Genomic DNA, 288,358 nt, shown 5'->3' with positions numbered 1-288,358 from the left:
CTCCTGGGTGGGGCTATATCCACTCAAACTGCAGCTGTGAATGGGAGCTTCCCTGTTCCGTTTAGCGGGAGGGCGGGGAGCAGGCAGGATCTGCCTTCCCTGGTGCGGCTGCCACGCCCTCCCAGGTGCAGGAGCCGGGTGCCTCTGCAGCCTGCACCCTCCGGTCCTCAGGAATGAGCCCTGTCCCTGCAGGTTCCAGGGTATCTTTTCGTGCTGCCTGGCTCCTTTCGACTCCCAACGTCTGATCTTGGAGCCGGGGTTGAGGCTGAGCCTGGGGGCTATGAATGACAGTGGAAGGTAGATTGATTTTGGGGGAGAAGGGGACGGGTCCCCAGTAAGGCCCCACCTTTGGGTCAGGGAGGGCCTGAAGGCTGGGGGCCAGGCAACCAGTCCTGCTGACCCGAGTGGGGACTCCTGGTGCCTATTCCAGGCCACCCTTGGCCACCCATGGACCAATCACCAGCCAATTCCTCCCTTCCGAAGTCCAGAACAGGGCAGAGGATGGCCAGCAGAGGAAGAGGGCAGATAGATGGATATGGAATGCGATGCAGTAGGCCCAGCTGCTGGCAGAGAGGAGCTACCCTCTCTGCTGAGAGCTTCGGACACCTGCAGAGATATCCAAATGACTTGCCTGAAGGGAGGGGCCCTCCTCTCCAGGGCCTCCTCTCTGCTGAGAGCTAAACACTTGTCAGGAGAGCTTGCCTGCAGAGAGGAGCTACCCACTCCTCTGAGTGTTCTAACACTACATCAAACTCTTCTCGTTTTTCACCCGTCACCTGTCTGCATACCTCATTCTTCCTGGATACGGGACAAGAACTTGGACAAAAGTGCTGTGGCCACAGAGGTTTCCAGCTAGAAAAATCGACACCCCAGAGATCCCATAACAGTTATGTTGCTAAGGGTGGTCTCGAACTCCTCACCTCAAGCATCCTCCCTGCCCTCAAGTAGCTGGGATTACAGGCACGTGCCACCACACTCAGGTCAGAATGATGTCTTATGGCTCACAGTTGCAGGACTGAGATAGTCAAAACCAGTCACAAAGCTGGATGCTACAGAGGGTCAAATTATAAATCTAGTTAAAAATCACAACTCCTCCATATTTCTAATGTGAAAGATAGGAGACTGATCAGAAAAGAGGGGGCCCCCAACAATTGCAACAAGGATATATGGGAAGACTTGATTGGGCTCATAGTACTATGTACTGAGCTTCTCACCCAGGCTGAGCCTATCTTGCCAAAAGCAGTAGCTCCTCTCCTGCTGTCCAGTGAGGCTTGTCCCTGCCTTGCTTGGAGACTTTATATGAACCCACCTTATGGAGCTACTTGCAAGGGGAGGAGCCACTTTCCTTTTTATCTTCAGACTGGAAAAAATAATTAGAGACATTCCAGCATGGGGCAGTGGTGGTGGAGGTGAATCAGGAGAAAACATACACACCACAAGTGTTGTGAGACATTGATTTGAATCACCAAAGATCTGGAAAATTCATGTAGGGATGGATTATAAAAAAAACAAAGCCAAGGAGAGAACAGTAGAGCATTGAAGTACCTGGATTTGAAGATTTGAGGACATTTGCTAGAAATTCTCTATTGAATAGTCTATTCTAAGTTGCTAGGAGTGGTTTCAATTCTGGGTTTGGTTAGCTGAAACATAGACTCCACATTGATTCCCCCTAAATGGAGTTGAGAAGCCGGAAATCCCTTGGATGAAGGAAAGAAATGCAGAGAACGAAACAGGTTTACGTGAAACCCACCTATTCCCTCTGAGAAAACCCAGAAGAATTTACTTTCCCCACATTCATCGGGATGTCTAACACAACATGTCCTGCTGTCTGGAATTATAGTTAAAGTCGATGCCTAGAGTAGCAGATGCTAAGTACACACATTCTAAATTATTTTTGAGACAGAATTTCACTCCATCACCCAGGCTGGAGTGCAGTGGAATGATCTCGACTCACCGCAACCTCAGCCTCCTGTGTTCAAGCAATTCTTGTGCTTCGGCGTCTTAAGTAGCTGGGATCACAGGCACTCACTAACACACAGGGCTAATTTTTCGTACTTTTAGTAGAGACAGGGTTTTACCATGTTGGCCAGGCTGGTCTTAAACTCCTGGCCTTAAGTGATCCACCTGCCTTATCCTCCCAAAGTGTTGGGATTATAGGTGTGAGCCACTGTACCTGGCCACACATTCTGGATTTAGAGTCAACAACCTCTATAAAAGGCATACTGCAGGGTATCACCACCCCCACCCCACCCATCCCCACAATGTTAGCCTGTGGGGAGTATAGTGTACACGAGAAGAAGCCATTCCCTCCCTTCACGCCCTTGTGGGAGAGGAAAGGAAGGAGTACTTCAAGAGGATCCCTTGTAGAGACAGAAGCAGGGAAGATGGCCTTTTCCTGTCCTGGCTGAATGTCTGCTTAGCCAACCTGAGCAAGGGAAAGGAGACCTGGAGAGAGATGATGAGGTGAGGTGTGTGCGTTGCCGGGGGAAGGGGGAGGTGAAGCAGCCTCCTCTCACCACTTGGCAACAATCTGGGCATTTCCCCACAGCGGGGTGGACACAATGGAAGAGTGAGGGAGCTGGAGTGGTCAGTGACACCACACCGGAGGACTGCAGCCCACCGAGGGGTCCTGGCAGTGGGAGCCCAGGGTTGATGACATTAGGTGGAGGCTGAGGGGTAGCGGAGAAATGAAGTGAACCCAAGTCAAATCTCCAGGGTCAGGAAAGTGAGAAGTGCAGGGTCCCCACAGGGTCCACCGAGAGTTCACACACAGAGCAGACGCCCAGCATTTGATGCCTGCCCACAAGGGGCTCCAGGACTGGCCAGAGAAGCTGCAACAGCCAAGCAGAAGAAGACTGCAGCCTCACCCAGTGAACAAGGGAGATGTCTGCTTTTTTTCTGTTTGTGCCTCTTCACCTAATTGTTTTACTTCCCCAAACTCCAGGACTGGCAAAGAGAGACCTGATTTGAGCTACGATGGAGGATCATGGCTCCTCACTTCTTTCCATCCCCGAGTCAGTTCACACACCTGGAGGTTTTAACAATGGGAAGACCTTGGTACTCCGAAGGGAAGGTGCCACAGCAACAGCACAGTAATGCATTGCGAGTCTTGTTCCAGCTCTCCTAAAGGGGTCTGTTGCCATTTAACGGGGTAACTATGTACTGGGGTCTGTTGCCATTTAACTGGGTAACTATGTACTGATCAGGGTAACTGAATGACCCAGATCTTTCAAGGATTATTGACACTGGGTCTGGTACAACACCAATTCTAGGGACCCAGGACCCTTTATCCATGGGTTAGTGTGAGGCTTTTGAGGGCCAGGTGACAAATGGATTTCCACCTGAGTCTGTGTCACGGTAGACCCAGTAGGGCACTTACTTCAGCCCATAGTTATTTTCTTAGTTCCTGACCAACCTATTGGAATAAATAACCTCAGCCGGCAGACTCCCCACCCTGGCTTCTGACCTGTGAAGTAAGGGCTATTTCTGTAGGAAGGACCAAGTAAGAGTCTCTGGAGCCCTTCCACAGCCATGGGGGAAGAGCCGAGATTAATGCAGCAATGGCTTCTGCTTTGAGAGGGACCCAGAGCAAGAAAAGGTTCTGTTGCATGTCCACATTACCATGCAAGCTGCTCTGTCCCGTGCCTTTCATGACCCAGCAGATGCAATGATAATCAATGTCTGTGGCAGATCAGACTTTCATATGGAGCCATTGGAAAGTACCAATGGAAGAATCACGGTGAGGGCCCTGGAGTTTAGGGACAAGGACATCATCTTGTTGCAGTAACTATTCATGTAAGGAACAGCTCTTGACTTTCTACTAGAACTCATAGACTGAACACAGTACACCTGGTGACCAGGCAACCTAGTGGCTCATCCAGAATTTGGTGTGATCTGATCAACAAGCCAAGAAGAGCTTGCCCAGCACAACCACATCATTGGCTGGGAACAGTCAATTTGGAACTGGGTCAAGCAGGTCCTGACGGCACGAGCAAGTCGCATGTGCTTCACTCTCCCAACGCCCCTGCTCCTGTTACACTGCCACCCCACAAACATACCTGTAGCTTCATGGGAGTCCCCTGTGACCCGTTGACTGTGGAGGAACAATTGGAGCCTGATTTACAGGTGGCTCTGCACACTATGCTGGCATCACACAGCAGTGGACTGCTGCGGCATTAGAACTGCCCTTAGGACCAGCCTCAAAGGACAGCAGGGAAGGCACATCCTTCTAGCAGTACGGTGTGACCACTATCCCCAAAAGAAGAGACGGCCGGAGGTAAGCGTCTAACAGGATTCATAAGCGGTAGCTAATGATTTAGCAGATGGCCAGGGACTTGGAGGAATCATGATAGGAGAATTAGGGGCAAGGTGGTTTAGAGAAGGGGTCTGTGGATAAACTCAGACCCCAAATTACAATAACTTCTAGTCTTTCTCCCACCTCCAATACATCCCCCGCTCTGCCCTCCAAGCGATCTTGCTAGCAGCTAATCTAATTATGTCACTCCCGTGACAAGAATTTTAATGGCTCCTTATTGCTTATGGGATAAAATACAAACCCTTTGCAAAACCTGTCTGTTGCCTCTCTAGCCAACCTCGCCTCTTACTATTTCCTTCCCTAATACTTTCTCCTACAGGCTGATTCCCAAAAGCATGCCTTTTTTTTTTTTTTAGGCTTCTGAACCTTTGTCTATGTTTTTTCCTCTGCCCGGATGGACTCTGTCCGTTCATCCTCCAGGTCTCAACTCAAAGGCCACCTCCTCCCAGAAGTTTTCCCAGACTTGCCCGAGCAGATGCAGAATGGTTACTGTAGTAGACTTCAGAGTCAGGCTGCTTGGGTTCAATCCTGGCTTGGTTACTTACTAATTGTGTGACCATGGACATACTACATAACCTTTCAGTGCCTCAATTTTCTCACCTGTAAAGTAGGCAATGTTGGTGTGAGGATTAATTAGTATATAAATATTATTAGCAATAAAATAATAATTAGGTTTTAAAACAACACAACATAAATATTTAAGTAGGGCCAGGCGGGGTGACTCATACCTGTAATCTCGGCACTTTGGGACTCCAAGGCAGGTGGACTCCAAGGAGGTCAGGGGTTCGAGATCAGCCTGGCTAACATGACAAAGCCCTGTTTCTACTAAAAATACAAAAATTAGCTAGGCATGGTGGTGCTTGCCTGTAGTCCCAACTACTCGGGAGGCTGAGGCAGGAGAATTGCTTAAACTGGGGACACAGAGGTTGCAGTGAGCCAATATCGCACCACTGCACTCCAGCCTGGGCAAGACTCCATCTCAAAAATTAAATATGTATATGGCATCTCAAAAATATGTATACGTATACTCGATCTCAAAATAGATATTTTTATTTTTATTTAATATATATAAATATGTATTTTTAAGTAAATAATACGTAAGTAGAAATACAAAAGCAGAAGTGAGCCTGGCTTAGAGTGATTGCTCACTATGTGTCATGGATGCCAGTGAGTGGTCTTTTCCCTACACAGCCTCCAAATCGTATGCACATACCCAGGCAGACAGGGTAAGGGCACTGTTCCCCCTTGACGTCTTTAGTTCCCAGCAAGTGCCCGGAATACAGCAGCTCTCAGTAAGTTCTTACGGCATGAGCAAGCGATGTCTGGAATCAGAATCAGAGCTACAGCCCCAGTTCTATCACTTACCAAAAACCTTGGACAAGTTATACACAATGAAAAGCCTCAGTTTCCTCATTGGCAGAATGACAGTGAAAGCACAAATACTACGTTGAACCGTATGACAGTGCCATTTTTACCGGTCAAAACCAACTCAACATCAGCAATTTCATGTGATTCAATATAATTCTTCCAGCTTAGAGCTGAAGGGAGGCCCAAATGAGGTAACGGATGTGAGAGTGATTTATAAGCTGTAAAGGGCTGTACAATGTCACTATTGATTATTATCAGATATGTGTGGCAAACTAGAGGTGATGTATTCAAGTAGAAGAATCATTTCATTTAGTTCGGTTTGTATAATAAATAGCAATCTGGAGAGACAAATTATACATTTTAAATTTACGTGGCGATGTCATCAAAGCTGAATTTGAACTCAGGACTCTTGCAGCAGAAGGGTCATGGGTTTGAGTGTGTCCCCACACCCTGGGGGGAGCACAGAGATGTCCTGTGGAGACCCATGGATTGCAAAGAGACAGTGGCTTGCTTGTCTGCCTGCCTGCTTGCATTTAGAATTCTATGGCTCTTGGAACCCCTCAGGGATTTTTCCAGCACTCTGTTTCCTCCAAGAGCACACACTATATTTGTTCACACTCACTACACCTCTCCCAGACTCCCAAGGTGACAGCCTCCCTGGAATTCTTGATGCAGCAGGAGCTTCACAGGTGAATGTCAATACGCAGAGGTCCATAGGAGCTCACAAATTCTAGTCTAGACAAACCCCTCCACACCTAGGGATTCTGATGAAAGAGATCTGTTTGCAGACTCGGGCTTTTCCCAGAAAATGCCCTTCTTGCTCTCCTTTGGTTGGCCCAGATGGGTGACTATGTCGGATATGATATGAGGAGAGGGCTGTGTTTGATGGACTTCTGAGATCCTGGCAGCCAAACAGAGTCAATCAACACCAAGCTTGCCTCTATATTCAGAGCTCCCTAGTTACAACGTATGTTTATCTTTTGGCCTCTGAAATTTTCTATATAAAAAAGACTTTCCTATTTAAAACACTTTGGCCAGGCGAGGTAGCTTATGCCTGTAATCCCAGCACTTTGGGAGGCCAAGACAGGCAGATCACTTGAGGTCAGGAGTTCGAGACCACCCTGGTAAACATGGTGAAACCCTATCTCTATTTTAAAAAAGAAAAATACAAAGAAAAAAAAAACTAGCTGGGCATGGTGGCATGTGCTTATAATCCCAGCTACTCTGGAGGCTGAGGCAGGAGAATTGCTTGAATCCAGGAGGTGGAAGTTGCAGTGAGTTGAGATTGTGCCACTGCACTTCAGCCTGGGTAACAGAGTGAGACTCTGTCATGGAAAAAAAAAAAAGACTCTCAATTACTTAAACTTAGTGTGTGTTTAAGTCATAGAATCATGCACTGCCAGAGCTGGAAGAGTCCTCAGACATCACCCCACAATTTACAGCTGAGAAAACTAAGGCCAAACCAGAGTTAAGAGGCTCGACCAGAAACTAGGGTTATGGAATCCCGGACTAGTACCCTCGATGCTGTATAATGTGTTTTAAAACAATGGCTATCATAATATGTACGTATGGCATAGGATAGTTCTGGGTTTACCTAAATCTGCCACTTACCAGCTGTGTGATCTTGGGAGAATCACCTGATCTCTCTGAGCCTCAGTTTTCTCATCTCTAGAAAACCTCTCAGTGTTGTAGAGAATGAAATAACATGTGAAATGTCCACGATACATGGAGCACTCATTAAAAGTAAGTTTCATTTCACTGTGGAACAAAAAGCAAACTTAGTGGAAGGATCGAGAAACAAGTAAGAGCATTTGGGGCAGCCCTGGTTAGGAGAAAGGGGAAGGAGAGTAACACCCCAACATATGTGATGTCACATTATTTTATCCTGTTTTTGTATAAAACTGGCATTTCCCCCAAATTCAATTAAAATCAGGGAACATTTATTGAGCACTTACTATGTACGAGACCAGGTTAAATGTTATAGAAACAGATTATAAGACAGTGTCCTTACATTCTGGATGGCGACCATCTAGCCTGGAAGACAGACAGGTAAACAAATAGCTGTGATGTTCTGCGTATGAGGTGTGCTAACAGAGGAGCGTACAATGGAAAGGTCATTCCAGGCAGAAGGAACAGTTTGAACAAGTGCCTTGGAGGCATGAAAATCAATTTGGAGAATGTATCAGGTAGGCATAGGCTTGGCAGCCAGCAATAGAAAACTCAAAATAGCAATAGCTTAAGCAAGTTAGAGGTTTGTTTCTTTCATACATGAGAGAAGTGCAGAGCTGGGCAGCCCGGGCCTGGGTTCCAATCAGGAACCCAGGCAATGCAAGATAACTGCTCAGAGCAGACTCCGGAGTCAACACTGGCCTGAGGTTCAGTTTTTTTCTCAGGCCATGAGATTTTGACGAAGTTACCTTTCCTCTCTGTTTCCTCATCTGTAAAATGAGGATAATAAAAGTTATCTGTCTTTGAGGATTGATCTGATGATTAAATGATTTAATAAAGGAAATGTGTTTTGAATAGAACCTGGTACAAAATGGTGCCATATATATTTTAGTATTCTGTTTTTCTGCTCCACTATCCTTAGCACATGGCTTTCATTCTCAAGGTCATCTCATGGTCCAGGATGGCTGCAGGAGCTCCAGCTATCACATACCAATTCTAGGCAGGGGAAATAAGAAAGGGAGAGAAGACAAAGGACCCTCCCTTCAGCTGAGTCAGTTTCCTTTAAACAGCTTTTCAAGAGTTTCACATTTCACTTCTGTTTAGACATCACTGCCAGAACTGAAGTGCAGGGCTTCCTGTTGCACGAAGGCTTGGAATCAGGGTCTTGTAGCTAGATTCTCTTAGAAAGAAAGAATGGAGATGGATTTTGATTGGCAATTTGCAGTCACTACCACAGGAAATAATAGGTAAGCTCTAATAGCTGGGCTCCAACATGGGTTCAGGGTGAGGTCGCAGGAGATGAGGCTCAGACAAAATTGTGGAGAGCCTTGACTGTCGTATCAGAGAGGCAAGGGATCTCAATTTCAGTAGGGAACTGAGTTTGGAGCTATTTCCTGGCGAGTCATCAGAATACAGGTAGTATTTGGAGCAACGGGGGAGTTTACGATCCCTTAGGTATCACAGGTGGGAGTGAGAAGAGAGATGCGGGAAGAGGTGCCTTCAGGTTCTAACATCAGAGAGTGCCTGCCTGGGGGCAGGGGCTCCATTTCTGGTTGGCAAAGGGCAAGTATGTGAAAAAGGTGCCGTACTTTGCGAACTGTCTCCCCTAGCTTGCAGTGCTGCTGCTGCTGCTTTTCTTCCCTTGCAACAATTGTGAAATCTTTTAACAGATTTTCATCAGTCTTCATGGTGACATGCAATGTGTGACTTTCAAAAATGAAAGGTGCTACTTTTGGGGAATGTTCTCTCTTGCATTTTCCTTGCCCCCAGTGCAGACAGAAACTTGGGGAACACCAGCATCTAGGGAAATTAAAAAAAGGAGGGGTTAATGTGTGTGGTTAGGACGCGGAGCCCTCAGGTTACGGGTTACTTTTATTGAAAATACCTGTGCTCTGCTCAGGTGTGCTTGCTAAGCATGGGGGTGGCGTGGGCCTGGTGAGCCAGCGTTCATCCCCGCTGTGGTTGATGGCAGAGTGGTCATCCAATTGGAGACCCTCTGGAAACCAGGCCTGCATTCGATGCTCTACCTTTATGCTCAGGGTCTCAGGACCCTCCCTGTTCTTCGAGAAGTAGTAATCACTTGCTGACACCACTGGCGGCTTCTCTGCTGAGCCTTTTGTATGATAAAAGGTTGTGTCAGCTTTTCTCCGGGAGTTGAAATTCTTTGCCTCAGAGCGGTACTCCTGACGCGGCATCCCCTGCTGCCTTCACCCAGGACAGCAGATAGACTGGCCAGGATGATCCAAGCAGGGCATCCAAGCTGCATTTAACTTCAGGGAGGTGGAGCCTATTCATTGTCTATTGCTGTTTATCTATTTACTCCCGAATTGAGCAGCTTAACATAATGAAAATCATACATCATAAAAAAAAAACAACAATAATAAACACAGTGTGTGCGGGTCAGGAATCTAGGAGAGGCTTGGCAGGGCAGTTCTGGCTTGAGGTCTCTCAAGAGATTGCACTCCAGATGTAGGCTGGGCTGCAGTCCTCTGAAGGCTTGATTGGGACTGGAGGAGCCACTTCCAAGTGGCTTACCTATATGATGGGCGTGATGGTGCAGGCTGTTGGCAAGAAGAGCCAGTTCCTCTCCTCGTGGGCCTCTTCTGAGGATGCTCAAGTGTCCTCATGATGTGGCTGCTGGCTTCCCCCAGGGTGAGAGACCCAGGAGAAGCAGATTCGGGCGGAGGCCATCCTTTTCATGATCTAGGCTCCGAAGTCACGTGGCATCACTTCCACCACTTTCTGTTCTTTAGAGAGAAGTCTGGCTCACATTCGATGGGAGGAGAATAGGCTCCACCTTTCAAAGAAAAGTTTGCAGAAAAATTTAAAAATCATAATCTAGGGATTGGACCTTGGGAAGCCCGAGATGAAGCAGGCCAGAGGTAGAACCAGAGGGAGACTTATAAACTTCACCCTCAAGCCTCTAGGACTTGAAAGACAATGGCGGAAAAGTATGTGGGGTTGGGTTATCACTGGAGGATCCTGTGATCTAATCCAGAAATTTCCACATGCCAGGTAGCTCTGATATTGTCTCAGCGAGGCCTCTATTTAGTTAATGCTAATGCCCCAGAGACCCCAAGTTACAAATTGGTATTGCCGTCAAGGTCTATTACTTTCTCACTAGAAGGTGGCTTCCAGTGGTATGGAAAGGGGAGCTGAAGCATGGAGAGGTTAAGCGATTTGACTTCTAGTCCTCTAGTGAGACAGAGGCAGCAGTGGGGAGGGTGCTGAGTCAGGAGGTCTAACCACTGACTTCCATACCCCACCTCTCCAAATCATAGCCTGTCTCTCCTGATGCTCCGAGAAGCCAGCATTTGTGAGAAACTTCCAATATGCCCATAGTGCGTTAAGTGTTTTATATCATTTTATTCTTCTAACAACCCATTAAGGTAGATATGGAATCCCCCATTTTACTGCTGAGGAAACTGAGGCACAGGTATAACAGGTTACACTGTATAAGTAGGCCAAAGTTATTCAGGCAGTAATGTGTAGGGCTGTGATTCTAAGGCAGACCGACTACAAACCTAGTCATCTTAATACATACATGCTCCCACCTTCCAAATGTTCTGGCTCCTGGAATTACATCTGTTCCGCGCCCTCCAGGGCTCCATAGAACCTGGACGTCTCAATTTCCTCCAAAAAGCCAGAGTCCTCCATGATGCAGAAGTCAGAGGTCTGAAGTTCCTGTGCAGGAAGAAGCAATGTCCAGGCCCGCTGCCCCCACTATCTCAGCAGATTCTCATTTTCAGAATCCTGGGAACTGGAGCCAGAAATCTGCCTCCCTCTGTTTACCTGGAGTTCCAGTGTCACCAACTCACTTAATGAATGCTAGGGTGCTGGGCCATGCATAGCACGGTCAGCTGGGTCTCCAGTTCTGGCAGCAGCTGCAGCCAAGATCAAGAACAATGGAGGCTGGGTTAGCTCTTACTCATCCACCTAAATGCCACTGCCCACGCTCTCCACTCCTGCCCCTCCCGCTGACAGTGGCTGCCAGGGTAGCAGGAAGTCCTTCTCCCTAGGCCTGGCGCCCTCCAGTGGTGGGCACAGAGCCCCAGGCTCTAAACCTAGGAAGTTGGCTCCGCCTGCAGCTGGGGCAGCTGGGGCAGTTTCACACCTAAACCAGCCTCTAAACGGGCACACCTGGACAAAACCCAGCAATTTAGAAAAGTTCATATTTCTAGACATCTCGCACTGCCAGCTTTCTCCATGAGAAGGGAGCTAATATGATCAACTTTTCCTGTACACTGGAGACTTCAGGAGCCCCCACCAACCCAAGGCTGACCTGTAGTCTGAAAGATGACCATGAAAAAGAGACAATTTCAAGCCTAAAGAAAGGAACCCACTATGTTGACATTTAGGCATGAGTGTGGGTGGCACTGGGGCAGGAGTCCTATGTGCTGCTCACATCCCACCTTAGAGTCAGCTGACAGTGTGGCCTCTGTCTGACACAGCTCAGGCTCTCCTGCCCTGAGCAGGAGCTGCCTCGGTCCACCCAGTTCTGCAGCCCCTCTGAGAAGTCACGTAGCTGATGCCAGTCCCCACCCCTTCTCCCCCCTCACGTTGCCTGTGTGCCGGGAGCCAGCTGCGCTTAGTCCAGTCTCTGTGCCAGTTGTACTCTTTTGTAATCACATATTTTTAATTAAATACCATATAAATGGATGAAATACAAGTAAAAAGAATTGTTTCTTTAAAAATTTTTTTATTTTAATTTTTGTGGCTACATAGTAGGTGTATACATTTATGGCGTACGTGAGACGTTTTGATACAGGCATGGGATGTGTGATAATCGCATCATGTAAAATGGGGTATCCACCCCCTCAGGCATTTATAGTTTATATCACAGGCAATCCAGTTACACTCTTATAGTTATTTTTAAATGTACAATCAAATTATTATTGACAAGAATTGGGTCTATAAAATTAGTCTGAATGCTTTGGGACTCTACAGGCAATTTACCCAGGCAATTTACCTTTTACAAAAAAAAAGAAAACATTTTCTATCAAGGTGTGGTTGAGTTGTCTGCAAAAGATGAATGGGAGTAGTGAGTGGGGGAGGGGAATTATAAAAATCCCAAGGACTCTGCATTCAGGTTGCTACACAAGCGTTTTCAAGTTGCTTTGTGGAAAAGAAATAAATCTTAGCTGATGTATTATGGGTACAATTTATGAAAGAAAGATGAGGGGATGGAAAGTGCATCTATACTTACAAAAAAGGTCAGAGTCTTACATCAAGAAATTAGCAAATGTCCATTTATAACTTTCAAGGCAATGTTTAAGGTAGGCAATATTTTTTGCATGTAGGTGGCAGCCTGTGCTTATGGAGCCTAACAAGGGAAGAGGCCATAGCAACCCCAAAGGCTAATTAGAAAATCAATGCATCCAGCCCTAATTGACAACGCTAATCATCTCTTTGAACTAAAGTGTCCTAGCTGCATTAGAATCATTAGAGCCTGTCAGCAAAAGATAAGCGTTTAAGATTTCCGCAAGGAAACAGGGTTTTTTACTCAGCAGACCTGGACTTAATCAATACTTCCAATATCGTGACCCGTGACCTTGCTCCAGTGAACAAATGCTTACGCTTGGTAATAGACTTCACACCCTGGACTCCTGACGGCTTTGCCTGCTGTGAGGCTGCCTCCCTCTGCACCTGCATGGCCATCTTGGTGCCTGCACCCGAGCAGTGCAATGTGGTTGGAAGAAAACCCTACCAGGAAACCTGCTTTTACTGTAAATTCATGACATCAGCCCTCGGATTAGCACGCAGTACTGCCTGGCAATTGCCCTAGGTTTGTCTTCTGGGGAAAAGCTTAGCACTGTCGGAGATGACTATTTGATCCCTTTTCTTCTCACTCCAAGCTTCTCCCTCTGCTTCTTCCCTGCTTACTCTCCTGGAACAAGGAGCCATCTAACATGCAGTCCCTCATCTTTCTCAAACGTTGTCCCTTTTGTCCACTCTTTGCTTTCCTTTGCCTTCCTGTTACAATCAAGAGAGTGCCATGAGGGCAGGGACCATGGCTGTGTTATCTTCAACACCTAGCCCAGTGCCTGGCACATAGAGTGCTTTCAAAATTGATGAATGAAGAATACAACATCCTTTAATAATATGGCATGACTTACCAGGTCACTGAGTTGTTTATGATCTTCTGGAGGAGAGGGAGAAAGACCGTATCACATTGACTTCAGTATCCGAGATAATAAATAAAAGCGGACTCACTGCTGTCTTCATCATTTATGGATGCTGTACCCAGCTCACCTTTCCAGGCTCACTCAAGCTTTATTTCATCTGTCGCTGTGTTTGTGTGTGCTTCTCCCACAAGGCTGTGCTCCGTGTCTGGATCCTCAGCATGCAGCAGTACAATGCTTGATACATACTTAGGTGGGGGCTCCATAAAAGAGAGATGAATTGTTGAGTGTCCCCAAACCCTACATATCACTCTGGATTCCTCCTTTCCTGCTCCTCTCGCATCCAATCCACGAGCAGACCCATTCACTTTTTATCTCTATGGGGGATCAGCCACTTTTTCTCATAGGCTTGTGGAACATGTGGTCTCTATTGCAACTACTTAGCCCTACCATTATGGTATGAAAGCAGCCATAGACACGGTATCAATGAATAGGCATAGCTGCGTTCCAATAAAGCTCTATTTACAAAAACATATATGAGTCTGGCACCGTGGCTCACACCTATAGTCCCAGCTACTTGGAAGCTGAGGCAGGTAGATGGCTTTAACGCAGGAGTTTGAGATCAGCCTGAGCAACATGGTGAAATGCTGGCACTACAAAAAACAAAAAACAAAAAAATTAGCTGGGTGTGGTGCTGTGAATGTGTAGTCCAGCTACTCAGGGGGCTGAGGTGGGAGAATTGCTTAAACCCAGGAGGTCGACATAGTGAGCCATGATCATGTCACTGCACTCCAGCCTGGTTGACAGGGAGGGACCTTGTCTCAAATAAACAGGCACATGAACAAGAAACAGGTATGAATGGGATTTGTCCCCATGTGCAGACCCCTGCTCTATAGTACTGCTTATCTCAAAATTGCTGTTAGCAAAAGAAAATAATTCTGAAAAAGGTTGTCATGCTTGGTGTCTTCCATTCTCTTCCAGAAGTAACAGGGGAAGGGTCATTTAGCTTTACATGGTCATGGGTATGTGTTGAAATTTAGAGGGGGAACTTCCCTTCACAGATCAAATAAGCTCTTTCCTCTTTCCGGATGGCTCATGTACTCTGGACACAAAAGTTGGTTCCTAGCATTACCTCTTATTAACTTGGTGACCTTTTCTAAGTTGTATAACCACTAACGCTCTGTCTCATTTTCAAAGTTGGAGTAACATTGCTACTGTCCTCACTGAGTTGTCCCAACAGTTAAATGTGATCATGCATGTACCTAAAATACTTAGTACCCTCTCTGGCATAGAGCAAGCACTCAACAGCAATTGTTGGTTGTTATTATTATCATTGCATATTGATATATATTTCTCTGTATATATAAACACAGCAGAGCTCTGTGATTAAAAGCATGGGCAACTGAGCCGGTCGCTAAGGTTTGAAACCCACCACTTATTGGTTGTGTGAACTTGGGGAAGCTTCTTACTCAGTCTACACCTCTGTGTACCTAACTTGTGAGGTGGTAATGAAGATCTAAGTGAGTTTTTTTTACATAAAGTGCTTTGAAAAATGCCTGGCAAACAGTGAGCACTGTGAAAGTGTTTGCTATCATCACCATCATCATTAACATCAACATCATCATCAGGACCAGGACAGAGTCCCAGAATCCCCTGGCCTGGGTCCAGGCATCATGTTAATTGCTCAACTCAAGGCGTCCCAGCATAAAGAGTAACTGGACCCTTCTCCTTGCTTTGACAGCTTCTAGGCTCCCATGCCCTGCAGAGCAGGATTCAAAAACTTCTTCCATTTTCCTTTCCATCTCCCTCCAAGAAAGCATCCTCTTCCTTATTGCCTGCTTTAAGCCAGTGGGTAGGGTACCTTCTCTCTCCATGCTTCTCTCCTCCCCTCACCCCTTTCCCCTGGGGATATTTGTGTCCCTGGTATTTATTTAGCTCCCATAATCAAACTGCTTGTGCTGCGATGATTGGAGTCATATACACTGAGTAAGAATAGAATTCAGTCATTAGCTTCCTTGGAGACCTTACTCACTACTACTGCTCACAGCCTGGCATGGGGAGTATGGGGGACAAGGGAGTGGGGTTTACCTCTCTCCTGAACTCTTCCAGCGTCTGCTGAAGTAGTTTACCCTCTGTGGCATTAAGTACTCAGAAAACTGCCTCCTTTGCCCTTTATAACAGATACACTCCACACCTATTGGCTATTTTCTTTCCTTCCTTCCTTCCCTCCCTCCCTTCCTTCCCTCCTTCCTTCCTTCTTTCCTTCCCTCCCTCCCTCCCTCCTCCTCCCCCTCCTTCTCCTCCTCCTCCCCCTCCTCCTCCTCCTCCTCCTTCTTCTTCTCTCTCTCTCTCTCTCTCTCTCTCTCTCTCTCTCTCTCTTTCTTTCTGACGGGCTCTCACTCAGTCACCCAGGCTGGAGTGCAGTGGTGACATGTCAGTTCACCACAACCTCCACCTCCCGGGTTCCAGTGATTCTCCCACTTCAGCCTCCTGAGTAGGTGGGATTACAGGCACATGCCACCATGCCTGGCTAATTTTTAAAAAAATATCTTTGGTACAGATGGGGTTTCACCTTGTTGCCCAGGCTGGTCTTGAACTCCTGAGCTCAAGCAATGTCCCCACCTTGGCCTCCCAAAGTGCTGGGATCACAGGCGTGAGACTTTGTGCCTGGCCCCGACTGCCTTAGAGTCTTCATTGTGGAATCTGTGATACTCCCACCATTCATGGGGGCTGAGCATCTTTTAAAGGTCAATGGATGCTCTTTAATTCTTACAGGTTTCTGGTGGAGACAGATCTCCAAGTGATCAATGTGGCCTGATTAAGGTCAGCACAGGAGCAGTAGGTGGACTACTTCAGGCATGGGTTGGAAAAAAAAACAAACCAACCCAGCATAGAACACTGGATACATTATCTTGTTTTCCGTTTTAAAACATTTAGTTAGCAAATGGTGTGGAAAACTCTTCCTCTCAGAAGGTATGAAATACTCCAGTTAGAGAAGAGTTAAAAGAAATAAACCTCCATAGCACAGAATGAATGCTCTGTCATTAACAAAATTTATACATTTCCTTTCTCTGAACAGTTGCTTGTTCATCTCTTCTCCCCACCTCCAGGCAGCCTTGGGCTTTTTCACAGGTCTAATGCAGCTCGTGTGCAGTTTCTGCTTAGATTCCTGCTGTTAATTATCTCCTCAGCACCTCTGCCTCTTTGTTCAGAGCTCCAAGCCTCAGAGGTTGGCCCCATTTCCAACTTGCCCCAAGTAGCTTTGAACTTCTTTCTGAAAGAGGCACGCCTGCCAGTCTCTTCCCTGGGCTCCTTCTCTCTTGCCCACTCAGGTTCCTTCCTTTCAATGAGAGAAATCTTCATTGTATCATCTGACTTCTGAGGAAATCGGGCCTTTCTTCCTTCTGAACAGCCATCAAACAAAACAGAACATGAATTAAGCAACCCTCTTCCCACCTGAAGAAGGAGTTGTGTGCTGTAAGAGCAAGAGCGTAGGCTTCTGGCTAACAGGGTGCACAGAGCAAATAGAAAAGAACTTTACCTCCCCAGCCCCACCCCTCCCAAACACATGAGATTGCTGGATAAAATAGAACTAAAGAGAATTTTGAGACACAGCCAAACTCAAAATTAGGAGAGAGAAGTGCCCAGTGCTTGAGTGAGAGAGACAAAACTCAAAATCAGGGCAGTCAGAGGTTGCTGAAGCCAAAATGGCTCGTGGAATGATCAAATCGACTGGGCTAGAGTTCCCATACCTGACTGGGGAGTGGAGTCTTGGCTGCAGTTCCCATGTGGTGGAGTTGAATGGTCATGAAGGTAAAGATCATGAGAACTGGTGTACCCATGAAACAAGAATAAGAAAAACCCCACAGGCCATCCTGGAAGTTGATGAGCAAAGTTTCATTTTCACTGTGGCCATGGGTATACACAGGGTCTGTATTAGTCCATTCTTTCATAGCTATACAGAAATACCTGAGACTGGGTAAGTTATAAAGAAAAGAGGTTTAATTGGCTCACAGTTCTGCAGCATGGCTGGGGAGGCTTCAGGAAACTTTCAATCATGGCAGAAAGGGAAGGGGAAGCAGGCATGTCTTCATGTGGACAGAGCAGGAGAGATAGAGAAGGGAAAGGTGCTTCACGCTTTTAAACAACCAGATCTCGTGAGAACTCACTCGCTATCACGAGAACAGCAAATCCGCCTCTATGATCCAATCACCTCCCACCAGGCCCTTCCTCCAACACTGGGGATTACAATTTGGCATGAGATTTGGGTGGGGACACAGATCCAAACCATAGCAGGTAATGATAATCATTGTCAATAAACTGGCATCCTGAACCAAGTGATGGGCTTGAATTCTAAGTTTCTACTGTTCACATGGGCAGGGACCTCAGCTGAGAAATCAACATAAGAACCAGCCAGAAGCAGTTGATCCTTTTGGGGCCCTGCAGATGCCTTGTGAGAAGTGGACACTTCCAAAGCCCAGGGCACATGGGAATCCCATAGAAGGTAATCTCCACTGAAGAGCTGCTCTCACCATCAAATATAATCACAAAAGAAAACAAACCATCAAAAGGAATTGTCAGCAGATATGTCAAATCCAAGAATTTATACCCCAATATCTGGACATAAAACCATTGGAAACAAATTTTAATGAGTACATTTAAAATGCTAAACTATTAAGGAAGGAAGAAGCACTAAGATGATATGAATAAGACCATACAACAAAATATGTAATTGTCAAAAAGAACACATAAAAATTCCGGAAGTAAAAATTCAATAGTCAAAACCTAAAAATTCAATGGAAAGATGAATAGCAGCCTTTTCAGGGACAAAGAGAGAATGAATTAAGTTTTTAAAAGACTAGATCTGCGATAATAACCTGAAGTTAGGTTAGGTTAATTAGGTTGGGAAGACATGGTATAGGAGAATGTTGGCCCTGTTGGAAGCCTTTGAACCCATTTTCAAGTCCAGTGAACCCCAGGGTCTCATCCTGTCACTCCTGTTACTTCCTGGTTCACTGGGCATGAACTTCCTCATACATATTGATTTATGCATTCACTCTTTCAATGTATTTGTGCTGAATATCTACTATTTGTCAACCACTCAAAAAGCTCACATGGTTTTCAACAGCACTGGACATAAGAATCACACTGAATATCTTGCTAAAAAAAAAAATGCCAGTTCCCCTAAAGATTGAGATTCAGTGGTAGAGTCCAGGAATACACATTTTTTAAATTAGCATGCCAGGTTATTCTGATATGAACGATTGTTGACTCACACTTTGAGACACACTGGCCTAGTTCTTCCACCGACTGAGTGGCTCACCATTTATTCCCTGTGTCACCAAAGCCTTCAGTCAGCTCAGGCTTTCTGTGCAGACTGCAGAGCCAAGAGAGAGGGTGTGGAGTCTCACGGCCTCGTGCTCAGGATGGTGGGCCTCTTTCCTCTTCCACCTTCCTCCTCGGAGGAAATCACAGCCCTGGGTGTAGGTGTGTTTGCAATAAATGGGCTCTAAGACTTTCTATAGGGCCACCAGCCATATGCTTTTTCTTCAAGCCTGTTTGGCTGCTTTACTAATGGACTCTGATGTTCTTGTCACCCCTGCTCAGATGTAATGTCTCCAGCTGTGAGGCCTTCACTATCCTCAGAGGAGATCAGCAATTCTGCTTGGACTAGAGAGAGAGGATGAAGCTAGACTTCGTAAGTACACGAAAGCCCACTGGACCATGTGTACACACGTGTGACAGATCTAACCTATTTGCAGAGACACTGATGCCAGGCAGGTGAGCCCCAAAGCGGAGCTGAGTCTGTGCGGGTTGTTGGTTTTGTCCAGGAAAGAATTCAAGGGCAAGCTGGCGTTAAAAGGAAATAGCTTTAGAGGTGCTACAACTCCATGACTACTCCTGCAGAGTAGCTCAGGGCAGTTCTGCAGTCCGTTCTTCCTGGGCTTTGTCAGCTACGCGGGAACCCAAATTCTTTCTCTCCTTCTCACATTTTGTTCTTCCTAAATTTCTTGCCCACTCCTCTATGCCTACCTGGTACTTAGCGTTTTATAGACATGGCCCACAACAGGTTAGTTTCTCTTTAGAAAAACAGAATTTTCAATCCATTGGCTGTTCTATCGTAAGGGGCTTTTGAAATCATCTACCAGAACTGACTACCGGGCTCTCCATTTTACAGATGTGAAAATTGATGTGCACAGAAAAAAAGTGACTCCTTGTGTTTATTCAGTTCACAACCAAACATTAGTGTGTCCCTCATCCTCAATATCAATTAGACCCAAGGCAGAAATGTGTAAGATAACATAACAGATGCAAACAGTAGGCAAATATTTGAAGAGAAGAGAAGGAGGCCTCGGAAATCTGCAGATGAATTATCCACTGAATTTCCACTGAATTTCTAAGAGTGACTTGGTTGTCATTAGTCTCCTGTTTCTAAAAAGCACAAAATGTCTTTCTTTTCATATAATCTCATTTATTTCCAGAGTAGTCTTGGCATTCAAGAGGGTCAAAGATAATTCTTCCCTTCTGCGTGCATGGGAAATCAGCTGAGCTCCAGAAAATTAATTTGATCTGCCCGTGGTTGCATTGCCAGGGCTTTGAACCCAGGTCTCTGACGACCAGGTCCTTGCTTTTTGCATCCCTTGTTATTCCACTGTGAAGAGCCCCTTTGACAGCCCCCAAAACAGTTTCCTTCCCTTTGGGGAAAAAGTAGTCTGCAAAAAACACATCCCATTGGCCAGTGTTCTTCTCCCGAGGCGGAGGTATCTCCGACTTTGTTCTCATGGCTGACTTTGTCTCCTGATTTTGTTCCTTTGATCAGAGACCCGGCCAAGAATGTCAGCGTAATGGCAGGAGATTGCCACAGTGAGAGGAGAATGGTACTTGCACCGTGTAGCCTGGGGCTCTGGACCGTGGGGCAGGAACATGTCACTTGTCATTCTACACACAGGAGTCTCAGGGAAATCCCTTGACTTCTGCCCACCCTTTCTGCAGCCCAGCTTTTTCCTTGCAATGTGACCACCACACTGAGTTTTTCCTTCCTCTATTTTTTTTTCTTTCTCAAGATCCATGAAAACAGCCTGTCTTCTTCCCATTTTCTAGGCCTGAGAAAATATCCCAGAACAGAAACCAAATAAATGGAGAGCAGCAATTCCAGGGATTTGTGCTCTAGTCGGCCGCCACCCAGACGTGGGGAAAGTCACTTAGACTCTGTGCGCCTCACTTGTTCTGACCATTCAGTGGGAAAAGCAAAACATGCCTTTGCCAGTTCAAAGGCTGATATGAGGCTGAAATGTAAGCATAAGTAGAAAGAGGCGTGCAAACATGAGCACCATATAAACACGAGCATCCGTGGTTCACAGCTATTGTCATGACAACAATCAATCCTCAGCTCCTAGAAAATTTCTGCCTACCAGAATTCCTTCAGGACTCCTCTTTCAGCAGATAAATGATTTTGAATCAAGCTGATATTGGGAATTTATCTTTTGATAAAGTAACTTCTGTCCTGTGCAGTTCCTCCAGCCCGATCACCTTCCCTGTCTTTATCTACATTACCACCCTGGGACCTGGTCTTCTGGAAATAATCACCTTGAGGGCTTTTAAGATCCTTGTTCATCAAAGAAAGCATCAACCATGCTCACTAGGCTGTGCTTATGGTGGGAAGAAAGCAGAGTCAGACGTTTCACAGAGATATTTAACGAGAGTTTGCAGAATAAAACTTGGTTACTTAGAAAGCTCAATTTACCAGAACAATTCATTTCATGAATGTTCCAGTTAGCTGTGCTGCATTGTTACCTCCAAAGGCTTTCCAATAAATGTTTGTTGAATTGAATGGAACTCCGCAAACCTTGTCTTCTCACTCACTGGGGCTGGAGAAGAATGAAGCATGGAGCCCAGCCAGGACCCTCCAGCCTGTGCTTCTTCCATTGGCGAGGTCTCAGTAGACAGCGCTCTAGAGCCAGCCCCCATGGGGCCCTGAAATAGCCAGTAATCCCAAGGTATAACAGCAGCCCAGTGTCCTATGACAACTAGAACCAGCCACCTAGCCAGATATGGGAGGCACTTAATTGAACCCCATTGGTTCAGTGGCAAGAAGGAGCCCAAATGGCCAGGGGAGAGTGTCAACTTCCAATTTAATGAAAACGTAGCTGTGTATACAAAATGGTTAGGATTTGTGTCCCTGCTCAAATCTCACGTCAAATTATAATCCCAGTGTTAGAGGTGGAGCCTGGTGGGAGGTGATTGAATCGTGGGGTTGGATTTCACCCTTTGGTGCTGTTCTCCTGCCAGAGTTCTCAGGAGACCTGGTAGTTTTAAAAGGGTGTGTCATGTCCCCACTACGCCCATCTCATTCTCTTGCTCCAGCCACGTAAGATGTGCCTGCTTCCCCTTCCCCTTCCACCATGATTGTAAGTTTCCTGAGGCCTCTCTAGAAGCTGCCGTGCTTCCTATAAAGCCTGCAGAACCCTGGGCCAATTAAACCTCTTATCTTTATAAATTATCCAGTTCCAGGTATGTCTTTACAGCAGTGCAACAAAGAACTAATGCAGTGTGTATCCTCGTGGAAACATTCCTCCCTTGGGAACTGGGCCCTCCACACCTGCCGGGAGCAGGAGAATGTGCCCATAAAGGAAAAATGAAATAGCGTATGATTAGGTGTCATCGCGAGAGGCGTCACTCTCACCTCTTCCACTTGGCTTTCAGACCCTTATATTTTGGCCTTGAGGAAAATGGCACTATCTTTTAGTCACAGGTTTAAAGCAGATATGGTATCCTATAGGATGGCAGCTCAGTCTCTCAGAGTGTTGTCACCCAGCTCAGGTCATAAGTGAGCCTCTGCTGCCCATTTTCCCTGTCTATCAGACCAGCTGCCTGCAGATGATGAGTACGTGGCAAAATCTGAATTCTATGGGCATGAACCTATTACTGTTCTATTTTTGTATTAAAATGAGTCCTTTTGTCAGAGGCAACGTTGCATAAGATACCATAATGATGAGATTCTGTAGGTCCCCTGATGATAGTGTTAGCAGAAGAGTTTTGAACAAAGAAGGTAAATCTATATACAGAATGTGTATCTATTCCTGTGAAGACAAAGCCCTGGGTGGAAGGAATTCAATAAAGTGAGGCGATAGGCTGGTTCCCACAGGGATTGTGTGTGAGCACAGCCCAGTGTTTTTCTCTGCTACTGGCAAGCTGGGGACTCAGCAGCGGCGATTGACAGGGAAGCCCTGTGAAGGGAAATGAGTGACATTTCTGCACAATGGCCACTATATACATGGGCCATGGAGCAAGTAGCACAGTGGCTGGGGAAGGAAGTCGACCACAGCCACAAGGACTGTCATCTTGCCTAACTTGTTTTTGGAAGCTTCCTCTGCAGTGAGTGCTCTCAGCTTAATGTCTCTTAAGTCATACATATCTTCACCGCCTTCACCCATTCCAAGAGTTTTATCCACATGCTTTTCCCCAGACCTTTTTGTCGTAGCAATCTTCAACTCTCAGTCATTCCAAGCCCCTGACCAGTCAAGTGAACCTGTTAGCCACTGCCCATGAGACTAGGGTGCTAGTCATAGATTTGTGCTTCAATCCACCTTTCCTTCCAAACAAATAACATATTTTGCCCAAGTTTCCGCCCAATGGGAAGGTTTTTGTTATCACTGTTTTCAGGACCGTCCCTGAGTAGGGTTATAAAGCATCAGCCATTCACTTCTGGCTGGTGCCAGGATACAAATAGACTTATCTATGGAGTGGGCCTACAATTTTTCCTTCTTCTGTTAATTGGTCAGAATTTCCCATGTGGCCATTTGCCTGGGTTGAGGAAGAGATGGTGAAACAGTGGAAGTGGATGCAATGGGAGTCTCAGTCAATGTATCCTGTGCTTCCCAGACCTACTCAGGCCTGGTTTCACATAGACAAACCCTACTTAGTAATGGAATGCTGCTGCACACAGCTGATTTTATGGTTTAGTGCAGGCGTCCCCAAACTACGGCCCGCGGGCCGCATGCAGCCCCCTGAGGCCACTTATCCGGCCCCCCGCCACACTTCAGGAAGGGGCACCTCTTTCATTGGTGGTCAGTGAGAGGAGCACAGTATGTGGCGGCCCTCCAACGGTCTGAGGGACAGTGAACTGGCCCCCTGTGTAAAAAGTTTGGGGACGCCTGGTTTAGTGAATGAGATAACACTGAATTCGTATTGAACGATTCAGGTCACATAATCACTCAGTATCATTTAGCCAAATGTGGATCACTTGGTATTCTTTGATCTAAGTACCTGAATACTTTAGGTACCATTGGATCTGCTGGGTCATAAGACATAAGTGGTAGAGCAAATTGTACATCGTTCTCTATTGCTCTAGGACGAGCCCCAAAATGGCAAGCTCTTGGGTTATTGAGTAAATGGGCCAGAGTAGAAGACCCACATGTTTCTTCCAAAATTCAGAGAGATCCACCAAGCATTGGGCCTTTTTCTTTGTGATGCACATTACAAAGTGGAAAAATTTAACTTTAACTTTAAGGGCTATCCCAAGGTCATCTAGACTACTGAATTCCTAGGAATTTCATTCATGTGTCAGTGTCGGGCTCTTACATGTTGTGGGGTTTTGCTTCCTCCTTCTGTCATGCCTGTATCTCACAAAGGCTTCAGAGGTTCTTACAGCATCCTGGCTCACCCATTGCAATTGATATAATGTTATCAATATACTGGACGAGCATGAGGTACTGTGAAGTATAAAGGCTACTCTGGATTGTATTAGGATAGAAAGCAGAAAAGTTGCATAACCCTGAAGATCATGAGTATATACTGTATAGACTGCTTCTGATTATTCTTTCTAATTAAGATGGGGGAAAAATCATTTTCCAAGTCAGTAGCTACACACCAGGTGCCATTGCTCTAGTAAAGACATGACAACCAGAACAGGAGCTGTAGTCAGCAACAGCGACCTAATCAAGCTCAGACAATCCATAGTAATTATCCACAGCCCATATGACATTTCCCCTAACCAAGTAGGTATTAAACAGGGATATGAATATATTGGAGCCACCATCCATTTTTTCTTTTTGAGACTGAGTCTCGCTCTGTCACTCAGGCTGGAGTGAAGTGGCAGGATCTTGGCTCACCACAACCTCTACCTCCCCAGTTCAAGGAATCCTCGTGCCTCAGCCTCCTGAGTAACTGGGATGACAGGCATGTGCCACCACGCCAGCTAATTTTTGTATTTTTAGTAGAGATGGGGTTCACCATGTTGGCCAGGCTGGTCTCAAACTCCTGACCTCGAGTGACCCACTTGCTTTGGCCTCCCGAAGTGCTGGGATTATAGGCGTGAACCACCGCACCTGACCCATCCCTTCATCTTCTAAGGTTTAGATGGTGACTCTAATCTCCAAATACCCTCAGAAATGTGGCATTGCTTTTGGTTTACCATTTTGGCAGGTGACATCAGCTTCCCAGAGGCTTCCTCTTAGCCTTTCTCGCCTTAATAGCTTTTATTCCATGGCACAGAGAACCAGTGTGGGATTCTCCCAGTTGCTATTTATGTCTATTCCAGTTACACCTTCAGGAACTGGAGAAATAACCACAGACTCAGTATACGGGCTTGCTAGAGTCATTGCAAGACAGCTCAAGCCAAGATTTCATTTATCACCAGGTCTCTGTAAGTCCCCACTCTAGCTGATGGACCATGGTGATTTTTAGGATTTCCAGAGATTAGCATCACTTCAGAGTTAGTATCCAATAACCTCTGCCAGGTCTGCACATTTCCCTTTCTCTTGTGCCCAGTCACCCCCGCAAATGGCCTGTCAGATATCTCTGGGAAGGCTTACAGGAAATTTACAGAGTCCCTTGTGGTCATATTTCAGGATTCTTTCTTAAAGAGATCTAATGTCTCTCTCAGTCAAAGGATTCTAAGCTTGCAAACCACCTTATCTTTGTGAACTAAGTAAAAAGTTTCTGGCTTTATGGCTGCCTGAATCATGTTTCGGCTTTATGGCTGCCTGAATCAGGCTCCTGTCCACCATAACTATAATTTTCCCAATTATATGGATCTATGCTATCTAATATGGTAGCTGCTAGTCACGAGTGGTTATTGAGGACCTGAAATGTGGCTAGCCCCAATTGAGATGAGCTTACATAGAAAATACACATTGGATTTCAAAGACCTAGTACAAATAAATAATATAAAACATCTCATTAATAATGTTTTATATTGGCCAGGCATGGCTTACACTGGTAATCCCAGCACTTTGGGAGGCCAAGGTGGGAGGATCACTTGAGCCCAGGAGTTAGAAACACAGGGATACCCCATCTCAACAAATAATTTAAAATTAGCCAGGGCTGGGTGAAATGGTTCATGCCTGTGATCTCAGCACATTGGGAGGCTGACAAAGGCAAATCACTTGAGGTCAGGAATTCAAGACTACCCTGGCCAACATGGTGGAACCCTGTCTCTACTAAAAATACAAAAATTATCCGGGTGTGGTGGCACATGCCTATAATTCCGGTACTCGGGGTGCTGAGGTGTGGAATCACTTGCACCTAGGAGGCAGAGGTTGCAGTGAGCTGGGACTGTGCCACTGCACTCCAGCCTGGGTGATAGAGTGAGACTCTGTCTAAAAAAAAAAAAAAAAGATTAGCTGGGTGTGGTGGTGCGTACTTGTAGTTCCAGCTACTTGGAAGGTTGAAGTAGGAGGATTGCTTGAACCTGGGAGGTTGAGGTTGCAGTGAGCCATGATCACACCATTGCACTCCAGCCCGGGTGGCAGAGAAAGACCCTGTTTATAAATATTAATAATAATAAATGTTTTATATTGATTACATATTGAAATGATAACTCTTTAGATATGAGTTAAAATACATTCTTAAAATTACTATCACCTCCTTTTAAAACTTTTAAAATGTGTCTACTAGAAATTTTAAATTTACAAATGTAGCTCACATTACATTTCTTTTGTACTATGCTGATAAAGATCAATTTGCTACCACCTATGATCAATGATAAATCCATGTGGGACAAAACAGTCTGATTACCGTCCTATCCTTCTGTCTTATTGGAGTAATTGGGCCCATCTTGTCTCTGATGGTCAATCACCATTTCCAGTTGTCACTGTGAGTTCCTATAACTACAGTTAGTATTAAAGACTTCAATTCAATGACAACATCTCACTGTCATCCTGGTCTATAGAAGCTACGACAGAACTTTTCAAAGACGTTGGTGTTATTACTGATGAATTTTTAAATGCTTTTGTAAGGGAAGTGTCCTTTGTGCCTTAGGAGAGGAATTCTGCAGATTATATAATATTTAATAGATACATTTCAACTTTCCATCTCACTAAACTTCGATTCTTTGATTCTTTCTACAATGCTAGGGAAGTTCTGGCATACTCAGGCTCATTAGATGTAGGGCATTGTTATATCAAATATTTAATTACTTAACCAGGCAAACTGTTAGAGCCATTCCCAGCTGCTTATGCTACTATCACACATCTTGAATCTCAGGTGAATTCACCTATATTGGCAAATTTGATCCAATCCAACTAGATTTCATCCTGCTTGGTCTACTAATCTTGGAGTCTATTCCCAAACATGTTCACCAAGTTTCTGCCAACACAACAAAAAGACATTGTAATTCTTTTGGAGTATAACTATCTCCTTCTGGAGAAGATCCTTCATTTTTTCCTCTAGGCCATGAGATGTAACTCTCATGGGCCTGGAGGCAAGGAGATAAGGTGGGGCTAGGTCTTGAAGACAATAGACAGTCTCTTGCAAGGCAACTTACCCTATGTGAAATCGTAGAAAAATCTATGCAAGGGACTACTTTCTCCAGTAACGGTAGTTCAGGGGCACTAGGAGGCCAGTTATCTCAGTTTCTGTTTGTTTGTTCATTTGTTTATTTGAGACAGAGTCTCACTCTATCACCTAGGCTGGAGTGCAGTGGTGGGATCTTGGCTCACTGCAACCTCCACCTCCTGGGTTCAAGCAATTCTCATGCCTCAGCCTCCCAAGTAGCTGGGATCACAGGCATGTGCCACCATGCCCAGCTAATTTTTGTATTTTTAGTAGAGATAAGGTTTTACCATGTTGGTCAGGCTGGTCTTGAACGCCTGGCCTCAAGTGATCCACCTGACTCGGCCCCCGCAAAGTGCTGGAGTTACAGGCTTGAACCACTGCACCCAGCCAGGAATTTCAGTTTTATTTGTGTTATTCCAAATGTCCTCTTCAATCTGAGAGCCTAATTCTAGCACAGACTAATGTTAGATAAGGTTGTACATTTAAGAAGCATTGCAAATCTTCAACCCACACAATTATATCTTAGACCTAACCCACAGCTTTGTTTTCTCAGAGGCTTCATGAGATAAAGGATTCTTTTTTTTTTTTTTTTTTTTGAGACGGAGTTTCGCTCTTGTTATAAGATTCTTATAAGGCCTCCGCAGAAACTTTCCAGTTCTTCACCCATGTCTTGAGTTGAAGTTGAAGGTTCAAAGCTTCTCTTTCTCTTTATCCCTCCTTCTCTCTCTCTCTCTCGTGAAATCTCCAGCACAGTCAGAACTAGCCAGCCCATCCTGTAATTATTGTAATCACCACTGTTGCCATAACACTGGTGACATAAAACTGTACCTTCCGCTAGCTCTCTATCCTACATCACCATCAGTAATAATGAGTCATTGGCCAGGTGCAGTGGCTCTCGCCTGTAATCCCAACACTTTGGGAGGCTGAGGTGGGCAGATCATGAGGTCAGTAGATCAAGACCAGCTTGACCAACATGGTGAAACCCCGTCTCTACTAAAAGTACAAAAATTAGCTGGGTGTGGTGGTGCACACCTGTAGTCCCAGCTACTCAGGAGGCTGAGGCAGAAGAACCGCTTGAACCTGGGAGGCGGAGGTTGCAGTGAGCCGAGATCCCGCCATTGTACTCTAGCCTGGGTGACAGAGCAAGACTTTATCACAATAAATAAATCAAATAATGTGAGTCATCTTAATGCTACTTCATGCCACACCACATCCCACTTCCCTTCACCATAAGGTCATTTATGCCCTCATTAGGTAAGTGAGAAACCTAGTTCCAGAATCTCATTTTCAAGGTTGTCCCTAGGACCACTGCAGTTACCAACTATTGCATGAGTCAGGGTCACAGCAGGAAACAGTGTCTGCACCAGATGGTTTAAAGATAACTTAATGAAGAGCTATCACAGAGGTATGAGCAAGGTGAAGGGGGCAAATGCAGGGTGTTAAGGAACTAATGGCTTAGCGAGTATGTGAAGCCATCACTACCTCAAGGGCTGACAGTGCAAGCAAATAATGTCACCAAAGGAAGAAGTCAGAGGTAGAGTCACGGAGGAGGGGACACAGGGCAGGAGTTGCAGTCCATAGAGGGTCACAGCCTCTGCCAGAAATGTAATACACATGCAGGGAAGAGATACTCCAACCTCAATGCCAAAGACAGTCGGAAGCAGAAGACAAAGGAGCCTAGGAAGTGCTGACCAGAAATCGGGTGTGTATCCTGGGCCTCAAGCAGGATACAGAAGGGCTGAGAATGCATTTCAGGCAGGAGGGCAAAAGGAGAATAACCAGCTTTCCGGGTATGACGCTATATATGAACCAGCTCCCTTAATCCTTCTAACCTGATCTTAATAAAACATGAACTATTATTATCCCCATTTTACAGATGAGGACATAGGCTCAGAGAATAGCTCAGTCAAGGTTACACAAATAGTCAATGGCGGGGCTGCAGTTTGAACTTGAGTCTTTGTATTATGCTGAATGAGATGAGTTAGGCTCCAGTAGAGGCTTCAATTAGAAGAGAAGTGGAGACAACATTTGGGGCCAAAGCACGGACGGCTTGAAAGCTGGTCTAAGGAGTTCTGTAGCTTTCTCTCCAAGTTGTAGGTAGGTACCACATCTGTTCCTGTAGGGCTATCAGGAAATGTATTTACCTTTGCTGCTGCTTCTTAGTAACCTGGGCCAGAGAGTCGGCCATGAAGAACCTGCCGAGTGCTCCTGAGTGTGGAAGGTGTCGGCTGCTTGCACTCCCCACTACCCGTATCCTTTTACGGAGTAAATATGCTTCATATTACTTTGGGGGAGCCTCCACCATTTCTCTTGGGCCATGAGTTTTGGGTGGAGGTCTTAAGCAAGTCAGCATACTACATTTTCCTTAGTGAAAATGACTGGCCCAAAGATGGCTCCCAGCTCCTCGGGAGGCTGAGGCAGGAGGACTAGTCGAACCCAGAAGTTCAAGACCAGCCTGGGGAAAACACCAAGACTCTGTCTCGGTAATTAATCAATCAATCAATAGATGGGCATATGACCCAAGTCAGGCCAAAAGGAGCCAACAAAAGTCAATTCCTAGAATTATATCAGAGGGAATAATAATCTGAAAAGAATTTGGGGTTTGGCTTTTACTGCCAGATTTCTATAGATGAAGCCAAGACTGAAGCCAACACAGAAGAAAGGCAAACTGAGACATGACTCACATCACGTCCCTGTGATAGGCTTGAGCCCTCATCCACCCATAGCCACAGCCTGGCAGATCCCTAGACTTTTTGTTACATAAGCCATAAATTCACTTTTTTTTTTTTTTTTGCTTAAGACAGTTTTTTTGCCTTTTGTAATCACAAGGCAAATGTGGCAAGGTGAGGAGCTGGCCCCACCTTCTCCAGACAGTGCTTCGATATTTCTCTTTATCCCACAGATTCTAGAAGCCTGAGGAGTGAGCCCCAAGATGGAAGAAATGTATGTGATGGCAGAGGGCGAGAAGCCCCGGAGAAGAGGAATTTATCCCCTGGGATGAGAGACAAGATAAACGCTTGAATCAACACACTCCTCCACAGAGGTATATTTAGTAAACTTTTTTTCTCACAGGGCTTGAAAGATCAAGATTGCTTTTTAAAAAATAATAAAAAGAAGCAGCCACTGTGGTTTCTTTTGACACCAGCCCAATTTCGTGCCTGTCACAATACTTCCAAATAACATGTGTAAGACTTCGCTGGGCTGTCTCCTTTTTCCCTGAAACCCGAAGCAAAAACAACAACAACAGACGTCTGTAGTTACAGCTGCATGATAATGTGTGGTCAGAGGCGTCTCGAGATCTCTAAGGTTCCTGGGTGGTTTATACGACCTTATGTTTTCCTTGCGACTGCAAAATGGCTTTGCACGAATAAAATGTGGGTTAATAGTGTGAACCCACATTGACAGTCTAAATTCCCAAATTCATAATTTAGTGCCCTTTGATAGCCTCCAAAATCTGCCTGGTTCATATTTACACCTATAAAATACAGGGCCATCAAAATCCTCCTCGTGGAAGACAGAGCCACTGACTACTGAACTATCATTTCACTGTGGTCCAGAAAGACTTCCTGCTCCACCCCACTGGCCGCCCTACTCCCCTCCGTGCAAAAATAATCCCAAATTAGCTACATTCTCCTGCATTCTTGGTTTCTTTCTTCTAGGCACAAAAGTATGTCTTCCACAAAAAAAGTGTATCTTGTCTTATGCCAAATTTGCCCTTCTATTTATAGGTTTGATCCCATTTTACATTGAGAACTTGGTCTTCAGTTACTCATTTCCTCTAATTTTTAAAACAAATTGTTTAATCAGCTTTATGGAAGTATAATTTACATACAGTAAAATGCAACCATTTTAACAGAGGGGTGAATTTTAGCAAACGAATACATCTTCTAACACTTAGCACCAGAATCAAAATACGGAACAGTTCCATCACCCCAAAAAGCTGTCTCATGCAATCAATTCCCCTTCAAATCTTCTCGGTAACCACTGCTGGGGTGTCACGGATCTGCCCTCTGTAATTACAGATTAGTTTGTGCTGTAAGAGAATTTCATATAAATGCAATCATACAATGCATAGCTTTTTTATGTTTGATTTCTTTTGCTCAGTATCCTGCTTTTGAAATACATCATATTGTTGTGTATATCCGTAGTTCACCGTTTTTATTGCCAAGCGGTATTCCATTGTATAGATATACTACAATTTATTTATTTTTAAACTCTGCATATTTATAGGGTACACTGTGATATTTTGATACATGTGTATAATATGTAAAGATTGAATCAGGGTAATTTGCGTATCCATCACCTTAAATGTTTATTATTTCTTTGTGTTAGGAGCATTTAAAATCTTCTCTTCTAGCTATTTGAAAATATACAATAAGTTGTGGTTAATTACAGTCATTCCACAGTACTCTAGAGCACTATAACGTTCTCCTCCCGGATAGCTGTAATGGTATAGCTGTTAACCAACCTCTGACTATTCCCCTCACCCCCACTACTTTCCCCCTGCCTCTAGTAACCACTCTACTTCTACGAGAGCAACTGTTTCAGCTTCCACATGTGAGTGAGAACCTTGCTGTTTCTTTTTCTGTGCCTTACTTATTTCACGTGATATAATGTACTACAAGCTATCCATGTTGCTGCGAAATGATAGCATTTCATTATTTTCTATGGCTAAGTAGTATTCCATTAGGTATATATACCGCTTTTTATTTTTTATGTTATTTTATTTTAACAGGGAGGGGAGCATCACACACTGAGGTCTGTGGGGGGCAACTAGGGGAGGGACAGCAGGGGGTGGGGAGTTGGGGAGAGATAACATGGGGAGAAATGCCAGATATAGGTGATGGGGAGGAAGGCAGCAAACCACACTGCCATGTGTGTACCTATGCAACAATCCTGCGTGTTCTTCACATGTACCCCAAAACCTAAAACTCATGTAATCAAAAAATGATTGATGAGGGTTGGGTGTTGTTTGGCAGGCCGAGGCAGGAGGATCACCTGATGTGAGGAATTCAAGATCTTCCTGGGAAACACAGCAAAATCCCAAATCTTAAAAAAAAAAAAAAAATTGGTGAGGCGTGACCTGTGGAGACGCACTTGATGAGGATGACCTTTCCCTGCTTCCACTGTGAGTGAGGCTACTTGCTCCCAGCCCTTCGGCTTCACAAGCACACCGCTCTCTTCCCACACAGTCAAGCAGACTTCAGGCCTCATCTTTCCTGACTTCCCGGCAGCGCTGGTCAGTGTCAGCTGCCTCTCATTCTCTGTCACTGCCTCCTTCTTGCTTACAAACACATGTTGAGTACCTATTGTGCAATAGCTCAAGGACAAAAGACAGTCACCAGATTATGTATCTGATGATGAGAGACACAGATCCTGCTCTCAGGAAGCTTCTGGTCTGGTTGGTGAGCCATCTTTCACCATAGGGTGATATACAAGGGTGCAGAGGAGTAGCACACAAGTCACTTTAAGGACATTTAGGTATTACAGGAGCCCCAAGCACTGGGAACAGCACCTTCAAAGGTATGTGAATGCAAGTGTAAAATAGATCAAGTGTGAGAGAGCGAGGCATCTACAGAAAACAGTTCTGATGGGTGGAGCTTAGGGAACTGGTAGGAAGTGGCACAGGATGTTAAGAATGGCACTGCCTTTGAATTGCAGTTGTGCCTATCTATCCACCAAAATCCAATCTTCTAGAGATGGCTGGACTCTTGGACCATTGCAACGGTCCCATAATTTACTGGACTGTTCCCCAGACTCCTTTGCTGTTAGGTGGGGACATATGGCTATGTTAGCATCAGTGGGGTGGGAGCAAAAGTGTGTGTGCCACTTCTGAGCCAGGGCTTTTTAAGAGCATGAGTGTGCCTCTTTCTTGCTCTATCCATTTTGAGAACTGGATAGAGACAAAAACAAGCCCCGAAGGAGACGGTGGAGCCATAAACTGGGAACAGTTGAGATTCCCGAATGACTTTGTGGAGAAGGGCTTTATTGCAAACTGGAACAACTGGCCAATATTGTTACATGAACAGTGAAACTTCTTATGTGTTAACCGTGGAACGTTTTAGGTCATTTTTGTTGTTGTGGTTATCTACCCTTCCTAACAAGTTCTGATTATGGCGCATTTGTGAAAACTTTACAAAAATAAATACATATATATGTACATATTAAAAAATTGAGTGAAATACACCAAAATGTTAGTAACGATGGTTGTCTGTGGGTGGTGAAATTATGGGTGGATTTCATTTTCTTTGCACTTTTCTACCTTTTCCAAATTTGCTGCAATGAGCCGGATTGTTTACAGTCATGACAAATTTCAGTCTCTAAATTCAGGTAGTTACAGAGTTAAGAACCTCGTTACTGGAGGCATACACATATCTATTCAAGTAGTAGATTTACGAGCAGAAACAGAAAAAGAGGCAAAGGCAAGGAAACAATTCAGTTCCACATGCACTGAGGACTTAGTCCTGTAGAGAGAAAGGGAAGGGACACAGCAGTGCAAAGCTCGCAGTCCCTGCCTCTCCTGCATTCTTCCTCTCTAGCCCCCAGGCCCAAACCTTCCTCCACCCCATGGCCCGCCCTGTTGCTGCTGGTGGGTGGCAGGGAGGAAGGTTTTGTTTTAGCTTCCTTTTGTGTTTTCCTTCACATAGTTTAGCGAGGCTGAAAGTATACATGCAGTTAACAGAGAGAGATGGGGAGACCAGAAGATAGAGAAGGGAGAGTCAAGTGTTGGAAAGGGGGGTGCTGCTGGTGGTTATAGATGCTGCATGCACTTCCTGTCCCTCCCACTTCCTTCCTAAAATGTACTACTCCCTTACTTCTGTGAGAACAGAAATTCTAATGTCCATCTAACCCTCTGGCCACAGGCTGCTTTTTCTCTGTCCTATCGTTGGTTCCTCAAGAATCCATCTGAGGTCTCTTCTCACTCTTCCTTCTGAAGGGCTCTCATCCATGTCGCTGACTTTCCTTGAACGTCTCCCCATGTCTACCCTCCAGCTTAGCTCCGAGCCTGGATGGACAACCGCCGAGGCGGCAACACGGTGGAATTCCACCACTTCCCTCCTTCCTTCCCACGAGCCCAGCTCACCGCCATTTTATCCAACCCCAAAAAAGCCCAGGTGTGATCCTCAATCCTCATCCCTTTCCTCCACTGATCACCAAGTTCGTTCATTATATTTCTTTAAGATCTTTCGAAAGCACCTAGTTCCCTTCATCCGCACTGCCATGGTGTCTATTCAAGGCACAACATCTCTTGTGTGAATTTCTGTAACGGTCTCTCAATTCATTTTCAGACGCTCAAGTCTCTCCATTTTTCACACACCTCCAAGAATGTATGTGCCTATGTTTCTCTAACTTAAAAACTATGAAATATTTATTTTCTTTCTTTCTTTCTTTTTCTTTCTTTCTTTTTCTTCCTTTTTCTCCTTCTTCTTTTCTTTTCTTTTTCTTTTTTAGAGACAAGGCCTTGCTCTGTCACCCAGGCTAGAATGCAGTGGCACAATCATGGTTCACTGCAGCCTCAAACTCCTGGGCTTAAGCAATCCTTAAGCCACTGCCTCCCAAGTAACTGGGACTGCAGGCACATGCCACCACACCCCACTAATTAAAAAAAAAAATGTTTTTTGTGTAGAGGTGGGGTCTTGCTATGTTGCCCAGGCTGGTCTCACATTCCTGGTCTCAGGCAATCTTCCCAACTTTACCTCTCAAAGTGCTGGGGTTACAGACTTGAGCCACCACACTTGGCCTGAAATATTTCTTCTACATGGAAAAGGACATTTGAAAAAACAATACATTAACATCTGTATACATACCATTCAGAATTAACAAATGAGAACATTTTCTGCCTGTTTTCTCATGGATAAATATTTCTAAAACACAGATTTTAAATTTTTAATGTCATTTTCTTGATTAAAAAGTTTCAGTGGGTGTAAATTGCATTCAACAAAACTTCCAAACTCCTTAACCTGTCTTTCAGGACCACCTGTGGCAGTATTTTGGTTAACAAAAGACAGGTTAAAATTTTGGCTAACAAAGATAGGTTAAAATACTCCCTGTGGGCTCTGGAGTGTACCACCTACCAGTTTATGTAACCTGTCAGTGACTTGACTTCTCTAAGCCTGCTTCCTGTCTGCAAAATGGGGATAACATTATGGGGCTGTTTGAGGATTAACTGAGGTGTGTAAATTGCCTAGCAAGGTACTTGGCACATGGTATGAGTGTTAGATTTCTAATTCTTCTATTACAAGGCACAAGAAAAAGGTGGAAAGAGGTGGAAAGAGGGAGCTTTTGAAGGAAGGGGAGAGGGAAAGGAAGATAAAAAGATCAATACAGTTTGAGGAAAGAACTGGACAAGAGAAGATTAGAGGGATGTCTAAATGGAGGTAAAGAAAATGGGAAGAAAAAAATGTCAAAGGAAGAGGTACCTTTCCAGGAGTAAAGAGCTCTTCTCAGGATGAAAGGGGACTGTGAAGTCTGGGAGCAGTTAGTATGGTAATTAGGGATGCCCAGCCAGGGGTGGATGTGGGTGAGCGCTGTGCTGGCTTGGGGCCAATCCCAGGGCGGGACCAGTTCCACTAGGGGGCAGTGTGGAGCCCTTGCTCTTTGGCTGTAAGTAATTCACCTTCTCCCCGAGGGTGCTGGGGAAACGGCCTCCGTTGATGCCAAGTCACTTGGATAGATTCTGCTACTTGTTATTTGAGGGATAGGACAGGCATCGAGCTTTCTGGAGATTAATTTTTGATTTATTGGTGGTAACAATGATTTATTCTGATACACCCCCAGGGCAAAGAAAGGGCTGTAAATATTTTAAACGCTGTTAGTCGGTGACAAGAAACAGCGCTGGCTGGGGAGTAGGGCAGGTGAGAATTTCCAATGCCTTCCCTAAATTACTTAAAGGCAAACTGTGAACGCTTGCTAGCTTGTTTAAGGCAGAGGCTGGGGAGAGGGGATGAGAAACATATTAAATTGTTGTCTTATGAACTCAGACAACATCTTCTGTTTTCTCCGCGGAGTCCATTTGCTTTCCCTACAAACTGGATTGGATTGGATTCCGCAGGCAGTGCAAGGAGGCAGCCTTCAGACTCCTGGAGAGAGGAGGCTGCAAGAGCGTGATCAAGACAGCAGCCACGAGGCCCATGCTCTGCAGCAACACCCGAGGATCCCAGGCCGCAGAGCAGGGCCAGTGGGGGAAAGCCCTGCACAAGAATCCCTCCCTGGCTGTGTGACCTCAAGTGAGGCACCTTGACCCTGAATCTCAGCTCTCCCACCTGTAAAATAGGATAATTCTTACTGGTGTGGCAGGGTGGAGACTAAGTCTGGGAGTATTTGGTTTGATAATTAGAAGAAACAGGCCAGGTGTGGTGGCTCACACCTGTAATCCCAGCACCTTGGGAGGCTGAGGTGGGTGGATCACTTGAGGTCAGGAGTTCAAGACCAGCCTGGCCAACATGGTGAAATCCCGTCTCTACTTAAAATACAAAAGCTAGCTGAACGTGGTGGTGGGCACCTGTAATCCCAGCTACTTGGGAGGTTGAGGCAGGAGAATCGCTTGAATTGGGGAGGCAGAGATTATGGTGAGCCGAGATCATTCCACTGCACTCCAGTCTGGGCAACAGGGTGAGACATGGTCTCAAAAAAAAAAAAAAAAAGAAAAAAAAAAAGAAGAAGATGAAGAGGAAACAGCCCCCTAGAGTTTGCTTTTTCAGCCTCCTCACAGCAGCCCTGATAGGAAGAAGAGGTGACGATTTCCTCTTGCATAATAAGGAAATTTTAGCCCAGCGATTCGCTTGGGGAGTGAGAGGAATGCCAGGAGTGGGTGATGGGCAGCACCAGGTTCTCTGGGAGCTCCTGTGGTCATCTGCCTTTATCCCTCCTCACAGAGCCGGGAGTAGGGGAGTGAGGCGCTTGCCTGAGGCATGCAAAATGTAAGGGGGTGCCGAAAAACTCAGTCATCACGATAAATCATATCTTAATGTGCTATTTTAAACAATCAAAACTAGTGCAAAACAATCCATCATGAATAAAATATCTAATTTTTAAATAAAGACAAGATCAATCCTTATCTCATAATGCAAGCTGTCTCTTCTGCCTAAGCACAGAGGCAGGGATGCCCAGGATGGAGGAAATACTGCAAGAGACTCCATGTTGGGGTTCTGTTCATGTTGGCCTCTCAATTCAGGGGATGACTCCTTTTTTTCTCTGACCTCCAGCTTTCCCACCAAAGGCAGGAGAGTCAAGCAATCTGCCCACAGGCTCTGGAGTAGGATAGGGCAGCACGTTAAGCCCTGCCCCATTACTTACTAGCTAGGGGACCTTTGGATAACAGCTTGGAATAGTGGCTTAACATCCTGTAAACCTCGGTTTTCTTTCTTTCTTTTTTTATTTTATTTTATTTTTTTGAGATGGAGTCTTGCTTTGTTTGCCCAGGCTGGAGTGTGCAATGGAGCAATCTCGGCTCCCTGCAACCTGCACCTCCCAGGTTCAAGTGATTCTCCTGCCTCAGCCTCCTGAGTAGCTGGGATTACAGGCACCTGCCACCATGCCTGGCTAGTTTTTTTGTATGTTTAGCAGACACGGAGTTTCACCATGTTGGCCAGGCTGGTCTCGAACCCCTGACCTCAGGTGATCCGCTAGCGTTGGCCTCTCAAAGTGCTGGGATTATAGGTGTAAGCCTTAAACCTCAGTTTTCTAGTCTGTAAACCTCAATTTTCTAATCTGTACTTGCCTGGCTGGCTTATTGTGAAGATTAAATGAGACAATGTGTACATAGTGCTTAACAGAGGGCCTCCACCATAGTAAGTGCTCAATAAACACTACTTACTGTTTTTAACCTGTAAATTAGGTATCATTGTCCTCAGTCTCAAAGTGAGACAAATTATATGCTAAAGAGACATGACAATACCTAGAAGGAAAGAGAAACAAAAAATCAAGCACAGTGTCTCATTCCACTGCCGGAAGCCACCAGGAAGACAGTACCATCTACACATCCCTCTCTCTCCTAAACGAATTCTGGGCATGGTCTGGGTATCTCAGCCAGACCCCTCCCAAGAGAGGTTCAAGGTTGAACCCAACCTGCTGGACCACCTGCCACAGGGAGTCTCCTCATCCCAGCCACACATTGCCTAGAGCAGGTGCCACAAGCCCAGAGACAAGTTGCCATGGAAAGGCAGATGTCAGGGCAGCTGAGCCCTGAGGGTCTTGGTCATGAAAAGCCCCCCACCAACACTATAACTGGTCCTGCTTCCCTTTTTGAATTGGATGCTAAGGAGCCTAGAGCTAAATTTACAGCCCATCTTTAGCAAGCACATAATGCTTCATTTCGTACATTTGGTGTAAACTTCCATCTACAATCCCTGCCGTCATTTTCCCTCTGTCTCATTTCCCCTCACTTGTTTTAATGTATTTTAACCTGCCTTAAATCCATTTCGGAACAAGGTAGGGAATAGATAAATACATCCTATCTGTATTTAAACAGCTTTCCATTGTATATGTATATATTCTTGTGTATCTCTTTTCTAAAAATTACTGCCTGCTGATGCCTGCAAATGGCTGTGTTTGCGTGTGCTAATTGTGTAACTGACTGGATTTAAAATTGAGAGCTTTGATGAGTACCCAGGAAGCAAGGAAACAGGGTGTTTTCATTTTCAGTATAAAAGGGCGGGTTGGGCCCATGTGTCTGCCTTAGGAATAGTAGGGGGCCGGTTTTGCCTCCCAGGGGGCTTTTGGCAATTGCTGGGGGTATTTTTGGTTATCACAACTTAGCGGGGAGGCATCTGGCATTGCTATTGGCATCTAGTAGGTAGAGGCCAGGGATGCTGCTTAATATCCCACAACGCCCAGGACAGGCCCCACGACCAAGAGGCACCCAGGCTGAAATGTCAGTGGTGATGAGATTGAGAAACCTTGATTTCAAGGTAAACGAGTTCTAGAAGAAGGAGCAGAGGCTTGCAGGTACCAAGGCTGCTCTGGGAAACCTCAGAGCAGCCTTCCTGAACCGAGCCAGGAAGAGGAAACAGCAGAGAGGACCCCAGCTGCTCAGTTACCAGGAGAACCCAGAAACAAGAACAACTCAGGAATGAAACAGATTCCTCAGGTGTCCAGGGGGGTTAGACTTTTATTGTCTGGGCAGGGGGAGGCTTTCATCCGACACCAGATAGCTTTTGTTTTGTTTTGTTTTGTTTTGTTTTTTGTTTTTGTTTTTGTTTTAAGACAGGGTTTCACTCTGTCATCCAGGCTGGAGTGCATTGGTGCAATGTAGACCTACTGCAGCCTCGACCTCTGGGGCCCAAGGGATCCTCCTACCTCAGCCTCCTGAGTAGCTGAGAGCATAAGTGTGCACTGCCATGCTGGCTGATTTATTTGTTGCAGAGATGAGGGTTTTCCTATGTTGCCCAGGCTAGTCTTGAACTCCTGGGCTGAAGCGATTCTCCTGTCTTGGCCTCCCAAAGGGCTGGGATGAAGGTGTGAGCCACTGCACTTGACCTCAGCAGCAGATTTCTTCTTGTTGCCTCTGCACCTTCCTCCACTGGGATCTCTGACCCAAGAAGCTTCTAGCTTTGTTCAGCCCCAGCAGAGGATGAGAAGGCAAAGAAGACTGAGGAAGGGGATTGACTTTCTGGCCCCTCTTAGTGGGGCTGCCTCAGGTCAGCTGAATTCCTCTACTGTAGTCACAGCTTCTCTCAAGGGGTCCCTCTTCATAACAATGTTTCCTTACAGGCTTTGGTGATGACTCAATTGCTGTCTTCTTTCATCCTTCTAAGTTAGGGATGGTCACTGCCCCCCACTTGACTAGTGCTGGCATACTATGCCATGTCTCATGATTTCCCCATACCCTGCTGTATTAGAGTTCTCCAGGGAAACAGAACCAACAGGGGATAGATAGGGAGATGATAGATAGATAGATAGATAGATAGATAGATAGATAGATGATACACTATTAGATAGACTATATAGAGATATATAATTAGGTAGATAGATGATAGATACATAGATGGACAGATAGATTACACAGATATTAGATAGGTAGATAGATGACAGATAAATAGATTACACAGATGATAGATGGATAATTAGATAGATATATGATGCATTATTAGATAGATGATATAGATAGACTTATAATTAGGTAGATAGATGATAGATACATAGATGGACAGATAGATTACACAGATATTAGATAGGAAGATAGATAATAGAAAGATAAATAGATTACTTAGATGATAGATAGATAAATAGATGGATGGATAGATAGATAGATAGATAGATAGATAGATGGTTTGGCTATGTCCCCACCCAAAACTCATCTTGAATTGTAGCTCCCATAATCCCCACACGTCATAGGGAGGACCCTGGGAGGTAATTGAATCATGGGAATGGGTTTTTCCTGTGCTCTTCTTGTTTCAGTTAATAAGTCTCACAAGATCTTGTGGTTTTATAAAGGGCAGTTCCCCAGCGCACGCTCTCTTGCCTACCACCATGTAAAATGTGCTTTTGTTTCTTCTTTGCCTTCCACCATGATTTGAGGCCTCCTCAGCCATGTAGACCTGTGATACCATTAAATCTCTTTTTCTTTATAAGTTACCCAGTGTCAGGTATTTCTTCATAGAAGTATGAAAATGAACTAAGATAGATAGATGGATAGATAGATAGAGACAGATGACAGATGGGTAATGGATAGATGATGATGATAGAAGATGGATGATGATGATTAAGATAGATAGATAGATAGAAGATAGATAGATAGATAGATAGATAGATAGATAGATAGATATCTATTGGTTCATACAATTATGGAGGTTGAGAAGCTCCACTGTCTGCTGTGTACAAGCTGGAGACCCAGGAAAGCCCGATGTACTGTGAAGGCCTGGGAAGTGGAAGGCTTGATAACGTGGATTCCAGTCCAAGTATGAAGACCTGAGAACCAGAAGTGCCGAGGGCAGTAGAAGATCAGTGCCCCAGCTCACGCTGTGAGGCAAAAAGTGACTTCAACCTTCCTCCACGTTAGTATTCCGGTCAGGCCCTCCGTGGATTGGAGGGCCCACCCACACCAGGAAGGACCATCTGCTGCACTCAGTTCACCAATTCAAATGCTAATCTCTCCTGGAAACAACCTCATAGACACACCCAGAAATCATGCTTAACTAGATAGCTGGGCATCCCATGATCCAATCAAACTGTCACATAAAATTAACCATCGCACCTGCCCGTACCTCGTAAATAGTCCCTTTATTAAACTTTCCTCAAAGTCTCCTAACCTGAGTGTGCCATCTGTTTCCTTCAGGGATCTTAGGTTACACACATTCATTCATTCCTTTATCAAATGTTCATTGAACGCCTCCTGTGTGTTTAGATACTATTTTAGGTGCTGCGGCTACACAGATAAACAAAATAAACCTCCCTGCTCACTGTCCCCTCACCTTCCAGTCGGCATGGAGTGGTGCCTGAGTGTGCCTCGCGACTGGTTGAATGGTGTCAGTGTTTCTGCCTAAGCTCCATGCCTGAAGAGTATATGGCCTGAGTGAGGGCTGCTCTTAGGCCAGCTGGGCAGCATTCAGAGGTGACGGGCCCAGGGCAGCAGGGCAGCAGGCCACAGCCCTGACCTGCATGGCTCCGCCGCCAGCCAGCTCCGCACACCTGAGCAAGCCACTTGGCTTCTTTGGTTTTCATTTTCCTTGTTTCCAAGGTGAGTGACAGCAGTAGAACACCGATTTGCAGATTTTTTGTATTTGGAATGAGAATTTCCTGGTCTGAGCTGCTGCCCAAATCCTGAATTGGGGATGGCAGAAGCAGGCATTCTGTGCCAGCTGTATGCATCTTAAACATTCCAGAAGGGCCCTGGTGAGGGTGAGAGAAGGCTGAGATTTACAGGTCCTGCTGTGGACTGTTGGAGCTAGTGGGGTACAGAGGTAGGGCAAGCTCTACTGGGTCTTCAGAGGACCCCTGACTCCCTCACCCCTGCCATGCCAACCACTCCTTTCTCTCAGGGCTCTATCTATTATTCTAGCTCTAGGTTCTGTAGGCCAGGAAGCTGCAGGGGTGAAGGGAAGGCAGTCCCTGGTCCTCTCAGCACACCCAGCGTGGCCTTTCTGGTGCCAGCTGGCAGGCCCATGCAGCTTAGGCAAACATAAGCACAAAGCTTTCTGGATGCTACCAGCCAGCAGGGCCTGCCAGAGGCAAATGGTCTCCCCTGCCTTGAGGCAGTGTTGCATCCAGCCATTACAGACTTGCAGACATCTCTTCTGCTCTGATAGACCTTCAGGGCTGGACCCCAGCAACCTCATTTTAGAATGCCAGTAGAGACTGAAGAATGGAAAGCTGAGCCACCAGCAGTGAGCAGTGATCCATGCTGGGAATGAGTAAGCAAACATTTGGTGAGCCCCATGCCAACCACTCCTTTCACTGTGCCAGACACCTTCATAAAGAGCATTTCACGTAACCCCACAATGCCTTGGTGACATGAGTAATCATAGCCCTTTACTGATAAAGACACCGAGCTTAGAGAGGAAAGTGACTTTCCCAGGGTCACACAGCCAGCAAATGGAAGAGCAAGGATTTGAACCCAGGACATTGAGCTCTAAACCCTGAGAGCTGCCCATTATACCATATGCATCTCACTGTACAGACAATGCCCTGCTCCCCAACCCCAACCCCACCCTGCTGCAGGATCTGGTCCCGACCTGACTCCTTGGTCCCATGGGAAATGGCAAGGTTAAAGTGGGAGCTGCTGCTTTTCAGCATCTCATCTGTCAGGTCTCTAGGCTCTCAAGGGCCTTCGAGCCAGTCACTTCAAGAAATAGGGGGGTCCATTCAGGAGCGCAACACCCCTGAGGGCTTGCCCCTTGGCACATAGCCTTCTGGCTAGGGCCCACCCCATCTAATCCTGGGCAGATAGATGGTCAGGTCCTGTGGGCATCTTCTCATGACATCTTCTAGTGAAGAGAGAGGACAACAGGCGCACTGGCCAGGGTCTGAGCAATCGCCTAACAGCCTTGCTTCAGCCTGAGCTGGAGCTGTAGCAGGGGAATTTTGCTAACCCATCAATCAGGGACAAGCTTGTTTTCTCCTTTTGAGTCTGCAAGTGGCCAAAGGTGAGAAAACATTGCCAATGTTTGCGGTATGTGGGGCTGATTGGACAGGCAGTTGCCTTATAAAGAAAAGAGAATTGATCTTGGAGCCAAGAACTTGAATTTGAGTCCCAGTTCACTGCTTATGGCTCTGGAACTACAGATAAGTCAGGTCACCATTCTGAGCCTCATTATTTCCCTGTGGGAGTTGAGGAAATGGGTGGTATTAACCCCTGGGCATTGTGGAGGGCAGAATGAGATGGCATCTGAGAGCACCTGCTTGGTGCTGGGTACCTAGTGCTTGAGTCCTAGGCCATCATGTTTAGCTAACTATAATTCACGGTGACATTTACATCCCACTGAGTCACAGAGTCGCAGAATCTGGGCATTGGGGTGGGCTCAAGGACTTGTATCTTTCTCCTTCCCACCCTATTAAAAACTCCTGTTACAGTATCCCTGAAGGTAGCCACCTTGTCTCTGCTTGATTAAGTCTAGAGGTTGAAGTTGACTATATCTTGGAGACAGCATGCAGGGTTAGAAAGTTCTTCCTTTCACTGACTTGAAAGTTTCCTCCTCTGTGTCCATCAGCAGGCCTTCCCCTGCATACTCACATACACTCTGACACACGTCAGTAGGAGCATAAATATTTATGACATGTAGCTAATGCAGTCAACTTATAGGATTTCCAGAGCTTCAGATGGGAGCTTTTTGCACCAGAAGCCTTTTATCTGGGGAGGGGTTCTGGATGGGGGAGTGGCAGATGCAGGCTCAGAGATGCTCCTTTTGGCCTCTCTGAGAGTTCTGGAAGCCTGCCCTTCACTGCGGCAGCCTGAGTGTCTGAATTTGCAAGGAATGTTGGCTGGCAGCTGCCACTGTGGGCTCTGGGCACTGAGAATCAGCCAGCCTTCAGAAGCTTTCACTCAAGAAGCCCCCCTCAGGCTCTGCAGGGCCAGGCCTCAGGAGGATGGATCCCCAGTCAGAGAGTCTAAAGTGCTTCTCACCCTGGTCTCCCAGGGGCAGAACCCTTTGAGTAGGTAAAGCAGAGGCACTTACACTCACTCCCACTGGCTTCTAGATTTCCTGCACAGCTGAGTGCAGGGAGGAAGCCCTAGATGACTGCCTCTAACCCTCAAAAGGGCCCTGGTAAAGTCACCCCAGCACATCCCCAGCACATCGCCCCCACACCAGGAGCTGCATATATTACAAGACTTCTAACAGGGTAGCTCAGGGCTCATACACACATGGGATCAGTTCCTCCCATGGCTTGCTGGTCGGTGCCCTCCATGTGGCTGTATGCCAAGCATCCTAACAGATGGTCTATCATCCTCTAGACTTGGGGGTGGGGCTGGAGGTGAGGAGTGGTGGGCAAAGGAGTGAGAGAGAGGGATTCCCTGGAGAGCAGCCAAGCTTGGGCATGAGGGTGCACCTGCCCAGTGGGCTCTTTTCTGGGGAGCATCAGCAGGGCAGAGCTTGGGCTAGCCTGGCTATTGAAGGCTGTGCCCAGCCTGAACTGGAGAGGAGAGTGCTCCTTGAAAGGAAGGAGAATGACTTCCAGCTGGACTCTTGATGAGGCAGGGTTTGGTCACCCCAGAGCCCCACTTCCAATCCTTTCCAAACTTGCTTGCTAAACTGCCACCTCTCCCTCAGGGTCTTAGTTCTGCACGTCTATTTTACCAGGATCTAACCTCATTCCTTTTGCATCTTTGACAAACTAGTCTCCTTTCCCGCCCTGGACAGCTCCTCCTCTGAGAAACGGAGAGAGTAGTGTCTGGCTGACAAAGACCAGCTGTGTGAGCTGGACTGGGAGCCCCAGGCTCTCATTCACCATTAAACCCGAGCCAGAGAATCCAGAAGGTTCCTCATCCCCCCACCCACAAAACCAGGGCAATTCCCCCACCCTCTGTTCTCCTAGCACCCTGGCCAGCTCCCAGTCGATCACTGCTAACAACATTGTAGTAATTTTGTTCATGTGACTGTTTTCTCCAAAAGACTGGAAGCTCCTTGAGAGCAGAATCTGCACACTGTTTGTCTATCTTCGAACTCAGATAGTATTCAACACTTAACTATTCATAGATATGTGGTAAAAGCTCCCCGAACTTGTGAAGTTCACAAAGGAAAATGTAAGCCTCAGTATACACGTACCACGGTTAAAGTAGGGGTGGGATTAAAGTGCGGCAAGAGAGAAGAGACCTGCCTACATGTTTACATGTAGAGTGGGAGCTCAGGGAGACATTTTCCAGTGGCTGGTAGGGTGAAGCTGAGGAACTGGGGCTGCAATGGTGGAAGAAAGTGTGGGTTCTGAGCTCCTGGGCACAAGGCCAGCTACAGGCTGCCCCCTCTGCCTGTGTTATTTCCACAGCAGCAGAGGACCACATCTTGCAGCAAAGAAAACAACTAGACCTTCAGACACCCAGGACCAAGTGCTGGTATCAGCTGGGTGACTAATAAAGGCAGCAGTGATGTTTTTCTGTCACCTGGGAACTCAAAATGTCTCCCTGAGCTCCCACTCTACTCTCAGCACTGAGCCAGCACCAAGACAAACAAAACCCAGGACCCTACCTTCTAGGAGCTCCCCATGTAGCTGGGGTGAGACTCCCAGCACTCTGATGGGAAATTTGCCAGGGTATAATTACAGACTGCATTGTGTGGTGTGCCTGTGAGTATTCTGGGAGGTCACAGGAGAAAGGAATGACTCATTACCAAAGTAATGGCATTCTTGGTGATAGAAAGAAATATAACACAATTCTAATGGTAGATGTAGGAAGCATTCAAGGCACAGAGCAGCAAAAAAAGAAAAGAAAGGAAGAAAGAAAAAGGAAAAAAAGGCAGGAAGCAGGAAGAAAGAAAAGGAAAAAAACAAAAAGAAAGGGAAGGAAGGAAGGAAGGAAAAATTCCACAAGCTACATGTTGACAGCAGGGAGAGATCACCTCTATGGGCTTGAGAGAAGGAGTCAGAAGCTTGAATAAGCCTTGAAGAAAAGGAAGTATTTAATTAGGGAGGTAAGTGCAGAAGCAGCAGGGCAGACCCAAAGATAAATGGTTCAGTGAAGGAAGAGATGGGAATGTGGGTGCTCGGTCTGTGCCTTGAGACATGCTTTCCTGTCAATGAATTTTCTGAAGAGTTTGAAGTTAATGCATGCACATGGTAAAGATTTAAAACAATATAAAAATAGTATTGATTGAAAATCTAAGCTCCCTCCCTGCCTGACTCTTGGCCCACAGTTGCCTTCTCACGTCCAACTGGTCTCACAGGTTACCATTCCAGATGTTTCCAGGAATATAAAAGCTTATATTTTAACGCGAATGGTCACATGCTACACACAGTGTTGTATATCTTGTTGTTGTTGTTGTTGTTGTTGTTGTTTCTAAGAGATGGGGTCTTGCTGTATTGCTCAGACTGCAGTGCAGTGGCTATTCACAAGTGCAATTATAGGACACTGTGGCCTCAAACACTTGGCCCCAAGCAATCCTCCCATCTTAGCCTCCCAAGTAGCTTGGACTACAGGTTTGTGCCACAACACTCAGCGTGTTCATCTTTTCCTTATTGATTGGTAGGAGCTTTTGTTTATCAAAGTAACCTTTTGCTCAGGATGTTGCAAGTGCTTTCTCACTCTGTCATTCATGCTTTTGCTTTTTTACGGTGGTTTTTGTTACCATAGTAGAAATGCGTGATCTGAGCTTATCAGTTTTTTCTTTCATGACTTCAGGGTTTGAGCCATATTTGGATTGTGCACACTTCAAGACTATAAAAATATGCTCCCAGTTTTTCATTTGGTACTTAGATAGGTTCAATTTTATTTTAAAATATTTGATTAGCAATCTAGTACTAGTTTTTCTTTTTGGCTTTTGTTTTTTAAATTTTTTATTCATTCCTTAATTTATTTTTAATTATTATGGATACATAGTAGTTGTACATATTTAGAACTAGTTTTGATTTTAGGAATGACTCTGCTTTTTAAAGTTACAATGTATCTTGGATTTCATCCTTGCCATTTTATAAAAGTTGTCTCATTCTCTTCACTGTGTTAATAGTTACTCTATTGCATGGACTTATTATAATTTATTAAGGGTGGTTTCTCACGCGTGTAATCTCAGCATTTAGGGAGGATCACTTGAGGTCAGCCTAGGCAACATTAAGACCTACATCTCTACAAAAAAAAAAAAAGAATAAATTACCCAGGAGTGGTGGCACATGCGTGTAGTCCCAGCTACTCAGGAGTCTGAGGCAGGAGGGTCATTTGAGACCAGGAGTTTTTCAGTGATCTATGATCCTGCCACTGTGCTTTAACCTGAGTGACAGAGACCCCCACCGGTTAAAAAAAAAAAAAAAGGGTGGGGGATAAGACGAAGCATCACACTATCTGGCTACACTACAAATGTAAAGTGCACCACAAAGCAATGGCAATTAAAACAGCATGGTACTTACTGGGGGAAAAACAGACACATGAAACAACGGAACAGAATAGAGAGCCCAATAATAAATCTATGCATTTACAGCCAACTGATTTTCAATAAAGACACCAAGAACACACAGTGGGCAAAGGCCAGTCTCTCCAGTGAAGGGTGCTGGGAAAACTGGATGTTCATACACAGAAGAATGAAACCAGACTCTCTATCTCTCACCATATCCAAAATCAAATACAGATGGATTAAAAATCAATGTAAGACCCGAAACTATGAAACTACTAGAGGAAAATAGGGGAACCCCTTCATGACATTGGCCTGGGCAAGAATTTTTGGAATAAGATCAAAAAAGCACAGGCACAAAAGCAAAAATAGGCAAATGGGATTCCACTAAACTAACAAGCTTCTGCACAGCGGAGGAAACAATCAGCAGAATGAAGTGACCGCCTACAGAATGGGAGAGAACGTTCACACGCTTCGCATCTGACAAGGGGTTAACATCCAGGACACATATGGAACTCGGGGAATCACAAGTCTTCAACGATGGCTTTGAACAAACGGCTTCTGATTTTTTTGGAAAATTTAACCACTAGGTCTGGTGAGCCCGTACGAGCCAGCTCCAGCACAGCACTGGGAGGGTCCCCGTTTTGGAAGCTGGACTCTGTCTTCCTCCTGATGCCCACGGAGAGACCCAGCGAGGCTGCTTTGGTTCTGGAGGCTCCTTGCCCCCAAGGCCTTGGACTCCTTGACCCGCGTTCCTCCCCCTGAAGCCGGACCCCACTCTCCCAACACCAGTGTTCTGCTGCCCCCTAGTGGCAACTTCTGCCCTCTGCGGCTGCCCGGGAGCTAGATCCACCGCAGAACCCACCAGCTCCGCGCCAGATCAGAGAGACCCCTGAGCAGGTAAAACAGCCTCACCCTTCCACTCCAGACTTTTGGAACCCAAGGAGGGCAGGGTCAGAGTACCCAGGACCTCACACCCCGCTGCCCCTTGCCCATCCCAGAATCGTGGGTTCCCACTGCCCTCTGCAGAGCCGCCGCGTGGTGATGAGCGCCACCTAGTGCCTCTGTGGGGCACCTGCGCATGCACTGCCAGTCCCCTGCTGGGCACCCCTGAGAATTTCGACTCAAGAACTGTAGTTTGTTACGTGTTGTTTTTGCTTTGGGGCTCAGTGGGAAACTCACCAGTCATCTGCATGAGAGCCTGGGGCTTCCCGTCACTTTAAAGCGTGTGAGAAGAGGAGGGAGAGAACAGACCGCCGCAGCACAGCGCCAGACCTTTCTCACTGGTGGGGCCTTCTAACCACGAAGAGTGAAGAGTCCGATTAACAACTAAAAGCTCCAGCTGGGAGGACCCTGAGCTCCCCTGAGCCCGTGGCCTCCAAATGCTACTTACCAAGCCCATCAGAAAGCGGTGCATTTTACAGCACAACAGCCCAGGACACCCTGCGCTGAAAAGGCTCAGGAAGCAGATACTTACCTTTACTATGCGTAGTGCATTTTGACACTTCCATTACTTTTGATTCTGTTCTAAAACAACAACAAACAAACAAACAAACAAACTTGCCACAACTTAATAACTACGATTCGCAGTTCATTAATGGGTCACCACCTACAGTTGGCAAAACAATAGCCTGGCCCTCAATTCACTGAGAAGAAACAGAGGACAGAGAAAGAACAAATTTGCCCAATAGCAAATCAGGGGCAGATTCAGACCTAGGATCCAGAATCCAGGTCTCTGATGCCCAGTCTCAGCACTTCAAGCCCTCCTCTGGGCTCTGTACCAAGTTCTTTTGCACTGAAGCACAGAGCTCCGTCTTTCTCTGTGGCCCAGATCTATATAGGGCAGACTGTCAGGATCTGACTGCAGGCCCCTCTGTGTCCTGCAAGTAAGGTTGTGTCAATTGCTGTTTCTCTTAAAACAAACGTCTCCAGTTCCAGCACAAGGCGGCAGCAAAGAGAAGCAAACTGCCTTGACAGCTGGGAGGAAAAAGGAGAAAGTAGGCTCTGGACAGTCCCGGTAACCTAATAGGTAAATGAGTAGTGTTCACATTTGCTTGAGATCAAAAGCCAAAAGGCAGTGTTTTGCCAAAGACCTTTAGAACTTAATTTTAATGGTTAAGGAGGGCCACGTGTAGTGGCTCACACCTGTAATCCCAGCACTTTGGGAGGCTGAGGCAGGAGAATTCCTTGAATGCAGGAGTTTGAGACCAGCCTGACAACATAGCAAGATCTTGTCTCTATAAACAAAACAAACAAACAAAAAAAAACATTAGCTGGGTGTGGTGGTGCACATCTGTGGTCCCAGCTACTTAGGAGGCTGAGGCAAAGTATCCCTTGAGACCAGGAGGTCGAGGCTACAGTGAACTGTAATTATATCACTGCACCCCAGCCTGGGTGACAGAGCAAGACCCCGTCTCAAAATAAAAAAGGGCAAAGGGCGTTGGGGATCCTCTAGACTAAACAGTACCTGATGCCCTATTTGTTGAATGAGTGTTAATTGATAAAAATATAAATCCATGTAATCTTCCCAGAAGATATATGCATTATATTTTAAATTTTTTTAATGTTCAAACCCACTCATCCAGAAATTCCACTGAAAGGAATGAATATATAAAGAGCTAATTTTATACATATTATACATACAAAGTTGGTCACCACATTTTGTATTTTTTGACAGAAAGAGCTAAATAACATCAACATGGAATTTGTTTTTTTGTTTTGTTTTGTTTTGTTTGAGATGGAGTCTTGCTCTGTTGCCCAGGCTGGAGTTCGGTGGCGTAATCTTGGCCCACTGCAACCTCTGCCTCTCGGGTTCAACCAATTCTCCTGCCTCAGCCTCCCCAGTAGCTGGGATTACAGGTGAGCGCCACCACACCCAGCTAATTTTTTTGTATTTTAGTAGAGGCAAGGTTTCACCATGCTGTCCAGGCTGGTCTCAAACTCCTGACCTCATAATTCACCTACCTCAGCCTCCCAAAGTGCTGTGATTACAGGCATGAGCCACCATGCCTGGCCAGAATTACTTTTAAATATTGTGTATGCCAAAACCAAAAATGTAATACTATGCAGCCAGCAGGTATGATGATGTCGAAAGTGAAAAGCAGTTTACAAAATGCCACGTGTAGTATGCTCTCACTCGTGTGAAGTGCCCAGGGATTTTCTAGATAGTGGGGTGAAGGTGGGTGCCTCTCTAAAGAATGGAGTCATTGTTCAGAATCACCCATGGAGGCTTTTTAAACCACAGTCCTCCCCAGCCACTCACCCCAGGAAACTGTGATAGATCCGTCTGGAAGATACAGTTACATTTGAGAATTGTTTCAGGAAGGGAAAAGGCTGGAGAACGGCTGGAGGTGTGCACATATCCATTTGTGTGTATACGCATGTAGGATGCTAGGGGGATGCTCACCAGAATGACAGCATCATTCTTTTCTGAGTGGTGAGATTTTCAAGTGTTTTTCAATAATATTAATGATAATTGTAATACTTCTAATAATCATGATAAAACATAGTTTGTTTAATTATCCACCTGTTGAAGGACATCTGGGCTGTTTTGAATTTTCACCTATTACAAATAAAGCTGCCACGAACATTTGTGTACAGGTTTTGGTGTGAACATAAGTTTTAATTTCTCAGACATAAATGCCCAAGAGTGCAATTAAGGCTTGTTTTACTGCCTAGCATATGGCCTATCCCAGATGTTTCATGTGCACTTAAGGAGGTATATTCTGTTTCTGGATAGAGTGTTTCATCGATGGCTGTTAGGTCCAGTTGGTTTATAGTGTTGTTAAAGTTTTCTATTTCTTTGTTGATCTTCTGTCCCACGATTCTATTTTTGGAAGTGGGACATCGAAGTTCCGAACTATTACTGTTGAATTGTCTATTTCATTTCTGTCAGGTTTTGCTGCTTGTATTTTGGTGCTCTGACATTAGGTACATATATATTTATAATCGTTATATCTTTCTGATGAATTGAACCTTTTGTCATTGTAAAATGCCCCTCTTTGTCTCCAGTCACATTTTTAATTTCGAAGTCTGTTCGGTTTGATATCAGTCAGTATAGCTACTCCAGCTTTCTTGTGGTTGCTGTTTGCATCATAAATATTTTTCCACTTTTCTACTTTCTATCTGCATCTTTAAATCAAAAGCATGTCAGATAATCTCTGTCTCTAGGAACAGGCAAAGATTTCATGATGAAGATGCCAAAAGCAATTGCAACAAAAGCAAAAATTGACAAATGGGATCTAATTAAACTAAAGCGCTTCAGCACAGCAAAAGAAACCATCAGCAGATTAAACAGACAACCTCCAGAATGGGAGAAAATTTTTGCAAACTATGCATCAGACAAAGATCTAATATGAAGCATCTATAAGAAACTGAAATTTGACCTTTGTCTAATATCCAGCATCTATATATAAGTTTGAAAGTAAGATGTCAGATGTGTGCTATAAGGATAGATGCTCTCATCTGTGTAAAGTGTCCAAGGATTCTATAGGTCTTGCACATGTACCCCTGAACTTAAAATAAAAGTTTACAAAAAAGCATATCTACTGTAGACAGCACATATAGTTAGATGATGTGGGTTTTTTTTCCCAGTCAGATAATGTCTCTCTTTTGATTGAATTGTTGAATCTATTCACGTTTATTGATATGGCTGGATTTACATCTGCCATTTTACTTTTTGTTTTCTATGTCTCATGTCTTTTTTGTTGCCCCATTACAAAGTGGGCAAAACATGAACAGATATTTTTCAAAAGACATACATGCAACCAACAAGCATATGAAAAAAAACCTCAATATCCCTGATCATTAGAGAAATGTAATGCAAAACTACAATGAGACACCATCTCACACCAGTCAGAATGGCTATAATAAAATGTCAAAAAAATAACAGGTGCCGGCAAGGTTGCAGAGAAAATGGGATGCTTATACCGAGCTTTTCCAACCTGCCACCCCCAGGCCACATATGGCCCAGGACAGCTTTGAATACAGGCCAACAAAAATTTGTAAACTTTCTCAAAACATGAGATTTTCTTGTGGTTCTTTTTTAGCTCATCAGCTATTGTTAGTGTTAGTGTTCTTTATGTGTGGGCCAAGACAATTCTCTTTCTTCTAATGTGGCCCAGGGAAGCCAAAAGATTGGATGCCCCTGGCTTATACACTGTTGGTGGGAGTGTAAATTAGTTCAGACATTGTGGAAAACAGCGTGGGAATTCCTCAAAGACCTAAGAACAGAACTACCATTCAACCCAGCAATCCCATTACTAGATATTTACCCAAAGAAATATAAATCATTCTGCCATAAATACATATGCATGTAAATGTTCATTGCAGCACTATTCACAATAGCAAAGACATGGAAACAGCATAAATGCCCATCAATGGTAGATAGGATAAAGAAAATGTGGCACATATACAGCATGGAATACCATGCAGCCGTAAAAAGAATGAGCTTATATCCTCTGCAGGAACATGGATGGAGCTGGAGGCCATTATCCTTAGCAAACTAACATAGGAACAGAAAATCAAATACCGTATGTTCTCACTTATAAGTGAGAGCTAAATGATGGGAATACAGAGAGGAGAAAAACACACACTGGGGCCTATCCGAGGGTGGAGGGTGCAAGGAGGGAGAGGATCAGGAAAAATAACTAATGGGTACTAGGCTTAATACCTGGGTGATGAAATAATCTGCACAACAAACCCCCATGATACAAATCTACCTATGTAACAAACCTGCACTCATACTCCTGAACTTAAATAAAAGTTAAAAATAAGCATGTCTTCTGTAAACAGCGTATATAGTCAGATCATATTTATTTTCCCAGTTGGATAACCTGTCTTTTAACTGAATTGTTGAATCTATTCGTATTTATTGACATAGCTGGATTCACATCTGCCATTTTATATTTTGTTTTCTATGTCTTCCGTCTTTTTTTCTTCCTCATTGACTGCTTTCTTTGCATTAAGTGCATCTTTCTGATGTAGCATCATCTTTTTTTATGAGCCACAAGCCAAGAAAATATTTTTATTTATTAATAATTTTTTTCACTATGTTTTTGAGCTGTTGTTTTAGTGGTTACTCTAGGATTTGTCATATACATCTTAACTCCTCAGAATTAGCTTTAGTTTTACTAGCTTAATTCTAGTGATATATAGAAATGTTACTCCTATATAGTTCTATTCTCTCTCCTCCCTTTTCTGTGGTATTATTATTATATCAGAAGCCTTTTATTTGTTTTTTTTTTTTTTTTTTTTTTTTTTTGAGAGGCAGGGTCTCATTCCATTGCCCAGGCTGGAGTGCAGGGGCATGATCATAGATCATGGCAGCCTTGAATTCCTGAGCTCAAGCAATCCTCCTGCCTCAGCCTCCTGAGTTGCTGGAACTACAGGTCCCAGCTACTTGGCCACCACACTTAGACAATTTTTAAATTATCTGTAGAATTAGGGGTCTTACTATGTTGCCCAGGCTGGTCTCAAACTCCTGGGTTCAAGTGATCCGCCGCCTTGGCTTCCCAAAGTGCTGGGATTACAGGTGTGAGCCACAGCACCTGGCTGAGGAGCTTTTTAAACATACAAATTTCTGGACTCTGCCCTAGACCTACAGAATCAGAATCCACATTTTTAAAACTCCCCAGGTGATTTTGATGATTGGCAAGTTTGGGGATCTCTTTTCTAGAGGGTGAGAAAACTGAGGCTGAGATGCAGCACCAGTCAGACTCCCAGGAGAAGGCGGGCTGTGCCCAGAGCCCAGGCATTCTAGCTCCCAACCTGTGCTTTTCCCCACACGCCCTGCTGCTTCTCCATGGGACTGCCCTATGACCTCTGTCAGTTTCCTGCTTTTGGCACCTGCCAGCTTTTCAGAGAGGTAAAACGAATTAGGAATTCAGAGGGGAATCAAATGTGCCTCTTATTATTGATTATTATAGATTGTTGTGCCTTCATGGAGACTTTTTATTTATTTATTTATTGAGATGGAGTTTCGCTCTTGTTGCCCAGGCTGAAGTGCAATGGCACAATCTCGGCTCACCACAACCTTTGCTTCGGTTCATAAGATTCTCCTGCCTCAGCCTCCCGAGTAGCTGGGATTACAGGCATGCACCAACACACCCAGCTAATTTTTTATACTTTTTAGTAGAGATGGGGGTTTATCCATGTTGGTCAGGCTGGTCTCTAACTCTGACCTCATGTGATCTGCCCGCCTCAGCCTCCCAAAGTGCTGGGATTATAGGCATGAGCCCCCGCGCCTGGCCCATGGAGATTTGAGGGGAAATTGGAGACATTGTACAACCTTGTCCCTGATGATCAACAAGAACTTGGATGAGTCATTCCAAGAAGGGCTTACTCCCCTTTGTTACCTATGAAGAACTAATATAATAAACTAAAGAATAATCCACCCACTCATTCATCATTTATTAAGTGTCTAGTAGATGCCAAGAGTTTGGGCAGGCATTAGAAATAAAAAGATGAATGAGATGCAACTCGTGTTCTCAAGCTGCATAGAAAGAACAATGAATTAAAGAATGCATGGAAAATATTTAACCTACTCGAAAAGTTTTGTAAACAGATTTTTTATAATAACTTATATGGTATCAACATCTGATTAAACCTGAAAATATTTGGTGGGAAAACCTGAGCTGAACTGACACACACATAATTCAGGAAATGAATTATAGCTTTATTCATCTCACTTAGTGTGAATATTCATACATTTTACGGCATACATATTAATGTGTTTGATTTACAAAGTTATGCCTCAGACCTCACTGGAGTTGTGACATTATGTATAGTATCTGAACCAAATTATCTTTCTAAAATCTGAAACATTATGAATTCTAAAATACGCCTGGCTTAAGGATTTCAGAAGGAATTTTGTATCTGTGTATATATATGTGTGTGTATATATATATTTTTATGTGTGTGTGTGTATATATATGTGTGTGTGTGTGTGTGTGTGTGTGTATACACAGTTTTGCTCTTGTTGCCCAGGCTGGAGTGCAAGGGCATAATATCAGCTCACCACAACCTCCACCTTCTGGGTTTAAGCAATTCTCCAGCCTCAGCCTCTCGAGTAGCTGGGATTACAGGCTCCTGCCACCATGCCCAACTAATTTTTGCATTTTTAGTAGAGAGGGGGCTTTACTGTGTTGGCCAGGCTGCTCTTGAACTCCTGACATCATGATCTCCCTGCCTCGGCCTCCCAAAGTGCTGGGATTACAGGCATGAGCCACTGTGCCCGGCCCTATCTGTATTTTTTTAAAGTTCCTTTTGATTCAGGAGGAATTCCAGAGCATTGAAGTTCATGGCCATAGTATAAGCCAGAACTTCCAGAAAGAGCCTCAAACTGACCACTGGGGCACAAATGCAAGAGCTGCAGCATTTCTATGTGGGTCAGTCAGGCTACGGCCCTTTATCTTCTATTGCTACAGAGCACTGGACTAAACTTGGCTGGTGAATCTTCTACAGCATCGTGCAATAACTTTAGAGGTGGTCTCACCAAAGAAGCAATCGGGCTTGTACTGACCCCACAAAGGCAGGGTGGACCCCTCTGCAGGTGCGGGCAGTGACTCTGAGCCTCTGTCCGGCCGTCAGTGCCCAAGTGGGGTTGGGGTCTGACAGGAGGGAACAATTTCCCCAGCAGCTATGTGCAGCTCGGCAGTGGGGAACTCAAGCATGAAGACATGGAGAGTCCAGGCTGCGAGGCAGGCAGCAAGGTGCAAGTCTAGACAGGGGGCTCAGGACAGGGCTTCGGTGCCAGAGGAGGGGACAGGCAAGGGCAAGCAAGGACTCAGTCTGAGAAGCCGCCAAAGCAAGAGCTCAGTCAGTGGAGGCAGTACAGGCACCAGTTACCTGCCTGAGATTAAAAGGGCCTAGGCTTTGGGAATGAGGCTGGGCCTTCTCAGTAGCAAGGCTGCCTGGATCTGAGTTGCACTCTAGAGAGCTAAGTCTCTCCCTACCAAGGCCTCTCCCTACCAGTACCTGAGACTGACCATGGCCCAGATTCTAGGAAGTTTCCCTCTGTGGGCAGGGCCTGGCACCAGAGACCAAAGGTCCACAGAGAAGAGATATTAGGAATCCCTCCAGTTCTAGATACCATAGTGACTTGGGTTGGTCCAATAGATAATACGCAATAGATAATGTGCAATAGATAACGACCTTGCCCACAGAAAGGTTTGACCCTTGCCTAGATGCTGAGAGGTAACCCCTAAGCCCGTGGAATATCCTGCCTGGTAAAAGTGCCTTTGTTTATCTGCACACATAAGGGTGGGCCAGGAGAGATCAGGTGTGACCAGTTCCGTGTCTAGTCTATGGCCATGCCAGGTAGTTTAAATGTTAGCAATGCAGTATATGGAGTTGGGGCAGGAAGAAGGTGTTAAATCACACAGTATCAGTTTGGTTTCTAGACCGGCTGGAGACTAAGGTGAGCCATGTGCGTGATCAGCTGCACCTACATGATTGACTCCCAGTAAAAATCCTGGGCACCAAGGCTTGAGTAAAGTCCCTGGCTGCCCCATATCACTGCTGAGAGAAGCAAGCACTGTCCACATGTCTTTTCTGGGAAAGGACAACTGGAAGCTCACACCTGGTCTCTCCTGGCCCAGCCTTATGTGTGTAATGGTTTTTCTGAGTTCTCCAAGTCCTGCTGGTAAATCACCAAACCTGCAGGCGGCCTTGGGGATCTCCCAAACTGCAGTCCCATTTTCCTCCCTAAAACAGACCCCAGATGGACCCTGAATGCCAGACCTTTTTGTGTCATTCTTACTCCTCCAGCTGTTCCACCATCTCAAGTGCCTCAGTGACCAGCTGAATCCCTCTGCAGATCAGCATGCCACAGTGACCAGCCTCTTCCTCCCTATGGCTGGGGCCAGCGGGAGACAGTGCAACTATGTGAGTGTTCCATCTGCACCTGGCCACAGAGTTCCGTGTCTATTTCTGGCTTCCAGGCCACTTTCCAACAAGAAGTCCAATTATGGAACTAAAAATGTGATTTGGACATTGTATATTAGCAATGATTTTATGAGTTTCGATATAAATAACTCACCCTTAACCCCCACCAGTGGAGGAGCTGCCTGATCACAGTGAAATCTCCAGCAAGTCCTTTCTCATCTGCAGGCTTCAGCTTCCTCCCTATAAACTAATAACCTGCCCTGCAGACTCTATTGCTCATGAAGACTAATTATAACCTAGGGTCTGTAAGTGCTTTGTGTTATGCAAACTTCAGGAAAGGACATTTTCAGAGACAGCATAGAGGGTTCCACACTGACTGGCGTTGGGTAAAAGTCAAAATTTTTGTCTATGTTTCCTATGCCTCTACTTTCCTTAGAAAAATATTTTATTACCAGCAAACTAAAATAACAAACTTCAAGAAAATTTAAAAAATAGAATGTAGAGCAGGAGAGTACATTCACTCCTGCTTTTGTGAGTTGCCCATCCCTATTTCTTTATAAGCATATTTTTGATTGCCTGTAAAATACAAAAATGCCCTCTTTACTTCACATTTTCATATAAACCCCTTCTTCTTTTCACCAAGGGAAGTCAACCTTGATCGTGATTTCACTTTCACTGTGATCCTTTCCCTGATCCCCATAATTCTGGGGGCTTTCCTGCCCCTGGTCTCCTCCCTTGGTTGTCCCAGCTGATCCCTGCGTGGCGCAGACACAGGATTCTCGTTAGTGAAGCATTTTTCCAGAGCAACCGCAGCCCAGGTGGTGAGATGGGCGTCATTACCCTGTGGACTCCCGCAGGTGCCACAGCCTGATCCCTCTCAACTTCTTTAATGAGCTGGAAGACAAGAAAATTAACCTCATGAATATGCAGGTACCATTTCCTGAGATTGGGGTCCGCCCTCATCTCTTCTTTCTAAGACATCCTCAATCCCTCTTCCTTTTTTCCCGTTGCTCCCCACCCAGAAGAATCAATAGAGACCAGAAGGATGAAAAAGACTTTTCACCACCAACTCCTAGGAAAAGAAGCAATTCACAAAAAGCTAAAAATCTGAAGTTTTAGCTCAGTCATACAGACTTTGCTTTCTACTCTAAAATGCGTCTACATTTACTTTAAGACATATGCAGTTGATCCTTGAGCAATGTAGGTGTTAGGGACTCTGACCCCTACACAGTCAAAAATTTGTGTACCTTTTGACTCTCTAAAAACTCAATTACTAATAACCTACTGTTGACCGAAAGCCTTAGCAATAATGTAATAAGCAATTGACACACATTGTATGTGTTAATGTTATATGTACATTATATATTTTATATATTATAGGTATTATGTACTGTATTCTTACAATAAAGTAAGCTAGAGAAAGGAAAATGCTAAGAAAATCTGGCCAGGTGCAGTGGCTCATCCCTGTAATTCCAGCATTTTGGGAAGCTGAGAAGGGCGGGTCATTTGATGTCAGGAGTTCAAGACCAGCTTGGCCAAAATGGTGAAACCCCATCTCTACTAACAATACAAAATTAACCAGGCATGGTGGCACACGCCTGTAGTCCCAGCTACTCTGGAGGCTGAGGCAGGAGAATCGCTTGAATCCAGGAGGCAGAGATTGCAGTGAGCTGAGATCGCATCACTGCACTCCAGCTTGGTGACAGAGCAAGACTCCATCTCAAAAAAATAAAAAATTTTTTTAAAAAGTAAAGAAAATCTGGCCAGAGATGGTGGCTCGTGCCTGTAATCCCAGCACTTTAGGAAGTTGAGGAGGACGGATCACCTGAGGTCAGGAGTTCAAGACCAGCCCAGCCAACACAGTGAAACCCCGTCTCTACTAAAAATACAAAAATTAGCCAGGCATGGTGGTGGGCACCTGTAATCCCAGCAACTCGAGAGGCTGAGGCAGGAGAATCGCTTGTACCCAGAGGTGGAGGTTGCAGTGAGCTGAGATCACACCACTGCCCTGCAGCCTGGGTGACAGCGCAAGACTTCATCCTCGCTCCCCGCCAAAAAAAATGTTAAAGAAGAGAAAATGTACTTATTTATTACTCATTAAGCAGAAGTGGGTCATCCTAAAGTCCTTTATTCTCTTGTTGAGGATGAGGTTGAGGAGGAGGATGAGGAGGGTTTGGCCTTGCTGTCTGAGGGGTGGCAGAAGTGAGAGAAAATTCACATACAAGTGGACTCACGCAGTTGAAACTCATGCTATTCAAGGGTGAGCTGAACAGGCACATCTCATTTTATTGTGCTTCATTTTATTGCACTTCCCAGATGCTGGGAAGATGCTCTCTAGGACTTTCATAGCTGCAGAGGAAAAGTCAATGCCTGGCTTCAAAGTTTCAAAGGCAGACTCTGTTGTTATGAGCTACGGCAGCTGGTGACTTGAAACCCAACAATCATGTATCATTTTGAAAATTCTAGGACCCTTAATAATAATGCTAAATCTACTCTGCCTGTGTGTTCTATCAGTGAAACAGCAAAGCCTGGATGACAGCGCATCTGTTACAGCATGTTTACTGAATATATACGTGTGTGTGTGTGTGTGTGTGTGTGTGTATGTATGTGTTTGTGCGTAGAGAGAGAGAGAGAGAGAGAAAGAGAGAGAGAGAGTCTCACCCAGGCTGAAGTGCAGTGGCATGATCTCAGTTCACTTCAGCTTTGACCTTCTGGGCTCAACTGATCTTCCTACCTAAGCCTCCTGAGTAGCTAGAATTACAGGCACACACCACAACACCTGGCATTTTTTGTTTGTTTGTTTGTTTTTGTAGAGATGAGATCTTGCTATATTGCCCAGGCTGGAGAGTTTACTGAATAGTTTAAGCCTATTGGGAGGCCAACAGCTGATAAAAAAAATTCTTTCAAAATATTATTGCTTATTGACAATAAACCTGGTCACCCAAGAGTTCTGATGGAGATGTGCAAGGAGATGAATGTTGTTTTCATCCTGCTAGCTCAATATCCATTCTATAACTCATGGATCCAGGAGTAATGTTGACTTTTGAGTCTTTTTTTTTTTTTTTTTTTTTTTTTTTTTTTTTTTTTTTTTGTTTGAGACCGAGTTTCACCCTTGTTACCCAGGCTGGAGTGCAATGGCGTGATCTCTGCTCACCGCAACCTCTGGCTCCCGAGTTCAAGCAATTCTCCTGCCTCAGCCTCCTGAGTAGCTGGGACTACAGGCGTGCGCCACCATGCCCGGCTAATTTTTGTATTTTTAGTAGAGACGGGGTTTCACCATGTTGTCCAGGATGGTCTCGATCTCTTGACCTGGCAATCCACCTGCCTCGGCCTCCCAAAGTCCTGAGATTACAAGAGCGTGAGCCACCGCGCCCAGCCGACTTTTGAGTCTTACTATTTAAGAAATACATTTTCTAAGGCTATAGCTGCCAAAAATAATGATTCTTCTAATGGATCTGGGTAAAGTAAATTGAAAACATTCTGGAAAGGATTCACCATTCTAGATGCCATTAAGAACACTCATGATTCATAGGAAGAGGCAAGAAGTTGGTTCCAATCCTAACGGATGACTTTGAGAGGTTGAAGACTTCAGTGGAGGGAGTAATTAATTGCAGATGTGGTCGAAATTGTAAAAGAACCAGGGTTAGAAATGGAGCCTGAAGATAGGACCAAATTGCTGCAATCTCATGATCAAACTTAAACAAATGAGGGGTTGCTTCTCATGAATGAGCAAGGAAAATGTTTTGCTTCATTTTGTTTTGTTTTGTTTTGAGACAGAGTCTCAGCTGTTGCCCAGGCTGGAGTGCAGTGGCATGATCTCAGCTCACTGCAACCTCTGCCTCCCAGGTTCAAGCAATTCTTGTGCCTTGGCCTCCCGAGTAGCAGGGGCCACAGGCGCCTGCCACCACACCTGGCTAATTTTTGTATTTTTAGTAGAGACAGGGTTTCACCATGTTGGCCAGGCTGGTCTCAACCTCCTGACCTCAAGTGATCTGCCCACCTCCACCTCCCAAGGTGCTGGGATTCCAGGTGTGAGCCATCACATCTGGCAAAAGTGGTTTCTTGAGATGAAATCCAATCTTGGTGAAGATGCTGTGAACATTGTTGAAATGACAATAAAGGATTTAGAATATTATATTAACTTTGTTGATAAAGCAGCAGCAGGTTTTGAGACGACCAACTCCAATTTTGAAAGAATCTCTACTGTGGGTAAAATGCTGTCAAACAGCATTGCATGCTACTTTAGTAAAGTGATGAGGCAAACTTCATTGTTATTTTAAGAAATTGCCACGGCCATGCCAACTTTCAGCGGTCACCACCCTGAGGAGTGAGCAGCCATCAATCATGAGGCAAGACCATACACCAGCAAAAGGATCACGACTCACTGAAGCCTCAGATGACTATTAGTCTCTCTTAACAACAAAGTATTCTTAAATTAAGGTCTGTACATTGTTTTTTTAAAATGTGCTATTGTACACTTGATAGACTATAGTAGAGTGTAAATGTAACTTTTGGGGTGGGGGATAGAGTGTCATTCTGTTGCCCGGGCGCAGTGCCATGGTTTGATCTCGGCTCACTGCAACCTCCGCCTCCCAGGTTTAAGCAATGCTCTGTCTCAGCCTCCTGAGTTACTGGGATTACACGCGCCTGCCACCACGTCCAGCTAATTTTTGTATTTTTAGTAGAGACGGGGTTTCACCATCTTGGCCAGGCTGGTCTTGAACTCCTGACCTTGTGATCTGCCCACGCTGGCCTCCCAAAGTGCAGGATTACAGGCATAAGCCACAATGCCTGTCCTAAACGTAACTTTTATAAGCAGTGGGAAACCAATAAATTTGTGTAACTTGCTTTGTTGAAATATTCCCTTTATTGTGGTGGTCTGGAGCCAAACCTGCAATATGTCAGAGGTATGCCTGGTAGTTTTTGGTTAAAAGCACAGACTCTGAGGCCAGGCGCAGTGGCTCACACCTGGAATCCCAGCACTTTGGGAGAACAAGGCAGATGGCTCACTTGAGATCAGGAGTTCAAGACAAGCCTGGCCAACATGGTGAAACTCAGTCTCTACTAAAAGTACAAAAATTAGATGGGCGTGGTGGCACACGCATGTAATTCCAGCTACTCAGGAGACTGAGGCAGGAGAAATGCTCGAACTCGGGAGGCAAAGGTTGTAGTGAACCAAGTTCATGCCACTGCATTCCAGCCTGGGCAACAGAGCAAGACTCCATCTCAGAACAAAACAAAACAAATGACAACAGCAACCAAAAAAAACCCAAAAACAAAAAACAGCACAGACTTGGAACCATACCACATTAGTTCAAACCCAGCTCTTCAGTTTGCCAGCTTGGAGAACTTGGGTAACATATTTAACCTGCGTCTTTAGCCAAGGCTTTCTCGTGAAATTGTAGTAGTGATTCAATGTGTTTTATCTGTTATCAGGTTCTTAGAGAGAGGCATACAGTAATCACTACTTGCCTTAGCTATTCTTATTTCAGTATAAAAATATATAAAATTACCTGCTAGCTAGATTACGAAAGTTTCCCCATTCTATCCAAGTTCTCATTAAATCTGAGCAAAAACTAGGATCCATGAAGATATTTCTTGTTCTAGAATCCTTGGTATAGCACTGATACCCCATGCTGAAATGCATGGAAGTAGAGAAAAGTTGGCCCCAGAGCAATCCCAGCCAAAGTCCCTGTAGCAGGGTGTTTGATACCAGCTGGACCAATGCTAAAAGCCTTTTGTCTGGCACCAAAGCCCAGGTCAACCTTGCATGCCCACAGGTTTCCATCTCTGACTGCTCCTGAACAAAGGCCTGTTTGTCAGCCTTGGTACTGTCTTTGCTCATGTTGAGTTCAGTTTGGCAAATATTTACTGAGGAAGGGAATGTGGAAGGCAGGACAAAAGAAGTTGCCAAGCCAGGATGTGTCCTGGGTAAAGCCACATCAGACCTTGGCCTGACTCACAGATGCTTTGAGTGTAACTCCTCCACAGAATAGTCCTCCCTGAGGCAAAGAGAAGGGCTTTGTGCCCCTTGTAAGTCATCATTGGCCACTGCAACTTCCATCCATCTCAGAAAAAGGCGGGTCCTGCAGTGGAATCAGAGGTTCAGGGAGGAACACAGGTGGGACCCCTTTCCTGTTCGTTGCACCACTCACAGCAGCCGGGGAATGGGAGCGTCAGCTCTGAAGTGGATATGGCTGGGTCACTAGCAGTGTCTACGACATCTGGTTTCCACTTTTTAAAAACATGCATCATGCATCATGAGGTTGCTATGGGAGCGGTGACACAGAAATTCAAAGCTGGAAGTGGCAATAACAACAGGGACACAGACATGTGACTGAGTGGCTCCAGGGCAATAATGTGCCGGAACCAGCTTATGCCAGCTCACAGGAGCCGATGATTAAATTTTCAGGAACTTTGCAAGCCAGCTGTGAGAGATAGCCATCAGGAAACATTAAGTTACATAAACTTACAATCAAATAATTACATTGAAAGAAGTAGAAATAACTCAAAGCTCATCATTTTCTAAGGATTTTACTGTGTTTTACTATCATCTATGATCTTGAGGTTATTTATGTTCACAGTAGCTGTATGATGGAAATGTGATCTAATGGTCTCTCCTTCATCGCATTGAGTGACATCATGTTGGCATCTTGAAATTGACCATGGTAGAAGAATTTACACCACAGAAATCAGAAAATGCTACACCTTAGGGTAGCATTTTTCTTTCCAGTGAACCAGTTGTTAAATATTTACCAGGGCGTCACTGATTCAGATGGATTCATTCTCCCCGTAATATGCACCAACACACACAATAGCTGAATGCTTATCCGTGGGGAGGTTCTTCCTGGGCAAGGACAGGTGAGCAGTTTTCGTTTGCTCTTGGAGTTTTTTAAAGATGAGTCTTAGTAAGAGAGGGGGTTTCTTTTTTTCTTACTCCAACATCTTTGCAGGTAGGATTCACCTCGTCAGAGCACTTGGTTTGTATGAAACAGAGGGAATTTATGGTCCATGAAAATGTCTCAGGTACCTTTAATATTTTCCTTGAATAATAACTATTGATTTATTTGTTTAAAATGTTCTCTTGTGTCTGAAAGGATGTGGTACCACTTATTTCAGTCCCAGCTTCAGTGAGGGGGTGAATGATGAGGACTCATCACAAGTCAGAAAGTGCCTAAGGAGGCATAAGGAAAACACCATTTACTCCAGCTCCTAACACCTAAGAACAGAAGGAGTGAGTCTATTTGGAGGCCTGAGAAGAAACAAGGTTTAATTATGAAGGCTATGTTATTTATAAAGCTTAACAGAGAGATTCTTTGTTGCTAATGAAGTCTTAGAGGACCCTTAAAAGGAAACCTGCACAATTACATGTGAAACTGTGACAAATCTTGTATTTAGAAGCAGACACCATCCCATCTGCCACTGTCAGATCCACTTTCCCAGGTCTACCCAGAGGAGGTGGGAGGCAGGAAGGCCACCCATCTTGGGGCCTGGCCTCTCCCCGTGAGCTCAGGTGCGCAGCTTGCAGACCTGAAATATAAAAGCTTATTTTAAACAGACAACTCCTCTTGCCCACTTCCCAGGGGTTCTGTGCTAATAAATTGGCATTAATAAGATAAACTAATTGGGGGTGTCCAGGCCCACAGGCTGGGTTCTCAGCTGCGACCTCCTGGCTCCATGCCCTACTCTGGCTGATCTTGACAGCCAGCAGAAATTGTGTTGGGGGTGGAGGCAGGGGCAGGACAGGAGTCTGGGGCCTGGGGTCTAGAGTCTGGAGCACAGTACCCCTGACTTGCTACAAAGTCAAGGTGAAGTCTCCTTTTCTTTTCCCCAGCTGGGTGGTTCTGACCCAGTGCAGAAGGAGACATCCTTAACCATTTGGACTTACAGTTCATTGGCAGAATGAAATAATGCAATAATAGCCTGTAGGAGGTGAAAGAGACCCTCAAGGTACAGGGGCCACATTTTCCTGATAGAAAACTGACGTACTTCTGGTAGGTGACAGCTTAAAGAAAGAAAACTGAGATACTTGGTGTGACAAAGCATTTTCATACATTTGCTATGTGCAAGAGGCAATGTCAGAAAGACAATTAAGAGGCTGAAACATTGCAATGAATAGGACATCTCCATGGTTTATTGAGAACAACAGAAAGGCCATCATAAATCTTATCAGTGGTTGCTGTGATGGAGACCTTCTATGTTTGCTACGTGAAGACAAATATTTTCTTTGGCTATATTTCAATAGCCGGCATGGTTATTTCTGTCTAAAATGTTTATTTCTCCAGGAAATCATTTTAGCCAAGTAACGTCCACTTGAAATATAAGAAGGGAAACAGACACTAGTCTTCAGGCTGTGAGGACAGCCAAACTCCTTCATATTTCCCTTCTTAGGTCTGTTCCTTCTCTATGTATTTGATGATACCTAACCATAGTCTGTTACTTCATTCTGCTTGTATTTACTCACCAAGAGGCCATTCTTTACAATGTGTTTTCAGATGTCCTCACGCCTGTCTTAGACTACAAGTGTCTGCGTAATTCTTTGATTACAGCAAGCACCGCACACAGGGAGGTCCTTCATTCATACAGGGCCCCCCGAACAGTTGTGCAGCTCACGCACTGTGTGAGTCCAGGTGGTGCCCATCTTAATGTAGTCCAGTGCTGTTCAACAGAACTTTCTGCCATGTTCTTCAATCTGTGTCATTCAGTGGCCGCTAAGCACGTGTGGCTCTTGTACACTCATAATGTGGTTAGTGTGACTGAAGAGCTGAATTTTTAATTTTAGTTAATTTAAATTTAAATTTAAATAGTCATTTGCAACCTCTCCCTGTGGCTACTGTCATTGGATAGCAGTGTCTATATTCATAGCAACTCTGCTTTTATTCATACATTCACTCATCCATAGGTTCAGCTATGAGCAGTGTTTGGTGCTGGGCCCTGTAGATACACCCAGAGGAAGACGGTCCCCGTTCTAGGAAAATCCCAGTGCCCTACGTGCTATGAGGGAAGCCCTTACGGTGTGCACTGCTGCACAGATGAGAGGCTGCGTCTGGCTGAGAGTTTTTTGTTTTGTTTTGTTTTCACACGAGAGATGTTTAACCTGGGTCTTCAGAAAGGAGTACATCACAAAGGTAAAGTGAGTAGGAGCTTTTAAAAACAAAAAGGAAGGGCGATTGTTTCCATATATTTTGCTTTGGGATTTGTTCTTTTTTAGGGACCAGAATGTCTCACTATGTTGCCCAGGCTGGCGTGCAGTAGCTATTCACGGTAATGGTCATTGCACAATGAAGCCTCCAATCCCTGGGCTCAAGCAATCCCCTCACCTCACCCTCTCAAGTAGCTGGGACTGTAGGCACGCACCACCGCACCAGGCTTTTATTATGTTTTAACCATTTGATTAAATGAAATGAATGCATTTGGGGTTAGCAGGCCACAATCACTCTCAAGACTATTAATGCAAATATGTTTGCAAGACAACTGCAAAAGGAAACGCTCTTTTGATAAAGGTTTTCTAAATTCCAGGTTTCCCAGCTGGGGAGGAACCATATTTCCCTATCTAGGGACAGGATTATGAAGCGACCCATCTAGAAGATGAGTCCTCAAAGTTCTCCAGAAAACCGAGGTTTCATATGTTTAGAGAGAGTTTGCAGATGGGTTTTACTTGCTGCTTGGCTCACTAGAGGTGAGAGAAAAATAGCTTCGTTGACTACTAGTGTTAATAAACAGGTCTAGGCCTGCTATGGTTTGGATCTGTGTTGCCACCCAAATCTCATGTCAAATTGTAATCCTCAGTGTTGGTGGCGGGGCCTGGTGGGAGGTGATTGGATCATGAGGGTAGTTTCTCATGGTTTCACATTAGCATCCACTCGGTGCTGTCATCACGATAGTGAGATCTGGTTGTTTAAAAGTATGTGGCACTGGCTCACATAAAGGTGTGGCAGCTCACACTTGTAATCCCAGCATTTTGGGAGACTGATGTAGGAGGATCACCAGAGGTAGGGAGTTCAAGACCAGTTTGACCAACATGGAGAAACCCATCTCTACTAAAAATACAAAATTAGCCGGGTGTGGTGGCGCATGCTTGTAATCCCAGCTATTTGGGAGGCTGAGGCAGGAGAATCACTTGAACCTCTCAGGAGGCGGAGGTTGTGGTTAGCCAAGATGGTGCCATTGCACTCCAGCCTGAGCAACAAGAGTGAAACTCCATCTCAAAAAACAAAAAAACAAACAAAAGTACATGGCCCCTCCCCTTCACCTCTCTTCCTCCCGCTCTACACATGTGAAGATGCCTGCCCCTGCTTTGCCTTCTGCCGTGAGTAAAAGCTCCCTGTGACCTTCCCAGAAGCTGATGTTACTGTGCTTCCTGTACCGCCTGCAGAACCATGAGCCAATTAAACCTCTTTTCTCTGTAAATTCCCCAGTCTCAGGTATTTCTTTACAGCAATGAGAGGACAGACTAAGCCCTTTCATCAGGATAGACAAAGACTCCAAAAATCCTACTTTTTCTAATATATTTACGCAGGTGAGCTTTAAAGGTAGTCTTTAAAGGCGGAAATGTTCTCTGTATAAAAGCAGGTGGTGGGGCAGTTCCATGCTTTGCCTCACTCTTAGAGAAGGGACAGGTCTGATACCCAGGCCTAGAGTCACGGCTGGTTAATGGCTGTTCCAAAGCCTCTCTCTCCTCCCCTCTAACTTCCCCATTCACTGCCAATCTCAACCAGGAATGGAATCTTGCCTACATAGTGGAAGACCAATTCTATGTACCTTGGGGAGGTCTCCCCATCTGGAAGATAAAAGCTCAAACACAGACAGGCACATTTCCAAATGGCCTCATAAGCTCAGCTCTGTGGCTGGCCCTCAGCTGTGGTGGGCAAGAGGCAACTCCCATGGAGATTTTTAGTTGTTAATTAATTAATTGATTTATTTTATTTTATTTTATTTTTTTGAGACGGAGTTTCGCTCTTGTTACCCAGGCTGGAGTGCAATGGCGCGATCTCGGCTCACCGCAACCTCCGCCTCCTGGGTTCAGGCAATTCTCCTGCCTCAGCTTCCTGAGTAGCTGGGATTATAGGCACGTGCCACCATGCCCAGCTAATTTTTTGTATTTTTAGTAGAGACGGGGTTTCACCATGTTGACCAGGTTGGTCTCGATCTCTCGACCTTGTGATCCACCCGCCTCGGCCTCCCAAAGTGCTGGGATTACAGGCTTGAGCCACCGCGCCCGGCTATTTTTTAATTTCACAGTGGGAAGTCAGAAAGCAGAGGGAAAGATGCTCCCAGCTTGGAGCTGGACTGAGAGCTTCCTTTCCTTTGGGGACTCCCCAGCATGCAGGAAAGAAAATTCTAGGCACCTAAGAATGTGCCAGGTGTGGGGGGTGATGAGGGGCCTGCAGGCAGCATGGGGTTTCCACACCTGCCACTGCTTTGATCACCAAAACGTGTGCGTTGGCTAAATGGGAAAAGGACCAGAGCCCCGCTCCTGGCTCCCTCCCTCCTTCCCTTAATACTGCGTAAAAACTGAGATGCAACCTTCCCTCTTGGCCTAGGAAGAGAGTGGAAGTGCTGAGGGAGAAATGAGAGAAGAGATCAAAGAGTCTAGTGGCTTCTTGGGAACCTGTGGGGAAATTTTGAGCTTCCTGGTGGTTTTTCCCACTGGCTTTCACTGCACCTCTCCTTCCAGCCCTCCTGCATGGTGGGGCCTACATTCCTGGAACTTTCTAAAATTTGCGCCTCTACATTCCTTCTGAACATGCTACTCGGCTTGCTTCTCTGCATCCTCGTCCACCTGCCTTGCTAGAGCTCAGCAGGACTATCACTCTGCTCTTGTTCTTCCCTGTGACGGTGACACAGGATTGTTCCCCTGACTCCCTTTGCGGGCAGGAACTGGAGTGGCTTATTTCACTCAGCCTGACAATGGCTACTCCTTGTGGAAGGGAACATGTGAGTGAGTGAGTGCAGGAACCAGAGCAAAAGAATGCTAAAGCTGGCCAGTCACTCCTCTCTGGTGGGAGCAAGCTCTGTGTGGGCCCTGCAGCCACATCCAAGCGTGTTACAACCAATGCTCTTTCAGCTCTGCTGTCCAGAGGTGGCCAAGTGCCAGCTAGCTCAGTCCACCCTCCAGGGTCAGGGTGGCAGCCCCTGCCCTCTTGGCGCCCAGGTTCTTGTCCAGCTTCTACGAAGAACCAGGTCGCATGAACTATTTGAAAGGTGATAAATGCGGAAGACTTTATTGAGCAGTGGGTGGCTCTCAGTGGAAAGGGAGGCTGGAAAGGGGATGGGAAGGTGATCTTTCTCTGAAGCCTGGCTATCTCCAGCTGGGCCCCTCTCTGAAGCCACACCATCTGAGGCTGGCCATGTCTATCCATAGTCTCTGATGCTCAGCTGCTTCTCTGCTCACCACTCAGCCGCTTGTGTTGCTCTGCCAGCTGAAACCTTTTATGGGCACAGGATAGGGGCGGGGCAGGCCAAAAAGGCAACATTTGGGTGGAAAAATGAGGTCAGCTCTATCCACTTAGGGCCGCAGTTCCAGGCTTAACGGTGGGGTTGAGCTGGGAGCCCAGCCTTTCTGTGTCAGCGGCAGTTTCCGTCCTTTCGCACTTCTCACACAATGGGTCGGTGTAAGGGAGTGTTGTTCAGTGGGAGAGGGCACACCCTGGAGGCGCTAAGATCTTTGTCCAGCTCCCAATTCCACCACTACCATCTACGTAGTTAGGAAGCAGTAGCCGAGACCTTCCTTACCTTTGATCGACTGCAAGTTCAAGCATTCTCAAGACCCCTCTTAGGTCAGTAATTTACTAGAAGGGCTCGTAGAACTCACTAAAGGCTTATAGGCTCATAAGGATGGTTTACTACAGATGAGAATTAGCCAACAGAAGAGACAGGTCAAGCAGAGTCTGGAGAGTTTCATGTGCAGAGATCACTGTTTGTTCTCTCTCGATGAAGCTGGGGACAGCACTAAAGTCTCCCAGGAACAACGTGTGACACTACATGCAAAATATTGCTAATCAGGAAATTTATTCCAATCCTTAGTGTCCAGAGATTTTATTGGGCCTCAGTCATGTAGTCATGGCTGGCCATCCAAGTGGCTGACCTTAGTTTCTTGTCCCTTTGGGAGGTTGAGCTGATACATGCCCAAAGACCCCACTATCCATCATGGTTAGCATCGACTACCTGGTGTGGCCCAAGACCCCCAGGTAGATAAAGGCACTCTTATCAGGCGAGATAATCCAAGGACTTAGAGATGACCTCCCAGGAGCCAAGGGCAAAAGTCAGATCTCTCTAGGGGCAAAGCTAACCCTGTACCACACCCCATCTGTGTGATGCTGTACCCTTATTAACCTCACTGGGCATCTATTTTCTCATCAGTAGATTGGGGACAAGGATCCCCATCTCAGTGGGATTTCTGAGGGTTAAGTGACATAATATATATGAAAGGCCGAGAATGTGAAAGTCTTCAACAAACATTACTTCCCTCCTAGTATGCTTAAGGGCCTTCACACTCATCTTCGAAACTAGCCCAGGGCATCATTCCCTCTCTCCTCTTCTTCCCACCCTGTCTCCCAATTTGGTTTCCCTTTTCCCCCAGAAAAGGATAATACCTTTCTTCCCTATGTGTCATCATTAACTTGCTTTTTAAAAAACAAATGTGTGTGTGTGCGTTACCATTTTTAAAACTGTGCTATTGCAAGGATTATTATAATGGGTTTAATCATTGCCCTCGTGATAAGCTGCGCTGCATGTCCTTGTTCATATGCATCTTTGTGGCTTGGGCCAGTGATTCTGAAGGCTGGATTCTTAGAGGTGGCATTGATGGGTCAAGGGCATATTTAAAGTCTCGATGGTACTGTAGTATTGCTCTCTCAAAAAGGCCATGCCAAGTTTAACCTCCACCAATAAGCATGAATCTGCCTGTTTCCCCGCACTTCCTGGGGACCAGTGTGGAAGAGGATGGCTTCAAGTGCCTGAGACACATGCCAGGGGCTTTCTCTTGGTCTGAGCCTAGGAGCAGGCAGTGCTAATGGAATTTCACTGGGAAGAATGAGACACTAAGGAATGTGAAAATCCTGTGACTTGCCATTCACCAGGACAGAGGACACAGTGAGTGGGATTTCTGGTCTGGGTTCGGCGGAGGAACTGTTTTGAAAGTCCATGCCTGCTGAGGGTTTCAGCCAGAACTAGAAGTGCAAACCCAGGAAATAAAAAGAAGCAGGAAGGCCAGATAAATGTCAGGAAATAAGAAAAAAAAAAAAAAAAAGCAACCACTTTCTGTCCTCGGTCCTGAGCGAGTCTCTTCCTGACACAGTAGCAGAACAGCCTGCAAAGTGCCTAGGGCTCCTCTTAGCCCCCAGATTCCATCACCAGCAGGGGGTGCTCCTCCCTCGATCACGACTTGCCTGCAGCTCTGGGACACCCAGGCCAAGGAAACACCTTCACCTTCAGGGCCTCTGGAGGTCTCCAGGCTCCCCTCAGGCCCAGACTTAATTTTTCTTTATACTAAGGCCATGAAAGTTGAGTCCCAATTCCGTTTCAACCACCAAGCTACTGTGTGATCTTCCATCTCTCTAGGCCTTGGTTTATTTGCTGTTTAAAAATCATGAGGAAAGGGAAGGGAAGGCTGGACAACAATTAGCATTTGGAAAGAACATTTTGGTTCAGTGCCTTATCTCATCGAAGCTCACTCTATCCCCATTTTACAGATGGGAAAAAGAAGACGGGAAAAGGTTAAGTGAACTACCCAAGTTCACCCTGCTGGTAAGCCAGGACTTTCTTGACAAATCCTGTAATCCTTCAACTTGACCACATTAGGAAATTCTAGTATTGGTGAAAACTAAAAATTTTAGGGCCCATCTTAAAATTGCAAAGTAGTTTTAACTAGGCACTGTCAGGTGCAGCCGGGCTTTGAATTATCATTTGGGCAGATACCTTGGTTTTCTCATCTAGCATAAAAGGCAGTGGTGCCAGGGTAGGAGCTATGAGCACAGAGAAAGGAACCCAGCTAGCCCTTGAATGGGGATGCAGAGGGGTGCTGCAGGGGACTGCAGTTTTGGATGAGGAGCTGAACTAGAAGCTTCCAAATGCTCTTCCAAGACTAAGATTCTGATTCCCTAACTGGGGATCTTTTCACTGTTTCAGGTGATAACTCTGAGCCATGTCAGAGCTAGAAGAGACCTTGGGCGATCACCTAATCAACTTTTCATGGTTCAGTTGTGGAAACTGAGGTCCACAGAGAAATGTCTTGCTATCATGTGAGATAGTTCCCCAGCCAAGACTGAGGTCTGAGTCCCCTTAGGGGAGAGGAAATCTCTCATTTTTAAAAGAAAGCCCCCCACTGTCAATAGTAGTTACAACCTCTCTCACTTCCCGGATTCAGGGTCCAACGACTTGCCAATCAACAAACGTTACTGGAGAGTTTGCCACAAACAAGTCTCTGCGGGAGGCCCTCAGTACACAAGCTGTCCTACTACCTCCTGCTCCCTAAAGTCACGGTGTTCGGTGGAGGGGCAGACACGCTGGGGCTTCAGCCTGCTTCCTCCTGTGTGCTTTGCACGTAGTAGCTGCTCAGCGAACGGAAACGGAGGACCTAGTTGTTACACTCTCAAGGAGAAACCGCAAAGAGGCGTCAGGTGAAAAGAGAAGGGACGATTTTTTTTTTTTCCCCCGGCCTCGGCTCTGCCCACGGCTCCCCAGCGCGCCGGGCGGGGCGGCGTCCGCAGCATCCCTCCCTCCGCCGCTGCCCGGGTCCCGGCTCTGCGGCCGCTCGGCGCGCGGAGGGAGGGGCGCGGGGGCGCGCACGCAGGGTGTCGGGGGCGCGCCGGCCGCCCGGGCACGCGCACGGGCTGGTCTCTGCCCTAATGCGGCGGCTGGCGGCGAGAGGCGCTGCAGGGGACGCGGGGGAAGCGGCGGCGCCGGCGGCGGACGGCTCGGACAGCGCCCAGGCCCGGAGCCCGAGCCCTTGGAGGTAGGCGAGCGCGAACACCGGGGAGATGGGGGTGGAGGGTCACCGAAACCCACCTAGCGACACCTCTTGTTCCCGCCCTCCTCTCTCTGTCTCCATCCCCTGACCTGTCCCCTTCCCCCTCCGTCCACCTGCCCATCCCTTCCCCTCGCCACACTGTCACCTGCCCCGAATCCGTCCGATTCCGTCCGTACACCCACCCCATCCCCGTCCAGCTCCCAGCCCCCTGCCCAGCCCAGCACCCTTTCTATCTCGTTGGCCGCGTCCCCTCCCCCTTCCGACATCCTCAGCCCTTTCCCTTTCCTCTCTGTCCCCGCCTCATCCGTGAGCCCTGACTGCCCTTGTACTTGCGTTACCTCGACACCCCACTTTGGATGACCCCATGCCTCCTGTTTTTTCCTACCGTACACCTCAGCCCCTTCCTGCCCTCCGCTATTCTCTTCCCTCTCATGCCCCTACCAGTTCGTGGCCTGTCTCTCCATTCGCTCCCTCGCAGTTTCTATTCTCCCCCAGCTCCCCCGTGCTCGCCCTGTCCCAGCCTCTTCCCAGCTGCCTCTTGGTGTCCTCCAGCATCACAGCCCCTCTCAGGAACCCCGCCTTCTCCTCCTTGGCTGTTAGCTGGCCTGTCACCCGTCACCTTCCCCGCTGCCCTTCCTGGTGCTGTGTGGAGCCACACAGCCTGTACCCAGCCCTCCCTGGCCCCTGGACCCTCCTTCCCTGCGTGGGGATCTCGGTTGTGGAATATAACCCCTTTCTGCATGTTTAATCCTATTTGTGGCTTGGGGAAGAAGAATGCTGGAGGTTAGTAGGCCTCTCTCTTAGGTTCCTCTCCAGCCATGCAGCCACCCCGCTTCCCTAGCTGTTCAGGTTTGTTTCCTAGATGGAGCGGGGTGGGGGTGCTGGCATCGGGAAACTAGGATGGGGAAGGGGTAGCGTCTAGGGGATTGACTGAGCAGGCTTCTCCTGGGGCTTGGCCTGAGCCCTGATGTAAAGGCCTGGATGAGGAGCTCTGCTGGCGGGGCTGGAGAATTTTTGATTTTAGAGAAGATTCTCCTTCAGCCTTCAAGTCAGCACTTTGACATCTGGAGCTGTCATGAGCATGGTCCATCGACTAGGCCGAGAGTGGGCAGAGTGCTGAATCACCTAGAATCTGGTCCCCATGGCAGCCCCCAGCCTGTCCTCAGCCAGGTTCTGCTCCTGACTCCATCCTTGGCATTTTGGCATGGTGCGTGTGTGTGTGTGTGTGTGTGTGTGTGTGTGCACGCGCCTGCGTGTGTTTGTGTGTGTGTGTGTGTGTGTGTTTTGAGCAGAGATGCCTCCTCCTTCAGTGAGGGGGAGAGGACGACAATACTCCTTTTCTGCCTGCCTGTGTCCCTGGCGTGAGGACCTAGTGTGTCTCATCTACCCTTGGAAATGTGCTGATCCTTGCTGGGCCTCAATCAAATCTCCAGCAAGGCAAGGACAGGCCACAGGGCTTTGAGACCTGGTTGGACAGGAGTTTAATTGTTTGTGTGGCGCCAACGACAAGCTGAGAGCCCACAGAACTTAAAGCAATAGGAGAAGCCCAGGGAAAATGTGTGTGCAAGAGAGGAAGCCTCTGGGGATAGGGACCATACCAGCTGTGGGGTGGGAGCGAGAGGAAGGCAAGCAGAGATCTATCCGTCTTCTGGTATGGGAAGGATTGGCTGTGATGGAATTGTATTGCAGGAAGAGTTGAAGGAGATAAGGGGCCTGCTACGCAGCTAGTACGTTTCACCTTTTGTCTTGATTGAGCTGGCACTTCGGTGGCACTTTGTCTCTGGATTCAACTGAAGGTGTGTTTTGTATGTGTGTGTTGTGTGTGTGTGTGTGTATTGTGTGTGTGTGTGTGTTGTGTGATGTGTGTGGAGAGAGAGAGACAGAGAGAGAGAGAGAGAGAGAGAGAGAGAGAGAGACAGAGAGAGAGAGAGAGAGAGAATGATGCCAATAAGGAAAGAGACTCACTCCCACTTACCCCAGAAATTGTGGTTGCCACTGTGAAACGGAATGGCAGCCTGATTCCTGTCTTGGGGCCTCAGACAAAACCCAGAGGTTTAAATTGAGGCATTAAGGGCAAATTGCAGACAGTCCCTGTCCCTTCTGTGCAAGGCTCTCTCACTTTAGGAATCCATGTGGCTGGACTCCTTCAGCTCCTGTGCGGTAAACTCTGAATGGGGCTTAGGCAGTGCCCGGCAAGGGGTGTGCAGTTGGGGGGAAATGGCTGCCCCTTGCTTTGTTACCCTTCTCCATCCCCTCTCCAGCATGAGTGGGGGTGGGGCTGGAAGCTTCCCCTGGCATCAGTGCCTCAGAGCTGCCAGCTTTTCCTGGTACAGGGAGGAAGCATCACTTGCAGTCGTTGTTGAGAGCTGATTGGATTAAGGTTCTGATGTTGAAATGCTTGATTGGCGCTTCAGGTTAAGTGGGGGATTCTGATAACAATGTACATATTTCCCAGTTTTGTGCAGTGCTTCTCACTCCTCACCCCCTTGTTTGGCATCACAAAGACTACGGAGAAATAAACCAAGGCACACGGAGGGAGGAGCCAGCTCCCCAGAGAGCTAAAGCAAGACCTTCCAATTGTGCCTAGCCAGCCCCCTGTGGGCTGAATTGGCTGTGCTTACAAGGGCTGGTTCTTTCAGGCACACATTGAGGAGGTGGCTAAGAGCTGGGAGTGGGGTTCTGGCTTTGCGTTTCTGAAGGGGATGGGCCAGAGGAGGGTCTGACTTCTGCAGTGAGTGAGGGACCGGACGCCAAGGCTCTGATCACTCTGTTGCAACTTGTTTCCTACCTCTGGCTCCACTCTTCTCCCTCAGGCTTTTTTGGAGGCCAGAGGCACCCTGAGACCTTCAAGACCATGCAGGATTTGGGGCGTGAGAATCATCCCTTTGTCTTCAGAAAAAGAAATTCTTAGGAAATCAGAGAGGGAGAAGCAGGGAAATTCAGTTTTCAGTCTGATTGGCTGGGGTGATGTTTGGGGTGGGGAGGAGAGAAGTGAGACGAATGTAGGGCCAGTTCCATATTCACTCTCATTTAACAAAGATCCAGTAAGCCCTATAGCGTTCTGCTCTGCTAGGTGCCGAGATGATAGCGATGAAAAGCAGGCCAGGGTTCAATCTCTGCAAGCTCCCGGGTAATGAAGGAGGAAGACAGGTGATCAGACAAATAACATAGATAAGCTTCAGTGAGAGCATCCAGATAGGGGTGTTCCGCAGCTGGATCTTTAATTCGGGTGGTATCGGCACCCTGTCCTTCACAGCTGTGAAGAGGGCTTGGTTGTTTCTACCCAGAATGGTAGTTCAGGGATGACCCTGAAGTTGACTGCTGGGAATAGGGTACGGGCGAGGTGAGGTTCAAGGTGCTGTCACATCCCTAGCTTGAAGGGCTAGAGGGGGGATGTTCTGTGTGCAGCTGAACCCAGCTAGATGTGGCTACAACCTGGTAGGGGAATACCCATAGGGAGCTTTGCGATGAGGTCGAGGCTGCTTGCCTCTCCCAGTCCCATCTTCTAAGGTCTTTAGGGGTAAAGTGTGGCTGGATATGCTTAGAATGTCAGTGAGTCAGAGGCAAGAAGAGCCTCTCGGAGCTACCCATGTGTAGGAAAGATGCATAGGAATGTGCTCAGAAGCGAGGCAGGGAAAAATACTGTGAGCCCTGCTGTGTGTGAAAGAGTTTGGGGTTATGGGGAGGTCAGAGTCAGGTGGGAGTCATTGCTGGTGAGCAAAAGAGGTCCTTAGAAGCTATGCACTTGACCACAAGTTTCCACAAATATTCATAGCTGAACTGGGAAAATGCCTAAGGAGAGAAACTCCCAGTTTCATCTTTCTGAGTAGCCGCTCTTTTCCCCACACGCCCAGTTTTGTTCATTTCATTCATGTGTCCTGAGCCTTTGAATCTGGAGACACAGAAATGAAACCAAATTAAAACTCGGCACAAGAACTGCTGTAACTGAGGTTACATGATTTCCTGGCATTGTAGGGAGCATGGCTGAGGGGTCATAGCGGGCAGTAGGACCTGGAGTGACTGCACCAAACTGTCTGGATAGACCCCTTCCTTGGCTTGAGCAAGTTGATACCCTGGGAGTTAATGACTGTGCGGGGTGCTTGAGTAGGCACTTCCACAGCTTTGCTGACCCAAGGCATTGGTTAGATTGTGCCAGCTTGAGAACTCTCAGGCCACCCTTTTTCATTAGGTCTTGAGGCAAGCCAGAAAAGATAAAAAAGATAAAAGTGGCATAATAACAATAGTCATTATTATCGAGTTCTTTCTATGTGCTAGGCACCCTACTCTGTGCTTTCTATGTATCCTTTTGTTTAATCCTCAAAGGGTTAACCCTAAAAATGAGATATTGTTAGGATCCTGGTTTTACAGAAATGACAGATTCAGAGAGACAGTTACTTGCTGAAGATTACAGAACAGGTGAGTTGCAGAGCTAGAATCTAAACCTTTATCTATTTGACTTCAAAGCCTATGCTCCTCTTTCCTATGTTGTACTGAGCCCCACCTCCCACCCCACCCCCCAACCCCCGGTGGAAAAATAAAAAACTAGGATGTTTTATCCATATGCACAAGGCTTTCTAGGAAAATCTGTCAGAAGGACTCAGTTAGAAGGCATTTCTGAGTGCCTCACTTTCTTCTGAAAGATAAAGAAATGTTGTTCCTGCTTTCAAATAGAAGAAATAAGACTGAGACATGTAAAACACCTTGAAAACAAGATAATACAGGGTCTACTTAAATCTTCATTGGTGCCTCAGACCCTGGACAGTAAAATTTCAAAGAAAAGCACGATCTGTTAGTTGGATCAGGTTGTTAGAGTCAGGGAGGTGACATGGCACAGTAGAAACTGTTCAGCCTTTGCGACCAGACAGATCTACGTTCAGACCCTGCTTCTTCCACCTGCTAGCTGCATAGCGGCAGCTCATCTGCAAAATGGGGATATTAATACAAACCCTGCAGGGCTATTACAGAGATTAAATGTGAAAGAATAGTGAAAAGCCCAGTGTAATACCTTGCTGGTAGTAAATATTCATCAGATGCTAACTGCTATACACAGAGGCAGTGGGAATGGGACTGAGCCTTGAGGAATTGGCAGAATTTGGATATGGAAGAGAAGCAGAGGGTATTCTAGATTCAGGAACCATCAGGTGTATAAGCAAAAACCTGGGTTCAGATTCTCTGGGAAAGAGATGACCTGCCTCATCCTGCCTGTTCTCCCTTGCCCTCACCCCACCTTCTCCCTGATCCATGCAAGAAAGTCTTGCAGAAAGTGGATGTCATCGTGAAAGGCATGAGGGGCTTTCAACTTCTGGCCCCACTGTTAATCTAAGTGGATTTCTTTATCTGTAAAATTAGAAGATTGCTGCAAGTTCCTGTCCCAAAGCCCACGTTTCTGGGATTTATGTCATTGATTAACTTCTTGTCCTGGCTTTCCTCTCCCGCATGCACTACCATGAAAAAGTTGGAGTGCCTGGGGCATGGTGGGGTCATCCCCTCATGCCCCTATCATCCCCTCCCGGCTCCTGCTGCTCTCTTCCTCCAGGAAGCAGCTGTCTTAGCATCTGCCTTCTCTTCCTTCACCTGCTCCTCCTCACTCCTCCCCTCCCAGGCTGGCCCAGCCCCTCCTGAAAGGCCTCCTTGGCAGCCCCCTTTATTATGATGCTAATCATGTTGTTAATTTTTTTGAGACCCAGAAAGAAAGCCCCAATCTGTTCTAATGAATTTAATTAGAGAGGGGCTTGGAGAGCTTCAGAACCTCTTACCAGGATCACAATAAACAGAGTTAACGAGATAAACAGCCTGGGATCAGCCGCTCAGGGGTTGGAAGGAAGGATTTCCCAGTCAGCTCTAGAATAAGGAAGTCATTGGCACCGAGAGTTGGAGGAAGGCTGCGTGGACTGTGGTCCTCCAAGTGGGCTCCCTTTTGACCTATTTCTGCCTGCCCCACCCAGTCCTACGTACTTAACTTCAGACCAAGTTCTGACTTTAGGTGGCAGATGAACCTCCTAAGAAGGCCTAATTATTCTCATCATCATCACCATGCACCTGGTATTTGGGTCAGGAGGACCACATCATCTTCTGGAGCAATGTGGAGGCTTATGAGACCCTGTCTCCTGCCCTATAGGTAGGTGGTAAGAGATATATGTTCAAATATAAGCAATATTTGCTAATTGCAGAAAGTCAGTACTAGAAAGCTGACAGAAGATCAGATTGGGCTTGGGTGATCTGGAAAAGCCTCTTGCAAGAGGAACTACTTGAGGTGGGTCTTTTTTGTTTGTTTGTTTTTAGATGGAGTCTTGCTTTGTCACCCAGGCAGGAGTGCAGTGGCACAATCTTGGCTCACTGCAATCTCTGCCTCCCAGTTCAAGCAATTCTCCTGCCTCAGCATCCCAAGTAGCTAGGACTACAGGCATGCACCACCACACCCTGCTAATTTTTGTATTATTAGTAGAGCTGGGGTTTCACCATGTTGGCCATGCTGGTCTTGAACTCCTGACCTCAAGTGATCCACCCTACTTGGCCTCCCAAAGCGCTGGGATTACAGGCCTGAGCCACTGTGCCCAGCTGGTGGATCTTGAGATATCAAGACTTGAAGACTTTCTCTAAGGCTACTGGAGAAAAAGCAGGTGCAAAGGCAGTACTATGCAGAGGATCTTTGATTCCTGAAGATGAATGGCACATCTTAGGTGGTGGGTGCATGTAATTCAGTAGTGAGGGATGTGGCTGGAGCCGTATATGGAGACAAAATCATAGAGAACCCTGAGTGCTAGAGTCTTTACTCTTCTACTCTGGTTGCACTTCCGTCTCCCTGCTTTGCTTCTCTGAGCACATAGGATGCCTAGCTCTGGGAAAGGCTTCCTTGGATAGGAGAATTCTGGTCTTCATGCTGAGCCAGCCTTCCTGGATCCAGTTTAGGCTAATTGGAGTGGATTTACCAGATGCTAAGTTTTGTTCTCAGATCTTGTGATTTTCTGGGATGAGAGTGAATGGCTGGCAGAGCGATTCCAAGAACTTTTCCCAGTGATGAGAATTCCCTTTTTCTTTACTGATGCTGGCCAATTTGCTTTGGCAGTAGCATTTTAAATAACTGTTTGGTGAAAGCTTCAATTTCAGGGTCAGTGAATTTCATCACTCTTCTCTTTATATTACTAAAAATTCTCTGAGCTGTGTATTTGGATATGTGTGTGCAGGTGTGTCTCTGTGTGTGTGGTGCCTATGTTAGTAAAATTATTCCAACTAGATCTGGTTCTATTTTTATCTTTATTTGCAATGTAAAAGTCATTAAATATTTCTAGGCCTTTGTTCTTGTTCAAAGGTGGAAGAGTTTTTCCTATATCTTACTGTGTGTTGACCATAAGCCAAATTCTTTGAGAATAACAGAATGTTAATTATGAGGAGGTATTATAGCTGTCTGTCATTTTGACAGGAGGTCTAATGTTGAGGTAAAATTTTAAGCCCGTCTCCCTGCCGCCTGATTCTTGGAACATCTTGACTTGTGAGACCAGCCAGAGTTTTATTTATGGGTACCACCAGTGTTTACACTTCTTGTTACTTTTCCTAGTCTTTCTGGGCTTGTGTGTAATTAGTAAATGAAGTTAGTACAAAGCTGTCAGGTATTGGCTGACCTATATGAGAGAAATTTATATGCAAGACATTGTTGTCACTGCCATTGTTATAATACCCATTGTGTGGTATTTTTCCACATGTTGGAGGTGAATGCCTTTATGGAGGAAAGTACCTCTGAGGCCATAGTTGATTTTCCTATGCTGACGTAGGTAAGGACAGAAACTAGATCTCTTTCCGATTATCATCACACACTGAGTGGAATTGAAGCCTTTGTCATTCACATAGGGAGCTAAACCAGGATTCTCTTGCTGACATCAGCCCTGGGATGTGCCCTGGTTTTGTTTTTATAAGATGTTCATTGCCTCTGCAGTTATTATTTGAAGACCCTGCTATGTGCATTGTACTCTTCTACGTGGAAACTTGCTCTGAGAGAATCCTCAACTCACAGGATGTTAGAAATGTTTTAGTTCAAGAAAGTTGTTTTACTAACCAAGAAATGAAGACTCAGAAGTGTGGCATGACTGACTTGTGGCTACATGACTGGTTGCTGGCAAAAGCTAGTCCTGGCAAAACCCACATATGAACTTGGTAATGATACAAGATGATTGATAGGTAATTAAGTTTCTAAAGCATGATCTAAACTAGAAGTGCTTTGTGGTGTCAGAGAACAGAGGAAATCGTGTAGATTAAAGTCTTTGGGGAAGGATCTGAAGAGAGGCTGGCTTGGGCCTCTAGAGACAGGTAGGACCTGAATAGGCAAAGATAAGGAAATGGCATTTCTTGTGGGGAAAGGAGTGCCCACTCAAAGGGTTAGAAGAGGGAAACATCTAGTGTGGTCAGGCATGGTGAGGTGGCCAGGCTGGAGCAGTGGAAGCGGCAGTCCGGGACCAGACTGTAGCAGACCTTGGCTTGCTCACTGAGGAGTGAATTTTTTGGAGTTGATGAGGATTATTTGAAGCTTGATAGCTGAACACACTCTTGCTCTGAAGACAGCAAGATTATGGTGTTAGAATAAGTGGATGGGAAATCTCTTCCAGGCACCTGATGGTTTCTGAGGGAATAGTTCCTTCTAAAGGGGTGTTTGGGGAAGAGGGAGTGCTGAAACACGCTGGGAAGGAGCTTGTCGCTGTCCAGAGTGCTGACCTGACCTGAGTGATTCTTGTCCTCAGTGATGCAGGGTTGGAAAGTAAAGCCGGGGAATGCTTAGAACCAGCTAAGGGGATCTGGAGAATGATTCTGGCTAGGACTAGGAAGTATGTGGGCTTTTTGTCAGTAAACTAGTTACAGTATATGACTTCATAGTCTGTGATGAAAGCGAAAGTATGGAGAGACTGTGTGTCCGAGTATACATGCTAAGATGAACCAATTTGTAGCCCTGTAAGTTTTGTCTTAGAATTTTTGTGTTTACATGAGAATCCCAGCACATTGCTGCTTTCATTATGAAAATGCACACCCTGTATTCAACATTCCACAGAACACCTAAAGCCTCTCCAACAAACCAGGGGAGAACAGCCGAACTTGCCGGAATACCCTACTCGTTACTTCAAATGAAACATCTAAATGCTTTATTTTACTGCTTTCCAACAGAACTTTCTTTAATGATGGAAATGTTCTGTATCTGCACAATCTAATATAGTACCCACTAATTTCATGAGCACTTGAATACGACTGAAGAATTGAATTTTAAATTAAATTAAATTTAAATAGCTACATGTGGCTAGTGGCTACTGTATTAGACTGCACAGCTCTATAGAGTCAGAATCTTTGGCCTTTGCCACTTACCTCTTCTTACTACCTAAGCCTCTTTGACTTAGAGTAAAGTGGACTTTTGAGTGAGAGTAAGTTTGACAAATTGCTAGAGAAAGACTCATGCTGAATTCAAACTGAAGTCTGTGTCTGGCTGTGAGTTTTGCCCTTTCTTGTTTTCAAAATAAGAAAAACCATACATGATGCCCTGCAAGTTTTCCATTCAAAGGCAGAGAGAAGGCTCCTTGGATTCTGGCTCTGGTCTCGGGGACCTGATCCAAGACTTTTTTGGAGCCTGAAATGGGCAAGCTACGCAGTGTTTATGGCTCTGGAAACCTGGCTGTGGAGTGAGGTGGGGTACGAATAATGTGCTGTTGTGTCAGATGTTTGCAGGCATCTCAGCAGAGAAAGGTTCCCAGTCCTGATCCATCTCCCATTCCAACTCCATGTATCTTTACAGTCATCCTGTTTATCTAGTACAGTGGACGTGGGTGTAGTATATAGGATGGGGGTATGGGTGACTTTTTTTTCCATTTTGTTTTTGTTTTTCTGAGCCCTTTTTGCCCCAAGGAAGAGTGAGTGTTAGAAGTGCCAAAGGGTGATAAATGCTTACAAATGCCAAACAAGAGATAAGTAATAATAATATGTCAAAAGACTATAGCAGAAAATCTCCATGGTATTGGCACATGCCAGCCTCCATAGGCCTGCCTAACCTTACCATAAACATGCTTGATTTCCTGTGCCTCTGGTCTTAGGCTTGCTCTGTGTAAGTCTGATTTCCTAAACCAGAGTGCATGCTTTTTGAAGGCATTTTTTATTGTCTTCTTGTTTTCTCCCATAGAATCTCAATGTGCTGGTAGTAATCCTTGATATATGCCTGTTTGTGAGTCACTCTTTGTTAGCATGGAGTGCTTTGTTTGACCCCTAGAAAATGTGTGGACATGAATACAAATAATATTTATTGAGCCCCTGCTGGGCATAAGTCTCTGTGCTCAGTACTGCAGGCAGTGACAAAGGAGGAGCTGAAGATGGTCGCTCCCAGTCTAATGGGAGAGCAAAGGCAGGCACATGTGAAGAAATCACACACACACACACACACACACACACACACACACACACACACACACACTGATAGGGAGAAACAAAGACAAAAGCGGTTGCAGGGATCCAGAGCTGCGGGTGGGGTACAGGGTGCTGGAGGGACCAGATTACATGCGTCTCCCTGTCTGGCCTCTCAAGGATTCCCTCCTTCATGAGGGAATGGCTTAGCTGGTACCAGCCACCTCCATGCCTGCAGTGACAGAGCTGCCTTTGTGGTTGGTCAGGCAGCTTGCTCTCTCACTGGGCTGTATGGAGGCAGGGCTGTCCTGAGCTCACCTCTCCTCTTCTGTGGTGAAGAGCATTTAGAAGGGGGTAGGGGCAGTGAGGAAGAGGGCTGTGGAAGGGGAATAAACTCTTTTTCTTTTTGTCACTTAATTGGTGACAGAGGTCTTGCTCTCAGACTTCCTTTTAGTCACAGAAGGGGTTTGTTGGGTTTCCATCAGCTCTGGCCATGGAGCCCCATGATGCAGGCCCAGGTGCAGCTCTGGAGGAGCAAGAGAAGCTGAGCTTGGTGATGTGGTTTCCCATGATCACCCAGACCCCTGGATCTACTGTCTCGGGGTGTGCCCTGCCTGGTGGGGAGTGGGTGGGCTGCATATCCCAGCTGTGGCTAGGGAGGGACTTTTCTGGCTGATTCACCAGGAGGAGTCTGCCCCTCACCACCCTCTACATAGTGCTTCTCAGTCCTCCACATGCACACATATCACCTAGGAACTTGTTAAAATGTAGATTCAGAATCAGCAGGTCTAGATTGGGCTTGAGATTCTGCATTCCCAACAAACTCCTAGGTCATGCGAGTACTGCCAGTCTTTAAACTGCACTTTGATGGACAAGGCCCTACGCAGGGGTTCTCAACCCTGCCAACATGGTAACATCACTTGGGGAGATTTTACAATATGCTGATACCTGAGACCCGGCCTGTACCAAATAAATTGCAATCTCTGAGGGCTGGGTCTAGGCACTAGGATATGGTAAAGGTCCTCCGGGTAATTCTACTGTATAGCCCTATCTGAGAACCACTGGACAGTTTTTCTCCTCCCTCTGCTGTACTTTTCACCTGGCTATAACTTCCTTACATCAAGAGACTTATAACAAGTGGCTTGAGGTCAGAGAATGTCTTACAGCACATTACTAAAACCTGTACCATGGTAGTAGTAGTTAGCTGATAGTTAGATCAGTTGATTACAACATGATGCTAAGGGCTCTGTCACTTGGTGCCACAATTACCACCTGCAATGGTGGCCCTGGCCACCACTCCTGTAGATGCACCATCACCCATGAAGGGTCAAAGAATGCGGCTAGGCTTAGAGCAAGCTAGTTCTACTCTTGGAATAGCGACTCTAAGTGGGTGTCCAGTGCCTGGAACTAAGTCAGCATTCAGTAAATATATACCAAATGGATGATTATTTTGGTAGGGGGGAAGGGGCAGCAGAAAGGAGACTGAATTAGGGATCAGAAGAGCGGGGCTAAAGTGACTATCATAAACGGTTCAACCCTCCTTAGCTTTCATTTTCTCAGTTGTAAAATGTGATGATTTCTAATACCCACGTAATAGGGTGATTTGAGTAATCGTAGAGAAGGGGTCCAGTAAATGTTAGTGTTGTACAGGTAAGTGGTTATATAAGAAATTCATTTTCAAAGTGGTAGGGCTAAGCTGTAATGTTAACCCCCTGACTCATGTCCTAACAGACTCTCTGGGGTCTCACTGTGTGTGCCTCCATCTAGAGAACAGCAAGAGAACTATGAGACATGCAATTGACTGGCACCTACTCTGTATCAGTTACTGTGCTAGATGCTTGACTTTGTCATCTTATTGACTCATTGCAACCCTGATTGGATGTAATTATTCCTATTACACTGAGAAAATGGAAGCTCAGATGGGGAACCACCTTGCCCCACATAGCACATGCGTGTGTCTGATTCCAAAGTCTCCTAATCCCAGCTCATCAGGAAACTCTGGGTTCCAGTATAGGTTGAAGATCCCTTTGTTTGAGAAGCCTCCTTCTTTGGATGTTGCTTGTATTCATTAGTGAGATAAGAGTCTGAGTATCACAGAGACTCCAGTCTTCCGTTAGGGAATTTTAGGATCTGACAGCACGGAAGCTTTGTGAGTCTTGGCGAACACCATACCATAAAGCCACTGTTCAGTGCTCTTGAAGCCCTGAGGCTGAGGCTGTGACATATGCCCCATAGAAGAATCGCCACCTGCCACCACTGTCCCCTCTCCGCTTAACAGGGCCATTGAATCCAGCATTGGACTGTTTTGCTTACAGGGTTACTTTTGATTGTGGCACTAAAAGAAAATGGGAAGATACAAGGGGGACAACCTTATGAGTCTCCCCTAACTATCTTACTTCCAGGTGTGATGTCAACAGAATGTGTATCACCCAGTGCCAGTTCTCCCATCCCGAGGGGTCGGTGACTCCTCCCCTCCAGTAGGCTTAGCACTGAGAGGAGGCCTCATGTCTGCTCTCCTCCTGTCCACCCCTTTGGCTTCTAAAGTGGTGCTATTGCAAAGGCACGTCCTGGCCGAAGTCACCCTAGCTAAGCTCTTCAGTAAAGGAAAACAGGGAGGGCTGATTTGCATGGTCTGACCAGTTAGCAGGTGGAGTTCCAGTCCAGGTGCCTATTTATCTGTACCTGGAGTAGATCTTTATCTCAAGACCTTAGAGGGTATTTGCTGAGGCTAACCAAACCCACACTGAAAAGAGAACAAGATATAGCTCACCAGACTGGGAACTGAAGTCTGACTACCTAGGAGCTGCAGACATGCAGTGTGCTTCCAATATCCATTTCTAACGCTCTTCACTGAGGTCTGACTAACCATATCTGCTCCACATTTGTTCTTCTGTAATCTTCTAATTTGGCCAGTTATTCTCTTATGTATTTCATGATATTCTGTGCTGGGATATTGTTTTCTTGTATCAAGGCCAGTTTCACACCACCCAGAACTTTCTTAAGCTTTGTTTATGAATTGTTCAAAGTTTACTTAAAGTACAGAGGGTTTAACCATTGTATTGCTTCGATGTGTTCTCTGCTAAGTCCCTGCTTTTACACTGTGGCTTTCTTCTCCTCCTTTCTCTTTGAGTGTCCCTAGAGTTTTCTCTTTCTGAAAACTCTTTTTTTTCCTCCATTTTTGAGTGTACATGGTCAGTATGTTGCCCCTCTGGTTGGAATAGAAACAATTAGGCCTAGGCCAAAAACAAATCCCCTGTAACCCAGAAGCCTGACCCATTCTGTGTAACACCATTAAATGCTTCATCTGACCACAGAGGTCTGGGGTTTTAATGCTTAATCTTTTTATTCCCACTGACCTATGGTTATTCCAGCACAACCTGTCTTTGTATTTTAGGAGTCAGCATGAAGCCTAGTGGGCTTCTTGGACATGCATGGATTCATGAACTACTGGGGCTTGGGTGGGTTTGGCTGGTGGGCCCCCAGGATCCTGCCTCCTTTCCTCCTCCATCTAACTGCCCTCAGCAGTGGGGCCATCAGTGCATTGCCTTGCTCAGACACCTGGTATGGGAGTTGTCTGCCATCGGTGTGAGGGAAGCTGAGGTTTAAAGGACAGTGTGAATGTTGTATGCCTCGCCCTTTTGGAAGGATCTGGAAGGCTGATATGGGAGTGGGTCAGGGCTGGGTCAGGTACTGGCTCCATTCTGAGTCAGACTAGGAAAATCCTCTCTGAACACATCCCATGGTTCCTCTGTGTTCCTGAAACCTTGACAAATAAAGAGGGAGCTTTTAGATGGCACCATAAAAAGTTGCAGCTGGGGCTTCTGAGAGCAAGAATGCTTTGTTTCTCAGCGGGTTGGTGATGTCATCCAGGGCCTACCCAGATGCTGGTGTGTTGGGGACAGACCAATATAGGCCAAGGACTACTCAGTGGTGGCTGAAGATACTGTGCTTGCTGGGACTGTTTTCTTTTTTAATTGAACATGTTATTGAGTTGGTTAATCCACACACATCCATTTGTAAGAAATAATACAGAGATCCTATGTGTCTTTACACAGTTTCTCCCAGTGGTAACATCTTGCAAAACCATAGTATGCTCTCACAATCCAATATTGATGTTGATGTAATTCACCGATCCTTTTCTGACTCCTCTAGTTTTACTTATACTCATTTCTCTGTGTGTCTTTCAGACTGTTTTTGCTCCACATCATTTGTTTGCCTTCTCCTCTTTCTTCCCTCCCTAGGTTTGTTTATTTTTTTCTTTTCTTTTCTTTTCTCTTTTTTTTGAGACAGTTTCACTCTTGAGGCCAAAGTAGGAGTGCAATGGCACAATCTCTACTCACCTCACTGCAACCTCCACCTCCAGGGTTCAAGCGATTCTCCTACCTCAGCATCCCGCTGGGATTACAAGCATGTGCCACCACACCCAGATAATTTTGTATTTCTAATAGAGACGAGGGTTCTCCACGTTGGTCAGACTGGTCTCGAACTCCGGATCTCATGTGATCCACCCACCTCGGCCTCCCAAAGTGCTAGGATTACAGACATGAGCTACCACACCCAGCCCCAGATTTGTTTCTCTAAGCCCACATTGTGCAATGCCAGAGTGCATGCATCTGGTCTCAGAAACAGAAGATGGAGCAGGAGCAAGGGCCCACAACTACACTGCCTGTGTTCCCATTTGGCTCTCTGTTCACCAGTTGCGTGATCTTTGGCAAATGACTTATATCTTCTCTAATTTTCATCTGTAAAGTGGAGAGTTAAGTAGGGCTTGCCCTTCATGGGTTATTAGGATTAAAATAAGTAATGCCCATGAACCCCTGTGCCTAATGCCTGGCAAATTAGAAGTGCGCTGTGAAAGGTAGCTGTTGTATTCTTGCCCCACTTCCCTTGCTGAGGGTGGCTTCATGCTCTGCCTTATTCAAGTACACCTGATGGCTTTGATGAGCAACCATAAAATATTTTTGAGTCTCAAATCGATGCTCAACTGTATACTAGATATATTGAGTATTACAGCAGAGACAAAGAGGCAGTTTTTGCCTCAAAAACCTGGTACTCCAGTTGAGAAAGCATGTCAGGCATCCATACATGGTAAAAATAACCACGCAGGTAATAACAACTGCAGGCCAGGGGTGGTGGCTCACACCTGCAATCCCAGCACCTTGGGAGGCTGAGGCGGGCGGATCACTTAGGGTCGGTGTAAGAATTAAAGAATGGGCCGGGCGCGGTGGCTCAAGCCTGTAATCCCAGCACTTTGGGAGGCCGAGGCGGATGGATCACGAGGTCAAGAGATCGAGACCATCCTGGTCAACATGGTGAAACCCCATCTCTACTAAAAATACAAAAAAATTAGCTGGGCATGGTGGTGCGTGCCTGTAATCCCAGCTACTCAGGAGGCTGAGGCAGGAGAATTGCCTGAACCCAGGAGGCGGAGGTTGCAGTGAGCCGAGATCGCGCCATTGCACTCCAGCCTGGGTAACAAGAGCGAAACTCCGTCTCAAAAACAAACAAACAAACAAAAAAAAAGAATTAACAAGGAGAGGACATGAAGGGCAGCTTTTCAGTCAACAGGGACAGGTTTATTTTAAATAAACCTGAGAGGGGCGGCTGGCTGAGTTAGGTCAGAGCCACACTCTCTTACAGATTAAGAGTTTTTAAGGATCAGGGTGGAAGAGTTTATCAGAGGTTTGGACTGCTCCTGTATTTCATTGTTGCGCTTATCTGGGAGGGAGAGCTTTGTATGTTTCCATAGGTCTTCCTACAGCTACAGGCGTATCCCCCAGTCTGCTTTTAGCTTTCCTATCTTAGCGCACCTGAAGGGAAAGGAATGTGCTTATTAAGGCCCACTGTGTTACTGGGGACCATTGTGTGAGGGTGAAGTTTGGCAGTTACCCAGGACTTCCCTCTGTGCCTGAGCTCTCTTATCTGTGTTTTACTGTCTGCTCTTTCTGGCTGCTTGTGGTTAGAAGAGAAGTGATTTCCTTGAAATGCCTGAGGCTAGAAAGGGAGCTGGAAAAGAAAGTGGCGGTGTTTGTCCAACAGGATGGTGCTCCTGCTCTGTCAGTCAGGAGTTAAAAACCAGCCTGGCCAACATGGTAAAACTCTGTCTCAACTAAAATTTTAAAAAATTAGCCAGGTGTGATGGTGGGCACCTGTAATCCCAACTACTCAGAGGCTGAGACAGGAGAATCACTTGAACCCAAGAGGCAGAGGTTGCAGTGAGCTGAGATGGCGTCACTGCACCCCTGCCTGGGCGACAGAGTGAGACTCCATCTCAAAAATAATAAATAAATAAATAAATAAATAAACAAATAAATAAATAAATAAGACAACTGCAAACAGCTGATTCAAACCATAGGAGCTCCTGGAGTTTACAGAAGGGAGAGGACATTTTAATCTATAGTATTTAGAAAGACTTAAAGCAGAAGATTTGGAGTGGCACCTTGAAAGATGGAGCTCTGGCCAGGCATGGTGGTTCACACCTGTAATCCCAACACTGTGGGAGGCCCAGGCAGGAGGATCCCTTGCGGCCAGGAATTTGAGACCAACATGGGCAACATAGCAAAACGCCATTTCTACAAAAATTTTTTAAAACTTAGCTGGGTATGGTGGTACACCTGTAGTCCTAGTTACTTGGGAGGCTGAGGTGGGAGGGTCGCTTCAGCCTGGGAGTTTCAGGTCACAGTGAGCTATGGTTACACCACTGCACACCAGCCTGTGTGATAGGCAGAGACCTCTGACTCTTGCTCCCAATAAGCTTGTGCAGTTGTGTCTCCACAGGGGAAGGGGCTGAAATTCAGAAGAAATGGACAGTCCAGTTAACTTTAAGCCCTAATTGCCTTCATGCTGGCCACACCTACAAGGACAAAGGATGGAGGGAGGAAGGGATGACTTCTGGTTTAAAAATGAGGCCCTGCCAGGCATGGTGGCTCATGCCTGTAATTACAGCACTTTGGGAGGCCAAGATAGTCAGATCATGAGGTCAGGAGATAAAGACCATCCAAGCCAACATGGTGAAACCCCATCTGTACTAAAAATACAAAAAAATTAACCGGGCATGGTGGTGGGCACCTGTAGTACCAGCTACTTGGGAGGCTGAGGCAGGAGAATCGCTTGAACCCAGGAGGCAGAGGTTGCAGTGAGCTGAGATCGCACCATTGCACTCCAGCCTAGGCAACAAAGCGAGACTCCATCTCAAAAATAAAGTAAAATGAAAATGAGGCCCACGTCCAGGCGCCATGGCTCATACCTTTAATCCTAGCATTTTGGGAGGCTGAGGTGGGAGGATTGCTTGAGCCCAGGAGTTTGAGACCAACCTGAGCAAGATGAGATGGTGAGACCCTGTCTCTACCAAAAGAAAAAAAAAAAAAGAAAAAAAAGAAAAAAAAAAAAGCAAGGCCCAGGGAGGGTAAGGAGACTGATATAAGAAGGTTAGTCAACAAAACAGGTAGAAGTGAGGTGTTATGTTTCAGAGTAGGGAATTAGAATCCATTTCTCTTAATAAGCCATTTTCCTTTGATCTAATTGTATCCTCACACCCTTGTTCCACCAGGTTAATATACTAAGCTAATACAAGATTTCCTCCGTAGAGATGGGGAAACCAACACACAGTTTGGTGGCCATTTGAGGGTGCGGCATGAATTAGGATGGAGCCATGCCATGGTATCCATCTCCTGACTTTGGCCTGTGGCTTTCTAGCCTAGTTCTCCCCTGGGCCTCTATGACTCAGGCCTTAGCTGGTGTCTAGCCTGAGGCAAGCTCCGGATTCCTAGGTGGGCGGTGAAGAGTAATCCACCCAATGGAAGACGTCTTCCAAATCAAGCAGCCCTGGCACAGAGCATCATGTGACCATCACTGCACCCTCCCAGCTGTGGCAGGGTTCCAAGCCCTGGTCTTAACAGCCACAGGACCTGGTGGCCAAGCCTGGGAAGAGCCCAATGTCCTCTTGCATCACCGCTGGCTGTGTGGCTGCTGGCTAGCTTGCTTGTTCATTATTTGTTTTGTGGAGGCTGCTCTGAGTCCTATATTCAGCCACAGCTGGACAGCTGGAACTTGCCCAACTTTTGCCCCAGTCTATCCTAGAATCTCAGTGGTGCTAACGTAAGATTGCTGCCTCTGTGTGTGTGTGTGTGTGTGTGTGTGTGTGTGCGCACGCACGCGCACATGCGTGTGTGTGCATGTGGTGTAGGAGAAGAGGGAGAAAAGAAGCCTCCTGAAAAGGCAGGCAATTTCTGTCTCCACTGGGGACCTGGTTTTGGGTTGAGAGAACTCGGATGTGTATAAATTGACCCTGGTTGTTTGCTTTAACCACCAGTGGGAGGACACGTGGACAGTCTAAGTGTGAGTGGCCTGTGACTGCCCATCCTGGCTATTGTTATAGCAGCAGCAATAGTAGTAATCATAATAGTTAAAATAATGGCAGCTACCAGATATTGAAAACTTGCTATGTGCTAGACCATATCTTAAGTGCTTTAAATATACACTATCCCACTCCACATTCTACTTAACATTTTTTCAGCTGCCCTGTTTTCCAGGCAAGGAAGTGAAGCATAGGCGACCTTCCTGGCTGGTAGCCCAGGGTTCTCTAGCCCTGATCTATTTGTAGGATACCTTTGCTTCCCCCTGCCCCTCTACCTGCCTACCTAGGCTGCCTGTGTTAGACAGTGAGGAAGGAGGGCCAGGTGTACTTCCTTCCTTACCTTGGGGCTGCCGACTTGCTCTGGCTTCAGAGATTCCTCCTGTGGCCTGTTTTACTGGGGCCCATTGTATGAGGGTGAAGTTTGGCAGTTGCCCAGGACTTCCCTCTGTGCCTGAGCTCTCTTATCTGTGTTTTACTGTCCGCTCTTTCCTGCTGCTCATAGTTAGCTACCAGCCTCTTTTCCTTTATATCTGCTCACGCATCAGCTATGCATTTGGGAAGTCCGAGGGTTGGAGAGGACTTGGCTGTCTCCTGCCACTCCCCCTCCTCTACCTTTTTCTCCACAAAATTCCACAAACCCAGCCGGTGAGAAGTGGCTCCTCCTTGGCCCTGTGTTAGATGCACTGCCATCTCTGTTTGCAGGCAGGCCACTTTATATTTTACTTCTTTTCCCATGAGCAGTGGGCACGGGTGGTGATGGAAGTATTGTTCGGGTCCTCTGTTTGTCCCATTCTGAAGTGAAAGCTCACAGGATCCCTCCAAGCAGAGGAGTTCAAGGACATTAGTCACAGTTAATGATGTTGATAAGAAGATGAATACAAAGAGAGAGTGGAGGGCAGTGTGGGGTGGCAGTAGGGGACTCACCTCTGGCTCTGCTTTTGTCTTCCCATTACCCCTTTGTACTGGAAACAGTGATAATTCACCCACTTCCCAGCAGAAAACACTGTGACTTAGAGGGGCCCCAGGAGGGAAGCCTGGAGAATTCCTCCTCTCCTTCTCAACCATTCTATGTCCAGGAGCTGACACACTGCCTCTCGGCAGGTACTCAGTGGGTCAGGCCCAGTGGGTTGGATGCAGTCCCCTTTGTCATAACTTTTGCAATTTTGTATCTTTTGAAGCAGGATCTTGCTCTGTCACCCAGGCTGAAGTGCAGTGGCGCAATCATGGCTCACTGTGGCCTCAACCTGCCAGGTTAAGTGATCCTCTCACCTCAGCCTCCTGAGTAGCTGGAACCACAGGCCTGTGCTACCATGTTTAGCTAATTATTATTATTGTTCTTAGAGATGGGATCTCCTATATTGCTCAGGCTAATCTCAAACTCCTTGGTTCAAGTGAACCTCCTGCCTTGGCCTCCCAAAGTGTTATTGATTACAGGCATGAGCCACCACACCCAGTGCAAATTTTATTAAAGTGAGACATACATTAAAGTTTACAGATTTATACTTTTTCCTTTTAAATGTTATTTATCTGATTATAAAGGCAAAAGTCATAAAATTTGAAAAGTAACAATCAAAAAGCCCCAGTTCCTTGGAAATAACAACCATTAATATTTGATGTGTAGTTTTTCAGTTGATCTTCTAATTGGGGAGTTGTTGCTAGAATCTGGCTGTTGGTAACACAGCAGATAAGGTCAGGGGTCGTGGAGGGCCCGTTGCCCTCTTCACAGGATGTTCCCTGGCTACAACCCAGCTTCTGATCTTCACCTGCAGCTTAGAAACAAAGCGTTCTTTATCACTCCTGCCCAACTGCTAATAAGTTAAATAATCAGTGATAATACCACAGAGGCCATTATTTATTGAACAGCCTGCTTTGTTCAAAATACAAAAGTCAAGTTTGACATGTGCAATGAGATTCTTAGGGCTTGGAGGCAAGCATGTCCCTGGGGAGACCAGTTGGCCTGAGTGAATGCTGTGTGCTCACTCACATCTATTACTAGATTGGTGTCTACCTTCAGTCTGCTTTTTAGGCCTCCCTTTGGGGCTTGTGATCAAAGCTAGAAGGTGGGAGCCCCAATTGGGAAAATGTGGCCCCATTCTTGAACTTACCAGCCTCAACCCTGTGTGTCTGAGCCTCCCTACCAAAACTGGCTTCTGCTGAGGCCTTGAGTTATTTTATGTGACGTGCTCACAAGTGTGTTGGGCACATTTCAAGTTCCTGCGTTCACTAATACCATTAGCATCCAAGGTCACCATCATCTCCTTAGCCAGGCTGCGATAGAAACTGTCAGAATGGCAAGAGATGTTAAAAACAGGCTCTTCTGTGGTTCTCCTGCTTTTGCCTGCATCTGAGTCACTGGGGGGCCCTTGTTAGAACAGGGATTGCTGTGCCCCGCCCACACAGTGTCTGAGGCAGCAGGTTTGGGGTGGGGGCCAAGAATGTGCATTTCTGACAGGTTCACAGGTTCTGCTGATGCTACTGGTCCAGGGACCACACTTGGAGCCTCTAATCTAATTCTTCATTTTGTAAGTGGTGGCCTCAGGGAAATAACTCAGTAGGGAGCGTAATACTATTTGGTTTCAGAGCTAGGACCAAACCCAAGTTTGCAGCCCAGTGCTGTAACCACGTGATGTTCTGGTCATCCATCCTCCTGGAAGTGCCTGCAGTTGGGTGGTAAGGGACTGCCTTCCTAAGACTGAAATTGTCTCAACTCTGGAAAGGGAGCAAGAACAAGCACAGCAGGCCTCTGAGGGCCAGGAGTCCCAATCCTAACCCTGCTGCAGTCTCTCTTTTACGATGTTTGGTCATTCATCCATGTATTTACCCAATAAACTTTTAATGTTTAAGTAACTTCTATGGGAACAGAGCTGTGTCTGGCACCATGAGGGGTACCTAAACAGGGCACAGCCTGAGTTCTGTGGCAGGTGTTTCATATCTCTTCCTGTCCAATCCCTTGGTGCTGCTGTTTCCTCCAGTGGGCTCTGGAACCTTCTTTGACACAGTGAGAAGAGAGGACTTGGAGTCAGGAGACTGGATACTAGTGCTTGCTCTGCTCTGACTTAATAGGTGACCCCAGGTGACGTCTTTAGGCCTCAGTTTCTTCATTAGAAAATTCAGTGAGGAAATGAGTGAAATGATGGTGAACAGAACTCCTTTCCCAGCCTGTGATTTTACAACTCTGGGGGCTTTCAAATGGCTTGTAATGGCAGCTGTCTTAGTTTCAGTTTTTAATCATTGATGTAGTACCTTGTCCCATGTTTTCTTCCTTAATATGAAACAGACTGGGCTCTCCTGTCTGTTTCATATTAAGGAAGAGTGGTTCCTCTCGGTGTGTAAGGTGTGAGAAGCTAGAGTAGACAAGATGCCTCTTATGCCTCCACCTCTCAAGTGTCTTGTTATCTCTAAACACTGCCAACTGCAATAGTGGTTGAGACAGCTTGGCGCTGTGTCCCCACCCAAATCTCATCATGTTAGAGGAGGGGCCTGGTGGAAGGTGACTGAATCATGGGGACAGACTTCCCCCTTGCTATTCTTGTGATAGTAAGTTCTCACGAGATCTGATGGTTTAAAAGTGTGAGGCACTTCCCCATTCCCCGCCTCTCTCCTGCTCCTCCATGGTAAGACGTGTTTGCTTCATGTTCACTTTCCACCATGATTGTAAGTTTTCTGAGGGCTCCCAACTGTGTTTCTGTACAGCTTGTGGAACTGTGAGTCAGTTAAACCTCTTTCTTCATAAATCACCTAGTCTCAGATAGTTTTTTTATAGCAGTGTGAGAATGCCCTACTACAGTAGCTTTGTCCTCATATGTTTAATTTGCTTTTCTTCTAAGTTCATTGTTTCATTTTACCCATGATGAACCAGGAAACATATGGAACTTCATAGAGTTAATGAGGAGCTCAATAATAATAATAATTCTACAAATTTATCTGAAGATGATGGCTACCAGATTGTATTCATTTCACCAGAATTTTTACATGACACATCAAGATGTTTTAGTACTAAAAAAAAAGTGATAATTATACTAAAGTGGATTTTCATTTACTGAGAATAAACACTATCTACAACAAAGAAGTGTGTGTAAATCAGTCTGAAAGCTTCTCTTTTTTAGAAGCAAAATTTAAAACTGACAAAGCACCAAGTGTGTGAATTTCCAACTTCAGCATGTGAGAGCAGCTTTTGACTATTTTTAAACCTTAACATTTGATGAAATTATTGTAATGTAATTTGACCCCCAGGCCTGTTATGATGTGACATCTGCAAATGTGTTAAGAAATCATGCTCTTTTTTTTTTTTCCTTTTTCTTTTTTCTTTTTTTTTTTTTTTTTGAGACAGAGTTTCGCTCTTGTTACCCAGGCTGGAGTGCAATGGCGCGATCTCGGCTCACCGCAACATCCGCCTCCTGGGTTCAGGCAATTCTCCTGCCTCAGCCTCCTGAGTAGCTGGGATTACAGGCACTCGCCACCATGCCCAGCTAATTTTTTGTATTTTTAGTAGAGACGGGGTTTCACCTTGTTGACCAGGATGGTCTCGATCTCTCGACCTCGTGATCCACCCGCCTCGGCCTCCCAAAGTGCTGGGATTACAGGCTTGAGCCACCGCGCCCGGCTCCTTTTTCTTTTTAAGCCAGAGTCTTACTTGGTCACCCAGGCTGGAGTGCAGTGGTGTGATCTTGACTCACCACAACCTCCACCTCCCAGGTTCAAGTGATTCTCATGCCTCAGCCTCCCGAGTAGCTGGGACTACAGGCGCATGCCACCATGCCAGCTAATTTTTGTGTTTTTAGTAGAGACGGGGTTTCACCATGTTGGCTAGGCTGTTCTCAAACTCCTGACCTCCAGTGATCTGCCCACCTTGGCCTCCCTAAGTGCTGGAATTACAGGCATGAGCCATTGCACCAGGACAAATCATGCTTTCTTATCCAGTTAATCTGAAATAAATTGAATAGTATGTGTCATTGCTAAATGGGGAAAAAGTTAAAATTTGCCTTTATGCATATAATAATCAATATTAAATATTGTGTTAAAACTATATAAAAATTTTCATAGTAAGCTGATCTAAAATTACGCATTTTAAAACTTAAAATAACCAAATTAACCAAATATTTTAATATCCCCTTGGGGTGATCACAAGGTAATAAAGATGAAAGGATTAGAGAGAACACTCCAGGATTCTCTCTTTGATGCTCTGGAATTCTAAGACGGTATAGGGTCTAAAAACCATGAAGAACAGGAGGGTATAATAGTTTGCTGGAGTGAGGTATATAATATGCCCCCCATTCCCTAGGATTGTTGTTGGAAATAGGATTAGACACAGTCTTTGAGAGTCCAGATGTCAGAACTAAAACCAGAGAGCAGTTTTCTGTCCAGTTGATCCCAGAACTTTCTGTGAGAATCATTGGATCTTAGAATTGGAAGGGGCATTAGAGATCATCTAATCTCTTTAGAGCTGCCTCCAAATAGAAAGTGGAGTAAGGCTGGGCGTGGGAGCTCATGCCTGTAATCCCAGCACTTTAGGAGGCCAAGATGGGTGGATCACCTGAGGTTAGGAGTTCGAGACCAGCCTGGCCAACATGGCGAAACCCCATCTCTACTAAAAATACAAAAAACTAGCTGGGTGCGGTGGCACGTGCCTGTAGTCCCAGCTACTTGGGAAGCCGAGGCAGGAGAATCGCTGGAATCTGGTAGACAGAGGTTGCAGTGAGCCGAAATTGTACCACTGCACTCCAGCCTGGGTGACAGAGAGAGACTCTATCTGAAAAAAAAGAAAGAGAGAGAGAGAGAGAGAGGGAGGGAGGGAGGGAGGGAGGAAGGAAGGAGGAAGGAAGGAAGGAAGGAAGGAAGGAAGGAAGGAAGGAAGGAAGGAAGGAAGGAAGGAAGGAAGGAAGTGGAGTGAGTGAGAAGCCTTGTGAGAAGTAAGTGCTGCATCTTAGGAAGTGTTTAAGCAGAGGCTGGTTGACCCATGCCTAGGAGAATGGCCTCTGTTCTGGCCTTGGTGACTGGAGCCTGCTTGAGGCTCAGAAACAAGCATGGCCACATGGGCAGTACTTCCTCCCCTCCTCTCCCACCAGCTAAGAGTTGTCTTTGGCAAAGTTCAGTCCATGGATGGGTGAGCTCAGGGCCTGGTCCTGAGACTCCTGGGGGTGCTGCGGTGGTACCATGGAGCTCTCATCAGCCTCCTGGGCTTGCCTTGTCTGGGTGAGCCTGCGTGTGTGTCTTCAGTGACATTGTAATTTTAGGTCCATGTTTTGGGGGTGAAGGCAGTGACCTTTGAAAGAGGGACTGACAGACTGGTCTGGAGGCAAGTCCCTTGGACTTGAATTCAAGATATACCTGGGGCCTCGTGTAGCCCACAGCATCTACTGCCATGTCAATAGACACTGTGTTCCCATGCCACCTCCTCCCAGTCTGGCTTGATACTTTTATGACCCCACTAACAGATGGGAAGCAATGCCGTGGAAAGCCCAAACCCCAGATAATCTACAACCCACATTTGGTTTAGGAATGATCTACCGGATGTCATTTTTAAAACATAGATTATCCTTCCTAATTTTTATTTGGTTGAGGCTGAAAAAAATGTTTTAATATACTTGGAGTCCATATTAGAAGTAGCTAGCCTAGAATGTGTTCAGGCTCAGAAATAAGCTGTCCTAGACCCGAACATTTGCTGCAGATAATTGAAGATTGCTTTTAGTTCCCCATAATCACATTAGCTCATATTTTTGTATGTTAATCCTCTTCAACTTTGGTTATTTCCTCTGTGCGTGTGTGTGTCCCCCATGCCCCCCATTTAGACTTGACTGGCTTTCTGGAGCCCCAGCCTAGAGCCTTCTTTCTGCATCTCTTTTTACTTAGGGCTTAGCCACTGGCTCCTATGGTACTTTGAGGTGTAGCTACATGGAAGCCAACTGAAGCATTGGGTTTATAACCTGGAGCCAGTGCTTTGTGTTCTGTTCCTATCTGGGGAGACCTTTGTTGGGTATATGTGCATATGTCCTAAACACAGCTGTTCACACAGCTGCTATCTCTTGGTATTGTGCCAAACCCATGCCAGCCCCCTATATTGCACTGAGTTGAGAGAAGTCTCTGATGCTCTTGGCTTGTCCCACTTGGAGAGAGAGAAGGGAGTCCCCATGGTGAGGATGTGAATGAGTTTCTCAGCTGGGTTTCTCAAAACACCCCCTTTCTGCCTGCTATTCCTACCTATCAGGGCCAGCTAGGCACACCCCTGGGTCTCTCCTGGCAAGGAGGAACCCATCTGTAGAGGAGAGAGGGGCAGGAAAGAGACAGGCCACAGAGGGTTCATTGTAGGGGTTTCTGCTTAGCTTCTTTGCTGTTCTTCCTTGGGAAGGGCTCCAAGAAAGCCTCCTGCCTGTCTCACAAACCTAGCTGTAGCCATTAGCATAATCTCGTAGCTAGATTGTTCACTGATGCCACTAGACTGCTCATTCCCCACCCCCACCCACCAGCCTTTTTGCCTGACCTATTCATAGACTCTCAGCAAGAGCCGAAACCCTTGGCATGTTATCAATGCCTCTTGTTTGCTCCATTCCTTGGGTAGCGGGCTCATTGAGGGGATGCACGAGTCGGGGGCTGCATGAGAGTAGCCTTACTTACTTCCATCTCTGTCACATCAGGCCCCTTCATTTTTGGTTGATGTGTAAACCAGTAGGCGAGTGCCTGTCTTGCCTGTGAGGGAGCTGGCACCTGGGAACTAGGCCTGAGACAATAGACCCTGCTTGGGTTGCCCTCCTCCACCCTTCTGACCTGGGAAATCCTCTAAGCTGACCTAATTACCTGCAGTAGAGAAAGCATACGGATTCCCAGCATATGCTGCAGTTTGAGGAGGGAGGAGACCTTGGGACAGGTGGGTGTGTGTGTGACTCTAGGGTTAACCCTTTGGCTGCTGCCTCCTTAGGAAAGCATCTCCTTTCACTTTGGCAACCTTGTGGGAGTGAACCACTCTGGAGTTCTTTCAAGCTGGTTAGCCCTCTCCGGGGCATTCATTTCTGGGACACAAAGCACCAATTTAGTGCCAACTTAGCACTGACTTGGGGGACCTTCTGCTCCTCTCACTTGGCACCAGTCATCAGAAGATGGTTCTATTTAGCCAGAAGCCCCAGTCTTTGCTTCTTCAGGGTTCCCTGTTCAGTCCCCTGGTGAGTCCTTGGTAAGAAGCGGTTTTCCACTGAGCACTCTCGTGGCCTCACTCTGGGCTAATAGCTGCTACTCCAGACCCAATACACTCAGAGAAGCTGAAATACTTGGGAATGGTTTGCAAGGTACCTTCACCCAGCTGATCACACAGTGATTGGGTGTGTACTTTGCTAATAGTTTCTTACTTTGTCACAGTGCTCTTTTACTTGCATTGGAGAGCCTCCTTTGAGCTTCCTGACAGCACTGCAAGGTATGCTGGGAACCCTCACAAGGACCCCTGAGACTCAGGTTGCATCAGTGAGCAAGGGGTAGAGCCAGGAGCTATCTGCTGTCAGGCCACCTGACTCCAGCAACAGTGCTCTTCACGCTGTCAGAGGTGCCGCATTAGTGCAAATAGAGCAAATGTGTGAGACTTAGCCCCTTACCTCAAGGGAATCATCTTAATTTGGAAGCAAGGTTTACCAATGCAGAAAAAGACTCAAGAATGCTATTCCAGGCTCCAACACAACTAACTGTATAACTGGGAACCAAGAGACAGAATGGGATTGGGAAGGAAGTCCACTGTTAACTGGAGTCCTTGGGGAAGGCTTTGTGGAAAAGGCAGGCTTTAAGCTAGACCTTAAAAGATGAATCATATTTTGATATACGGTGAAGAAAGGAAAATAGACTTTAGGAATTAGGACCTAGGAAAGACTGTGGTGGGAATGGGGTGGTGAGGTATGGGGAGGAGGAATAGTAAGGAGGCCTTTGAGCGCAGGGTAAGGTGTACTATTGAGCAAGGTGGGCACCAAGTGAGGGCTGAATTCCAGGGTCAAGTCAAGCCAGTTGGACCCAAAGGACTGGAGGAGAAGAGGCCAGAGCTGCCTCACATGATAAGGATTCTTAGAACAGGGACATAAATCTAAAGCATTTCCTTTGACCTCACCCTCCAACCCTTGCTGCTGGGGTCCCACCTGCCCTCCATGCTCCTAGAAGCAGGAATGTTAGACCCAGAACCCCTGCCTGCTGACATAGCTAGAGATCCAGAAGATATTTTGAGACCCATTGAGTGTGATTTCTAAAGTGGAAACTGTATAACTGGGATTGGGCAGGAAAAGCTTTCAGGGAGGAGAAGCACCGGGAAAATATTTATGAAAGACCATCCTCTTGGACCTTTTATATATGTTTCATTAACCCGTACAATGACCCCATGAAGCAACTATTATCATTATCCCCAATTCACACAAGAGGAAGCTGAGGCTCAGACAGATAGAGGAATTTGCCCTTGGTGACACAGCCAGTCCATGGCTAGGGCCTTTTGTCTCATAAATGCTGTGCCCTCCAGCTTGTAATAAGAATAAACTGGTATGGCCTTTGCCCTCGAGAGCTTGCAGTGCAATTGGAAGAACAAGCTCAAAAGGCTAAGAAGACCCTTAAGAGTACTGGGCAACAGAGGGGGGAAAAGTGAATATACAGACAAATGGGAGAGCCATTGTGAGCTGTTGCAGACAAAGCTTCCCAAATGAAGCTACGCTTCAGGACATCAGTGAGGGTGGTGGACAGGGAGAAGGCCAGTTCTGATGGAGATGGTCATAGAGTGCCAAGGACAGATGCAGAAATGGTGTGTGTGTGTGTGTGTGTGCACGCGTGTGTGTGGTTGCATGAAGAAATATCTGCCAAACATTCGTAAAAAAGAAACTAGAATGATCCCTCATGTACCTAGTGTCTAACTTTTAAAAGTAATTTATTGAAGTAAAATTTGCATGACATAAAATTAACAATTTTCAAGTGAAAGATTCAGTGACATTTAGTAGATAGTAGATTGATAATATTGTGCGTCTATCTCCTGTCTCTAGTTTCTTTTCTTTCTTTCTTTCTTTCTTTCTTTTTTTTTTTTTTAGACGGAGTATTGCTCTCTGTTGCCCAGGCTGGAGTGCAGTGGTGCCATCTCGGCTCACTGCAACCTCCGCCTCCTGGGTTCAAGCGATTCTCCTGTCTCAGCCTCCCAAGTAGCTGGGATTACAAGTGCCTGCTATTAACGCCCAGCTAATTTTTGTATTTTTAGTAGAGACAAGGTTTCATCATATTGGTCAGGCTTGTCTTGAACTCCTGACCTGAGGTGATCCACCCACCTCGGTCTCCCGAAGTGCTAGGATTACAGGCATGAGCCACAGTGCCTGGCCTCCCTCTCTCTAGTTTCAAAACTTTTTCATCATCCCAGAAGATCAACCCATACCCATTGAAAAGCCATTCCCCATTCTCCCTCTCCCTGTCCCCTGGCTATCACCAATCTGCTTTTTGTCTGTATAGATTTGCCTCTTCTGGGTATTTCATATTAAAGAAATCATACAACATGTAGCCTTTTATAGCTGGCTTCTTTCACTTAGTTTTTTTTGTTTGTTTGTTTTTCTTTCTTTTTTTTAAATTGCATTTTAGGTTTTGGGGTACGTTGGAAGAACATGCAAGATTGTTGCATAGGTACACACATGGCAGTGTGTACCTTCCTCCCCATCACCTATATCTGGCATTTCTCCCCATGCTGTCTTTCCCCAACTCCCCACCCACCGCTGTCCCTCCCCTATTTCCCCCCGACAGACCCAAGTATGTGATGCTTCCCTCCCTGTGTCCGTGTGTTCTCATTGTTCAACACCCACCTATGAGTGAGAACATGCAGTGTTTGATTTTCTGTTCTTGTGTCAGTTTGCTGAGAATGATGGTTTCAAGATTCATCCATGTCCCTACAAAGGACACGAACTCATTGTTTTTGATGGCTGCATAATATTCCTTAGTGTATATGTGCCACATTTTCCCTGTCCAGTCTATCATCGATGGGCATTTGGGTTGTTTCCAGATCTTTGCTATTGTAAACAGTGCTGCAATGAACATTCATGTGCATGTGTCCTTATAGTAGAAAGATTTATAATCCTTTGGATATATACCCAGTAACGGGATTGCTGGGTCAAATGGAATTTCTAGTTCTAGGTCCTTGAGGAATTGCCACACTGTCTTTCGCAATGGTCCAACTAATTTACACTCTCACCAACCGTGTAAAAGGGTTCCTATTTCTCCACATCCTCTACAGCATCTGTTGTCTCCAGATTTTTTAATGATCACCATTCTAACTGGCATGAGATGGTATCTCAACGTAGTTTTGATTTGCATTTCTCTAATGACCAGTGATGCTGAGCATTTTTTCATATGTTTGTTGGCCTCATGTATGTTTTATTTTGTAAAGTGTCTGTTTGTATCCTTGGCCCACTTTTGAATGGGCTTGTTTTTTTTTTGTTTGTTTTTGTTTTTGTTTTTGTTTTTCTTGTAAATCTGTTTTAGTTCTTTGTAGATTCTGGTTATCAGCCCTTTGTCAGATGCGTAGACTGCAAATATTTTTTCCCATTCTGTTGGTTGCCGATTCACTCTAATGACTGTTTCTTTTGCTGTGCAGAAGCTGTGGAGTTTGATTAGGTCCCATTTGTCTATTCTGGCTTTTGTTGCCAATGCTTTTGGTGTTTTGGTCATGAAGTCCTTGTCTATGCCTATGTCCTGAATGGTTTTGCCTAGATTTTCTTCTAGGGTTTTTATGGTGTTAGGTCTTATGTTTACGTCTTTAATCCATCTGGAGTTAATTTTAGTGTAAGGTGTCAGGAAGGGGTCCAGTTTCTGCTTTTCTGCACATGGCTAGCCAGTTTTCCCAATGCCATTTATTAAACAGGGAATTCTTTCCCCATTGCTTGTTTTTGTCAGGTTTGTCAAAGATCAGATGGTTGTAGATACGTTGTGTTGCCTCCGAGGCCTCTCTTCTGTTCCATTGGTCTATATCTCTGTTTTGGTACCAGTACCATGCTGTTTTGATTACTGTAGCCTTGTAGTCTGGTAGTGTGATGCCTCCAGCTTTGTTCTTTTTGCTTAGAATTGACTTGGCTATGCGGGCTCTCTTTTGGTTCCATATGAAGTTTAAGGTGGTTTTTTCCAGTTCTGTGAAGAAGGTCACTGGTAGCTTGATGGGGATAGTGTTGAATCTGTAAATTACTTTGGACATTATGGCCATTTTCACGATATTGATTCTTCCTAACCATGAACATGGAATGTTTCTCCATCTGTTTGTGTCCTCTCTTATTTCGTTGAGCAATGGTTTGTAGTTCTCCTTGAAGAGGTTCTTTACGTTCCTTGTTAGTTGTATTCCTAGGTATTTTATCCATTGCTTCCAGGTTTACTAGTTTATATTCATCTCTTGGTAGCAATTGTGAATGGCAATTCGTTCTTGATTTGGCTCTCTTTAAGTCTGTTATTGGTGTATAGGAATGCTTGTGATTTTTGCACATTGATTTTGTATCCTGCGACTTTGCTGAAGTTGCTTATCAGTTTCAGGAGATTTTGGGCTGAGACAATGGGGTCTTCTAGTTATACAATCATGTCATTTGCAAATAGAGACAATTTGACTTCCTCCTTTCCTATTTGAATACCCTTTATTTCTTTTTCTTGCCTGATTGCTCTGGCTAGAACTTCCAATACTATATTGAATAGGAGTGGTGAGAGAGGGCATCCTTGTTTAGTGCCAGATTTCAAAGGGAATGCTTCCAGTTTTTGCCTGTTCAGTATGATATTGGCTGTTAGTTTGTTGTAAATAGCTTTTATTATTTTGAGATATGTTCCATCAATACCTAGTTTATTGAGGGTTTTTAGCATAAAGGGCTGTTGAATTTTGTCAAAGGCCTTCTCTGCATCAATTGAGATATTCATGTGGTTTTTTTGTCTTTGGTTCTGTTTACATGGTGAATTATGTTTATAGACTTGTGTGTGTTGAACCAGCCTTGCATCCCCGGGATGAATCCTACTTGATCATGGTGGATAAACTTTTTGATGTGCTGTTGTAATCGGTTGGCCAGTATTTTGTTGAATATTTTTGCATCTATGTTCATCATGGATATTGGCCTGAAGTTTTCTTTTCTTGCTGAGTCTCTGCCAGGTTTTGGTATCAGGATGATATTGGTCTCATAAAATGATTTGGGAAGGAATCCCTCTTTTTGGATTGTTTGGAATAATTTCAAAAGGAATGGTACCAGCTCCTCTTTGTATGTCTGGTAGAATTTGGCTGTGAACCCATACAGACCTGGGCTTTTTTTTGGGTGGTAGCCTCTTAATTGCTGCCTCAACTTCAGACCTTTTTATTGGTCTATTCAGGGTTTCAACTTCTTCCTGGTTTAGGCTTGAGAGGATGCAAGTGTCCAGGAACTTATCCATTTCTTCCAGGTTTACTAGTTTATGTGCATAGAGTTGTTTGTAATAATCTCTGATGATGGTTTGTATTTCTGTGGAATCTGTGGTAATATCCCCTTTATTGTTTTTTATTGCATCTGTTTGATTATTCTGTCTTTTCTTTATTATTAATCTGGCTAGTGGTCTGTCTATTTTGTTGATCTTTTCGAAAAACCAGCTCCTAGATTTATTGATTTTTTAAGGGTTTTTTTATGTCTCTATCTTCTTCAGTTCTGCTCTGATCTTAGTTATTTCTTGTCTTCTGCTAGGTTTTGAGTTTTTTTTTTTTTATCTTGCTCCTCTAGCTCTTTCAATTTTGATGATAGGGTGTCGATTTTAGATCTCTCTTTGCTTCTCATATGGGCATTTATTGCTATGTATTTTCCTCTAGAGACTGCTTTAAATGTGTCCCATGATAGGGTGTCGATTTTAGATCTCTCCTTGCTTCTCATGTGGGCATTTATTGCTATGTATTTTCCTCTAGAGACTGCTTTAAATGTGTCCCAGAGATTCTGGTATATTGTCTTTGTTCTTGTTGGTTCCAAAGAACATCTTTATTTCTGCCTTCATTTCATTGTTTATCCAGTCAACATTCAAGAGCCAGTTGTTCAGTTTCCATGAAGCTGTGCGGTTCTGAGTTAGTTTCTGAATTCTGAGTTCTAACTTGATTGCATTGTGGTCTGAGAGACTGTTTGTTATGATTTCTGTTCTTTTGCATTTGCTGAGGAGTGATTTACTTCCAATTATGTGGTCAGTTTTAGAGTAGGTGCGATGTGGTGCTGAGAAGAATGTGTATTCTGTGGATTTGGGGTGGAGAGTTCTGTAATTGTCTATTAGGCTTGCTTGGTCCAGGTCTGAGTTCAGGTCCTGGATATCCTTGTTAATTTTCTGTCTCATTGATCTGTCTAATACTGACAGTGGGATGTTAAAGTCTCCCACTATTATTGTGTGGGAGTCTAAGTCTCTTTGTAAGTCATTAAGAACTTGCCTTGTGTATCTGGGTGTTCCTGTATTGGTGCATATATATTTAGGATCATTAGCTCTTCTTGCTGCATTGATCCTTTTACCATTATGTAGTGCCCTTCTTTGTCTCTTTTGATCTTTGTTGGTTTAAAGTCTATTTTATCAGAGACGAGAATTACAACTCCTGCTTCTTTTTGCTCTCCATTTGCTTGGTAAATCTTTGTCCATCCCTTTATTTTGAGCTTTTGTGTATCCTTGCATGTGAGATGGGTTTCCTGGATACAGCACACCAATGGGTTTTAGCTTTTTATCCAATTTGCCAGTCTGTGTCTTTTGATTGGGGCATTTAGCCCATTTACATTTGGGGTTAATAGTGTTATGTATGAATTTGATCCGCCATTTTGATGCTAGCTGGCTGTTTTGCCCATTAGTTGATGGAGTTTCTTCATTGTGTTGATGCTCTTTACCATTTGGTATGTTTTTGGAGTGGCTGGTACTGGTTGTTCCTTTCTATGTTTAGTGCCTCTTTCAGGAGCTCTTGTAAAGCAGGCCTGGTGGTGATGAAATCTCTGAGTACTCACTTGTTCACAAAAGATTTTATTTTTCCTTCACTTATGAAGCTTAGTTTGGCTGGATATGAAATTCTGGGTTGAAAGTTCTTTTCTTTAAGGTTGTTGATTATTGGCCCCCACTCTCTTCTGGCTTGTAGGGTTTCTACTGAGAGATCCGCTGTGAGTCTGATGGGCTTCCCTTTGTGGGTAACTCGACCTTTCTCTCTGGCTGCCCTTAGCATTTTCTCCTTCATTTCAACTCTGGTGGATCTGATGATCATGTGCCTTGGGGTTGCTCTTCTTGAGGAATATCTTTGTGGTGTTCTCTATATTTCCTGGACTTGGATACTGGCCTGCCTTGCTAGGTTGGGGAAGTTTTCCTGGGTAGTATCCTGAAGAGTATTTTCCAGCTTGGATTCATTCTCTCTGTCACATTCAGGTACACCTATCAAACGTAGATTAGGTCTTTTCACATAGTTCCATATTTCTTGGAGACTTTGTTCATTCCTTTTTACCCTTTTTTCTCTAATCTTGCCTTCTCATTTTATTTTATTGAGTTGGTCTTCAACCTCTGATATCCTTTCTTCTGCTTGGTCAATTCAGCTGTTGAAACTTGTGTATGTTTTGCGAAGTTCTTGTGTTGTGTTTTTCAGCTCCATCAATTCACTTATATTCCTCTCTATGTTGTTTATTCTCATTAGCATTTTGTCAAATCTTTTTTTCAACATTCTTAATTTCTTTGCATTGGGTTAGAACATGTTCTTTTAGCTCACAGAAGTTTCTTATTACCCACCTTCTGAAGGCTGATTTTGTCAATTCATCACACTCATTCTCCATCCAGACTTGTTCTCTTGCTAGTGAGGAGTTGTGACCCTTGCAGGAGAGGCGTTCTGGTTTTGGATGTTTTCATCCTTTTTGCACTGGTTTCTTCCCATCTTTGTGGATTTATCCACCTATCATCTTTGTAGTTGTTGACTTTCAGATTGGGTCTCTGAGTGGAGGTGCCATTTGTTGATGGTGAAGTTATTTCTTTCTGTGTCTTAGTTTTCCTTCCAACAATCTGGCCTCTCTGCTGTAGGACTGCTGAGGTCCACTCCAGGCCCTGCTTGCCTGGGGGATCACCTGCAGTGGCTGCAGAACAGTAAGGGTTGCTGCCAGTTTCTTCTGCTGTCTTTGTCCCAGAAGGATATCCACCAGATGTCAGTCTGAGTTCTCCTTTATGAGGTGACTCTTTGGATATATGGGGACCAGAGAGCTGCTTGAGGAGACAGTCTGTCCTTTATAGGAGCTCAAGTCCTGAGCTGTGAGCTCCATTGTTCATTTAGAACTGCTGGGCCAGTACATTTAAGTCTGCTGCAGCAGAACTCATAAACCACCCCCCCTTTTTTTTCCCAGGTGCTCTGTCCCGAGGAGTTAGGGCTTTATTTATGAGTTTCTGTTGGGCTGCTGGCTTTTTTCAGGGCTGCCCTGCCCAGCGAGGAGGCGGCCTAGTCACTGTCTGCCTGCAGAGGCTTTGCTGAGCTGCTGTGGCTCCGCCCACCTGCCGGGTGAACTTCCCTGCAGTACTGTTTATACAGGTGTAGTTAGAACTATTGCCTCTGTAATGGTGGACTCTCTCTGTAATAGCGGGCTGCCTCGGCAATGGCGGACTACCTCCCCATTGTGGTAGTGCGTTGGTAATGGTGGACGCCCCTCCCCCACAGAGCTGGACCGTCCCAGGTTTAGCTATGCTTGCTGTGAAACTCTCAATCCAGAGTGTTTCTGATTGCTGTTTTTTTGTGGGGGTGGGACCAGCTGAGCCTCATCACCTGGCTCGATGCCCCAGAGCCCCTTTTCTTTTTTTCTTTTTTTAGTTGAGTAGTCGATTCTTTCTCACAGGTGTTCCAGTTGCCTGTTGAAAAGGCACCGGGATCTGTGTGATTTCTGTGCGGCAACCCACTGCACAGGCTGAAACAGTCGCACTGAGATTAATGGCGCTTTTTCGCTTGGGAATCTCCTGGCCTGGCTCCCTGTTTCAGTTCCCTTTTTAATCAGATGAATGGGTGACTCTGTCTCCCAGGAGCTCCAGTTGCCAGCTAAAACGGCACCCGGACCCATGTATTTTGTATGGAGAACTGCCGCGCCAGGGCACCAGCAAAAGAGCTGTGCCAGCCAAAACAGCCTTGGGGGCCAAACCAGCTGCACTGGTGACGCATGGGCTCCTCCGCCTGGGAATTTCCTGGCCTGTGGGCAATAAAAATCCATCTGGAAATGCGGCATCCACTCACACTCCATGCTTTTGCTGGGAGCTGCAATCCTGAGCTGCTCCTAATCAGCCATCCTGGATCCCTCTTACTTAGTTTTCATTAGCATTTTCAGGGTTCATCCACATTGTTGCATACATCAGTACTACATCCCTTTTTATGGCTGAATAATATTCCATTGTATGTATAAACCACAACTTGTTTCTCCATTCACCTGAAAGTAGATTTTTGGGCTGTTTCCACCTTTCTGCTATTACACATAGTGCTACTACAAACATGTAAGTACATGTGCTTGTTTGAGTACCTGCTTTCAATTCTTTTGGGTGTGTATATACCTAGGAATGGGATTGCACGGTCATGTGGTAATTATATGATTAGCTTGTAGGGGATATGCCAAGCTGTTTTCCAGAGGCTGCACCATTTTCTGTTCCCATCAGCAGTGCGTGAGGGCTCCAGTTTCCCCTCCTCCTCCCTGCTAGTGCTTGTCTTTTCACTTGAAAATCACTCCTCATGGTTTTACACACTGAACTCAGCATGCCAGGTGCCACCTCTTCCTCAAAGTGGGCCCAAAAGCCCATCCAGCTTGGGCCGGGAGGCTTGGCTGCTTCTCGGTTCTGCTTCCCATACTTGCTGTGCCATCCATCAGTCCTGTGCTCTCTTAAGTTGGGAGACTGGACTCCTAGAAGTTGGACTATCCTGCTGTGATGGTCATTGGAGCAGAAGAACCCAAAATATATGCAGTTTCCTGCATGGCATGCCCCTGCCTGCCTAGCAGCAGGTCAACTGGCCGTTTTCTTGGGGGGGCTGTGCTGCCTGCCCCTCAAGTACCCTCTGTCTCCCCTGTCACAGCCCTCAGAAACCCATGTGTGACAACATGGGATCTCAAAGTCCACTGACCCTGCTGCTGGGATATTTTCAGTCCTGCTTGGGTGCCCCAAAGTGTCAGCTGGCTAGAAGGGGTGTGCACTGCTTCTAGGGTGGTGTTTTTGTTTGCTAGGGCTGCCAAAACAAAGTATCACAACCCTGGTGCCTTCAACAGCAGAAACTTATTTCCTCACAATTCTGGAGGCTGGAAGCCTGAGATCAAGGTGCTTACATGGTTGGTTTCCTTTGCAGGCTTCTCTCCTTGGCTGCAGATGGCCACTTCTCCTCCCTGTGTCTTCATGTGGTTCCCGCTCTGTGAGTGCCTGTGTCCTAATCTTTTTTTTTTTTTTTTTTTTTTTTTGAGATGAAGTTTCACTCTTGTCACCCAGGTTAGAGTGCAGTGGTGCAATCTTGGCTCACTGCAGCCTCTGTCTCCCAAGTTCAAGCGATTCTCCTGTCTCAGCCTCCCGAGTAGCTGGGATGACAAGTGCCTGCTATTACGCTCAGCTAATTTTTGTATTTTTAGTAGAGATGGGGTTTCACCATGTTGGCCAGGCTGGTTTTGAACTCCTGATCTCAGGTGATCTGCCTGTCTTGACCTCCCAAAGTGCTGGGATTACAGGCATGAGCCGCTGCACCTAGCCTAATCTCTTTCTCGTGAAAATGCCAGTCATCTTGAATTAGGGCCCACCCATATGAGCTCCTTTTACCTTAATTACCTCTTTAAAGGTCCTGTTTCCAAATACTGCAGTCACATTCTGCGGTAGTGAGGGTTGGGATTCAGTATATGAGTTTGGGGAGGACACAGTCCCACCCATACTGGGATAGAACAGCAAATATTCATAATGATGAGGGAGGGGGAAGGGCATCTGGGAGAGGCCTTGTGCTTCCTCTGGGCTCCCGTTTGGTCTGAGTGACTCTTGCAGGCGTATACAGAACAGGTGGAGGGGAAGAGAGTCATGATGGCAAGGAAGAGGGCACTGGGGTCTTCGGGGAGGCGGAGAAGCAGTGTCCGAGATCAATAATTTATTCCTGGATACTAGGCAGGAGGGCGTTGTCATGGCAACAGGCGGCTCCAGCAGGGACTCCTCTGGAGTCCCCTCTTCCTCGCTCCCTCTGCTCTCCCTCCCACCTCCCCTGCTTTCTCTTGCTGCTTCCCTTCCCCCTCATTTTTCTTGACTGTCTCGGGAGGCTTTTTGTGGAGTGAGCCTGCCTGTGCCTGCTCAGTGCAGGAGCTCTGGGGCTCCCCACAGCCGTAGCAGCTCCTTCCCTGCCAGAGCTGTCACCCTGACTCTTCTTTCTAGAGAGACCCCAGTGAGGGGCCATCTTACTGTCTTTCCCACCACCAGGACTCTTGCTTTAGTGGAAACCTCCTGGGGCACTCCTTTTTCTCACAGCCGGTTTTACCAACCGTCTCTCGCTCTTCACCAACCAATTGAATGACTTCTAATCACACTTTGCTCACTGTGCCAGGTGCCTCTGTCCTTAGAGAGATTTCCGAAGCCGGGCAGCTGGGCAGGGCCTTCTCCCGCCTTAGCCCCTAGATGGGACCATCCTTGGGACTGCTCATCATTGGCTGCAGCAGTTGGTACATCCTCCTTTCCTCCCGGCCTCAGTGGATGGGAAGATGCCAGGAGCACACAGCCAACCAGAAAGTCTGTGCACCTCACTAGACTGTAAGCTCCATGGCAAGGATTCTGTCCTTAGTACCCATAGTGGGTGCCCAGTAAATATCTGTGCTATGTTGTGGAAAACAAGAGAGAGATCTGAAGGATGTCTGAGACAACAAATGCGTCTTGGGTCTCTAAACCAATATTTCCCTGAGGCTGGGCCTTGGGTCCCACAGCTGCACTGAAGGAACCCATCGAATATTTAAAGTTGTTTTTTATGCACATTAAAATTCACTGCTCCCCTGATTTACTGGCTGTCACAACTAGTAAGGGATCTGGTCTATAATAACCATTTAAGACTTAATGTTATTAGTCTTATAATTGCTGCTAAGGGTCTTGTCTCTTCTCTGAGTTTGTAAATCCTCATGCACAAAGATTAGGAAAACATACCCCTAAGCTGGAGGCCGCCAAGGGGTCTGGGCAGTTGGGGATCAAACTCAGCTGCCTTCCCCATGTGTTGGTTTCCTAATAAAGCCTTGACCTGGGGGTGCAGATTTAGCTGTGGAGCATCTGTGAGCATCCTTGGGGAGTTAGGGAAGGAAGGGAGGGGTTACCCAGCAGAAGAGTGTGGTGTGGGCTGCCCTCATGACAAGCAGCTGCCGGTGGAGAAAAGAGCCTTATCTCCAGGGAAGAGAGCTCCTTCCCAGCCTACAGGCTCACACCCTGATGGCCCAGAAGAGATAGCAGTGATGTTGTAATCAGATGGCCATGATACCGCAGGCAGGGATTAGAGTTGCCAAGAAAACTAACTGTATTAGAAATGTCTTCCTCTGGCTTATCTCAGGAACTGTTCCGCTTCTCCCTACAGGGGATCATTTTCCAACATTTCCTCTGCGTAGTCCTCATCTAAAAGCATTTATGAAAGACCTAACACATTTTGGTGTGGTGAAAGGTCATGGGACATGGGTTGATTGTCCCTGGACTGTAGGCCAGTGTCCCCTGTGCCACCCTCACTTCTCTGCCACCTGTGAGGGTCTCAACACTGCTGCCTGTGAGAGCTGCCAACCAGAACCAGCAGCTGCTGCCCTCCCATACCAGAGCTCTCCTGCCAGAATTTAGCACAGAAATTCTGCCCACTTCTTTTTTCTTTGGGGAAAAGGGTAAAATACACTTAACATAAAATTGGTTAAAATTTACCATTTTAACCATTTTAAAGTATGCAATCCAGTGGCATTTATTACGTTCACAATGCTGTGTAACCACTACCACTGTCTAATTCCATAAGACTTTCATTACGCCAGAAGGAAACCCTCTACCAGTGAAGTGGTCACTCCCCATTCTTTCTTCCCCTCAGCCCCTGGCAGCCACTAATTGGTTCTGTCTCTATAGACTCGCCTATTCTGGATACTACATATCAGTGGAATCATACAATATATGGCCTTTTGTGGACTTAGTATTATGTCTTCAAGGTTTATCCACATTGTCGCGTGAATCAGTACTTCATTCCTTTTTGTGGCTGAATAATACTCAATTATCTGTATGTGGCATATTTTTGTTTCTCCATTCACCCACTGATGGACCATTTGGGTTTTTTCTTCTACCTCCGAACTGTTGTGAATAGTGTTGCTATGAACATTTTTGTGTACAAGTTTTTGTTTGAACACCTGCGTTCCTTTTTTGTTTTTTCTTTTTGTTTTGTTTGTTTTTTTGAGACAAGGTCTCGTTTTGTCACCCAGTATGGAGTGCAGTGGCGTGATCATCTGTCTCTACAGCTTCGACCTCCTGGGCCCAAGCGATCCTCCCACCCTCCTGAGTTACTGGGACTACAGACATGCACCACCATACCCAGCTAATTTTTGTACTTTTTGTAGGAGGTTTCTCCATGTTGCCCAGATTGGTCTCCAACTCCTGAGCTCAACTGATCTGCCCTCCTTGGCCTCCCAAAGTGCTGGGATTATAGGCATGAGCCACTGCGCCTGACCTGAACACTTGCTTTCAATTCTTTTGGGTATATACATAGTGGAATTGTTGGGTCATATGGTAATTCGACATTTAACTTATTGAGGAACTGCCAGACTTGTCTCACTTCTAAACACATGCCAGTCTCTGTCTTCTTTTGAAAGAGTGGGCAGCTCCCTGTACCCACTCCAGACTCATGAACTTTGGCAGCCACTTCTGGTTAGTTTCTGGTTCCTAGCCCCTGGTCAAGACACAGTGATGTGGGTGAACACAGTGTGGGGATCTAGAAGTAACAATGGGGTGATTTCTAATTATTTGTAGTTGTGTTACCAGATCTTATTTACTCATACATGTTCTGTTCTTTGAAACCGTACCATGTTGGAAGCTGCATATTTGTTCCTGTAATGAAGCCAGTGCTCAAAACCTTGTTTCATCGTATGTAGGAATAGCCTTCAGAATTTTTGCCTTGATACCATTCTTTGCTTTTCGCACTAAACAGTATTCCCAACTGCATCACCCACCATCTTTCGCATTCTTGGCCCTGTCTTTCAACTTAAGGAAAAAAATTACCATCTACCCTCATAGGATAAAGATTTGCTACCATGGGGTCCCATCAAAAGAATATACTGCAGGCTTTGAAAACAGTTCCAAAAGAAAAGCTTCTGAAATGTTCTAAGTACTGGCGGGTGCGTTGTTGGAATATGTATATAGCTTCCCAAGGGGACTTCTTTGAAGGAGACAGCACTAATTTAAATGTATAAATTCTGGTGTGTTCATTTAAAAGATCAGCTGGAAGGCTTTATAGACATATAATAAAAAGTCGATGTGAATGGTTATTGAATTATGTACACCTCTAGGAAATCAAAGAAAGAGTTTCATTTTAGGAATTTCAGAGAGATTGAGTTTAAAATACAACCTGGGAGTTTGGTGGTATGGTTAACACAAAATAGTATTACCCAACTGCTAGAGAGGAGAAGGGTCAGTGGGGAGATCAAAGGCTTAGATGACCTTCTGAAGATCTTATCTTCATAAGGGTAAGGAGGGCATTTAGGTAGTCTGGCTAGGAAGGGGACATACAGTACATTGCCATTTTTATTATTCTCTATCTTTGGAGGGCAGTGTAAGGAAAAGGGAGACTGGTGAGAAGTACAGGTGAACTGGAACCTTGGGAGTTAAACGTTTTTAAAATTTTTAAATAGCACATCTTGTTGTAGCCTAGACTACCCAAGGCTTCCCTGTAAACTTTAAATATTTTAGCCAGCTTTGGAAGCCTGAAAGAGAAGCTTTGGACAAAGTGCTTAGGACAATGTGCTGGGTATGTTCGACCTACTAGGTGTGGGGTTTTTCCTCCTCATTCAAAAAAACTCAAGTCAGCAGAGAATGGGGTAGAAATAAAGTCATCTGGATAGTGGACTGGAAGAAAGTGATGGGTCAGAGTTTAGTCTGGTTTTTTCGAGATTTCAGAGGTACACTGGAGGCTGGTGACACTGTCCCCATTTGACAACCAGGCCTGGGGAGTGGATGACAAGGTCAGCGGAATTTCAGAGCCAAGAATAGATCCCCAGCTCCATGCCATCACCACAGTAACTCACTCCAGGGTTTGAAGAATATCGCCCTCTGGGGAGAGAGCGCTTCTGAAAATTGTTTCATGTCTTTGTCTCATTTATCCTAGCAATCATTTATTTGAGGTCAGATATTGATGGATTTGACAGCAAAGTAGAGAAGAATGCTGCAGTGATTTTTTAAAAAAAATTTTATTGTGATGAAACACAGTTGTCTGTGTAATATAAAACTTGCTGTTTCAACCATTTGTAAATGTACAACTTAGTAACATTTAGTATATTCACAATGTTGTGTAACCATCACTACTTTTCTGTTTCCAGAACGTTTTAATCACCCCAGACAGAAACTCTGTAACCAGCTGGGTGCAGTGGCTCATGCCTGTAATCCTAGCACTTTGGAAGGCTGGGGGGTGGGGGTGGATCACCTGAGGTCAGGAGTTCGAGACCAGCCTGGCCTATGTGGTGAAACCCTGTCTCTACTAAAAAATACAAAAATTAGCCAGGTGTGGTGGCAGGTCCTGTAATCCCAGCTACTTGGGAGGCTGAGCCAGGAGAATCACTTGAATCCAGAGGATGGAGGTTATGGTGAGCCAAGATCATGCCACTTCACTCCAGCCTGAGCGAAAGAGTGAGACTCCGTCTCAAAAAAAAGAGATAAACTGTAACCATTAAGCATTAACTCCCTGTTATGTACTCTTCCCAGCCCTTGGTAACCTTGAATCTACTCTCTGTCTCTATGAATTTACCCATTATATTATGTATATTTCACATAAGTGGAGTCATACAATATTTGTTCTTTTGTGTTTGGTTTATAACATTTTCAGGGTTCCTCTGTATCATAGCACGTAGTAGAACTTCATTCCTTTTCATTGCCTAATACTATTCCATGGTATGAATACACACCATTTTGTTTATCTAGTCATCTATTGAGAACACTTGCATTGTTATGAAGTTTTACTTCTAGTTTTCTTCTAAGGGTTTTATGGATTTAGCATTTATATTTGGGTGATTGACCCCTTCTGACTTGGTTTTGATACATATAGTACTGCCTCCTTATCCACAAGGTATACATTTCAAGATCCCCAGTAGATGCCTGAAACCATGGGTAGTAATGAACCCCATATAGACTATGCTTTTTTCTTTCTTTTTTTTTTTTTTTTGAGACGGAGTTTCGCTCTTGTTACCCAGGCTGGAATGCAATGGCGCGATCTCGGCTCACCGCAACCTCCGCCTCCTGGGTTCAAGCAATTCTCCTGCCTCAGCCTCCTGAGTAGCTGGGATTACAGGCACACGCCACCATGCCCAGCTAATTTTTTGTATTTTTAGTAGAGACGGGGTTTCACCATGTTGACCAGGATGGTCTCGATCTCTTGACCTCGTGATCCACCCACCTCAGCCTCCCAAAGTGCTGGGATTACAGGCTTGAGCCACCGGGCCCGGCCGACTATGCTTTTTTCTTATGCATACATAGCTATGATAAAGTTTAATTTATAAATTAGGCACAATAAGAGATTGACAGCAACAACTAATAATAAAATAGAAAAGTTATAATAATATACTGTAAAAAAAGTCATGTAAGTAGTCTCTCTCTCTCAAAATATCTTAATGTACTCTCTTCACCTATTTTCTGACTACAATTGACCTTGGGTGACTGAGACCTCAGAAATCAAAACTCTGAATAAGACAGGGGGGATTACTGTAGTGTGACATTTGTGGTTTGGGGTACAACTTCATTCTTTTCATGTGGAAATCCAGTTGTCCCAGCACCATTTGTTGAAGAAACTGTTCTTTCCCCATTGAGTGGATTTGGCACTCTCGTCAAAAATCAGTTGGCCAGGAAATACGGGTTTATTTCTGGACTCTCAATTCTATCCCATTGGTACAAAGTTTTTCCTCATGCCACTACCACATTGATTTGATTACCATAGCTTTGTAGTATGTTTTGAAGTCAGGAAATGTGAGTTTATGGTTGTTTTTGTTTTTGTTTTTGTTTTTTGTTTTTTGTTTTTGGAGACGGAGTTTCACTCTTGTTACCCAGGCTGGAGTGCAATGGCGCGATCTCAGCTCACCGCAACCTCCGCCTCCTGGGCTCAGGCAATTCTCCTGCCTCAGCCTCCTAAGTAGCTGAGATTACAGGCACGCACCACCACGCCCAGCTAGTTTTTTGTATTTTTAGTAGAGACAGGGTTTCACCATGTTGACCAGGACGGTCTCGATCTCTTGACCTCCTGATCCACCCGCCTCGGCCTCCCAAAGTGCTGGGATTACAGGCTTGAGCCACCGTGCCCGGCCGAGTCTATGGTTTTATTTTTCTTTTTAAAGATTGTTTTGCCTAGTTGAGGCCTCTTGCAATTACATATGAATTTGAATGTAATCATTCTTGAACGTAGTGTTGGTTTCTATTGAGTGAATACACAGAGGTAGAATTGCTGGGCCACAGGATAGAAGTATGTTTCACCTTAGTACACACCATCAGTTTGTTCCAAAGTGATGGTGCCAGTTTACCCTCCTGCCAGCAGTCTATGGGAGTTCCATTTGTACCACACCCTTATCAATATTTGATATGCCAATCCTTTTGTAAAATTTTAACCTTTCTGGTATATTCCCCTAAAATTAAGAGTCAAACCCTGCTGCCTCCTTCAAGGGGCAGCCAAAGTGCAGGCATCCACAACTTTGCTCCAGTGGACTTTCTCCTAGCCCTGGGTCTTGGAGAGTGCTTCTTGCTCCCTTCTCCATCAGTGGCAGTCAGGGTCTAGCTCAGCTCTGGAGGCTGGAGTTCTGGCTGATGGAAGAGGCAGAATAAGCTGTATCCTCACACTGCCAAACCCCAGCCCATCTGAGAGGACTTTGGGATTTGGAGTATGTGCGTGGTGGGGACAGAGGATGATCACGGGCTGCTAAAGGAAAAATGGTACCTGGACGCCGTCTTGGCTGCAGGAGTCGGATATGATTCCATTGTGAATGGGGCCTTTGGAGCTGTGCCAAGCCCTTGAGAGGTCAGTCTTAGGTAACCATGCTTCCAAGAATTAAAAACCTGGCAGACCTGTCTCATTTGACCTTGAAAAGGCTCTTTCAGATACCAATCCTGAGTTCAGAAAGGGTAAAAGGCTTTTTTCAGCCCTACAGCATCATGGGGCTAGAAATTCTCAGACCTGTGCCTTATACTTGCTCAGCTCTAAAGGCCCTGAGGCAGTGAGCACTCTTTCCACTTTCTAGCTTGCTGCATAGCTGAACTCAAGTTCAGTAAACATTCACTGCAAGCCTGTGTGTGCAAGACATCAGACTAGGCATCTTGGAAGCTGCAAAGGACATTATATGAACTCCCTTACTATAAGTTTGTCATCATCTGGTAGAGGAGGAAATATTTGCATACATCATTACAATGAATCTTTGCTTAGTGAGGGAGATACATAATGTCCTTTGGAAGCCAGGATGGGAGAGATCATGTCCCACCCTGAGAGGTTTGGTGCACCACATCCATGGTAGGTGCATGGACATGAAGGGTTGGATCAGCTTCCTGGAGGAGATGATTGGCACTGGGTCTTAGAGGATGAATAGGATTTGTTAGCCAGAGATGGAGTAAGGGAATTCTAGGCAAAGACACAAAAAAGCAGGCTGTAGATGTTACTATCCTGGGCACTTGGAGGAAAACAGGTGCAGTCAGATTACTGAATGCTGACAAGGGGGACCCCTAGATGTCAGCCTGGAGGAACTAGATTTTAATTTGCAGAAACAGGGAGTCCCTGTAGGATTTGCACATGGAAGATTTATTTAGTGTTGCTCCTAATTGGAAAGCATTCTGGTAACAAGAGGGAGACCATGGGACTGCTCCACCCACGCAGAAACAGAAATACAATACGTGTATCAAGATAGGCATATGTGCCCACAAACACACATACAGGAACTAGGACAAACAAACACACTGAGACCTAGAGACCCACATGTCAAAACACGTAGCCGTACTATCAGAACTCACCAGATACACACACACACGCGCGCACACACACACATACACACACACACACACACACAAATCTGTAAACCCAAGAAGACACATTCAACACCATATACATGTGAGATACCTATACACACATGAAGGCAGACAAGCCCTGGCGGGTACCGACAGCCCACGGCTGCCCAGTGGCACCTCACACCCTCCTCCCAGGCTCCCTTCTGAGTGACTTGCTTCTTGGCTGCTGCTTCCAGCCCTGGGTCATCCTGGGATCCCATTCTGGATGGGATGGTTGCGTCCTACCTCGCACTCACTGCTGAGATTTCTAAGCTCCTCTGACAGGGTCACCCAGCTTCAGCTTAAATGGTTGAGACAAAATACTTTGTGGTGGCAAGTTCCCTGTTGTAATAGCGTTAACTTTCCATGCTGGGAAGTGAGGATTATGCACCCAAGGATGAGACTGGACCCTTCACTGCAGCAGTTACAGTCTGTTAACAAATCCAGCTGGAGGGCCTCTGGCCTGCTCAGTCTACTCTCTCCCTGAGTCCCTGTGGGCTGCACGTGGCCACAGGGTCAGCAGTTCCCCTGAGTCATTGCATTGCTGATCTCTTCCGGTGTGGGAGAGCAGGTGGGCTGGATGTGGCGCACCAGACCTCTTTGGAGGGAGCTGTGGCTGGCAGGGGAGTGAGCCTTGTGAGGGAGTGGGAGTCGGGTGCCCTGCCTAGGATGCTTAGGATGCGCCGGCACTCTCCCCCAGGCAGGCCAGCTGTTGCTAGAGCCATTCTGCATTGGCGCGGTTTGTCCTCTGTGAATGTGACCCACATTCAGGCCGGCCCAGCAGCTGTCTTCCCCCGCCACATTCCCCCTTTCTGGCTGCCAACCCCTCCTGGCTTCCTGTTCCCTACCAGCATCAAGCTCCCTGGGTTGAGAAAGGGGCTGCTGTCCACAGGTGGCTTTGGGAGATGGGCTGGTGTGGCCACCTCTGTGAGGAGAAAAGCCACAGGAACTGCAAGGCGGTGGCTTCCAACACTGTGCTGAGCTCGGAGCAGGCAGAGAACAGGAGGAGGAGCAGGAGGGCAGCTACCCTCTGGGTCTGCCCACCCCTCCGACCCCCAGGCCATCCAGCAGGGGGTCATCTGGCTGCCGTCTGATTTTCTCAGCATCTTGTTCCCTTTTGTTCCTCTTCAACATGGGATCAATTTGATCTTTCCATTAACCCTTCTGTACCTTGCTGATATGGAAAAGGGCTACCTCTTCCCGGGCGGACTTTGCCCCTGACCTGGGCTGCCCACTCTGTTCTGGCTCTGAGTCTTAGGGCCAATGCCTTCCATCCTGGCTGTGCCTTTCCCCTGTATCCTTCCCATTCCCATACAAACTCCATTAGCCCTGCATTCATTGTTGGCAAGAGAAATGGCTCAACAGGAGCCTCTGTGGAGAGGCCAGCTGGGGGCTAGATATGGGGCTGGAGGGAGCCAGAGCGGGGGTGCAGGTTGTTGACTTGAAGCTCAGGATGAGCCAATAGTGGGATGTGGTGGTTGAAGAGGCATTGCAATATGAGCCTGTCCCAAAGGCTGCCCCGTGCCCTGGGTGGGGAAGCTACGCCCTGCTCCGGGTGTCATGCCACAGCAAGCACTTTTTCTTGTTAACAAAAGTGATTTATGTTTCCTTTGCAGAACATTCAGGAAAGATAAATAAGCACAAAGGGGAAGAAAAGCAAATTATCCCTAATTTCGCTACCCGACGATAGTCATTCTTCTCCTGAATTTGTAATCTGTTTTTTCACTCAATCTTCCATTTGATTAAAATATTTTCCTATATTATTTTGTCATTTTGATAATTATATCATATTTCACTGCTTATGAGAGTTTTAAGAGTACAAGCCAGTTTTTTTTTTTTTTTTTTTTTTTAGCATTTACCATGCATATTAGGCTTTTGTGGAATCTTTGTAACTCAAGACGATACTGTGATCCCAGTTATACAAATAAGGAAACCGAGGCTCAGTTGCCCGAGGCTCACCCACACTAAGTAACTTGCCCAAGACAGCACACTCAATAAATGGCAGAGCCAAATTTTGAACCAAGGTCGCCCGCTCTAGAACGCGTATGATCTCCACACTGTGCTGACTATCAAACCACAGCATGCCATCTTTTGTTTATAATGATAAACAAAAGATGTTTCCACGAAACGATAAACAAAAGTTTCCACTAGTGATGGTTGTTTAGGTTGTTTCTGACTTCTTTTTCTCATTATAAACAATATTCTGCTGAGTATTTGTGTGACTTAAGTATTTCAATTATCTTTGATTATTTAAGATCCATTCCCAGAAATGGAATTTATGGAACGAAGGGTATAAACATTTTTAAGATGTTTCCATGTTTTTCCAAACTCCCTTCTGGGAAGGCTGCTGTCAGGGTATGCTCCGCCCAGAGGGTAGGACTGCTGAGCCGTACACTCTAGAGAATCCCTGACCCACTGAAGTTTGCCCATCTCAGAGGAAGCAGGACAATGTGGTGAGTGGAAGAGGGGAGGTTGAAGGGACTGGAGGTATTTAGCCTGCAGAAGACAGAGACAAGGGCCACACACATGGCTGTAGTCAAACGTGTAATGGGCTGTAAAGTGGAAGAGAGAGGTTTGTCCTGGGGCCTTCAAGCAGAAGTGGACCAGGGGACCAAAGTCGTGGACAGCCATTGTTCTGTGCGGGAGGCATTGTCCTGTGCGGGGCCAGCGCACAGCCCTGGATGGAACAGGGTGGGTGTTACATAGAGGTTACACAACCACCTGCCACCCCTGGCTTGGGTTCCTGAAGGACATGTGTATGGGGAGGGCCAGGACCACCCCCGCCACACTGTGCTATCCTACAAAACATGACGTCTCTGAATCTTAACAGGGGGCTCTGCTCCCCACCCCACTCCCGCCTTGGGGAGCCTGGCCCGGCCTGGTACGTCTCTCTGTCTGTCCCCTCAAGAGCACAGCCTGGCCTGTGTCATGGGCCACACAACTCTTCCATTATGCATGAGGGGGACCCAGCGGTGAGCAAGTGAGCAAGCCGGGCGAGGGAGGGGCGAGTGGTTATTAATAAACAAGTGTATTGTGTTGCGTTCCATTCACGGCACTCTCACAGGACATGGTGGGCCCGAGATAATAAAGCTCTGTTTATGCCACGGAGAGCTGGGGAGGTGTCTGGTGCAGGGTGACAAGGAGCAGGGAAGTCAGGAATTATTTTGATTCCACCCAGAGCAGGGCTGCTGTGTTTTCTCTGAGGCCAGCATTCAGGGATAGAAGATCTTGCTGGGATTTTGCTCAGGCCTAAGTCTGCCAGCTGGGATGGCCTGGGGCCTAAGAAATGCCTAGCTTCCCTCCCCACCTGTCCCCATGGAGGGAGACTGAGCAGACGCTGAATGAACCGGACCATGGCTCCTTCAGGAGAGAGGTAGGATGGCCCACTCTGCCCTCTCTCTCGGCCTCGCATCCTCACCCCGTTCCTCCTGCTTTGGCCTTCAAAGACTCTGAAGCGGTGTGTGCTAGGACTGTTCATACTTTCCCAACAAAGCTAAGACTGTGTTTGTGCACAAGGGCTGCAAGAATCTTCCTAGCCCAGGGAGTGCATTGGTTGCATGTTAGGATCTGAAATACGAAGTAGGCAGGCTTGAAGGGGAAGGAGGAGGTGATACTGGTCTTCTATCCTAAATGAGCCAAAATTTTAGGAGGAAGAGAGGCCAAGGACAAGGCTCCACAGCCCTACATGGTGGGCAGAGGAGCTCTGATCTGAGGAATGAGGGTGTCTGGAAAAGTGAGATGCCAGAGAGCGTTTTGGAAGAGGCAGAATCAGCGTTGTGAATCTAATTGTGGAGCCTGTGTTAACTCTCTGGAGCGTCCCTCTCCAGCATTAGTTTTCTCCTATTCCCTCCTTCGGCCATTTCCTCTGGGCTCCACCATCTCAAACCAGCTGTCTCTCTCCAGCCAGGCCTGTCTGGCTAAGTCTTGGTGTCTCTGGATCTCAGGATCTCAGGCCAGGAATGCAGAAGCTGCTGCTTGGGAAGAAGTAAGAATAGTCCCTTTTGCTCTCAGCTGGCTTCTGGGGATGGAGAGCAGTTTCTGGGTCAGGGGAACCTTGGTTTCCTGTCACTTCATGCTAAACCAAAACAAGAGTGAAGACAGAGCCCCCACAGGCTTATATCACCTGGCCTGGCTGACAATGTTCACTTTGACCTTTGGAAGTGGCTTGGTCTAGAGCTACCCTGAGTTAGGAAACTTTTTCATCTCAAGATAGCTCTGTCCAAAGAATGTGTACTGATTTATTGTTCGTTGGGAGGGAAAAAGCAGGCTGGTGGAAGGGACAGTGTGTCCTGGCCTCCTTGCGGGTACAGGGCTCCCTGAAGCAGAGGTTTGGATCCAGTGACTTTAACGTTTTGTTTGGGTTGAAGATTCAGTGACCGTACTTAACCCAGGAAGGGTTGAGGCTGTATTAGGGCCAAAACAAACTGATGGTCCCAGGTTATTGGAGTATTGCATGCCTGGCTTAGACCAGTTCAACCTTCCCAGAGGCAGCCAGACCTCACCCTAGGGCAGAGTGTCAGGAACATCGCAGAGTGCTTCCTCAACCCTATGCACAAAGCAAACAGTACCGTTTTCCCTGAGCATAACACATCCTGGGGCCTGAGTGCCGCAGGATGATGAGGAGACTCTACAGAGAATTGCGGCTCCTTCCTGGACTCTCCTTGGCTCCTGCAGGCACTGTGGACACTTGCTTCCCATTTCTCTCCCACGGTCTGAAGGAGCAGTGACTATTTTTAGAAGCCTCTGCATGCTCCTGGGAGCACTGTTTCTGTGATTTATTGCTGGGCTGGATGCACAGGAGCTGGTGAGACAGGTGGGGCTGGGGAGTGCGGGCTTGTGTGTGGTCAACTCAACTGTAGTCAGCCGGCTGGGCACCTGGCCTGGAGGAACGGCCCAGTGTCCTCCACCAAGCTTTTTGGGGCTCCTACTGGCTATGTTGTAACATTGTCATTTGCTGTGGGAGGCTTCTGGAAGATGAGGGCGTTCGTCAAAGAGTTGGACAGGCTGAGTCATCCTTGGACACCCGCCTCTCTGAGGCTGATGTTCTCAGGGTGCACCAGGAGGAATTGGCGAGATGGCCTCCCCCGTGATGGCAACACCATCAACAACCGTAATCATAATGGCTCCTGTTCACTGAGAGCCTTCCCCACGGTAGGCAGTGCTCTGAGCACTGGATGTCTGTCTTCATATAAGCCTCCCAACAACCTGTGCTTCCTTCATTTTACAATCAAGGATCCTGGCCAGGTGCAGTGGCTCACACCTGTAATCCTAGCACTTTGGGAGGCCGAGGCAGGCAGATCACAGGATCAGGAGATTGAGATCATCCTGGGCAACATGACGAAACTCCATCTCTTCTAAAAATACAAAAAATAGCCAGATATGGTGACAGATGCCTGTAATCCCAGCTACTCAGGAGGCTGAGGCAAGAGAATTGCTTGAACCTGGGTGATGAAGTTTGCAGTGAGCCAAGATTGCACCACTACACTCCAGCCTGGCAGCAGAGTGAGACTCCATCTAAAAATAAATTTTAAAATAAAATAAAATAAAGGATCCTGAAATCCAGAAAAGTTAAGCATGTTGCCCGGTGTCACACTGTCGATGACTGAGCCAGGCCCAAGAACCTGCTCTCTCAGAGCCCCTATGCTTGGAACCTCTTGGAACCTGCTGCCATGTCGCCTCTCAGTAGAAGGTAATAAAGTGGATTATTTTGGTGTCCTTAGGAAGGACTGAGATCAGATGCAAGGAAACACTTCCTGACAGTGAGGGGAGCTGTGTGAAATGTTCTTCCAGATCTTTGAGAGGCATCTTGCATTTCAGAAGGGAGCTGTCCTGCAGGCCGAACTCTGGATTAAGGACCACTCAAGTTATTTTCTCTTGGGATTTTGGCAGCTCTGTTTTCTGGACCCTGGACCAGCAGTGGTCTGCCATCAAAGATGCTGAACCAGGTGTAAGAACAGGGACCAAGTACCTGGCTGGGATTTGGAGTCCTGGGATAAGGCCAGGAAGCCCAGAGAATTCCCCAGGCTTAGAGAAGAAGCCCCAGAGAGAGAAACCACTCCCATGGTTTAGTGGACCTTTCATTTCTGCCTTTCAGCCAGATGTGCCTGTTCACCCAGAAAGAAGACTTTGGCTTCTGCTGGGGCCTCTGTTTCTGGTCCTGCCACCACAGAGCACACAAGGAGCTAGACAGATCCCGGGGAATGCTTCATTCTTTACCTAGGACACAAGCCTCCATGGATCATGTGTGCTAGGTACAGCTGCTGGGGGCCCTTCAAGCTGAGGCAATGAAGAAGCCAGAGAAAAGAGCCCTCAGTGGGATTGGTGAGCCATCTGGATGGGGATGGGGGACTCTTGCTTGGCAACCAGCTGGGCTGCAGTAGCTTTTTCTTACCCTCTGTCACCCTGATCTGTAGCATGATGGCAGCAGTCTCAGAAGGGGGATGGGGTGGGGGACTCTCTTCTCCCTCCAGGAGCTGCAGTGAGGAGTAGGGCAGCTAACACCCTGCAAGTAGCTAACACCCTGCAAGGTGGGCAGATAGGTGGGGGTGGAGCCAGACTGCTGGGGTCCAGTCCCACTTCAACCCCCAGCTGAGTGACCCCTGGTTTCATCATCTATTGAGTGTGAGATTAATAGCACCTGCCTCTTGGATTTTGAGAAGATAAATGAACTAATCTATGAAATCATTAGCACAGGAGTAGGAAGGAGGAGGTTGTCTCTGTCCAGTCCCATGCAGTCTTCGTTCCCCTTCGTTCCTACCCAGCCCAAACCTTCCTCCGCTGGGGGACAGGCCCACATGTTGGAGGTGTCCTCACTGTGCCTCCTGCTGCTTGGCTTGGTTCAGGTTAAGTAACCCATGGTCTCCGCTGGCTTCCTGCTGCCATTCCCTTTCGTCACTGGAGCCTGTGCAAGGCCACATGCTCAAGTTCCAGTTCTCCTGCCTCTTGGGCTGCCTCTGGCACCATTTTGGGTCTCTGGAGCTGAGCATCATCTTCTGGTGTATGCCAGTTTTCTGACTTCCTGGATCTTCCTCACAGCTCAGCAGAATTCGGCTGCTTGGGGGCCTGGAAATGTGGCTTTACTCCACCCCCTCTGCCCTGTGACAGGCTCTCCAGGGCCCTGCCTGTCCCCCGTTCCCATTCCTGCGCTTCCAACCCACCATCCTGGATGTACTTCCCTCCACCCTCAGGCTCTGGGTCCTGATGGCATCTGCCCCAGATCCTTCCTGCCTCTGTCAGTGCCCTTCTCCCCTTCCCACCTCTGCCTGGGGCCTGGTCTGAATGTCATCTTGGTTTATACTTCTCAGGGATTCAAGCACACTTTACATGCCTAAAGCAAACTCCTCTTGACATTTAAAGGAGGGCCCCGTGATAGAGTCAGCTCCACATTTATAATCACCTTGGAAAAGGAAAGATAACTTTCCACTTTGCTGTAGACTGAATAAGCTCAAAATGAGAGGGGTGGGTGGTGGGGGCAGGTGGCATCACTGCTCCGTTGTTTGATACGTCTTCATTTAGTCCCTCAGTAAGCTGATGAGGCAAATATCACAATGCTCACTTTATAGATGGGGAAACAGGTTAAGTGACTTGCCTAAGGTTACACAGCAATTAGGTAGAAAAGTCAGGATTTCAGTGTGGGTCTGATTCATTTTTTTAAAATCATTCAGCCTCTAGAAGAAGGTAGGTTGGATAAGGTGTCCATATTGATAGAGACACATCTGAATTTTGATTACCCTTAAACTGGATTTCTGACTATGAACAAATTCAAATCTCCCGTTCACATTGCTTCTTCCTCACTCCGCATCCCTTGGCTATGGGCTCTTCTCTCACAAAGAGGCCTGGGAGGCACTGAAGGAAGAGGGAGACCCCAGCTTTCCACTGTTCTCTGTCAATCTCCAGGTTAGACCAGAAGCCTGGGGACACTATTGAGACTGTCTGTCTTTCAGAAGTCACATGTGCCTGAGAGGTGACTGTATTTTGCTAGAGGAAGGGGAAAGAAGAACAGAGTGGGGAATCTGGAGGTGCCTGAGTCATACAGGATTAGAAAGCTAAGGTGCTTCTTTTCCCTAAAAGCAGGCTGTGAGGGAACATTCTACAAAAAGGTCACAGATTGTCGGGAGGGCTGGAGACATGCAGTCCAACAAGCTTGCTCAGATCTCCAGGCCCCGGTTCTCTTCTGAGTGCTCCCCCCACCACGCCCCTCAGGTCCCCTGCTGTGGGTTCTTTGTAGGAGAAGATGTAAGTGACATGGTAATGGCCCTAAGCACACACCAGAAGCCAGTAGTAGATACCAGCCACCCTGTTCCTCCCCATTCCTACACATCTCCAACCAAGACGGGATGTTATTAACTCGTTTCTGAGGGGACATTTGGAACTATAACTTCTATCAGCCCGAGGAGAGGTCTGACAGGGTCTTTGTTTGCCTGACTCTGAAGTTCCGGGGCTGGTGGGAAAAAATGGAGGGAGGAGGGGTATGCAACCTTCTTAGAGTCAGCCTAGAATTGCCCAGTAATACAGTCATTTGGGATGTATTGTCTTTCTTCCTGAGCCTTTAAGATCTGCCTCCTAAATTACAAATAAGGCATGGACTCTCTTGCTTCACTTCTTAGGAATTTTTTTGTTTGTTCATTTTGTTTTTTTCTCGACTTTGAAAATCAACTGTATCAAGGTATAATTTACACTCAATAAAATGTACTCATTTTAGAGTACAGATGAGTTTTGACAAATGTATATGCCCCATGTAATCACCACTCCAGTCAAGATGGGGTATATTTCTACTGCCCTCTAAAAATCTCCTCATCCAGTTTACAGTCCACCCCCGACCCACAGCCCCTGGATATTTTAAGGATGCTTTCAGCTGTAGGGAAAAAATGATATAAACTAAAGCCAAAATGTTGCCATTATGGTACATCTTTCTTTTCCTTCTTTTGTCATTATTTTCTTATTCCGTCATGGTGAAATATGCACAACATGCAATTTACTATTTTTACTATTTTTAAGTGTACAGTTTGGTAGCATTAAGTACATTCACTTATATAACCATCGTCACTACATACATCTTCAGAACTCATTCATTCTCCCCACTAGAACTGACCATTAAACACCACCTTCTCATTCTCCCCTCCTTCCAGCCCCTGGCAAACACCATTCTGTTTTCTCTCTCTGTGAACTTAAGCACACCAGGAACCTCAATAAGTGGAATCATACGGTATTTGTGTTTTTGTATCTGGCTTATTTCATTTAACGTAATGTTGTCAAGGCTCATTATATTGTCACAAGTATCAGAATTTCATTCTTTTTCAAGGCTGAATAATGTTTCATTGTATGTGTTATCAACCGAAGAACCATGATTCTCATAAATATGGAGAGGAGAGCTTTATTCCTTATAAAGAGTTGTCACCTGCAGGCTAGGAAGCATAGCCTCTGGTAGAAACCAAAAGCAGGCACTTTGATGGAGGGCAGATTAGAAAAGGAATTTATGCCAAATGAGTTGGATATATATATATATATATATAATCACTTACCTATTTATATGTAAATAATATTAAATAATTAATATATATAAATATATTACATTTATTTAATACCTTATAGAAGGAGCTGTGAATATTCACAAAGCAGAGGGTGCACACATATGTAGTAAGCAAAGATGCATGTTACTTACACCTCATGTTCACTTTGAGATGGAGACGTAATATTTAAATGCATTAAAATTAGGCTCTATACACCCAAAGGTGAGGGGGAAGGCATAGAGGCATCCCATACACAGCGTCTGTAAAACGGCCAGAACCAGCACATGGTCGGTGGTCTCCTATTGGGAAGCAATGCTGGTGACTTGTAACAAAACTGCACAATGGAACCAGCAGGCAGTTGGTTGAAATCAATGGTGGAGCAAGTCTTTGGAAAGGGCTAGTTTCTATGTAATCTTTAGGAAGAAAACTCTAATAGTGGTTATTGAGGTGGGAGGTTTAATGAGGCATGACTGATCTCCCATCCTGTCATGGCCTGGAACTCAATTTTTAAGATTTCTGTGGGGGTCCCCTTGGCCAAGAGGGGTTCCATGCAATCGACTGGGGGGCTTAGGATTTTGTTTTTATTTATAATACGTACTACGTTTTGTGTATCCATTCATCCATTGATGGACATTCGGGTTGTTTCCACCTTTTGGCTATTGTGAGCAATGCTGTCATAAACATTGGTGTACAGCTACCTACTCCGGTCATTATGGCATTTGAGTGCTCAGCAGCTCCTCCCAGCAACTTCTCCTGGTTCAACCTGTCCTCTCACTGGGACCCTGGGTGGCATGTATTTCTGCTCCTCGCCTTCTGCCCTGTCTCGTTAGTGCCTATGGTAAATGATGTTTCCAATACTGCAGTCCTTGATGGGTACTTGCAGGACCAGGCTTCCCAGGCAATAGAGTTTGGAGTTCCTTTCTCCAGAAGCTTTCTTTTCAGTGTGTCTAGGTTTCTCCTGGCCACCAGTTGACTTCTGGTGTTTGATTCCATTAAGCTTCTTAGTGCAAGAATACAACAGAAGGAAAGAAAATAAACTAAATGTTATCAAACATCTACTATGTACTGCTTCAAGGTGTCAGCACAGCACTAAAAGCTTCATGTTCTTTTATATGGCAGCCCCATGAGATAGGGTCGAAATTTGTTTCAAGGGCAAAGAAACTGAGAGTCTCAGAGAGGTTAAGTCACTTGCCCAAACTCACGAAAGCCAGCAGCACTCTTTCTCTACACCAACTGAATATTAGGAAATGCAGTTTTTGTCATGAAAAAAAAGTAAGGGCAAAACCTGCAATTACTTTTGCACCAACTTAATAACTCTCTCGTCTTATAAATGTAAATTGCTAGAGAAACTTCCTGGATGTTTTCTTTTACAATGGAAATCAGGCCTGGAGTTACCCTGATGATTTAGAAAGAAAACCCCTTGGGCTTCTTTGCCCTAGTTCTGGTAAAATGTGGAATTATAATCAAAGTTTTGTTTTGTTTTTCAAAATATACAAAAGTAAAGAGCATAGTATAATGAATCCCCATGTACCCATCACTCAGCCTCAGCCATGATCAACACTTGGCTGATCTTGTTTCATCTAGCAGATTCTTCTCTTTGATCTGCGGGATCCTCCCAATTCACATGGCAGCAGTTGGTGTGCTTTGGAAAAGGGTAGGAGAGTCGGCAGGTCTGGGCACCGTGAAGCTAAATCCTTCCCAGCTGGAAGAGTGTTAATTGCCACCAGTTGGAATCCCCTGTGATGGTTCATTATTCATCTGCTTGCTGAATACCATCCAGAAGGCAGAGGGACAGATCTTTGGAGAGGCCTGGCCAGAAATGGTGGGGTGGGATGCAGAGACGCTTCCCTTTTGAAGAACACTTTCTTCCTACAGTTTGATTTTTATTGGAGATTCTTCTGGAAAGAAAAGAAGGTTATATGAGGATAACCTCCCCTTAGGGGAATAGCACTGAGCCAAGCTAATCTGAGAGCAGAAGTACGGACCAACCAGTGCAAAACAAGTCTGTGGCCTCTTCAGCTAGATTTAATGAACATTTTTATTTTGTAAATGAAATGTGAAATATCTTCAGTGTGCCAGACACTAGATGCTGAGAATGCAACTATGACGAGTTGGTCAATCTACTCTCAAAAAGTTTGTGGGACAAAAAAATAATAGTGAATGACTAACATTTGTTGTGTCCCAAAGTACTTTACAGACATTTGTACATTGTCTCTTATTACTACTTGTCTCCCCTGCGAAACACTTGTCCATAGGATAGGGTACAGTGATCTCTGTTTTACAGACAAGGAAACCAGGGCTCAGGAGGGCTCACTGAACCCATACAGCTAGCAGGGGTGGAGCCCATGGACTTTGCTGTTGCTGTCTGTGCAGAATGAATGTAGGATGGGGAGGACCAAGGGTTCGGAGGGAGGATCAAGGGGTGGGAGAGAGGAGAGATGACGGGAACCATCTCAGGCTGCAGAAATGTGGTTATGTAAATATCTCACCAGACATGCTTTCTCATAGGATTTGGGGGCAGCCAAATGGTACATTTTTCTCTTGACATTAGAGGACTGTGGGATTTATTTTTATTTCGAAAACAGGGCAGTTCTTTTGTAAATGGGAAGGAGTAAAGGCTGGAACTTGAGAAGTGTTCTATCCTGAGACTGCAGAAAGGGCTGGACAGAAAAGAATTCAGTTGGATTTGTTTGTTCTACTTTTATTTAAAGAAGGTTTAGCATCTTTCAAGGGAAAAGAGCTGTGGGAATAGGAAGGGGAGTGTTAGGTATGATCTGGTTTGACCTCTGATCTGGTTTGACCTTGCTTGGTGATCAGATGGTTTGGGGTTCTCATACTGTGGGCTCTCGGCTGTGGGCACAGCTGGTGGTGCCAGCCCTTTCGTTCTGGGGTGAAGCGGCTTAGCAGGCTCATTTTCTGCACGGAGGCGTATTTTGTAAGTGTGAACACATTTTCCAGAGTCAGAACATAGACTCAGCTAGTTATCTCAGTAGCAGGGCGAGTACACAATTTATTTTAAAAGAAAACCTGTGAACCTCTTTTCTTCTCATCCCAGGCAGCCCCTTATCCCTGTCCATCTTTAAGCCATCACCTATAGGGTTTAGGTTAGACTTAGCTCTACCAGAGTGAGCTCAGAGAGAGGTGAACCACTGAAGTGAGGCCCAGGTTGGCTGAAATCTTTTAGGGATGGAGAGAAAAAGAAGCGTTTACTATTGGCATTTTAATTTAAATTTTTTGCCCCATTTTAGTGTTTAATTTCTTTTTAACACTGAAAGCTTGAGTTTTTCACTGTAAGATGGGAGGAGGTTTCATCTGGTTCAGAGGTAGGGAAATGAAACCTCACAAGTTCCTTCCAGCTGTGGGATTTGGGGTTTTTATTTTTTCCTAGTTGACCCCACCCTGAGTTCCCAGGTGTTTTAAAAGCAAAATTTTATGCAGAAACTGCTTCAGAGAGAACCCAGAAGGAAGTCCTGTCTTTAAATGGATGCATCACGTCCACATGCACCTTGCTGACTGAGACAGGAGACAGATGAAAGTGTATGAGGACATGTCTTTTAGGAATTTCAGGCCTCCCAAGCTAGCCAGAGAAATGCCTGTCTCTTCTCGGAATAAGCGAACAGAGTGTAGCAGCCCTCCTGCCCTCCCTCCTGGGACTGCAACACACAAATGTCGGTTGCTATGGATACGGGCAACTGAGGCTCCCCTAGGGCAGTGTCAGAGGTGGAGGCTGTTTGTGGCAGTGATACAGGGTGGTGTTGCTATGTTCCCCACGATGGTGCCTCAGCATGGCAGGCAGGGACCAGCTTTGCCTGAGCCTCCACTTTGACTTGGGGTCCCCAGGCTGACCAGCAGGTGCATCTGTTGAACCACCCCTGGGGGTGTGTGCATCTGAAGCAGGTGACAGCTGCACAGAGCCACTGGGCATTAAGTGACGAGTAGGGCACAATTCACGTTGGGGAGGCCTGTCTATTGGTGACAGATGCACAGCTCCCTCCTCTTTTTTCTGATTGTATTAATAGTTATGGGAAAAACCGCAATGATGTTTGTAACAACCAAATACAGCCTGCCAGGCTAATGCTAGTAGTTCCTCTGCTCCCTGGAGCTTATTTCCAGGTTGGAGTCACTACCCAGTTGAGCTTTATTATGAGTGGGGCCTTGTCCTGAAGGCAGAAGGCAGCAGCAGAAGGCAGGGAAGAGCTTCTGGTATGAGAGGGGAGACACAAGCCCTGCCCTCAATGAGCTTCCAGTCTGATGGGGAAACCATGGGTTCCTGAATAACATAGGATAGTAGACGAAAGACAGAAAAGGGAAAACCCATCAGTTCCTTGTTTCTGACAAAGATTCTTTGCTTGACCAAACTTTAGCCAGGCTCCTGAACCTTTTGCTAGGCCCAGCTTGGCACTTTCTTATAAAATCCAGTTTTAACCAGAACCCTGCTAAGTCAGTTTAACAAGAACCCCCCCACCCTGGATGGCTGCTCACCCTTGATATCTGACCAGGTTTCTCATCCTCCATCACTCCCCAGGTGATCTCTGATCACCCTGGCCTGTCTGCAGCAGGAATCCTGTTTGGTCTATTAGCCGAAATCCCTCTTGCTCCTGATGTTTCCTCTTAGTAATTTTCCATCCACTGACCCCCACCCTGCTTCTTGGCTAGAAATTCCCACTCACCCATTGGGCTAAACTGTTCAGAGTTTAGCCCAATCTTTCTCCCCCACTACAAGACCCTGTTGCAGTGCTCCCTGCACCTATCTGGATGGTCCTGAATGAAGTCTGCCTTACCATACTTTAACAAGTGGCACTGGATAATTTTTTTTCTTTAACATCTCAACCCACCCCCACCCCTGGCCATGCCTCCCTTCTTGCTTCCCATAAAATCAGACTGGTCTACATGACATACAAGGCACTGCATGGCCTGACCCTCCCTACCCTGCCCCGCAGTTCCGCCTGCTCTACCAGCCTGTCTTTTCCTCAGTGTTCCAGCCAGCTCTAGCATTGGGGCCTTTCCTTTTTCTTCCCTCTGCTTTGAGCTGTTCCCACCATCACCTCCCAGTTCACTCCATTATTTTATTTAAGTCTCTCCTTGATAGGACTGCTTGACCACCCTATGTAAGATCTGGCCCTCCTTCCTCCCTATACTCCTTTCTCTTGTTTCCACCCCATGTATGTCTTCACAGCACTTCCCCACTACCTGCACTTATGTCTCTGTTTATTGCTTCATGGCCCATCTCCCCCACTGGCAGGTAGGCTCTGTGAGTGCTGGGACAAAGTCTTGTTTACCCCTGACTCCCATTGCCAAGAGCATTGCCCGGCACCTCTGCGGCCCTCAATAAATATTTGATGATTAAGTGAAAACTGGAGCTCAGTGTTTCTCATGGAATTCTGGGAGAATGTTTACCATGTGCTTTTCTATGATTTTACCAGTTAAAAGACAAAACTTGTCTTTTGCAATTCTAATTTGAAATGGAAAGATATTTTTCATTAAAGTAGATTTTGGTTTCTTAAGATAGTGTCTCTCACGCTGGGGCATATAGACCTCTGGGGGTTCTCGGGTATGCTCATGAGAATCTGGGAGATATTCCTTCCTTTGGAATATGCCTACATATGAGTCCAGTTTGGGAAAACCCATTTATAGCTTCTGGAGGCCATGGATAAGGGCTGAAGGTAAAGGCTAAGGGCCAGAGGCAGGGTGTGTTAGAGTTGTCTCCAGATGACTTTCTAGAAAGCAGATCTTAAACAGTAGTTACAAGGAAGGGATGGGCCTCAATACAGGATAGAATGGCACTGGGTGACTTGCACTGAGGGCCCAGCTTGTGTGAATGCAGAGAAGCCATATGGGGAAAGCACTATGGGCCATAAGGGGCTTGGCTGAAACACAGCTGCCTGGCTGAAAAGGAGTTTCAACTCGGATAGAACAAGGTGCAGAGTTAAGTTAAGGGCACTTCAGACCCCGAAAGTCTAAATTTGAGTGACAGCTGTGCAGGCTGGGTCTGCACTGGAGCAGTGACCCATAAATTCTGCTTTCTAGCCCCTTCCCCATCACTTACATCCCATTGAAGTCATGTCAGTGTGAAGGCCCCTCCAGGGATCACTGACCCCGCTCTGTGGCCTGTGCAGCTGGAGTGTGGAGTGTATGTGCACAGGAGTCAGCTGGCAGGTGGAAGATGACCCAGCCCTCTGGAGGATGGTCCCCAGCTCACCAGCTTGCAGTCTTTTGTTTAACTGGGAACCTAGCAGGCCAGAGGTCAGCATTTTTCTTGAAGACTGTCAGAGCATGCCTGTAGCTGAGGAGGAGCAGGGTCAGATTCCCAGGGAGTAGGCCAGGATAAGGTCCCATCACCACTCAGCTCTACACCATCTGCAGTCTGGCTGGTGCCAGCAGCATGGAATTGGTAGGGGAGCTTCCATCATCTGGCCATAGAGCCACAGGCTTGAGCCACTGGAAGGGCCTTTACAAGCCACACTGTGACCTCCCTGTTGCAGGGATGTGGTGCCTGAGACCCAGAGAGTTATTGGGAAGATCTGGGACCTGAACCCAGATGTCCTGACACCTAGCTTGGTGCTCCCTCTGCCGTGTCCTGATCAGGACCAGGAACCCAGCTGGGTAACCCAGTGGGTAAGCCAGCCTAACAGTTTTTTCCCTCCCCTGCATCTCACACAGAAATATTAAGGTGACATTGGGAGGTTGAAATAAATGCATCCCACTCTGCTGGAGTGAACGTGATTCTCCTTGGACATGTAGCTATGATGTGGCTCCCTCACCCTGTCAGGGCCTTGGGTGCTTTCTGGGGTGAGGGGCGTGTGTGAAAGGACTGTGATTCAGGGACTTTCAGGCCTAAGGGTAATGTCTGTATGTAGGGCAGCTTGTACAGAAAGGCTGCCTGCTGGGCCTGGGGAGAAGGAGGTCTGTGTCACTCAAGGCACTACCTTTTCTCTGTCTTCCAGCTTCTTTTTCTACCTTTCCCTGGTTCTTCAGTGGTCAGCCATCTCACTCGTGGTCCCTGAAGTCACCCCTTGGGTATTGAGAGCCTCTTCTTCCCTGGCCTAGGAGTTTTGGAAGGCAGGCGAGGGAATGGAGCTGAGGTAGAGAGAGGCAGGCTGAGGGCATGTTCTAACTTCTTATTTTGGAAGGGAGTGATGTCCTGATGTTGGGAGCTCTGCTTTTGGAGTCCAGGACACCTAGATATGTACCTGAGCCCCTCCCCTGACCTTGAATAGGCTACTTACTTAACCCTCGTGAGCCTCAACTTAAAAAGTGAAGTGAATAGCTTCTCGCACATAGTGCTGTTCTGAGGATTAGCTGAGGTCATGCATGTCAGCAGAGTACTTGTTTGAGTGCGCAGCACACAGTAGGCATATGTGATCATGCGATCACATCACCATCACCATCACCACATGATGGCTGGATGCCTGCACCACACCCACCAGCATGCTGGGTGCTATGGGAAATAAAGAGAATGCTACACTTCAGCCACTGAGCATGTAGTCTTACTAGAGAGAGAATCACACAGAAAAGACAGGATGCACCATATACCTAAAGCTAAGATTGAGAGATTTAGATTACGGGATGGATATTGGGGAGGGATCCATGAAGAAGTAACCGGGCACAATGGCTCACACCTATAATCCCAGCACTTTGAGAGGCTGAGGCAGGAGGATCACTTGAGGCCAAGGGTTTGAGACCAGCCTGGGCAACATAATGAGACCTCGTCTATTTTTAAAAATATATAAAATAAACTAAACTGAAAAAGATGTTTTTAAAGACCTTTTGAGAAGCCAAGGGTGGGAACAACTTGATAAATATTCAAAATAATATTTCACTTTTAGTATCTCCTCCCACCCACCCCTCACCCCTAAAGTGAACATTTTAGAATAACGCAGTGTGGAACAAGGAGGAAATTGTTCCAGCCATGGGCCAGGCAGAAGTCCTGAGTAGCCAGGAGCCTGGGGAATAGAACCCTTCACCTTCACCCTCCCCTTTGTCCTGCGGGGGTAAGCATGATACACTGGGCACCTCCTTGCCAAGGACCAGAAAGTCCTTGTGGCTAAATGGAAAAAGAATTTTCCACCCTCTTTGCCCTCACTGGACTCTGTGGGATGCTAGAAATATTTTGCAACCCACCCTGAGAGAAAGAATTGACCAGGGCTGGTGCCAGAATATTCAGTACATTCAAAAGAGTCTTTTGTTTTATGAAGAAAATGACTGGGCTGGGAGCCTCGTCTTCTGATTTGACATCACAGCCTGGTGGGCAGGGCCTTTCACTGGTCCTGTCCCCACTCCCTGGTTCAAAGTTCCCTAGCCAGGATTTTTTTTTTTTTTTTTTTTTTTTTGACAGAATTTTGCTCACTCACTCAGGCTGGAGTGCAATGGTGCAATCTTGGCTCACTGCAACCTCCACCTCCCAGGTTCAAGTGATTCTCCTGCCTCAGCCTCCCAAGTAGCTGGGACTACAGGTGCTCGCCACCACGCCCAGCTAATTTTTATATTTTTTGTAGAGATGGGGTTTCACCGTATTGGCCAGGCTGGTCTCGATCTCCTGACCTTGTGATTCGCCCACCTCAACCTCCCAAAGTGCTGTGATTACAGACGTGAGCCACCGTGCCCAGCCAGTCAGGAGTCTTTAGGAAAGCTAAGTTCTGGTTCCATCTGTGAGTTCTATAACCTTAGACACATTCATCAGCCCCTTTGGCCTTCACTGCTCATCTATGAAATGGTGAGACTATTCCACTCCTGTTGAAGGGTGAGTTCTTGTTCCCCAAGAATGAACTCTTGTTCCATTTCCAGCTGTCAGGTCTGAGTTTCCATGAAGTGAGTGTGGCCCCTTTCCAGATGGGCACTCTGCAGTGTCAAATGTGTCATTCTGTCATTATCTGAAACATGTCTGAGCTGTGCTTTGGAAATCGCTTTTGAGGCTGCAGCACGTTCTTTGAATATTCCCAAGGATGGGCAGGCTTCTTCCTTTTAGAGGGAATTTGATTTCTGCAAGCCGCCTAATCAGGACAATAAGTCTAGGATCAAGCTAAATGAAGATACTTTTAGTTCCAAACAAATGAAGCTGATTTCGTTCAGCTTCTAAACTGACTCAGCAGTCGGTTCCAAATAAAGTTGCAAAACTGCTTTAAGCAAGAACTGCATCATTAAAACAGCAGGTGGTAGGCTATTATAACTTTTAAGGACAGCACTCGTTTGGACTTTTAAAAATTATGATTTTTTTAAAAAATTAATTTGCTACTTTATATTTACATCTCATCTTTTTAAAAAAGTAATTATCCTCTTTATTCCTATTCATTTGCTAATGTGTTTTTATGTGTTTGGCTGTTCGTGCTTTTAATTTCCTTAAAAATGTGACTCAGATCACTATTAGCTATAAAAACATAAAATGTCCTATCTCAGTGGTTCTCAAACCTATCTCAGCTTGTTGAAACCTAGATTGCTAGACCCACACACAGAGTTTCTGATTGAGGAAGTCTGGGAGGGGCCCAATAATTTACGTTATTTGTATGTTTCCAGATTCTGCTGCAGGACCATATGTTGAGAACCTCTGGCCCAGCCGAGGTGATTTGGTCATCTAGTTCAACCCCTTGTACAAATCAGTAAACTGAGGCTCAGGGAGAAGCAACTCCCTTGCCTAGTGTTATACAACTACTTAGTGACAAAGTTGGAACTGGAACCCAGGGATGCCACATGCCCATTCTAGTGCTTCTAAAATGATCATTTCCTGGTTGAAGACTTGTTAACATGACTGTAGGTTCTTACCATTTTGCAGGACCCTATGGAATTCAAATACTCCAGTCTGTTATTATCCCCTTTAGTGCACCTGTGTCATGATTTTTATTTCATCACAGGAAGAGCCTGTGTTTGATTTGCCTCTTTAAAAAAAATTATGATAAAATATACATAATGTCAAATATACCATTTTAACCGTTTTTAAGTGTACGGCTCTGTGGTATTAAGTACATGTATGTTGCTGTGTACATCTTCATTGCCACCGTCTATCTCCAGAGCTTTCTCATCTTCCCAAAACTGAAACTCTACTCATTAAACAATAACTCCCTATTCCCTCCTCCCCCCAGCCCCTAGGAACCGTCATTCTACTTTCTGTCTCTATGAATTTGACTACTCTAGGTATATCATATGAGTAAAATCATACAGTATTCACCCTTTTGTAAGTGATTTATTTCACTTAGCATAATGTCCTCAAGGTTCATCCAGGTTGTAGCATGAGTCAGAATTTCCTTCTTCCTAAGACCGAATAAAGACCTTTGCATAGATGTATCACCTTTTGTTTCTCCACTGTCAATGGACATTTGAGTTGTTTCCACCTTTCAGCTTTTGCGCATCATGTTGCTATGAACATGGGTATACAAACAACTCTTCAAGTCCTGCTTCCAATTCTTTGGCATATGTATACCTGAATGTGATGTGGAATTGATGGATTATATGGTAATTCTGTGTTTAATTTTTTTCGAGGACCCTGATTTGGTTTTTTTTTTCTTTTTCTTTCTTTCTTTCTTTTTTTTTTTTTTTTTGAGACAGGGTCTCACTCTGTTGGTGTCACCCAGGCTGGGGTGAGATCATGGCTCATAGTAACCTCGAACTCCCAGGCTCAAACAGTCCTCCCAGCTCAGCCTCCCAAGTAGCTGGGGCCACAGGTTTACCCCACCATGCTTGGCTAATTTTTTCCTTTTTTTTTTGTAGAGGCAGAGTTTTGCCACGTTGGCCAGGCTGGTCTTGAACTCCTGGGCTCAAACAGTAGGGCCTCCTTGCTCTCTGAAAGTGCTGGTATTACAGGCATGAGCCATCACACCTGACCCCGGACTGGCTGTTAATTCTGGGAGTTTGAGGCTGGAAATACAGATCTGTTATTAACAAATTAGTGGATAAACAGACCCTAAACAGTCCCTGGCTCGTACCCATCTGGTGCCACTGTTGGAAGGTGAATCAACTGCCCTGAGGCCTTGTGATAAAAGAGACCCTGTTATTCACAGTTCATGGCCAGAGGCCGTAAATGGTCTCCAGGGTTTTCTCCCTTCTCCCCCTTGGCTCCCTTCTGATTTCCCGGTCACCAGTTTCCATTCATATTTGTCTCCCTCTTTGCCTTTGGGCAGTTATCTGCTTATGTCTCTGTCTACCAAATCTAGCCAGCCCAAAGCTCTCCCACTGTAGTGCAGAATGAAGTCTGGAACCAATAGGTCAACCTCATTACACTTGCCAAAAGACAAAATTACAACAAATTTAGTTTAAAAATTGAATTGACTTTTATTTGTGATCTTAGAATTGGGCAATACCTCATGCTTTAAAATAAAATGAGTGCTCCCATGAGCTGAGCAGAGGAGGTTGGCTTTATAGGCAGAAAAGGCTGAAGAAAATAGTCACAAAGAACAAAAAACAGATTTGTCATTTTAAACTAACTATCCTTGCAGGGTTAAAATAGTGGTGACTTCCTTATTATGCTGACTCGGGTTGGCTGGAAACTTCTGGTTTTTTGAAAACTGGCCCATTTCAAAGTTCAGTTTGATTCCATGGCACTTAGCCCAGGTGACCTCACAGAAACTTTGTTTAAAACACAACACCTTAAATTCTCTAGATGAAATGGGATTGTAATCCAAGGAGACAGTATGCCAGGTGGGAAGGCCTCACATACAGCAGAGATTTAAAAATGCTTACAGAATTAAATGAATGAGCATGACAAGACAGTGAGAATGCTGTCAGGCAGAGTTCTAGGACTGGGCATCTTGTAGGAGATAGCCGATTACATGGGTTGGTTTTCACTACAACCCAGCAGTCCGGGGATACACCACCTCCAGGGAATCCTGTGCTGCCCTAGAGTTAGAGAAGGCAGTTGGGGAAGCCTGGTGCTTTCTGCTTCTGAATGATCACCAGCTTGAGAGTTGGAGCATGAGTCCTCCTTGGGGTTTCCCCTGGTTGGGATGTGGGTCCCGTGGGATGTCAGGCAGTGACTCCAGGAGTCAGCAGTGTTTCAGAGGCTCAAGGGGAAGAAGGTCCAGGCTTTGGTTTTGTTAATTTGAGGTTCCTGCCTAAATCTGCAAAACCCCAAATTTCTCTTACCTGATTCCAGAGAATATTGTGAAACTCCAAAACAAAACTATTATGTTTTATATTTAAGGAAACTTAAAATGACACAATATTCTTTTCCTAGGTGATGTACAAAATCCTTCTGTCAATGAAGTTAAACTAATAGCAGCCAAGTATAGAGCCCCCATAAGGCTTTTTTCCACATCACTTTCCCCTTTCCCAGCATCAGTTAACTGAGTGGGTAGGTTACTTTAAAGAAAATGTTCTGAAGCAGTATGATGCCTATTACTGATGACATCAGAAATTACCCTTTTGGTGATAGTCCAAGTGCTCCGTCATTCAGGTTAACAGGAAAAATGAAGCAGGTGTGGTAGGTAATCCATAAAGTCCATTTTGGCTCAAAAGAGCATCATGCCAGGTTTTTTTGTTTGTTTTTTTTTTTGTTTTTTTTTTTTTTGAGACGGAGTTTCACTCTTGTTACCCAGGCTGGAGTGCAATGGCACGATCTCGGCTCACTGCAACCTCCGCCTCCTGGGTTCAGGCAATTCTCCTGCCTCAGCCTCCTGAGTAGCTGGGATTACAGGCACGCACCACCATGCCCAGCTAATTTTTTGTATTTTTAGTAGAGACAGGGTTTCACCATGTTGACCAGGATGGTCTCGATCTCTTGACCTCGTGATCCACCCGCCTTGGCCTCCCAAAGTGCTGGGATTACAGGCTTGAGCCACCGCGCCCGGCCCAGGTTATTTTTTGACAGCAGAAGCTGCCACCTTTCTGAAGAGTCTTACAGTGTTCACTTTTTTTTTTCTTGTTTTTGAGATGGAGTCTTGCTCTGTTGCCCAGGCTGGAGTGCAATGGTGCAATCTTGGCTCACTACAACCTCTGTCTCCTAGGTTCAAGCAATTCTCCTGCCTCAGCCTCCTGAGTAGCTGGCACCACAGGTGCACACCACCACACCCAGCTAATTTTTGTATGTTTAGTAGAGACAGAGTTTAACCGTGTCAGCCAGGATGGTCTCTATCTCCTGACCCGGTGATCCACCCTCCTTGGCCTTCCAAAGTGCTGCGATTCCAGGTGTGAGCCACTGAGCCCTGCACAGTAATCACTTTTACCCACACGTTGGTAAATATCTTCTGAGCCCTGAGGACTTTGTGTTTCCCTTCCTCCGGGCTATGTTCCCTGAAGGAGGTAGTCTAGACATCAGCCCCCAGCAAGCAATATCCTTGTTCCCTTTCCTCAGTTAGAATGGAGGCTCCTCAGAGATCCCAGCTCCCAGAAACAGTTCAGGAAGGCCAATGTACGGGGTGGTAATTGGTGAGATTTATCTGGCGGCTGGGAGCTGTCATCAGGTTTTCAGAGTACAAATTTGTATTAATAGAATCCATTAACATCTGTGCTTGCGGCAAATTGTAACCAGACTCCGCCTTATCGCAGCACCATGCTACTGCTTCAGAGGGTAATTCCCCTCCGGCAGCTGACTTCTCTTTCCTGCTGTTCTGTGTGTAAAAGTGAGAGGATGTTTATTTCCTCGGGACTGTAACAAAGTCATCAAATGAGACCAAAAAGTCTTTGTGGGCCTCCCCTATCTCTGAGAGCTGTCCTGCTGCCATTTGCTTAGGGTGAGGCTGAGCACACAGGCAAATTGGTTGACTTGCCTGTGAAAGATGTAGGAGAAGAGTTGTTCCTGATTTAAAATCCGCTGAGATGGAGGCTGTGCTTTGACTCCAGGAAAGCACCCATCCATTCCTCCATCCATCGATTCATTCAGGTCGTGTTGGCTGCACATGGGCTCATGCTGAAGCAGCCCAGAGTGTAGAGCTGTGAGACCTGCTGTGTGCCTGCCCAGAGCCCCCGTGTGATTGAGGGATCCAAACTGCGCTATGTGGAAACCTAGGAAGAAAGGCAGGGCAGGCCTAGGGGCGACCAACCCCATCCTTCTGTAGGAAAATAAAGTGGACATGGAAAACTTAAGCTTTTTCTCTTGAACTTGGTATGACGAAAAAACGGACGGGGAGAAGGGAAACATTTTCAGTAGCTTAAGTAAAGGTCCTTGAGAAAAAGGATGTCTGGTGTCCTTGGAAAGCAGTGAGGTACTCTTTTTTTTTCTTTTGTGATAGATCTCACCCTGTTGCCCAGGCTACAGTATAGTGGCATGATTTCTGCTCACTGCAACTTCTGCCTTCCAGGTTCTAGCTATTCTCCTGCCTCAGCCTCCCAAGTAGCTGGGATTACAAGCACCTACCACCACACTCAGCTAATTTTTGTACTTTTAGTAGAGACGGGGTTTTGCCATGTTGGCCAGGCTCGTTTCAAACTCCTGACCTCCTCTGGTGATCCACCCTCCTCACCTCCCAAAGTGCTGGGATTACAGGCATGAGCCACTGCGCCTGGCCAGGGAGGCACTTTTCTAAGAAGAGGGTGGTAGAGGGAGTGACAGTGGCATGCATCCCCTTATCCTCACCCCATGGTCTCACCCTGATAGTGGGCCAGGCCTTCTCACAAGGATAGTAGGGTGGGCCAAGAAGGTACTACTTCAATTGAGGGCCAGAAATTTGGGTCTCCAATGAAGCAGCTAGACATAAGGTGCCTAAAGTCATACTTGAGGGTAGAATGTAAAGGTCTCTTCCCTGATAGGGTCCTAGGTCACTTGGCATCTTGGACTGGAGTCCCTAGAAAACAGAACCTCAGGCAAGGCTTATATATCACAACTTTATTAGGGAGTGCCATCCCAGAGAACAGAAGTAAAGGAAAAGGCAAGAAGGGTGAGGAGAGGACACGCCAGTGTGAGGATGCACCCACCTCCTGGTCTCAAAGCCAGCCAGTGGCTCAGGCTATCGGAAGTGTAGAGATGGACTGTTCCTCAGGACACTGCATCAGGAGAAGGGCCACGCTTTCCCACTGGTCAAAGGTTCATCCCGCTGAACATTAATTCCCCCACATTTCTGGGTTGCACACACCCAGGCTCTCTGAATAGGTCCTGCTTTATCTCACCCCTCAGTGTCAATAAGAGGCCGTAGGGCTAGAAGCAAGAGGTGCAGGAAGCTGGCATATGTATTGGCACTGTGGGGTGGTGCCTGTGTGAAGTGGGTGGCTTTCACAGAGATGATCAGCACAGCGGTGTTTGGAGCCCTGTAGACATGTGCCCAAGAGCATCTGAAGTGGCACTGGATCACACACCCTCATACCACTGTGGACAAGCATCAGGATAGGTTTTTTTTTTTTTTTTTTTTTTTTTTTTTTTTTTTTTTTCAGTACTGCCAGAGTGTGCAGCACAGCGTGGGGCTGGAATAGGTTGGTCCCGGACACATTATTGTTTTCCTGTGGGAGACTCCTTGTAGGCCTGATGAAATGCCTGGCAAGTCCAGGAGAAGGACACAGAGATGAAGAGGCAAGGTGCCCAGGCAGGCAACAAGAATGGCTGCCACTTACCTGCTGTGGCCAAAACTTCCCACCAAACTAACCGAGTCTACAAGGAAACCTAGTACCATAATATTCTCCAGCCCCAGCCTCCAGGGAGCCCTGTACCTAGCCTAGGGAGGAAGATACTACAGGCTCCACTGTGATTACTGACCATCAAGAAAGTGCCTTGTTTGCTGTAGGCATGCTTTTTTTTTTTTTTAAGTAAATGAGTAAGCCCCATAGCAAGCAATTTTAAGCATAGGAAGGTGGCCCTGAGTTGGTAAAAAAGAAATGTTAAGTGAAAGTGAGTTCTCTGATACCGACTACACATTTGAGGACTGTTTTTGTTAGGTTAGCTTAACCCTTCTTTATCCACCTTGAATAGTTAACACCTTCCTTTCCTGAACTCTTAAGGACTTTCAGTTCCTTAGCAAATTTAGCAACACTGTCTGCTGTTGTATCCGCTGTCTATTTTGCATAACAAGCCACCCCAAAACTTAGTGGCTTAAAACAACCATTTTATGTATTTTCACAATTCTACGAGTCAACAAGTTAAGCAGGGCTCAGTTGGGAGATTCTTCTGATGGCCATGTCAGGTGTCACTCATGTAGCAACAGTCATCTGGTGGCCCAAATACAGCTGGATGATCTCAGATGGCCTCACGTGGCTGACATGCACTGCTGTCAGCTGGTTGGTCTAGAGCTGTGCTGTGCAAAACGGTAGCCACTAGCCCATGTGACTATTGAGCATTTGAAATATGGCTGACCTGAATTGAGATGAGCTGTAAGTATAAACTAAACTCTTTATGTTTAATGTAAACTATCTGATTAATAGTTTTTATGTATTGATTAGAAGCTCATAATATTTTGAATATTGGATTAAATAAAGTACATTATTAAAATTGAATTGATTTCACCTGTTTCTTTTTAATTCTTTACTATGACTATTAGATAATTTAAAATCCCATTTGTAGCTTATGCTATCATATTTCTATTGGACAATTACTGGGGTGGGCTAAAGTACACCCACCTAGCAGTTGACTCAAATGTTCTAAGGTTCTAAGGAAGTATGCATCATCCATGGCTACAGCAAAACAAAACTGTATCAAGTGTCAAAGATGAATATTGTTAGGGAGCAAAAAAAAAAAAAAAAACCAGTGATTAAGTTTCGTAGTAATCCCTTGAGACTGGAACTAAAGAATCTGTAGGAAGCACGTATGAAAGGGACAGAGTAAATAGATACTTTGGAGCCAAAATAGATGGCAGTTGGGTGTGGGAGGCTTGGAGAGGGAGAAGAAGCTGCTTTTCAAGTCTGGCTGGTGAACATGCTGGGTGGTGTTGTTCACTGATAATGTGACTATAAGGAGGAAGAGAAGGTCTGGTAGAGATGTTCATGGGCTTGGTTTTAAATATGTTGTTTTTAAGGTCCCAATGGAGATCCAAGTGGAGATAGTTATTGAACAGCTGAAAATACAGATTTAATGGTGGGAGAGACACTTGGACATGAGAAATCAATATGGGAGTCATTACTGAGCAGGAGGTCATTGCAACCATTGGTGAAGATAAGATTCCCCAGGGAGACTGTGGAGACTAAGAGCATCTCTGAGAATGACACCTGGGAAATACCCACCTTTGAAGTACAGGGAAAGGAAACAGAACCTCTGCAGAAGACCAAGAATGATCTAGCAACAGGGCCTAGTACTCGATCTATAATTGCTAAAGAAAGAGGGGAAGCGAGATTCCATAGTGAGCCATGTGTTGTTCATCTTTTTAGTCCCCAAAGGACATTATACAAAGAAGACACACAATTAATGTTTGTTGAACTAGAATAAGTTGCATCGTATGGAACTACACTGTATTGAACTAAGTTGAGCTTTGCTGCCTCCTGGCAGCTCTGGCAGTTTTAGGCTTTCCACCACTCTGTCAAGCTTCTCCCCCTTTCCCTCTCTTATTCACTAAATCCATTATACAGTAAAGCTTTGTTGCCCAATTAAACATCTTAGGAACTTAGTAAAAGCTGGTATGAATTATCTCAGCAGTTCCCATTCGCCTGCCTTTAGATGACTAACAATGCCCAGATAGCAGAGCCTTAAGGAAACGAACATGAATGGCCTCTCACAGCAAGCAGTCTGGATGTAGGTGGTTTCAGGTTTGGGGCAGGACTTAGGTTATAAAGGACCCAGGCTTTTTTTGTCTGGCTACTTTGGAATCTTCAGCTTATCAACTCTTCGTCCCTAGATTTATCACCTCATAGTTATAAGGTGGCTGCCATATTCCAAGCATCATGTCCCAAAATAGTCAACTTCTTGGCAGGAATAACATATCAGGTCTCTGCTGTATCTTTGACACAGATTAAAAAAACTCTTTTTTAATCTGTTTTCCCAGCTGACTTCCTTATACCTCATTGGCCAACTTGGCCATATGCCCATCCTTAAACCAACTACTGGCAAAGGGAAATGTTATTATTGTGCTTGGCTTAGCCAAATCATATCTTATCCCTTGGAGCTGGGGAAGAAGGCAGGAATGGCTATTAAGCAGGAAACTAATTTTGTCTTCCATACTCATTTTTGGGGTGCGGGGTTCCTTGTAATTTAGGTTCCAAAACATTCAATTCAACATTTTTATTGAGTGCTTACTATGTATCAAGAACAGTTATTTTACCATTGAGGCAAATATTAATGACGAAGAGCTTAGATATGAACATACTGAGTAGATCGTTCTGCCTACCACCTCTTGCTGACCCTCTCTTATTCCTTGGAATTCTTTCTACTTGCGATGCTAAACCAATCCTCCGCACTCCTGGCCTGTCCTTCAGCTCCTTCCTTTAAAATATTTTACCATCTATTCCCCTTTCAGTTTTAGTTACTCTCTCTCAGTCTTCCTTTCCATCAGTCAGCCTCAGCATCACCTTCAAGCTTGTTTGCTTACTCGTTTTCTTCTTGTGCTATCCACCGTCTTCCACGTTGTGCCTTGCATTATGCCGTTCTCAAGAGTCACCTGCTCACCTCTGCTGACTAGTCCCAATTTGGACGCTGTCCGTGGCTCCAAAAGTTCTAGTGATTCCTCACTAGAATCACTGTTACATGAAGTCTTTAGCTTGGCAGAAGGTTATCTACCTAATTACTGACACTGTTGCCTCTAAAAGAGACTCGAGTGAGAAAGGAGCATTGAGGGGTTTGTTTACTTAATCTTTATTCTTTGAGTCTTTTTACTGCTGGAATGTCTTCTGTGTTGCTTGCATAGTTTAAAAAAACTGAAAACCTCTAGCCTAGCATTCCAAAAGTTCTGTGTTTTTCCCAGTTCCTCTCCCACTACTCTTCTGCACAAACTTTCCTCTCCAAACTGGTATCCTTCCTGCCCATTAGAACACCCTTGGGTTATTGTTGCTCACAACCCAATATCCAATGACCCTTGCCTGTCCCTCCTGACTTACCTATTTCTGCTGCTACTCAAGTTTTCAAGACCCAGACTGTCTACACATTACCCAACAGCCCCATCCCACTTCCTGCCAGCCCCTTCCCACCACCCACCACCAGCTTCTTTTAATTTCTTCCTTCTCTGAACGCCTGCTACAGTTTTGCTGTTGTACAGTAGGGATCTGGCTCTGAGCATGTCTGCCCCTTTATGTCATTCAACCCTGTTCGTTTGCTGCTGCATAATAGAGGAGATGCACCCATTCTCACAGCTTTTACTCACTGGCCCCTGATTTTTGCTAATGACAGTGAATGTGGCTGGACTGACCAACACAGGGGGGCAGTCAAGATTTCAGCTTACAAAAATGGGCTTTAAGATGTGGTCTGCAGAAATGCATTGCCTATAAACTGGAACACCTGAACTATTCATTTCACTTTTAGATATTTACTTCCTGGTAATATCACTGATGTTGTAGCCTTGAGGCATTATTGAAATACCACATTGTTACTTTTCAGTGCTGTATTTCCAAACCAGTACTCACAAACACCCTCATTTTTTAAATACTTAAGACCCTATATTTGAATTTGAGCACCTATGTTCCCAACCCCTTTATGTAAGTGACTCCTCTAACATCATAATCACTTTCTTGGAGATATAACATCTTCAGTCTTGAGTACCTTCTTCGGGTTTCGACTTTCCTCCCTAATCTGCAAGAGGTTGAGAATAGGAAAGGTTCTGAATGAGAAGGGAATTGGTTCTGCAAAGGGGGTCAGTACCCAACCTATTGGGTTCCTTGAGATTATTTTGTCTAGAAGCTTCTGAGCTGTGAACAGCTCTGTCCACTCTCTGGCCTGGAAGGGATGGCATGGAGAAGGCCAAAAGGAACAGTCTGGAGGAGAGGAAGTGGAGTGGGGTAATCAGAAAAGCTGAATGCAGAGAACTGAGGTACATTGCCTGAAGCTGCCGCAAAATCAGTGGGAGGGGGAACATTGCAGCCTCCGCCTGTGGCTGCTGCTTGTTGGGTTTAGTAATTGTATTCTGAGTAGCATTTAGACTGGCATTTAGACGAGTCTAGAATATGAATTCTTGCAGGGGAGGCAGCCAGCACAATCCTGCTTTGTTCCAGTTCTTTGAAGACTAAGGAAATAATTTTTAAGACAATAACCCTCCTTCCTGGGCTGTCACTTGTCTGTTTGCTCCGGGGACTGCTCAGTAACTCCTTGGTCTCTGTTATTTGTGTTTAAACTCTGTGTTTCTAACCACAGGAACTGGTAGAAGGAAGAAGGTTTGGGTTCATATGAAAGGCTGGTGATGCATTAATTGTGCCATTCCATGTATGTTGTATACTCAGGAAGGGCCACAAGCCAGGGTCTCTCATTCATTTCTTCCTTTAGTCATCCATTCGTCAAAGACTTTCCAGGCCTTGGTTTTGTGTCCAGGCCATTGTAGGAACTATCTGTGGCAGAAAAGAAGTAAAATACATGGTTTTTGACTCAATAAACTATAATTGGCATATAATAAACTTATTATTATTAATGGCAGCTGATACCATTTATGGAATTCCTTTTCCTCTGATTAGAGACTAAGCTAGAGACATTATAGATATTAGTCAGTTTAATCATCAGACAGTTCTTGAATGCTTTTCATCTAGGCACTGTGCTAGGGGCTGGGATAGGGCAAGAAGCCCCCGGGGGCTTGAGTCTGGCAGGAATTGCGTGAGTGATTGTGGATATGCAAAGGGGCCTTGCCATTCTCAAAAGTGCTCCTTCTAGCAGCGTCAGATTATCCAGAGCTTGTTAGAAATACCGAATATAGGGCCCCCCACTCAGACATGCTGATTCAGAACCTGTGCATTTTAACAAGGTCACCAGGTGATTCATTCATGTGTACATTGAGGTTTGGGAAGCACTGGTGAGTAGCCTGGGATGTAGCTTGGTCTAGACTAGGAGAGCAAGGAAGGCCTTTCTGAGGCAGTGACTTTTAAGCTGAGATGTGACAAATGAGTAGGGAACATCTAGACAAGACAATGACAAATGGAGGGTGGGGTGAGTTCCAGGCAACAGGAGCAGCCTGTGGGCAGGCCGGGACAGTGAGGGCCAGTGTGATAGTGATAGCATAGCAGAGAAGGGACCTTCTGGAGGAAGGCATTGTAAACCAGGCTAGAGTTTAAACCCCGTGATACCAAGAAGGGATTGGAGAGAAATCTTGTCCCCAGTTTATAGACAAAGATGGGCTGAAAAGTTTGCCCAAGGTTACATAGCTAGTACTCACTGGTAAACTAATAAGAGCTGGAATTTATATCCAGTGCTCTAATCCTAAAACTTATTTTCTTTTTCCTCTCTTTTATTTCTTAGATAGGGTCTCACTCTGTCACCCAGGCTGGCATGCAGTGGCACAGTCATGGCTCACTACAGCCTCAACTTCCTGGGTTCACCTCAGCTTCCCAAGTAGCTAGGACTATAGGTGTGTGCCACCATGCCCAGCTATTATTATTATTATTATTATTATTATTATTATTATTGATACAGAGTCTCACTCTGTCACCCAGGCTGAAGTGCAGTGGTGTGATCTCAGCTCACTGCAACCTTCGCCTCCTGGGTTCAAGTGATTCTCCTGCCTCTGCCTCCCAAATAGCTGGGATTATAGGCATGTGACACCACACCCAGCTAATTTTTATCTTTTTTTAGTAGAGGCAGGGTTTCACCATGTTGGCCAGGCTGGTCTCAAACCCCTGACCTCAAGTGATCCACCCTCCCCAGCCTCCCAAAGTGCTGAGATTACAGGTGTGAGACACCACACCCAGCCACCTGGCTAATTTTTAAAAATTGTTTATAAAGATGGCATCTCACCATGTTGCCCAGACTGGTCTTGAACTCCTGGGCTCAAGCAATCTTCCCACCTCAGTCTCCCAGAGTGCTGGGATTACAAATGTGAGCTACTGTGCCCAGCCTAAAGCCCATTTTCTGAATCACTTCATTAAGGTCATTAAGAAGACAAAGTACATAGATGATATAATTCTGAATGCAGTTTTGTGTTATTTAGGATTTGAAGAACCTTATAATAATCTGGCTTAAATTTAAAAGATGATTAAATTTAGAATAAAATAATAAAACCCCTGAGAACCCGGGAGGAAATGTTAAGTTCCATTTGAGCACACTTTTTCCCTCAAGTTTCTAGAAGATATAGTATAAAAGAAAACCCTCTATATAGATCGTTCTTGTTATCTGAAAGAATGAAGTAGATTTCTCTCTTAAGAAGAACCTTTTTATTTTTCCTATCATTAAAGTGTAAGAGAAAGCATGAAGCAATGGATTATGAAGGCAGAGCACTCTATGGCTGATCTAGGGTCATGTCGTTCTATAGGGCTTCTGGGCTGGGCAAGCCCTGTGTGCTTTCTTTCTGTCTATTCCCAGTGGGCCAGAAGGCAGGCAGGGAGACACGGAAGAGCAGAGACCCAGTGCAGCCTTGTGTCATCCACATCTCAGTCCAGACATGTGAGGGTTGAGCGTTGGCACCAGCTCAGGCACACAGATCTCCTTACAAGGTTCCATGTGATTCATTGATTTCTAAGAGGACTAATTGGCCAACCCAGCCATTTTGGAGGAGCAGGGAAAGCAGACCCCAGTCCTTTGTGTTGGAGGAGGTTAAATGAGGAGATAGGAGCCCTCAAGTTCTAAAACTATTCTAAAGCTATTGGAGAATATGACCTTTAACCTTGGGGAGCTTTGGGCAGAGACACAGCCCCTGCCCTCAGACAGTCCCGAAGTGTGATGGGGGAGGCACAGCTCCTGCAAAGTGCAGACTGGAGAGGAGAAACAGGCCTGCCCCAGGGAGCTCCCAGGCTGATAGCAGGAACAGAGATAGAGAGTAAACACATGCAGAAGTATCAAAGGTACCGACGTTATTTTAAAAAAGTCATAGCACTGCTGGTTCCATGCAGCCATCAGAGGACTTTGGAACGTGACAGTTTGCTTCTTCTTGCCTTTTCCTGAACTGCCATAAAAGCTAGAGGTGCTCATTGCATCTGCAAAATTAGAAGCCAGTGGAGACGGCAATGTCCTCTTCATTAAGCTGTTTTTCTCTGCCCAGGGTTTATTTGAGGTTTCTGCTTATAGCCCTGACAAAAGAGGAGAAGCTTCTGAGACTGAGGCCGGCAGCTGGGCAACACTCAGGCATCTCTCTCTTGGATTGGGCCAACTCCCCTGCACAGCCAAGGCCAGTGGTACCAGTAGGCGAGACGTTTGCCGGCTCCTGCCTCTGGAGAACAGCTGTGCTTTCCAGCAGACGTTCCAGAGCCCTGTCTAGCATGTAGTATATTTGTCTGGCCTTGGCAGAAATGGAATCCTTCTGTCTCCCTGCCCTTCCTACTCAACACCTCCCCTGTCAGCCGTGACTGCTGATGTCAGGGCAAGAAAGAAAGAGAACTTGAGGTTTACTGAAAGGGATGATGGATTCACTAGGAAACACTTGCTTTTGTCCCATAAATGACTTACATATCACCTTGAGCAAGTTCTCCATTTTCCCGTCAGTATTAAATCAAGGAAGTGTGGCAGAGAAGAAAGGTCACGTGATCTGAAATCCTGAGACCCAGGTTCAACCCCTGGTTCTATGACTGCTACCCACAGGACCTTGAAGAAGGGGATCCTCTTTGTCCTCAGATACAGGATTTTTAAAAATCATTTGAGCTACAGTTTTCTTATCTGTAAAGTGGGAGTGATGTCAATACCTACCGTACTAGGTGGTTAGGATGATCCATTACAGTGAATATATTGAAATGCCTTGAAAATTTTAAAGCATCTAATAACCAGTGTTATTGTTGAGGAGGAGATGGCTACCCTTCCTTTTCCTCCCCTCATGGTGTGGTGTTGATAATATTGAAAAAAGGATCAGACACGAAAATGGAAAGTTTATGAAAATGTAAGATTAAGACTAGCCAAAATAAATACTCTGAGAGCCTGAGCAGTGGGAACAGTTAATTTACGGTCAATACTGTGCTTGGGCTGAGGGGGATAAATGGAAAACCAGATCTCAGGTTCAAAGAACTCAGAGCCTACTGAGAGAAATACGAACTAAGAATGGGAACAGTAATACGTAATATTAACTGCTGCCTTTCAAATTCCAAGTGCTGGGAGCTTCAAAGGAGTCAGGAATGGCCAAATGGAGCAAACACTTTTTATTCTAGCTGCATGTATAAATGTATTCATTTACTCAACAAGTATTTTTGGACCACCTTCTATAGGCTGAACACTCTTCTAAGTGTAGAGAATATAGCAGTAAACAAAACAGATAAAATCCCTGTCTCTCAAGGAACTTACTTTTACGGGGAAAGACAGATAACAGGGAAAATAAGTAAAATATGTAGTACATTAGGTGGTGCCAAGTGCTGGGGAGGTACAAGCTAAGCAGACAACAGAGACAGGGAGTGCTGGGGGAGGTGGTTTGCAATTTCAGCTCAGGCAGCCAGGAAATTCCTCACTGAGGGGGGACACTGGGACAAAGACCTGAAGAAGAAACCGAGGATAGCAGGCAAGCATGCTGGCTTAGACCAGGAGAGTGGCAGTAGCGGAAGTGAGGGGACAACAGAAAAACAGATTCCTTTTTTTTTATTTTTTCAAAGTGGAAACAGGGTCTTGCTTTGCTGTCCAGGCTGGTCTTGAACCTCTGGGCTCAAGTGGTTTCCTCCCGCCTCGGCCTCCCCAAGTGTCAGTCACTGCATCTGGCCCAGATTCCTTTTAAAGGTGAAAGTAATATGATTTGCTGATGGGTCAAGTGTAAGGTGAGAGAGAAAGAGAAAACGCAAAGAACACTCTTGGGGTCTGTCACGAACTAAAATGGGCAAGGCTGTGTGTGGTGGGCCAGGGAAGTATGGGCGGGAGCTGTGTTCTAGTTATCAGCTCTGAGATGCCTGTTAGAAATACAACTGGACATGTCAAGTAGGCAGCTGGATATGTGGGTCTGAAGCTCGGGGAGAGGTCTGGGCTGGAGATTTAGAACTGGGAGTTCCCAGCATAGAGATGGCATTTCATACTGTGAATCCAGATGAGATCACCAAAGCAGAAGAGAAGAGATCCTGGGAGGAGCCTGGGGCACTCCAACCTTAAAAGCTGGGGAGAAGCAGAGGAACAGCAATGAGAAAGGAGGAAACCCGGGAGGTGGCAGTGTTCCAGATGCTAGGTCAAGGATGTATTTCAAGCAGAATGGAGTGCTCACTTGTGTTAAATCAAGGATGATGAGAGCTAAGTTTATTTATTTACCGCTGGACTCAGCACGTTGAGGTCATGGGTGACCTTGATCAAATTGAGTTATGGTGGGGGAAATCTTGATTGGAATGGATTTAAAAGAGGTTTGGAGAAGAGAAATTGTTGAGTCATAAATGTGGGCAACTGTCCTGAGCTGTTTCCTTGTGAAGGAATGAGAAATAGGGCAGCAGCCCGAGGGGAAAGTGGGGGCCGTGGAGGCTCCTCAGGTTGGGGTAAATCACAGCATGTTTGTAAGCTGCTACCAAAGAGCCAGCGAACAAGGAAAAGTTGAGGAGGCAGGAGGCAGAGAAGGACTGCTGGAGCATCGTCCCAGAGCATTCTCCCAGGAGCAGACAGCTCACCTGCGGTAATGGAGAGAAGGTGGCACAGACGGGCAGAGGCAGGCAGGCAGGCGGAGGCGGGCGGCACCTGTGGAGGTTCTGTTTTGGTGGCTTCTGTTTTTTTAATCAAAGAATAAACAAGGCACTCGCCCAAGGGTAAATGAAAGGAGAATCCAGTTTCCCTTAAAAAAAAAAAAAAAACAAGTGTGTAACCCCAGCACTCAGGAGGCTAAGGCAGGAGAACTGCCTGAGCCCAGGAGTTCAAGACCAGCCTGGGCAACATAATGAGACCCTGTCTCTACAGAAAGTTTTAAAAATTAGTTGGGCATGGTGATGCACACCTTTAGTCACAGCTGTTCAGGAGGCTGAGGTGAGGTGGGAGGATTGGTTAAGCTGAGGAGGTCAAGACTGCAGTGAGCTGTGATTGCACCACTGTACTCCAGCCTGGGCAACAGAGCCAGACCCTGTCTCAAAAAAAAAAAAAAAAAAAAAAAAAGAGAGAGAGAGCGAGTATCAAGAAAGAAAAGATGCAGGACTTAATAAACTAAAAAAGTCCTAATACACATATCAACTAATATGTGGGCCTTATTTGGATTCCAATTCAAATATTAAAAATAAAAAGATATTTATGAGACAATTGGAAATTTGTACCATCAATGGATATTTTATCCTATTAAAATTACCAATTTTGGAGGTGTGATAATGTTATCAAGGTTACATTTTTGTAACAGGGTCATTTTCTTTTAGACATAGATGCTGAAATATCAATTGATGAAATTAGTCAATGACATGGATTTACTTCAAAATAATCCAGTGGAGGGGTGGAGAGAAGGGAAGGTGGGGTATAGATGAAGTGTAATTGCCTTTGGGTCAATAATTGTTGAAGTTGGCCGATGTGCAAGAGTCATTATGCCTTTTCTACTTCCATAATACAAATTAAAACAAAGGAAAAAGGAAGAGAGAAGGAGATGCCGGGGGCTTAAATGGAAAAGGGAAGGTTGGAATTGCCATCTGGGACTGCCAGTGAGGGGGAGGGGCATATGACTGTCAGATGCCACTAAGGGCCCATTTAAGATTCAAGAGCCTCAATTTAAAGTGAGGCCAGACGGCAGGGAGGTATGTTTGTATGTATTTCCCAGCCATGTCCAGCAGCACATGTAGCCACAGAATAGGTGGAGGGTTAGATTTGACCAGAGTTCTGAGATTAGACAATAAAATATAAGCATTAGGAATACCATTCTCCCATGATATTGATGACGTCTCTGAGGATCAGAATTATGTCTTTGCTTCAGCGACTTTGGGCTGATTTGACTAGCTGATTCTCAAGTCCCCTGTCCCCAGCACAAGTTTTGACCAAATTCAATACTCTGTCCTCAGCACTTAAAAATGATTTATTTGGTTGCTTGAGCAAGACAAAAGGAGGGGGATGGGTAGAAGTGGCTCTAAATGCCTTGTCTCCCATTTTTCTACCCTTCTTTCCAAAGTGGAGGGTGGTCATCTTGGTTTGAGTGACTCCTCCCAGTTGGTCTGTGGCTGGGCCAGGTGTGACAGTCACGCCTCCCTTGAACAATGACTTGCCTGCCTTGCGCCCCCATTTTCACTTGTTAGCTTGGTCTGTGGAGGAAATCATTGAGGTCCAGTAGGGAAACAAAGCACTATCTGCAGAGGCCAGGTGTCTCCCATTTCCCTGATTATGGCTGGACCTTCATAGGGTGTCCCCCTCAGCCTCTCCTGTCCATCAGCTTGTGATCTTTCCCAAGACTGCTCCATCTGAAGCAGGAGCTTGGCTCTCATTGGCTCCCTTCTTCCCAGGTCCTACTTGCAAGACTGGGGGTCCAGTTGCCATGACCTACCTGCTCTAGCTTCCTTGGAGACAGATGTTTGATAGATCAGAACATGTCTCTGGCCAGGTCATGTTGACCAGTACAAATATGTCTCTGACTCATGATATATTTTAAAACAAAGACGTACTGAATATGTAAACTAAGCATAGCCAGTATGGTTTTTAGACCAATTTTTCTTTTGAGAATTATAGTCGTTTTCTTAGAGAATCACAAGGGGGACTTTTTAAAGAAATCCCGTATAGTTTACTCATCTTTGTATCTTCCACAGGGTTGTTTACCAAGTATTTGTTGAAATTTTGCTGTAGTGCCACCAACTAGGTTTCAGCATGGCATAAAAGGAGTGTACACTTGGAAACACAAACCTGGGTTTGATTTTTGGCTTTGCCACTCACTAGCTAAGAAACCTTGGACAAGTTAGGCTTCAGATTTCTTCTTCTAGTTTTTCGTGTGTGTGTGTGTGTGTGTGTGTGTGTGTGTGTGTGTGTGTTCTGAGACAAGGTCTCCCTCTGTTGTCCAAGCTGGAGTGCAGTGGTGCAGTTGTGGCTCACTGCAACCTCCACCTCCCAGCCTCAGATGATCCTCCTGCCTCAGCCTCCCGAGTAGCTGAGATTACAGGCACATGCCACCACATCTGGCTAATTTTTGTATTTTTAGTAGAGATGGAGTTTTGCCATGTCGCACAGCCTGGTCTTGAGCTCCCAGGCTCCACCTGTCTCAGTCTCTTAAAGTGATGGGAATACAGACATGAGCCACTATACCCAGCCTAGGCTTCAAATTTCTAATGTATAAAGTCAGGATAATAGTTTTTCCCTTGTTGGAATGTTGGAAGGATTAAAAGCGATGGTTACACTAGAAATGAATATCAGTTCTTAACTTTCCCTCACTGCTGCTGCCTTTTTTAACAAGCATGGCTCTGAAGGGATTAGAATGTAGATATCTCTGTGACCTTAAAGAAATCATTCATCTCTGTGCTTCATTCACAATTCTTACCTATCTCTGCACCACTTTTCACATGACATTGAACGATGGAATCCAATTAGAGATTTCTGAGATCCCTTTCAATTTAGATAATCTGGGTTTCCTTTGACTTATTGGAAGAGATTTTCTTTTATTTTTAGGCCTCGATTATGCACAGAATCATAATCATTGGTTCATGACTCACTCTCATCATTGGACCATGCAGATCCTGCTCTTTTTCTTTCTCTTTTATTTCTGCTCCTTCCCTCCCTTTCTTCCCATTCATCCATCCACCCATTTGTTTGCTTATTTGTTCATAATAATAAGTATCTATAAACCTACCACCCCTAACAAAAGCTAAGACCTTGATTATTAGCAAATGTCTAATCTTATGATTCCCTCACCATCACCAGTACCACCAATCTATCCTCTCTGCCTCCTCTGCTACCAGAAGAATTATCTTTTGATATTATTTTTAATTAATTATTATGATGATTTTTGAGATGAGGTCCTGTTATGTTGCCCAGGCTAGAGTGCAATGGTGCAGTCATAGTGCATCACAGCCTGGGACTCCTGGGCTCAAGCCATCCTCCTGCCTCAGCCTCCCGAGTAGCAGGAACTGCAGGTATGCCCTAGCACACCTGGCTTATTTTTAATTTTTTGAGGAACTGACATGCTGTTTTCATTAGAGCCTGTTCCATTTTACATTCCCACCAACAGTGCACGAGGCTGCAACTTCACATCCTCTCCAGTACTTGCTATTTTATGGGTTTATTTTTTAATAGTAGCCATTCTAATAGATATGAGAAGGTATCTTTCTGTGGTTTTGATTTGCATTCCCCTAAAGATTAGTGTCGGTGACTTTGAGCATCTTTTTATATGTATATTGGCTATTTGTATATCTCCTTTGGAGAAGTATCCATTCAAGTCCTTTACCCATTTTAAAAATCAGGTTTTTTTGTTGTTGAGTTGTAGTAATTATTATCTTGAACCCTGTTTTCTTTTTTTTCTTGGCTTATGTTACCTTGCCGCATAGGATTCTAATTTACATTTTGACTTCTGTGTAATATTTCACTGTTTGACTCTACCACAGTTTCATTATCCTTTTCTCTGTTGAACTTTTGGGTTTTTCATAGGTTTCTGCTGTATTTAATAGGATTGCTAGGGACAGTTTTGTACATGTGCAAGAGTATCTCATGGGTATATATCTAGGAGTATAGATTTACTAAATCAGTTTGTGAATGTTCAACATTAGAGGTAATACGAAACTTTTCCCAAAGTGGTTGTGATATATAAGAAATGTAAGCAACAGATAAGAAATCCTTTTTCAACACTTGTTATCATTAGACGTAGTAATTTTTTCCAATTGAATGAGTGTAAATTGGTTTCTGATTATGGTCTTAATTGCATTTCCCAGATCACCAATGTGTTTATTAGCCAAATATATTCCTCTTTGGCTCCTGCCTAGATGTCTGTTGGATCCTCTTATTAACCTATGAATGTTCTTTATAAAATATTTTAAAATATTTTGATAGAAATCCATTGTCAGGTGTATGTATCACCATTGTCTTCTAGGTTTTAACTTAACTTTTCATATATCTGAAGGCTTTTTTCTTCCAAATGAGATTTACTGACTTATAAGTTACACAGAATAAAATTCACCCTTGCCAAGTGTGCAGCCCTATGAATTTGCCAGACACAGAGTTATGTAACCACCACCATAAGCAAGATACAGAACATTTCCATCATCTCAGTAAGTTCTCATGTACCCTTTTGGGGGTTAATTCTCTCCCCTTAATCACAACCCTGTGTAACCACTCATCTTTATTCTGTCCCTAGGGTTTGCATTTTCTAGAATGTCATATAAATGAGATGCTAGAATATGTCACTTTTTGACACTGGCTTCTTTTACTTCATGCATTTGAGATGCCTCTAACTTGCTTCATGTATCAGTAGAACATTGCTTTACATTGCTATATACTGTTCCATTGTATTGCATACCATGGTTTATTTACTCATCTGTTGACACACATATGGCTTATTTCCAGCTTTTGGCAATTATAAATAAACTGCTATAAATATTACCGTATATGTTTTTGTGTGGACACATATGCATATTTTCTTTTTTGTTTTGTTTTTTTTTTTTTTACATGTCATGGTGGTTTGCTGCCTCCATCCCCCCGTCACCTACATTAGGTATTTCTCCTAATGTTATGCCTCCCCAATCTCCCTACCCCCTACCATCCCTCCCCTAGACCCCCACCCCCAACACACCCCAGTGTGTGCTGTTCCCCTCCCTGCGTCCATGTGTTCTCATCGTTCAGCACCCACTTTTGAGTGAGAACATGTGGTGTTTGGTTTTCTGTTCTCGTGTCAGTTTGCTAATACTCGTTTCCAGATTTATCCATGTCCCTGCAAAGGACATGAACTCATCCTTTTTTATGGCTGCATAGCATTCTGTGGCATATATGTGCCACATTTTCTTTATCCAGTCTATTGTTGATGGGTATTTGGGTTGGTTCCAAGTCTTTGCTATTGTAAACAGTGCTGCAATGAACATATGTGTGCATGTGTCTTTATAATAGAACAATTTATAATCCTTTGGGTATATACCCAGTAATGGGATTGCTGGGTCAAATAGAATTTCTATTTCTAGGTCCTTGAGGAATAGCCACACTGTCTTCCACGACGGTTGAACTAATTTACACTCCCACCAACTGTGGAAAAGCATTCCTATTTCTCCACATCCTCTCCAGCATCTATTGTCTCCAGATTTTTTAATGATCGCCATTCTAACTGGCATGAGATGATATCTCAATGTAGTTTTGATTTGCATTTCTCTAATGACCAGTGATGATGAGCATTTTTTCATATGTTTGTTGGCCACGTAAATGTCTTCTTTTGAAAAGTATGTTCATATCCTTTGCCCACGTTTTGATGGGGTTGTTTGTTTTTTTCTTGTATATTTGTTTTAGTTCTTTGTAGATTCTGGATATTAGCCCTTTGTCAGATGAGTAGCTTCCAAAAATTTTTTCCTAGTCTGTTAGTTGCCAATTCACTCTAATGATTGTTTCTTTTGCTGTGCAGAAGCTCTTAAGTTTAATTAGGTCCTACTTATCTATTTTGGCTTTTGTTGCCATTGCTTTTGGTATTTTAGTCATGAAGTCCTTGCCTATGCCTATGTCCTGAATAGTATTGTCTAGGTTTTCTTCTGGGTTTTTACGGTGTTAGGTAAATCTTATATTTAAATCTTTAATCCATCTGGAGTTAATTTTTGTATAAGGTGTAAGGAAGGGGACCAGTTTTACCTTTCTGCACATGGCTAGCCAGTTTTCCCAACACCATTTATTAAAAAGGGAATCCTTTCCCCATTGCTAGTTTTTGTCAGGTTTGTCAAAGATCAGATGGTTGTGGGTGTGTGGCGTTGCTTCCAAGGCCTCTGTTCTGTTCCATTGTTCTATATCTCTGTTTTGGTACCAATACCATGCTGTTTTGATTACTGTAGCCTTGTAGTATAGTTTGAAATCAGGTAGCATGATGCCTCCAGCTTTGTTCTTTTTGCTTAGGATTGTCTTGGCCATGCAGGCTTGAACTGGAAAAAACTACCTTAAACTTCATATATGCATATTTTCATTTCTCTGGAGTATATACCAAAAGTAGGAATCCCAGGTCATATGACACTGTATGTGCAACTTTCTAAGAAACTGCCAAACTGCTTTCCAAAGATTCTCACCAGCAATGAGAATGCGAGTTCCAGTGGCTGTGCATCCTCAGTAGGACTTGGGATTATGAGGGCTTTGTTTGTTTGTTGCTTAGCCATTCCAACAAGTGTGTAATGGTATCTCATTGTGATTTTAATTCACATTTCTGTGTTGCACATCATTTTGTGTTTGTCGGCCATACATATATCTTCAATAAAGTATCTGTTTAGTAAAATGATCTTTTGCTTCTTTTGTATTAGGTTGATTCTTACTATTCCATTGAGAATTTTAAAATATGTTATGGAACAAACCCTTTATCAGATTATCAAATATTCTTCAAATATTTTCCTTCAGTCTGGGGCTTGTGTTTGCATTCTTCAGCAGCGTCTCTCAAACAGCTGTGTTAGACTCCCCTAGTCTAGACTAGCCCTCCCTGCCCCCTCACTGTGTGGCAGGCATGCTCGATCCTGGGTTTCCATGTGTCACTAACAATCACTCTGGCACCTTGCAAAAATATTGGCTCTCCAAATTGTTTACTGTTCTGTTCGGACTGATCTAATTGATGAGAGTGCTTACATTTGTTTTGAACTTTCCAGAGAGAATTGTTCAACTTCCTTGCATTTCAAAAAATTTGTCCTCTTGCTAATGGCTTCAGAAAGCAGGTCCAGTTATACTGAAATAAGTAACCTTGTTTTAGGTGAATGTGAGATTCACTTAGCAAAAGAAGTTATCAAGAAAGGTTAACACATCTCCTTTCTTGTAAATGTCATTATTGGGCCCTCATGATGCTCTTAGCATTTGGGCAATTTATTCTGAGGAGAAATAGCTTTTAAATACCCTTGGGAAAGTTTTTTAGTTTTTAGAATCTATACTACATGCTAACACATAATGAGAATGTGTGTGTGTGTGTGTGTGTGTGTGTGTGTGTGTGTGTGTGTTTTCGGTTTTTGGGGTTTTTTGAGACAAGATCTCGCTCTGTCACTAGAGCCTGAGTGCAGTGAAACAATCATGGCTCACTGCAGCCTCGACCGCCTGGGCTCAAGCGGTTCTCCTGCCTCAGCCTCCGAAGCCTCTGGGACTGTAGGCACACACCCCATGCCTGGCTAATTTTTGTATTTTTTGTAGAGACAGATTTTTGCCATGTTTCCCAGGCTGGTCTCAAACTCCTAGGCTCAAGCAATCTGCTCACTTTGGTTTCCCAAAGTGCTGGAATTACAGATGTGAACCACCATGCCCAACCTGAGAATATCTTTTTATAATATTTTCATCCAGTTTGTATTACTTTATATGGTGATAGATTTTTCCCCTAATTTGTTTTTGCTTTCACTAACATTAAATTGATTCTGTCAAGAGAAAAATATAAGGTATAAAAATTGGAAAGGAAGATATGTTATAATTATCTACAGATTATATAATTATTTACATAAATACAAAAAGAATCAACTGAAAACTATTTTTTTTTTTTTTTTGAGACAGAGTTTCGCTCTTGTTACCCAGGCTGGAGTGCAATGGCGCGATCTCGGCTCACCGCAACCTCCGCCTCCTGGGTTCAGGCAATTCTCCTGTCTCAGCCTCCTGAGTAGCTGGGATTACAGGCACGTGCCACCACACCCAGCTAATTTTTTGTATTTTTAGTAGAGACAGGGTTTCACCATGTTGACCAGGATGGTCTCGATCTCTTGACCTTGTGATCCACCCGCCTTGGCCTCCCCAAGTGCTGGGATTACAGGCTTGAGCCACCGCGCCCGGCCTGAAAACTATTTTTAATTAAACTTTTTATTTTGAGACTATTATAGATTCACATGCAGTTGTAGCAGGTAACACTATACTGGGCTCAGATTCCCCCAATGGTAACACTATACTTTGCCCAGACTCACCCAATGGCAAAACTGTAGGACAATATCACAACCAGGAAATTGACATTATACTGTCAAGATCACCAGAAGGATGATGATCTTTTATGTTGTCCGTTTATGACCACAGCACCTCATGTTGCCCTTTTATGACACACCCATTTCCTACCACCACCTCCCCCTTCCTTAACCCCCGGCAACCATTAATCTGTTATCTATAATGTTATCATTTCTGCTCCATAAATGGAATCACACAGTATGTGACTTTTTGAGATTGGCCTTTTTCATTCAGCATAATTCTCTGGGGATTCACCTAAGTTAACTTCATATGTCAATAGTATCAATAGTCTCAATAGTCCATTCCTTCTTATTGCCAAGTAGTATTCCATGGTGTGGGCCTACCACAGTTTGTTTAAGCATTCACTCATTGAGGGACACCTGGATTGTTTCTAGTTTTTGGCTATGACGAATAAAGCTGTTATAAATATTTATGTACAGGTTCTTGTGTGAACATAGTCTTCATTTTTCTGGGATGAATGCCAACATGTATATTTGCTGGGTCGTATGATAGTTACATGTTTAATTATTTAAGAAACTGCCAAACCGTATACTAGACTGGCTGTACCATTTTACATTCCTACCAGCAACATATGGGTGATCTCATTTCTCCACATCTGCACCAGCCTTTGGCGTTGACACTATTTGTTTTTTCATTCAGTCATCCTAATAGGTGTGCAGTAATGTCTCACTATGTTTTTTTTCTCATTGTGGTTTTAATTTGCATTCCCCTAAGGGCTGATGGTGTTGAACTCCTTTTCATGTGCTTATTCGCTGTCTGTATATCTACTCTGATGAAATGTATGTTCGTGTCTTGTGCCCATGTTCTAGTTGGATTATTTGTGACTTTACTGCTGAATCTGGAGAGTTCCTCCCATATTCTAGAACTAGTTCTTTGTCATCTGTGTGGTTTCTCCCACTCGTCATCTTCTTTCACAGATAAAAGCTTAATTTTGGTGAAGTTCAGTTTATCCATAATTTTTTCCTTTTATGAACTATATTTTGGTTTCAAATCCAAGAATTGTTTGCCTAGTTCCAGGTTGCAACAGTTTTCTTCTATTTTTATTGTACAGGTTTTTAGTTTGACATTTATGTTTAAGTCAGCCATCCAGTTTGAGTTTGTCTGTATAAAGACTTAGGTTAAATTTCTTTTTTCTTTCTTTTTTTGCCTAAGGATATCCAATTATTTCAGCATCCTTTGTTGAAAAGACTATTTATTTGTTCACCATTTGTTGAAAAGATTGCTTTTGCATCTTTATTAAAACTCAGTTGAGTGAGTATATGTCTGGGTCTGTTTTGGGGTTTTTTCACCAATACCATGTAGATTTGGCTACCATAGCTATATAATGTCTTTGAATTGGGTAAACTGATGCTCCTATGTTTTTGTTCTTTGTCAAATTTGTTTTAGCTATTCTTGTTCCTTTTTATTTCCATATAAATTTTAAAAGAATCTTGTCCAGCTATTAAAAATTTTGTTGGGATTTTGACAAGGATTGCATTAAACCAGTATATCAATTTGGAGATAGTTTGCATCTGTACTCTGTGGAGTCTTCCAGTTTATGAACAGAGTAGGCCTCTTCATTTACGTGGATATTTGATTTCTTTAATCAGTTTTGTGTCATTTTAGCATACATGTCTTATACATGTTTTGTTCATTCTATGGCTAAGTATTTTTGTAGATTGTGATTATCGTATTTTGAATTTTTGTTTTCTTATGTTTATTATGTGTATATATAGTTGATTAATTTTTATGTTTGTTTTGTATCCTGCAACTTTGATGTATTCATTTATTAAGTTTATTTATTTATTTTTTAATTTAAGAAGCAAGAGCTTGCTCTGTTGCCCAGGCAGGAACGAACTGGCACCTTCTTTGACAACTTCTTAGCTCACTGCGGCCTTGAACTCCTGGGCTCAAGGGATCCTTCCACCAGTTCTAGCTACCTTAAAATCTTTTAACATTTTTTTTTTTTTTGTAGAGAGAAGGACTTACTATGTTGTCCAGGCTGGTTTTGAACACCTGACCTCAAACTATCCTCCCACCTCCAGCCTCACAAAGTGCTGGGATTACAGGTGTGAGCCACTTTGCGTGGCCTCATGTATTAGTTCCAAGAGATTTTTTAAAATCAGTTCTTGAGATGTTCTATGTAGACCATCATATTATCTGCAAATAAGAACAGTTTTATTTCTTCCTTTCTGGCCTATATGCATTTTATTTCCTTTTTTTTTTTTTTTTTTTTTTTTTTTTGCTTTACTCTATTGGCTAGAACTTTCAGCACTGTGTTAAATAAGTGTGGTGAAAGCAGATATCTTTGCCTTGTTGTTAATTTTAGAAAGAAAGCATTTGGTCTTTCCCCATCAAGTATAACATTATCTGTGTATTTTCTGTAATTTTTTTTTATCACACTGAAGAAATTTCTCTCAATTCCTCTTTTTCTGAGTTTCAAAAAAAATCATGAATGAGTGTTTCATTTTGTCAGATGCTTTCTCTGCATTGATTGACATGATCATATGATTTTTCTTAATTAGCCTGTTCATATGGTAGATTATACTGATGGATTTTAGAATGTGGAACCAGCCTTGCATCCCTGGAATGAACCCCATTTGGCTATGGTGTATAATTCTTTGTATTTATTGTTGAATTCTGTTTGCTTATGTTTTGTTAAGGATTTTTTTTAAATGAATGTTAACATTTTAACATTTTACTAAAGAAATGGAGGTGTTGAAATGTGGCCCAGGCTGGTCTTGAACTCCTGGCCTAAAGCAATCCTTGTGCCTTATCACCTCACCTGGTCTATCAAGGATCTTTATGTCTGTATTTGTGAGAGATTTATTGATTTATAATTTTCCTTTTCTTTTGTTTCATCTTCTTTTTAAAATTTTGGACTACCTATGTCTGGTTTTGGTATAAGAATAATACTACCTTCATAAAATTAATTAGGAAGTGTTTCTTCTCTTCTGTAAAAGAGATTTTATAAAGTTTGTGTTAATTCTTCTTTAATAGTTTGGAGGAATTGTCTAAAGAAACCATCTGGCCTGAAAGTTTCCTTTTTTGAAAATTTTTAAATTATTAATTCAGTTTTCTTAATGATAAAGGAATTCAGATTATCTATCACATATTGGGAAGTACAGTAGTTTTTGTTTTTTGAGAACTTGGTTCATTTTACCTTTTTTGTTTGCTTGCTTGCTTATTTGTTTTTTGAGATGGCGTTTCGCTCTTGTCACCCAGGCTGGAGAGCAATGGTGGGATCTCGGCTCACTGCAACCTCTGTCTCCGGGTTCAAGTGATTCTCCTGCCTCAGCCTCCCAAGTAGCTGGGATTACAGGCATGCACCACCACACCCGGCTAATTTTTGTATTTTTAGTAGAGACGGGGTTTCTCCATGTTGGTCAGGCTGTTCTTGAACTTTTGACCTCAGGTGATCCGCCTGCCTCAGCCGCCCAAAGTGCTGGGATTACAGGCATGAGCCACTGCACAGGGCCCATTTCACCTAAGTGTTAACGTTATGTGTGTAGAGTTTTCCTGGTAGTTTCTCAGAGCCCTTTTGTCTGCAGGGTCTGTAGTGGCATCTGTCTTTCATTCTTGAGATTGATAATTGTGTCATTCCTATTTTTTTTATTTTTCAGTTTTGCTAAAGGATTGTCAATTGAACTGGTCTTTTCAAAGAAGCAGTTTGTTGTTTCATTGATTTTTCTCTATTGTGTTTGTTCTCTATTTTATTGATTTCTGCTCTTTATTATGTCCTTCCTTCTGCTTGCTTTTAGATTTTAGGGTGGGAAGTTGACTCTTGTTTTACTAGTTTTTAGAGGTGGGACCTTAGAGGACTGATTTGAGGTGTTTCCTGTTTTCTAATGTGTGGATTTAGTGCTATAAACTTCCCTCTGAGCAGTGCTTTAACTGTGCCCCTCAGATTTTGATATGTTGTATTTTCATCTTCATTCAGTTCAGTGTACTTTTTCATTTCAATTGAAACTTTCTCTTTGAATTATGGATTATTTAGAAATCACATTCAAGCCAGGCACAGTGGCTCATGCCTATAATCCCAGCTACTCAGGAGGCTGAGACAGGAGGATTACCTGAGGCCAAAAGTTCAAGACCAGCCTGGACAACATGGCAAGACCCCCATATCTAAAACTATAAATAAGAATAAATTAGTTGATGTGGTAGCATGCACCTGTAGTCCCAGCTGCTCAGGAGGCCAAGGCAGGAGAATTTTCTGAGCCCTGGAGTTCAATGCAGCAGTGAGCTATGTTCATGCCACTGCACTCCCACCTGGGTGACAGAGCAAGGCTCCATCTCTAAAAATTTAAATTTAAATAAAAAAAAAATTGTGGTCTAGGCTCAATGGCTCATGCATATAATCCCAACACTTTAAGAGTCTGAGGCAGGGGAGATCACTGAGCCCAGGAGTTTGAGACCAGCCTCGGCAACATAATCTAAAGACCTTGCCTCTACAAAACAATAATTCAAAAATTAGCTGAGCATTGTAGCACATGCCTATAATCCCACCTACTTGGGAAGCTGAGATGGAAGGGTCACTTGAGCCCAGGAGGTTGAGGCTGCAATAAGCTGTGATCATGCCACTGCATTCCAGCCTGAATGACAGAGCAAGACCCTATCTCAAAAAAAATTTTTTTTAATTTAAAAATAGAAAAATAACTTTCAATGTGGTAGGATTCAAATTAGTATGCAACAATTATTTAAAATAGCTTAATGAATGATCAAATGCATAGTAATAAATATAACAAAAAGTTCATAATTTGTACAATAAAATTTTTAAATGAAATTGAAGAATTCCAAAGAAAATTTGAATAAATTAAAATTCATTTCACATTCTTAGAGTCAACATCATGTCATTTCTAAGTTAATTTGTAATTTTAATATGATTCCAATAAAAATATTACTTGATTTTCTTTAGGAATGAAAAAATCTGATTCTAGAGGAATCTATGAAAAATTTGACAAGCAAGAGTAAACAGAAAAAAGTTTTTAAGGAATATAAATTTGATTATAAAACTATAGTAATTAAAGTGGTATGATACCAGCACATGAAGGGATAAACAGATGAGTAGAAGATAAAGTCCAGAAATAGATCCAAACACAGAGGAGAATTTAGTACAGTGTATGATTGAAGATGACATTTCAAACCATAGCATAAAAGGTACATTTTTTAATAAATGAGTTGGGATCATCACCATCTTATAGTATATAGCTAGATCCCTTCTTCACATGATTTCAAAGTGAGTTTCAGATGGATTAAGATTGAAGCACAAAGAAATTACCAGGCTGGGCAACATGGTGACACCCTGTCACTACAAAAAATTTAAAAATTAGCCAGGTATGCAGCTGTGGGCCCAGTGCTTGTGGTTCCAGCTACTTGGGAAGCTGAGGTGGGAGGATCACTTGAGCCTGGGAGGTCAAGGCTGCAGTGAGTCATGATCATGCCACTGCACTCCAGCCTGGGTGAAAGAGCGAGACCCTGTCTAAAAAAAAAATAAAAAAAGAAAGAAGAAGAAGAAGAAGAAAGAAATTAAACCATAGAAATATTAAAAACATAGAAACATAAAAATAATCTTGAAAAAAGAAGGCCTAAATATGACACAAAACATAGTGAAATAGAAAAAATCCAATCAACTATGAAAAAAATTTCATGCATGGCAAAACCACCACAAATAAAGTCAGGATAAAAATAATGATGTGGACAATTTGCAGCCCCTCTTATAGACAAGAAGTCTCGTAATAAGAGTTCCTTCAAAATGATGAGAATCAACCAACTGCTCAGAAGAGAAATGGGCAACTAATAGAATATTGAAATTGATATGGTTTGGCAGTATCTCCACCCAAATCTCATCTTGAATTGTAGTTCCCATAATCCCCACATGTGGTGGGAGGGACCTGGTGGGAGGTAATTGAATCATGGGGGCAGTTTCCCCTATGCTGTTCTCAAGATGGTAAGTTCTCACTAGATCCGATGGCTTTATAAGGGGCTTCCCCCTTCACTCGGCTCTCATTCTTGTCTCCTCTGCCACCATGTGAGGAAGGACATGTTTGCTTCTCTTTCTACCATGATTGTAAGTTTCTGAGGCCTCCCCAGCCATGTTGGACTGTGAGTTAATTAAACCTCTTTCCTTTATAAATTACCCAGTCTTGAGCAGTTCTTTATGGCAGTGTGAGAATGGACTAATACAAGAAAATGAAAATACCCAGTCTTACTTATAGTAAGAGAACCACAAAAGAGATGCCAATTTCTATGTGTCAGATTGTCAGAGATTGAAAAGATTAGTAACACAACATATTGGAGAAGGAATGAGAAACAGGAACTCTCATACATTGCTGGTGGTAGTATAAATTGTCATTACATTCACAGAGAGCAACTTGGTCACATTATCTTTGACCTGGAAATTCTGCATCCAAGAATTTATTTGAAAAATAGTCTTGCAAATATAAGAATCACATTTACCCAAAGATATATATTGTAGCAATTTTTAATATGAAATGATTACAAGCAACCTAAATGTCTATCAGTAGAGGATTAAGTAAATAATTATATGTTTATACAATGAAATACCACAGAGTTTTTAACATAACAAGGCAGTTTTATATGAACTAATATAGAAATATATCTAAGATAGTTGTTAATGGCAAAAAGCAAAGGAAAGGAAAATATGTATAGTATGCTAGAATTTTAAAAAACACATGCATGTGTGTGTGTGCCTGCAGAGACTATCTCTGGAAGGGTACATAAGAAACTAGTAACTGGTTGTCCAGGAACAGGGGATGAGTGGAGTTTGGGAAACTGTGGGACAGAGTTGGAAGGAAGATGTTCTAGACTCACCTCAAAAGTATACTGTCTATACTTTTGTATCATCTGGTTTCATACCATGTGAAGGGATTAGCTATTCAAAAAGTAAGTAAAATAACTTTTTAAATGTTTAAGTAAGAATCCTGAGAGACAGAGACAGAATGATCTTTGTGCCCTGAACACAGACTAAATATTCCGGGGGTGGAGGCACATGAACCACGAGTCAGGAGAATTTTGATTGTGTGCTTCTTTAGAAATGTGTCCTTATGGAATTATGGAATTCCAAGATGAAAAAGTGTAAGAGATCTCCAGACCAACTTACATTTCATGGCAGAGGGAAGGACAGTCTGAGAATAAACATTTGCTGAGGAAAGATCTGTAAAGAACCCCCGGACAGACATTAAGATATGAATGCTGAAAGAGAGAAGTGATAGAGCTCGTTAGCAACCCCAGACACTCCCTGTCATCAGTCCCATATGCTGGATCCTGCTTTTGTTGCTGGTGAGTGTCTTCCATACCTACTCTCCTCGATTCCAGCTCAGACCTCCTTCAGAGGAACCCAGCAGATGTCTGCAGCATGGCTGCTTGATCTGACCTTCTAGGATCTAGTGACAGCACCCAAGTGCCTGGAAAACTGACCATGGTCTCCGCCTTGCTGTGACCTAGAGCTGCTCTGCTTGCAGCCTGCAGGATATCATGTGCTTCTTGGTCCCTATTCCTCCCTGGAGTATCAGGTATCTTTCCTGAAACATTCCTATGCCTGAGTCAGAGGGAGAGCCTATTTCCTGGATTCTAAGTTTCGCTTTTCACGAAGCCTAAAGTCCTATGACTGATGATCAAATCACTGGGGATAATTACAACTTCATTCATCTTTAAGGATTATCTGTCTGTCTGTCTGTCTATATGTCTGTCCATCTATCCTCAAATTGCTGCCTTCGTTTGATCTCCACAGCAATCCTATAAGTAGATCGGATCTCTAATTTTCAAATGGCAGTAAAATATTTGTATGAAGATTCGGTTTTCCAAGTACTTGCCTCTATGTTATTTCATTGCAGTCCCCTGACAACTCTCATATAGGAAAGAAAGGTTTTATTAACCCAGATATACCAATGAGGGTATTGGAGAGGCAACTGTGGAATAGTGGGCCTTTGAGATAAGAACATGTGGGTTTGACTCACATGGATTTTTTTTGTTTGTTTTTTGGTTTCCGGTATTTTGTAGAGACAAGGTTTCGCCATGTTGCCCAGACTGGTCTCAAACTCCTGGGCTCAAGCAGTCCACCTGTCTCAGCCTCCCAAGGTGCTGAGATTACAGGCATGAGTCACCATGCCCAGCATCACATGAATTCTTTACACGTATTTCCTCAGGTGTAAGTGGGGTTAATAATGCCTATATCAGGCTGGGCACAGTGACGCATGCCTCTAATCCCAACACTTTGGAAGCCAAGGTGGAAAGATTGCTTGAGTTCAGGAGTTCAAGTCCAACCTGGGCAACATAGTGAGACCTCATCTCTACAAAAAATAAACAAAATTAGCCAAGTGTGGTGACACACACTTGTGGGCCCAGCTACTTCGGAGGCTGAAGTGGGAGGATCATTTGAGTCCCAGAGGTCAAGGCTGCAGTGAGCTGTGATCCTGCCGCTGCACTCCAGCCTGGGTGTTGGAACGAGACCTTGTCTCTAAAGTAATATTTATATCATGTCATACTGGATTTCTGTTAGGATTAAATGTCTATGGTTTAGAAGAGTTTCAAGAATTAATATTCCAATGATTTCCTATTTCTTGACCTGTTCTATCACTTAAAATACTTTTTACTTTGAAAATGCTTTATGGAAGAGGAGAGAATAATATAATGAAACTTATGTCTCCATCATCCTTGTCAATAATTATCAATATAAGGCCAATCTTGTTTCAGCTATGTCCCCACCCACTCCCCCTTTTCTTTTGTTAAACAGTTTTCTAAATAGTGAGGTATTTTCCTGACATCCTTCAAATGTGACTAATGGCTCATTTAGGATTATTTTTAAATATTATTGGGAATTCATAGACTTAAACACATTTGTTATATTTCTCCCTATTGCTGTTATTATCCATACTGATACTCAGCTTGACCACAGAAACTTTATTCCGCTTGGTTTCGGAGTCCTTTTGACATGACTCTCGTAGTCTTTAACACTTGGTTTGCTTTTTTGGCATGACAGGATATTCTAGGCTTATCTTGTATGTTTGCCACATCAAATTTGGAGTCAGTCATTTCTCTGAGGAGGCCCAACTCCTTCTCAGGGAATGGTATTTAGAATTCATAATCTGATTGGTAGAGGTGCTCATTCCTACTAGGATGGTCATTGTTTCGAGGCCTTACAGTGAACAGAGCTAGGAAACGTGCATGCACACATGTGTGTGAGTAACCTAAAACATGAAGGGCATACTGATACCCCCAGTTCACAATCAAGACTACAGAATTTTTACCCAATCTCATCAATCTTACATTTTTATCTCCTTTCAGCCAGCAAATCTTGTTTCCAATCAACCATATTACTCATTTGATTTATTCCACAATGGATATATAATAATATTATAGTACCATCAATAATATGATTATTTAATACGATTATTTAAAACAGTTTAGAATTTCCTGTGGGGCACAGGGCAGTTCTTTTTATCTTTAGGGTATATCTATCTAAGGCAAGCTTGTCCAACCCACAGGCCACATGCAGTCCGGGATGACTTTGAATGTGACCCAACACAAATTTATAAACTTTCTGAAAACATTATGAGACTTTTTTGCAATTGTTTAAACTCCTTTTAGTGTTAGCGTATTCTGTGTGTGGCCCCAAGACAATTATTCTTCCAATGTGGCCCAGGGAAGCCAAAAGATTGGACACCCTGATAAGGATACACAGTCAAATTACTATTGTTTTAATCCTATGTGTAGTATGCCAACCAACTGAACTCAAAGGTTCATTTCTTTCATTTTATTTTCATCTTTATGTAATTCTTTGAAACTTTTTTTTTTTTTTTTTTTTTTTTGAGATAGGGTCTTGCTCTGTCACCCAGGCTGAAGTACAGTGGCACAATCCCAGCTCACTGCAACCTCCACCTCCCAGGTTCAGGAGATTCTCATACCTTAGCCTCCTGAGCAGATGGGATTACAGGTACCCTCCATAACATCCAGCTAATTTTTGTAAAGTTTAGTAGAGACAGGGTTTCACCATGTTGGTCAGGCTGGTCTCAAACTCCTGATGTCAAGTGATCCACCAACCTCGGCCTCCCAAAGTGCTGGGATTACAGGTATGAGCCACCATGCCCAGCCTCTTTGAAACTTTTTCTTTTTTTTTTTTTTTTTGAGACGGAGTTTCACTCTTGTTACCCAGGCTGGAGTGCCATGGCGTGATCTCAGCTCACTGCAACCTCCAGTTCCTGGGGTTCAAGCAATTCTCCTGCCTCAGCCTCCCGAGTAGTTGGGACTACAGCCGCATGCCACCATGCCCAGCTAACTTTTGTATTTTTAGTAGAGACAGGGTTTCACCATGTTGACCAGGATGGTCTTGATCTCTTGACCTCGTGATCCACCCGCCTCAGCCTCCCAAAGTGCTGATATTACAGGTGTGAGCCACGGCCCCCGGCCCCTGTAGGTCTTTTAAAATATATTTTATGCTTTATCATTTTATTGTCTTTTTAAAATATGTAAGCAAATGCATCTATATTTTTCCATTCCTCCTCTGTTTCCTAAATAAGTGGTAGCATATTAAACATTCTTTTCTGTCATGTGTTTTTCACTTAACAAGAACCTTGGGTATTGTAGGCATATAGGGTATATTTTGAATAGATTCCTGGAATTGGGATTGTTGGGCCAAAGGGTAAATGCATACTTATTTAGACAGCTATTGTCACATTCCCCTCTACAAGGGTGAACTATACCATTTTCTGCAGATACCTTTTTTTGGAGGAGAGGAGATGGAGTCTCACTCTGTTGCCCAGGCTGGAGTGCAGTGGCACGATCTCAACTCACTGCAACCTCTGCCTCCCAGTTTCAAGCCATTCTCCTGCCTCAGTCTTCTGAATTGCTGGGACTACAGGTGGGCACCACCACAACCAGCTAATTTTTGTATTTTTAGTAGAGACAGAGTTTCTCCATGTTGGCCATGCTGGTCTCGAACTCCTGACCTTAATTGATCTGCCCTCCTCGTCTTCCCAAAGTGCTGGGATTACAGGCATGAGCCAACATGCCCAGCCTCCTGCAGACACATTTTAATATTGTAACAAATGACAAAATGGAATACGTTATCTCTGCCAAGAAAGGTTATATGTTGTTCAAAAGAACTGGACTTGAACCCTGCTAACTAATGGTCTGACCCACTCTGTCATGTCTTCTCCCCATGTTACAGATTCAGAAATTGAGTCACATGTAGGGAAGTGTCCTACTCTAAATGACATAATCAGGATTTAAAATTTGCATCTCCTGACCCTGAAATTGGATCCCCTTTCAATGTGTTATGGATTTATTTACAGTAAACTTGCTTTGCTTATCAGTAGACAGAGAAGAAAAACATAGTCGTTCTCCAAGGAAACTAAAAAATTAAGGAGATGATTATGGGTAAGTTCTCCCCTGGTGTAAGAGAGATTCGTCGAGGAATCAGCAATTAGACTATGGTGTCAGGGCACTAAAATTATTACAGATAAGAGAGACAATCACCCTTGCAGTATCTGTCCTGTTTTCTCTTTTTTGTTTTGTTTTGTTTTGCAGAGTGCTTTGACCTTCTTTGAACAAAGATGCTGTTACGCTATGCAAAACTTTACAAATGGATGTAGACAGAGATGTAATTTCCCCAGTGAATGAGCAAGCTGCAAACCACAAAGCCTTTTTTTTTTTTTTTTTTTTTTTTTGCTTTCTTAGAGTAACCCTGGGGTTTTCCTTTGTGCTTGCTTGAGACAGGTTGATTGACTTATGTGCAATTTGGGACACTGGAGTTTTCCTTCCTTCTGCAGCCTGGAACAGAGCCTCCTCTGGTGTTGAAAGGAGGAGGCTGAATGCAGCAAAGAAGGTAAGCAGGACTTGGGCCTGGGCATGTGTCACTGGAGGGGTGAGGGTGGGGGGACATTCCTGCCTCCTGCGCCTTCTCTTTGAGAAGGGAAGCCTGTTTGCCTGGCTGCAGGAATCTTCTGAGAGGCATCTCCTTTCTTCTCCCCAGAGACAGAAGCCCTGAGTTGCCGCAAAACTGCATCCCAAGGTTCTCCCTGCAAGGAGGCTGCTGAGGGTAGCATTTGAGCCTTCTTCCCTGGCAGGGACAGTCAGCCAACATTAACGCAGGCATTGTCCCAGTGTCCACCTAATTGAAAAATCGGGTGACAGCTTTGTGACACACATCCTACTTAGTCTGGAGTCTCCACAACCTGGGAGCTCCTAACTGACAGCCCTGGCATACAAGGGATAGTCTGAGAATCCCTGCCCTGGGACGGGGCACGGGGACCCGAAGATAGGCAGTTAGTTGTCCAAGCTCAGTAAGCAGCTGAGATCCGCAGCACTGAGCCATGCCCTGTGCCCAGGGTCTGCCTTGTTCCATTCCAGGTTAGATTTTGCTGCCACTCCCAGCAACTCCTGTTTTACTCTCAGGCCCCGGTGGCAGGCGAGGACAAGTGACAACTGAGGGCTGCACTTTTGACAGAGCAGTAAGGGCAATAGTGACAGACTGACCGAGGCTGCTGGGCTGGGAGGGTCTGACCTGGAGGCCTGAGCAGGGCCAGGTCGCCTTGTTCTTTTTGGGCATCTCTGCCTCATCGAAGTGTGTCTTTCTCACTCCACGGCCCTCTCTTGGTGTCTTTTGTCCTCCCAGAAAGCACTGGGGCTGGGGGAGGGGGGGTGTGGGGCATGCAGAGGGTTGAAAAGTGGAAGCTGAGAGTGCTGATGACGTGGATTTGGGATCCAGTCACATCTGCTGGAATTCCAGGTCCACTGGCTTTGTGACCTTGAGAGCGCTGAACCTCTCTAGGCCTCAGTTTTCTAGTTTATACAACGGGGATAATAACCAACACCTTGTGGTAAAGGTTAAAGGGTAAATATATAAACAGATAAAGAGCCCTGCATGGTGCCTGGCACATAGCAGGCGTTTAATAACTGAGGGTTATTATGATCTCTCCTATCAGTAGCAGTTCAGATAGACTTGTTTTATCAAGGCAGTTTCTTGTGTGGGCCCTTTCAGGGCTACCATGTATCTCAGAACAGTGTCAGGTTTCAGAAACCTCCTGGGAAATCCATCTGACCTTAGGGTATTTTCACCCTATTGTTGTTACTAACGTTGAACTTGAACTTGAACATACTGACAATAGTGTGTGCTTTGTTGGGGGCGGCAGGGGGCTGGGGGCATGCCATTCTTGTACTGCATGTGGAGGAGTGTGATTGCAAAAGCGATGTACCAGTATATTTAAATGGGTCCGAAGTATATATGAAACTGGACGGGGACAGAATCGGGGAGTTAGGGCAGCTCTGCGTCACCAGGTCCCCACTCTTGACACTTTCCCATGCACTCTCCCCACTCTCTATCCCTGTCCCTCTTGCACATTCACTCTGGGTAGCCTGACCAGATCCCCACCTAAGGAACCCCAGGGGCTGCCTTCTCTAATGACGGCAGCCTCACTGGCCGACGACAGATATGACTGCCATGGAGTCGTGCCCTGCCACCTCCTGCCTGACCAGGATAAATTCATTCTGGCTTATACTTCTGGACGCTGCAAATTAACCAGCAAAATCGACTATCAGTTCTGAGCTGAATCCTTTTAATCGTGTATCCGTTTACATTAATTGTATCATTTGACTGTCAACACAATTCAGTGATATGAGCAAGGCTGCTGTCATCATCCCCATTTGACTGATGAATAAACTAAGGCTCTCTGAGAAGTTATTTCCCCCAAGACGTCACAAAACTAATTAGTGAAAGAGCCCCGGCTACACTTGGATGCCCTGAATCGTAAACTGTTTTTCTTGCTATGACATCATTGGAGGGTGCCTCCTTCAGTCTGAAGCACCCACAAATCATGAAGGGGCAGCGCCTATCAAAGGACTTTCAGACACACAGAGGAACCTTAAAAAGGAAATCAGAAAGCCTGCAGAGACTGCTTGCCAGCAGGACATATGGTTGTTTAGGGCACAGTAAGTTCTGAAACAAGGGAAGCTGACCCAGGTTTCTTTAGATGATGATAATAGTCATCATTATAGCCGGGCACAGTGGCTCAAGCCTGTAATCCCAGCACTTTGGGAGGCCGAGGCGGGTGGACCAGGAGGTCAAGAGATCGAGACCATCCTGGTCAACATGGTGAAACCCCGTCTCTTCTAAAAATACAAAAAATTAGCTGGGCATGGTGGCACGTGCCTGTAATCCCAGCTACTCAGGAGGCTGAGGCAGAATTGCCTGAACCCAGGAGGCGGAGGTTGCAGTGAGCCGAGATCGCGCCATTGCACTCCAGCCTGGGTAACAAGAGCGAAACTCTGTCTCAAAAAAAAAAAAATAGTCATCATTATAATGATCAGCACCTCAGCAATCCCTGGGCACCAGGCACTGTGCCCTGCGCTCTGTCCTCCCACAGCAGCCCCACGAGGTAGGGCCCATTGTTACCCGGCTTTGACTGATGACAGAGAATAAAAGTACACAGAGGTTAAGGAACTTCCCCCATCTAAGAAAGAGCCTCTATTCGAATCCTGTAGTCCAACTCTGGCACCTGTGTGGCAACCATTTGGGTTTGGGGCTTCCCTGTGTATTTAGGGTGGCTCATTCCAAGATTCACTGGAAATACCGCCTAGTTGTTTCGGAGCAAGTGTCCCCTGGGGCTCCAGGTGTGAGCTCTGAAACCGCCTGAGGAGGAAGCCCTCCGTTTCTCTGCCTCTTCTCCCTTTGTTGGAAGCCACTGCCATCTGGAGCTGCCCCAGGCATGGCGGCTCCTGCGCCGCCCCTCCCTCCTCCTCCCACCCCAGCATGCAGCACCCTCCCCACTCAGGCTTCATCTCTTCCCTTCCCTCCTGACACCCCTAGTACTTCTGCTCCTTGTCAGCTCCCATCACAGGAAGCAGACACTGGCCTTCTGATGCAAAGCAGAGAAGCCACTCAGCTTCCCCAGGCCTTCAATTTCCCAAACGGATCTATTTGGTTAATTGCACTCACACTCCTGAGTCCCTCTGCCTGTCAGAGAGAAGCTGGGCCTCCTCTCTCCGGAAACATTGGCACAGGCCCCCTCGGACAGCATGGGCCCAGGACACACAGCTGTGGATCGCTGAGGGTGGGGCCGTGGAGCTTCACTAGGAACTGTCTTCCCCACCTGCTGCCCCCAAACCAATTCCAGGCGCCTGAGGCAGCCCCGCTGCCTAGCCCCGTTTTCCCCAGGTGCCGAGAACTATAGGGTAGTTGTGAGGGACAGGGGTGTCAACGGTGAAAGCTACTGCCCCTAATAGCTCATGTCATTTACCTCCTTTCTGCTGCAGGGATGCAATCATTTTCTAGACCCCTCTCAACCTTTCCTGCTGCCTCGCTAAGCCCACCTTTCCACCAGAGGCTGGGCTGTGAGGTTTGAAACAGCATGACATCGTGAGTTTCTAATAAGAGGACAATATACTCTAGCAAAGGGAGGCCCTTCCAGGGCATAAGACACCAAGGTTTCCCGCACACCACTGGAGCTGAGAGTCTTTGGTGTAAACACTTGTAGACGCCAGCGCTTTGCAACCAGACCTCTAGACAAATGGTGCATCTTATAACCCAGGAAAATCCTCGTTCTGTCTGCTGCCTCCCTCTTCTTGCTCCCACCTCCCTTCCCCCACACCTCCTGTATTTTCACATCTCCTCCAGCCTGTAGAAGCCTGCCAGGATAGCAGTTGGATCCAGACTGATGTCTGTATGGGATGTAAATGCAGAAGGCTTCAGGGAGGGCGGGAAGGAACAGGTGCTGCTCCCTCCTGCTGTCTTCGTTCTTTCCTCCCTATGCTCCTGCCTATCACATCAGACAAGAATTTTAAAAATGCAGCCGGGGATGTGCTATCCTTGGAATATCAGCAGCTAAACCAATATTGGCGGCCGAATGGATGTCACTTCAGAAGACCCAGCTCCTTCTCTGGGGCTGACTCCAGCTGTTTGGTTTGACATCAGAGGTCATGGGACATGGGTGGAAGAAGCAGGTATGGAGTGCTTTGTTTCCAGAAACCATGGCAAAGGCAGGAGAGAGGGAAACTCAGAGGGGATTTGGCTGGCCTAGGATTTTATAGGAGCCTCCCTTTCTCTCTAGTCTACAGTAAACAATGCCTGTGCAGATAACCATCTGCTGGCTCTAAGAGTAAACAGTCATTCCTTAGCTATAGAGCCAGGGCATGGTGTATGCACAGGTGTCATCTACGCTGTAGATCAGCAAAGTAGGCTTGAAGGTCTGTCGTCTCCAAAGCCTTATCACAGAGCAGTATACCAGCTGTAACTTGGCGGGGGAGGAGAAAGGACCAATCATTTATTTTGTTTGTTTTGGTTTGGTTTTTGAGAGGCGTTTCGCTCTGTCATTGCAACCTTCACCTCCCAGGTTCAAGTGATTCTCCTGCCCGAACCTCCCGTGTGCTGAGACTATAGGTGCCCACTACCATGCCTGGCTAATTTTTATATTTTTTGTAGGGAAGGGGTTTCATTGTGTTGACCAGGCTGGTCTTGAACTCCTGACCTCATGATCCACCTGCCTCGGCCTCCCAAAGTGCTGGGATTACAGGTGAAGAAAGGACCAATAGTTTTTGAATGCCAACTATGTGCGAGGCCTTGGATTAGATGCCATACGTGTACACTAGCTCATTAATTCATTTAGGAATTGTCACAGCAACCTTGTAATAAATACGTGCATTTATCCCACTTTTAAAGACAAGAAAACAGACTCAGAGAGAGAGAATAAACCGTGGAAGACCACTTAGCAGATAAATGGCTAGGTGGGATAGAAACTCAGGTGTGTGCAGCTGCAAGTCGCATGTGCCAGCTGGATTAAACACGCTTCCTTGTGAGACAAATGTCTGCGTCTTTGTCTGATACGTTTCCCCTGGTCTGCATGGCTTTCTAGCTAGTTTGTCATTCACCACTATTGATTAACCCCAGCCCTATTCCGCTTTGAGCTAATACTCGCTTCTGTGAAGGGCCAAAGAAACAGCAAAAGGCTCTTCCTTTCCCCCCAAGAAGCTCATAATCTGGTTAAGGGATTGAAAGTCGTCTCTTTTCCCCAACCCAAGTTTCTTCGGCTATAGTCTCGCCCTTTTTTTTTTCCCTGCTCGAGCTCAGCCTTATAGTTAGAATCTTATAGATTTTAGCAATCACCTGTTATGGTTTTCAAATGGCTTTAGGGCTATGGTCTGTTGAAACTAGGCTTGTAATCCCCCAAATCGAGGATAGAATAAGCAGTTTGATTTGAGTGATGTCATGAGCAGATGTGTCCAGGTGCTGGGTCCTCAGATGGACAATGGTCTGAGACTTCAAATAGACACCTCATGCAGGGAGCCTGGCAGGGCCCAGGAGAAAGAAGCTGGGGTTTAAAATAAGGATGAGTTGTGGGGTTGCACAGATATCTTTTGGGAAAGCTGCTCCGAGAGGGAGGGAGAGGTTTCTGGCCATTCTAGAGCCACCTTCCTTTTGTACAGCATTTTATAATTTACTGTGGTGATAGAGACCAAAAAGTTTGTGACTTGCTCGAGGTGATATACAAGAGCTTAGCCCTAGGTTTTTTTTTTTTTGTTTTTTTTTTTTTTTTTAATTAACCAATCTTCAATGAGTACAAATCCCCAAACCTAATTATTCCTAAAACTTTTTACTTCAATCAACAAATTTTTACAATTTTTCTAATAAATCTTATAGATTTTAGCAATCACTTGTTTGGTTTCATTAGTAAACTTAGTTCATTTAATTCCTTTAAGCATTTGAAACTGCATGTATAGATTTATCTATTTTCCTTCTCAAAGTATCACAGTTTTTTCTAACAAAGCCTTCCACGTCCTTATGTAATTCTTTTTTCACACACACACATACACACACACACACACACACACACACACACATATATATATATATATATATTTTTTTTTTTTTTTTTGGTGGGGGGAGAGAGGGTCTCATTCTGTTGCTCAGGCTACAGTGCAGTGGCACAATCTCAGTCCCCTGCAGCCTCAACTTCCTGGGCTCAAGTGAGCCTCCCACCTCAGCCTCTCAAGTAGCTAGGACCACAGGCACATGCCACCATGCCTGGCTAATTTTTATAGTTTTTGTAGAGATGGGGTTTTTCTGTGTTGCCCAGGCTGGTCTTGAACTCCTGGACTCTAACAATCCACCCACCTCTGCCTCCTAAAGTGCTGGGATTACAGGCGCAAGCCACAGTGCCCTGCCTTATTAAAATTTTTAAATGACAGCTTTATTGAGATACAATTCACATTATACAATTTACTATGTAATTTGAATTCAGGCTGGGTGCGGTGGCTCACGCCTATAATCCCAGCACATTGGGAGGCCAAGGCAGGTGGATCACTTGAGGTCAGCAGTTCGAGACCAGTCTGGTCAACATGGTGAAACCCTGACTCCACTAAAAATGCAAAAATTAGCTGGGCTTGGCACTGGATGCCTGTAATCGCAGCTTCTTGGGAGGCTGAGGCAGGAGAATTGCTTGAACCCGGGAGACAGAGGTTGCAGTGACCTGAGACTGAGCCACTGCACTCCAGCCCGGATGATGGAGGGAGACTCTGTCTCAAAAATAAATAAATAATACAATTCAGTGATTTTTGTGCCCCTAGACTTGGTCGACCATCATCACAATGGATTTTAGGGCATTTTTGTGAGCACTCCCAGCCCTTACAAGAATCTATGCCATTAGTCACTCCTCTTCCCCACCTCCACCTCCAGCCCTAGGCAACCACCACTCTATTTTCTACAGATTCGCCTATTCTGGACATTTCATGTAAATGGAATCATACAATAATGTGGTCTTTGTGTCTGGCTTCTTAGCAAGATGTTTTGAAGATTCACCACATCAGTACTTCATTTCTTTTTGCGGCTGAGTGATATTCCTCTGTGTGGATATACTGTGTATTGTTTGTTCAATCACTGGGTCATAGGGTAGCTCTGTGTTTAACCTTCTGAAGAGCCCTAGACCTTCTAACACGAATTCCAAGGCCCCCTTTCTGGACTTCTACCTTCAACTCCTTACTTTCTCCCACCCTTGGGGACCTGTCATACAAGATTATCACTCCCCACCCCACCATCCCCCTCCCTCTGACCACTCCTCTGTAAAGACAGAGCCCCTGGAGCCTGACGCCTTGATACGCCATGCCTTCTCCACCCATTTGTGGGGAGAGGTGGTTTGGGGTTGGCTTCACAAGCCTATCCCTCCAGCTGTGAAGAAGGATGTGTGTCTAATTGCTGTGAAAACTTCCTCCCCAGGGGAGCAGATGAGGCAAGTGAGAAGCTGGGTTCTTGAATTGTAGAGAGGTGGAGGCTCTTCTCTGTGGTGGTGGGGTCAGAATTCCTCCCCAGAAGAGAGAGTTTGCTTCTTGCTTTTCAGCAGGTGGAGACTGGCAATACCCCCTAGCATTAACACCTTAACTTCTGTTTTCTTTACATCCTGTTTTACCTGCTAATTTTTATATGACAGGAGACTGGTCAGAGCTGTCAGTGACTAGCAGGGCCAGGAAGTAGGGCCTGCATACATCCACTCACAGATAATCCACAAATCTCATTTAAGCCAGTCCTCCACAGGGTATTGGGTCCGCTAATCGGGAGGGTATACTGACTACGTTTGAGCATCTTTTCCACTTCATGCATGTGTCCTAGTCCTGCCCCCAGAGCATGAATAGGCAAGCAGTAATGAGGAAAAAGTCCACAGCCCCAAAGACCCATAGAGTCTTTGGCTGGATTATAGCATCAGTGATGTCCTCCCCAGTGTAGCCCGTGACTGCCAGTCTGTGTGGTGTGTGTCAATGGCAAAGCTGGGCTGTAGACCAGGGACGCCTGTCCACCTTGGGCTTGCTGTGCCAGGCTGCAATGTGCCAAGCTCCAGTTAGTTGGCCTTGGGTCGAAGAGATAGCGTGAAGCAGCAGCCACACTTTCTCCACATATAGGGACATAAATATAAGGACGTGCTTGCAGCGTTGTGGTAATTGGGGGAAAAGTAAAGAAAACCCATTTAAAGGTCCATAGCAAGTGGATGGTTAAAAGATTTATGGCAGTCCCACACGATGTCATTACAACAAGAACACAAACGTCTCTGTGTCCAAGCTGTATGGCTTGATAACCCACTGGTTACGGTGTGGCAGTGAGATGCAGGCACCTCCCACCCTAGCAGTGGCTGCACTTTGTCGGTGGGTTCAGGCTTCTCGTGGGGCTCTGGTCCTGCTGGTGGCTTATGAATAACATGGTGCCTCACAAAGCACTTTGGCCCCTAGAGAGCCTGGTGTGAACACGAGGTATTCACTGGATCTTCACAGTGGTCACCTGGAGGGAAACGTCCCTTCCCCCTTTCTTCTTTCCCAACCCCTTCCTCTTCCCCAGCTTAGTAATAGCCAAGAGGTTTAGGTTTCAACCTATAGATTAGTTCCGAGTGTTGAGCAGGAAACAGCTGTTTTTCAGCCAAATCCCTAATCCTAAAACCAGGTGTCCCCCTCCACCCCCGTCCCAGGAGGGAATCAGGATCACCTGATACCATTTTTTCCCATCCCCCTGGCCTCTGTGAACTCAGCCGAGGCAGGGAGAGGAGGCGGGCTGGGCCTGCTGAGTGCTATCAATGGTTAAACACACAGCCCCTCACTCCCACAGATCTCTACCCCTGACAATGAAAGGGAGCCAGGCGTGAAACACAGCCACTGAGCAGATGGAGACCACCCCCCTCCAACCCTGAGGAGGGAGGAGGGGAAAGCGGGGAGTCAAATCCCATATACAAGGTTTCCCAGGCTAAGTGAAAATTCTAGAAGACCGACTGGTCAACCCCACACCAGCCAGGAAGCTGGGTTTCTCTCCCTGAGTGTGGGGGAGGCCACGGTCCTGAAGCAGGCTGGTGAGTGCTTTCCTCTGCTAACATGTCCTGCCCTGGAGAGTTTGGTAGTTAACAGCCTCTTCCATACGAGAAGACCGACTTTCTTAGAAGATGCTGAGACATGGGGTCATTTCGTCTCATATGGTGAGATGTGATTTTGTGGCAGGTGCTCCCTGGGGAATGGGAGCCGGGGAGTCCCTCCCTGCCGCTTCCCCTCCTAACCTTATTTTCTTCCAGAGATCCCTCTTTCTCCACTTGCTTGGTGTTCTGTCTCCCTGGGACGGGTTAGGCATCAATAGGGGACAGTTAGAGTTTCCTAGGAGACTCATAGCCCTGGCCTTCAGATGCCTGTGAGCTGGAAGAGAGGAGCATGGCTGGGTCACCATCTGTTGCAGCGTTCCTTCATTGGCATGGCAGAGATGGAAGGGAGGTGGCCATGGGGATCAGAGGGCAGGAGGGGAGGCGGGGGACGGCAGCCCTCAATCATGCCCAGTCGATCCCTGTGCTGAAGGCAAATTTCAGAACCCAGTGCAGCTGAGCCAGAGCCTCAGGATGAAAGAGAAAGGAAGAGGCTGACAATGGAAGTGCTGGCAATTCTGAGGCTGCTGCCTGGGGTATCTGAATCCCTCGATTCTGAGAGTCTGTGGAATAGAGCAAATAGGGTGACATTGAGTGTGGCCCTGACAGGTCAGACAGAAAGCTCTGAAAGTTGGAGGAGGGGGGATTAGAGAAAGAAAGATGAGCATGTCTGCTGAGCAGAAGCAGGCTCTGCTATCGGGACAGGATGCTGGTTAGATGCCATTGTTAGCTTATTGTTGCTGTTGTTATTACTTAGGCTTATACTGTACAACAGATCTATCCCATGTTATAGCAACCAAGGATTTATTATACTGATTCAGTGATGAGCTGTTAAAACATCTCCCGGTAATAGGAAGTATCTGATAGGATGGCTGTCCATTCATCCCATGAGTATTTATTGTACTGTCTCAGGGGAGACAAGACGTGGACTCTGAGCTTAACCTCAAAGTCTGATGCAGGAGATGGATTTGGGAATAAACGAATCCCGTGGGGCAGGAGGAAATGACCACTGGAACAGAGCATGGGGCATGCTATGAAGCACAAGAGAAATTGCCACCTACTTTCAGTGGGAAGGCGGAGACCCTGTTGTGAAGGGATGGCCTACTTAGGGCCTTGGCGAAAAGGGAATTTGCACTGTGGAGATGGGAGAGAATAACATTTCTGGCATCAATGAAGTGGGAGCAGAGATGGCAAGAGGTGCAGAAAGCACATGGCCTGTACAGGGTGGTCCAAGGCCTGGAGGCCGGTGTGGCGATATAGGAGGGCAGATGCTGGAGGAGAAGCCACACAGGGGTCAGGAGCTGGGTCGTACAGAGGCTCGAGAGCTGTTCTGAGAAGGCAGATTTTATCCCTCAGATTCCTGGATAACTTTTTCTGCCAAAGACAAATGTAATAGAGGCTAGGCCCAGGCAGGACACACACTGACTCTTTATTCCTTAAGAAGAGAAAAGAAAAAACAGAATATGAGTAAGAATGTAGTTATCACAGCGTTAATAACCTGAGCTGCTCTGCAAACATGATTACTTTGTATTAGGAACAAATTTCTTGACAAATACATATGATACATTAGTTCCAACTAAAAGAACCTGCTGCCTGTCCACATGGAACCCTGCATCCTGATGAGGGATAAATCTGAGCTCTTTTCAGATCTCTCATGTACCCACATACATACTCCTTAGTTTTGTATGCCTCTGTATCCTCCTATTTGCATTCTTCTCTCTCTGTCCTGAACAAGTTGTTTCCAGGCAGCTATAGTAATAAGCCCTGCTGCATTTTTTTTTTTAATCCAGTGAAGAATGGCTGAGTTTTGCATTGGCTCTGTTGGGCTTTTATTATCTCTTTGTTCCCCTACAACTTCCTGTGGCAGTGATGTGCCAATGCATTTCTATGTTGGTCCTTGTAGTACTATTCTAGTCATTTGATTAGAGCGCTAACTGTTGGCTCCAGGCCTTGGTAGCAGTAATCTATTGGTGTATCCCTAGGCAGTAATTCAGGAGCACAGCCTTGGGATACCTGAAGAACTGTCTTATTCATGGCTCTTAGCCATTTCACGCTGAATATATTCTCTTCCTTGCTTGTGATTCCCGGCACCCCATGACTACCAGACTCGCTCTCCCTTCTGTATTCTGATGTCAATTAGTAGAGTCATCCTAGTTCAATTTCCCAACTTAGAAACGTGGATGCCATCCTTCTTCTTGCATCTACTACTAGTCAGTCATCGAATTCTATTCTAACACAAAACTCGTCCTCAACAGGCTTTGGAGACCATGAAACCATGCTTCTATCATGATCTCCCCTTTTCTCTCTCACTCTGCCCAGGGCCACCTGTGGAATCTGGAAGAAGGCAAGTGAAGTGAAGCGGAAGAGGAGGCACGGGCAAAGCAACCCACCCTGGGCTTCATTCCCAGAATAAGGAGATACTGTAAGGCAGAGTGTGGCCTGCAGCTAAGCCCCAGACCAGCCCCTGACAGGCAGAATGTAGGCCTCCTTTGGGTTAGGTTTACCCTATACTAAGAGAAAATGTAAAGGTCTTGCTTTTAGTGGAGTAAATTGAGCTCGTCAGGAAGGAATGCAATAAGAAAAAAGTAAGAACAGCTTTAGGGTCCTGTGCAATATTTCATTTAGTTCGTGTAGCAACCGTCCGAAAAAGTCAGTAATGCAGTAACATGTATTTCCATTCTTGGGATTTTTTAAAGGCTTGGAAAACAAGATATTTATCAAAGACAAGTGACAGGATTGAAACCTTTACTTGGATCTTCTAGTCCGTAAATATTCCTTGCCAGGGACTATGCTGACCACTGGCACACAAGAATGAACAGGGCATGGTGTCAGCCTCAAGAATTTCATGCAGATTGTCAGTTTTTGCAAAAGGCATTAAAAAAAAAAAAAAAGAATTTCTCAGAGGGGAAAAAGATTAAGCCAGAAGTTAGCAAACTACAGCCTATGGGCCAAGTCCAGACCAATACCTGCCTGTTTCCATCAATACAGTTGCACTGGAACAGAGACAGGCCTGTTCACTCCCTGTCTGCGGTTGCTTTCACACCGTGAAGGTAGAGTTCAGTAGTCGTGACAGACACTGCATGCCTCACAAAGCGAAAAACAGTCGCTATCTGAACATTTACAGATGTTTCCCACCCTTAGTTTAAACACAGTTTTACGGCAGTGTGCCCCACGCCCCGGCGCGGCAGGTTGTGGTAGAGCGGCACAGTGGGAACACAGGATTCTTCCCTTGGCCAAAGGTGTCTGAGCAGAGTCTTGACGACTGAGCAGGAATTGATTACATGCAAGGAGGAAAGGCCCTTCCGGGCACAGGGGATCACATGTGTAAGGCATGGAGGCAGATGGTGTGGTGCAGCATGCAGTTAAAAAGCATCTGGGGTTGGGTTGTTGGGGGTGGGGGAGGCAGTTGGAGAGACCTGCAGGAGCCTGATCTCCAAAAACCTTGAGTGCCGCACTCGGAAGTACGGGTCTGATCTAACAGATCAACAGGATGATATGGAAGGTTTTCAGAGGTGCACTGACACGATCAGATGAGGGGTTAGAAAAGTCACCGTAATAGCAACATGGACAGTGGATTGGATGGAGGAGACCGACCGGAGGTTATTGCCATAGTGTACGAGACATGTATGTGAAAGGTGAGATGAGGAGAGTGTGCAGGAGACCGGGAGTCAGCACCACTGGGAAGCAGACAGTCTGAGGGCCTTGGTGCCTGGGTGTGGGCTGTGAAAGGGGTGGGTTTTAAGGGCGATTCCCAGGTGTCTGGCTTGGATGACTTGAATGGGTTCCACCAACAAAGATGGAGAATGGAGATGGGGACATATGACCCTAATGGAGACACTGAATTTTAGGCAGAAGAAGAGAATCCAACCTTGTGATCAGTGCCGCCATGGAGGGTATAAATGCCAGACCCAAGAGGGGGTCTCAAAGTGATGTCTCAGAGGCCAGGGAAGAAAGAATGTTAGGATGGATGGATTCGCTAACAATTTCCAGTGCCTCCAGAAAGTTTGGGAAAATAAAGACTGAGAACACTAGATTCAGTCAGTGGGAGGTCAAGGGAGGGGAGTTAGAGGAGTATGAGGAGTGAATGGGAAAGGAAGACACCAAAAAAAAAAAAAAAAAAAAAAAAAAGGCTTTCAGAAGAGAAGAGATGGAGAAAAAAATTCAACTATACATATATATATAGGGAGGCTGTGGGACACAGAGAAGGATCTTTTTGTTATAAGAGAGGCTGAGCATGGTGGTTCACGCCTGTAATCCCAGCACTTTGGGAGTCCAAGGTGGGTGGATCACCTGAAGCCACGAGTTTGAGGCCAGTCTCGCCAATACGGTGAAAACTTGTCTCTACTAAAAATACAAAAATTAGTCACGCATGGTGGCAGGTGCCTGTAATCCCAGCTACTCAGGAAGCTGAGGCAGGAGAATCACTTGAACCTGGGAGGCAGAGGTTGCAGTGAGCCAAGATCACGCTATTGCACTCCAACCTGGACAGCAGAGTAAGACTCCATCTCAAAAAAAAAAAGAGATGAGAGAAACTTGAAGATGTTTCTCTGCTGATGCAGACAGGCAGTTGAGAAGAGTTTGGAAGTTCTGGAGAGAGTGGAATTTCATGGTCAAGGGCAGATCCATGCGGAAGCTGGGGCTGGGGCTGGGTCCAGGTAGAGGTGGGCGGGAGGAAGGATGCTTTTTTATTACAATAAGTAGTGGCGAAGGAAGCAGGCACCAACCAGCATTCTAGGGGCATTTCTGATTCTGACAGCACAGCCAGTTGCAAGTTATAGAAAATTCAACTCTAACTGGCTTACAAATTAAAGAGAATTGCTAATGTGTATGTAATTAAAAACCCACAGTAAGGCTTGTTTCAGGAAATGCTCAATCAGTAACTCAAACAAGGACACAAAGGATTCAGTCTTCCTATGTCTTCTCTCTGCCTTCTGGGTTATCCTCAGATTCCTCATGGAGACCCCCATTCCCACCCCCAACAGCTCCAGCTTCTCCTCTTACCGAAGATGACCACAGGGTCTTTTTCAGAAGAGAGGGGAAACTCCTCTTTCCTAGAGGTCTCAGCAGAAGTCTTCATGACTCACACTGCCGCTTGCTGGAATAGATGCCCATTCTTAAACCAGTTGTGGCGGTAGGGGATGGAAATTGGCTTAAACTAATCAGGGTCCAGCCCTGGAATTGGGGTAGGATTGCTCTGAGAAAGGGGTAGAGATGAATTCTCCAAAGAAAAACATGGGCACTGTGGATGAAAGGAGGATTGTGTGGGTGCTGGCTAGCCAGCCAGTAAATGTGCACTAGAGTTCTCTGTGTGCTGGACATTGTGCAGGTTGAACGAGACACTGTCTGAGCCTCAAGGAACTCATGGTGCAGGTGGGGAAACAGACAATTGACACTGAAATCTGGCATTCATGATAGTGAGTGTATTCTGGGATCCTCTTAGAGCACATAGGACGAGGACCTAATCCAGCCTTGGTGGGAAGGGTTGGTGCTGGGAAACAGGGAGGCTTCCCAGAGGAGGTAGCACCTGACCTGAGCCTGGAAAGTGGCAAAGAATTAGGCAGACCAAGGAGACCAGCAAAGGCAGACTAGGAAAGAAGAGTGATTGACATAAAGACAGAGTGGAAGTAAACAAAGGCCGCCCACATGAGAACAAGCAGAAGCTATTTATTCAGAGCTTGCTACAGCAAGGGAGTCAGCCACCATCATCTGCATTTGCCAGAGACTCAAAGGCAGGCAGGGGAGTGGGAAGGCTTTGCCATGAGTGAAAGGAAGGCTCCAGAGGTGACTGGGAAACGAGATGGGCTAACTAGAAGTAGGCATCTTACATGATTGGTTTAGGAACATATTTGGCTTTCCTGGTCAGTTCTGAGTTGAAAGTGACAGCAAGAAATAGGGGAGCCGACAGCACCGAGCAAGCTTGACTGTTCTGGGCTGGGTGCTGCAGAGCTTGTGGGTCAGGACTGCACCGTCATCTAGGGTCTGATCTGTTCAGTCTCCATGGGATGGGTGAGGGTGAGAGCACAGGGACTATTCCTGAAACTAGAAATGGTTCAATATAAGTAGGGGTGATCCAAAATGGGATAGGGGAAGATGAGACTGGGCACCGAGCCCTCAGTGCAAATGCAAAGGCTAGTGTGGAAAGCCTGGGGGTTTTCCAAGACCAGCCCTGCAGCCTTAGCCTGGCGTGTCTCTCTTCACACTTGTTCCTTGCCACTGTCCCCATGCATCACGGCCACTGGGCACAGGGTGTTTGAATGTGGAACGTTAGACTGCTGCACGGGGTTTCCTATCCATTCCTCCCACACTGTCTTTACGTCAGTCACTCTCCTTTGCTGTTGTTCTTTCACTCAACAGCCTTTTCTTCAAATAAAGCCTTATGCAAAACCCCACTGTAAAAACAGTGACTGTTGGCGGCTCTGGGGAGAGTGGGGTGGAGGGTCCTGAATCCCACGTGCTCTCCTCTCGCCCAGTCCTCCTTGAAGAAGGACTCTGAGTCACTTTCGGAGAACCCACCAGCTCCTCTGGACCCAATGTGAACACCCAGCACTAACAGATCCTTTTTTTTTTTTTTTTTTTTTTTTTTTTTTGAGAGACAGATTCTCACTCTGTTACCCAGGCTGGAGTACAGTGGCATAATCTTGGCTCACTGAAACCTCCACCTCCCAGGTTCAAGCAATTCTCCTGCTTCAGTCTCCCAAGTAGCTGGGATTACAGGCATGTGCCCCCACACCCAGCTAATTTTTGTATTTTTAGTAGAGATGGGATTTCATTATGTTGGTCAGGCTGGTCTCAAACTCCTAACCTCAAGTTATCTACCCACTTCAACCTCCCAAAGTGCCAGGATTATAGATGTGAGCCACCGTGCCCAGCATTAACAGGTTCTTAAGAAATCTTTAGCTCTGTCCTCATCCCTCTGAGTATTTTATGCTTTACTCCAGAGATGGCCATGAGGCTGGCCGTACAGGTAGGGGTCTTGTTGAAAGAATGTGGGGAGTCTGGGTGTGCAGGGTGAGGGCTGGCCTCACTCAGAGGCTGTGGCCTTTGCGCTTCTACCCTGGCCCATCGACATTCCGCCCTACACGTGTCAACCAGAGTGGTCCTTACAAGCAAATCTCACCACGTCACTCTGGCTTCAAAGCTTGCATCGCTTCCTGTCGTGCTTAGAATGTGCTTTAAGCCCCTTCATTTGGCCTTCAGAGCTTTCCGTGAGCATGCCCTTGACTTTCTCTCTCTGACCATGACTTGTTCCATTCTTCTCCTTGTGCCCTCCAAGCTCCAGCCACTCTTGCTTCTCTCAGTTTCTTGCATGGGCCAATGTGATTCTTGCCACAGGACCTTTGCACAAGCAGCTCTTCCTGCCTGGATGCTTTTCTGACCTGTCTTTGAAAGGTTAGCACCTTCGTACCATTCAGGTCTTGCTCAGATGTCAACTTCTCACGGAGAGGCCTTCCTTGACCACTCACTTCACTTTATCACATCTCATCAATCGCTACTGTGGTTTCTTTCTTAAAAAAAAAAAAAAAAAAAAAAAAAAAAAAAGACTTTTAGAGCAGTTTTAGGTTCACAACAACATTGAGCAGAAGGTACAGAGAGTTCCCATGCACCCCATCTCCCTACATGCGTAGCCCCCTCCATTGTCAACATTTTCACCATACTGACGTGCGTTACAGTCGATGAACCTACAGTGACACATCATCATCACCCGCGGTCCACAGTTTATGTTAGGGTTCACTCTTGGAGTTCCGTGGGTTGGGATAAATATGTAATGGCAGGTATCCACCATGATGGCATCATACAGAGAAGTTTCACTGCCCTAAACACCCTCCTCTGTGCTCTGTCTATTCATCCCCCAACCCGCACCCCTGGAAATGATCTCTATAGTTTTGCCTTTTCCAGAACATCTATATGACTGTAACCACACAGTGTGCAGATGGGCTTCCTTCACTTAGTAGTGTGCATCTCCTCCATGTCTTCCCACGGCTTGGTAGCTAACTTCTTTTGGGTACTAATATTCCGCTGGATGGACTTCCATTTCTCCATCCACTGATGGGAGGAAGTCCTGGTTGTTTCTGAGCTCTGGAAATCACCAGCAAAACTGCTAAACACGCGTGTGCAGGTGGGTTGTGTTTTCTTGGTTGCACTTACTGCCACTTGATTTTTTGTTCGACATTTATTTACTGTCTTCCCCGCTGGGATGTGAGCTCCATGAGAGTAGAGGGGCTTTGTCTCTCGCCCACGCATGTGTTCTCTACAATAATGCCTGCCGCCCAGCCGGCTATGTGAATGAATGCCTGCCGACTGCAACCCAAAGTCTGAGATGGCTTCCGCTCCAGGAGACGAAGAGCTGCCAGCTGAGCCGTGTCTCGGCGCTGCCAGTCTTCTTTCCCTGTCACCTCAGACATGTTATGACCACCAGGACAGCCTGCCCAGAATGCGGCTGTGGGAATGTGAGGAGCTCCCGATGGCGACAGCTTGTGGAAGCCACGGGCATCTCGTCCATCTGCCAAGGACAGCTTGTGGAATCAAAGGGGCCCCCAATATGGCAAAAGAAACCAGAGCCCAGAAGAAAAGGGAAACCAGAAAAGCGGGCTGACTGTGGATGCATCATTGTTACAGCTACTTACTACTCACATTGGTAATGCTGTGGAGTGGACAGAATGCTTCCCCATGCCTGTGAGCTCAAACCCACTCCAGGGCAGCAGCTGACATTTTTTGAGTGTTTACTCTGTGCCCCATGCTTTGCCGAGTGCTTTACGTGGGAACTGTGTGATAAATCCTCACAGCAGCCTTCTAGGATCAACACTATTGTTATCCCCATTTTTCAGATGATAAATGCAAAGCTTCCAAGCTTCAGTGCTTGCCCAAGTCCCGCCGCCCGGCATTTTTCAGTGGGAAGTGGCCTGAAACCCAGGCGATCTAACCATGCAGCCAGTGCTTTCAAAGTAGACAAGACCCCAACCGTGCCCAGAGGTCTTCTACCAGGCGGATCCTTAGCAAACTCACCTGTGTGCCATCTCAAACATGTTGAATCTGAACTTCTCCCAAGCCTTGCAAATTTAAAGGCCTTGTGTTCGGGCAGGTCGCCCACATGTGTGGACCATCCCTGTCTAAGATAACAGGTTCTAAGGGCATTAAAAAACAATCTACGGCCTGATTTGGCCCCTGCCAAAAGTTTGAGGCCCTGGGAATCTGCATGTTTGAAGAGTGCCCAGGTGATTCTGAAAAGCATCCAGCCTTCCTCCTACGTGGGAATGTTGTCAGTAACATGCCTTACCAGTGCCACTTGGAGTTTTTATGAAACAGTACTTACCACGGCAGAACATTTCACCTTTAGGTAGCTCTAGTCTCTTTTCTTCCTGTGTGGGGGTGTGTGTGTGTTTGTGTTGGCGGGGAGGGAGAGGGGACTGGGGGGCCTCAGATATACAAGAGCTGAGTTAATCGCCTTCTCCAGTACTTAGTCTACGATCCTTCCATACAGGAGTTCTTTCTTTGTTATATTTTTGTTCTTTTCTGCACTCTTTCCCTGCCCCCTGCAATGAGCTCTCCTCTCATGTATTTTATATCCTTACAACCTGCCTCTTATTTTATTATACATAAAAGGATCCTTCAAACATACCATATTTAGAGTATGTTTAATTTGCACGAATGGTATCGTGGCACAGCTGTGGTTATGAGACAATTCTTCCTGTGTCTCAGGGAGGCAGCTGTCTCTCTGAAACGTCCTCATACTTGGTCCTAGCTTTGTCCCTGTGGAACTAAACAGAAAAAGTCGACACTCTCTCCCAGCATGTGAATCTAATCACGGTGGCCCGTCTTCTTCAGGCTCAACCTACCCCCTTTCCCTCCTAGGATATGGAAATTTCGTGGTCCTCCCCGGGATGATCTCACTAGAACCAACCACCCCCAAATCTGGAGGTTGCACTTCTCTGCACCTCAGCAGTCACCTCTGGTGTGGTTGGAAGGGCGGAAGAGGAACCTGAGAGGCAGCGTGACTGAGCCACGCAGCCAGACTGTGCAATGGCTAAGGTCTGGATTGGATTGCAGACTGGATTGCTGCAGGCTAGCAAGCCTGTCCCTTTTGCCTTTCTTCCTGGTCATCCAGACAGGGGAACTGTAAGCCTTGCTGATGTGGGGGTACCTTCAGGCAAGGCATCTCTGCCCTCACTCTGTATTGGGTTCTTTGAGCTCAGTACTAGAACTTTCATGCCCAGAAAGATGGTGGGTTCACCCCTTCCTTTGACTTGGATGGAAATTTCCTCAGAATGGATGGGAAGGGTTGCAAGTCATGTGCCTGTCTTCCATGCTGAGTGAGCCCAGCCTGGGGAGCTGAGGGCCACTATATGCTCACATCAAATAACCTGCCCTCTTCATCCTCTGCCCCAACTTTATGAGCACATAATGGAGACCAATATTACACTTTTTAAAAATCGAGATGAAACATAAACTTTTAAAGTGCACAACTCAAGGTCAGGTGCCGTGGCTCACACCTCTACTCCCAGAACTTTGGGAGGCCAAGGCGAGTGGATCACCTGAGGTAAGGAGTTCAAGACCAGCCTGGGCAACATGGTGAAACTCCATTTCTACTAAAAATATAAAAATTAGCCTTGATGGTGGCACATGCCTGTAATCCCAGCTACTCGGGAGGCCGAGGCACAAGAATCACTTGAACCCAGGAGGCAGAGGCTGCGGTGAGCCGGGATCATGCCACTGCACTCCAGCCTGGGCAACAAAGTGAGACTCTGTCTCAAAAATAAATATAAACAGTGCACAATTCAGTAGCATTTGGTCCATTCACAATGTGTGCAACCACAACTCTATCTAGTTCTAAACATTTGCATCTCAGAAAGAAACCTCATGCCCATTAACCAGTTACCCTCCTTCTCCCTTCCCCTCTGCCTCTGGTCACCAGAGGCAATCCGCATTTTGTCTCTCTGTATGTATCTATTCTATAGATAAGACCCAGACATGTCTTATCTGTGGGATCATTCCATGTGGTCCTTTGTGCATGGTTCTTTCACCAAGCGTGTTTTCAGGATTCGTCCACATTGGAGCATGTCAGTATTTAATTCCTTCCTATGGCTGAGTCATATTCTACGGCATGTACATTCTGGAATTTATCGGTTCATCCCTTAGAGGACATCTGGGCTGTGTCCACCCTCTGGCTGCTGTGCGTGATGCTGCTGTGAACACTCGTGTACATGTACGTGTTCGATGCCTGTTTTTAATCCTTTTGCGCATATACCTTAAGAGTAGAATTGCAGAGTCATATGGTAATTTTATGTCTAACTTTTTGAGAAACTGCCAAACTATACGTTTCTTCTTTAAATAGCAGCCTTACTCTGGTACTTTTCCTGTACATCAAAAGACAGAGAAAATGGGTGGAAAATCCCTGGACTTAAGAGTCAAGACACCAGGTTCTTTTTCTAGCTTTGCCACTAACCAGCTAGGTAAACTCCAACCAGTCACTTCCTTTCCCTGGGCTTTTGTTCCTTCATCTGAAAAGAAACGAGGTTGTATGAAACTGATGTTATTTAAATTCTCTTTCTCTTGTAGGATTTTTTTTTTTTTTTTTGGAAAAAACTGGGTTCCAGAGAGGAAACAGGGAGATAATTGCTGCACAGCTAAATGTGATTATCTTGAGATTCTTTTTCTACTCTGTTATTAAATAGTGAATTTTAAATGTCCAGTACAATTGGGCTTTTTTTTTTTCTTGCCAATGTGTAGCTGTTTAATGAATAGCTTCTGGCTTCCTAGTTCTACCAAGATTCCCAAAATAAAATACGCTTCCCTTTCCCATCACTTCCTACTGCTTGACAGCGCCTAAACCAAGCATGGTGGTCATGGAGCCCGGACAGGAGCCATCCCCACTGTTCCTGCTGCACCTTCCCCTAGTGCAGCTTCCCTCAGCACGAAGGGTTCAGCTGCCTAATCTGAGTCTGGTCCTTGAAGATGTATAAGCCAAGGAGAGATATTAGTGGATTCTGTCTGTGATAGTGTAAGGACCATCTTGGAGAGTTGGGAAGATGAACCAAAGACCTCCTGTGATGCCTTCTAGTCAGAGGGTTCCTCCTTGGGAAATTTTCTGCTCACTTAACGCTCTTCCAGTTTATTGGTTTCCTCTCCAGAAAGCAGCGTCTGTGTAGGGATGGATTTTTTTTCTTTCACTAATTAGTGGCCTTCTCAGTATGCCACCCAGGTCCATAGCATGTGCTCTCCTGCGCCGCCTGGTGGTTTTCTGGGGAAACGTGAGGTTTTAAAAAACATGATGGTCCACAAGGCTTCTTATTTCATCCATTGAATCATTCGTTCATTTTTTCATCCATCCATATATCTATCCATCTCACAGTTTCGAGGATCTGCTATGTTTTAGGTACTATGATCGATTCTAAGAATAGAACAGTAAACAAGACAGGGTACCTTCCCTTATAAGGAAGCTTTCATTTCCATACGGGAGACAGACAAGTGGCTTTTGGAATGAACACAAAGTGAAATGTGCCATAATGGGGGAAGTGAAGTGTGTGCAGGAGCACAGATGAAGGACACATATGTCATGCCTGGCAAATACTAACGAGAGAGGGCAGACACAGAGTGTTCTAGACAGTTTAATGGTGCAAAAGTCAGTAAGGAAGACCAAGCATGATGGACCAAGGGAGCTGGTAGATGAGCAGTCTTGGATGAAACATGGGATGCAAGGGAGGGAGGCGCAGTGATCCAGCAGAGGGGGTGCATTATGCAGGGCCTCTGAGCCATGTCAAGGATGCTGCTTTAACTCCCAAGCAGCAGTGAGCTATTGAGAGTTACACTCGGGGAGTAGCATATTTTTGTTTGCACTTTGGAATTAACAGCTTTGGTTGTAAGTGGAGAGTAAGTCAGAGGGGCATATCACACTGTATCCCATAAATGTGTACAATTATTATGTGTCAATCAAAAATAAGAAAAAAACCATAGTGGGGGAAAATGGAAGTGGAGAGATCCCTTAGGAAGCTGTTGCAGTAACACTGGCATGAAATATTGGTGATCAAAACCAAGGTGGTGGTGGTGGAAAGGGAGGCAAGCGGATGGAGTCCAGAAATATACACAAAGTTGAGGGTTGGTGCTTGGCCCTGCTTCTAGGAAGGAAACTGCAAAAATGTGAATAAGAATCCTTTCGTTTGCCCCACATCCTGGCACAGGGGAAGTCCCTTCCCCTACTACAATAATCAGTGACCTACTTTTTGCTCCAGGTCTCCAGAAGGATGCCCTTGTCTCCCAGGATCTCTCACCCTCCCAGAAAGCAATCGCTGAAGTCCAGTTATATCTTCTGCACCCGCAGTCAGGGTGGATGGGAGATGGTACGTGTGCACAGTTGAGAGTGGGCTTCAATTTGCTGCCAGATAAAATAGACGCAGAAGAATGATGTGTCCATCTGATAAGCAGCTATGAATCTGGAAAACTGGAGGAAATCTGGAGAAGCCACCTCCCGTCTTCCTCTTTGACTTGGCACCACAGTAGAATAGCAATCTTGACCAATTTGTTAAAAGCGTGTATTTCAGAACCTCAGACAATCTTAAAGCACTATATTTGAGTCTCAGCTGTAGGCCGTTCTTGCTCTTCTCTTTCTAGAGGAGGAGAAGAAGGTTTGTCTCTAAGGATCCATTCTAGGTTCCTTGAACAGCCATTGTTAACACCATCCCTGTAAACCCTGGAATGATTTCTTGTGCTTGATGATCAGCACTGAACCCTCCTAAATGTTTACTCTATGAACCACCCGAAGCCCACTTCTTCCTGGTCATTGTCTTACCACTACCATTATCTATAAAAGGACAATATCAGGGACCACTGTACCTTAGCTGCACAAAATATTTGCAGAATCATTCATTGTAAAAAAAAAAAAAGTCCTTTGTGCAACCAAGTCTTCACCTGTCAAACCCATGATCCCCAGTCCTGTCAATGTCACCCTGCCCCCCTCCACCCTGGGCTCAAAGGACATCAGTGTGATCTCATCTCTGCGCTCCTACCCCAAATATGCTCAGCCCCAGGCCCACTCAGCACATGTGGTTCGGAGAGGCTGTGGGATTGGTGCCCCAGTTGCTGAGCCTGCAGGCAGTAGGCCACTGTTTGTTTTCATGATTGTTCTTTGCAGAGATGCTCTTCCTTCTCTAACAGTGGTTTTCAGCTGGGAGCTTTGCCCTCCAGGATACAGTTGGCAGTGTCTGGAGACATTTCTGATTGATAGTGGGAGAGGCGGGTGGGCTGTACTGGCTTTTAGTGGGTAGGGGTCAGGGATGCTGCTGAACATCTTACAATACCCAGGACAGTTCCCCACGCCAAGGATTGTCCAGTCCCACATATTGATAGTGTTATGGTTAAGAAACCCTGCTTTATCTAGAACCTTCGTCTGTGACTAAGGGGCCCTTGAGTCCTCCAAGGCCCTGTAGGATTGCCAGAGCAAACTACCGGATCATGAAAATCTCATTTGCTCTCGCATTTCTTTCCACAGCTGAGCTCTGTCCGGGAGGTCCAGTTAAAGCGGCTCGAGGTGACGAGACCCCGAGGGCTGGGGAACAGGGAGAGGGGCCGGGTGCCAAGGATGGCCAGGCAGCCAGCGCCGCCCTGGGTCCACACAGCCTTCCTCCTCTGCCTCCTCAGTCTTGGCGGAGCCATCGAAATTCCTATGGATCGTGAGTCCTGCCCCATCCTCTTCTCTTTTTCTCCTGATTTTGGGCAGAGGGGTGGGAGGGAAGGGAAGGTCAGAGGGAAGTTTAGAGCATTCAAAGAAGGTTGAGGAGAGGGGAAGCAGTGGATTCTGAGATTCAAAGCTGGGTTTCTCTCCAAAGAATTGGCACAGGCTCGGGTTTGGAAATGTGAGACTGTGTGTTGCAGAGCCAGTTTCTCAGGGCTGTGGCTGAGCTCATGCTTGGAGCATCTGGAGCCAGCTGAGTGGGACCAGAGGTGGCAGACTTTGGGATTCTGAGTGCCCCTTGGGGTTCTTCCCTCCGCTCACCTCTCCGGGTCTTCTGTGGTCTTGATTTGCCCATAAAAGCAGTTTCCAGGGTCAAGTGTGGTCGACCCGTTCTACTTGCATTTCTAATGTCGGATATATTCAAATCCACACCCTTTAGGCCTTCTTGGCTGGAGTAATCAGGAGGACACAGGCCTGGGAGAGGCTGGGAGCAGAATTATCTTTGCAAAAAGCACAGCTAAATGAGACATGAAAATAGAGCCTCGTTATCATGCCGCACGGGAGAACAGGCATGAATTCCTTTGCCTTGTTTTCAACTTTCCCACAGTCAAGATACAAAGTAAAATCGCTGCCATTCTGTTTCTCATGGAGGAGGCATTGTTTGATCATCAGAATTATAAAGTAAAGGGCTTAAAACGCAAATCTAACAACCATGTCTCCACCAACCATATCTGATGCTGTGTTCATCAATGGCCCATGTATTGGCAGAGAAACTCCTCTGCCCTGCCAGTAGGTGTGTGCCACTTTTACCACAGCGCTGACACTTCTGGCAGAACATCTTCACATCCCCAGGCTAAGATGTGAGCGTGCCACCTCTGACCCCTATTCCTTGCGTCAAGGACCAGAGGGGACCCACATGACACCAACATTGGCTTGGGCTCTCTCCAGTTAATAGATGTCCAGGGAGGGGGCGGGAGAGTAATACAAATGCCAAGAAGTCCACCCTGAGCTCTCCAAAGCCAGACCCCTTGTCCTGAAGTTAGCATAGTTTGGAGAAGAGGTGAAGGTATCTCAGCCTTCCTGGTACCCTATTTTCACCAATAATAGCTGCCCCAGAGGAAGGGACGCTTCAGATGATAGAACACCAGTAGTAACTATAAGACCCAGAGGTTAGATGGGCAGAGCCCCTGTTGCCCTCCCAATGTCCCCAGGTGTGTGGATTGCATGTAAGTGTGCGTGTGTATGCATGCCCACACACGTGTGCGTGGGCACAGGGAGGGAGGAGAGGAGAGTCATGAAAGGGCCTGTTCCCGTGGTGACTGTCTGCGCGGCTGGCTCGAGGAGAGTTTCTCATTAACAGTCCCAGGCAGACAGTCTAATAAGGAGCCTGGCAAGGCCAAGTCCCTGGAGGGAGGGGGTGCAGAGGAAACTGGGTTATCAGGGAAGTGGTGAAGGCTCATGTCTCTTCTGCCGCTTCTCCTTACTCACCTGCTGCTTTGATCCCTGCGGCCAGTGGGTGAGGGGTCCCTGTAAGGTGAGCCTATAAATAGATGGCTTTGGTGTCTATCTCAAGAATCTGGAATTCTAAAGCTCTACAGGAAACGGAGACACAGCACACTCCAAGCAGTCAGGCTCTGCAAAGTCCTATCCGTAGGGTAGAGCTGAGAGTGCCCTGACCTCTCTGCCATCTCCTCATTCCAGCGTCTCTGGGATGACCTCCACCCCACGTGTTCACGGAAACTCAAGCCTTTGCTAGCTTAGAGTTGCACAGCAAATGGATGGTGGAGTCTGAAAAGAACCTAAGGCTAGGCTCTTGACCTCCAGATCTGGGGCCTGATACGTGCTACCCCTCCCTGCCTCCTTTGAGTCCTTCTCCTCGGAACCCACTGGAATCGTTGGTGTCACGTGCCAGGGAGAGAGCTAAGTGCTGCACGCACCTCACCGCACATGGTTCTGGCAACTCACCCTCAACGCGGGTGTTATCCTTCGCCTGCGGGTTAGAAGACTGGAAAGGAAGAGCCGCGGTCGGACCGCAGCGCCGCTCTGATGAAGAGGGAAGTCCTTTTGCAGTGCCATTCCAGTTGCCCGGCTGTGTCAGGGTGGGAGACCCAGGCTACCTGGAACATGTCCCACCCATATGGCACCTCCCAGGTTGCTGCAGGTATGATGGCCCTGACAATGTGTCCAAAAAGAGTCCGCAGAAACTGAACGCACTTTCCCAGGTGGCTGCTGAAGGTGACGGGATGAGGGAGCAGGTACTCTGTGGCCAAGGCCGTCTCCCAGGCCTCCTGACAGCCATTGTGGCTAAGCACGTACTGCTGGGCTGGAAGGCGGTGGTCACGCACTGCGAGGGCATCGATGTTTCGGGCAGTTTCTATAGAAACAAGTTAAAGTGTCTGGCCTTCCTCCACAAGTGGATGAACATCACCCCTTGCTGAGGACCCCACCATTCCTGGGCCTCCAGCCACCTTGTTTGGCAGACCCTACGGGGCATGCTGCCCCACGAGACCAACTGAGGCCAGGCCGCCCTGGACTGCCTCGTGGTGTCTGACGGAATCCCACTGCCCCGACCGAAAAAGCGGATGGTGGTCCCTGCTGCCCTCGAGGCTGAGCATCTGATGCCCGTGAGAACGTTCACCTGCCTGGGGCGCCTGTCTCATGAGATTGGCTGGAAGTACCGGGCAGTGACAGCCACCGTGGAGGAAAAGAGGAGGGAGAAGACCAAAATGCACCACCAGAAGAAACAGCAGCTCACGAGGCCACGGCAACGGACCGAAAAGAACATGGAGAAGAAAATCACAAGTCCACAGACGTCCTCCAGACCCGTGGGTTTCTCGTCTGAGCCCAGTAAAGACTGTTTACTCCTCAAAAACAAACAAACAGAACAAAAACGCTGAATGCAAGACCGCAGGCAAGCCCTTCAGAGAGGCCCCGGCTGCCCTGGGAAGAGGCCGTCCTCAGCGGGCCTCCCCACCTCGCTGGCCCAGCACAGCAGCCCTCCCACGTGTGCTGAGCTGAGCCCACCCTCCGTCCAGCCCTGGGCTGAGGGAAAATCGGGCGTTCTTAATGTTCTCACCCTGCCAGGTGTTCCTTCTACTCACTTGCCCCTTCGGGGGACATGATCTGTGTCTCCAGGGCAGGGGCACTGCTTCCATTCTGGAGAGGCTGGGTGCCGCAGGCCTCCTGGAGCAGAGCCCGGGGCCGCTGCACAATCCCTCATTGAAGGCCCAGCCTCCAGCTCTCACTGCTGTGCCAGCGGAGTCACGCACCCCTCCCACCGATCCCCTCCCTCCCTATCCAGCCTCAAGAACAGTCTGACCTTTGAAAAAAGCCAAGGGTCGCCTCATCAACCGGAGTGAATTTGCCAAAAAGTGAGTTGGCTGGCCCTTCTGGCCCTGGCCCTGCATCAGGGGACGGCATTTTCCTTAGGAGTGACAGAAACAATTCTTCTCCACCTTCATCATAAATCATGCTGCAGGCACATGCACACTCTCACATACATGCACATTCACACAGACTCTCACACGCTCACACCTGCTCAGTCATGTACACTCACCCACTCACACCCTCATATACCCACACGTGCTCACACTCATGTACTCACACACTCACATACTCACATGTGCTCACACTCGTACTCACACACACCCTCACATACCCACACGTGCTCACACTCGTACACACATACCCCACACGTGCTCACACTTATATACTCACACCCTCACCCACACGTGCTGACACTCGTACTCACACCCTCACATACCCACATATGCTCACACATATACTCACACACCCACACGTGCTTACACTCGTACTCATACACACATTCACGTACCCACGCATGCTCACACTCATGTACTCATATGTTCACACCCACACGTGCTCACACGTACTCACACCCTCACATACCCACACGTGCTCACACTCATGTACTCACACACACATTCACATACCCACACGTGCTCACACTCATGTACTCTCACACACGTGCTCACACTCGTACCCACACATACACCCACACGTGCTCACACTCATGTACTCACACCCTCACATACCCACATGTGCTCACACTCATGTACTCACACACACACGTGCTCACACTCATGTACTCACACACATACACCCACACGTGCTCACACACACACGCACACTCCCACTTGTGCACTCACTCCCACTCACACACACCCTAATCACACGCACTCACATGCTCCATCTCCTGAGGGATGGGTGCCAGAGGTCGTCCACATCAGAGCCAGGGAAAGAAAAGAGGCGCATGAGCAAGGAAACCTCGCGGAGCGGGCAGGCCTCTGCCTCACTCCCCGCAGAGCTGGGCTGGAAGACCTGTGGAATTCCCTTTCCACCACTCCATAGAAGGTGAATGGTGTGACACTGGCTAGGCGCTTGGTCACCCTCATCCCTAGACAGGTGGTCCCCACTGTCTTCTCCCTGTGGCAGCTTGTCTCCTGGGTGGGTTCTGTCCCTGTAAGAAATTCCTTAGTAGCACAGTGGTGGCTGTAGATGCCATCCCTTTAGTCAAGTGGATTCTCCAGAGGCCCCTGGCCTGATGGTATGGGGACTGGGGACAGCATCCAGCCAGCTCTTGCTGCCCTGAGAGTCTCCACCACCCATGGTCTCCCCTCTCACTCACCCTTCTCCGGAATGTCAAGGGGAGCAGAGTCCGGAGGCCCCAGCTGGCTCACTCACCTCTCTGGCCAAGGATTGATTTGTTTAAAAAAAAAAAAAAAAAAAAGAGCTCTGGACCGAGCATTGGGAGAGCTGGTTCACATTCTAGCTCTGCAGCAAGCTTCCTGTGTGATCTTAGCCAAGAGACCCCTTCGTTGGATCCGGAGATTCCCCGACAATGTCCAGGGCTCTTTCCATTGAGTCAACCTTTGATTCTGTAAAAGAGAGGCTTGAAGTCCATGCGGGCAAAGGAGGTCCCTTGTCAGCCTTGCTACCCAGGGTGACCCCCCCAAAAATGTACCGAATGAAGAAGCCAAGGGCCTGGGCTAAGGGTCCAGGGGAGTGGGTCCCAGTGACAATTCTGCCTCTTCTAAGAGTGGTCGCTTCCCCTGCCCAAGTCAACTGCTGGAGTTACTTTCTAGAGTTACCTTTCTTGGGTCCCCGGCAAGAATATCATATATGTCTAAAGATGCTGCAGAGGTGAGCTCCGGGTAACACGTGTTTGGAAGCCATAGATTTTGCTCCCCTCCTGGTCTTTTCATTCCTTTGTCTCCTTCCCAGGCAGCCCTGGGCACACGGTGAAGCAAATGTCTCTTCAGACCCCCCCACCCCGACCCGGGGCCATGCGAAATAATTATTTTGGATCTTTTTGTGAGTCTCAGTCTCAAGACCTTCCTTCATGCACATACGGTGGGCCCTTGTCCTGCCACACTCTGCCCCTCTGGGGCCTCTCTTCTCCCTCCTGCCGTCGCTCTTCCTGCACCTCTTGTTCTGAGCACAACTCTGTCTTCTCCAGGCTGCCCTCTCTAAGCCCCAGAATCGTCGCCACACCTCACTCAAGCCAAGTAGGAAAGCTTCAAGGTCACCATGGCTCTGCCTGGACGCTGGCAGCCTGAGACTCGCCCCAGGGAGCCCTCACTCTGAAAAAGTCAGCCTGCAACGACAGGACAATACTCTGCACCTGCATGAAATGAGAATGCCATGTCGCTTTCTGGTATAATCATCAGGAAAAGGCATTTTAAAGTCACAGCAACACACCTTCTCTTTTCTGCAAATTTTAACCAAGACCTTCTCCCCACAAAAAGCACACCATCTAAAACCTTCCCATCCAAAGTGTGGTTCGTACACCACCAGCATGGCATTGCCCGAGCACTCATCAGAGGTAGAGTCCCAGGCCCCACTCCAGCCCGACTGAATCAGAACCTGTATTTTAACCAGCCCCCAGGTGATGCATATGGGTGTTAAAACTTAAGAAGCCCAGACTTTAAATACCTCCGCCTACCTGTACAGAGGAGCACACCTCTATGAGCACATGCAGTTTACGTAGGAGCTGGGAAGACCTGTGCCCCTGCCTCCCACCTTCCTCGTGAAAAGCACAGAAAGGAACCACAGGCTCTGCTTCATCCCTGGAGCCTCCCATTCGGAAGTGGGATTTCTGCAGGGTGATGTACCATGAATAGAAGCAATGCCCATGAATGGGACATTTGTCTCTAGAGTCTTCCATGGGATGGGGAAGGAGGAGATGCCAGGAGAGAAGGTGTCGTGGGAGAAGTGAGGGCCTGGAGCTGTGCCCTGCAGCAGTGGGTCAGACCCGCTCCCTTCCTGGCACCTGTCTTGCCCTCAGCCTCTCCCATTCACGGTTGGCTGAGGAGCCCACTTCCCTCAGTGGCATCAGATGGAGGGGAATGCCTTCAGGGCCTCTTTCAAGCAGAACTGTTACTTCCGACCATGTGGACTTCCCTGGTGACACTGTCCTTTGGTCAGAGCCAGGCTTTTTGCCCGACTCTGCGGTTTTGGTCTCCCGGGGGAGGCATCACCTTCTCCATAAAGCACTCACTGGGTCCATTCCCCAACCCTGCTGGGCTCTTGCACTGACCTCTGCAGCCAGGAGGAGAGAGCCCTGTGCCCAGTGCCCTCCCCAGGCATACCCCCGCCCGCTCCCTGTGTTCTGGGGTGTGAGGATGCCTGGGCGGTTGTGTGTATAACAATGTTCTTCTTTTCTCCCTCCAATGCTAACCTGTTGGAACTAACAGCAAGCATTCAGAATGAGCGTAAGTGCCCTGCGTGCCTCTCTGTGCCTGTGCTTCTGAGAAGTGGGAGGGAGGAATGAGGCGTGAGGTGATACCTGCTCACATGCCTGGTGATTAGTGGCCTGCTGGGACTTCTGCTGGGGCCTCTTCCCGCCAGAGCTCTGTAGTGAGGTCTCTTACCGAGTGGGAAGGAAGGAATCTTCCCTGCAGCATTCTATTGCTGGGAAAGACAGAGGGGCACATGGTAAGAGCTTGACTCTGAGCTTGGTAAGAAGGTCATTGGATCAAAGCTCAGGTACACCACAGCTGTTTCCCCATCCTCCAGTGGCTGGCACAGGACCCTAGGAAAAAACACTGGCACTTGGGACCTAGAGGGAGAGAATCTGGGAAGTTCTTGGGGACTGAAGCCTCTCTCTGTCCTACACTCACCACAGTTTGGCCATTTGTTGAGCCTCCGGGGCTCTGAACCACCATGACCTCTAAGTTCTGAAAATCTAGCTGCTTTTTCTTCCTTTATCCATTCAACAAACATTTATCAAGAACTATTGTCCACTGTGTGTCGTGCTAAGCATTATAATGTAAAGATGGCCTTCAGTTTCACCCCAGGATGCTATGGGAGCTTTTTTGTTTTTGAGATGGAGTCTTGCTCTGTTGCCCAGGCTGGAGTGCAGTGGCACAATCTCAGCTCACTGCAGCCTCTGCCTCCTGAGTTCAAGTGATTCTCCTGCATCAGCCTCCTGGTAGCTGGGGTTATAGGTTGCTTACCACCATGCCCAGACAAATTTTTTTGTACATTTAGTAGAGATGGGGTTTCACCATGTTGGCCAGGCTGGTCTTGAACTCTGACCTCAGATGATCCACCCGCCTTGGCCTCCCAAAGTGCTGGGATTACAGGGTGTGAGCCACTGCACCTAGCCTATGGGATCTTTTTAAAGGGGTTCTTCTTATGCTTAATCTTTAATATCTACCTTCTTTCCTGAGGCATGGCACCATTTAAGGAGCTGGGTCTCTAGAATGGGGCCCTGTTCACCACCCCCCTGCACCCCACCCACTTGCCTGCTTGCATGTGCGGCTCCTGAAGCACTTCATCTCAGCTATTCCCCAGGCTGGAACCCAGGGAGATCCCTGCAGCGCTGACCATGCTCCCTGTGCACTGTTGCAGTGACCCAGCCACCGACCATCACCAAGCAGTCAGTGAAGGATCACATCGTGGACCCCCGTGATAACATCCTGATTGAGTGTGAAGCAAAGGGGAACCCTGCCCCCAGGTAAGTGGAGGGAAAAAGAGTGCGTTGAAGCCACCTGCTTGCTTCTGGGCATGATGATAACTAAGGCAAATGAGGCAGCTGGAAAATTAGACTTGTTCATTCCCAAACATTTCCATTAGGCACCTACTAGGTGGAAGGCACAATTGAGGACTAGGAAATCTTGCTGATAAGGAAACTGGAGACCAGAAAAGAAGTGGCTTAAGTTCACATTAAAAGCCAGGACCCCATATTGCGTTTTCCGACTTTCTGTGGAACATTCTTTCCCCCACCACGTGTTCCCATGATCTGCCCTGTTTTTAGCTTGTAGGAAGTTTCTCTTCCAAGCTAACTTGAGTCTTTCACTCTGAGCTTCTCGGTATCTGTTTATGTGCTCATTCGCACCAAATAAGACATCAACAGACATGAGTTAAAAGCCTGTTGAGCATCCAGGCTCTGTGTTAGGTTCTGTTACTCACGTTGTCTTGTTCGACTGCCTAACGGTGCTCTGGGGAAGGATCGATGTCCTTATGAAAAGGAGGAGAAACAGAAGTACAGAGGTTTTAAGCACCTTTTCCAAGGTTACCCAGCTTGAAAGGGGCAGAACCCAAGGCCAGATTCTAATCCCCCAAGGCCAGATTCATTTCTACCTAATGATGAGCATTGGAGACATGGCAGACACTATATTATCCACCCCCATCCCCATCCTCAAAGTACCACCCACAGACTGAGCCTGCAGGAGCCTCATGCAAGATTCAGAGCCAGACGTTTCCGGACCCCAACTAGGATGTGTCTGTCAGCAGGAGAAATGAGGCCGAGAGGAGGCTGCCAGGTGTGCAGTAGCTTTATTCTGGCCCCTTGGGTTCACACAAGACAGTCTCAAACCCAGAGCTTGAGCCTGGGAACCAGCAAGGACTCCCTCGCTGGCCGAGGGAGTCACCCTGAAGGGTCATTCAGGGTACTGATAACCTCACTTGCTTCTGAGGTTTGGTCTTTCCCCCATGGTTCCTTTGCAGGGACAATGACCCTGTGGCACTGGGCAGCCCCTACTGTTCCACTACTCCTGCTTTCCCTGCTTCTTTTACTTTTCATTTTATTTATTTATTTTTTTGAGGTTGAGTTTCACTTTTGTCACCCAGGCTGGAGCGCAATGGTGCCATCTCGGCTCACTGCAACCTCCTGGGTTCAAGCGATTCTCCTGCCTCAGCCTCCTGAGTAGCTGGGATTACAGGCACCCACCACCATGCCCAGCTGATTTTTGTATTTTTAGTAGAGACGAGGTTTCACCATGTTGGCCAGGCTGGTCTTGAACTCCTGACCTCAGGTGATCCGCCTGCCTCAGCCTCCCAAAATGCTACGATTACAGATGTGAGCCACCATGCCTGGCCCCCTCCCTGCTTCTTTTACGAGTTAGATCATGGGCATCTGAGGATATATGGCTCTGGCTACAGCTCCAAGGAGAGCAGAGGGGATCATTCTAGTGCTCCTCACCAGGGGCTCAGTTCTACTAGGCTGCCATTTCTTTAAAAGCTACCACTCTTGGGCCACAGGGCATGGCCACTGCTTTATAATCTATACTCACTGAGCAGGGCACAAATAACCTAAGCCATTTCACTTTGGCTTTGGAATGGATTATAAAATTAAGGTGGTAGGAGGAGCAGAGATAGCTCCCTGATGTGTTTAGTTTGGGTGGAATGTGAATTTAAGTTTGCATTCCTAGTAGATGGTTGAAAATGTCCTGGGATAGAAGAAGCAGTGGATTCTAGATTCTAAAAATGAAAATCTCTCCTCAATCATGTGTTTAGCATAACCCCCACCCCCGGCCTCCAGTGGCTACTTGAGTATCTATCCCTTAGAGCCATGATTCCCAGCCTTAGGTGGGTAGGAATACTAACACCAGGCCCCTGGTCTGGAGAGTGGGACGTGGGACTCTGCATTTTATAGAGCTCTCCTGCTCAGCCAGGCTGGGACCTATTGGTATAGGGATGCCATGATGGGGCTGAGATGGCTCTTCTGTTCGGCCAGGCTGGGACCTGTTGGTATCAGGGTGCCAGGATGGGGCTGAGAGAGGGAATTTTGGCACTGAGCCAGGGACTAGGGCTCTGAGATCTGCCTGGACCCCAGAGCCCACCCCATTCGTCTTGATTGCCCCTGCTCCCCACTGTCCACAGCTTCCACTGGACGCGAAACAGCAGATTCTTCAATATCGCCAAGGACCCCCGGGTGTCCATGAGGAGGAGATCTGGGACGCTCGTGATTGACTTCCGCAGTGGCGGGCGGCCGGAGGAATATGAGGGGGAATACCAGTGCTTCGCCCGCAACAAATTTGGCACGGCCCTGTCCAACAGGATCCGCCTGCAGGTGTCTAGTGAGTAGCGTGGGGCAGGGCTGAAATGCCCTGCTCCTGGGCGAATGAGGAGTGGGGCGTGTGGAAGGCCATTGCAGAAGGGCTGTCCTTGCCCTTGGGCTGCAGATGCCTTGGTGTTCTCTGTGTCTCTCCCCCAACTCGGAACGATTCCCTGGAAAGGAAGCTTTGGACTTCCTTTTGAAGTTGCTGTCTGCAATAATTTCACTGACCACTGTGGGGACAGCAGAGGGAAAAGAGGGGAGCCTTTGAAGGTGCCTCCCTTCTCCTGCCTCTCAAGGACAGCCCTTCGCGTAGGCTCACCTGCCCTGTCCCTCCCTTGCTCCCACCTTGTCCAAGTACCCCTTCTGTGTCTCCTCCTTGCACGCTTGCCTCTGAGCCTGCTCCTTGGCCGGGGCCCAGCCATCACCCTCACTTAGTCCTCTTTGTTCACTTCTCTCCAGAATCTCCTCTGTGGCCCAAGGAAAACCTCGACCCTGTCGTGGTCCAAGAGGGCGCTCCTTTGACACTCCAGTGCAACCCCCCGCCGGGACTTCCCTCCCCAGTCATCTTCTGGATGAGCAGCTGTGAGTCTTGGGGGCCTGGTGCTGTGTTCATAGTTTAACCTTAGGGAGTGGGGTGGGTGTGTTAAATGGGGAGGAGCTTGCCCAAGCTAAAAGACCTTGATTTGTGAGAAGCAGAAGCAATGTGGCAACCAGGATGAGAACACACAAGCCCTGCAGAGAGAGGCTGCTTGGGCTTATTTTCTAGCCTGGCTGCTGTGTGATCTTGAACAAGTTGCTTAGCATCTCTGGAGCTCAGTTTTCTCTTCTGGAAAAAAAAAAAAACAGAGCTAACCATAGTACTTACCTAATAGGATTATTGTAAGAATAAGTGAGTCAATATGTCCAAAGTGCTTAGAACAGGGCCAGACACACAGTAAGCACGTGGTAACATGGTAATGAAAATGCAGAGCAAGACAGAAGGGATTAAGGAGAAGAGGAGAAATTGTTTTTCCAATTGGCTAATTGAAGGCAGTTGATACCAAACCACCTCTTTCAATTCTTGGCCTGTCTGGATTTACTCTGATTCTCTCTTCTGGTAGGAGGAAGGGTGAATGGGGAACTGAAACCTTTCATAAAGGAGTGATTGGGAGATAGGGTATCTGGAGCAGGGACAGAGCGACATCATTCAGAGATTGTTCTGGCTCAGTTTTGGACTGAGGCTCGTTTAAACCTCTCTGGACCTCAGTTTCTTCCCATGCTTTCAATTTAAATAAAAGGAGAAGCATTAACAACGGTAAAGAGAAGACTTCTGTCTCTCTCTGTGTCTTCCTGGCTTCCTGTCCTCCCTCCCTTCCTGCCTACCTGTCTGCCTCCTCTCCCCCTCCTTCCATCTCTCTGTTCCCATCTATCCATCCATCTGCCAACCTATATCTCCACCTACCTACCAGCCTGTCATCCATTCTTCTATCCATCCCTGAATTGTTACCAGCCTACTTTGAAAAGAGGCTGCCCTATTGATGAGGCAGCATCGTCAGTTGTTTTGCAGGATGGGCGTGGCTTTGTGCTCAATCACTGTCTCTCTCTTCCCCCATCACAGTGCACGTTTATGGGGAAGGCTGCCTGGCCACACAGGCTGCTAGCCTCATTTGTTAATTCACAGTTCAGCCTCCCCTCCCTCATCTCCCCCACATCACATCCACCACCAAGTTGTGTTTACTCTACCTCCAAAGTAGATCTCAGACCCTCTTCTTCTTTCCATCCTCATTGACATGTCTCCACCCAGGCCACCATCTGTTTTTCCCTGGGTTACAAGAATTATCCATAACATGTCTCTGTAGTCTTTCTAAAAATGTGATAGTTGATAGTTTCATTCATCTGCTTAAAGCCCTTCCTTGGCTCTTCCATCACCTCAAAATAATGGTCCAGATCCCTTTCCCTGGCACCCAGTCCCCTTATAGATTTGGCCCTCTGCCTCTCCAGCCCTCCTCCCACCTCATCCCCTACACCCCCAGCACTTTAGGAGGCCGAGGCAGGAGGATCATGAGGTCAAGATATCAAGACCATCCAGGCCAACATGGTGAAAACGCCATCTCTACTAAAAATACATAATTTAGCTGGGTATGGTGGCATGCGCCTGTAGTCCCAGCTACTCGGGAGGCTAAGGCAGGAGAATCACTCGAACCTGGGAGGCAGAGGTTGCAGTAAGCCAAGATCACACCACAGCACTGCAGCCTGGGCGACAGAGCAAGACTTCATTGAAAGAAAAAAAAAGAAAAAAAAGTTGTGGGGACAGGAAGGAGATAGCTGTGAGTAGTCAGCTTGAGGCATATTCTAACAAGCCTGGAAACCTGATGTTTTAGATTTATATCAGATATAGCACTTGAAAACAAAATATAGTCAGCATTTTCAGCCACTCCAATGATATCATTAATCAAAATTTTCAAATGTTAACATCTCTAAAATTGAAAGGCCTCTTAAAACTGATGGCATACATCATTGATTGGTATATATCTCGCAGTTATAATCAGTAGTGCTTTCGTCTTAGAAATAAAAAAGGTGTACATTATAATTGATGATTACATTTTTATCAAATGCAGCAAGGCCAAGTTCAGTTTCGTTTAATTCAGCAAACTGTTGAGTGCCTTCTATATGCTGAGTCCTAAGATGGGCGCTGGGGCATAAGATGAACAGATCATGGTCCCTGCCCTCAGAGTGCTCTCGCTGCTAGCTTGAGAATTTGAACCTTGCGGAGCACCTGAAGGCTTGTGTTCCTTCTGCTGCCCCTGCGGCCAGTCAGATCTTCTGTGATGTGAACAGGAGAGATTAAAGTGTGGTCATAGAACATAGGCATGGTGGGCAGGCAGGTCTGCATCTAAAATCCTACTCTCCTCTCTGCCTTTGCAATGCTGGGCACATTACATCCTCTGCTTTCTGATCTGTGAAATGGGAATAAGCCATACATCAGAGTTAAGAGGATTAGACCGAATAATGTCAAGCTCCTGGTCGCCACCCGACCCCCTGCAAGTGTTCTATCACCCGGACTGCAGTGGTGATGATTACTGTTACTACTGCTAACCTGCTGCTGTTCCTCTGCTTCCTTGTAGCCATGGAGCCCATTGCCCAAGACAAACGTGTCTCTCAGGGCCATAATGGAGACCTCTACTTCTCCAACGTGATGCTGCAGGACATGCAGACCGACTACAGTTGCAACGCCCGCTTCCACTTCACCCACACCATCCAGCAGAAGAACCCCTTCACCCTCAAGGTCCTCACCAGTAAGTGCAGCCCCTGCCCAGGGCTGGGGGCCAGGGAAAGAAGCCCACTGACCCCACCCAGCCCTGGGTACCTGAGTCTAGGGGAGGCTTGTCCTTGAGGCTGACCTAGAAATCCTTCCAGCTCATGGTGCCTGAGCCAATCCAGCTGTTCTTTAAATGGTATCTCTTGATTGTGAAACCTTGAGTCACACTTAGTCCTACACTAAGTCAATGCTTCTCAAACTCTGGTGGGAATCAGGATCACCGTTAAACTTGGCATCATTCCAGCCTATCACACCTCAACCACCCTGCGCCTTTTTGTTCTTTATGAGCCCTCCAGGTCATTCCTATGCACCCAGAGTTTGAGAACCACTGCTTCCAGTGGTCATCTAGAGCCCCTCTCAGGTCACAGCTTGATTGTTTCTTTTATTTCTTCTCGTTGCTTGGTTATCTTTATTTCTGCAAGAAACCCATAGCAGAAAATATGAAAATTAGTAGAGATACAAAAATAAAATTTATTTGATTCTGAAATACGTAGATGCAGAACCATATGGAATCGCTATGTTTGTAAGTTGCAGGCTTATGTTTTCGTTTTGTTTGTTTTCGTTTCTATTCCCTGATTCTTTTTGGCTGATTCAAAAGCAAATCAGCATTTCCTGACCCACTATAGCGTTGGTGGTTCTTCCTGGAGGCAAGAGAGAAGCTTAGTGAGAGGTGTTCTTCTTGGCAAGGACAAGGCAGCCTAGAGGTTTGGCTGCAAAGTCTCAGCCCACCCAGGACATTGGAAGTTGTCTATGTTGATGTACACCACGGATTTGTAACATGTCTTCTATAAAAGAGCCCCCTGCCAAAACAGATCTTCATCTGGTTCAGGCTGTGAGCGTTGTTTTCGATGCTCTGGACAGTGAGGATTTTTGGGGCGACCAGCAGAGAGCACCATGTGAATGCTCTCTGGCAGTTTGCAAAGGTCAGGGAAAATAGGCTGACCCTGGCTTCCTGGAGTCCTTGCAGGGGTGGTAGACGATGGCTCCCGGGTGGGTGTGGTTCGGGAGAGGTTCAGGCGAGATCACTTCTCATTCAGGACAGGTAGCGGGTATGACCGTTGGTGTTCGATTCTTCCTCCCCTGTCCCTGCTGATGACAGAGGCAGGTGGTCCTAAGACCCGACAGCCCCACACTCCATTTCCACCACGGCACAGAGGTGGGTGCAAAAGGAAGCAGCTCCCTTTTTTGCTCCCCTTCTCATGTTTTTGTTTTGTTTTGTTTTCTTTGATCTCTTCATTTTCTTCCTTTTCCTTTTTGACTTCTTTATTTCTCCTCTTTCTTTTTCTTTCTTTTCCCTCTCTCTGTTCTCTTAGAGCTTCATTCTACCCTCCTCTAATTACCTCCTCCTGCCTCAGCGGTGGTCCCCATGCACTGATCTGAGTTGATGCTGGGCTGCCGAAGGTGGTGGCCAGCAAAATTGCCTGACACCTGCAGCAAGCCCCTCACGTTCCTGGCAGGGCGACCTGGCTTCACTCTGCTTGTTCCCCTGTCCCTGGCTTTCTCACTCCTGACCCAGGCCCAGGGAGATCCCTTGGAGGAGAAAGTTGGTTTGTCTGCAGTGCCTCTTTGGTGCACATCAGGGTGACTGCCTGCCAGCTGGCTGGGCTCTGGAGGACAGTGTGGTCTGCCCAGGACCTCGGAGTGGCCTCAGCAGCCAGGAGAGGACTAACACCATTGGCAGGAGGAAGAGCAGGGATGTCAAGAACAATATAAGATGCTCACTGAGTGGAACCTAGACAGCAATCAGTGTCCCCACCGGGGCCCCTCGCTCCTTGCCGGGACGACACGGGAAATCACCCTGCTTCTTTTGGAACCGAGTCAGTTGACCTTCTGCCATCCTGGACAGAGCCCATCACTGTTGCGTAGAGTAGAGCAGAGCCAAGAAATTGAGATGGTGAAGAGTCTTCCTCTGTAGAATTAACTAACTTCCTCTGCAGTTAGAGATTTCAACAACACGTAGAAGTTGGACTTGCCAGAAATACCCTTTTCTCTACCAGAGGAGGCAAGGGATGTTTGTTAATGCTTCATTTCTGGGTCCTCTGTTCCACTGAAAACTCTTTGCTCCGAATGGCAAGAAACCCCCTAGGTGATTGGAAAAGAGCCTCTTCAGCTTCCTGGAGTTCTCCCAGGGCAGCTCTGGCTGGGAGCAAGTTCTGGGCATCTGAGCCAGCCCAGAATTGGGCATAGTTGCTTAAAATAGCACAGTGGGGCTCTCTCTCTGCTTTCCTGTCTGGAGAGGACACAGGCTTTCTCTAGTACCTTCCAAACCAGGTCTGGGGTGGGAGGCAAAGCAGTCAAGCAGGGCCAGCTTCAAAGGCCCTATTCTCACCAGGCGCTCCTGTCACAGTTTGCCCATTTGGGAAGAAATAAATCTCATCACGTCCCATTTTTATTATTTGCATTGAAGGAAGTTGACAATGGTATATAATGCAAAATACTGGGTAATCTGAAATCATTTTTAAAACCTGGGGAGTCATCGAAGATAAGCAGTGGTCTTGGGCTCCGGAGCTGGGCCCGTCCCACTTTGCCCATGCTGTAACAGGCGCCGACGCCTCCTGATGCAATGAGAGGCAACTGTGGGAAGAAAGGAGGGTCCTCCCGGAGGCAGACACCAGAGCACCACCCCTCCTTCCCTCTAATGTCTACATGACATTCTTGGAGTACTCAAAGAAGTCTCCCTGAATTTCTCGTGTGGCTCCAGAATTCACAAACTGCGAGATCAGTTCTGAGCCTGGGCTACTTCTCTAGAGAGAGTTGCATTTCACCTGGTGGCATGGGAGCATGAAGGAAGGGCCCTGTCATCTGTGCATGCCACCATCCTTTCCCGGGAGAGGAGCAAAGTTGCCTCCCAAGCCCAGCTGCATCCCCCAGCTGCCCCTGGGCCACCCCATCTCTTCATTCCATCATGGATTAATTTCCTGCCTTTAGCTCCAGATGGACCCAAGCAGACTTCCCAAACGGGCTGGGTCTTTACAACAGACCCCCTCTTAAGAGAGAGTTTAGAATAATGAAAATCTTTCTACCAGGTGCTAAGCAGATTTGGGATGCAAGGCCATGCCAGTCCCAGAAAAGAACTCTCATACCTCTTGCAACTAGTTGTAATGGGGTTGGATCTGCCGTCAAATATGCAAATGTTCTGGCAGAGCCCCTGTCCTCCCTCAGGCGGTTGGACTGTGTTGTAGGCTCCTCAGGGCCGTCTGCTTGGCTTTCAGTCAGCTGCACCCCACCCCCTATTCGTACTGTTACAATTCAAACCCAGTCACTGGAAGGGAACAGAGGTAGAGAGGGAGAAGCCACTTTAGGATGCTGTCGTGATTATGTGTCTTATTCCGAAATGTCTTTCTCACTAAGGAGTAAACGCCCAAGGGTTTGAATTACCTAACACTGGAACTGAAACCACTGATCTTGCTCCATAAGGAATGTCTTCAATCCTGCATAGTCTAGAGAGCTCTGAACCTCCAGAATGTTCAGCAGGACTTTCCTAGTCCAAAGTGTAGAACTCAGCTTGCACTTTCTCCTGCCCCAAGCTCCCTTTCTCAATTCTAAAGCCTGAACCTCAGCCATGCTCTCCCCACCTCACTGAACCACTCCCAGCATCTTCATAAGGAGGGCTTTCTGCCAACAGGGACATCTCCAAGATCATAGCGGTGCCCACCTGGTCAGACTCCAGTGACACGTGTTGCTGATTGTGGCCAGGGCCCCTTGGCCCCACCCTTTAGGTCAATGACCTCCTCCCATTTACCGCCAACCACCTGCAGCTTAGCTTCTGCCCAGGCAGGACTTTGCTCTTTCCCAGAGCTCACTAAAACTCCTTTCTCCTTAGCTGCTCCAAGAGCTGGCCTGACCCAGAGTCCTGGGAACTGAGGACTCTGATAAGAAGGAGTTGTTCAAAAGACGGCTATAGGACACCACTAATCCATCTCTCATTTGTTTGAAATATAGCAGGACCAAATAATTAAAGTTCAAGCCTAATTTTTTTAATTTAAAAAAAAAAAAAACCTTTATTTTATTATTGCCTTCTTTTGCAGGATTTAACCTTTTTCTTCCCCTTTCGTGGGCTGCTTCTGTTGCTTGTTCTTCACTGCGCACGCTGCCTTTCCAAATATGCCGTGTCTTTCCTTTGCAAAAGAGCCACTGCTGCCCTCCTCGGTTGTTTTTGTGGCTTTGCATTTGTTTTTGATCTCCTCGTTTATGCCTCTGTGACTTCTCCGTGGCCTCCTGTTTGCTCACCCTCTTTTGTTTATTACAGACCACCCTTATAATGACTCGTCCTTAAGAAACCACCCTGACATGTACAGTGGTGAGTGGCAGCGGTAACCTTGGGAGTAACCTTGCCTGTGCTAACCCCAGTTTGCCTAACTTGACTGATACCACGTCATTAACTCCTGCTGGGTGGCAGCTGGCCCAGCCAGGGTGCCAAAGTGACACCTCCAGAAGGCTGCCTGTCAGGAGGAAGGTGGCCAGTGTGGGGATTCGAGGTGGCTCACCTGGTGGTATGGTCTCCTCTAACGGGCACGCCTGAAGTTGCTGAATTCTCAATAAGTTGTCCAAACCAGGCTAGGACTTCAAAAGAACCTCCTGAAGAGCAGAAATTTTTACTAAAAAGTAGCAGCTTAGGAATCAAGGATGGATGGATGGAGAATATCTTAGAATAGATGAGTTCCATAGGGAAGAGGAGACGGGAAGTCTGGTTCCTATTGGTAGCTGAAAGAACACAGAAAGACTGTTAGTGTGTTCAGTTAACTCTTAAGTGTCTGGATAGGAATTGCCTGCTTCGTAGTCTCACCTTAGTTACCGGGAGTACCATTTCACAGCGAAGTCCCATGTCTCTTTAAAATTCATCTGGGCAATGGAAGTAAGAGTCCAGCTCTGAGTTCTCTTTCAAGATGAGTATAAATGAGGTGAAACCATCCATTGCACCCTCTCACCTGGGCCTCTCCCCTCCTCTGGTAGAGTATGCAAATGCAATGCCTACCAGTCCACACCTGCAAGGCGTGGAACAATTACACTAAGGCATGGCTCTAACTCATCACACAGCTGGTTGCTCAGTCTGATTAATAGGGTAATTGGCTATTTCCACACCTGAGTTACCCCTCACCATAGCTCGAGAATGCCTTATTTTCCCTAAGCAGCCAGAGGCACCATCATTTGCTGGTTCTGGTGAGGCAGCTGGCCCCCATCATTAGTTATGCCTCAGAAGCTGAGGCTGCAGGTCCCCAAGGGACCTCATTGCGGGCTAAAACAGATAGCAAGTGTCTGCACTGTGATGAGCTAATATAAAGGATGATGAGTGACTAGAGCAGGGGATGGGATGAGGAAGCGGGAGCCAGGGAGAGAGGCAAAGGCTCTAACTTGGCACCAAGCAGCTAGAACCACACTGAGATCCTGCCAAAGAGATTTACTACCCAAGGATGCAGGGGACCTTGGTTGGATTCTGAGCATTTTTTGTTTTCAAGATAATGAGGCCAACCACTATTGTGCCAAGAGCCCCGGAGCCCTGGTATGAAATGGGTCTTGTTCTAAATTGGATTCCAGGTAATCTGTTATAGGAAGTATTCTGTAAGCTGGAGTGTCTCAGAGCCAGAAGGTCCCTTAGAGACCATCTGGTCTAAGTTCCTCACTTCATGTAAAATAAGCCATGCAGAGGGACATACACATAGAGTTGTTTCATCAGTGGAATAAATTTAAGTGATTCCTGCCACTTAAACCAGTTTGTGACCATTGATCAAACAATTACTGCAAGAGAATGAGCGGGAATAATGAGATCCATCCAGGACTATGAAACAAGCAAAGCTCGTGTGAGTTCACGTGGAGACTGATCCCTTGTCCTCAGTCCAGGGGAGGACAGAGCTGACCTAAGTATGAAGGTGCTGGAAAGGATATAAAGTGAAAGGGAGACACATTTTGAACAGAAGACAGCTAGGCTGATGCTTCTAGCAAGAAATCAAAGAGATAAAAAAAAGAAGGAGGATGACTTCTTTCTGGAGTGCAGGCATCTGGACAGAGAGACTTGATGAAAAGTACCCAGTGCATCTCTCTGTTTGGCTCTGAAATATGGCATGTCTCTTTTGCAGCAGGGGAGCCACCCCCTACTTCTATTTTGTTTTAGTGATTTCTAGAGTGGATTGGTATCCTGTGAACATTGCCGGGTGCCCCCTGACCTGCTGAGTGACAGGAGAATCTGGTCTGAGAGTATAACTTGCCACTTAGGATTCACCCAGGTGAGGAGACCAGGTAGTTAAGAGTATGTGCTCTGAGTTAGACTGCCGCGAATTAAATCCAGGGTCCAGGACATACCATTGAGTGAAGCTGGGCAAGCCATTTAGTGTCTTAGAACTTCAATGTCCTCATCTGCCAAATGGGCGTATTACCTGCCTCAGAGGATTGTTGTGAAAATTAAATAGGATAATGTGCTTATGGCTCCTAGTATGTGTTAGGCACATTATCGATACTTAACAAATATTACCCGTTACTGGTTTTAAAGGGAATGGTTTAGTGTTGACTGTAGTCTGGATCATTCTTCTATGCTTCCAAAATTAAGAAAGACACAGAGAACTTGAAGAGGAGCCAAGGGGAGAAAAGCAGGTGCAATTATAGGAAGAAAGTACTATAGAAGGAGAAATTGTAGGGCAGACCAGAGAAACAAAAGCTGTTCAGTTCCTCAGCTGTGCTGAGAACTGCGTAAGAAAAAAAGCTCCAACTACTGCCTGTGGGATTTGGGTTAGACTTACGGAAGAAATTTCCTGGCATTGAAAGTTATCAAATGTTACTAGGCAAAGAGTTTTTCCTATATTCTGGGGTTGTTTGGTCAGCCATTCCTAGAGCCGGAGAGGTGGACGAGCTGCCAAGAATCCGGCCCCATAAATCTCTGGTTCTCAATTCCGAGAATCGAAAGCAGCAAAGCGGTCTGGATGTAGGATCCAGCTGCTCCTAAAAGCTATTTTTGGCAGAGGTCCTCAGATACGCCTGATTCATTGAACCCTCTTGTCCTGCTAACACATAGCACTTGACAGAGGAGGGCAACTAAGGTTGTCAGCAGTCGTGGTGTTTCCTCCAAAGAGATGATCAAGAGGCATTTTTCACTGGACCTTTAAGGCCAACATGGTGGAGGCACTGTCATCTCCTGTTGTCTGCTAGCTGACCGTATTCCCCCAGAAACCCATGAACTCACTCTGAGCCACAGCTTATGAGAGCAGGAGAGGACTGGCTGTCCTTGGGCAAGAAGTCAGATGGGCCTGCAAGGGAAGCTCTTCCTGAACCCACACAGATATGAGCTTTAGCATATGGACTCTGAGTTTGATCAAGCAAGAGGTCACACTCCACTCTGACGATCAGGGTGAATAACCAGTATATCTTCAGGTGGACAGGCTCTCCAGGGACCCCTGCGTCCATGATGAAAAAGGGTGTCCCATCGTAAGATGAGACAGTCCTCTGCCACCATTTAGAGTTTCATCTAATAATCACCATTGTCTTAGAATCTTCCTGTCTCCACCTCTCCAGGGAAGAAAATTAGACACCCTCTTTGAAAACAGTGGCTCTCAAAGCCAGCAGCTATGTTATCCTTCCTAAATGTTCATGTGAGTTCCTCCTACTGCAATTGACTGCATTTCTTCATCACCTTTCCTTTAGGGCCAGCCGTCTCAGTCCTTAATGATATTGTGTCCTCCAAGTCTTCCTCAAGTTTTCCATGCCTTTAAGTATCCAACCGAGGTGCCTTTAGAGCTGCTGAATTCCCTCCTCAGCTTCTTTTTCTCCAGCTTGGGCCTGGGTTTTTCTAATAGCCACGGGGGAGAGATGGGATCTTAGCTGAGACAGTGAAATAGTAAAACATAGTGGAAGAGTTTCACCAGAGCAGCTCACCAAGACAAAAATATCTTTCTCCTTTACCTCTTTTGCCCTCGGGTTCTCTTTGGTTTGAATAAGAAAGATATTCCTGAAGCTGACTGTCAGAAGCGGGAACAAGTGGGATGCCCACCGGTAGACAGAGAGGCAATGTAGAGTGGGTGGAACGCACACATTTTTGGTGCTAAATGGCCCAGAATCCAAAACGTAAGTAGCTTGTAACCTTGGGCAAGTCTGTTTACTTTATTGAGCCTCAGTTGCCTCTGCTGATAGTTGGGGTGCAACCCTACAGGTTTGCTGTGAGGGTTAGGCGTAAATGGTGTGGGTGAAGCTGCCGGCACAGTGCGCGTCCTCTAACAAACGCTCACTGAATGGTGGCCCTGGTTATGACCTCTGACTTTTAGGATGCCCTTCCCCTTTTTTGAACTTTGGCTCATTTCCAGTAGCTTCTCCTTTAGGATAATTCTATTGTTGCTAACCCACATCCCACAAATGCAATATTGCTATAACCTTTTTATAGTCACAGCTACAGCGTGTCAAGCACCCACAGCGAGACTCTGTGCTAAATTTTCCTCCTTCCCATCTTTATTGCTTTGCTGGGTTGTGTGTGCTTGTGGTGTCACATGTTATGTTGTGAATTAAACGTCCATAGGGTCACAGATTGCTTTCTGCAGATTCTGTCCTGGTGGGGAAGGAGTGTGATGACTGAGATGGGACCCCTTTCACATAATCCCAGGGTTCCCGGCTCTCGACGGAGTCACCAACCTGACAACAGAGCCTTCTGCCCTAGAGTCTCCTTTCCTCATCGTGCCCCTGACCTCATGTTGTCATGGTTGTTTGGTGATTCCGTGACAGTGGGTGGGAGGAAGCTGTTGGTGCCGGGCTTCCTTGGTGCAGAGAATTAGATGCTGCAAGAGCTGTAGATACAGATGATAACCCATTAACCATATAATGGATTAACCCCTTCAGTAGTCATGTTGTAATGTGTGACGGTGGGACAGGTGAGGCTTCCACAGAAAGAGAAATAATCTGGGTAAATCACTGCCTTCTTTTTTGTTCTCTTCTTCGCCTTCAATCCATTCATCCCATAAACCTTCGTTGAGCACTTACTGTATGCGTGTGTTGTACCATCAGCCTAGTTTCCCTCTGCATGTTTCATACTTTGTTCTCCTGACAAAAAGATAAGATTGAAGCAAACTCTATGAATTGCACTCCACTGGTGCAGCCAGGCCCCAGAAAACCCAGCAAGCTCCTTTAGGATGCACAGGAGAGTGCGGGAATAAAGGCCCCCCGCACTCTCCTCACTCTGCCAGCACCTGTTAAGCTGTGGATAAGTGCCTTCATCCTCACCCCAGGCGTCTCTGAGGCCTCCCAACTCCTGGCGGCTCTGCCTCCCCTCCATCACTCCCTTGTTCAGCTGAGTCTAAGACCCCATTAAACCCATGGGTGGGCTCAGCTTCTATTTTTGTTTTTAGCTATTCTTGTGTACGGTCATACGCCTTGGCCAGGAGGTACTCGTCCAGTTTCCCTTTTGCCTTGGGGTTTCTGGACAGAAAATTCGTGTTCTTTTCCCTTTCATCTTACCCATTGCCCTAGAGCTACACGAAGAGCTGTGGGGGAAGAGGTAAGGCTTGGGGAAGGTTGGGTACACACTGTTGTGCGTGGGCTCATGCTGGCATGACCCTTCTACAGAGAAACAGCCATCCTGAAAATGCCAATCTCTGCCAGCCACATGGCCTTCAAGACCTGCATGAATCTCATTGATTTCAGACCCATGACTGCTCCAGCCTAGTTGAATTGTAGATCACCTCCTCCAACTCGGCGGCCACTTGTCTCTCATCCCCTCCCCCAGCAGCTCAAATGTAATTACTACTCCCCTTCCCAGCCATCTTCCCCAGTCATTAGTGAGGAGGCAGAATGGTCATGGCCCCAGTGTGATTTCCTGTCATCTCTGCTCATTAATTCTCTCCATGTCTTTGCTAAGCCATTAATAACTCTCCCTGCATTTCTGATTGTTTGTGCGGGCTTTGTGACTCCGTCCCAGAGCCTTGTTTTCAGGGTCCCAAAGAGCAGGTTGTCTGTCCTGTGGCCCCAGTACATGCCTTCTCTGCTTCCAGATCCCTGCCTGGGGAGAAGGACCGCTGCTGAGATGGCCTGCCCTGGGGCCCACACAGTGGCCTCTGGGATCCCAACACAAGCTGCTCGGGAGTAGATCTCTCACTATTCAGACAGCCGCTCCCCACTGCAGGGAAGGGGAGATTCCCTGAACCCAGGGGAAGCTGGGCTCCTCTGGGCAGATCCTTTCAGTACCTAGAGCTTCTCTCACTCATGCTGGTGGGGCTGAGGAGCCCTGAGCTTCCTAACACACCTCACTTAATGACGCGCATGTCCTTGGGGTGGTTTCAGCTGGAAGGATCTGGCAGGGGCCCTGATGCCATTTCTTTCTAGCCTGACAGCGTTGGCCTAGCGGGGTCCGCCCTCTGGAAGGAGGCTCATGGGAGCTTGTTCTCTCCTGTTTCAGCCCGAGGAGTTGCAGAAAGAACACCCAGCTTCATGTATCCTCAGGGCACCGCGAGCAGCCAGATGGTGCTTCGTGGCATGGACCTCCTGCTGGAATGCATCGCCTCCGGGGTGTACGTACAGTTTGCAGCCCCCCTTCTAGCCACCCTCGAGGACAGGCATCCCCAGACTATGGCCCGCAGGCCCCATGCAGCCCCCTGAGGCCATTTATCCGGCCCCCCGCCGCACTTCAGGAAGGGGCACCTCTTTCATTGGTGGTCAGTGAGAGGAGCACAGTATGTGGCGGCCCTCCAACGGTCTGAGGGACAGTGAACTGGCCCCCTGTGTAAAAAGTTTGGGGACGCCTGCTCTAGGAGGATGGGGATGGGAGTTTGTTCATGCTCTTGTTAATGCCACATTTAGGGGCATACCAGTAGTACAGCAAAAAGAGACGCAAACAGCTCCTAGCGAGCAGGGTGTTGCAAACCGTAGTCATCTCCATCCCATTCTGGCCATCTCTGTTTCAGATAATGAGGAAAGAGGGTGGTTAGGCATCCCGTATATGTGTTAGGATCTCGCGAGACCTTAGCTAAGCCTTCAGGCTCTCTGTACAGGAAAGACCAACTCTTACAGGACATGCATCCTCTTGGGCCCAAGTACATTTTAGGCTGCCTGAGTGTCCCCCGCACTATAGAAGAGGAGAAGGGCCACATTCAGTGATTTTTTTGTTTTGTTTTCTGCTTGGTACCTCTCCTAGCCCGACACCAGACATCGCGTGGTACAAGAAAGGTGGGGACCTCCCATCGGACAAGGCCAAGTTTGAGAACTTTAATAAGGCCCTACGTATCACTAATGTCTCCGAGGAAGACTCCGGGGAGTATTTCTGCCTAGCCTCCAACAAGATGGGCAGCATCCGGCACACGATCTCGGTGAGAGTAAAGGGTACGTTGTGTGTATTTCTCATTATGATTATTTTGCCAACCCTGAACACCATGCCCACCCTTCTCTCTGAGGGTGCTTGGGGGCAGAGTGAGTGGGGGAGACTCCCAGTGCACTGGTCAGTGGCAATGGTGATCTGCCACGGATGTTGTCACTCAGTGGACGTGAGAGGATGTGTGCATGCCAGTGCATGGGGCAGGGAGTGTGAAGGGAAGGAGATCCACCCTCACCATCACCCAACTCTCTTTGGTGCCAGCACTCCCTCAGCAGGTGAATTTCCTCCCACAGCCCATTTGGACCATTCCCAGAGCCTGTTTTTTTCTTTCATTTTGCATTCCCGTTCGTGATGTGTCGCGTGAGCCTATGCTGTCTGTGTACTTGTTCATGATGCTGTGCTGCTTTTTAAAACTGGAGAGTCCTCATGGCCAAAAATATTTTTTGAAATCACTTCCTTCCCCCCAAAGCAAAGAGGGCCCACCTGAGTGACTGCAGGCACCAGAGCACACACCATCATGGGTCCCAGCCATGTGTGGCAGGCTGCTCTGGTCACTGTTTCGCCTTGGGCCACACGGATGGTTGAGATGATGAGATCTGAGACCAGAGGACAGGAACTTTCTTAGCATGGAGTCAGTGGATCTGTGACCTTGGTTTCAGCATCATACGCAAACTAGGGAGTTCGTAGACTTTGAGGGGTGAGAGTGGGTATCAAGATCATTGAGAATCTGATCTGATCTGATCACTTCTCAGAAAAATCCACATTTACATATATTAATAAAATTGTCCAAACAATTGAACAAGGTGGCCAGCTAAGAACTGCTCTAACCAAAGTTCAATGCCCAAATGAATGAATATAAGACTTACCCTAAATGGTCTGAGCTTGCAGAACAGAGACCCAGAGGGACCAACCTAGTGCCCCCTTTACCACCTTCCCTGGCAGTAGAGCCATCAGATGCACACTGCAAACACTGGTGACCTCTAAAAGTATTTGCCACCCAGGCCTCCTGTGAAGATTCTGATTTAGTAGGTCTGAGACAGGCCCTACCATCCCTTTTTTTAATAAAAGCTCTTCAGGGGATTCTAATGAGCAGCCCCAGTTTAGAACTATTGTTCTGTGAACTCAGAATAGACAAATCAGCATCTGTGCAGCCAAGCCAGCCAGATACAGGCTGGACCAAGTTATCCCTATGAGGACAAGCCCTGGGGCAGGTGGTGAGTGCCTGGTGCTGGGACTCAGGGGCTCCTGCATACTAGAGGGAGACTGCTTGGCTTCTTCTGCCTGTCCCATGCCATCTAACTCCCCTGCCTGTGCCCGTCCTTGTCTCCAGCTGCTCCCTACTGGCTGGACGAACCCAAGAACCTTATCCTGGCTCCTGGTGAGGATGGGAGACTGGTGTGTCGAGCCAATGGAAACCCCAAACCCACTGTCCAGTGGATGGTGAATGGGGAACCTTTGCAATGTAAGTAACAAGCTGCTGTCCCATCTCTCATCTCTCTCCTGTCAAAGGCTTCATATCCTTGTCACTGTAGCCAGCGCTGGTCACACTACATGATCAGGAAAAGAGAAGCCCACTGGTGGCTGTTTCTCAGCTACCCATCTCTTTGGACTTCTCAAGAGGCAGGAAATCTACCCTATCTTTGTGCCTGAGAACAGGAGGTCTGGAGCTCTGTGGTCATATTCCCATGCTTAAGGGATTTCTGCTCCCTTGGGGATTTTTAAATCTCTACTTTCTTCCCCTGAACAACTTCAGAGCCCAGTTGATGGCCTGGGGACTGTGGCTGTATCTCTGGGGGTTTGGGCTCTGAATGACAGCTGGGGCTTGGAAGGTAGAGTAGAGCTCAGTAACCCTTGTTGGTTACTCAAGTTCTGCTCTCTGCTGAGGGCAAAAGAAGAGGCAGGGATGTGCAATAATGTGAAATATTATGGTCAGATATGAGGAAGAACTTCCCCAGAAGAGCAGGTACACAGGTGCAGTTTATGCTTAGACTTGGGGGACATTGAGTCCTGCCCAGGTGGACGGAGTGAATGACGCCAAGGCCCCTTATAGCCAGTGGGCTTGGTCAAGTTTTCACGTCATAGACTCTCTGGTTGCATTTACTTTTCTTTTCGTTTTTTCTTGAGACAGAGTCGTGCACTGTTGCCCAGGCTGGAGTGCAGTGGCACAGTCTCGGCTCACTGCAGCCTCCGCCTCCTGGGTTCAAGCGATTCTCCTGCCTCAGCCTCCCGAGTAGCTGGTACTACAGGTGCCCACCACCAAGCCCTGCTAATTTTTTGTATTTTTAGTAGAGACAGCTTTTCACTATGTTGGCCAGGCTAGACTCGAACTCCTGACCTCATGATCTGCCCGCCTCAGCCTCCCAAAGTGCTGGGATTACAGGCATGAGCCACTGTGCCTGGCCTGCATTTACTCTTCAAAATGTCCTGTCCTTCCTTTCTCTAAGTGGTCAGGGCAACGCGTAAGCAATGGTATCAACCAAATGGGGAAAAAAATAGATGGCGAGAACTCAGAATCTTAACTCAAGAGCAGCAGCTGGTAGAAGCAGGGGAAGAGGAGGGGACACAGGGAGAGGAGAGAGTAAGAATTTACCTTTTTGACATTTATTGTGTGCCACATTCTGTGCTACTCTCTAAAACATTTAAGGCAAGGAAATAAGGTTCTCATCGGCGCAGTGAGTTGCCCAAAATCACATGGCTAGGAAATGGTGAAGCTATGGGTTGCCGTGAGTCTGCAATACAACTGCACCAGCTAGTACTGAACCTAGTTATCCCCAGTAAATGTTGCTCCCCCAGCTACAAGCAGAGATATGGACACTGCCTGCCCCCTGCAGTTCTCTCAGTCTTAATAGGACTTTGAGGGTAAGGCAGGCAATTGCACTAAACTTTACAGTACCATTCGGTAAATGCAGCCCAGGACTTGCAGCTGAGCCTCACCCCTGGAAAGGTCACCTGTCACTCTCCTCAGGGGACTTGTAAGCGAGTGACTGGGAAGAAACTTAACTGCACAAGAATTTGCCAGGCAAGGAGCTGTACAAGTTGCTGGCATTGCCTTCTCTGGTCCCTTTTTGCTGAGTGGGGACCTGGGCGTGGATGATAAGGATGCTAATCTTGTCTTCCTTTACCGTCTGCTGACTCCCTGGTTCTGGGCTCAGACTGGCTATCTATGAAGTGGCGCCTGCGGGGCAATCCTGCAGCCTCCACTGAGGTCTGAGTGATCTTGAATGAGTTCACGGACTCTGTAAGCTAAGTCATCGGCTTCCTAATCTAGAAATCTTAGGAAGGAAAGTCACTTTCTAGTGGTTAAAAGATGAGAAAAGTGGCAGTTCTTTATATTTTTAGGAAATTTTTGTTTTTACAGCTCATTGTTGTTCCCTTATCTGAGCCTTCCTTCGAGCAGGGGAGAGGTGGAAATGATTTTTCCCCATCTTACAGATGAAGGAAATGGGGCCCAGGAAGGTTTGTTGATTTACCCCAGATCCCAGAATGAATGAAGTGTGGGCAGAACCAAGACCCTCCAGCCCTCTCCAGCCTCTGCTATCGGCACCCCAAGCCAGCAGTACTAGAACTGTGGGCAAGAATATCCTCTCACAATTTAGGACACATTTTGGGGGAAGAGCTGTGAGCTTTGGCAAATACAAGGACTCGTTTCGTTTTCGAGAAACATTGGCTTATGGGTTTAACGTTGTGAATGTTTGGAGCATGGTCTTTTCAGACGATGGGAAAGTGGGAGGTTCTGTCTATTGTATATTGCTTTATTCTTTTCAAAACACATTAAATATATGCACATTCAATTAAAATTATAATAACAGTATGTGTTAGACCTTCTGTTCCTCACTTTGTACATGCATAAAATCTCAGGTTATCTTCAAAAAAACTCCATGTGATGATACATTACCCTCATTCTGCAGGCAAGGAGAGTGACGCTCACAGAGATTGAACGAGGCTGGTAATAAGTGATGTGGTTAGAACTCAAACTCCTTTCTGTTTCCAAAGCTAATGCTCTGAACCACACCTGCCTCGTGGGTTCATAGGTCAAACAGGAATTCATATTCCCACACTCTAGACTAGACTAGAAATAAACCCCAGCAGGTTCAGAGAAGGGCTCAAGGTCACACACAGCCCAGCAGTGGCAGAGCCAGAAGCCCTATCGTCTAGCCCCATGTGGTGCTCCCCACAGCACCCAGTTGTACCTGGGAGCCCTGGCCAGAGCCCCACGTGCCCTTCACCCTGCCCTTCCCATCTCTCATGAGGAGCATCTCTTTCTTGTGTGTAGCGGCACCACCCAACCCAAACCGTGAGGTGGCTGGAGACACTATCATTTTCCGGGACACCCAGATCAGCAGCAGGGCCGTGTACCAGTGCAACACCTCCAACGAGCATGGCTACCTGCTTGCCAACGCCTTCGTCAGCGTGCTGGGTGAGTGCGCCCTTCGCAGCCTGGCTCCCCCTCTTCCCCGCCACCACACCGTTGCCCTGTGACTTGGTTATACCATGGGGCACACTTTCTTCTCCCGGGATTGGCCAAGCTGGGTAAGGTAAGAGGATGGTGGACAGGGGAAACACGGAGAAGAGGAAGACATTTGTGGGAGGGATCGAGGACTTAAAATTCACAAAGCTGGATGAGCAGACAGTGAATTCCATCAGAACAGTCAATCTTACTCTTCTTCCTCCTCTGATGAGAGAGGGCGGGTCTGTCCCATCTCCTTGGTGTGTCTGTGCTGACTTCCCCTGGGTTCACAGCTGGATCTCATCGTGGGAAATGGTTCTGAGTATATTTGCTGTACCCCCTGGGCAGGGAGAGGGAGGTGGGAAGGGGTAAGCTAGGAAATGCCTTAGGGCTGTGGTGGGGCAGCTACAGAACCTGCTGGATAATGTGGGGAGACCCTTTGCAAAAGCTGATTTGGATGTAGGGTAGGTTGAGGGCAGAGGGAGGAGTAAGTTTCTGCTTCCCCACCTAATCCTTAGGGGCTTTCTGGAGGAGGGAAGGTTGATAGGGGAAGGTGTCTCAGTGCTTGGGAAGCTGCTACAAGCAGAGGCATGCAGCAGTGAGACCAAGGGGGAAGACTCAGCACGCGAGATTGGCTCTCTGGGAATTTCAGATGTGCCGCCTCGGATGCTGTCACCCCGGAACCAGCTCATTCGAGTGATTCTTTACAACCGGACACGGCTGGACTGCCCTTTCTTCGGATCTCCCATCCCCACACTGCGTTGGTAAGTTTCAGGAGACCAGGACTTCCGTAGCAGGGGTCACCTGTCTCATCTGCTCCTTCCCATCTGGCCCATAGTAGGTGTTCAGCAAGACCTGGGAGGTGTTTTTTTGAGACGGAGTCTTGCTCTGTTGCCCAAGCTGGAGTGCAGTGGCGCAATCTCAGCTCACTGCAACCTCTGCCTTCCAGGTTCAAGCGATTCTTCCGCCTCGGCCTCCCAAGTAGCTGGGACTACAGGTGCATGCCACCACACCCAGCTCATTTTTGTATTTTTCATAGAGATGGGGTTTTATCATATTGGCCAGGCTGGTCTCGAACTGTCCTCGTGATCCGCCCAGCTCAGCCTCCCAAAGTGTTGGGATTACAGGCGTGAGCCACTGCGCCCTGCAAGACCTGGGTCAAAGCTGGGCACAGTGGGAGGAAGATCGAGACCTGGGAGGAAGCTGGCAGATCATCTAGGTCAGCCCCTCGTTGTACAGAATGGAAAACCGAGACCTAGAGAGGGATGGAGGCTTGCCAGGGCCACTTGGTGGTTAGAGGCAGACCCTCTGAGGCTCAGGGCTTCAGACTCCTACCATGGGGCTCCTTCCACAGCCCCCACGGTCTCTCTTAATTGGCTGCTGCCCCTGCCCTTGGGCCGGTCCTGTCTCAGGATGCTGTGTTCTGCTGCTCTGTTGTGAGGTTTAAGAATGGGCAAGGAAGCAACCTGGATGGTGGCAACTACCATGTATATGAGAACGGCAGTCTGGAGATTAAGATGATCCGCAAAGAGGACCAGGGCATCTACACCTGTGTCGCCACCAACATCCTGGGCAAAGCTGAAAACCAAGTCCGCCTGGAGGTCAAAGGTAAAGGAGAGGGTTTGCTGGTGGAAGTTTGGAGAGAGGCAAGGATGTCATGCTCGCAGTTATCCACGTGGATATTCAGGTGGAAAATGCACCACACCTATGTTTAACCTGGAGTGGGCTCTTCTGTGTGCACCTATGGAGTCCATCTAGGATCAGCACGGTCCAAAGAGAATTAGGAAGGGAGACTTTCTGCCCACACCAACTCCCTTCTACCGCCCCAGAAATTGCATCATATATTCCTGAGCCAGATGGAGAGGATGTGGGGCATTACCTGCTTTTGTGATTGCCCACCCAGAACTCTGCTGCATTCACACCACTGCACACTGTTCATGCCATGCTCCCGGGTGGGCCCAAGGCCTGGAGGGCAGACATGCACCATTGTGTGGCCGCATGGGGGTGCTGGGCAGAGGAGAGGCCAGCGGCGAGCACTCTGGGCTTCTCCACAGACCCCACCAGGATCTACCGGATGCCTGAGGACCAGGTGGCCAAAAGGGGCACCACGGTGCATCTGGAGTGTCGAGTGAAGCACGACCCCTCCCTGAAACTCACCGTCTCCTGGCTGAAGGATGATGAGCCGCTCTATATTGGAAACAGGTTTCTCTTCCTCTCTTCCCTCTTCCTAGTGCTAGTTTGAGGTGCGTTTTCTTTTCCCTTGCTGTTGGTGACACTTGAAGAACACAGGGACAGGGAACCCATATCTTGCATGTCACCAAGGAGCTATGGCAGAGGAGATGAGGGCCTCGGCGACTCCCCCACTTCAGGGGACAACCCCACACCCTGCACAACCTCCCTCTCTCCCATCAGCTCCCTGCTTCTCTCTCCCGCACCTCTTCTCTCTCCCTCTTCTCAGTCTGTACTTCTCCCCTCCCTGTCTCCCCTCACTCTTTTCCCTTTCCTTTCGCCCGGTCTTCTCTTCCTCCGCGGCATCCCAGGCTCCGGGCTTTCAGCTCTGTTTGCAGTACCCCTGATCTTCAGCAGAGGGCAGGGTTGATCTGAGCTGGCTCTCAGCCCTTGCTGAACCTGGAATGCTTTTACTACGACCACCCCTTCCCCTGTCCTCAGATCCTGATTTCACTGGTGTAGGGTAGGACTTAGGCCACTGACAGTGCTTACAAGTCCCCCCGTGCGTTCTAACGTGCATCGGCGTTGAGAACCACTGTTCCGAGCCTCCCTCCCCAAGTCTCACTTTGCTTTACCTTCTTCCATCTTGGGGGAGCAAAGCTGTGCAGGGCCCTGCAGCTGGACATGGTGCCCCCTGCTTCTAGCCATCATTTGACGTTTTGCAGAGGGCATCCCCCTCTGCCAACCTCTGGCACTTGGTGCTGACAGCTCCACAGCCCCATCGTGCTCTGCGGCCTCCCCTCTCTGTAGGAGACAGTTTCGAGGAGCCTGGGGTCAGGATGGCTTGAGCCTGAGTGCAGAGGAGACAAGTCTGGGCTGAAGACAGACAAGGCTGCAAGTATGAGAGGAGAAGGAATACCAGTCTGCCTCTGGGGGCCGGGGCTACCAGTGCCCCACCCTGGGAGGGGTGCGCTGCACGGTAAAGACACAGAGGCAGGCACATGTACAGAATTCGAAGGTGGCAAACGGGCTTCAGGGGCACTTGAGTGCCACCCGCTCTCTGTCTCCCTCCATCAAGTATGATGCATGCTCCCGGTGACGGTGAAGACCTCGCCTCTGTCAAAGCATTGAGAGGGAGCTTCATATTCCCCAGAAGGAGCTTCCCTTGCCCTCCTGACTTGAGAGCCCCGTCCAGGCAGAAAGCAACGGGCAGCACTGAGCACTGCCCCCCCCACCCCCACACACCCCTCCCAACCCCTCCTCCATACCTTTACAGGATGAAGAAGGAAGATGACTCCCTGACCATCTTTGGTGTGGCAGAGCGGGACCAGGGCAGTTACACGTGTGTCGCCAGCACTGAGCTAGACCAAGACCTGGCCAAGGCCTACCTCACCGTGCTAGGTAACTGCCGCTGTTCACCCTGGCGCTGACCAGCCCCACCCCCTCCCCAGCAGCCAGAGAAGGAGTGGCCCGGGACAGTTCTGAGGGCAATGCCTGCAGCCAAGTGGGCAGGTCAGGCGTGGTGATCTCTTCTTGCCTTCTGATGCCAGGGTCAGGGAGCTGCCAGTTTCAGAACAAGCTGTGCTGGACAGGTTACCTCCTGAGTGGAGTCATTAACTTCACGTCTCGGCTGAAAGGGGCCTGAGTGATATAGAGAAAGTGGAGAGGAGTTTCTTGTTGTGATTGTTTTACCTTTCTTACAGCTAACTCAACCACTAAGTCAATTAAAACAATCCATCCTTAAAGCAAGACTGAGTTTGTGTTTGTGCTTCCAATGACCTCCGCCAACCTTCCTTTCCCCCAGCCCTGTTCCTGGGTTTTGTGGCATTTCATCACGTGCTATGCACTGGGCAAGATGATGCTGCCGCTTCCTGTCCTGCTCCCAGGCTGGAATGTAAATACTAAGCTAACCCAAACCAAGAGGAAAGAGGCCTCTCCCTTCCAGGGAAGCAGGTCCTCTGTCACCTCTGCCTCCCCGTGGGTGCCCTTCTGCCGCTAGCATTGGTGCAGTGGAGAGGCACAGTTGCTGGGAGGGTGGGCCCAGGCACAATAGTCACATTGGGATGGGAAGAAAACAGAGGTGCTGTCCCCAGCTGTGGAGGAAACACAGATGGCTTCTATAAGGGTAGGGGGTTCCCCATGGAAGGACAGGTAAAGCCTGCCTAGGATGCCTCAGCCCAGGGGCAGCTGTTTAAGCCTCGACTGCCTGCCCCCATTCCTTCTAGAACACCTTTAACCTTGGATAACCTGCTAACTTGGATAACCCGTCTTACCTTTGCAGCTGATCAGGCCACTCCAACTAACCGTTTGGCTGCCCTGCCCAAAGGTAATTCCCACTAATCACAGTCCCCCGCCAGTACCCTCTCTCAGCACCCAGGGTGTGGAGCCTGGAGAAGGAAGCCACTTTGGGAAAGAGTGACAGTGTGTAGATTTGTGGGCAGCACTTCCGGCTACATGTGACCTCCTTTCAGTTGCCCACGTCCACCTCCCCAAGCCCAGGGCAAGGCCCTACGCTGGGCTTCCTGCTCCCTACACAGGGTGAGCTCGGACGTTCTCGGCTGCTGTTTCACCCCATCCCTTACCCCCAGCCACACTCACCGCTTCCTCGGGGTGGCTATCCTCCCAGCAGTCTTGCAGATCCTGTTTGCAGGGAATGTGAAAGCCCGCTCCTTCATACACCTGTAAACTTGTTGTTCAGCCCCCCTGCATCTGATACTTTCTGGCCATTTACAATCTACACACACGTTCTACACACACATGAACATGGGCCTGTGGGACTCGCCTTCCGGGTCCTTCCAGTGACCAGCCAAAAGATGGAACTACCTGGTCCAGGGAATCAAGATGGAGAGAAAAATCTTGCCTACCCTTACCACTCAGTGGCCAGATGCCTTTATCCCAGGCCAGGAGGGCACTTAGACCCACTAAAGCAGTCCCAGTGAGATTTGTGCCCCAAAAAGGTGCTGCCCTCACCCCTGTTTGCAGGCCTGCTGGGCTCCTGTCCTGCTGCCCATCAGTGAAACTCCTAGACCAAGTCTCCGTCTCCTCCCTGGTCTGGTCCCCTTTCTTGGTTGCCTCCACTCCCCAACCCATCTGCCCTGCTCACAGCCCAAGCCCCTCCTGGATTCCCATCCCCTCAGAGCCTTGGCACACAGAATAGAGGACAGTGATGGTGAGAAAATGGGACAGAATTCCACACTCCCTCGTCAGCCTTCCTAAGTGTCGTGAGCGTGGGTCTGATGCTGGGTGGCGTTCCTGAATGCTTGCACTCTCGGAAGAGCCACTGAGACAGGGCAGTGTTGCTCCTGTTCTCTCTGTGCCCTGCGTAATCCCTTTTATTTTCTTGTTCCACATCCATTGATATCCTTTGTGTGGGGGGGGGCGGGGGGGTGCTGGAAGTTTGGGAGTCTCCTCTTTGTTTTTCCTCGGGCCCCTGTGGGAAGGGAGTGGTCCCTCAGGACAGGCTGGGGTTGGATCCCACTGGTAGTAAAGACCTAAGTCCGTCAGGGAGCTGTCCAGGGCTCAGGGCCAGCACATGGGTGGACCCGCTCTAACTCAGGAGCCCTGCATGGTGTGTCTTCTTCTGCTGCCAGGACGGCCAGACCGGCCCCGGGACCTGGAGCTCACTGATTTGGCCGAGAGAAGCGTGCGGCTGACCTGGATCCCTGGGGACGATAACAACAGCCCCATCACAGGTAGCTCAGGGGCCCCGCGCTCCAAAGCTGGAAAAGAGGGATGGTAATACCCTAAACCAAAAGCCTTTCCTGGTTTCCAGTCCCACTTCTGTCTCGCTTGCTGTGTGTCCTGGGCTGGCCTCAGAATGTAGAGGGGCCTTGGTGTCTCTTCCTGTGCCTTGGGAAGAATTCTCCCTGTGCCTTTGTGTGAGCAAGATTATACAGATCAGTGGAAGCCAAGGAAGAGTGCTTTTAAAGAAGAACGCTGCTAACTGGGCTTCCGAAACAGCTCTGTTTTCCTTGCCCACTCAGACTACGTCGTCCAGTTTGAAGAAGACCAGTTCCAACCCGGGGTCTGGCATGACCATTCCAAGTACCCCGGCAGTGTTAACTCAGCCGTCCTCCGGCTGTCCCCGTATGTCAACTACCAGTTCCGCGTAATCGCCATCAATGAGGTTGGGAGCAGCCACCCCAGCCTCCCGTCCGAGCGCTACCGAACCAGTGGAGCGCGTGAGTACCCGAGGGCTGCCAGAGAAGGCCCCGGAACCCCACACCCCAAACTCACACTGAGTGTCCCCCATTCCCAGCCACGTGAACTTAGGTTACTTAACTTCTCCAAGGCCTGGCCTCCTCATCTGTGAAGTAGAGAGTAATGATAACATCTACATCACAGAGCTGTTGTGAACATTTGAGAATGTGTGTCAGGTACTTACCATGTTGCCTAGCATTTAGTAAGCACATGAAAAATGCTAACTTTCATTTTTATTTTATTTATTTATTATTTTTTTGAGACAGAGTTTCACTCTTGTTGCCCAGGCTGGAGTGCAATGGCGGGATCTCGGCTCACTGCAACCTCCGCCTCCCAGGTTCAAGCGATTCTCCTGCCTCAGCCTCCCGAGTAGCTGGGACTACAGGCATGCACCACCACGCCCGGCTAATTTTTTGTATTGTTAGTAGAGACGGGGTTTCTCCATGTTGGTCAGACTGGTCTTGAACTCCTAACCTTAGGTGAACTGACCTCAGGAGATCCACCCACCTCGGCCTCCCAAAGTGCTGAGATTACACGCATGAGCCACTGCGTCCAGTCTTAATTTTGTGTTTTTAGTAGAGACAGAGTTGCTCCATGTTGGTCAGACTGGTCTCAAACTCCCAATCTCAGGTGATCCGCCCACCTCAGCCTCCCAGATTACTAGGATTATGGGCATGGGCCACTGTGCCTGACCACTTCCATTTTTATTATTAGTGATTCTTGATTATCTGCTTTAAAAGGGAGAGAACTGTGGCAGAGGTACAGCAGAAATACATAATTCAGTGTGAGAACTATGTAAATTGGTATTACATCAGATTTCTTTTCCTAACACTCTTGGGTAATATGTGGATTTCTGAAATCACACCAGCTCAAAGAGGGTGGAGATGCTGCCCCCAAAAATGTTAAATGTCAGGGATAAGCCAGTCTGCTATGAAACACATTTAGTGAATAATCCACAAAAGAGCTAATCCACATTGAGTTGGCTTACTGACCACCCACAGCGTGGAAAGCCTTATGATAAATGCTATCTGGTAAAGGATTAAAATTCAGAAGTAATTAGCCCTGCTCTGGAAGTTTTAAATCTCAGCTCAGAATGCATATCATGCACATGAGGAAAAGGCAGAGTCAGTTCATTTACACACGAGACCCAGTGTGTACATAGACACTGAGAAAAGACAGAGCATAGGACAGACCCATCAGGTGGGATGGAGGGAGGTTCCTTACCTTGCCCTGGTGAGGCGCAAATTTGACTTGAGCCTGTGTCTGTTTGGATTCCAGCTCCTGAATCCAATCCTGGTGATGTGAAGGGAGAGGGAACCAGAAAGAACAACATGGAGATCACGTGGACGGTAAGAGGGCCCTCCCAGCCCCAGTGGGGCAGCTCACCTTGCCGTGTGCACCAGGAGTCTCTCCCTTGATAACCCAACACTCCAAGGCCACCGTGTGGTTCAGACTCTCTGGCTAATCTTGGTGGACATTCTTCTTTGAGAAATCAAGCTCCTCTCTGAGTTGGGCATTCAGAAACCAAACAAGACAAACATCTAAGAGTAAGATTTCAGAGAGGAGACAGGAGCAGAGGGTACTGGGTTCCACCAATTGGAGTCTAGCAAAACGCATGGAAGATGCAGCTAAATCAAGCGGACTTCTCTTGAAGGAGGAGGGACTGGGGTTAGACTTAGGAAGGATCTAAGCACAACACCAAACCGAGTTTCAGTGTTTCTAGGGCCCTTTGCCTGGAGGTGTGTGGGAGCTGGGGAGAAACCAGCGTCTGAGATGTGTCCAGCACAGGCTTTCTTTTGGTCAGAGAATGGAGTAGGTGACTCCAACGACTCCCTCTGGTCTTATAAAATCCCATCTTCGTGCTGGCTCACTGACTGCATTTTTCAAACCAAAACTGGAGTGTGTGGTCTCAAAATGACTCTTTTTCCAAACCACTTCCCAGTCGGAGAATGCAGATGCAGCCACTGAAATGTTAACATTTCCGAGCTTCTGCCATGAGGAATGGAAACGGGAGATGCACTGTTCGGGATCATGACCTTCCCTGTCTTTCTGAAGGCTGTGCTCACGGCAGCCGTGGTCCAACAGACCCTGGCCTGTGGCTCCCAGGGGACTGATTCCGGGGCCCTTAGAGAATAAAGAGCAGAATCACACCCACCGCTAAAGAACGCTGACATGTTGGGAAGGGTAGGACACACACAGACTCAGAAGAATAGAAGTCCTTTCTGGAATTTTGAGTTCATTAGCAGGAGCCATGCTGTGGTTAACCAAAACTCTTCTCTTCTGACTTTGGAGAAGCTTACCTTACTGTCTTTATGTTGCTTTACTGTTGCTCCCGTCACACGAAGGAGTTCTGTTGAAAATGAAACCTTTGCACCTGCAAATGTGGGTGGCTCTCAGAGTCAGAGTAACTGGGTCTCAGGCGAAGCCTTTGTCACAGAAAATCTGCATGCTGCTGGGCTTTTGGGGGACTCACTGGGGTAGGGGAGGTGGTCTCCCTAACCCTGCAAGGGGGTGGGCCAGTGTTGGGCAAATCTGGAGGGGATGCCTGGCACAGCAAGAGAGGGCAAGCTGTGGGTGGATCTGGGCCCATCTCTGGCAGCCTCCCCAGCCTGTCTGTCCCTCTGCCCAGCCCATGAATGCCACCTCGGCCTTTGGCCCCAACCTGCGCTACATTGTCAAGTGGAGGCGGAGAGAGACTCGAGAGGCCTGGAACAACGTCACAGTGTGGGGCTCTCGCTATGTGGTGGGGCAGACCCCAGTCTACGTGCCCTATGAAATCCGAGTCCAGGCTGAAAATGACTTCGGGAAGGGCCCAGAGCCAGAATCCGTCATCGGCTACTCGGGAGAAGATTGTGAGTAGTCTCCTCCCCACCAGGACCCTTGTGGCTCAGTCGCACGAGGCCACGCTCACAGGCCAGGAACCTTGGGGCGGATATGGGAGGACAGCCAGTTCCCAGGAAGGAGAAATCTCCTGTAGTGACCCAGTCACGTCAGGAGTGGAAATATCATCTGAACATAGTTGAAATTACTGAGTGTCCTCACCCAGTCCAGAACTCTCATTTCACAGATGTGAAAACTGAGGCCCACAAAGGGAAAACCCTCGCAGTGTTCCAAGAACAGAGCCCATGTCTTCCGATCCCCTGCAGTCTACCTTACTGCTAAGCCATGCTAGTACCAAGAAAAACCTCAGGATTACCCATCCCAAAGAGCTCTAATTAGACACCTCCATAGGAAGCAGGACAGCAGGCCAGAGGCTCCTGCGGGGGAGACTTGAGGGATCAGGAGGCCTCCACAGCACTAGACAGGAGCGCCCCAGACCAGACCCTGCTGGTGTTCCCGCTGCGGCTCCCAGCCCTGGGAGCTGAGCCCAGAAAGAGATGGTCTTTCAGGGCTGGCCCCTGGTAAAGCAACAAGATTCTGGTCATATATGTGGACATATATGCCTGGCTAAATAAAGCAGGGGTGTCGGGGAGTCCCCTCCTGGCTGAGGGCCTTTATGCCCTGTTGGGTCTGGGTCTGAAGAAGAGATCATGTAAGTGGACGGGGTGGGCAGAAGGAAGGGAGCAGGGACAGTCCTGGGCGGGGGGACTCAGAAAGAGTAGTCAAGATTAGGCCCGGTGGCATTCCTAACAGTGAGATGGAGGAAGGGAGGTCTGGGCCCTGGGCCCCACTTTTCCAGAGGTGATTATGGATTGGACTCACAAGGGAGATGAGCAGAGAGGGTCAGCAGGGCCTCTGTCCGTCCCACTCCTCACCTCCATGGTGGCGGGCACTTCAGACAGGAGCCAGATGGGACTACTGGATGGTAAGTGTGAAGGGTGGCATCTGCTCATGGATTTCACGGGCCAGCCCGCAGTTTCCATTGCATGCTTCCACCCTGTGGCCCACGCTCTGAGGGATTAAAGGGGACGACGCAGAGTGGAGAAAACAGGAGCAAGAATCAGTTATGGGGGAGAAAGAGGCCTTCTTTTTCCAGGTAGCTGCAGGGCCAGAATCACTTCCTGAACTGAGTTAGGGCATCTTCAACCTATGGGTAATGTTTCCTGCCGGGAAACAGATGCACTCTCAAAAGGTACTATTCGTAACATGTGGATAGAGTTCGAGGGAAAATGGCAAGATAGGCAATCCACCTTGAGGGCTGGCAGCGCAGGAAGCCATGATACCACTCTGAGCCTCCATTGACAGGGACAGATGAGTCCACAGCCTGCAAGGACTGCCCTCAGGAGCCATGACCTTAGGCAGAAGAGTACAAGGCAGGCCAGGCACGGTGGCTTATGCCTGTAATCCCAGCACTTTGGGAGGCCAAGGCGGTCAGGAATTTGAGACCAGCCTGATCAACATGGTGAAAACCCATCTCTACTAAAAATATAAAAAAAAATAGCCAGGCATGATGGCGTATGCCTGTAATCCCAGCTACCAGAAGGCTGAGGCAGGAGAATCTCTTGAACCCGGGAGGCGGAGGTTGCAGTGAGCCAAGATCGCCCCATTGCACTCCAGCCTGGGCAACAGAGTAAGACTCCGTCTAAAAAAAAAAAAAAGAAAGAAAGAAAGAAGAATACAAGGCTGTCAACCTGTAGCCCAGCAAAGAGTAATCCAGGGGAATCGATACCCACCCTTCCTCCCCTCCTGCCCTGGGGCCTCCTGTTGGCACCTGCTATTGGTTAAACCCGTCTGGAAGCCTGAGAATGGAGCTCTACTGATAAGATCCAGTGAGGGCAGCCCCCCAGGACACAGAGCAGGGTGGGGAAGGGTGGAGGATGAAACAAAGGGGCAGATGGAAAGTACCCAGCACAGGAGGGGCAAATGACTGCCCTCTAAACATGTAGGTAGAGTCCCTTCCACCTCCTTCCACCTGGACTGCCACCCTTTTGTTCTAAGCCTTCCCCACCCCCCAACACTTTTTCAAGTACTGTCTGATGGAGGAGACCTGACCCCTGCCCTCATGGGGTACCCAGTGTTGAGTGGAGTGCGGGTACAGGCCAGCAGAGAACAAGTCAGAAGCAACCCTAGAGTCCAGGGGCCAGCCTGCCTACATAACCAGCTCTCTGTCCCAACACATTGCAGATCCCAGGGCTGCGCCCACTGAAGTTAAAGTCCGAGTCATGAACAGCACAGCCATCAGCCTTCAGTGGAACCGCGTCTACTCCGACACGGTCCAGGGCCAGCTCAGAGAGTACCGAGTGAGGAAGCCAGCTCCGGACTCACCCAACCACCCAGCTCACTAACCAGGGCCAGGGGTAGCAGATGCGGGCATAAGATATTTGAAAGAAATCCTAGGGGTATTTGTTGAATTCAGAGTTGACTCAAGATGATTCCAGGGTTAAATGTTCAAAAATATACCCAGAAAAAAATATATATATATACACACACATATATGTATACATATATATATGTATGTATGTATACACCCAGATGTGTCCAGCAGATATGCTGAGAGATTCTGCTCAGCAGAAAATCACGTGAAGGGTGGTGGGTTTGGGCTGGTGTTGCATAGCACATTGCATTTGGAATACATGGGTGAGTGGGCGCACATGTATCTTCAAAGCAGTGTCAAGGCACCGCTGAGCTACACCCCTGCCCTCTCCCGATGGCCCCTACTGGGCTGCTTACCTCCTAAGCCACAACTAACAGGCAAAGCCACTGAAAGCGTGCAAATGCACTCCCTGCTGTCGCAGCCAACTCCAGATAACCCAGTATATGGACTTCCAAGGCCCTTAGCTTCTCTTGGTCCTCCCTGCCTGGGGGCAGTTCCTACTCAATCCTCCGGCCTCTTCAAAAGGGTGAGCTAAAATGGGAAGAAGAGAGAGAGCACCCAGAGTAGACACGGCGCTCCCTTCTGAGTAGCGCTAATTAAAAGTTGGCTGGAAAGTGAGAGAGGCAGTAACTGTGACTAATGCAGGCTCTGGGGCCTCAGAGGTCATCAAGAGTCGGCTGATGGACAGTTGGGGGCAGAGCGAAAGAGGCTAGTCTCTTCTCAGGAAATGAATTTGGCCAGTAGGGGAAAGAAAGCAAAGTAATGTGTACACTTGAACGAGCTCTTCCCCACAGTTGACCTACACTCTTAACCTTCTTGCTTAGAGATTTTTCTGGCTAAAGCTCCCAATGGGTCCCTCTCTACATCTGGACTCCTCCCTACCTTGCCACGGGCAGCTTGGGAGACACTGGCGCTGCCACCTGACCTGTGGCTTCTTACCCACTGCTAATTAGAGACCTCATGTTGCCCAAACTCATTCCACCATCCCCTGCAATGCCACCGCCTTCCATAGCTGTCCCTGCCCATCCAAGCTCTGCTATCGTGCAGCCTGGCGTCCCGCTGACTTGGACATGTGACTGTCTCTTGGACATGTGTCTGTCTCATCCCTAAAGGTCTTCCAACAATGTGAAAAGAAATCATTTTACTTCAAAGGATTAAATCAACCCTTTCTCATATTCAGACTTCGGGGGGTAACCTGCTACCTTTCAACTGCTGCCTGCAGTCAATCTAAACCATACTAATCCAACTCAAGGTGATGTGGTCTTTGAGCACAGAGTGGAGCTTTCCATGCTGGACCCTGGGCTCCTATTTTTGGTTCTGGCACAGACTCCCTGAGCAACCTGGTACCCACCTTGCAAATCAGTCTCATGACGGAGCAGCTCAGATGTAAGTTTGGCTAACTTGCTCATTCCCCAAAGACGTGGCATGGATCAGAAAATAATTGGAACCTAAACGCCTATTTGGCTTGACATAAATTCGTGTTCATGAGTGGCTAATGAATGGGAACGAAAAGGCTGCCTCCCCAGCCTGTATAGGACTGATGAGGTCATTTGGGACTTGGAGCCTGTAGCAAGCAAAGGAAAGACCAGTCACTACCACCACCACTAACAACTAACCCGGCCCTGCCTGCCTGACCCCTCACCAGCCTGCCTCTGTCCCGAAGGCCTACTACTGGAGGGAGAGCAGCTTGCTGAAGAACCTGTGGGTGTCTCAGAAGAGACAGCAAGCCAGCTTCCCTGGTGACCGCCTCCGTGGCGTGGTGTCCCGCCTCTTCCCCTACAGTAACTACAAGCTGGAGATGGTTGTGGTCAATGGGAGAGGTGACGGGCCTCGCAGTGAGACCAAGGAGTTCACCACCCCAGAAGGAGGTAGGTCTGGCCCGCAGCTCTTCAGGGTGGGGCAGGAGGAGGGTGGCACACACCCCCGAGCCTGGAGAAACTGCAGTGTGGCTCGGTGTGGATGGCACAAGGTGACCTCTGCGAGGCCTCCAGGAGCAGACGACCTGCAAGCTGAGCCACTACAGCCATTCCTAGCGCGCCATCACCAAGGTGACCTGCCCTGCCAGGAGGTTGTACCTCAAGAGAAGACCTGTGAGGTTTGCTGACATAATTCCAGACAGGCTATGCAGACTGATCCCCGAGGGCACAGCAGGCGCCTGGGCAGCACCACCACCTTCCGAGGCAGAGGGCAGCACATCTGTCCTGACCGCCTGAAGCCATCGGATTTGTTTGCCAGCACCCAAGACCGTCACGGTTCTCGCCCCCCGTGTTGTCAAGAAGCCGTCACTGAGATAGTCGGCCTGTGTGTGCCGTGGCTCTGCGGAGGGCTGCCCAAGTGTAGCCTCGCCTTCCGTAGGTCCATGGTTTGACCTGGCCCTGGGGTCAAACCCCTATTTTCTGTTTCACATAAGTTGAAGTTCGTGAATTAACAGATGACTGCAAAGCCCCTGGTTCATCTCCTTGTCCTCGCCAGTCTTCTTTGACCTGCTTTGCGTCTGTTTCGTCCTCCTGTTTCTCCTCCCTGCCTCTTTAACTGCGGTTTTCCCTCTTCTCTTCCTCCTGTCCTCTCTTTTTCCCTCTTGTTCTCTTTATTCCCGTCTTTCCCTCCGCTTGGTTTGGTTTTCATCATTGGCCTCCCCAACACTCCTGCCCTCCCACCTTTTCCAGATGTTCCACCCTGGGGTTCTGTCTCCTTACCCCTGAACCCAGCATTCGCAGCTCAGAAGCCTGGACCCAGTGATGAGAATCCTTGTCTGAGGATGGGGAACTGCAGCCTCTGTACAAAACAGCTCTGAGTGGTTCTCTACCTAGGAATGGCTCTGCCCAATTTGGAGGTATCTTTGCAGAATCAGAGCCTAATGTGTGCTGAATCCAGGGTAGTCGCTAGAAGAAAACCTGATTTGCTTCTTCCTCTCTCAAACAGCAGAGACTGAGCTATGTTTGTCCTCAGACCTGGAGGCAATGGCGTCCTGGATGGGGCAGTGGCCTCCAGTCGTCTCACGGTTCCCCCGGGCTTCGGTTTAGCAGTGTCCAGCACGGGGGTTGTCCAGAGGTCAACGCCTTCATACTTGTGCTTTGTTTTCTGTGTTTTCCTCATCCTCCCTGCCCCTCCCCTTCATCTCCCCTGCTCTCTCCTCCTTCCCCAAGTACCCAGTGCCCCTAGGCGTTTCCGAGTCCGGCAGCCCAACCTGGAGACAATCAACCTGGAATGGGATCATCCAGAGCATCCAAATGGGATCATGCTTGGATACACTCTCAAATACGTGGCCTGTACGTTCTGCCCTTGCCTTTCTCTTAGATAATCTGGAAACCAAAAACCCCATTCTCACCACTTTTCCTAAGGACTCGAGGTAGAAAGCCTGTGGGTGCAGATGTCATTGTGGAGGGATGGAGGGGCCAGTGAAACAGTTCCCAATAGGATTAGGGGAGGAGGTGGGACTCAATCCCTGCTCTCCTTACGTAGCTCTGCCTGCAGGGAGCTTATAGTCTCACTGATGAGACAAAGGAAACTCCAGTCTAATGAGGGAGACAGCCATGACCTTTAGGGATCTTATGTAGTCTCCAGTACGTACAAAGTCTAGGGGAAAGAGTTCCTCAGGCTCTGGAGCTTCCACCTGATGGGGTAGACAGTATACTCACAGGAGCCACAGACAATCAGGACACCCCTTGACAAGTTGTCGTTTATGATGAGGCGGCTCCATGTAGAGCTGCCCAGTGAGTGGGGGGTGACCCAAATCAGGAGCCTACATTGGAAAGACCCCTCCTCAGGAGCTCAACATCACCATGCAGGGACAGGAGAGCCATTACATTGAAGCACTTTGGGCCTTCAGAAGTAGGTAACAACACCTCATTGAGAAACTCAAAAGCCCAATGTTGTGTTGTTAGCAGTTTTAATAGCCAACTGTGTGCTTGTATGCTGTTCTGAATTGATCTCTGGACCAGACCCATTCACCCTTTGAGGTCCACTGAATAGGCCTTTTACAAAGGAGGCATTAAGAATCAAAAGGCCTAGTGCCATTGCCCTAGTTCTATTTGAAAGGAAGAAAGAAAGTGAAGAGTTTTATCCTTGTTGAAAGGGCTTAAGAATATAAACTGAATCTTTCTGAATCAGCCACATAACTCTGCAGTGAGCTAGAGACAATGGGATAAGTGAAGAAGGATTAACCCTGGGTGCAATCAAAGAGCCGGGAGGGAGTCCTTGCCCAGCCTTTGAACCAAGCCTTTAAGATCACCAGGCAGGTGCCGTCACTTCCCTTTCCAGCAAAGCCAGGAAGGTGTTCTCCCTCCAGCTTGCAGGTTATATAACCCATCAATAAATGTTGCTAAAGTTTAATTCTACTTACCTCTCTCTCCCCAGTTAACGGGACCAAAGTGGGAAAGCAGATCGTGGAAAACTTCTCTCCCAATCAGACCAAGTTCACGGTGCAAAGAACGGACCCCGTGTCACGCTACCGCTTCACCCTCAGCGCCAGGACGCAGGTGGGCTCTGGGGAAGCCGTCACAGAGGAGTCACCAGCACCCCCGAATGAAGGTAGGTACTTGGCAGCAGCCCCTAGGGTAAAAGGTCCCAGCTAATTCAGAGGCCTAGATAAACACACTGAGATCTGTAACTGGCTGCCTGGGCAAGAGAGGAAATGAGACTGGCAAGTCCTCAAGCCCTCGATAGGTGAGAACCCGTCTTATGTGTGAGAGGTAGGTGCTGGCATTGAATCTGGAGCTCAGCTCTCCTTGGACCACTGTGGTCGGACCTGCGCCCCCACTTGCCCTGACTTGCTCAGCCACTTGACATCTATCATCTTTCCTTCCGTAGAGGAATAAAGAAGAGAGCAGAGTTGATAGATGAGAGAAAGCATAATGAACTCCTAGAACAGTGAGTTCTCACCTCTTGAGGGAGGCAGGAATATGATTGTGAGTGTCCCATGAGGGCCGTGGGGTCAGTCTTCTTTTCTCAAAGGCTCCTGGGTTCAAGGAGGCAGGGGAAACTGTCATGACGACACTGCTTACTGGCATCGTGAGTAGAGCAGAGAACGTGGTCCCTTCTTGCAACCTGAATTGGGTGAGTTGTCAGGCTGCAGAGAGGAGGAGGAGTTGGGAAACAGCCCTTTCCCAAGCCAGCTTCACAAAGAGCAAATGAGTTCATCTCCTGGATCCACGCATCATCTGGTAGCGTTTCATCCCCCGCCAGAGCTGCACCTGCCTGAGTATTCCACTAGAGGGGGCCCCAGACTCACCTGCACATGAGCTGGCGTCAGTGGGAATGTGCACTCTGGGACCTCTCGAGGAGGCAAGGCTGTACTCAATACTGGCACACCCACTGGGAAAGGCTGAGAACCCGTGTGCCTCTCCAGAGATACAGTGGTCTATTCAACAGCCATTTCTTGCGCACCCACAATGTGAGGTGCCAAACACTGCCACACACAAGGGGCATACAAAGGTAATAAGTAACTCTCACCATCTAGACGGGGAGCCATCTATATACAAGAGTATCTCATTGCATGTATAAACGAGGGGCACAGTGGCCGGGCAGAGGAGGGGCTTCGTTCTTCACAGGAAGACTCCAGAGAAGAGGTGATGTGAATGGCGCCCTGGAAACTGATAAGTCATTGTGTCTGATGCTTTCCACAGAAGGCTCAGGGCCCACACAGGGTCTCCTGAGCACCACCCCCACCTGCATTCCAGGAGAGCATCAGTGCTGCCTTCTGTGGGGCTTCCAGGCCCCGCTGCATCACCCCGGGCTCCCAGGCAGCTTCGCAAGCTGCCCACATCCTTCCCTGGCCCTACACTCTAGCCAGCAGCCCAGTGCTGAGGCAGGAGAAGAGGGCCCGTGCAGAGGTAGAGAAAGGCTGACAGCCCCCTCTGCATCCCTCTCTGGTCTCTTAAACCAGGAATGAGTCACACAACCAGCTCTCCCTCCTGCTGTCTCCCTCCTGCACTCTCCCAAGCCCCTGGGTACCCAGGAAGTTTTTTTTTTTGGGGGGGGGGCGGGTACTTAGGTTAGTGGCTGATGTGTGTCTGTTACCAAAGGCCAGGCTAGGCCAGGCTTCTTCTTGATTACTCAATTCTGTAGATAGATAAAGAGAGCCCCTTCTTCCCTCCCTATCTGCAGGCCCATTCAGAACATCAGCTAAACAAAGCCCCATTGTCCAGCCCCAGTAACCACCACCGGGAATGTTGTGCAGCCCCAGGGGATAAGAGGACAAAGAGAGGCTTTTTTCTTAACTTAGGGCCTTGCAGAAAATTCAAGAATTTCACTTAGGGCTCTCAGTCCAAAAACAAAAGAAAACAAAATAAAGAAAGAAAAAAAAAGAAAGGGCTCTCAGTCCAAACTTGGGTTTCTGATTTCATAAAGTCCAACTTAAGGGGGGGAATCGGAGTGACGGAAACCAGGACAGGGGACCCATCCTTCAAAGCTCCCGCCTTCCAAGGTTGCGACGGTGCGGGGGCGGGGGCGGCTGAACACACATCCTCTCTCCTGTCCATCCCACTATTCAGCTTCTTCCCCCAAAGGCAGGACCATCCTTTTGACTGGAGTTGGTGTTGGTATCCTCCCACACCACCTACTCCTATTTCCCCTTGATTCCTGGCATCATGGGGGGGGGTCACCAAGCCTGCTGGAAGGTCATGCCAACCTAGCCAGAGCAGGACATGCTATTGAGGACAGAGCTGGGAGCACAGTACTCTGAGTGGACTGCCCCTGCTGCCACCTCTTAGCTGTCCAGTCCTTGAATCGAGGTAGAAGCAGTGTGTTAGAAAGGTCTCCGAGGCCCAGGTGGAAAGGTTTCTGTAGGAACATGCCTGCTTCAGGTGGAGATGAACTCTGAATGTCAGTTGGCATCCTCAGGCCAGCAACCACCACCTGGTCACATGGTCTGCATAAGGTTTGGGCTGGAACCTTCTCTGCTTGCTTGTCCTGTGGTTTCACTTGTGCTCTGTTTTCTCTTCCCTTTTCCACCCTTTCTCCCTCTGTCTGGCCATCTTGGGTGCTGTGTTCTGAAGCTACTCCAACCGCAGGTACCGTACCAGCAGCGGAGGTAATGGGCATGGCATGGGGCAACGCAGGCGGAGCCCAGCCCAGCCAGGGTGGACAAGGAGGGAGAGGCTTGGGCTGAAAGCATGCTCCAGACTCACCCTTTCAGTGGTTTGGAAGCCAGAATGTCAAGGGGGAAGTGTGTGGAGGACGGGACCAGAGGAGAGCAAGCCTGCTCTCCCTGCTTCCAGAACTATTTGCCCCCTGCTGAGAAGGAGGATGGCTCAGCAGGGACCCCACACACACTGGCCCTGACCTGCTCTCTGGCGCTGCAGTTTGATTCTGACACTGAGTAGATTACTTCCCAGGAACCACCTGAGCCCTCGCCTGGGCTTGACATCTCAGTGTCCCCAGCTGTGGCCCTAGAAGGCGCGCTGCAGCAAGAGCAGGGACAGCTGACTCCTAGTGGGGCTGCCGTCCCCTGAAAGGGTGAAGCGCGCTGTGCATGCCAGCTTTGCATGTTGCATGGGGGCCCAGCACCGGCTCTGCCAGCCACCACGGGCTATGCTCAGCGAGAGCAAGCAAGCATGGTCCTGGGTAGGGCCAGGTGCTCCCGTTCCTGGAGTCTCAGCAGGCGCCGTGGGCTGATTATCTCCTCGCCCTTCAGAAACCCAGCTTCTCCAAGTCTTTAGCGTTAAGAACAGTCTCCGCTCTCGGGGTGTGGGAGGTAGATCTACAGAGGAGTGAGGAGCTGGGCAGCTTTGGGCTTAGGCAATGACTTGCTAACCAAGTTCCTCCTCTCTAGTCCTCATGTCATGGGTTTGAGGGCCATCAAAGGGCTCTTCATCACAGGAGGGCTCTCCCCAGGCTGGGGAGACAAGGCAGGAGACCCCAGAGTTCCTTTCCAGGCCCTCCACTGAGCCTGAATTACATCACATGGGGAATGAGAACATGATTCACCCTGGCAGAGCAGAGGCTATGAGCAAACACTCACCAGAGCCTCCTTCCATGACAGGCAGCGGAGGGAGGACTGAGGAGCGGGCCAGGAATCTGAGGGTTGGCTAATGCAGGGGATACCACCTTACCCAACTGTGTTTCCTCCTCACCTTTGTTTATTCATGCCCACGCCCATCCTAGTTGATTCTATTTCTGTTGCACACCCTGCTTCCCTCAGTTTGTGTTGTTTTGCAGCCAGATCTGTGGATGGTGAGCTCCCATCAACCTTCCCTCTCTCCCCTAGTCCTCACCCCCACCCCACCCAGTGCCTCCCCGAAAGGTCTGAACACCCCTGTGAAGATGTGAGGCAGAGAGGTGATCCCAGGCCTGGGGACCAGGGTGAGAGCCATCCTTACCACTCTGGGGGCCTCCCTGACTTCCTGCTTGAAGTTTACATAAGTCTCCCCGCTGACGAAGAAAAAATGCAGGGAGGGCACCAGGCGAATCAGCTGCAAGCTCATTGGTGAGGCAGCTCCCCATCCACCTCCCTCGTTCTGGCACCCTTAGGCAGGCGGCGTGGTGGCAGGCAGTCTGCCTAGTTCAATGGGCATCTGTGCTGGCCTGTGCTGCCCCTCTACTGAGTGAGTGAGAAGTATATTTGCAATCACCCACTTCCTGCTTCCCATTTAGAAAAGATCTAAACTCATGTTACGCAGCATGAGCTCACGGTCTCAATCAAATGTTTCCTGGGCTCTGGCTTCCACGTGACATGGCGGTGGAGGCAGATTGCACTTTTTTGGAAATGAGATGTGCTGATAACATCAGCTGTTCTCAGCTTTAAATGCGCAAGAACCTTCTGCACAATGAGCAGGTGCCAAGCAACGAAACTCAGGTTCCATGTTTGTGACGTGGCCTGGCGTCCAGCCCACTGCTGTCTTCCCTCCCATCCTCTCCAAACCTGGGCGCTGTGTCCCCAAACTGCTCTGTTCATCTCTCACCCAGTGAAGATAATCCCTGTCATCCACCTGTATCTGCAGTCTCTTAGGATTACTGCCCATCTGTCTGACAATCTGTGATTTGGCCAGGGTAGTCAACACGCCATGTGGACATTTTTGGACGAAACCTTCCACCTTGGAATGTCTGGGCAGTGTTGTTCTCGTCTTTGACTCAGGGCTCTTGATAGGTGCCCTGCTCTGCAGCAGGTTCTGGGGACAGAAAGATGAATGACACATGTCATCTCTCCTCAGTGTTCTCAGTCTCCTGTATGGTGCTCCCTGAAGCCCTCCTGGAAAACCCTTGACCACGGCAAGGGTACCATCCAGTGTGCGTTAGGTCACAAACCTGTGAGGTTGACACTGCCATCTACGAGGGCCTTGTGCTTCCAGCTCTAGCCCCCTGAGGATCCCCCTTTAGCTAACAGAGGGTCTCTGCCCCCCTGTCCTCAGTTACCAGGCCGATGGTCTCCACTGAGCGCTGGCCAGGATTGCTTCCAGACCTGTAGCTCCTGCTGTGGCAGGAAATGACATCCTAGCCCAGTCATGTGTCTGTCCCACCTGGGGCCGCTCTGTCTGTAAGCCCTACTTCTCAGCTTCGTCGCTCTTTATCCTTCCTCCACCTCAGCGCCAGGGGATGAAATAATCTGAATCTCCTTTGTCCTGAGCAGTGAAAGGTTCTCCCCATGAAAGAGGAGAGTCCTCTCGTTCCTACTCATACTGGCGCCCTGGCAGCCCACTGCCTGACTCTTCTGCACCTTCCCTTGGAGGCTTTTCTTCTTTCCCGCACCCTCCCTAGCTCTCTGGGGGCCCTGTCCAGCCTTGGGACAATAGACACAGCTAATGAGTGGGTCGGAGATTTGCCAGCAGTGACCTCAGCCAGCTGAGGTTGTATCCTCTATGGTAACTTCGATGGTGGGAGCCCTGGGGACGCTGCCGGAATGTGGCCCCTTTTCTCTCTCTCATCTCTTGCTCCCTCTTACTAAGCCTGAGCCAGAGAGGAAGCAGCTAGGTAGCCATCATCAAAGAAAATGCTTCCTTTCTGCCACAATTGGCAGAGTGGCCATCAGGGGAGGGGCCAATGCAGTGTAGAAACATCTTCAGAGCCATCTCTCATCCTCACCTCTGCCCAGCAGGGCTAGTGAGGAAAATGTTGTCACCTAGGCTCTCTTGACGTCTCTGTCCCCTGCTACTCGCTGGAACATCCTGGGAAGCCTATGCCTCAAGCTTTGGCCCCGTTGGGGTATGAGAGAGAGAGAAAGACACAGAGAGAGAGAGAGAGAGTATCTGTGTGTCTGTGTGTGTGTGTCTGCATGTCTGAGGGCCACGGGCCACATGAGAGAGTGTATAGTTTTGGGGAAGATGGACTTGGATTCTGGGGCCTGGGGAATGTAGCAGCCACTGTCCCTGTGTGCAGGCCCATGTCCCCACACTACACAGTATGATGATTCAGGTTAAAAGGGAGTGCTTTCTTTCTTGTTTTGTTTTGTTTTGTTTTGTTTTGAGGCTGAGTCTCGCCCTGTCACCCAGGCTGGAGTACAATGGCGCGATCTCGGCTCACTGCAACCTCCCCTAACAAGAGTGTTTTCTAATTATGCCTTTTAGACAGTCATGAGAAGGGGCACCTTGTGAGCATTTCATTTCTCAGAAATTATTAGAAAATATGCTATCAATAAAGAACTATGGCCAAGCATAGCACTTTGAGGGGCTGAGGCCAGAGAACTGCTTGAGCCTAGGAGTTCAAGACCAGCCTGAGTAACCTGACAAAATCCCATCTCTGCAAAAAATATGAAACTTAGCCAGGCATGATGGACCCATAGCTGGACCTATAGTCCCAGCTACTCAAGAGGCTGAGGTGGGACAATTGCTTGAGCCTGGGAGATCGAGGCTACAGTGAGCCATGATCACACCACTACACTCCAGCCTGGGTGACAGAGCAAGACTTTGTTTCAATTTAAAATATATATATATATATCATCCAGGCGCGGTGGCTCACACTTGTAATCCCAGCACTTTGGGAGGCTGAAGTGGGTAGATCATGAGGTCAGGAGATCGAGACCATCCTGGCTAACGTGGTAAAACCCCGTCTCTACTAAAAACACAAAAAATTAGCTGGGCATGGTGGCATGCACCTGTAGTCCCAACTACTCAGGAGGTTAAGGCAGGAGAATCACTTGAACCTGGGAGGCAGAGGGTGCAATGAGCTGAGATCACACCACTGCACTCCAACCTGGGCGACAGAGCAAGACTCCGTCTCAAAAATAAATAAATAAATAGGCTGGGCGCGGTGGCTCATGCCTGTAATCCCAGCACTTTAGGAGGCTGAGTTGGGCAGATCACAAGGTCAGGAGTTCGAGACCAGTTTGGTCAACATAGTGAAACCCCGTCTCTACTAAAATACAAAATATTAGCCGGGCATGGTAGTAGGTGCCTGTAATCCCAGCTACTCGGGAGGCTCAGGCAGGAGAACTGCTTGAACCTAGGAGGCAGAGGTTTCAGTGAACCGAGATCACACCACTGCACTCCAGCCTGGGCAACAGTGCAAGACTTTGTCCAATAAATAAATAAATAAATAAATAAATAAATAAAATCAGAGCAGTCCACAGAATAATTTCTCCAGGTCCGTTCCAGCAGCACAAGGCAGCAGAAAGAGCCCGTGTATGTCTATGGTCATGAGAGCTGGAGCAGGCCTAGGGGAGAACTGACCTTTGCCGCATGGGTCTCTCAGGCTCTTCCATCTATGTGTGCACATGTGTGTGTGTGTGTGCGTGTGTCAGGGGGTGGGGATAAGTGAACTCCCTCCTGTTGAATATTTAAAGTGCTGAGCTTATAGTCCAGGCCCGAGGCCACCCTGGACTGAATACAGTCCTGAATAAAGAATGTAACAGGGAGAGTTGCCCCTCCGCTCACTGCTCCCCACGTCACCTGATGTCTGTGGGTTGACCAGGGTTTGGGGAATTTAGTATTGTGAGCTTTGCACTTGCCCAGGAACCTCTGGAACGTATGGGTCATGGACAGCTGCCCAGTGTGAGTTCGGTGGCCAGCACCCTTGGGACGCAGTAGTACCTCTGATCTTACTATGGGGAAGCAGGAGCATTCCCTCCTTCTCCAAAGGGGGACTTGTAATATTGGAGACCCCAGGGAATGAAAGGGCTTCTGTTGGACAGGCTCTGGCCGAGAAGGCTTAGGATCACTTCACTCTCCCTTGAAAAAACTCTCTGGCAATTCTGTCTCTGGCATCCCTCCCTGCCCTAGCCCCTTTCTCCAGGAGGTAGGAGGAATACTAGGCAGGAGATACGATTTTCCTGAGTGATTTGAGGCTGGGTGGGATTCCTTGGGAGTTAGAGTTAGCTGCCTTTGTTTTAAAGTCCCTGCCCACTGCCACATCAGCATCAACACTAGAAAGTGGACTGTGGTCAGATCACAGGAGATTGAGTACAAGGAGGAGAGGTGGTTCTGTCTCTACTTGGCCTCTTTATTCTCAGACTCTCAGTTTTAGCAAACATTAGGTCTGCAGGTAAAGACAGGACAGCCCTTTCCATGACCTTCTATAGCAGGAAAGAAAACCTATGAAAAAGTTGTCACATAGATCAGCTTAGCCCTCCCAAGCTGACCAACATCCAAGTGTAACTTTGGGTGGGAGATGGGTGTCGTGAGAAAGTTAGCCCAGATCTGAACTATTCTGTATGCGGAAAAGAACCCAGCGTGCGCCTCGCTCTGCCCGGGACTCCTCTGTCTACTGTGGGCTGGGAAGGTGGTGCTGCCAAGTGCAGGCCACACTGTCATTCCATGAGTGTCCTCTTCCCATGTTCTCATGTGAACAGAAAGCACTTGGGGTGCCTGCACCCAAACTTCCTAGAAAGAAAGGCAGTTACGAGAAGTCACTTTGGATTGGGGTGGTTGCAGGAAGGGCCACCATTGAGCAGAGAAGGGAAAGAGAGGGAGGAGAGGCAGGGGAATGACTGAGGAGAGCCAAGACCGGGGGAGGGCAAGGGCAGACCGGGCGCCATGCAAGGGTCACCTGCACAGAGTGGAGATTGTTCCCTCTCTGTCATCGGGTTTGGGTGGCTGTTTGGGCTTGTGCAGGCATGACAAAGGGTGATTTGGGAGTGGATGGTTGGGAATGGCAGGCCGCCCTATGCCTCTACTGGATGGGGCCCCGCCACCTGCCCACCTCTAGGCGGGGTCTCCAGGGCTGGACTCAGCTGGTACTGCTTGGGCCAGTGTCTGGGTGGCATCTGGCCAGTGTTTGGCCTGGGGCTCCGTGCCATCCCTGGGGTCTGAGCGATTCAGCGCGTGTCCCCTTCCCGTCTCATCCTCACACATCCTCAGCTGGGTGCATGCTGGGTGCTTCGAGCCACGCAGACCATGAGAAGAAAATGAAACACACGCAGGGCTTCATTCTCTTCCTCTCCCATGGTTGTGTCTTCCGTTGCTGCGACCCGTCTGACCCAGTCCGTTATGCTTGGGGAGGCTCCTGACGACTAAAGCCCCATCTCCTCACCGGGCTGCCTGCCTTGCACGCGGGGGCCGTGTGTCCAGGCTGGGCACAGCCAAACCAACCAGACTCGGCTGTTTTACATTTCCCTCTCAGCTCCTCCCACATTGCCCCCGACTACCGTGGGTGCGACGGGCGCTGTGAGCAGTACCGATGCTACTGCCATTGCTGCCACCACCGAAGCCACAACAGTCCCCATCATCCCAACTGTCGCACCTACCACCATCGCCACCACCACCGTCGCCACAACTACTACAACCACTGCTGCCACCACCACCACCACGGAGAGTCCTCCCACCACCACCTCCGGGACTAAGATACACGAATCCGGTACTGCGCATTGCCCATGCTCCCCATCCCCTCCTGGCCCACCTCCCCAGTGCTCTCCAGACGAACCCACAAGATCCCCCCTCTAGGAGGTGGGGCCTGGGGTGGTGTTTACCAGCACCTCCCTTTGTGTTTCCTTTGGAAACTCATCCATGACTAGATACTCGGTCCAGTAGTCTGGAGGCCCAGATCTCCCCAGCCTGACCCCGACACACACACTCCTTGGGTGGCCCCCCACCATTCAGTACCCCCCCCATTCTAGCCTCAGATCCCTGTTCCTTACCAGAGGGCCAAGCTCCTTGGGCAGGGCCCCCAGGTTCCAGATGTCAGGACTGCCTCCGGCTACCTGTCAGGCAGTCAGCTCAGGGCCCAGCACTCCAGTGTGAGGAGGGAAAAGGACTGGACGCTGTACAACCGGCCTGAGGGGGTTTCCTGCCCTGGCCATGTCTCAGCCTAGAGGCTAGGCTGAGCAGCAGGGAGTGGCTGTGCCAGGCAGCTCTGTTCCCAGAACCCCTGCTCCTCCCTTGCCCCTCCTCCCGAGAAGAACACTTACAGACTTTGGCAAAGTCAGAGCTTCCAGGAAACTGTATTGCCAAGGAGTCCCTTAATGCCCATTCACGTTCCCCGTGGCCTCAAATGCAGGCGTGGAGGGACAATTACAGGCATTCTCAGGGCCCCTGGTAAGCATCGATCCCAGGGCCGGTACTCTGAGCCAGGAGACTGCACTGTTCCTGTATCATGCAGCCAGGCCAGGAAGCTCTGTTCTTCCAGTTCAGGGAGACCCCCAGGGAATTCAGCCATACTTCCAGGCACTGAGATCAGTCTTATTACCAACAAGGGGAGGGTCTATAGCTTCCTGAGCCCACAGGCCAGCTGTCAAATCAGCCTGAGGCAGCCAGCAGAGCCGGCAGGAAGCACCCAGAACTCTTCTGCAGCAGCTGTAGAATTGTAGGCCCACTGGGCGCCACCTCTGTCTCCTGGGCAAGTCCCTTCCCCTTCCGCGGCCTCCTTTCTCCCACCCTACTCCACTTTTCTCGGCCTCCCGAATGACGATGAAGGCTTAATGGACATGAGAGGATTTTGTTTTTAACTCAATGACCTGGAGTTAAGTGAGCGGTCAGGGGAGACGAGTCGCAGAGCTGCCGGGGGCTCCTGAGACCCTGAAAGTGCCAGTGTGCTTCCTGGGTGCCCTCTAGAACTTAACAGATGGTCTAGGAAAAAGTCGGCTGAGGAGGAACCTGCCGGGGTATTAGAAGCTGCCACCAGCGGTGATTGATGTTCTCTGGGGCCATGGTGAGGCATCTTTTTCATTAAAGTGGCGCTTTGTGTCCGACAAGGGCTCTGAGTGCAGAGGAAAGATGAACCAAAAATGAAGGAAGGAAGTGGAGCTTGCTCCCCAGCAAAGAGTTCCTTGCCTTCTGAAAGATCGGTCTTGTTGCCACATAGGCCCAGGCCCCCTCCAGACTCTCACTCCCCAAGTTCTGTGTCTGAGACACTGCAGAGCACGTGGCCATGGCCTTGATCTTATCTAGACCTTGGGAACACCCCTCAAACATCCTCACCCCCCCCCCCAGTTGCGGCAGAATGGCTATCTAGGACTTTAACAATGAATTTTCACCTTTATCGCGCCTTACATCTTGGGAAAAGATGTTTCATAAGTTCACTCTTAGGGTGAAATAGGCCTTTTTACTTGTCCTTAGCTTGTCTTTTTCAGATTTCAAGGGAGATTCCCTAATTCTTACATTCTCGGAGTGAACGAGACAATCTGTGCTCCCCTTCCTGACCCTTTCCATGTTTCTAAGGTGTTCCTATCTCAAGTTCTTGGTCTGTCTCTTGGAACTTTCGAGCACTTTCGTGTCATCATCCTGATCTCTCTGTGGCCGTGCCTTCCTCCGACTCCCACCTCTAAATCATCTTGGCTTCCCATTGCCCTTTCTTAAAGAATCCCAATCTTCACCACCCTTAAGACAGCCAGATTTGAGTCCATTTCGTATTGGTGGCCAAACTGTTTAAACACAAATTCTCTAGCTATTTACAGGGCTCAGAGCTGAGGAGGGAGGAACCCAAGTCCCCAAATCATGACTAATCATAATTCATTCTCACTAGCAAAAGCCATGAAATTGTAAGGAGCTGGGATTTGGGATGGCTTAAAGCAACCAGGACAATTGAAGCATCTGGCAGGCAGGCAAAGAAGCCTACCTCGGCCCTCCCCACGTTGCCATCAATGGAATCACTTCCTTGGCTCCTCACTTAATACAAATCATATTCACCTGGGGCAACCAACGCCTGACAAGGTTGTAGTGCAGAAGGCACCTCTTTGAAGTGAAAACCGGGAGATCTTTTATCACTTCCCCGGCCCGGCAGGCTCAGTCACATGTCAAATAGATAATGAATAAAGGTATCACCAATGTACTCTATTCATTTATTTTGACAACTGAGTTGGTGACAGTGCCCCCTTGCATGCTAATAAAATATACAGAAACCACACTTGTAAAGTCTTTGAAATACAAGACTGCATGCTAGTACTCCACTATTAAATCTTTGCTGCAAAATGGGGTAACCAGACTGCTGGGACGCTTGAAAAATGATTACTTTTGAAGATTTGTGCCATTCTCCTGTACACAGGCTACGGTTTCAGACAGCACCATGGCTTTGATAAAGCAGCTCCCAGCTCATAGGAGCTTGATAATTAATGTCCTCTGTGTTGCCTAGAGATCAGGCGTCGAAATCTTGGTGGTGCTGAGAAGCTGACAGAACAAGATTCTTCTGCTATCTGGATCACTGAGGGCTGGTTGTCAAGGAGTTATCTTCTCTTGGTCCCACCCAGTCCACAAGTGGGAGAGGAAGAGTTCATACTGTCTTTGCTTTGGGCTCTGAGATTCTAGGCTTTAGACAATCAACCTGTTAGACACATCAACCAGGCTCTCTCTGACCAAGATCAGTCCAAGACCAGCCTCACCTGTCTGGATCACCATTCTACTCCAGCTTCAAAAGCCCATCCTTCCTGCAAATCTCATCAAGACTCTTGGTTTTTAAAGATAACCCTCTCCTTCCTGCAGCACTTCCATGCTTGAAGGGGAAGGGGCTGGCACACATCTCGTCTGTGTAGCCTCCTCCTCCTGGCCACATGGCCTTTTTCCTAGTGCCTTTCCTTACACTGCTTACATGACAAGGGATCTGAAAAGGGAATAAGTCCAGGTTAGAGCCTCAAACGGCACAGATCAAAACCCACTCTTTCTACAAAAATCAGCCCGGCAAGGTGGCAGGCACCTGTAATCTCAGCTACTCGGGCAGCTGAGGCAGGAGAATCTCTTGAACCTGGGAGGTGGAGGTTGCAGTGAGCTGAGATCGCGCCACTGCACTCCAGCTTGGGCAACAGAACAAGAGTTGTCTCAAAAAACAAACAAACAAACAAAAAAACACTCTTTCATTCCTAACCCTACCTAAGTGGACACATAGTCAGTTTCCAGCTCTGCCTCAGAAGTCCTCCCAACTGCACATGCTTGTCCCTGGACAGCGACCTCTGGCCTGGCCACCAAGGCTGCAGCTTGGAGCTCTGTCAGGCCCTGTGCACAGCCATTTCTGACTCTCCCTTTTCCTAGATGATCGTGTGTACGTGTGTGCGTGCGCGAGCGTGGGCATGTGCGTGCATGCACACGCTTGTGTGCATGTGTGTATGTGTGTGTCTCCATGTCTCTGGTGCCACTCCCCGCTCATCACTAACTCCTCTTCTAACCCGTCCACCAGCCCCTGATGAGCAGTCCATATGGAACGTCACGGTGCTCCCCAACAGTAAATGGGCCAACATCACCTGGAAGCACAATTTCGGGCCCGGAACTGACTTTGTGGTTGAGTACATCGACAGTAAGCATTGCTGTGCGGGGTGGTGGTGGCGGCAGCGGCGTTGGCAGCAGCGGCGGGTAGTGGTAGATGCCATTAAAGAGATCCTGTAAACTCCCCCAGGCTCAGAGAGGCCTTTTAGCCTGGCTTAATTGTGGCTTAATGAAATCGATATGCACTCAGGCGGCGGTGATGTGGGAGGAGCAGGCTCAAGAAGGAAAGGGGCTTCTCAAGCCATTAGTGGAGGTCTAGGGTTGCATGTCTGTGGAGGACCTGTGTAAAGGGCCCTTCATTCATTTCCTGCCCAGGATGAGGGCTCTGAATAGCCCCCAAATGAGCCAAATCTCTCCTCTGCATTGATCTCCTTAACTCAGGCTCCACTAGACCAGCTGGGCCAGTTCACAGACTTGGGCTACAACCCTGCTTTGTTCCCAGGGCAATGCCAGTGGGCTCCAGTCAGAGCCACAGACCAGAGCCGTTTGTCCCAGCTGGTGGCTTGAGCTGAGCTGCTAACTCTTTACTGGAGCTTGGAACCAAGGGTACAGATTCACTGGACTGCAGAGTGTGGCCTCCGAGTGAAGGTCCCCGTTCCTACGGGGCAAACCCACCATCTTGGCCTCTTTTGTATGTGCTCTAAGCAATTAAGGCAACTAACCCAGTCAGCAAATCCACTTGGGACAGCCTACCCAAAGACCTCTCAGGAGAGAGCAAAGCTGACTTAGTCCTCCCTGGTTGGACGAGGAGTTCTTCCATTCTGGACTACACAGTTTGGTCCATACTTTTTCAGCTTCCCACCACCCCCATTCACCCTTCAGCCTACATGCAAAGGCACACACTTTTCCTGATGTGGGATTTCACCACATGGTGAGAAATGAGAGGTGAAACCAAGAATGAGAGCCAAGAGGCAGAGTCCCAGCTCATCTCCAGTTTCTCTGAGGGATGGTAACTGGCTCTCCAGCCCTCACCAGCCAGATCCATGTGGAAAGTTAACCTCTTCCAGGGCAACAGAGCGTCTGCCGGCAAGCTCAGAGTTTAAGGAAGTAGGTCATGATATGTCTAGTGTGAAGAATGGTGAGGAAAGAGAACTTCAGGAGGAGGAAGGGTGTCCCCAGCTGAAGGGTCATTTAAGAGTCAGTATTGCATGGACAGGCATGGGGAGGCTGCCGGGAATCCTCCCAGTCTGTACAGCAAACTGGACTCGCTGTTCCCTGGTCCCTTCCCCCACACTTTCTCCCTCTGACAGGTGACCAGGACCTAAGCACTGGCTCTCCAGCTCCTGGTGCCTGGCTCTAGGCTGACTGAGGTTTCTGTTCCCCAGGCAACCATACGAAAAAAACTGTCCCCGTTAAGGCCCAGACTCAGCCTATACAGCTGACAGACCTCTATCCCGGGATGACATACACGTTGCGGGTTTATTCCCGGGACAACGAGGGCATCAGCAGTACCGTCATCACCTTTATGACCAGTACAGGTGAGAGGGGACCTGGCCTGGCCATCCCCTGCGAGCATGGGGCATTTCATTCTCATCCTCAGCTTCCTGCTTGCCTCTCTCCTCGGAAAGAAGACTGGTCCCCACCCCATTCCCCACCTTGCATGGCGTGTCTCAGCTCTTATTATGCATCAGCTGAAGGCTCCCAAGAAGCCAAGGGGAGCCCCATGTGCATGTGTAGCAGAGAGGAAACAGTTCTGTTTCTGGCCCTGTGAGGGTCCAAAGGAAACAAAGGATTGTTTAATGACAACAGAGAACATTTGGCCCCGTGCTCTGCCTGGTGTGTGTGCACACTTGGTCACTGTCCGTGGGTCTGGGGGCTGCAAGAGAGCAGTACAGCCCGACCTGTGTGCAGGATCCCTTCACGCAGGGTCAGGGGATAGGGCCGTCGCAGGGCCTTGATCTAGAAATCGCCCTGGGAGATCAGTGCCTGTGTTACTCCCTTGCCACTATCATGTGTTGTTCAAAATTTCAAAGTGAGTGACACAACTTGTTTGGGGCTTTGTTTTTGTCCCGTTTGCCTCGTCCTAAAAGGAGGTGACTTTTTGTCACGCGAGGAGAGGGAAAGAAGCTCTCCAGGACTGAACAGTTCTGGCTCTAGAGTGGCTTCAGCTGTGGATGAAGAAACATCTTCCTTGTACCAAATGAACAGGCCAGCTGGGACTCAGCAAGGCGTACAAGGTTCAGTAATCTCTGCTGGTAGGGGTGGCTAGCAGTCCAGATACTTAAAGGCACTGTCTGGTCTGAGTGTGTGTAGCTTTAAACTCAGCCGAGCGGGCTGCCAAGTGGCCTGTATGCTAAACCCCGGGCCTAATGGTAAGGGTGGGGAAAGAGATTAAGAGAGAAAGGGATCAGTACCTTGCCCCCAAGGGATATCCTAATCAGATGCAGGTCATTAAATACACAGGGTAGGGGAGGGGAGAAAACACACAGTGATTTATATGAACTTCTGAACATTGACTTAAATATTCATTACTCCTCCTGCACCTGGCCCTGCGAGGCTGATCCTGGTAGCCTGCATCTTGGGGGTCCCTGCCCATCTGTGTCCACGTCTCACCCCACCCCTTCTTGCCTAGTCCGTCCTGGGCCAGCATCTTGTCTTCCTCCCTGTGTCTCCCCCTGTCCTGCGCATTTGCATGCCATCAATTCTCAGAGCATCTGAGAGTCAGGCTCGCTGATTGAGGCTAGCCAGGCCAACTCAGGCAGGATGTCTGAGTGAGTGGCTAGGCTGTCCTGTCACAAGAGGAGCCAGGCCAGGTAGCTGGACAGTGGACCAAGCAGAGCAGGTGGCTGGACTCTGTCTAGCCCAGACAAGGTCCCAAGCTGTTGCTCACCAGTATGTGCACTGGATTTCGCTTCATTACATACTTGAGTCCAGCACAGCAGCAAAAAGCAAAGATGATATTTGAGAATAGAGTTCCATCCTAGGGAAGACTGCCAAAAACCAGGGCAGCCTGCTTTCAGAGTTTGACTTCTCCAGGTGCTAAGCCCTAGGGCTGTGGGTGAGGGCTTAGGCTAGAGAGCCAGAAAAAAATGGACCAGTCCCTGCCCTCGAGGGGTGTCCTAATCTGATTTGGGGTATTAGGCACAGGATAGAAAAACAATTGATACTGTGTATGCTTCTGAACCTAAAGACTCATTTCTCTTTTCCTGCTTGATGGAAGGTCTTGTCCTGATAACTTGCTTTCCAGTGATGAAGGACTTGGCCCTGATGAGTCTTCCCAGATCCTTCCCAGCGAGAGCTGGAGTGGGCAGGTTAACTAGCCCAGCTCTGAGTATACATTGTCCAATTCTCTCACAGGCTGGCTGGAAATTACTGTCTGCAAACCACATAGGGAAAGAAAATATTTTCACTTTCTGAAGTCTGTGAGCATGTGTCCATATCCTTCAAAAATACACATTCTCTTTCCTGTGGGTGGACTCCAGAGCCAAGTCCATGCAACCCTCAGAGTCCTGTGTTTCATCAAAGCAAGAACTAATGAGCATCTCTGGGCCCTGACCACTGGTCATTTAGACAACCGCAGGCTGTCGCTTTAGTCTGCAGACTTGAACATGCTATAGCAGTTCAGGAAGGAAATTGAAGGAAACCACTGGGAAGGCTGACAGCCTCTCTGATCCTCACCAGAAAAATCCCAAAGGTAGGTTAATCACATCCTTGAAGTGTTTGAAGCCAAAGAGACCTGAGAGGCTACAAACACATAACCCTGGACTCCAAGAGGCCTACCAGCCCTTCCGTGCTGGGGGCGGGGTGGGGTAAGGCAGGAGGGTGCTGGATGCTGAGAGGGGGCCAGCAGCCAGATAGCAGCCTGCCTTAGACCTCAGGAGAGCAGGGAGCAGGGCCTCAGGGGACCTGAGTGCAGTCAGCATTTCTGTGTTTGGGAGAAGCATCTCCTCGGTAGACTTAGGATGGGGCAGGGTATGAAGAGGTGTCAAATGGTGCTTAAGCAAGAACAGCCCAGTCAAATTGTATTTGGGGAAAATCCATCCCTATTATATTTGTTTACCTATCCCTATTTCTAGAACATAGCTTTTCTGCAGACTTTGAGTGACTGGCCTTTCTTCCCTGGCCAAACCCAATTCCTACCAATTAGAATTAGGAGTCATGAGAGCTGTCTGCTTTGCAGGTGTATTGCCTGCTTCTGAGTGGGTGTTGCAGGGGGAGGTGTGGAAAGCACACAGAACGTGACTTCTAGTCCAGTGTTAAGAGGCGTGTGGACCAAGAGGATGCCGTGCCGGCTCCTGTCAGTTATAGCTGAGGGTGGCGAGCGCGAATGCACCCTGGTCTTTGCACACTGATATTACTGGATCCATTAGGAATCTTGAAACAAGTTTAATAATCCCATTGAGTGTGGCGTTGAAAGTCAAATATAATTGCTCTGGGGACTTGCTAAAATGCCTTCCTCTCAGAGGCCAATTCTTGGGGTCCCATTATAAATGTGATCATTATGTCCTAAATTTCTCTTGGGGAAAAACTAAATCGCTTTGATGGAATGTGATTGAGCCCCGCTTACCCCAGATTTCACTTGGTTTTGAACAGGCTTCTGTGTCCAAACTTCACAGGAAATTCTTTGACCTTTTCAGTAAGGACAGAAGGTAACATTTGAACTTCACCTGGTACGTCAGGAATGAAAAGGCTACATTTGCTTCCTAATGGCCCATGTGGCCCCTTTCCCCTGGAATGATGGCTTTCTTTCCCAAGAGGAAGGAAGTCTTGTGGAGGCAGCCATCAGGGCGCATCAGAACAAGCACCAGGAAGATGGGGTGCAAGTAGGTCATTGACTAGGTGGTTGCAGACACACAAACCAACCTCCTTGCAAAAGGTGGGTACAACTCTCCAAACACATGTTGTAGTAACTCCTTCACCCCGGTGCCCAGGTGCAGCACATAGGCAAGGCTGCATCCATATGACCCTGGCTGATATCGGGGGGAAGCCTAAATCCGTATGCCAGGTTAACTGTATTATAGGAAGAATTAAGTTGACCCATTAATCAATAAGTAGTCGCTGACTACTTGTTCTGTGACCAGCATTGTGCCAAGTACTAGGAGGCTAAAAAAGATCCCCTGTTCTCAAGACTTTAATAGTATAATTGGAAACCCAGGGTGGGCCCAGGAAATGGAACAATTAACTGTTCCACTGCATGGAGCGGCTAGGGGTGAAATTGGAATTCAGAGACGGTGTGAGTTAGAGCAAGGGGAGAGTCAGGGAGGAGGGGTAGAGTGTGCAAAGGCAGCGGTGAGCCAGGAGGGCGACGGCCTGTGCTTTCTTGGGCAGGAAGGGCAGGATGCTCAGAAAGGAGACTGGTGCACCCGGAAGGCAAGGCTCGGGAGCTCAGCCCCCACAGTGGGGAGTAAGGAAAGGTGGCGCCATTGGAAGCCTCCTACGAAAGTGGTAACAGATGTCTCATTGTATCCACAGGAACTGGCAGGCACAGGTGAGGGGACCCCTGGGATAGAACAGAGCAGTGAGAGGAACAGGGCAGGCATTTTGGAAGAAGTGGCAGCTCTTAGAGATGGGAACAGTGGTGAGGCCTCTGGCCGCAGCAGGAGAGTTGGAAGAGCTGGGAGAGCCAAGGCAGGGGGCAGGAAGACGCAGGTTGAATTTTAAGCATGCGCATCCAAGGAGAGCTGGAGGAGGAGGCTCTGGTCTTACGGTTGTGGAGGTGGGTGGGGGAATAATGGGGATGAATGAAGGGTCATTGGTGATGACCAGAGTCAAGGAGGTAGAGGTCGGCTTGGGAGAGGCCCACTCAGTGGTAGCAGCTGAAGCACTAAGAATAGAGGGACTTGAAGTCAGCTTGCTGGGGTACAGAGGAGTTGGTGGGAGCTGAAGAAGGCTAAGAGTATAGAGTGTACCAGTAAGAGGGCAGCATGTGAGCTGGAGCTGAAAAGTCTGGCAAGTTCCTCAAGAGTTTTTGTTTTAAGACACAGAAACAGGACTTTGAGAGCAGCCTACACAACATAGCAAGACCTCGTCTCCACAAAAAATCAAAAGAATTAGCTTGGTGTGGTGGCATGCACTTGTCGTCCCAGCTACTTGGGAGGCTGAGATAGGAGGATCACTTAAGTCCAGAAGATTGAGGTTGCAATGAGCTACGATAACACCACTGCCCTCCAGCCTGGGCAACAGAGACCCTGTCTCAGAAAGAGGGGAGAGAAGGAGAGGGGAGGGGAGGGAGGGGGGGGGAAGAGAATAAAGAAAAGAAGGGTGGAGGGAGGGAGGGAGAATGGAAGGAAAGAAGGAAGGAAGGAAGGAAGGAAGGAAGGAGGGAGGGAGGGAGGGAAGGAGGGAGAGAAGATTAAATGGATAATGACAGATCTATGTATATTAAATGGTTATAAATGCTGTGAAATAGAGACAGTGGCCAGGTGGGGGTTGGGGAGAGGGGCTTTGTTTAAGCTGGGAAGGTTTGACACCTCTCTGAGGAGGTGCCAGTTGCCAAGGCAGCCATGAGAAGAAGGAGCAGCAGACGCAAAGGCGCTGCAGTAGGAATGAGGGCGGCCAGCGTGGCCGGAGCATAGAGCGTGAGGACACGGTGGCGGGAGTTAGGGCTAGAGAGGTGGCCAGGGCCTGCTCTGATGGAGCTGACAGGTCGGCATAAGGAAGGAAGAGTTTTCTTCAATCACAGTAAGAAGCTTTGGAGGGTGAAAGCAAGGAAGTGATTCAATCCTGCATGGGGAGCTGAAACAATCACTGTGACACTGGCGGGGGCCTGCTGGGAGCAGGAGTGGAAGCAGCCTGCATAGGTCATGGTACTCACAAGCGTGTTCTCACAGGGGTCGACAGCTTTTCAGCCCAGGGCTGCCCTGGGCAGCCAGAATGCAGAGGGCACTTGCTCATCAGTCCTCACCCCGTATGGAGAACTTTCTTGGTGCAGTGCCCTTGGCTGGGCGCTGGGAAGACCGTAAAAATAGTTTCTGCCCCTAAGAGGAACAAAGGGTGGGCTCGGCCCCAGATAACTGCCTCACTAATGGCCTGTGCTGAAGACATGGGGGCGCACGTGCTGTGGCCCTCATGCTGTTCCCTGTGCGGCCCTCATGCTGTTCCCTGTGCCCCTGCTGTTGTGTGCCTCTCCCCAGGTGTCTCCAGGCTGGCTGGCTCCAGGGCTACTTTGTGTGTGTTCCGTTCCTTTGATCCTTCCCTTCTGTCACAGAGTCTGGAGTTCTGCATTTCAGGAGGGGTTGCTTTTGTTCAACTCCAACCAGTAGAAAGAATAAGGGTGAGTTGGTACTGACCACACCCTCCTCCCAAACTCAAACCCAGCCATTGGACCATCAAGAACACCCTCAGATGACTCCTGAGCACCTGTTCTTCAGGCCCTCCTGCAGGCCTTTCAAATCGCAAAGGGATCTGACCACTTTGAAACAGGTCTCCACATACGCTGGGCATGGACAGAGAGGGATTCACTGGCTGGAGGGGTCACATCGGCTTGTCACAGACCACCAGGGGTCATCCTGTGTGGAGGAGTCTGAAAGCGGCATGGTGGCATGGACTGGAGCAGAAGGCACAGCCCCAGCCCCTGCCCCACATCACTGCTGACCTGGCCAGGGCTACCCACACCAGGATTGCCTTTGCTGTCAGGAAGCGCATGATCTACTAGAGAGATGTGAAAAGACAGGGCATCCTGGGCCTCCACTTGGTCCAGTCCCCACCCTCAGGAAGCCTGGATGGCTTCGGAGCCATGCTCTGGGCAGGGATGCTGCTCTGCGTCTGCGCAGCCTGCGACGCTGTTCTCAGCAAGTTTTTTGCAACATTTCTTGATGAGTAGCATCCGGCCCCCATTTCTCACCTTGTACTCATCCATGGGGAATCATACTACCCTGGCCAATCCATGGCCGTCCCTCAGTCCCCACTAGGCTGTGACCAGCCCTCTGGTTTGCAAGAATGCCATGCTTCGTCCCTAGGACACGTCCCCCTTCCTAAAGGACCTGTTCAGCCTTCTGCTTCTTATTTGCTCCTTGTACCCCTTTCCTTTGCCTCTTTTCTGATCTTTTGACCTTGGCTCTTTAATTATTTTCTTTTTGTCCTTTAGCGGGGTAGTTTGGGCCAGAGGGCTGCTAGGTGGTAGCGTTAGGCTCCAGGAGAAACACACGTGAAACAGCTGAAGTTCTTCCCTCCATCTCCCTCCTCACCGTCCCCCCCATTAAATCATTCACGGGTTTGCTTCCGGCCCTCCCCGCCAGCTTACACCAACAACCAAGCGGACATCGCCACCCAGGGCTGGTTCATTGGGCTCATGTGTGCCATCGCCCTCCTGGTGCTGATCCTGCTCATCGTCTGTTTCATCAAGAGGAGTCGCGGCGGCAAGTACCCAGGTGAGATGTGTGAGAGGCGTGGGCTTACAGGGCAGGGCACGTCGCTTTCCTGCAAGTCTCCAGGTCTCCAGCCAGATCCAGGGACTGCGTTCTCAGCGAAGCCAGCCCTTGCCAAGCTTGGAAATACAGCCCTCTTGCCTGTGCTGTGCATCTTCGAGCTGCCAGCAAGCACTTGAGTTAATTAAGTTCGCCTGAGGTGGGCGGATGGCACAGTCCAGGCAGCCTCAGAGAGGGGATGGAAGGAACCCTGGCTCCTATTAAGAATGACCTTTCCAGCCGGGCGCGGTGGCTCAAGCCTGTAATCCCAGCACTTTGGGAGGCTGAGGCGGGCGGATCACGAGGTCAAGAGATCGAGACCATCCTGGTCAACATGGTGAAACCCCGTCTCTACTAAAAATACAAAAAATTAGCTGGGCATGGTGGCGCATGCCTGTAATCCCAGCTACTCAGGAGGCTGAGGCAGGAGAATTGCCTGAACCCAGGAGGCGGAGGTTGCGGTGAGCCGAGATCGCGCCATTGCACTTCAGCCTGGGTAACAAGAGCGAAACTCCATCTCAAAAAAAATAAATAAATAAATAAATAAATAAAAATAAAAAAATAAAAATAAAAGAATGACCTTTCCTCCCCTTGATTCACCACCCATCTGCTCTGTAAATTGGCTTTTTTTCAGCCTGAATCTCATTAGGATCCTGTGTCCCAGGGAAGGAGAAAGGAAGAGAGGCATTTTCTCTAACCATGTCTCAGAGGATGGGGAGAGGAGGGGTCTGGGGAGAAGCAGCAACCCCATGAGAGAGTTCCAGAGGTGGGCACCCAGCAGGATGACAGTGTAACCACCGATACCACTAGCAAGGGTCAGAAGCCCCGACAGAAGGAGCAGGGAGAGGCTGAGGGTGGATGGCATTGGCAGGGACCCACATGGCCTTAAAGGGCTTTGGGCTTCCCTATAGTCCCAAGGAGGCCTCAAGATCCTTCAGCCCCTGGCCGGGAACAGTGACTCACACCTGTAATCCCAGCACTTTGGGAGGCCAAGACAAGTAGATCACTTAAGATCAGGAGTTTGAGACCAGCCTGGCCAACATGGCGAAACTCTGTCTCTACTAAATATTTGAAAATCAGCTGGGCATGGTGACAGGTGTCTGAGGTCCTAGCTATTCAAGAGGCTGAGGTGGGAGTATCACCTGAGCCTGGGGAGGTCAAGGCTACATGAGCTGTGATCATGCCACTGCACTCTAGCCTGGGTGACAGAGTAAGACCCTATCTCAAATAAATAAAATTTTAAAAATGATTCTCCAGACGGTGGCTCATGCCTATAATCCCAGCATTTTGGGAGGCTGAGGCAGGTGGATCACTTGAGGTCAGGAGTTCAAGACCAGCCTGGTCAACGTGGTAAAACCTCATCTCTACCAAAAATTAAAAAATTAGCTGGGCGTGGTGGCAGGCACCTGTAATCCCAGCTACTCGGGAGGCTGAGGCAGGAGAATCACTTGAACTGGGAGACAGAGGTTGCAGTGAGCCAAAATTGCACCACTGCACTCTAGCCTGAGTGACAGAGTGAGACTCTGTCTTAAAAAAAAAAAAAAAAAAAAAAAAAAAAAAAAAAAAAGATCCTCTAGCCCAGACAGATGAAGGTCAAGGACAAGGACCTCTTGCATTCTTGTTTCTGAAAATATCGATTGTTTTTCACACAGGGGCAAGAGAGCCATCTGTCTGTGATGGGGTGGGTAGGGTGACAGGAGACAGGATAATGGATGACCCTGAAAGCAAAAATCTGGCTGCACTGCAGGATGAAATTTCTCCCTCCCCAGAAAGCCCCATCACCAAACACACCCATGCTCCCCAAATGCTTCCTTCTCCCCATCTCTTAGAACAGGTCCTCCCCCAGGGTCCCCCTAAAACTCAACACGCAGGAAACAGAAGAGAGAGGAGACTCAATTCTTTTTTCTTCCCCATGCTCAAGTACCCACAGACTAGGACTCTGAACAGCTGTGCCTTGACTTGAGTGAGGGAGGGCAGGATATGATTGTTCCTTACTGGTGAGCGATGTTTTCTTCCACTCTTTTCTGCTGTGTTGGGCTTGTCTGGTTCCATAGGAGACAAAGCCTGAGTTAGTGAAAAGGCTGCCTCCTCCATCTGATAGTAAGACTTGGGTGGACTGAGTTCGCGCCTGTTCCAGGTGGAAGTGGAATACTGCAAGCACCCAGCAAATCAGCTCTGAGCGGTCCTTTGCCCTTCCAGAAAGTGTCTCATTCCAAAAAGTGCTTCAAAACTAACCTCTTGCCCTCCAGCTGCAGGGTAAGCCCCTGGTCCCTTAATAAGATAAGTGAACCAGTCTTCATTCAGTCACTAACTAGTTACGTTACGTGTTCTTCGCCTCTCAAGGGTTCAGTTTCCCATACCCAACACAGGGATGATTATCCACCTTGTATCTCAAAAAGGATACATTGGCTGGGCACGATGGCTCACGCCTGTAGTCCCAGCACTTTGGGAGGCCAAAGCGGGCAGATTACTTGAGGTCAGGAGTTCGAGACCAGCCTGGCCAACATGGTAAAACCTAGTCTCTACTAAAAAGACAAAAATTACCTGGGCATGGTGGTGGGCACCTGTAATCCCAGCTATTTGGGAGGCTGAGGCATGAGAAGCCCTTGAACCCAGGAGGCAGAGGTTGCAATGAGCCAAGATTGCACCACTACAAAAAAAAAAAAAAAAAAAAAAAAAGATACATAAAGAAGCTTTCATGTAAGTGCCTGCTGTGCATCCGCCTCTGTGCTGTGCACTAGGGATACCGGAGGAAAAACGATCTCTCCTCAAGGACACTGCAGATGACATAGAAAGAATGAGCACAGCACAAGACAGGGCCTTGGCTGAATGCTCACACGTCACAGAGGAGGTGGAGGAAAGGGGGCACGCCAACAAGGGGGGTCACAGAGAAGAGGCACGAACCATCCCATTGGTGTGTATGGCACACAGACCTCCAGCCTGGAGGAAAGAACCAGCCTTCTGTAATGGGGATGAGAAACGTGCACAAACAATTACACCACAGAGCGGAACAAGAAAGGTGCAAAAAGTGGCGTGTTTGTCTTTGGGAAAGGAAGAGATCACATCTGTGTGGTCTTCTGGGGAGATTTCATGGAGATTTGGTTGGGGGAGCTTGGTGGGAGGAGATTTCTGTTGTCAGCAGAGATATAAAAGACCCCTGGGGCTGAGAAGGAGGTGGCAGAATCAACTTGGCAACTGATTGAGTACAGGAAGCAAAAACAAGGGAGGTGTCCATGGCGCCTTGTTAAAAAAGAATGCCAGTGAGCCCAGGGCGGTGCCTTCTGGCCCTGCATTCAGGGAGCCCTGGAGAGCAAGAGCGTGTACTTAATCATCGTGTCTGTGTCTTTGCTTCTCTTCTTGACCAAGTACGAGAAAAGAAGGATGTTCCCCTTGGCCCTGAAGATCCCAAGGAAGAGGATGGCTCATTTGACTATAGGTGCGTGATCTCCCTCCTCCTCTCTGGGGCAGGCTGTCCTCACTGTCCCTGAGGCACCACCCTCACCTACGAGCAGCTCCACTTGGCTGAGAGGCCATGAGTAGTTGTCCTTGCCCATTGGGCTGTCACTCTGCCTCTCTGGCGGCACTGTGGTGGAGTGCATGTGCTGCTGAGTTTACTCAGAGAGGCTTCTCATCCTGAGAGTGCCAGACGAGGCTGCTCCCCAGGAGACACTGCCTGACGCGTGCATTCGTTCATTCGTTTGATGAACAGCATTTCATTCAGTCAACTGCACAGCTCAAATGCGTCAAGCTCCCTGTTTATGTCTTTCCACCTTTTCACTCTCACCATGAGCCCCAGGACCCTCTTGCTGTGAGATAAGCTCAGCTCTCAGGCTGATTCTCTGCCCACACTCCACCCCTAACCCTGAAGATAATGACCCTGGGAGGCTGTGCTGTCTTAAAGCCTCAGCAAATGAAGGTGGGGTGATTCCAGGTCGTTTCTCCATGAACTTGCGATATCTTTGGGCTCTAGATCAGAACGGGCCTGGGAAAGGCATCTGGTCCAGTGTCCTATGCCCTTGATAAGAGGACTGAGGCCCAGATCAGGAAGCGAGTTGTCTAAGACTCTTCCTTGCTCACCACCCAGTGAGTTAGTGCCAGAGCTGGGAAAGCCCGGGGCTGCACTGTTCTGTACTTCTGTACCCGTGCTCCCTGTCCTTCCTGGATGCGTCTTCGTATCTAGGCTTAACAATGCTGTTGTCTGTCCATGGCGATGGTGAGTATGTACGGAGCTGAGGGAAGATGCAGGGTGGGCTGTGGAGTGTCATTCCCAGACCAAGTGCTGTGGGAGAGAATGTCTGATGAGAGCCCTCCCTCCACACGCCACCCAGTTACTGCCTGGACCCAGGTCCCCTTGTCCTCTGCTGCAGTCTCCTTTTCCTGTCCTGGGCCTCTGCCACTCTGCCCATCAGCCTGGCAGCCATAATCAGATCAATGGTGGCAGAGCCACTGCCCACACAGGAGCCTGTCTGGCAGCTCATGGGCCATGACCGTCCATCCAGTCCCGACATCCCCACGAGCCTCCCAAAAGGGCAGGCACAAGAGGTCCCTTCCCACCTTCCCTGGCAGAGCCCGGCTTCCCCACGGGCTGAGACTTCCCTGGCTTTTTGTTCCAAAAGCCACAGGACTTCTTCTCCCCCCGACTCTCAGTGCAGCCAGAGAGGAGGGGCGTGGACCTCCCCCAAACAGGCTGGGCAGCCTGCCCTGCAAGGAACTGCTTCCTCGTGCACCTCTCCTACCCCAGACACCAAAGCTGTCGGGCAAAAACCCCTGCCTCCTCCTCACAGCTACTGACGCTGGCTCTACATGCACAGGAGCGTGCCGAGGGCTGCACCGCTACACGTCACAGTCTTCTGCTTGGGCTCTAGGAGGTCTGCAGCGTCCATCCTAGAGCCCTCCCTTGGATGAGTCTAAGAGCCTGGGAAAAGACTCAGATTCAGACATCAAAGGAAGAACTAAGTTTCTAGTGGGGATAGGCCTGGGGGCGAGGAGTGTGGTTCCTCTCACTCCAGTCCGTGGCTGAGTGGCTGACCACTTTTCCCATGGGGTCCCCTCTGCTTTTCTCCCCTATGTCCATCCACCCGGACCTTGAAGGTATCTCAGAAGCTAGGCCAACAGGTGGCCAGACCAGGACTACCCCTAATCACTCTGGTCTCTTTCAAGCTTCCTTTAGGAGAGGTCTGTTATTTTCAGACCTAGATCCCCCTATCCCCTCCACAGCCTGGCAAACTACAGACCTCTCCCCTGCCCTTCCCGCTGGCTGGGCTGTCGCTCTCCAGAGGTTGCACGTAACTTAGCTGCCTGGACCCAAGGGAAGAATTCCCACATAGCACAGTCCTTATGCCCCTGCACATGGATGGGGTAGAGCGCCCCGGGAAGGGGTGTGTGCCAACAAGACCTGCAAGTGGGGTGAGGAACCTGGCATTTCCCCTCCTCCAGTTGGCAAACAGTGACTTCCGATTCCTGCACAGACAGCACAGCCCCAGAAAGCTGCCTCCCTCACACTCTCCCAGCGCACGGCTGCCCCATGAATACAGTTAGGCTGTATTCATGGGGCAGTTCTGGCAGGGTGGGCTAATTGCTTTCTGTCTTCTAACACAGCCCCAGCCCTGGCTCACTGCCCTCCCGACAGCTGTCTTTGCCTGACGCTGCTATTAGAAGTGAGAACGCACTGCCAGCTATAATGGCAACTCAGCTGGTTGTCTTCCCCATGTCCAGGAAGGACTGGGGGTGGTTAGGGAGCTGGGGCAAGGGAGGGTATGGTGTGCATCTGCTCAGATCGCCTGGCACCGCTGTGGTCCCACCCGCTGAGACCCAGACTCCCACTGCTCATCCTCAGCTGCCTCCCGCCAAGGAACCAGGCTCACCTCTGAAGTGTAGCCAGCAGCACCTGGTCCCTGCTCTGAGCCTTTCCAGCCAAGGGAAGGGACATGGTGCCTGAGCAGACGCTGGCTCAGGGAGCAGCCCTGCGCCTCCGGCTGTTCCCAGCGGGCACATGCTGCTTTACCCAGCAGCTTCCCAGCCTGCCCTGCACAGGGGGAGCTTAGGGCCAGGGCCTGTGGGCCTCAGAAGGGCTGGGGAGGGTCCTCCAAGCCTTGCCATCTTCTCACGTTTGCTGGCGTCCCCTGCCTCCCGGTGTGCCACCCCCCCACCACCGCTCTCACTCACCTGTACTTGCTAGGCCCAAAGCTATAGCATCTTTTTATAGATCAACCAGATAGCTCAGCGAAACACACCAAGACAGAGAAGCAGAGAGGCAGGGGAGAGGTTGTTCCCTTTAAAAGCCTTGCTTTTTGTCAAGGTGAGAATGTTTCCTTACAGAGTCACGGGTCTTGGGACATCAAAGCTGGGCCAGTCCTTCTTGATGGACAGACAGAGGCCCAGGTCGCAAAACCACACAGTGATACACTCGGGACTAGAGCCATCCCATATGGTCTCACAAGCAGTGGCTCTGTCTCACCATGGGGTGGCCATCCTCTGTCCACTCCCACCACAGACAGGGACCCAGTCTCATGGAAAGGACCCGGACCAGGAGCCCAAAAGCATGGGTTCCAGTCCCTGCCCTGCCCTGCCCTGCAGCCTCCTGTTAGGGAAAGTGTTTGTCCTCTCTAGGCCTCCGTTTCCCTTCTGTAGAGCTGGCTGGACAGGGGAGGGTGAAGGGGGCGCTGGACTGGGTGGTCTCCTGGGTCCCATCCTCTCTGAGCTGTGTAGGGGATGTGTTGGCAGGAGGCAGCTGCCCCGTCCCACCCCACCTGAAATTCTCTGTCTCTCTTTGGCCAGTGACGAGGACAACAAGCCCCTGCAGGGCAGCCAGACGTCTCTGGACGGCACCATCAAGCAGCAGGAGAGTGACGACAGCCTGGTGGACTATGGCGAGGGTGGCGAGGGCCAGTTCAATGAAGACGGCTCCTTCATCGGCCAGTACACGGTCAAAAAGGACAAGGACGAAACAGAGGGCAACGAAAGTTCAGAGGCCACGTCACCCGTCAATGCCATCTACTCTCTGGCCTAATGGAGCCCACCCGGGCACAGCCACCACTTTGCAAGTGGGAGGAGGGGAGAGGGGGAGACGAAGCCACTGCAGACCTACCACAAAGCCACCACCACCTTCAGGGACAAGGGTACGATACGGGGGTCTGCCGAGCTGTGAGGACCAGTAACCACCAAGCTACCCACAAGCCCCCTCCCAATGATCCCCCCTTCAGTCCCGGGTGCCACCAGTGTGGGAGAGCTGGAGCCATGGCTGAGCTCAGCTGGAGGGAGCCTGGTCCCTCTCCCGGTCTCACAGCCACCCCGAGCGTTCCACCACACTGCCCGCCCTGGCCTCGGCGCACGCTCCCCGTTTCTGTTGGTTACGGGACTTCTCACTGTCTTAATTTCGCTTTGTGCGTCCTTCCCCTCCCCAGACCCAATGTCTCAGTTTTCTTTTCCTTTTGAAAAAGTGTCCCTGGAAAAGAAAGAATAAGTGGATTCTGCCCCAGGAGACCACAAAGTTAGGCAAAAAGGATTGATCCATACCAGAACACGTCGACAGGCTGTAGTATTCTAACCAACCTCTGGGCCAATGCGTTTCTGAAGGATGCCTTTCTCGCCATATGCCTCCCCTGGCCCCCAACCCCGCTGCCTCGGCCTTGTCAGTTGCTGAGCTGGGCTTGGCTTCTTTCTGGAAAATGGCAGTATTTTTGGCAGGGAGAAGGTGTGCAGGCCTCCTTGCTGCTCTCTGGTTCGGTTGGGAGGTGCGTTTACCTCCCGCTCCTCATTCCCCCCCACCGCCCTCTTCTCTGGAGTATCTAAGATGTGAACTGAAGGAGCTTGGGGAACAGGAGTGGGCACTGGTAGAAAGGACTTTGGCGCCAGTGACTGTGCAGCTCAAGCAGAAGAAAATCAGGTGTCTGGGCTCGGGGGAACTGTGCTTACCTCTAGAGAGAAGAAAAAGGCTGGGTTTGGACTTCCTTCCTCCCCACTGGTGAAACCCAGGATGTAGATAGAGGGCCACACCCACTCTGTCCAGAATAGAGGGCGCCTGTCCATGTGGCGGGGCCCATGGTGCCACCCTCGAGGAAATGGAACCCTGTGATGCAAAAGCTTTGCTGGTATGTTTGGGGCATAAGGCACTGCCCCCTCTTCCGTCTCTAGCAGATATCATCTTCTCAGCCAGTTCTGTAGGATACTGAGGTTCTTGTTTGATGTGGTGTGTGGATGGGGACTTGCCCCGAGACTGAGCCGTTCTGCCGTTTCATTGGAGTATATACATATCAGGGGACCCTGAGGTGGCACCGTACTCAGTGCTGCGATGCCCCCGCCTGGGGAGGACTCAATGCTCTTCGTATGCCTTATGCAGCGCTGACCTGTCCCTGGAGTTCCCAGGTTCCCAGCCCCTCCCTGCAAGCCTTGAAGGCTCCAGCAACGTCTGTCTCCAGGAGAGCAGGGCAGCCTATGCAAGTGTTCCGGCAGGACCAGAAATGGCCATTCAACACGCGTCCTCACGTCACCCCAAACGGAGACGCTCGCAGACCTGCAGTTCTCAGACCGAAGGTGCTGCCTTCATCCTCCCTCCCCGCCTAATGCATTTTTGAAACCAAAGGTACCTAGCCTCAGAGACAGAGAAGGAGAGGGGGAGATCTTGAGTCTAAGAGGAACCCTTTAGCTGTTTCTGTAGCTCAGGTCAGTTTCAGGAGGGTGAAGCTGATCCCCAGGAACGGATCAGCTGCCACAGGCACAGCCTCCCATTTGAGCCTCCAGCTGCTAGCCAGGGGGCCTGGGCCGGACCAGGGCTCTGTCCTTCAGTGACTTTATTAAAGCATAATTTGCCACATGTTTAAGCCGCAAAGGTATTAGCAATGCTTGCATCATTAATCATCATTCAGCTGAAGGTCGAGCCGGTAGACACATACTCTCTGTCTGCTGGTAAGAAACCGTAGTCCAGAACTGAGCCAATAAGGTTGAACCTGAGAGTGTGTGATGGTCATTTGGGCCAAGCATCAGCCAGGGCTGCTGCCTGGGTGCCTGAGGGGCAGCTTATCACAGTGCAAGGGGACAGGGTAAACAGCAGGAGGTGGGGTGTGAGCTTGGAGGGCCCCCCCCCCGGCTTTCCTCCAACACCTACTTGGATACTAAGCCCAGTGTCCCTGAAGGGAATGCCAGGGAAGTTTGCTTGTGAGCTGAGTTAAAAGGACTGGGCATTTCCAGAAAACTCTTTGGATCTGAGCAGAGTAGTCAGTTTCTCAGACACTCACTCCACACTGCACCGTACATGCCAGTGAACTCACTGCACCGAAAGTGGGCTCTTAGGGCAGGAAGGGACGGTGAGAAAGTCTGCCACACCACCTGGTGACTGGGAATGGCTGCTTCCCTCGTAAGGGTCTCGGGGAGAAGCGAACCCACAGCCTTTGCACTTTGTTCCAGTGTCATACTAGGCTCTGTACTGTCCTTTGTATATGAAGAAAATGTTATTGTGGGTGCTGAGAGCCGCCCCCCATCACCACACAATCACACCCTTCAGAACAGGAGCAAATCTGAGGTTGAAGAATTAAGTTTTCCCTGAGCAAGGAAGGCAGGTGGTCCGAGAGATCAAATGCTGAGGCTTGGGGATTGCAGGATTGAAGAGGCAGCCCCTTTGAGGAAGAGGAGGGTGCATTTTCCATGGAGCCCATGTCAGAGTCCAGCCCAGCTCAGCAGGATAGCAGCACTCCCTGCCTGCTGGGTCTCCCAAGCAACTATCCCAAGACATACCAACAATGAAGGCAGGACAGCACCATGCCATCGGCACTCCGTCCTGTCTGGCTGGGAGGAAAGAGTGCTGGACATCTTGCCGTGACTCCAGAAGTTCCGTTGACTGGGCTGCAATCCCACCTGTGTGCTTCAGCCCTAAGAGCTGTGGTTTCCTGTGCTCTCATTTGTCCACCCATCCATTCATTCAGCAAATATCCTGAAATCCAGTCTGAACTAAGGCCTGAGCCTTGGATACCATGGCACGTGAGTTAGATGTGGTCCCTGCCCTCATGGGACTGACAGTCCTGAAATCAAGTGCTGGGACACACTGGCCATTGAGTTGGGAGCATTCTTCCCTCTATTGCTTAAGCCACTGATGGCTACAAGATTGAAGGGAAGGATTCTGAGGGAGAGCTTGGTCCATCTGGTCACCTAAGCTGGGCAGAACAGGGCAGTCAAGAACCATGGTGTAGCTTGAGAAACAGTCCTGCTTCCTGAGCCTCTTCGCTCTGCCTCTTGGGGCAAGCTCCTCCACCTGTCTGTATTTTTATGCCTCTGTCTCCCTTGAATACCTCTTTCCATAGAGAGTCATGGGCTCCTTGAAGGAGTGTCAAGGCCAGGGTTAGGGAGGTACACAGCCATGGGTCGGGGACAGCTGCCTCCCACCTTGCCTGGGTGAGGGTGAATGGGATTCATCTTTCCCTGCCTTGCTTTTGAGGAGACGGCTGAATTTAAGCTAACAGGAAAACCAAACCAGCACCCTCCTTTGTGCTCTGAGAGGCTGGAGACATCTTGTCTACCTCCCTGTCCCCACCCCTGGCAAGTCCTGAAGTCTGAAGAAGTGACCACAGGTCTGGAAGTCAGCCAATGCCAACATTGCTTGCCCTGCAAGGTGCATCTGGGCCCACAGAATGCATTCGTAGTTTCCCTGACCACAGCCTTGGGAAGAGGGTGGAAACACCCGAGAATGTGTGGGTTTCCCAGCTAAGGGACAAGCTCCCCATCCCACCTGGTGCCCACGCACACGAACACGTACAGCAGACCACAGCCCTGTTGCCAGCAGTGCTTCCCAGGGATAGCGACATTGTCCTGGAGAGGGTTAGTCCGCAACCAGGTTGTGCGGGATGAGATGCAAAGGGCTCTGTGTGGGTGTGGAATGCAACTTAGAGGAGCTGGAGAGGCCACCCAGGTTGGGCCCTATTTAGTTCATTGCTGTTGGCGGCACGTAGAGAGAGCATCTAAGCCGAAGGAGTGGGGAACTTTGCCCCAGCAACGGCACGGGCAGCAGGCTCTTTCCAGCACCCTGTGCTGGAGCAGGGCCAAGTCTTAGGGCATCACAAACAACCCGTCTGATGGAAGGAGCAGGGACATAGCACATTTTTGTCTGTCTTTGTAAGGCTGCTTTGCTAACTCTCTGAGGAGAAGAAGCCTCTTAGGCTTTCCAGCGGCTGGGGCTGATGCCAGAGAATCTCTTCTGTGAAAGGGCAACAGGTTCCCGGGAGGCTGGCACAGGGCACCACTCCCTGCTCCTGATGCCTTGGTGCAGAGTGACCTCCCACCCAGTCACCACTCCGGCCAGCCCCAGACAAACACACACAAGCCCGTGGTTGTGGTTGGGTCTACCCTGTTAGCTGGCAAAGGATCTTGCTTGAGCTCTGCGTGGTGGCTGAGGAGTAGCATAGAAGAACGCCCTGATTTTAAAAAAAGAAAAATGGGACTCAGACCAATGAAACAAAGAGCTTGACGTGTCAGGAGGAGACCAGGGCCCTGGGAGGCATAGACAAGCTGGGGAAAGTCAGACCAGCACCCTCTCTTCACCTAGAAGGGGCTACCCTCTGTGAGTTCAAGCCAGACCATGTGGCTGTCCCCAGCCTGCCCAGCCCAAGTCCAGGGAAGTGTCCTTTCTTTCCCTTCCTTACTAATAATGGGCCTTCCTGAGACACATTCAGAGAAGGATCAGAGGGAAAGGAGAAGCATCAGGAGAGCCACAAGCACCCACCAAATAGCATCTCAAGCCTCACCTGAAACTGATGTTCCTCCTATCAGCATGCTAGTATTAAATGGGTGTTCCATAATGAGAAGAATGGAAATAGGTACGAAGGCATCTCGCTTAGGACAGAATCAGATTTCAGCCTGTGAAGGAATCCCAAAGCTGATCTCATTGAAATGATTTACGGTACAGACAAGGATATGCAAATCCACAGAGGTGAAGGGATGTTTGCTCAAGATCACATAGCTGATATACTAAGGTAAGGTTAGGGCTTGAGCCTGGCCTTCTGACTCCTTGTCCAGTGTTCTTTCCTCTCACCACAGCTGCCTCCTTTGAAACAGAGGTATTAAGATCTGTCCTTCTGGTTCACCCTCTCAGACCTCTTTACTGCCTCTCCTGCATCCCCCATATGCCTCCCAAAGTGAAAGACAAACAGGATTTTTTCAGTGTCCAAGATCAGTCTGTCTGTGATCAGCCTGTGTTTCACCCAGCCGTGCAGATAAGGGCAGATCAGAGCCAGTGGAATAGAATAACTGATTGGTGTTTGTTACTGTGAACCCTAGACCATACCCCCTAGAACGGTGTCTCTTGCTTTGTAACACATCGGGCCTTCAGCGTGCTGTATTTCTCAGAAGCGAGGGCATCTCTGTCCGTTCTGCCCCTGGCCACGGGATGCAGAGAGGCAGCAGGGCCCATGCAAGCTTGCCACCCTGGGATTTCCTGGGCTGGAGTTCAGACGTCAAGACTTTGGTGAAGCAATAAACACAAAACTCTGGGAGAAGATATCCAGAATTTTGTGCACTACTCTGTTTCTTTTTCAAAAACGAGGCAGATCAGATGGCCCTGAGCTGCCCCTTTTTTCTGATTCCCAACGGCAATGTCAGTCAGTGTTGTCCCTCTGCCCAGCTCCCCAGCTCTTTGCCAACTTCTTCACACTCCTCTTGATCTGAGCATCAGTCGCCTGTGACATGGCCACCTTCTGTCCTGCTCCCACTCCTGACCCATGCTGGACCCCGGAGGACCTCCTGCCCTGCCCCCAACACACACCCGGATCGCCCACCATTCCGATTGTTCTTTTCCATGGGGAAGTTTTTCCCTAGTGTCTCCATCCCTTCCTGCGTGTCCACACAAACACACACACACAAATTGGTCTGATCTTTTTTCCATTGGATAAACATTTAACTCCGTGCCAGACCTTGTTTTAACCCCTCTCACATCATGTTCTTTCCTTTTTTGCGAGTTATTTTGCATTAACCAACTTTGTCAGTGACAGATGCGTATCTGAGGGTGTCACGCACAACCTTCAGCAGGGAAGACTTCTGGGCCGTGGAGGACCGTCTAATACATGGACTTATAAACTGACTGCATGAGCAATGAAAAGGCCAAATTATTCTGAATTTTTTTTTGAATCACTGTAAAAAAACTGATTTCTTTTGTATAGAGAACACTAAAAGTATAATAAAAGTTGTTCAAAATGGACTCTTGCCATGTGACTTGCTCATTTTCCTGATTTGTTCTTGTAAATGGATAGGGGAGGGGTGTCAACAGGCTAATGACAAAAGTGGATCAGAGGGTTTTGCATGCGCGTCAGACAGCACGCTCTTCCAGAAGTCCACCATACCATCCCCCATCTAGAAGTTGCCCTTGTTCTGGAAGACTCATTTGCACAATTTGTGTTTTAAACATAGTGTGACTAGTATAGGAATGTGTAACGTGTACACTGATGGAGACACCCTCTGATTGAATGTGATGCGTGTGCTTGTCCACCATTGAAAAAGTGCCATGCTGGGGAAGTTGGGAGAATGAGAGAAATTTGCTGTGGTGCCCCATCTCCTAGCCCCTCCTCTTTCTGCACCCCTTGCCCAGCATTGTGCCTGGCACAAAGTAGACACTTCATATTGTTGAAAGAATGAATAAAACTGCTTACTACAGACCCAAAACCCCTCTCAGTAGACTCAAAGGAATCTTGACCAACAACCAAAAAGAGGCCAGGCGCGGTGGCCTGTAATCCCAGCACTTTGACAGGCCCAGGTGGGTGGATCATCTGAGGTCAGGAATTCTAGACTAGCCTGACCAACATGGTGAAACCCTGTCTCTACTAAAAATACAAAAAAAAAAAAAAAAGGTAGCCGAGCGATGTGTTGCATGCCTGTAGTCCCAGCTACTCGGGAGGCTGAGGCAGGAGAATTGCTTGAACCCAAGAGGGAGAGGTTGTGGTGAGCCGAGCTCACAGCACTGCACTCCAGCCTGAGCAACAGAGCAAGACTCTGTCTCAAAAAAAACAACTAAATAGGAAACGAAAAGAGACAGAGGGGTCCGTGTTGATGAGAAGCGGTGCTCGGCTTTTACCACAACCTCTGGATACCACCACAGCACTCCTGTAGCTGTGCTGATTCTCCCTAAGGAGTGGCCAAAGAGCCTCACCCAGGCAGGGCAAGACACGAGGCAACCCCAGACATTGTTACCTCGGGGTGGAGGTTGGCGAGAGCAGCAGGAGGTGGTTCTGCTCTTGCAGAAAGTTAGCGGATAATTTCTAGGCACAGGCTGCAATGGGGAATGAGGGCCAAAGAATTCCCCTAAAAACGCAGACCCAAGTCTCCTGGACAAAGAACCACTGAGTAACTGTCCAACCCACCTGTGTTTACCTTCCCTTCAACGTCCTCAGAACAGACAGTGTGGGTGCAAGAAAGAAAATAGAAGTCCTCAGAACGGATCGTCGACTTGAGGGACGATCGCTTCATTAGGCTGAAATGAGACCGGATTTCCAGGTCCGGCTCTTCCTGAACTGTTAGATAACTGGCTGGGGAAGTCACACACCTTTGAACCTCCCTGTTTATTCCTTGGAATATGAGAAAGATTCTTTATCTTTCGCTCTCTCTTTTGTTTTCTGCGGTTTTTTGTTTGTTTTGAGACAAGGTCTTGCTCTGTCACCCAGGCCGGAGGGCAGTGGTGCAATCACGGCTCACTGCGGCCTCGACCTCCCAGGCTCAAGCTATCCTCCCATCTCAGCCTTCTGAGTAGCTGGGATTACAGGCGCCCACCACCGCGCTCAGCTGATTTTTTTTTTTTTTTTCTAGAGACAGGGTCTTGCTATGTTGCCTAGGTTGGTCTCAAACTCCTGGACTTACACAATCTATCCTGCCTCAGCCTGCAAGTGCTGGGATTACAGGCATGAACCACCACCATGCCTGGCAGGAAGGTTCTTTCTCATCATTCTCAAGTTTATATGCTGCCTTTGAAATTTGCCCCTCACATCCATATGCACTGTCTCACCCTTAATCCAAGCCCTCTCCGCCTGAATTGAGTGTTCTTGCCTCCTGTGTTGCCTACTCCCTCAAGAAACTATAGCCAGAGGGAGCTTCTAAAATACAAATCTGATTGTGTCATTCCCTTACTTGAAATCTTCATTCACTACATTAGATAAAAATCTAAACTCCATGATTAGGCATGTTAGACCTTTGGTGACCCGACCCTCACGTCTCCATCCTCATTTTTCACCACTCCCCGCTAATACCCCAAATTCTAGCCATTCCAACTATTTCCAGCTTTCCCTGACTACAAAAAGTTCTCACATTTCCAGTGTTTTCAATTCAATTCAAAAGTATCTATTAACAGCCTACCCTGTGCCAAATGACAGCTTAAGTAGAAAGCCCAGGCTGTCATGAGAGAAAGTTAAATAAGCAAAAGCAACATTAAGAGTGTCTTGGGCAAAGGGCTCAGTAAATATGGGCTCAGTGGATAAATTATGGCCCAAAGGCGGGTCCGCCTGACACACTCTTCTCTGGACCTTCACACCACTCCCCAATCCCGGCTTCTCTTTACTCTTCTTGTCCTTCCTCTTTCCCATTCCAAGTCCCTCTTTCTCCTTATAGGACATTCCTCCGAGACTCCTTGAAGGTAGCTCAGGGAACACTGTCTGCCCTGACAGCCCTGCAGACACACACACACACACACACACACACACACTCACACACACACACCCCCCTATCTCACTGTGTCCCTAAAGCACCTATTTTATGTCTAATGGGGTCTGGCATATGCCATTCATTGTCTTTATTTTTATTTTATTTTATTTTATTTTTTGAGATGGAGTTTCACTCTTGTTGCCCAGGCTGGAGTGCAGTGGTACAATCTTGGCTCACCGCAACCTCCGCCTCCCATGTTCAAGCAATTCTCCTGCCTCAGCCTCCTGAGTGGCCGGGACTACAGGTGCCCATCACCACGGCCCACTAATTTTTGTATTTTTTTTTTTTTTTTAGTAGAGATGGGGTTTCTCCATGTTGGCTAGGCTGGTTTCAAACTCCCGACCTCAGATGATCCGCCTTCCTTGACTTCCCAAAGTGCTGGGATTACAGGGGTGAGTCACCACACCCAGCCTTTTTTCTTTCCTTTTTTTTTTTTTTTTTTTTTTAAGAGATAAGGTCTCACTCTGTCACCACGGCTGGGGTGCAGTGGTGCTATTACAACCCTCCACAGCCTCAAACTCCTCAGCTCAAGCAATCCTTCCGTCTCAGCCTCCCACGTAGCTGGAACTACAGGCACTGCCACTATATCCGGCTAATTCATTTTATTTTCTATAGAGATGGGGTCTCGCTATATTGCCCAGGCTGGTCTTGAATACCTGGCCTCAAGTCATCCTCCCACCTTGGCCTCCCAAAGCACTGAGATTACAGACATGAGCCACTGCACCCGGCCTCATCGCCTGTCTTTCACTAAATTGTGAACATCCTGAGTATAAGACCAGTTTTTCATCTGCATCCACAGTTAAGTGCTTGGCACGTAGCAAGTGCCAGCGGAGGGACAAAATGAATGAATATGAATAAATGAATGAGACAACATTCCTTTGAAAAATAGTGGCCAGGTGAATTTAAGGTTTTCATATCATCCTCTTTGGATATTGGATACTTGGATATGACACTGGGGACAATCCACTGGCTCAGTTTCTAGAACAGGCACCTGCACTCCATGGAACAGAAGTGAAGAGATAAGGCGAGCGTGTTCTTTGAAGAAAACCAACCTCAGTGCAGCAGAGGCCAGACAAAGCGCTTGCCTCTCTTCAGAGCCCCAGGGACCTAACAGAATAACTGTGAGCCCTCATCCCTGTCTTCTGAAGGCTGCGCCTCCCAGCCCATTAGAAATGCTGATCTCCAGCTTGGAGTGGGATTAAAAAGCCCAGTGGGGAGGGCACAAGCCATCTTCCTGTCTTTATTAAGAGTGAAGGCTGTGCCCCCTCTTGCCCAGCTGCCCACAAAGGGCTGGAATCTGGGAATTCATTACAGTCCTTCTCATCGAGAAGGCCTCTCCTGCCCAGCATTATCTTAGGTGGAGGAAGGGAGGGGAGGGGCCCATTTCAGCACCCCCTCCCCACTTAATGCATCAGAGCCCATTTGTTTGATGTCAGTTCCTGCTGGAGCGTGGACCAGGCCGTGGGCCTCTGAGCAATTTGGAGCCACAGCTGCGGCCCGACAGCCCAGCCCCCAGTCCCCAGCCCTCACTCCCACTCCCACCTCAGAATTTGCTGCTGATTAGCCTCAGGCCTCCCCCAGTCCCCAACAGAAAAGCATGGCTTTGTGTAGACCTGGGACTCGGCTGAGTCGGACAGGGTCCGCACACAGACCCTCAGCCCTGGCTTGGGTTCACTGGAAACTCACCTCACTGGCACTGAACCCAAACAGGTGTTCTGACTGCTCCGCTTCGCGCATAGACCATTGCAGAGAGCGAGCAGCTAGAGGACAGGGATCCTTCCACACTGAAGCAAACACACACATCTTCCATGCTTAACACCCCAACTGCCCCCTCAAAAGGCTGCATCCTAGTAAAGGAAGGGTCCAGGCTTGATCCAGTAGAGAGGTTGCAGAGAGCACCTGGGGAGAGCTTTGCATAATGAAGAGGGGGAGATTTTGGACCTCGGGGCATCCAGGGGGCAGCAAATGAGGAGCAAGAAACAGCAGAAGAGAGATTAGAGGAGTGGTTCTCAAAGTGTAGTCCCTACACTGGCAGTATCTGGACCACCCGGGAGTGTGCGGAAATCCACATTCTTGGCCCTGCACCGTGGCTCACGCCTGTAATCCCAGCACTTTGTGAGGCCGAGGTGGGTGGATCACAAGGTTAGGAGATGGAGACCATCCTAGCCAACAGAGTGAAACTCCGTCTCTACTAAAATACAAAATATTAGTTGGACGTTGTGGTGTGCGCCTGTAGTCCCAAGTACTCGGGAGGCTGAGGCTGGGAAATCACTTGAACCCTGGAGGCGGAGGTTGTAGTGAGTCGAGATCATGCCACTGCACTCAAGGCTGGGGACAGATGGAGACTCCTTCTCAAAAAAAAACAAAACAATCAAACAAAAACACACACATTCTTGGGCCTCACCCAAGTTCTACTGTATCAGAAACTCTGGGATTTGTGTTTTCACAAACCCTCCGGGTGCTGCTGATGCAGGCTAATGCTTGAGGCCCCCAGGTGAGAGGGATACACTGAGAAAGATGTGTATGCCGGATGTGACCCTTCTTCATGTCCTCCGAATTGGCAATCAAGCCTACTGCATTCATAGATTTGCTTCTTGTGAATGGATATTTTATGCAAACTAGCAAAGCTGCTGCATTTTACATCCAAATTGATGCAGGGTGTAACAGAGACTGCATAAGAATGGAGGGGTCAGAGCATGAACCCCCAGGAATTAGCAAAAATTGTGAGAGGAGCTTGGACTTTCACAGCCCATGGAATTGGCAGAGAACTGAGCTGTTTATACATTGCTGTCCAAGAGGCAAGAGGGCACCAGATGGTATTTGGGTCACAACACATTTACATGTAAGTGACTTAAGAGGAAAAGGGGAATGAATCTTGTTGAAACCAACTTCACGAGGCACAGTGCTGTGCACTTTATGCAAATGTTCCCTTTTAGCCTGCACACCAGCCCTTCCACGTAAGTAGCTTTATATCCTGTTACGCATGAGGAAACTGTGACTGCAAATAGCAGAATAACTGTTTTTTTCTTTTTTTTTCTTTTCTTTTTTTTTTTTTTTTTTTTTTTGAGACAGAGTCTCACTCCGTCACCAGGCTGGAGTGGCACAATCTCGGCTCACTGCAACCTCTACCTCCTGGGTTCAAGCCATTTCCTGCCTCAGCCTCTGGAGTAGCTGGGACTACAGGCGCCCACCACCATGCCCGGCTAATTTTTGTATTTTTAGTAGAGATAAGATTTCACCATGTTGGCCAGGCTGGTCTTGAACTCCTGACCTCAGGTGATCTGCTCATCTTGGCCTCCCAAAGTGCTGGGATTACAGGCGTGAACCACTGCACCCAGCCCAAACAGCCAAATAATTTGCCCAAGGTAAATGACAAAGACAGAACTAGCTGCCAGTTCGGTCTGACTAAAACTCCCCGCTTTCACTACCACACTTGGGGTATGAATGGGCCTCCCTGTGAAGAATCAGCCCTGGCGTCTGCGCCTCTAAGGCATCACGCCAGAGCAGCCCCTGCCAACTCTCTAACATGCCCCAGCAACCATTCGCCCCTACTCCTCCGCTCTGGGTAGCAGTGTGTGCAGGCTCCTGACTGCCCCAGGAGAGCCCAGGAGAAGGTTGTGGGCACCATGCAGCTCGTGGTCACATGATGAGGGGGCAGCAAACCACAGGTGCTCGGCTTTCTCCAAGACTGCCCTGAGTACCAAGTAAGAGCCCGACTCTGCAGACAGGTCAGGCACTAGCTGTGTGACCTCAGGCAACTGACTGAACCTCTGTGTGTCCGAGTTCCCTCATCTACACAATAGGCATTGTCATGTAGCTACCTCGTGCCTTGTTGTAAGGATCAAATCAATTGAAATGTGAAAGGTGTTTGAGGCATAGTAAGCACTACATAATAATTTATTAAATGTAAATAAACGAACAAATCGCTTTCCACTTTCCCCTCTGCTGTCTACCTAAATGTTCTTCCAGCCTCGACATCCTCCTTCCAAACTCCTCCCCATCCTTCAAAGCAGCTGGAATCCGTTTCTCATAATCCCCTTGACCCGCAAGCCTGTCTCTCTCTTGAGAGCTGTTCTCGGCCTTCTTGCTCCTCCAGCAGGGACTTGTCTGATATTGCAGCGATTTTGTCCTGTATCTGGCCAGGCTATAAACCTGCGGAGGGCAGGGCCAGTGCTTCATGCCTCTTGTACCTTTGTGGCCCTCATCCCGCGCCTCACACATAGTGTGTGGGGGTCCATAAATACATATTGACTGATCTCTGGGACCTAGGGGTCCCTGCAGGGTACCCAGATCCCATTTGTATTCAAGCTGTCTGCATTTCTATATTTATTGCCCAGCTAGTGGTTTAGTCTGTGGAGAATTGGGGTGGCAGGGGGAGGGTGCAGGCAATTATTTCTCTTCCCAAAAAGCAAGTTTACCAGGTTCCAAGCTGCCTGATGTAAGGGCCAGTGATGAGTGTGGGGAGCTGGGGTTCACTCTACGGCCCCATTAATTAACTTTCCCCAAGTCCCCTAAGAGCTCTTGTCTCCCATTAAAGCCCAGCAACCCACCCTCATTCATCAGAAAGGACAGTGCATCCTTCACTTCCCTCCCAGCTGCTCCTCCTAGCTCCAGCCTGGCTGTCAGGACAAAGCATGACCCTCAACTCACCCGGCAACCCATGTCGCAGAAGGGGATAAGGCTGGACGTCCAAAGGCCTGGGTTTGCCCCAAGAGAGAGTGACCCCAGGACAGGACTCAGCCATCGTCTTTCCCGCAAGCCCCACGGCACTGGTCCCCATGGCCTTGGATGCAGTTGCCTCCCTGGGGTCATTTGACAGAGAATTCTAGGAGCCCGACTCCCAAGCTTAGCGCTTCCTCCAGGCCACAGGCATTTGGGGTTCCTTCCTTCTCAATACTGACAACACCCCTCCTCGGGGAAGGATGGTCTGGGGAAGACTGATATCAATGCAGTCAGCCCTGAAGCCCAGAGGAGCTCATGTCTACCATACCAAGTCCCAGCAACAATCTCCATGAAAAACTGAAAACACCCAGAAACTCTTTCCTTCCAAATCACTGCATCAACCTCCTTCCCAAGTTTTCTGCAGGGCGTGTCCTGGTGTGGCTGGTGTGGGCGAGGCTGCCGGCTAACTGCAGGGGAGAGAACGTGGGCCAGGCGGGACATGCACAGGGCCCACCCAGGACCCCCAGGGAGCCCCCAGTCCCCTCTCAATTATGTGCCTGTGGCCTAGACCCACGGAATGTCAGGGCTGGAGGGAGCCCTGGTCCATGCCCCTTGTCTTATAGATTCCAGACATCAAGCACTAAATCCAAAACCGGCTCCCACACTGCACAGCAAACGCAGCACCCCACCTTCCACATGAGCTGATGCATCCTCAGAGGAAGCAGGCTCACTTTTCAAATGACGGCCACCAGACCGAATCTGAAAGAGCTGAGGGCTTTTCTGGGAGGAAAAAATATATACCCTTAGAAATTAGATTCATTCCAAAGCCAAATAGCAATAGTTTGGGATTTTCGGCTGCTGCAGACCCTCCACGGCCCTCTATCCTCCTGTGAAAGCAGGCAGCTCGGGCTGTGGCCAGCTAGGGCAAGTTAAAGGCAGGCACAGGCAAGATGGTAAATTTCAGGCAGCTCATTCCAGGTGAAGCTGAGGAATGTGTAGGTGTGACTTTGGTTCCCAGAAGCAGGCAGACTCTAGACCAGAGTCTCTGCACCCGCTTGCTTCCCTCTCCCCAACCCCGACGTGCACCTGCTCCCATTTCCCATCCTCCAGCCCCTCCTCAGAGCTGGCAGGCCATCTCGCAGGTCCATCAGTGGCTTTTAACTGAGCCCCCAGCTTTCATCCTATTAGTGAGCCCTGGAGTAATCACGACTTCATTAGCCAAATAGGTTCTTGGTTCAGAGACTCCCTCCTACCAAACAAAACACACACCCGCTTCCCTCCATCTGAAGTCCCTCCCCAAGGCCTGTGGCTAACAATGCAGCGGCCTCAGGGAAAGCCAGCAGGAAAAGGGGAAAGAGAGAGGCAGGCCGGGGTGGGGAGGAGGCCCCCGCCCTCCTCCGGGGCGCATCTGTCAGCTGGCCCCCAAGAGACCTGTGACAGGGAGAGGGATGACACTCCGGGAAATGAGGCCGTGACCCCTCAGAGCCGTCTGCTGTCCCTTGCCCTCTGGCCTTGCTCACCCCTCCCGTTAGGGGCTTAACCCACGGCCACTGCCCTTCCCAGACGGGCAGGCAGCCTTTTCAGCTGAGGGCTCTCTGAGCTAATGTCCAGGGCCTCCAGAGTGCAGGGCAGTCCCGGCTCCCCAGCCCCATCTCCCACCCTATACTTGAGCTGCTGCAGCTCCAGGAGCAAAGAAGCCATGGGTATGCCAGAAAGGACAAAGCTGTGCCCCCATACTCCCTGGCAAGGGGACCTTTAGCCAGCCTGTGGCCACCAGACCAGACAGGCAGGTCCTTGACACCTGGGAAAGATGCCACAACCCCCTGGCATCTTACTGTCATCCCACACCTCAGCATTAGCATTTTCTTTGGGTCTGCATGAGTTCCGCATTGCAATTAAAACCACCTACACCTGGGCAATTGCTTATCCTCCTTCTCTTTTCTTACTCTTTTAATGGATGTTAGCAGCATAGAGTCGAATCCTCCTGCCTCTAAGTGGGGCCCAGCTAACCTAGGCTATGCCAAGTCTTCCTGGGTTTCTCCAGCCAGACAATGCTAACCACAATTCCTGCCACTCCGCCAGGCCAGGTAAGCATCCAGGAGGAGTCACCAGCTCCCAACACTGGATTTGCCTACTCTCTGCTAGGAGAAGGGGCAGGCTCCCTGCAGACCCTCCGGCACGTGCCTCTTTGTCCACGCAGCTGCCAAAGGGAACTGACTGCTTCTTCTGGGAGCTTTGCAAGTAACAGCTGATGAATTCTCGTTCCTACTGAGGGCCCCTCTGCTTGGGTCCTCCACCGGCAAGATGCCATCTGCTGAGGCTGGACCCAGAGGCAGAGGGATAGATGACCTCCAGACAGACTTGTCATTTACAAGTCTCCAAACTATACACAGCCTTGGCCCTGGCTCTGGCTCTAACTTGACCCCATTCTGTCCCCAGGCCCGCCGACTCAGCCTCCATCCTCCCTCCCCACCACCATAATCCACAACCAGCCCAGAGGCCAGGCAAGTGGATCCCTGCTCCTTGCGCTTCAAGGAAAAGGAGTCGTCCGACACCAGCCCGGCTGTGCACACTGCGTCCCTGCTTGTATTCCCTGAACGCAACCATCCTTTTGTTAATTCTGCCATTTCCCAAAGTGCCAGGAGCATCTCATCTGACAGCCACAGCATCTGTTCTTCTCACTCTCCAGAAGGTTGGGTGGGAGCCGTGCCAGGTCTTCCCCGAGGCTCTTCCAGTCTCATGCTCCTTCCACCTGAATTGGACACCCTGTTCACCTGGTCCCCAGGGGGCACCTCCAGTTCCCTCTCGGCATCCCTGGCCACTGGCACCCCTTCCTATGGCCACGGCTGGCAGCCT

General features: G+C 47.5%; 1 protein-coding gene across 37 annotated transcripts; it reads left to right on the top strand.

Moving 5' to 3' along the window:
* Nucleotides 1–73,408: 73,408 nt before the first annotated feature.
* On the top strand, nucleotides 73,409–278,354 carry NFASC (neurofascin). Of its 37 annotated transcripts, XM_074384954.1 has the most exons (36): nucleotides 121,324–122,807; nucleotides 125,529–125,755; nucleotides 174,518–174,626; nucleotides 185,989–186,013; nucleotides 196,893–197,000; nucleotides 198,149–198,329; nucleotides 205,048–205,065; nucleotides 206,207–206,312; nucleotides 208,460–208,656; nucleotides 209,097–209,219; nucleotides 211,742–211,912; nucleotides 216,185–216,235; nucleotides 222,299–222,410; nucleotides 223,034–223,218; nucleotides 224,541–224,672; nucleotides 227,484–227,627; nucleotides 228,310–228,421; nucleotides 229,099–229,265; nucleotides 229,712–229,859; nucleotides 231,103–231,227; nucleotides 232,108–232,152; nucleotides 233,417–233,518; nucleotides 233,810–234,007; nucleotides 235,305–235,375; nucleotides 236,656–236,878; nucleotides 239,091–239,206; nucleotides 240,944–241,148; nucleotides 242,427–242,549; nucleotides 243,637–243,810; nucleotides 246,276–246,290; nucleotides 252,769–253,002; nucleotides 256,747–256,863; nucleotides 258,158–258,310; nucleotides 265,010–265,141; nucleotides 268,544–268,613; nucleotides 271,955–278,354. In XM_074384954.1, exons 3-36 carry the CDS (start codon nucleotides 174,613–174,615, stop codon nucleotides 272,184–272,186), a joined length of 4,329 nt encoding a protein of 1,442 aa, XP_074241055.1. In that variant the 5' UTR covers nucleotides 121,324–122,807; nucleotides 125,529–125,755; nucleotides 174,518–174,612; the 3' UTR covers nucleotides 272,187–278,354. The 37 variants fall into 37 exon arrangements, with proteins under 37 accessions (XP_074241053.1, XP_074241061.1, XP_074241042.1 ...); XM_074384941.1 differs by lacking the exons at nucleotides 121,324–122,807; nucleotides 125,529–125,755; nucleotides 185,989–186,013 and adding exons at nucleotides 73,410–73,554; nucleotides 79,553–79,687; XM_010348936.3 differs by having other exon boundaries at nucleotides 121,324–125,755; nucleotides 185,989–186,091.
* Nucleotides 278,355–288,358: the final 10,004 nt, after the last annotated feature.

This window comes from Saimiri boliviensis, chromosome 14 (genome assembly GCF_048565385.1).
Source record: "Saimiri boliviensis isolate mSaiBol1 chromosome 14, mSaiBol1.pri, whole genome shotgun sequence".
NCBI classification, from domain to species: domain Eukaryota; kingdom Metazoa; phylum Chordata; class Mammalia; order Primates; family Cebidae; genus Saimiri; species Saimiri boliviensis.
Note: the sequence above shows the minus strand (reverse complement) of the source record. Positions and strands in the feature narration are given on the sequence as shown.

Bases quoted from the DNA above. Each gene is read 5' to 3' on its own strand.
- NFASC (XM_074384941.1), top strand. From the start codon at position 73,448: ATGCGGCGGCTGGCGGCGAGAGGCGCTGCAGGGGACGCGGGGGAAGCG. The intron at 227,628-228,309 runs GTGAGTGCGCCC...TGGGAATTTCAG, and splicing joins CGCCTTCGTCAGCGTGCTGG to ATGTGCCGCCTCGGATGCTG. The intron at 228,422-229,098 runs GTAAGTTTCAGG...CTCTGTTGTGAG, and splicing joins CCCATCCCCACACTGCGTTG to GTTTAAGAATGGGCAAGGAA.